Source organism: Paroedura picta, chromosome 13, assembly GCF_049243985.1.
Source record: "Paroedura picta isolate Pp20150507F chromosome 13, Ppicta_v3.0, whole genome shotgun sequence".
Classification (NCBI taxonomy): domain Eukaryota; kingdom Metazoa; phylum Chordata; class Lepidosauria; order Squamata; family Gekkonidae; genus Paroedura; species Paroedura picta.
In genome coordinates, this window is record NC_135381.1 from 35,110,786 (window position 1) to 35,393,685 (window position 282,900).

Sequence of the window (282,900 nt, forward strand, 5' to 3'; positions counted from 1 at the left end):
CTGAAAACGGAGATTACCTGGATTCCGTTTTGACAGAAGCCCTAAAGAATAAAGAAACAAGGAAAACCACAAAATTAGGACATTTTTCTTTATTTATCATATTGCCAGTGGATAGGTCTGTTTCTCTCTGTTTGCTTTAATTATTAGACCGTCCTTCTTATACTCTTGTGTGATTGGAGACATGACCTGACCAGTGTGGAGGACTTCCCCCACTGAAGAAGATTCCCATATTTAATACCTGCCCCCCCCCAAATCACAATAACAACAAACTGCCAAAAAAGCATTCAAGATTTCCAAATCTGAAGTAATAAATCATATTCAAAATGCGAAGGGGTAACCTCAGACTTGCTGATGCAAGCTTCTTCAGGTAATGGCCAGCAGATGGCAGGCTATCCCTACTGAGTATTCAATAATTTTTCATTCAATTATCTGCACCTTTAAAAAAATTGGTATTTTGTCTTCTGAGCAGGACTTTCTAGGAATGTTTTGTACTGACAAGCCATTGTAGGTGGAGACAGCAGCTGCAGAATTATAAAACCAAAATTTCTCACCCTCTGCTGACTGTGGGAACTAAAAAAAAGTCAAGGTTATATAATGAACAGTGGTGAATTTAGAGAGGCTATTTCTGAGCATACACGAAATGTCTCTCCCTTAGGACTGGAACTATACGCACATGCCTTGGAGGCCATTTCTTTGTATTCCTCCCAGGCTTTTAGCTGTGCAGCTGCAGGCTGACAACATCTTGTCGGGGCTGTGTGTCAGATTCTGGTTGTAGCAATGGCAACCTTCTGCTCAGGCCATCAGCAGTCATGTGGACCCCTCAGTTGGGTGGCTGTTCAGCCTCATAACACAAGCTGACCCAGACCTCTCTGCCCCAGCAAGCTGGCTGTGGGAAAACAACTGAGATTCATCAAGTACCTTCTGTGCAAGCACACATGGGGGACTGCGCATGAGCAGGCCTGTGATAGCAGGAACCACATGCTCCCACCCAGAAGGTCCCCTCCCTGGCTCAGTTCTTCTTCCACTGCCACATGAGAAGGTTCTTTTTTATCGTTTTCATGACTGTGGGGATTTGCTTCCGTGGTTCACTTGGGGTTGTTCTGGTCTCTGACTTTATACCCTGGCTCAGAAAGCCCTTTTCAAAAAATGCATGCCTTGTGGGGCAGAGATGACACAATCCAATGAACACAAACTATGCCCATGTTGTTTGGGTACAGGGCACAACATCCGCACATGTAAGGCTTCACAACACTCCCCTCTCCCCAAACTTCGATGAAGGCTCTGAGATTTTGAGGGCTTTATCCTCCATTCCACTATGGAAGCTGGCTCTAGGCTACCTTAGAACACTCATACACTCTCCACCTAACCTACCTCACAGGGTTGTTGTTAGGATACAGTGGAGAAGGCTGTAAGATGCTTTGCGTTCCCCCTGGGGAGAAACAAGGGGTATAAAAGAAGGCAGTAGATAAGCAAATTGCTAACTTGCTGTTTCTGCCTTTCTCTCACGGAGCCAGGGCTTCATTCCAAAATCTGGGTGGCACTGCAATAGTCTTCCCACACAAATTACCTCCTCCAACGTAACTTGCTCACCTAATCCTGTAAGATTCTCACTGGTAGAAAAGAACCCCATGCATGCTCAGAGGTGCTTCGCCTTCCTGTATTTCAAGTCCTGACACATCCACGAAAACAGGCCGGGGGCTCAATTCTCCGCTGGAAATAAACAGTTTGTTTTTGACATTTTGTTTTTGACTTCAGGGGGAAAACAGGCCCGTCTTCAGCAGGGGAGCATTTTCCCAGGGGAGGCTGAGAATGGAACCAACCCCACCACACTTCTGTTGCAATCCTGTGGACATTTTCTTGGGAGTAAACCCCACTGACCTCTGCGGGGCTTGCTATGGATTCAATAGCTGAATCAGGTGGCAACCCCCAGACCCATCCCCTCCGGAAAAAAGTGACACAAACACACACACGGCGATCTCTCGAACAGGCTCCCTGATGAACAATCTGAGCCTGGGGGAACAGAGAAAGGTTAAATAGTTTAGTGCCAGGTGTGGCTAACCTGTGGTCCTCCAGATGTCCATGGACTACAATTCCCATTAGCCCCTGCCAGCAGGGGTTCATGGGAATTGTAGTCTGTGGACATCTGGAGGGCCACAGTATGCCCACCACTAGTCTGTCCCATTAAACCCGAAACACATCCATGGTGAAGGGGCTTCATCGCTGGCGTTTCCCCGATGAACGCGCCTCCGAGTGCTATGCACGCAACAGGGGCACGTGTGAACAGGCAAACCCGACAGTTTCCCACCTAGATCTCACCTCCGCCCCTCCCTGGCTAAGTCACAAAAGTGCCGGGGAACTCCCCCCTGCCCCCCCCCCGGGGTGTTTCCTATAAGGACGGCCGCCTCGAAAAGCGAGTAGAGACGTCCGTCGGGGCTGGCGTCGAGGCGAGGCGGCCCGCGGCATGGGCAAGGAGCCTGGCCGGCGGCCGAGGAGGAGGAGGAGGGCCGGATTCCAGAGGCCCGACGGGCGGTCGCGGCTCCGTCCAGCCGACCGTCCAGCCCCCTTTCCCTTCTCCGTTGCTCCCGCCCCGTCGGAAGCAGCAGCCTGGCGCCGGCGAGCGGCCTGCGAACGGGCGCGTTCCGTGAGTCGGCGGCGACGGCGGCGAGGAGATGCCTTTCTGGAAGCGCTCGGTGGAGCCCGGCCACCTGCTCTCTGGGCGCCCGGCCGCCCTGCCGCTGGCTCAGCTCCACGACGTGTGCGGCTGGGCGACCCTGGCGCTGCTCCGGCAGCTGGCCGACCTGTGCGGCCACTCGGCGGCGCTGCTCGGGGACCTGGAGGGCCGCCTGCGGGAGCTCGCCCGCCGCGCCCACCGCCTGCGAGGCCGCCTCCGACGCGTGCGCCGCCGACTCCGCCCGGGAGCGCCCCGGGAGAAAGGTAAGGGGGAGCGCGGCCGGACGCTGGGCAGCGCCCTCCCGCCCGCCCCGCACACTTTGGTCCGGCGCCCGCAGGCTGGGGGGGGGGGGGGAGCGAGCAAGGAAGCGCTTAAGGTCGCGAAAGATGCGTCGCCTGGGCCAGAGAAGCAGACAAAGTTAATGGGGGTTTTTTGGAGACCGTGCTTTCTATGCTAGATCCGATGGAGATGGTTAACCAGTGATGAAGCAAAAGACGCTTTGGTCATGTTCAGAGGGAGTCTTTAAAAATGAGAGCGTCTCTGTGCAGGAGCTTCCATGAGTTCTGCATGTATGTTTTTTATAATGTATATATAGGTAAAGGTATCCCCTGTGCAAGCACCGAGTCATGTCTGACCCTTGGGGTGACGCCCTCTAGCGTTTTCATGGCAGACTCAATACGGGGTGGTTTGCCAGTGCCTTCCCCAGTCATTACCATTTACCCCCCAGCAAGCTGGGTCCTCATTTTACCGACCAAGGAAGGATGGAAGGCTGAGTCAACCTTGAGCCAGCTGCTGGGATTGAACTCCCAGCCTCATGGGCAGAGCTTTCAGACTGCATGTCTGCTGCCTTGCCACTCTGCGCCACAAGAGGCTCTTATAATGTATATATATGTGCGTATATGTATATGTGTATATGTATACTCAAATACTTTGGCCACATCACGAGAAGGAAGGCCTCCCTGGAGAAGAGCCTAATGCTGGGAGCGATCGAGAACAAGAGAAGGGGACGACTGGATGGATGGAGTCCCTGAAGCAGTCGGTGTGAGCTTAGATGGACTCCGGGGAATGGTAGATTCTAGAAGACAGGAAGGCCTGGAGCATCATTGTCCATGGGGTCGTGATGGGTTGGACACGACTTCACAACTAACAACAACATGTATGTGTATATATGTCTAGATTCAAGAGGGTAGCTGTGTTGGTTTGAAGCAGCAGAATAAAACAAAATCAGAGTCCAGTGGCACCCTGAAGACCAACAAAGATTTATTCAAGGCGTGAGCTTTCAACTCTTTGTCTGAAGAAGAGTGCTTGCACTCGAAAGCTCACGCCTTGAATAAACCTTTGCTATATATACTTTGCTTCATCAGCATGTGGATGGGGGAAGAAAGAGAGGGAGGACACCAGTCTGTGTCCACCAGTAAGACAGGAGCAGTCCAGCTTTGTGCCAGCTTGCCTGTAGATCCCTCTTGCCAGCTGGGCTCAGGAGCAAAATGGGATCTGCAGGTTCTGAGCCTTGGAGGGAAGTGGAAGGAAGAGGGGGTGGTCAGGTGGGGGGACGGAAGGCGATTGGCTGGCCACTGGACAGACTGGTTGTCCCTTAGGGAAGGGGTAGTCAACCTGTGGTCCTCCAGATGTTCATGGACTACCATTCCCATGAGCCCCTGCCAGCGTCTGCTGGCAGGGGCTCATGGGAATGGTAGTCCATGAACATCTGGAGGACCACAGGTCGACTACCCCTGTCTTAGGGCAGGAGGGGGGATGCTCTGCAGTCCTTAGTGGCTTTCCTTGGTTCAGGACTTCATTGCCCTTCATGAGATGGTGCCAACGCCCTTGTGTTGGGCATAGGCTCTGCTGCCTCATTTGCACAGTTGCTCCTCGACAGTGACCCAAGGCCCATCTTTTCCTCCTTACTATTTCATTTTCCTCCATTCCAATGTTAGCCTAGGGCTGTCTGTTTTTCCTGCCCAGTAGGCTTTGAATCTGGGGAAATGAGTTTGTGGAAGATTTCCTCTGCAAAAGGTGTGTTAAGGACTCTTGAGAAGAAGCGTCTCTCTTCTCTGTGGGCATTTCCTTGGCAAAAGCTGCAAGTTCTTGGCTACTGTCGACAAAGCTAGGTGAGCATTCCGGCTCTTGCTGTTTGCCTTCACCATCTGTTTAGGGCTGGCCTTCTGTCCATTCCCTCTGCCCCTGCAAGTAGCAGGTCAAAATTCATCTTGTTATCGTTTTCTGTTGCATAGTGAGAACAAGCCAACAGAAGGCTGGATGGATTTGAGAGATTCCGGGTCTTGGGAAAACTAGGCCTTAGTTGTGTCATTCTGCCTCTCCCCCCCTCCCCTCCCACCCCATAAACACACACACAGACCTCAGTTCCTCATCTGTAAAATGGGGAATGTTAATATAGGAAACAGCTTAATGCTGAGATGATCTATTGTCCATCTTTGGTGTGCTCTTTCTGCTTTCAGACAGAAGTCTTTCCCAGGTCTGCTGCATGAGCAGGTATTAAATAACATGGAAAGGAATGTAACACAGGTGTTCTACTAGGTCCACTCAAATATAAAGCAGAGTGTCAGAAAACCACTCTGATTAAAAAGCCTGTCTTAAGGCCTCATTTAAGAATCTTATGGCATTTTTAAGGACAAAGGCAAAGCGTTTGGTACGTGCTCAGTGAAGCTCTTCTTTATTGCTTGACACGGTCCAAGATTGCAGTCCAAGATTGCAGTCCTCGTGTTAAAAACCGTTCTTGGAGATGGATGCTGGTTCATCTTGGCCGTGTCCATAACAAGCTACGTGCTGCCTACTGATCTTCCCCGTTTGGCAGTTTGCTCTGATAGTTGAATTGGTGTGCTCATGAGCTGGAAGTGTGTGTGGGCAGTGTTTCAGATTCCTGTGAGTTGGAGGGGATGTCAAACAGAGCAGGATACAATTGAGCCCAGGTAGGTTTGAGTCCAGTAGCACCATAGAGAAAAAGAAGATTTTTCACATATAAGCTTTCATGAGTCAAAGCTCCCTTTGCAAGACGCAGGGAGGAGCTATTCTGCTCCCACAAGGGTGGAGCACGGATGCTTTCCAGTTCTGGACTACAAGCTTTGGGGCTGAGTATTGCCAAACTAGAAGAAATCCGAAACCATAAACCACTGGAGGCTGAGAGCCCAGGACAGGAAATGAGAGTCAATGAATGGCTTATCCCCCTGAGCCTATGTACATGGCTGCTAAAAAACTGTTAAGTTGGCTATTTGGATACAGAAAATTGGACCATTTTACATTTCATCTGCAAAATGGGAATGAAATCAAGCTGTCTCATGGGGCTGGTAAGAGAGCAAATACCAGAAAAGTTGCAAAACACTTGAGTACAGTGGGGATAAGGATGCATGCACTCTTCCACGTTATAACATAACATGAATTATTATCAGAAAATCAGGCCTGGTCTACTCATGCAGCGAAATAAAGAGGCAGAATCTTGAAGATGAAAAGTAGGCTACTAATTCGGGTTGCACAAAGGAGGAGGAAAGATTTAAATACTCTTCTGTGTAAAGTATTCACAACAAACCAAGGAGGAAGGAGGTAACATGGTCTCCTTCCTGATGAGCTAGCCTTCTTCTTGCAGTGTTTCTTAAACACAGGGAATAATTCAAAATGTGATTTTATTTAATTAGCTGTCTCGAGTAGTATATACCAGGAGTCCTTACCTTTTTTGAACCCTTGGGCGGGACATAGTAAAACTAGGGACAACAAGGCAGAGCCCTTTAGCCCAGCGGTCCGCAAACTTTCGGCCGCTGTGGACCGCTGCTCCGGAGTGGGGGGAGAGGGCGGCCCAGGGGCACGCACACGCACGGCAGCCCCAGTGCAAATGCTTGCCCATAAGGAATGCTCTTCTTTCCTGTTCAGACATTCTGAAAGGAAAACATGTGAAGATTACTAAAGACAACGTAGCTGAAGGATATCACACAAGGAAACAGGAAGGCACAAGGTCCACCACATTGTGTCAGGAAGCTACCAGAATTGTGAAGTGGGCTATAATAATGGGGCTCAGTTATCCGCAGTTCACATTGCAGGAAAACCAAATACCTGGGTGGATGCTTTAAACAGAGACACTGTATATACTCGCATATAAGCCATACATGGCCTTCCCTGTGTTTTTCCCAATCCAGAATCACATTTAGAAAAACAGATACACACGTTAGACCTTCATAGAATTAGGTTTTTTTATTTAGACAAACAGAAGGGCTTCAGAAAAAAAACAAGGCATTCTTTGTCTCTTCCAGAGGTGCGAAGAAGGGCACGGCTGCATCACTTCCAGATGGTTTCCACAGTTTACTAATTTAACAGGATTAACTGTTGCTTTATTTTCCCACTGTCATGATGGTCAGTTCATAGTCCGAGGAAGAGCGCTTGGTCTCGAAAGCTCACGCCTTGAATAAATCTTTGCTGTTCTTAAAGGTGCTCCTGGAGTCTGATTTTGTTTTGCGTTTCCAGATGGATGATTCAAGCCATTACACAGGCCTACAAATTGTCCACACTTGACGGTCCCTTATGCGTGACGGTAAACTTTGCTAGGGCTCAGCATGCATCAGGACTTCCAGTGTCTGACATCTGTAGAACAGCTCCTGGCCTTCTCCTGGCACCTTCATCTCTCATTACTCACTCCCCACAGACTCTGTAAAAGAGAGGGCAATGGGGAAAATGGTTTTACAATCCTCCAGAGGTCACATCAGTCCCGAGCCCTATGACAGGAATTCACACGTTTGGGTTGGTGTCAAAAGACCACTTCCGGCTGAGGACGTGAAAGAAGAAGGGCCGAAGACCCATCCCTAGGAGAGAAGTGAGGCTGCTTGGGCCCACTGGTACCATCTGCCGTGGCAAAGGGCTCTTTAAGATGCCACGCGTGGGGCAGAAAGCGGAGCCGTGGCTGGAGGGAGCCGCTCTTCCTCTGCAGGCCCTGGGGTCGTGACACCAGGGGGATGTTCTTCGCTGGGGAGAAGAGTGGAGGTCTTCTTTGGGCCTGCCAGCTTCTAGCAGCTCACAGCCCTATCCTCAAGCTTGGTCTTCCTGGCTGCCTCTGGAAATCAAAAACAAGAGAAGCAAAATGAATGGGGTCACTGGAGGAAAATGAGCCTCCCAAGGTCTTCCAAGAGCTCTTCCCTTGGGCACAGTCAGAATCCCTGAGCGGCTTCAACCCCTCTGCCTTTTGGATGCGGAAATCTCAGCAGTCCATATGGGGCCTTGTCACAGTCCTTTCCTGTTGCTAAGCCCCCGTGGAGCAGCAGGAGGACCTCGGGCTGAATTAAGGCCTTGGAGGGAACTTGTGGTTCTGGACAGGGCAGGACCGAACCCCGTATGTCCTCTCAGGTGGAGCACACCATCTCCCTGGTTTCCTGCTCATGTGGTGGGTGGAAAGAGAACCCTTTGGGGTTTCCTGGGGACACTCTGTGCTCTTCCTCTCCCCTTCCCCTCCAGGGGAACGCTGGCTCCTTTGGTAGATCCGAACCCTAGGAAGAGACATGGCAGTGGGGAAAGTGGTGTTACAATCCTTCAGAGGTCATGTCAATCCTGAGCCGCATTACAGGGATGCACAAGGTCGGGTTGATGGCAAAAGACCAAATTGGGCTTAGGAAATGAAAGAAGAAGTGCTGAAAACCCATCCCTAGGAGAGAAGTGAGGCTGCTTGGTTCCACTGGGGCCATCTGCCATGGCAAAGGGCTCTTTAAGATGCCACACGTGGGACTGGACAAAGCAAACTCCTTGCTGGAGTAGTTCCAACAAAATGTAGAACTGCCCCTAGAAGGGCATTAGGCCCTGGCCAGGACTGTTGTAGCTACAAAACTATTCCCCAGCAACACTGGGAAATAAACATCACGTTTCACACTTGCTGGATCAAAACAAGGATGAAAACAGAACTTCCCGCCTTCTTTCTGGCTTGTGACCTACGGGAGGGCAAATCAGCCCTCTAGCCTCTGCTTCACTGCCTCCCCAGGAAGGCCGACCTGCTCCCGATGAAGCCTGACTGTCCTCTTCCAGATGCTAAGGCAAAAACTCTGGGTTTCCTTTCCGTCTGTTGTTCTTGGTCCGGCCTTCTGGAGCTGCTGACCTCTGAACAGAAGGACTTGGCCACTGCCCCACCCCCAGCTCTTCCCATGTTGCCCACTCCCGTCCCCACCACCACTTTCCCAGCTGAAAGTACTCACCTCCACCCGCCTAGCACCTCTTTCTCCTCCCAAGAAGCGAAGATCCCTGTTGCGGCTGGAGGATGCCGCTCTTCCCCCTGAGTGAGTGGGATCACTGGACAAAATGAGCCTCCCAAGCTCTTCCAAGGGCTCTTCCCTTGGGCACAGTCAGAATCCCCGAGTGGCCCCAGCCCTCTGCCTTTTGCAATGTGGAAATCTCAGCAGGCCCTATAGGTCCTTGTCACAGCCCGTTCCTATTGCTCAGCCCCGGTGAAGCAGCGGGAAGACCTCAGGCTGAGTTAAGGCCTCAAAGGGAGCTTGTGGCTCTGGACAGCTCCGGACCTCAGATGTCCTCTCATTTGGGGCACACCATCTCCCTGGTTTCCTGCTCATGTGGGGGGTGGAAAGAGAAGCCTTTGGGGTCTCCTGGGGACACTCTGTGCTCTCCCACTCCCCCTCCCCTCCAGGGGAAGTGCTGGCTCCTTTCCTAGGGCCTGCCCAGGTGGGCTATTGAGAGGTCGTCTTCTACAGGGAGACCATGTGGGTCTTTGGCTGCTGGTGTCCATTGACTCTAAGCATGTCCAGCTAAGCCTGTCTGCTCTTTCAATCTTCAGCTAACCCCCCTTCCCTCTTCCTCAGGGATCCATCCTCGGTCACAATCCATCATGGGCCCATTTTGGGGGGGTTCTTGTGCTGGGGCTGGTGCTCTGAAAAGTTCACTCCACAATGCATGGGGTTCCTGGTGTTTCTCTGGCAGCTGGAAACTCTTACTGTTAGTTTTTAATATGGGCGGCAGGTGGCCACGTGCTCCATCCGGGGGGGGGGGGGTATTCACGCCGTAAATGTTTATATTTTCTCCTTGAACAAGGAACTATATATTTTCTAGGGAAAGAGTGGAGTTGGAGGAGAACTGAGCTTGATCCAGGATCACACACTGGCTAGGGTGAGACCTCCTTCTCGGAGTCCACCTTCTTCCTCAGCTAGAGAATTCCCTTGTTCCTTCCAGTCTCTCCCCTCCCCTGCAACTGTCGGCCAAGGAGCTTGCTTATTTTCCAAGGAGGCTTATCAGAGGAGTCTCCCAACTGAGACCTGGAAGTTGGCTGTGAGGTGAGGAGGGGGAGGAGGAGGAGGAAGAGGATAATGCATCCTCTCCTGCCAGAAAGCAGACTACAGGAGCTGAGGCCTTTGTCCAGCAACTCTCTCTAGGGTTGTGCACGGAGGCCCCAATTCGGACCATTTCAGGCCATTGACTTGCATTGGAAAGCCTCCTGAATTGATTCGGAGCTGTCAGAAACGATTTGGGGCCAATGGAAGTCACTGGAGCCATTGACTTGCATTGGAAATCCTTCCCCCGCATTCCCCAGGGGCTGGGGGGGAGGGGGTGTAAGTTGTACCCCTGAAATCTCTTGGGGAGCTCAGGGAGGGTCTTCCCTGACTTCTCTGCAAGTTTCAAGACGATTGGACCAAGTGGTCCAATCCTAGGGTGCCCCAAAGAGGGTGCCCCTATCCGCTCCATTGGATAGAATGGAATGTCAGGTTCTTTAGTTTGAACATGTTTCCCCATAGACTTCTATGGGGAATGTTCTTTGGGAGCTCCCAGGATTGGACCCCCTGGTGCAATCTTCCTGAAACTTGCAAGGGACTCAGGGAAGACCCTCCCTGAGCTCCCATGCAAGTTTCAAGAAGATTGGACCAAGGTATTCCATCCTATGGGCTCCCAAAAGTGTGGGGAAAATGATTTCAGTAGGAATCAAACAAGGAAATTGCCAATTTACCTGCTGAAATCATTTTTCCCACGCTTTTGGGAGCCCCTAGGATGGGACCCCTTAGTCCAATCTTCTTGAAACTTGCAAGAGAGCTCAGGGAAGGTCTTCCCTCAGTCCCCTGCAAGTTTCAGGAAGATTGCACCAGGGGGTCCCATCCTGGGGACTCCCAAAGAACATTCCCCATAGAAGTCTATGGGGAAACAAAAAGAACCTGACACTCCATGCTATCCAATGGAGCGGATAGGGGCACCCTCTTTGGGAGCCCCTATGATTAGACCCCTTGGTCCAATATTCTTGAAACTTGCAGGGGAGTCAGGGAAGATCCTCTCTGAGCTCCCCAAGACGTTTCAGGGGTGCAACATACACCCCCTCTCCCCCAGACCTCGGGGAAGGCAGAGGAAGGATTTCCAATGCAAGTCTATGGTCCCATTGACTTGCATTGGCTCCAAACAGAGTAGGCCAGGAAGGCACTCTCTCTCCCAGGTGCAGGGGAACCTGTGGCTGGCAGCCTAAGCAGCCTCCAGGTGAGAACTGCAGAACCAATAAGGTCCACTGAGTTCTCACCTGGGTTCCCCTGCAGAGAAGAGGGGTCCCCTGCACTGGCCTGTGGGGGGGATATCCCTGCACCACTAGGAACACTAGTGGCTCAGGGATGTCAACCTCCAGGGGAGACCTGGAGATCCCCCAACCCCCCCCCCTGTGAAGCTTAAAAACTTCACGGTGCCTACACACTAACCCAGCAGAGCCTCAGAAAGCAAATTGAGGAGCTCAGAGGAGAATCTGGGTGCTACATCCATGCTGTAGACTCATCACTGGCTCTCCCATCCAGCCTCCCCCCCTCTAATAAATATAGAGCAAGAGGAAGGCTTGCTTTTCATGACCCAAAGGTGTCTCAAAGCAGCTTCCAGTCACCTTTCCCTTCCTTCACTTAGGCCACTGCCCTCAACAACCACAAATCCAACTGCTCTACTCAGGCCACATCCTGAGAGAGCCCTGACAGAGCTGTTCTGTGAGAACAGCCCTGGCAGAAAAAAGACACATTCCCTCTCCAGATATCTACACACGGCGCAGTGAACACTGGTGGGAAATCCAACAACCTACCAGCCACAGGCCACTACCTTGCTGTTGTTAGGTGCGAAGTTGTGTCCAACCCATAGCGACCCCATGGACAATGATCCTCCAGGCCTTCCTGTCCTCTACCATTCCCCGGAGTCCATTTAAGTTTGTACCTAATGTTTCAGTGACTCCATCCAGCCACCTCATTCTCTGTCGTCCCCTTCTTCTTTTGCCCTCGATCGCTCCCAGCATTAGGCTCTTCTCCAGGGAGTCCTTCCTTCTCATGAGGTGGCCAAAGTATTTGAGTTTCATCTTCAGGATCTGGCCTTCTAAGGAGCAGTCAGGGCTGATCTCCTCTAGGACTGACCGGTTTGTTCGCCTTGAAGTCCGACTCACAAGAGTCTTCTCCAGCACCAGGGTTCAATTCTTTGACGCTCGGCCTTCCTTATGGTCCAACTTTCACAGCCATACATTGCAACTGGGAATACCATAGCCTTGACTAAACACACTTTTGTTGGCAGGGTGATGTCTCTGCTTTTTAGGATGCTGTCTAGATTTACCATAGCTTTCCTCCCAAGGAGCAAGCATCTTTTAATTTCTTTGCTGCAGTCCCCATATGCAGTGATCTTGGAGCCCAGGAAAATAAAATCTGTCGCTACCTCCATTTCTTCCCCATCTATTTGCCAGGAATTGAGAGGGCAGGATGCCATGATCTTTGTTTTCTTGATATTGAGTTTCAAGCCAACTTTTGCACTCTCCTCCTTCACTCGCATCAAGAGGCTCTTTAGTTCCTCTTCACTTTCTGCCATTAGCTACCGCCTTCAACCACCACAAATCCAACTGCTCTACTCAGGCCACATCCTGAGAGAGCCCTGACAGAGCTGCTTTGGGAGAACAGCCCTGGCAGCAGCAAAAAGACAAATTGGCACATGCACTACAACAAACTCTTCCTGGGCACCCCCTGAGAAATGCTGAGTTACTTATTGGGTTTAAGATGAGCTCTGAGGCTCACTTGGGACTGGGGAAACACAGGCCTCTTCTCAGGTGGGGGGAAGGACGCTTCCTTCCCCCTCTCACTCCCCTTCACCCCTCTAGTTTTCTGTTGGACCTTTCCTCCAGGGCCCCTAGCCTGACCTTCCTTCTTGCCACTCATGTTCCCTTGGACAAACTGTTTCTTCTAATCTAAGAGACAGGGGAATTTGAGGCCCTGCCACTAACTGCCCTAACACCTGTTTCTAAGGAAACCTTGCAACTTATAAAACCTCCCACCAGCTACCTGTTTAGTTTTTTTTAGATAGACCCTAAGCTGACCTGACTTCTATGGAGTTTTCCTGTTCTCTCTCTTGGTTTTTTTTTTTTAAAACTTAAGGAACCTGCCTGGGCCTAGCTAAATTTAACTGGCCCTACCTAACATACAGCAGGGAAAAATTAGAAAAAAACCTTTTTACATGTTTACAGTGTTTTAGCTCCCTGAGTGTTACTAGCTAGAAGGGAGGCTGGAGCAGATTTGTTCACCAAGCCCCCACCTGATCTGCTAAGAAGAACCCCTAAATCTTGTGGCCTCTAAATCAATTCCTGTATCTACCAGGAAAGTTGGCCTTCAATAAGGCACAGCACCTGCTGGTTTCAAGTTTTTTAAACTATTAAGAAAGTACTATTTTAACCTAGGACCCAATTCACTGTTATCTTATAAAAATCCTAGCTGGCTACTTAGGAAAGAAACTATCTATTCTAAAAAATTATTAGCACTTTATAATTTCTCCTATGGATTTTACTGCCTATTTAAAGGGTCACTCCTAATTGGGCACCCCAAGAAGAACGCAGCAATCCCCCCCAGGAAACAATCTGAAAAACACCAGCTGCCAGCCACCCAGGGCACTCCCCCAAAGGTGGCAACTGAGAAAAACTGGCCCTGCAAGGCCCTAACAGCTAAACCAAACAAGCAAACTCTACCTAGGCCAACCAAAGAAACAGCTTCAACAAACAACCAACCAACAGCCACCCAGGGCACTCCCCTAAAGGTGGCAATCAGGAAAAACTGGCCCTGCAAAGCCCTAACAGCTAAACCAACCTATAAACAAATACAATCCCCCCCAAAAAACTCGAACTAGCCCCCACCAAAAAACACCTACAACTACCAAACACCCAGCAGTCACCCAGGGCACGAAGCCCAAAGGTGGCAACTGAGAAAAACTGGGGATAAAAAACCAAAACAATGAAAAAAAAACTCCCCAAAAACAACCTGAAACAATACAAATTCAAAATATAAAGCCCCAACCCCCCCCCCAAATACTTTTAAACAAAACAACCAGTAAACAGCAAAGTTTAAAAGAGTTTAAACACAGTTTAAAACAGCAAACACAGTTTAAAACAGCAAACACAAACAGCAAATTTCCCAACCCCCCCCCCCCAGGGCCCTCACCCACAGAAACCCAAAGGCAAACAAGAAAACTTTGGAAAAGAGGAGGGAGGGAGAGGGAGAAGAGGGAGACAAAAAAGAAAGAAAGAAAGAAAAATAGAAGAGAAAAGAGAAAAAAAACCCCTAAATCAAACTATTGGATGTCTTCTCCAGCGATGGGTCTCTCTCCTCTCTTCTTCCTCTCCAGGCCAGGGCGGCAGGCAGGCAGGCAGGCAGGCCGCTCAACCAGGCAGGCAGCTTGGGAGCAGCACAGCCAGCCAGCCAGCCAGAGAGCTCAAGTGAGCTCCAGCAAGCAGCCCCTTGCTTTAAGTGACCCCCTCCTGGGCAGGCTACAAAGCAAGGGGATTTAAACAATAAAAAGTCTCCCATGAGTGGCCAATCAGAATGCCTGAGCTGAAAAGCTACAGGCATTCTGATTGGCCACTCACTCCCCCCTCCCCCACCACCATTTTTGGTGGGAAAAACCTGGAAGAAAAAAACCCAGAGGGCAGCCAGAAGCTGCAGGCAATGGCTGCCTGCCTGCCTCTTACTCGGCCAAATTGATTCAGATCCAAATTGATTCGGTCACCGAATCGCTGAATCTCGGCGATTCGGACCATTTAAATATGCTTCAAATATTTAGAAGGGTACCATATAGAGGATGGAGCAGAGGTATTCTCTCTTGCCCCAGAGGGATGGACTAGAACCAATGGGATGACATTAATTCAAAAGAAATTCCATCTAAACATCTGGAAGAAGTTCCTGACAGTTAGAGTGGTTTCTCAATTGGAACAGGCTTCCTCAGGAAGTGGTGGGTTCTCCATCTTTGGAAAGTTTTAAATAGAGGCTGGATAGCCATCTGATGGAGAGGCTGATTCTGTGAAGGCTCAAGGGGGTGGCAGATTACAGTGGATGAGCGATAGGGTTGTGAGTGTCCTGCATAGTGCAGGGGGTTGGACTAGATGACCCATGAGGTCCCTTCCAACTCTGATTCTACAATTCTATGGTTCTTTGATGCAGAAATCTTCCAAACTGGACTCACCGTTTGTCTCTATTATTCACATGGTTCCTGCTCCAGGTCTCTGGTGCAAATGCCCCCACCAGTGTTGGGAGGCAGGATGTCCCTCCTGACGGATTGTGATATAAGACTAGTTCTGGCCATCCCCATGGCAGCCCTGCAGCCAATGAGGCAGAGGCAGGAAGGAGCCTTGGAGAGGCTTGTGCTGAGGACAGGAGAGCTCCTCATGGCAGGCAGAAGGAGTGACCAACCAGGAGCTGTTAGCCTGAGACAGAGGTGGGGGGTGGGGGGAGAGAAAGAGTTAGGGGGTGAGTTAGGGGGATTTGGCAGGGATTTGTTCCCTCTGCCTGGGAGACACTTCTTGGTTGCCAGCCTCTGTGGGCAGCCTGGAGAACTCCTAGCATTCCAACTGCTCTCAGGCAGCAGAGATCAGTGTCCCTGGAGAACCAAGCCGTTTTGAATGGCAGGCCCGGTGGAATGGTCCCGAGCATCAGGGTTCCAGCATGCCAGCCCCCTGATTGGGCCTGCCAATTCCCCAAGTCCTGATCCTGCATCACCTTGAGGGCTCTCTCCTGCAGACCAGGAGGCTCTGGCTTCATGGCATGACGGAGGGCATAGCGGCCTAGCCAGGGGTCTTCTCACATCCCTCTTCACACCCTGCAACGAGTCAGGAGAGAATTTATTTATCTGCAACTCATCCTTCCTGCTGTGCCTGCCAGGTGGGGCAGATGTTTTTGTGAGCGCACCTTGGCATCTTCTGGGCATGTTCTCCAAATCCTTCAAGCGAAGAAGGGACTTCCTTGTTCAGCAGGGCTCAGATTCTCCCTGCCTGTCTAGCCCTAGGAGGCTGCTGCTGCTGCCCTGGAGTTCCACACAAAAAGGGGTGCCCCCCACCCACCCAGGGAGAAGCAAGGAGGAGGGGCCACTTGTGTAACCCAAGAGATGAAATACTTTGCTAGCAAAAGGCAGAAAAAGTACCTCTATAGTCGGACAAGAGCCTCTTTTGGCGCAGAGTGGTAAGGAAGCGACATGCTGTCTGAAAGCTCTGTCCATGAGGTTGGGAGTTCGATCCCAGCAGCTGGCTCAAGGTTGACTCAGCCTTCCATCCTTCCGAGGTCGGTAAAATGAGTACCCAGTTTGCTGGGGGGTAAACGGTAATGACTGGGGAAGGCACTGGCAAACCACCCTGTATTGAGTCTGCCATGAAAACGCTGGAAGGCATCACCCCAAGGGTCAGCCATGACCCGGTACTTGCACTGGGGATACCTTTATCTTTTACAGTTGGACAAGAAAAATTTTCTTCAAGGCAGCGAAGATAATCTCTTTCTTTTATACCTTCCTTATCACCCTGTCTCCCTGGATTGGTTGCAAAAAGATGGCATAACCCCAGGTGAAACCCAGATAACTACGCATGCGTGATTTCAAGGTGTGAGCTTTTGTGCGCATGGACCCTTCCTCAGCCAGGCTTCCCCCTTGTCCCATATAAGAATCCCAAGGTCCTCCTGTTGGGGTGACCCCCAACCATAAAATGATGCAAGCATCCTTGCACAGAAATTAAACCAAAACCGACCAATGGCGTGAAGATCCATTGTTCAGGATTGTATATATATTGTTTTTTTCTTCTTCTTCTGGGGTTTCTCAGTTCAGTTCTGTCTCTTGTCCCACCATGCTGATCTCTCTCCTAGGGTTAATGGATGCCCTATTTTTAGAAGACATGTTTTTGGTATCCATCTTCTTTAAAAAAAAAAAAGAAAAAGAAAACCTGATGAAAATGTCCTCTTTTAAGCAGTAGCAGTTATCAGAGTAGCGGTATTAAGAATGAGATTTGTCATAGCTTATTTGTAGTGAGAAAATAGGCCCCCTTATTTAGTTTTTGAATTATGATGACCCTAGATATTCTTTATTTAAATAACCCAGAATATGATGCTTGCTTTTAATTAGAGACTGCGTTTTAATGTTTGCTGGCTTTTGTATGTATGCATGCAATACTACAGTCTAGACACACGGATTAGCATGCTTGCCTTTCTTCACATCCCTGCTTTTAGCCATGCCCACTAAGACTTCCCCCCCCCAGGCGGTGTGGTTTCGTGTTCCATCTTTAAAGAAACAGATTTGAATTGCATGATAAGGTACAGTAACTCTGAGCACGTCCAAAACTCCTTCCTAGGATCACTTTACTCTATGCCTCCGTACACTTTTAAGGGCCAGCTCATGTTTTACAGCAGGGGTAATCAACCTGTGGTCCTCCAGATGCCCATGTCCTACAATTCCCATGAGCCCCTGCCAGAAAATGCTGGCAGGGGCTCATGGGAATTGTAGTCCATTGACATCTGGAGGACCACAGGTTGACTACCCCTGTTTTACAGGACTTTTAGGGGTGAGGGCGAGAAAGATCCCCCCCCCCCTCCATCAAGTCCATAGTGCTTTTGAAAGGGCAAGAAGGGGGTAAGAGTCCCATTTAGCCAACTCTAACTGTAGTTGCAGGAAAGGGGGCAAGGTCGTTGTCTGAAGGGTAGGGTTGCCAGCTTTGGGAGGGGAAATACATGGCAGTTTTAGGGGTCAAGCCTGGGGAGGGCATGGTTTGGGGAGGGGCTTCAGCAGGGTATGACGCCATAAGCAGCCATTTTCAACAGGGGAACTGTCAATTGCCTGGAGACCAATTGCAATAGCAGGGCCATTCCGCACTCGTCCAAAATAGCACAATGGTTATAAATTAAAATTGCTACTGTTTTGCTGTTATACACAACGTTGTCGACAATCTTCAACACTCCTGAAACCGATCCGCAAAAAGCGCTTCGTTGTAGCGCTTTCAGGGAAATCCCAAAAAGTGGATTCACCCTCCGGAAATCGCTGCACTCTTGCAACCAATCTGCAACACTAGCGGGAAAGTTCTGTGCATTACCATTGTTGTGGTTTCTACAAAGTCCCTCCCCCTGGCTCTCTCCTCTGATCTTCCGGCGAAGCGATCGCCATTGATTTTTCTCCGAACGAGCGCAGATCAACGCACCGGCAAGCCTTCGTTTACCCAGCAAGGTTTCCCTGGCTGCAGAGCTGCTTTAAATCACCAAGCACGAAACAACACACAGCCCCATTTGCTGGGTTATTTTCCCTTTATTTTTCACTGTATTTTCGGCTGAAAATCACGCCCGTGCCGGGGGGGGGGGGGGGTTAATTTTTTTTTTCACTCAGGGGGACAACTCAGGGGGCAACGATGAAACGGCAGCTCACACGCCACCTGCTACCTAGATGGCTACCTAGATCAACGCAGATTCGTTGCAATGTGTGTGTTTTTTTTAAACTTCATTAAAGGGAAAGGGGCTTTTTGGGATCATGATAACGGCCACCCATTGGCTGCTTGACGGCCAGGGACAGGACGAGCTCGGCAATATCACTTCCTGGCTAGCGATTTTTGCCGAGACCGGAAACCTGTGGGAAACGATAGAAACGCAACTGGATTCCACTACAAAGCCAGGTATGCATAATAATGAATTCCACAATTTAAAATGGCGTTTTTTTGTCCTGCAACCAATTTTCCACATAGATCCTGGTGCGGAATGGCCCCAGGAGTTCTCCAGGCCTCACCTGGAACTTGGCTCCCCTACTGATGGGCTTGTGCTTATCAGGTAGTTCCCAATTTGAAACAGCTGCCATAGAAAGACAAGTAAGTAGGGCTCTGTGGTTCTGCAGTGGTAGGAGTGGAAGAGACAAGTCCATGTATCGAGAGGTACTCTGTAATTAAAAATGTTATAGCTATTTAGGTAATATTAATAATTACATCTAATATTTGTTTGATGGTGTGGCACACAGGAGATAGACATTTTGTGGCTCTTTTGTGGCTGCTTCTGAGCCATGGAGTAAATACCACTGCCTTAATTAATTTTTGACAATGTGGTATAGTGGTTAAAATTTTGGCATTCAAGGTTCTTATTCTCTGGTCCAGCACCACTTTTTCAGTTGAATCCTAAATGGAGTTACACCCTTCTAAATCCAGTGAAGCTAATTGGCTTACAGGGGTGTGACTGTATTTAGGATTGTGCTGGTAATGCTGTAAGATTGTGATCATAGTCTCACAGATACTGGCACACACAAGCCTGTAAACTTTAAGCATTCACAGTAGGCATCTGGGAACTACCTATTAAATATTGCATCAGAACAATTTCCAAATCGGGGCATGTGGCTAACTGTGGAGGATGATATTAAAAGCTGGCAAATTGGAGCCGTGAGAGTGTCTTCCCTACCAATTTCATAATATCTGTCACATTTTTCATAATGCTGAAGTGAATTTACAGCTGAAGGGAGGGAAAGATTGTTTACCACATTTAGGCCGTATTTCCACTTGTAAGCAAGGAAGACCAGTAAGATTATTCTTCGCTTAGGACCCACCAGCTCACTGAGGTATGATATTATAGAGTTCACTCTCCAAAGGAGATGCTTTCTTCAGGGCAACTGTTCCGTGTAGTCTAGAGATCAGCTGTAATTCTGGAGTATCTCCAGGGCCCACCTGGAGTTTGGCAACCGAAAATGGGTGGCCCTGTTTCTAGAAGCTGTTTGCTTTGTGAGATGCTGAACTGAAACCGTGACCTGGACACCCTTAAGCCAACAGATCCCTGATGTTACTGGCAAATCCCCAAGTATCTTGAGTTCAACTGATTCTTTGTTCTAGATCAGGGGTGAGCAAACTTTGGCCCTCCAGATGTCCATGGACTACATTTCCCATGAGCCCCTGCCATCTGAAGAACCACAGTTTGCCCACCCCTGTTCTAGATCTATAGCTTGGTGTAGTGATTATGAGTGGCAGCCTCTAATCTAGAGAACTGAATTTGATTCTCCACTCCTCCTCCATATGCAGCCAACTGGGTGACCTTGGTCCAGTTGCAGTTCTCTCAGAGGTCTCTCAGCCTCACCTACCTCACAGGGAGAGGAAGGGTAGGCGATTGTAAGCCACTTTGAGACACTCACTGTAAGGTAGTAAAAAGTGGGGTACAAAAGAACTGCTCTTCTCTTCTTCAACATCATTGGGCACCCCTGAATTCTAATGTCTTGGGGAACAAAGTTCTCTGTATGATCTTTCTCCAGACCATGTATGCTTTTGTATATTTCTTTCATGTTCACCAAATAATTGCCCACTCTGGTTTTGGAAATACCTGTAGATTTGTGGGTGGAGCCTGGAAGGATGGGGTTTGGGAAGGGGTTAGAGTCCCATGCAGGACGTGGTCAGTTTATCCAGAAGTTGAATGAATGAATGAATGAATGAATGAATGAATGAATGAATGAATGAATGAATGAATGAATGAATGAATGAATGAATGAGCAAGCAATGTATGTAATCTGGAGTTCAGTTGTAATTTCAGATCTCCAGCCCTTACCTGGAGTCTGGGAACCTTATGCCCACTTTTTGTTGCCTTTTTCTTTACTATACTGAGAAGGCTATCTTTTTAAAACTTTCCTTGTAAAGAAGGTACCTCAAACCTTTTTTGGCACCTTTTCTAGCTCTGCTTTGCTCTTGATACCTTGGAAATGAGCATGCATCAGTTTATGCAAGTTCTTTTGAGAGGAGGGGAATAAGCCTTTACTGCATAGTTCTTTCCCCCCCACCCCTCCATTTCTGACCAGATAATCACTTTGTCCTTGATGGTGTTCATTCGGTGGGGACCAGCACACCAGCAGGTCTGAATGAGAGATTTCTGGCTGGGACATTGTCAGAGGAACGGACTGTCCTCCTTAAGGCCAAAATGGATACTTCTTGTTGCAGGACTAAAGTTGTCCCACTGCTCAAAGGCCTTGACAAGTACAGGATGTCATGAGGCCAAAAAAGGCTGACTTTGCATATTAACGTATTTTCTTTTTCCTTGTAACAACTGAGTCAGAGCAGAACTTTTGGCCTGGAATCTTGGGTGATCTCAGCAGGCCTTGTGTGGATACTTATTCTGGAAAGCTTTGTCTTCTTCACAAGCGTGGAGGATCTGGGGGAAGGGAAAAACAAGACGATTCTTAAAGAAGCAGCAGCTTTATGTTTGAATCAAATAGTACCATGTTTGGGAAATGAATTTGGGAATGTCCAGAGCTCTACAATATGCAGATAATCTATGACCAGCAAGGACCCAGAGGGGTTATAAGTATGCATGTAAATTTTCTGGGGTATACTATGTACGTGGGCCTGCCCTTGAGCCTGACCCGGAAGTTACAGCTGGGCGCAGAATGCAGCTGCTAGGGTCCGCACAGGAACATCTTGGAGGCGCCCACATTCAGCCTATGCTGAGACAGCTGCAGTGGTTATTGGTGGTGTTCCAGATCGTTCAAAGTTCTGGTATTGATCTTCAAGGTCCTTTGCAGTCTGGACTGCTTATTATTCCTATGCACCCACTATGCTTATCCCCCTATCACTAATAAACGGTGTGATTTCCAACCCTCGCAAAGTTCGCCTGTCTTCAACCAGGGCCAGGATCTTTTCGGTCCTGGCCCCTACCTGGTGGAATGAGCTCCTGGATGAGCTGAGGTCCCTGTTGGAGCTATCACATTTCTGCTACACCTAGAAGATGGAGCTCTTCCACCAGGCATTTGGTTGAGGCTTTGGAACAAGCGTAGTCAAACTGCGGCCCTCCAGATGTCCATGGACTACAATTCCCAGGAGCCCCTGCCAGCGAATGCTGGCAGGGGCTCCTGGGAATTGTAGTCCATGGACATCTGGAGGGCCGCAGTTTGACTACCCCTGCTTTGGAAGATCTCTTCCAGCTGCAGGGGGAGACGGTGCTTTCTGTCACAACACATGTCTGCATTGATTCTCTGATTTTATGTAACTCTGGAATGATTTTTTTAAAAGTAAAATCCTTTCCTTCTTTCAACTCTCTGGTCTCAGCGTGGTTACTGGGACTCTGCAATCGGTGGAACCCATGGAGATTGGGGGGGGGGAGGAGCCCCTAACCGTCCTTACAAATGGCTGCTTTGAAAGCAGACTCTGGGGTATATATTGTTAAATCTGTGGATCATGGAAGGAAACCTGGACTCCCGGGCATGTAAACAGCTTAGCATGAGTGTAGTAAGCAAGGTGTAGTAAGCAACAAGACTGAGAAACCCCTCAGGAAACCCCAATATATACACATGGCAGACAATAGATCTTACTGCCTTTGCACATGAGGTTAGATTGGATTAGATTGATTTAAACCAATTGGATGCAGCAGACGGGATCCTTGCTGCGCATTGGGCAATGATGCGTCTGCTAGGATCTTGCTTTGGACCTCAAGCTTGGTCCTGGGCAGATCCACATACACAACATATGGCTGAGGATCCTCCCCACTCCAAACCCTTGATTTGCCCAGGATATCCTTTCCTCCCCCCAAAAATCTCCAGGAATTTCCCAACCTGGAGCTGGCAACTTTGCTGCCTGTAGAAAAATGCATCCATCTCATCCAAAACTCTGTCGTACCAGAGAAGCAATACATTCCCCCGGCCAAAACATACAGCTAATTTTGTCAAGAGAACAGCTTAACCCCCATTTTGCCTTCCCAAGAGCAGACTGGGAAGGGTTTTCGGGAACAAAGCCCAGTGAGGGAGGGGGAAAAGTTGTTTACTGCTTTTGAAAGGAGGCTGTCCCATTTGCTGCCCTCTGCCCTTGCAGGCTGAGAGCTGGAACCAGCAAGGGAGAGATCATCTGCTTTTTCCAAACATCACTCCGAGCAGATGGCCCTTGGGCCTGAGGGAGGAGGTTTCCCATCCCAACAAAAGATATCTGGGTTATTATTAGGCAGAACACCAAACAGCAACAGAATGCTTTAAAGCTGCCTAGGATGGTGTAAACTTGTGAGCACAGTGTTTTCCACATGGTAATCTTGCAAAGCCTTAGATCTAAACGATCCAGTGGTCCTGGCTGTTCAGCAAAGTTGAATTCTCCTGCCAGATCTACAATGTTCTTCAGAGAGGTGCTTTCCTTTGATGCAGCCTCTGGGGTTCTGCATCTGTGGGGTGTATGTGAAAGGTGAACCTTCTAGAGAATGTTGAGCACTTTGCAGCCAAGTATCTTGTAAAACAGTGGTCCCCAACCTGTGGTCCGCGGCCCGGTGCCGGGCTGCGAAGGCCAGGCCGCCGGGCCGCGGTTCTCTCTCCCCGCCCCCCCCCCGCAGTAAAAAACTTCCCCGGGCCGCAAGCTTGCGGCCCGGGAAGCTTCTTACTGCGGGGGGGGGGAGAGGGAATCAGGGCCGCGCTGCGCATCGTGCATGTGCGGCCAAAATCGCGCATGCGCGGCACTTTCGCGCATGTCTGTCCCCAGACAGTTGCCCCGTCGGTCCCCAGCCAGAAAAAGGTTGGGGACCACTGTTGTAAAAGACCTTAGTTGGCTAGCATTGATGACAGATAGGCTGCATCGGTTAGTGGGTTGACAGCTTATGCACCAGGTCCTTCTCCTGATTGGGTGGTGAATTTGGCCTTAAAGAGGCCACACACAGCGTTTTCTTTTCTCCTATCATCTATAACATGGGAATAGTAATGCTAGCATGCTTCACAGGTCATTGTTAGGGATACCAACCTCCAGGCGATGGCTGAAAATTTCCTATTACAACTGACCTCCAGGCAATGGAGCAGTTTACCTGGGGAGAAATGGCCACTTTGGAAGGTGGGCCCTATGATATCTATCGATATCTCTCCAGGTATTTTCCAAACTGGAGCTGGCAAACCTAGCCAATGTTCGGATCACTGAGGAATGGGATGCATTTTTGAGCAATGATCATTATATAATTTATTTCTAAACGACCATTTTGTTTTATTTTCTAGAAAAACAGTTCTGCGTCCCTTGCTTGCAGCCTTGGCAATAAATCTCTGTGATATCTGAACAAGATGGGGAGCCGTGTTAATCTATCTAGCAGCAGAAAAAAGCAAGTAGCACCTTGAAGATTCACAAAATTTGTAGCAGAGTGTAAGTTTTTCTAAGCCACTGCTCACCATCTGAAGAAATGAGCTCACTAAAGCTCATATCCTGCCACAAATTTTGTTAGTCACCACCTGAAAAAAGATGAGCAGTTATTCCCCTGCAGCAAATTTTGTTAGTCTTCAAAGTGTAACTGAACTCTTGCTCTGAACTCTTGCTGTTTTCTTCTGCTAACTGAACATAACGTTTTGTGTGTCTAATGAAGTGGGCTCTAATTCACATTAGGTTTTAAGATTCTGTACTAGTCTGTTGTTTCTTCATTTGTAATTAGTTCCCCCCCCCCGATTTTCCTTAATTGTTGTTCTTTGCCTTGAGAAGCTTAGGTTATGAGTTGAAATACGCAAGTCTTAAGAAATATATTATTAATTGGGTCAGAAAACTCCTTGACGGTGAAGCAGACCAAACAGGCAGAATTAGGGGAGATGAGTTTTCAGAGGCAAGAGGAAAGGAAAACACCTCTTCAACCGGAGTTCTAGCCTCTGGAAGGCACACCCCAACACTGCTGGTGTTAATAGGCTCTCTGTGGAAGCGGTTAAGTCCAGGGATCCTGACATGCATCTCCTGAACAGTTTTAAGGACTTCCTCTGCATTCGTTTGGGGGTGCATGGGCAGCAGCTGTGCAAACCCAAGCTGAATGTGGTTGCTGGAACTTGGAAGGAACACAAGAGTTTTGTGGGGGCCAGACGCCTCTTCTGCTCCCAAACAGACTGGCCTGCTCCGAGAGGGAAATCGCTTCCAGATTGTGGGCTGTGATCCAACAGGCAGCCCTGGGTGTGGGATTTGGCCGCGAGGAAACATGCTTTGGGACTAGGACAGCGAATGAAAAGGCTGTGGCCCACATGTGGGGTTGCTTGCTCCTGGGGGGCTGCCCCTCCTAGGGGCTGCCGGTGATGATAAGCTGGAGGTCTCACCTGGCTTTTGCAGTCCCTGCTGCCGTCTCTGCTGGCTGCAAGTAGTTTTGCTGAGAGCAGCTTGGTAACCTGAGAGGGCCAAGGACTCCTCAGAATCACTGGCTTTGTACTTGTTCTCTGGAATATAGTGCAGCTGGGTCTTGTGCACGTACACCCACATAGGCTCTAATGTTGCCAACCTCCAGGTGGGGGCTGGAGTTCTGGAGTTACAGTTGATCTCCAGACTCCAGAAGTCAGTTACCATAGAGGAAATGACTGGTTCGGAGAGTGGAGTTTATGGTATAACATCCCCACATTTCTTCCTACCCAAATCTCCAGGAGTTTTTCCAAGTTGCAGCTGTCAACCCTCACGGTTTGTACGTTGCTCAAAATGGAGGAATACCAGGTTTATAGCTTTAAGCAAAAGTTTCTAGCCCTCATGATTGCATCTTAAAATGAGGGCAGTGGTTGGACTGGCTTAAATTCAGCAGATGTCTGTAATTGAGGGTTTGGAACGAGATCTCTGGGACGGCTTTCCTCAGATCTGGGGTTCTTGAAAGAGGCTTGTTTTTTCATATATAAAAAAGCAGAAGCTGTGTGCCTGTTTCTAAGGGAACTCATGAGAACTGCAGTTGCAGAAGTTGGGCCAAAGGGCCGAACTTCCACATGCATTTGAAAAATTAATATAATTTGGGTTACTTAATTAAGGGGGCTTCCACCCAATCAGTTGTATGCGTTTTAATGGGTAAAATCTTCACACATTTGCATAGGAATAAAGGACATTGGAATTGAAAGCAGGTTTGTTTTCAGACAATGGTTGGTTAAGCTACAGAGGCATGCTGTTTTAGGAGAGGCGGTCGGCTATAAGAGGCGGCCGGGGAGGCTTATTTTAATATGTAGAAAGAAGACAATGCTTTTTGTCAATTCACACGCAGGGTGGGAGGGGGACAGTGTTTAAATAAACAAATATGCTGCTCCCTGAGCATTGAGGCCTGTGAAACCCGACTCAGATTTTAAAAAGTCACATTTATACATCAATATCCAATTTAATTTTGTTCCACAGAGTACACAGATTTCATCACAAAGCACAGTTAGAGGAGTCCTATGTAGCAGAGAGTGGAGCACTTAGGCAGGGGTAAGTCAAACTGCGGCCCTCCAGATGTCCATGGACTACAATTCCCATGAGCCCCTGCCAGCAAATGCTGGCAGGGGCTCATGGGAACTGTAGTCCATGGAGATCTGGAGGGCTGCAGTTTGACTACCCCTGACTTAGAGAGAGAGGGATTTCTGGATTTGCAGCTTTTTCTCAGGCCTGTAACACTGAGGTGACAACCTGTAACTGTGAAAATTCTCTCTTCTCCAGCCCGCCTTCCTACTGGACAAGAAAAGAAGGGGGGGAGGAGGGAAACCTTTGATCACCCCAAAGTCTATGCTGGGGATCGTATAAATCTGCCTGAACAAAAAGGGCAGCTGTGATGTTGCTGTAGGGAGGGGGATTGCGTAAGACTGAGCAAAATAGTTGGCTAGATCAGCCCAGTTCCTAAAAGCAGGGAGAGCTGCAGTTTGTTGCATCCAGTTCCTCTGTGATGAGTGTCCACAGATTACTTCATCTGCTACAAGGACCAAATTGGACCAGCAACGCTGGGTGAATCTTTTCCAAACCTGGCTGTGTTGTGTATGAGATCTTTTTCAGCATCTGGATTTAGGCCTCCAACCTCTTTCTATAGGGTTAAACAAAAGTATTTTGGTCTTGGGTTGAGGCCATCAGTAGAACGGCGTATCTAACGTAAAATCCTAGAAGGAAGGTCGAGAACTGTTAGAATCTTGCAGGCATGACCCTCGGTTTCTCTGTTGCTAATTAAAAGAGAATTTAAACCTACTTTCCCCTCTGACTTTAAATGTGCTAGCGGCATGAAAGAAAGGTGGATGAAAGAAGAGACGTCCATCGAACTACCAGATATTAAAAAGAAAGAGTGCTAGAGAAGAAATGTATGTTGTTGTTTGAGACAGAAGCGGTCCTTGCCGACATCGAAGGCTTCCACCAGAAAATGCTTGCAAAGCATGCTTAATGGGTGGTCTCTGTGTTTTCCGTTCTATCTCCCATGCAGTGTGTTCATGCAATCCATGATGTGAGTCAAGTATTTCCGCTAACAGATCTTTGCTCACAGATTGGCTGTGGATGCAGGCTGTCCGGGGGTGGGTGGGTGGGGGAGGTGGGGTTAGATGCCTCCCACAGCTCTTGTGCATTGGGCTGGGATTTAATGAGCAAATGGAAAAAAAATCTGCTATTGAACTGAGCAGAAACTATAAACTGGCGAAACTCAGGGCTGGTTCACACGTACCCATTGCTGGCTGCATGTCTGAATGAGTTGTCCAAGTTCATAGCTACCCAAATTTATACTCAGAACACTTTGTAACGGAAAGAACTGAGGGCATGCTGGGTGGGGAGTGGTGAAATCTCTGTTTCTTAAGTTCTTCATAGGAGTTTCTCAATGAGGTGATATCTCAGGGTGGCATGCGTGGGTATCCTGTTTTCTGTTGTCCTGTGGGTTCTCAGATTCACGCTTGGTTGTTTAAGGCAGGGGTAGTCAACCTGTGGTCCTCCAGATGTCCACGGACTACAATTCCCACAAGCCCATGCCAGCATTTGCTGGCAGGGGCTCATGGCAATTGTAGTCCATGAACATCTGAAGGACCACAGGTTGACTACCCCTAGTTTAAGGCACAGTTACATTTCTGGTCTAGTACCGTTCCTCCTTTTCCTCAGGTAAAAATTATGATCCAGTTTGTCGATTGAGATTCTGGTCTTTCAATCACATACGTTATACTGACTGAAAGCACGGATACTTGGATTTCCCCCACTGTAGCCCTCATCCTGACAAAAGCCAGCAAAGGAAGCCACAAAAACATTTATTGCAGGACAATCCAGTTATCGAAAGCTGTAACTAGCTCTGGGCCATCGACAGCATAAAACCCCTCTCTCATGAGGGCCTTACAGTGGTTGTGTAACTAAGCCAGTGTGGGGGCCCACCTTAGTTCCTCAGGGGAAGATTTTACATAACAAAATTTGCGTGTCTTTCCAGCCAGTAGCATGATGTTCATTTTAGAGGCTTGAGAGAGGTTGAGGAGAGATTTGAAACACAAACTTCCTGCCTCCCAGCCCTCTCAGTAGTTCTGAATCCTCTTATTTCAGTTTCATGCCTATTACATGCTCCTTATTGATCCACTGAAACTAGACTGTTTAACGGTGTTGTTTAGACCTCACAGCTGATATGGGTGCCCCTTTCCTATGGTTTCCTCCCATAAGAAGAAGAAGAAGAGTTGGTTCTTATATGCCGCTTTTCCCGACCCGAAGGAGGCTCAAAGCGGCTTACAGTCGCCTTCACATTCCTCTCCCCACAACAGACAGCCTGTGGGGTGGGTGAGGCTGAGAGAGCCCTGATATTACTGCCCAGTCAGAACAGTTTTATCAGCACCGTGGCGAGCCCAAGGTCACCCAGCTGGCTGCATGTGGGGGAGCGCAGAATCGAACCTGGCTTGCCAGATTAGAAGTCCGCACTCCTAACCACTACACCAAACTGGCTCTTTAAAGCTACTGGCTACTTTAAAGCTTCAGAAGGCTGCCATTTTGTGGGATATTCCCAGAGCTATAAGAAGCTCATTTTGCTCCTGAGGCAAAAATATAAAATTGCGCACCCTAGTCATTCAAAGCAGTTATTTTGGTTAAAATAACTCATTTCCGCTGCTCCAGACAGATGAACGCTCTATCTCGATCTACCCTGCAAGGCTGTTGTGTGGATGATGCCACCCCCCCCCCCAGGCCAAGTTGCTTGCCCTGCCGCAATCCCTGTGAAAGGGTCGTTCGACCCCCAAAGGGATCCCGACCCCCAGGTTGAGAACCACTGACCTAGAGGGAACAATGCCTATAAAGACAGCCAGTGGTATAGAAAGGGTTCATGTCTGATTTGGATCTGGGAAATCCAGGTTCAAATCCCAACTCTGCCATAGAATTGTGGGTGATCTTGGGCCAGTCAAACTTCCTCTCAATCTAATCGGCCTCACAGAGTGGGAATAAAATAAGAGGTGAGAAAGATGGTGTAAGCCAGGGGTAGTCAAACTGCGGCCCTCCAGATGACCATGGACTACAATTGTAGTCCATGGTCATCTGGAGGGCCGCAGTTTGTCTACCCCTGGTATAAGCCGTTTGGGCTCTCCATGGGGGAGAAAAGCAGAGCATGAATAATGGCTATTGAAGTTGCCCAGATTTTGATGGGGGTTTAAAATTAACAGCACACACAGAACGGCAGCTGCCGAACTGCCGATCTGAGGGCTCCAAGGAGAGTGTTAAAAATTGGCTGCTCTAGGAATGGCTCACTTGTTGCCCGGCTTTCCGATAACAAAACCTGCTTAGATTTCAGCTGCTTTAATTGGCACGCTGCTCTTAGCCACTACCAGCCTCTCTTAGAATTGCTCTTCTGCTCAATACTGTCAAAGAGGGGGACTTCCTTCGCTGTGCTTTCTCTGGCAGGCAGGGCCCGGCAACAGAACGGATAATAAAAGCTCAGTTTGCTCCCTTCATATTGGAGATCCAATAAAACTCTTTCTTAGAGACCTTTCCACCCTCCCTTGGCAACATTTCCCTAAAGTACCAAGCACAGTATGGCTATTGGCAATGCCCCAGGGAGCAGGCAAAGCTTGTGCACACACAGGGGGCATTGGGTGCTGTTGGCACAACATGTGGCTTTAGTGGGGGCAGCGGGGGGGGGAGGGGGGGAGGCTGAAGCTGCCTGGAAGACTCCCCTGAGCTTGGCTGGCTGAATGGAGCAAGTGTTGTTTGCTTAGTGAATTGGCTCTCCCCCACCCCATTTTGCACCCTCACCAGATGAGTGAAAGAGAGTTGTTCACTGTGCAACTTTTATTCAGAGATAATCCCTCCCTTCTGGGGTTCATCTCCTGGGCTAGAGCGGTCATATCTCTGAAAATACACCCAGCACTGATGCCAGTGCACACTGGCTGTGCACAGAGGCTGAATTCCAAGGATGGATGCAGAAGGTGTTTCCTAAGCAGCTCTGGGAGAGGGGGATGCTGGCAGGCAACAAGCACCTTGCCGGACATTCTGCAGATGGTATGTTTTTGTGTATGTATATATGTGTGTTTGTGTGGTCACCCTTTCTTCTGTCATGTCCCCTGTGCCTATGTGGTAGAGCAGGGGTAGTCAACCTGTGGTCCTCCAGATGTCCATGGACTACAATTCCCATGAGCCCCTGGCAGCGTTTGCTGGCGGGCTCATGGGAATTGTAGTCCATGGACATCTGGAGGACCACCGGTTGACTACCCCTGTCGTAGAGCACATGCTTGGCATGCAGAAGGTCCCAGTTTGAGTGTCTGATTAAAGGATCTGATAGTCAGTGATGTGAAAGATCTCTGCAGGAGAATCTGGAGAGTCTTTGCCAGTCTGATTGGACTCTGCTGAATTTGATGGACCAGTGGTCTGATTCACTGTAAGGCAGCGTCATGGTCGCAAGTTCAAAATCCGGCATCCTGAGTGAAAAGGGTAGTGGGTTTAGGAAAGATGTCTTTGGCTGAGACCCTGCCGGCTGGCATAGGCAACATGGAACGAGGTGGACGGCTGACCTGATACGCAATGAGGCAACATATGTGCCAGAGACAGGACCTAGTATGCATTTTCATGTTTGCTCTTCCAGCATCTCTAATGAAAAGGCTCTCAGCTGGAAATGACCTTCATTTTCCTGAGCTAGAAGGACCATCCGCTTTTAAGACAGCTTCATATGTTCCTGCGTGAGCAGGTGAGTGAGTTATGACTGTGCCCAAATATTTCAGCAAGTGAAGCTTTGTAGGAAGTTGCTAGTTTGTCCTGGGGGAAGCTGCACTTGCTGACTTGATGCCTGTCATGCGCAATTTGTAGCAATTTGTGTGTGGTCATCATTCTTGGTTGCAGTAGATTCTCCTCATAGGGTTACCAACCAACAGGTGAGTGTTGGAATTCTCCCAATGTTACAAGTAGGGTTTCCAGCGTTGTGTTTGGAAAGTTTTGAAAAATTGGGATTCGATTTTGGGAAAGGCAGGGTTCGGGAGGAGACTTCAGCAGGTTATGATGTCATAGAGTCTGTGCTCGAAAGCAGCTGTTTTCTCCAGGGGAACTGGTCTCTGCCATCTGGGGATCAGTTTTAATTCCAGAGGATCGCTAGGCCCCACCTAGAACTTTGCAACTCCAATTACAAGTGCTCTCTAGACCAGGGGTAGTTTGAGGAAGGGAAGGAGTTGTAGGGCTGCAACTCCTTAGAGCAGGGGTAGTCAACCTGTGGTCCTCCAGATGTCCATGGACTACAATTCCCATGAGCCCCTGCCAGTGTCTGCTGGAAGGGTCTCATGGGAATTGTAGTCCATGAACATCTGGAGGGCCGCAGTTTGACTACCCCTGCTCTAGACTATGGAGATCAGTTTCCTAGAGAAAATGGCAGCTTCAAAGGGCAGGGGTAGTCAGCCTGTGGTCCTCCAGATGTCCATGGACTACAATTCCCATGAGCCCCAGCCAGCAGACACTGGCAGGGGCTCATGGGAATTGTAGTCCATGGACATCTGGAGGACCACAGGTTGACTACCCCTGCTCTAAGGAGTTGCAGCCCTACAACTCCTTCCCTTCCTCAAACTACATCCACCCAAATAAGTTAGGTCTCTTCAGTGGATGTATTATTAGAAGCATGAACAGTGACTGCCTGTTGGCTGCGTGACTTCATTTCTTTGGTAAGCTATCTAAACTGCCATCTTTTGAAGAGATAGAAAGAATGGAAATTGGAGTAAATCAACAGAATGAGTAGCTCTATGGCACGATAACAGGCATTTTGCTGACAAAGGAAGGCGACTCACCCCTTCTACCCCAGCCCTTAAAGCTAGCCGTAGGTTTCTGCTGCCCCCTACAGGGTTGTTTTGAAATGGCTGAGCCATGGAGAAGAGAGAACGAACAAACAGGGTTTCAAAATTGTGTTGGGTTTCCCGAATCTTGGCATCAGGCAGTGATCTGGAAGACCCGGTGACGTTGGTCCAATCACACATTCTCAGCCTAATCTACCTCACAGGGTTGTTGTGTGGGTAAAATGGAGGAGAGGAGCATGGTGTGCGACACTTTGATTTCCTAACAAAACAAAATCAGAGTCCAGTGGCACCTTGAAGACCAACAAAGATTTATTCAAGGCGTGAGCTTTTGAGTGCAAGCACTTCCTCAGACTTGCACTCAAAAGCTCATGCCTTGAATAAACCTTTGTTGGTCTTCAAGGTACCATTGGATTCTGATTTTGTTTTGTTGTGCTGCTTCAGACCAACTCGGCTACCCACTTGAATTTATTTTGATTTCCTGTTGGGGAGAAAGGCGGGGTATAAATGAAGTAAATAATTTTTAAAAAATGAAACTGCATAAACTGTCTAGCTTTAAAAAAACATTTTCCCTTTGATGGCAGGAAGCAGCTCTGCATATGCTCAGAGGCACTTCACCCTATGTGCCCATATACTTGGAAACAGAAAGTCTCAAGTTCCCTTCGATATATGATCATCAAATTTCCACTCACTGATAATCAATGATAATCAGATTGCCACAACCTCCCCATACTTTGGAGAGGTTGCTTCATCGCTATCTTTTAGCGATGAGAGCCAGTTTGGTGTAGTGGTTAGGAGTGCAGACTTCTAATCTGGCGTGCCGGGTTCGATTCTGCGCTCCCCCACGTGCAACCAGCTGGGTGACCTTGGGCTAGCCACAGCTCTGATAAAACTGTTCTGACCAAGCAGGAATATCAGGGCTCTCTCAGCCTCACCCACCCCACAGGGTCTCTGTTGTGGGGAGAGGAATGGGAAGGCGACTGTAAGCCGCTTTGAGCCTCCTTCGAGTAGGGAAAAGCGGCATATAAGAACCAACTCTTATTATTATTGGTGGTGGTGGTGGGGCTTTGTAAGTCTCTTAATGTGTGATATAGAAGTTGTCTGTTTTTTAGTGAAATGTGGCAATGTTATCTGCTGGTCATTTCCCTCAGCTGTGCACACTGATCTCTCCAGTGAGTGAGAGGCATGAGGAGCTCCCAGCAGGGGAGGGGAACTCAGCTGCTTGGCCTCTCCTGTGTAAACATGCGGTTTCCTCAGGAACGGCAGCTGAGAGTGAAGTCATGCGAAGCAGCAATTTCTCAGGGATTTGGCCATGAGGCCAAATACCATTAATAATGATGCACGGGCAATATGGACTTTAGCCACCATTTGGTACTTCTGATGCGCTTGCCCGTTGACAAATCTCCCCTTTCAGTTTATTTCCATGGTCCTTGATTCCAGATCCTCTCAGCTTGCTGTGTGATTGATGAAGAGAAGTTCACCGTTATTCTCATGCTAAAGTCCAGGAGATCTGGGTTCAAACCACCTCAGCTTAACTGGTCTCATGGGGAGTATGGAGGACAACGCATGCAGTCCTAGGTTGAATCTGCACAGAGCTTTTATTCCCGTTCCAGATCGATTCAGTTCCTGCTGTTTTCACTCAATGCGATTTCCATTTTGATTTGGGGCTATTTAAATTTTTCATCTGCAACAAGCGTGATTGTTCCGGAGTGACCCTACCTTTCCCCCGCAATATCCTGGAGTGGATATAATTCTCGATATTTGAAAAATCAGCATGACTAAAAGTGCAGCTCTCTACTTGTCTTGAACCAACTTGCTGCTGAGCCTCCAATGCTGTAGAAAAGCCCTGATTGGCTAGGGCGTCAGTTCAAAGGCTTGCTAGTTCCCAGGTTGCAAGGCTTCCCTTAAAGGGGAAGCCCCAACTTATCTCAGCAGAAGCTCCAGAAGTGTTAACTTCTCTTGGCAGAGATTTGCCTCTTGGATTTATTTCCCCTCCTCTGCTGTCTTCAATCCTCCCCCCCCCCCATTCAAGAAAAGAAAGAGGCTCCTGCTGCACTTGGCTCCCTAATCACATGCAGAACACTTTCCTGTTTTAATGGGGGAGGGGAGGATAGAGGAAGTCCTGAGTTCAAATTGATCTGAATTCAGCAGGATCCACAACAGAATAAACAAAGTAAGTGCAGAATCAGCCCGGAACTCCTTGGAGGAGGGTTGGATTAAAAATGGGAGCAAGCATCTGACTGACTGTACTAGCTTTTAAACATGAGAGCATTGGTGGGCTGGGGGTGGGCTCGTTCCCCACAGTTGTCCTGCTTCTGTTTTTGGCCTAGTAGTGGCTGCCTATTGTTTTCCTCTGGCACATGGAGGCATACAGGTATTTATTAATATATTAGTGCATTTTTATTACACTCTTCCTCCTAGGATGTCAGGGCAGTCTGCATGGTCCTTGCTTCCTCCATATAATGTTCACAATGGCTCTGTGAAGTGCATTAATCTGAGAAAGAATGGCTGGCACAAGAACCTGGTAGGAAGGGATCTGAACCTGGCTGTACACTAACCACTGAACAGTATTGGCCAATTGTTGTTGTTGTTGTTGTTAGGTGTGAAGTCGTGTCCGACCCATCGCAACCCCATGGACAATGATCCTCCAGGCCTTCCTGTCCTCTACCATTCCTCAAAGTCCATTTAAGCTCGCACCGACTGCTTCAGTGACTCCCTCCAGCCACCTCATTCTCTGTCGTCCCCTTCTTCTTTTGCCCTCAATCGCTCCCAGCATTAGGCTCTTCTTCCTTCTCATGAGGTGGCCAAAGTATTTGAGTTTCATCTTCAGGGTCTGGCCTTCTAAGGAGCAGGCAGGGCTGATCTCCTCTAGGACTGAGCGGTTTGTTCGCCTTGCAGTCCAAGGGACTCGCAAAAGTCTTCTCCAGCACCAGAGTTCAATTCTTTGATGCTTGGCCTTCCTTATTGGCCAGTATCTTCACAATAATCAAGTGCCTAGCAGAAGATCACTTAGCTGACCAGACATCTGAAGCCAAGCCCATAGTCAACCCTCTAGCCGCTACACCACACCGCACAAAAAGGACATGGTCTGGAATGTCCTCATTCATCAGGAATAGGCAATTATAGCACAGAAGCGATGCTTTGAACCATGAAGTTCAGATTCTACAAACCTACTATGTCCAAGTCCAAAACTTCATCTGTGACACTACACTACATCACGGTCTCAGGCTATGACCTTGGTTTAAAAGCCAGCGATATTTTCGGCTACACTTAAGAGGTTATAAAGATATATCCCTTTAATGGAGGACGCGAGTAGCCTGCACCTAACCACACTGTCATTCACGTTCAGAAAAGATCTGTTGCAGACTCAGAACTTTATGTTTTGTTTTGGTGTTTTGCCCACTGTCCGGGGTTAAAATGTCCGGGGTTAAAAATAATGGAAATTCCGAAGTGTTTGTTCTGGATCTCCCCATCAGTTCTCACCTTGGGTGATCAATTTCGAAGTCAGCAGGAGGGAGTTCCAGAAAAGGAGGGGGTTTGTTCGTGACCGTTTTATCCAGAGCTTTCGCTGAGTACTGGAGGAGGAGCAGTGCTTTAGGGAAGCCAGAGGGAAGCCAGGTATACACGCAGGGCTGGCTCAGCCAAAATGCAGGTTTGACACCTGCCTGGGGTGGTGTGCTTAAAAAGGAAAAGAAGTTTCTCCCATGCGCCAGCTCCACATAGGCATTGAGAGCCCCCCTCCCCGCCCAAGCCCTTCAGTGATGCTGCAGGGTGTTCTAGAGAGCAATAATGACTTGCATATGGTTCTTCCTGGAGCAGCAACAACTGTGAACCAGTCCTGAGTCTGTGTGCATGTTATCCAGATGTGCGGTAGTGGTCAGTTGATTAAGACAGCCCACAGATGGACAATCTGGGAGGGCTGGTTGGGTATCCTTCTGCTCCAGCGTCCCCAGTTTGCATCTTTGGAAATCTTTTCATGTGATGGATTAAACCTGGGAGACAGGGAGAGGAAAGATTGCGTCCTAGAGGTGCTGGAAGCTGCAGGTTGCCTTCAGTTCCTGCAGGTGGCACTGCAGGAGAGTCCTTGACATCTGGATCTCTTCTCTCCTGCAGCAAGAGTGAATTGTTCCCATTCCCAACCTCAAGTGCTCCTAACATTTCACTTCTTCAAGAGTTACTCTTGAATTATGGTGCCATTTTTTAAAAGCCACATAAGTTGTTAATTGGCAGCAAGACTGGCACAGGTCATTTTGGGAAAGTGGTAGAGCTTGGTCCAGTAATTTTACACCTTCTTTTATCATTCTATTCATTTTCATTTGACCTCATTTGTCCCCTGCCTTTCTCCCCAAAGGGTTTCCCGTATGACTTCCATCACTCCCTTCTCCTCCAATTTATCTTCACAACAACCCTATGAGGTAGGTTAGGTTAAGGATGTTTGACCAGCCTAAGATCTTCCACACAGGCAGGGTCTCCCAGATTCTAGTTTGGCACAGTAACCACTCCCTGTGATTGCTTTCTTCCTGATTACAGCTGCTTTTGTCCTCTCCTGCCTCTTTCTCTTTTCTCTCTTGTTCCCTTCTCGCTTGTCAGAACTAAAATGTCTATTTCTGGCCAGGAGTCACAGACCAGGAAGACTCCAGTTTGAAAACTGGTGGGCCAGGAGCACAGCACAGGGGGCTGGAGTCTGCTATAATGGCCACCGTCAGCTAACTTCAAATGTAATTTTACTAGTATCCAGTTGACTTGAGCGCTCTTTTGCATGGTGCGGTATTAATTTGGAGATAATATTGGAGGGGGGGGGAAATATGTGTGGAGATTATGTATAGCACTCTTGTGTGTGTGTGTCTTTAAAAGTCAGTCAAAGGTAAACTGTTTTCTACTGCTTGTAGATCAGTTGTAAGCTCAGGAGATCTGCAGACACCGCCCTAGGACAGACAAATCTCTCCAGGGAGATAATTCTAGTCTTGGTACCCCAACTGGAAGACCTTCTCCTTGGTTGTCACCTACCTTATCTCAGAAGGCAGAGGCACTGGAAGCAGAGCCTAGGAAGATAACCATAGTAGAGGTTGGATAAGACCATAAGAAATCTGCATCTTCTGCTCATGCTGTGAGCAAACTACGAGCCCTGTATGGAAAATGCCTGAACGATGATGTTATATGCAAACCTTTCCTTTGGAAGAAGCTTTGGTGGCAAACCGGCCTGCGTAGTGTTTCTTCACTTTCCCTTGTGTACATAAAACATGGGAAGTTTTGTACCCAACCCAGAGCCTTTGAGGGAAAATCTATCTAAATAACTAAATAAATGCCAATATCCACAAATAATCCAACTCCTTGGCTCATGGACCTGTTGAATATGCATACTTACAAACAAGATGGGTTTTTGTTGTTGCATGTTCAGGGTGTGTTTTTATGCATATAAACCTTGATGCATGTAATGGCCCACACAGGCACATTCCCATCTATTGCTTGTTGGGTGTCACAGTGGATCTGTTACCACACTGCCTTAGCTCACGCCTTAAATAAATCTTTGTTAGTCTTAAAGGTGCTGTTGGACTCCATTTCTGTTCTGCTGCTTCAGAACAACACGGTTGCCCTCTTGAATCTATTGGAATCTTCTTGACTGCCTTATCTCTGTTTTTGAGCAGCTGTGGATTCTGGTATTCTCTTCAGCTATAAAGTTTAGAGAAGATGACTCTTGCCTTCAAGTATGTGAACGGTTGTGGGGGGACGGTGGTCAGGCTGTTTTACTGGTAAGGAAGGATTCCTTGACTGTTATCTTGGGTGGGAGGCTGAAGATGGTTTTTATAAAGGAGATTATAAGGAGGAGATAGAAAAGGAGGTCTTTCCTGATGACCACTTGGGCAGGGTGGAAAGGCAATCTGAAATTTAGCCGGCTCCCTTGACAGCTTGCGAAAGCTTTTGTTGCCTGTGGGAGAGAAGGAGAGGCTGGAGCCAGAGATGCCCTTTTGAAAGCTTTTGCCAAGTTGTATGAAGAGCCCGGATTTCTCACCACTAGAATTCCTTTCTTGCTATTGTCTGGGATGTGGGAACCTGGAAACCGAGGTATGTCCAGAGCAGCCACGTTAATCTTTTTATTCCATTTTATTTTTTGTTCTTTTGTGACTTCTTGCTAAACCTCATAATTATGTCTTTCTTGGCAGCCCTGGCAATGGGACGTCAACGCTTTAGCTTCCGATAAGGAAGAGCAGAATAAAAATGTAGAGTTCTAGACAAACAAGGGTCTAAATACGCCATGGCAGAAAGTTCTGGCTCTCTAGTACAGGGGAAGTCAACCTGTGGTCCTCCAGATGTTTGCTGGCAGGGGCTCGTGGGGATTGTAGTCCATGGACATCTGGAGGACCGCAGGTTGACTACCCCTGCTCTAGTACATTTATATCCCACCTTTTCCTTCAAGCGGTTCAGAGTGGGATATCCGGCCCTCCTACCTCGTTGTATTCTTACCACTAGTTGTTAAGCCCACTTTGAAAGCAGGCAGGACGGAAGCATCAACCCACCCACCCTTTCCACAAACTCTTGAGATGGGAGCTGGTGGCAAACGGCCCCCCATCCCGCTCCCTATCGAATCGGGGGCAGGGAGGTGGGTGGCAGTCGCCCCCCACCCCACCCCAGTAGGTCTCGAGTCTGAAGCAGGAATCCTGCCGGAGGCTCCTGCATCCAGCAACATCTTAGGCAGGGGCGTGCAGGGAAGCTGCCCTGGATGCCACGAGCGAGCGGCGGGCAAAGTACTTTGGGGATGGAACTGCGACTCTGCCTGGAAGGATTTATTCAGGGCGTGAGCTTTCCTCTTGTTCATTTGAATCTGCCTGTAAAGCGAGCTTCGCTGCTGACCCTGATCTCGCTGTTTGAAAAGGGATCCTCCCCGCGTTGAGACGGGACGGGATCGCAGTCAATGCCCCCCCCCCCGCCCAATCGCCCAATCGCCCGGCGCTCGGGGAGTCCGGGGAGGAGCGGGAGACCCCCGGGTGAGTCCGCCGCCGCACGTGGCTTAACTGGGGGAGGAATCGGGCTCCGTGGAGCTTCCAGGCGGCGCGTCGAAGCCTTTTCCCCCAGGGCCAATCAGAGGGGAGGTCCTCCCCCGCAGGGCCAATCAGAGGGTCGGAACATAGCTGGAAGGCGGAGGGAGAGGCGGTCAGGTCCCCTACCTGATTGGTCCTCTAGGGGGGGAGTGCTCTCCCCGAGAGGCAATAAGGGAGGTGGAGGCAGTTAGGGGGTGGGCCATTCCCCTGGCTGATTGGTAATCTAGTGACTCCGGCCCAATCAGGTAGGCGATGAGTCCTAACTCCTCCCACCAGCCCTCTCTGGCTTGATGGTACACATAGGGGCTCATGGGAATTATAGTCCATGGACATCTGGAGGGCCACAGTTTGACTACCCATGGTACAGAAGATTGCCCTGTAAGGTAGAAGCATACCTGCCCAGGAAAGCTTTGCCCAGAATAAAATGTTGGTCTAAAAGGTGCTGCTGGGCTCCAACTTTGAGCTGGGAGGTAGGTTAGGCTGAGAGACTGGCTGCCCCATGGGTATGTGGTGAACTTTGTGGGTCACCGGGGGGGGGGGGAGGGTTGAACCCAGGTCTTCATAGAATCATAGAGTTGGAAGGGACCTCCTGGGTCATCTAGTCCAACCCCCTGCACTATGCACGACACTCACAACTCTATCGCTCATTCACTGTGACCTGCCACCCCCTTGAGCCTTCCCAGAATCAGTCTCCCCATCAGATGGCTATCCAGCCTCTTTTTAAAATCTTCAAAGATGGAGAACCCACCCCCTCCCGAGGAAGCCTGTTCCACTGAGAAACCGCTGTCACTGTCAGGAACTTCTTCCGGATGCTTAGACAGAATTTCTTTTGAATTATTTTCATCCCATTGGTTCTGGTCCGTCCCTCTGGGGCAAGAGGGAACAACTCTGCTCCATCCTCTATGTGGCACCCTTTTCAATACTTGAAGATGGTTATCAGATCCTCTCTCAGTCATCTTCTCTCCCCTCTCTTCCACATGGTAGTTCAACACCTAACTACTTCCATACACTTGATCTTCAGCACTGGAAACTCCATTGGTTGAGGAAGGACAGAGAACTATTGTTTTGCCTAGATATACTCAACATAACCTTTGACTCTCTGCCTTTTTTTCCTGTAGCCTTTGTCAGGGTGGATTTTAGGTCTCTGGCCAAGGAAGCTTGCAGTGTGTCTTCTTGATAGCCTTTTTTCTTTTGCTTTTAAGTTGGCAGTGTTGTTTGTGCTGTTGGAGAACAGTGAATGATGGAGAATGAGTTGTGAAGCTTGGGAGCAGTTGTCCCTCTCCCCTTTGAATCTCCCCCCCCCAAAAAACAGTATGAACTCATACCTTAGGGAAATCTCTTAGCCTCTGCTGCTCCCCCAGCTGTACTATGGAATAATATTGGCCAACCTTACGGGGTGATTATGAGGATTACAACCCAGGTATGAAGCATTTTGAAAGCTGGAAGTGTTGTGCAAATGGTTGTTATACTTACATGAAAATGAGCAGAAAAGTTTGTACAAGCTTTTGCATTGGAGAAAAGCAAGCAAAAGTGAAAGGCAAAGGGTGACCTTGGGCTGGTCACACACAGTCAGCCTAGCCTGCCTCAAAGGGTTGTTGTGAGGCTAAAACAGAAGAGAGAACAATGTAAGCCACTTTGGATCTCCATTGGAGAGTAAAGTGGGATTTGTTGTTGTCAGCTATTCAGTCATGTCTGAAACTTGGCGGGCCCCATAGCACAGCTGTCGCCATGATCCCTGATCCTGCACAGCCTCCCTCAGCCATGCAATGTTCTAGCCGGCATAAGAGCCTCTTGTGGCGCAGAGTGGTAAGGCAGCCGTCTGAAAGCTTTGCCCATGAGGCTGGGAGTTCGATCCCAGCAGCCGGCTCAAGGTTGACTCAGCCTTCCATCCTTCCGAGGTCAGTAAAATGAGTACCCAGCTTGCTGGGGGGTAAACGGTCATGACTGGGGAAGGCACTGGCAAACCACCCCGTATTGAGTCTGCCATGAAAACGCTGGAGGGCGTCACCCCAAGGGTCAGACATGACTCGGTGCTTGCACAGGGGGTACCTTTACCTTTAATCTAGCATAATTGCTTTCTCCATTGAGTTGCATGATACGGCCAAAGTAAGTGACCCAGAATTTTGTTATTTTGCCTACCAATGATATATCAGGCTTTATGTGCTATAGAATTTCCTTGTTCATGACTTTTGCTGTCCACGGAACCCACAGGAATCTTCTCCAACACCAGAGCTCCAGTGAATCAATCCTTCTCTTTTCCAATTTTTTCATTGTCTAACTTTCACAGTGATTTCGGAAATATGATAGATCTAACTATTCTACATTTGGTTTATATCCTTGCTTTCCCATGTTCGGTTCAAGCTCATAATTGCTGAGTGACCTACAACAATTCGCTGTTTTATTTCCGTAATGCAATCACCACTCACATCAATTTGTGATCCAAAAAAAATGAATTCTTGAACACATTTGATTTCTTCACGATCAATTGTTATTGTGACATGTCAGTGGTAATTATTTTTGTCTTTTCAGTGTTTAAGAAAAGGCCAAATGTCTTACTTACTTCATTGACCTTTGTAACCAGCTGTTCTAGGCCTTTCTTTGTTTCTGACAGAAGTGTGGTATCATCAGCATACCAAAGATTATTTATATTCCTTCCTCCAATCTTAATTCCAATGTTTGATTCTTTGAGTTCAAACTTTCTCATAATGATCTCTGCATACAAGTAAAACAGGAAGGGGGAAGGAATACAACCTTGGTGCACTCCTTTCTCTCTTTTAAACCAGTCAGTGTCACCAAATGGTATATGTATGATGGTTTCTTGTTTTGTGTAGAGTGACTGCATCAGTTTGATCAAATGCACTGTTCATCAGTCATCTTCACTGTTGCATCCAATGGTTGAAATCGGTTTTTCAGTTCCACTGCATATGTGAGCAGAATTTTATTTACATCAGACTTCCTTAACCCTGATGTTCTCTTGATGTTGCAGAGTTTTGTTTTGATTTTAGCCAGTAACAGTTCATGAACTGAACCGCAATCAGCACCTCGATTTGTTTTGACAGCAAGGATTGAACTGGACCATTGTCGGCAACAAAAAATATAGTCGATTTGGTCCCTGTGTAGTCCATTGGGTGATGTCCAAGTGTATGAGCGATGTTTATGCTGTTTGAACCAAGTATTCATGATGCAAAATCAATTTTCATAACAGAATTGTGCCAGATGATCACCTGCATCATTCTTTTCTCCAAGTCCAAAGTTGCCAGTAATGTCTCTCTCTGCTCGTGTGCTAATCTTTGTATTAAAGTAACCCATTATATAAATCAGTGGTCCCCAACCTGCGGTCTGTGGCCCAGTGCCGGGCAGCAAAGGCCAGGGCGCCGGGCTGCGAAGGCCAGGGCACCTGGCCGCAAAGGCCAGGGCGCCGGGCCGCGGTTCCCTCTCCCCGCCCCCTCCCGCAGTAAAAAACTTCCCAGGCCGCAAGCTTGCGGCCCGGGAAGCTTCTTACTGCAGGAGGGGGGGGAGAGGGAATCAGGGCTGCGCCGCGCATCGCGCATGCGTGGCCGGGGCAGTTGCCCTGCCGGTCCCCAGCCGAAAAAAGGTTGGGGACCACTGATATAAATGACATCCTTATTGAGTACCGGTTAGAAAGCATCTTGAATGGCGGTATAGAAGTCTTCAGTTTCCGCCTCTGACAGCTGTGATATGTATTGGCTTGCAACAAATTCAAATTGTCATGATTTAGTCACTGATCATCAAAAAACTCTGCACAGTCCTAGAAAATGTTTTGCTTGCAATGAAAGACATGTTTCTTCTTATGGAGTTGTTCCTGTGTGGGCATTCTATCGGGCTGTAATCTTAGAAAGTTTAGTTGGCTGGAACATGTCCAGAGTCAATTCTTAAGTTGCACAGCAAGGCGGGGGATTTTTGAATTTGGCAGGGCATTGTGACCCTAGAGTTTGAACTGCTGGGGTGGGGGGGAGGTTTGTAGGCCTCAGCCAGGAAACTCCAGGAAATCCTGCAGTCCTATTCCATAAATAGAACAGAAAAATGTCTGGAGGATGGGAGCGTTGGATCTCCAGTGCAAAGATACTGCATACTGGCACTATTTCCAGAGGTTAAAAAGGCTGTACCATTTCCAGAGGAGCTGGAGTAGCACAGTGGCTAAGCGAAAGAACTACAAGCTATATGCCTTTTGAGCTATAAGCCTTTTGTAGCCTTTTGTATGTCTTTTTTATATTTTAAATTTTATTTATAATATTAATGAATTAAGAGGGGAAAAAACCCAGCTAGCAATTAACGCTACAAAGAATATCGTTACACAGTACAGAAGAATCGAATACATAGTCCTCCTTACTCTATCTGTGCTTCTCCATATAAGATTTTTAATGCACCCAACTTCCTTTCTTGATAGTCCCTAAGATAACTCCACTATTCATCATATTCTTCCACCGGCCTTTTGTTGATCATACTGGTAAGTCTGGCCATTTTGGCTAGTTCAGTTATTTTATCCAACCATTTGAAACGGATGGAGTCTCTTTCGCTTTCCAATTCTTCGCCCATCCCATTACTACATCTTGAGACAATGAGTTCAACAACAAGTTAATGGGGCATTACGTGAAGTTGGACTCCGTTTGTCTGTCCTGTCCTGTCCTAAGGGATAATAAGGGTCTGTGAACTAGTGGAAACCTTTGTCCCTGGATCCTCTTCCAGGAATCAGCCTGGGTTACATAAAAGCAGTGAAAGAGCACTGCTACATACACGCAGAGTGCTTCTCCCCCTTCCTCTGCCTCCTGAGAACAACACACATCTGGGTTTAGAGAGGAGGATTTACAATGCAGAATGGGAGAAGGGGGCAGAGACGGACTTCTGTTTAAGTTTTCACTTCCAGCTGACATTCTGGGCCTGGGCCGGTTACCAAGCAAATACATCATCCTGTTTTATTAAATGACGAGCGGAAAATGGATTCGGTTGGGTGTTCTTTCCAGCCCTCTGTTCACGGCTGAAGCCCTTGAGGGCCAGCTTTCCCACTCAGTTATTTATATTTCAAGCTGTCCTTCCCACGAGGATCTGGGGGCTGTGTTTATGGTTCCCACCCTCTTACCTTCACACCAACCCTCTGAGGTAGGCGAGACTGAGAGATAGCGAAGAGCTCGGTTCCAGTGCCAGGTGATGGTCACACAGAAAGCAAAGAGGCAAAACTGCATTATCCCTGCTAGTTCTGCTGCAGGAAGAGTGTCTCTTAACTAAAGCTTTGTATGCTTGATGGAGTGGTACATTTTCAGGGCTTAGGATCTGGGAGATCCAGGTTAGAATCCCTACTTTAACATGGAAGCTCACTGGGCAATCTAGGCAGTCTCAACTTCAGCTACCTCACAGGGTTGTTGTTCTGGGGAGAATGGCATATGCCTCATTAGGGAGAAAAATATGGGATAGAAATAGATTTTTTAAAATATCAGGCCAGTAAAAAAATCTGGCAACTGTAAATAATCCTGGTCTTGCTCTTTTCTATTGCTCCAGACAGACAAACGCTCGATCTACCCCGCAAGGCTGTTGTGTAGATGGTGACCCCCCCCTCCGGTCAAGCTGCTTGCCCTGCCGCGACCCCTGGAAAGGGTCATTCGACCCCCAAAGGGGTCCCGACGCACAAGCTGAGAACCACTGAGCTAGATCAGGTGTAGTCAACTTGTGGTCCTCTAGATGTTCATGAACTACAATTCCCATGAGCCCCTGCCAGCGTGTGCTGGCAGGGGCTTATGGGAATTGTAGTTCATGAACATCTGGAGGACCACAGGTTGACTTCCCCTGAGCTAGATGATGGGTACAATGTGCAGACTCGACTTTGGTGTACGTAGAGTCCCAGGTTCTTGTGGTTTGCTCTGTGTGTAAGTTGGGTGTGGCAGCACAGTGATCAAGCCTGCTTGGGCCCTTGGAACATGGCAGGTGCCCGCTGTCCGGTTCTGCGGACGCTGCCCAGCAAACGCAGATCCTGTGTCTTTAAGAAAGGCCTGGTTGGGGCTGGGAGAATCAACGGCAGACTGCTTTGCCTGAAGCAAATCTGGCTTGCGTTAGAAAGCCAGGGAAAGGGGCGAGCTGCTCCAGCCCCTTCCCCAGCCTAGGCAGAGAGGAGGGATGCAGCATGCTTTGGCTGGCCAGAGGGCCTGGGAAGAACTTGGGCTCCCACTGGAGCTTGTGACCCGATTGGGAGCAGGACTGGTGGCAGATCTCCCTGGGGCTGCTCTCCTCAAAGCTTGCAGAGCTGCAATAATCAAGTATGTAAGCTCATTGTTGCTGTTCTGTGGTGTGCTGTGTGTGGCTTCAGTGTGGCTCCAGAGGCGCTGCCAAACTCCGGCGAGCGGCTGCAGGACAGTGCTCTGTGGCTCTGCTGCTGGGTGTGTCTGCAGTGGCAAAAACCTGATGCAAGCCCTTGGAGTGGGGAGTCCAGCAAGGCTTAATTCTGCAAACAAGACAGGCTGAGGGGCAAAGCCTGCCTGGAATATGCGCTCCACTAATGACCGGAAAGCTTTGTCCTTCCCAAATCCCCAAGCTTTGCAAGGTGTGGTTGCTCAGTAATAGGGAAGGGGTACAACTCTGAGTTTTTGGAGGCAGAAGAACCTTCAATAGTGCTTGAGATATTCCAGAATGAAAGCCAAATTCCGGGTTCCGCAGCCATAGAGAATTGAGCCCTGGTGGTTCAGTGGTTTCCCTCTAATTGTGCGTCTGTGGGGCAGCGCTGTGGGGTGGAAATCAGTGGAAAGGATTCTTTGTAAAGAGAGCAGGGAGAGAGAGAAAGGCAAGAGGAATACATTCAAGTCTGGGTGGCTGAGGAATAGAAGCAATATTTTTCTCGCTTTTTAAACTTTTTAAACAAGACTGCTTGAGGCAAAGGAAACAATTGATTCTATTTTATTTATTTCTAGCTCACATTTTCAAGCTATTCCCACTCCCACCCCCCTCCAAGGAGTTAGAATGCATTTCCAGAATGCTGCTGGAAGTGGCAGATGAAATTAATCCAACAGTGGCACAATGACAATTTGACAAGCTCGGGTTAGTTCTTAAAAGCATGGGGCTAGATCTGAGAGAACAAGGTTCAAATCCTCACTGTACCGTGGAAACTCATGCGGTAACCCAGAACCAGTCAGCCTGTCCTAGACAAACTTACCTTATAGGGTTGTTGTGAAAATAGAATGGAGGAGAGGAGATTGATACATGCTGCCCTGTCCTCCTTAGATAAAAATGTACTAAATAAACAAATAAAAATAACTCTTTTGGAATCTTAAGGACAAATGGATTTATTGAAGGACAAACATCCATGGACTTAAAAAAGTAAAGGTAAAGGTATCCCCTGTGCAAGCACCAAGTCATGTCTGACCCTTGGGGTGACGCCCTCTAGCGTTTTCATGCAGACTCAATACGGGGTGGTTTGCCAGTGCCTTCCCCAGTCATTACCGTTTACCCCCCAGCAAGCTGGGTACTCATTTTACTGACCTCGCAAGGATGGAAGGCTGAGTCTACCTTGAGCCGGCTGCTGGGATCAAACTCCCAGCCTCATAGGCAGAGCTTTCAGACTGCTGCCTTACCACCCTGCGCCACAAGAGGCTCTTATCCGTGGACTTAACTAGTTTGCAAAATATAACTTTCTGCATCTGACAGCGTGGGATATGAGATTCTATTAAATCTCTTTGGCTTTTAAGGTGCCACAAGGCACCTGGTTTGACTTTTCTGCAACAACTATCTTGAAACATCCAACCCTCTCAAAGGAAAATCAGTTTTGTTAAGTCTTCTCCACACAAACAACATATAGCAGAGAGAAAGATAGCTGAAAGCACATTGGGTCAAATAAACCATAAATAGTCTTTAGCTGGCGCTGGAGTGACAGTGATGATAGCACCAAACAACTCTCACGGAAAGGACGTCCCAGAGGAATGGTGCTACAGCCAAAAGGGCCCTGCCCTTGATCATTCAACTGCCTAGCTTCAGATGGGGGAGGATATCCAGAAAAGGGACCCAGTGAAGACCAGGCTCCACCAGGATAGAGTGACTTTCAGATATGCAGGACTGGAGTCTAGCAGGACCTTAAAGGCTAACAAGATTTGCAGGATATTAGCTTTCAAGAGTCAAAGGTCCCTTCATCAGATCCAGACTTTCAAAAGCCAGCGTTTCTCAATGAGAACCCCCTGAAACATTCCTTAGTCTTTGAGAAACCCCAGAAGTGGCAGGATGGTGCAGAATATGGTTGGGAAGCAGAGCTGTGGACATGCCCACCTGGGGCCCCTCCTGTTCCTAGCCCTCCTCTTCCCACCCCCTCCAGGTCCATTATTGGCCATTGGGGGGGGGGCAGGTCAACATGACCATATATCTGGACCATATCACTGAATAAATGTTTAACAAATTAAAAGTCATCCCCTGTGCAAGCACTGAGTCATGTCTGACGCCCTCTAGCGTTTTCATGGCAGACTCAATACGGGGTGGTTTGCCAGTGCCTTCCCCAGTCATTACCGTTTACCCCCCAGCAAGCTGGGTACTCATTTTACCGACCTCGGAAGGATGGAAGGCTGAGTCAACCTTGAGCCGGCTGCTGGGATTGAACTCCCAGCCTCATGGGCAAAGCTTTCAGACGGCTGCCTTACCATTCTGCGCCACAAGAGGCTCATTTAACAAATTACAAAAAATAATTAACTCCCACCCTTTCGGGAAACCCTTCCGGGGCCACCAGGAAACCCAGGGCTTCACAAAACCCTGGAAAATCTTGTAGGACTTTAAAGTCCTACTGGTCTTCGTCTTCTACTCTACACCACCAGTGCTACGCACCTGAGAATTTCAGATAGATGCATTCTCTTACCATGTTAGTGGGAGCAATGTCAGACTTGTGCTGATGACTTAATAAGATTCCACAATGCTGCTGTTATCTCTTTACACCCGGTGATAAACGATTTGTTCTCACCATCCGGGTCATTAACAAGTGATAAACGGGTGGGCTTTCCCCCAGTCCTCTAAAAGAGCTATTTAGAAGTCTGAGTGGTGATTGTAAATACCACCTTAGTGGTTGTGAGAACACTCCAGTTTAATTAAAACTGAAACAGAGCACGCAAGGAGAGACCCACAAGGCTACCAGAATGGTGTGCTGAAAAGGGAAGGGATACAGTCTGTTTGGGCATTTTTCTGCTGCGCTGTACCTGTCTTGAGTGTGTGCTTGCCAAAGAGTGCTTGAAACACATTAACTCCTGGCTTGAAATGAGCTCAAGAACAAGTGCAAAGATTCTCATGCATGCCTTTGCGATAAGGGTGTGTGTGTGAGTGTGTGTGTCGGCGGAGGGAATGACACTAGTGCTTGATCAGTTCTTCCAAAATAAAAAATGGAGAACGAGTTGTGGCAAAAAAAAAAAAGGTTTTTTTTAATGACCCATGCCTTCAATCACAACGTGACATGTGGCATTTGCTACTACAGAGAGACCTTGATGTGGAAAAATGCCTTGTTTAGCTCATGAAGGCAGAGGAGCCTGAGAGGATAATAAGAAGGGCAATTGAAGGGACTTTTGTGTTCTCTTTGGCTGATCCTTACCAGAAGGCAGAGCTAGATGTAAGCACATTTGAAGGCCTCAAAATTGATATAGATTAGGCACAGGGGTAGTCAAACTGCGGTCCTCCAGATGTCCATGGACTACAATTCCCACGAGCCCCTGCCAGCATTCGCTGGCAGGGGCTCCTGGGAATTGTAGTCCATGGACATCTGGAGGGCCGCAGTTTGACTACCCCTGGATTAGGGCCTCAGCCTTAATCCCACCCTGCCAGGAGGCCACCTTCTGAACAAAGTTGGTGTGCTTTGAGAAATCGGAAGACATCGGAAGGAGTTGGAAATCGTCATTATGATTTCTGTCAGAGTGACGGAACATCCTGGTTTTAAGAGGAGAGAGAAGCCACTCAAGTCACGCCAACTGTACGTTGGTATACGGAAGGGTGCAATTCCCAGCGGCCGTCCCTGAACCTCATAGGAGGGCAGCATAGAAATATATATAGTAAATAAATGAATAGGACTGAGTATTTGGGAAGGGGGAAGGGAACCCTCTTGACAGACGGCGCTATCTTGTGGGAAATGCACCGCTGCATCTGGACAACTGTATTTTGTCTTGTTCGTTTGTCTGAGAATCTGCACATTAAACAGGCAAGGAAGGTGTTAAGCAGTACAAGATGTAAAATATAGAGGGTTCCCCCCCCTTCTTTCTGTTTCCCCCTCCCTTTTTCTGTAACCATCTGTTTCCAGCCCTCCTTGCTTCTATTTGAATCCTAGGCCTCGACAAATAAAATTCTTTTTGGCTTGACTGAAGACATGTTGGGGGGGGGGGCGTTGTTGCATGGTGGCTAAGCTGTCAAGTGGGGACTTGGTAAGGACTAGGGAGGGAATACCCTGCTGGCCAGAGGTCAGGCTTTGGGGCTGACTTGGCTTTGGTTTAACATGACTTAAGTGGTGAAAGGGTGGAAGTGGTGGCTTTCATCCTTTTCCAGAGAATCTGGCAGCTCCCTGGTAGCTCATCAAGTGCTTCTTGGTAAGCAAAAGAGTTACCCATGGTCAACCAGTCTGGAATGTTGTCTCTTCCACCTGTCCTGATCTTTCCATGTGGTGCATGGCTCTGTCCTAGTGTAGTTTTGGCCATCCTGTCTCAAAAAGGGATGCTGTAGAGCTGGAAAGGGTGCCGAAAAAGGGACTGGGGAACCTTGCCTGGGATTAAAGGTGCAAGTTCTTTTTAGTTTAGCAGGACAGTCACTGAAATGGGACCTGACAAAGGTTCGTGAAAATGTGTAAACGGTGTAAAGGAAATGGATGGAAGGAACATTTCTCTCCCTCAATGTTGCAAGGTCCTACAAAGGAATTGGTGGGTGGGTAGATCTTGTATAGGGAAAAGTAAATATTTTTTCTCGCAGCGTGTAATCAGTGTATAGGATCTGCCACTACACAATTACAGTGACGGCCTCTTTGGTGTAGCCAGTTTGGTGTAGTGGTTAGGAGTGCGGACTTCTAATCTGGCATGCCAGGTTCAATTCTGTGCTCCCCCACATGCAGCCAGCTGGGTGACCCTGAGCTCACCATAGTACTGATAAAGCTGTTCTGACCGAGCAGTGATATCAGGGCTCTCTCAGCCTCACCCACCTCACAAGGGTGTCTGTTGTGAGGAGAGGAAAGGAAAGGGAAGGTGACTGTAAGCTGTTTTGAGCCTCCTTCGGGTAGGGAAAAGCGGCATATAAGAACCAACTCTTCTTCTTCTTCTTCTTCTTCTTCTTCTTCTCTAGTTTCGATGGCTTTGAAAAGAGGCTGCCCACATTCACAGAGATTAGTTAAATCAACTGATAGCCATGCGGATTCAGTGGCACATCCATCTTTAGAAGCAGTATATATATAAATACTGTATATATACATATATACATACATACATACATACATACATATATACATAAAGGTAAAGGTAAAGGTATCCCCTGTGCAAGCACCGAGTCATGTCTGACCCTTGGGGTGACGCCCTCTAGCGTTTTCTTGGCAGACTCAATACGGGGTGGTTTGCCAGTGCCTTCCCCAGTCATTACCGTTTACCCCGCAGCAAGCTGGGTACTCATTTTACCGACCTCAGAAGGATGGAAGGCTGAGTCAACCTTGAGCCGGCTGCTGGGATTGAACTCCCAGCCTCATGGGCAAACATACATACATACATACATACATACATACATACATACATACATACATACATACATACATACATATATATATATATATATATATATATATGCGCATGTATACCAGTTGCTGAGAAACAACCAGCAGAGCTTGGCTATTGTTTTCTCGTCTTGCTTGTGGGTTTCCTAGAGGCATCTAGCTCAGGGGTAGTCAACCTGTGGTCCTCCAGATGTTCATGGACTACAATTCCCGTGAGCCCCTGCTAGCAAACGCTGGCAGGGGCTCATGGGGATTGTAGTCCATGAACATCTGGAGGACCACAGGCTGACTACCCCTGGTCTAGCTGACAACTATAGGAAATGTGATTTTGGACTCTAAGAACCTTGGCTTTCCACCAGGACTCTTCCGGTGTTCCTATGTACGTGGCTGTGATTAAACAAGGTAATTGTAAGGCCACAGTGGGCTGGCCAGGACTAATTTATTTCATTTACATTTATATTGCGACTTATTGCCCATTGCTCTGGGCCAAGGCCGGCTCACGGCGGTTTACATTTAAGACATTAGAACAGAGCCTCCTTATCCTATGCCTCTTTAGGCGAGAAGCCTTTTTCATGATTGCATCTGGATGGTAGGAAAACAGCACCTGTTGGATGGTTGCGCAGCTGTTAAAAGACCCAGCCGCCCTGCAAGGTCAGGGGGCAGTCCAAGCCATATTTATGGCGCCATGAGGACCCAATGGGATTTCTGCTTCTGTGGCCCTTGGGAATCTGGGGCCATGCCCACTGCAGACTGGCTGAAGCACAGAGCTCAAGGACTCGATTTTGGGGTTTGTTTGGACATGCCTTGCTTTTCATACATCTTAAGCCCTTGAGCCTGCATGCAGCCCTGCAGCTGTGTACTCATCGCAGAGCTCACCATTGCTTTGGGCTGCAGATTTTCGGCTGCTGCCCTTGTCAAAATAGTCTGTGTCGCCTTGTATGGCATTGCTGGTGTCACGTGGTTGCCCGGCTGGGCTTGCACACATTCCCGGAAATATGCACTCCTGCCTCAGTTAAGGAGGAAACTTCTCTGCCAAGAGATGCTGAGTACCGATCCAATTTGCTCCTGTTTCCATAGCAACTTCCCAGTGCTTTCTGATACTCCATCTTAACAAAAATGATGGTGAGGGACTGGCCTCCATGAACAAGGCACCAAAAGAAGCCTCTTTCCCCTCCAATGGACAGCTGTGCTCAAGCACGGAAAGAAAGAATTGTTCTCCCAAAAGCGGGCTGTGCACCTCCAAAGTATCCCCATGAATGAAGGAGGACCTGGCTCCTTTCTTTTCCTTTTTCATTTTTTATACCAATACATGCTGGATTCTTTGCTGCTTCCTTCAACCAGGGAATATGTCAGGGAGGTTCTGATGAATTTATGGATTGGAGAAAATGAATAAGTGGTCCATACAGTGAAGCTAAACGAATCCAGGTGCTTTGCTGGTTAGGTCCGGGGGTTCTGCAGCAGCTTCTCCTTCCTTCTCTTTTATGTGATTAATTTACTGAATTTGCTTGGTTTGTGGTGGGGGGGCAGGGTGCCAGTTGCGCTGATCGAGCACTCTTAACATCGTCTACCAGCCACCTGGGGGCTGTGCCATTCTTTGTCCCAGTACCTGCCAGTTCACATAGACAACCATGGAATCCGCAGAAAAATCACCGGAGGTATGATCTAAACAAGACACTGGTCAGAGACTGTTGCCCTGAAACCCTTATTTCTGAATTAGTGCTAAATCACATCCAGCTAAGCAGGAAGCTGATCCAGTCTGAAAGACATGTCCTTTGGCCATGTAACATCAAGTGGAGCCGGCATGACACAGGAATTGGAATGTGGATCTGACATCTGGGAGACCCAGGTTCGAATTCCTCCTCTGCCATAAAAGCTTGCTGGCTAATCTCGGACATGTCACTGCCTCCCGTAGGGCTGTTTGGATAAAATGAGGAGGGGAGAATGTGGAAAGTAGAAGATATAAAAGGAGGACTGATGAGGGTATATGGTCTGGAGGCCACTGGGAAAGCAGTGTAAAATAAGCATCAAAGACCACGTAATATAATGCATGTTAATTTAAAAGAATGTTAAATTGTGTAATGGCCTTTTGCTGTGAGGCTTAGCAAGGGCAGCAGGCCAGGCAGAATGCCACTGCTTCTGATTCATGGTAGCCTTCAGCCTATCATAGTGAAGCCTGTTCTGCCACTACGTTCTGCTTTTGAACTAGGAAATCAGATCACACGAGACAGCAGGGTTTTGTTGTACAGTAGCTTCTGAACAGGAGCAGTCTAGCTGAGCAGAAAATAATTCTGGCATTCAGGCCTGAGCACAGATTGCTGTGGCACGGCTTCCGAAAGAGTGGGTGTATCTTCCTCCCAGTTGCTCCCTAAACCTTCAGGCAGTCCTCCCTGTCAAGTTATGGGTTGGCCTTGATTGTCAGTTGTCCTGATGGTTCTCTTTGTCATGTTATATAAGAGGATATACTTGGGAGGGAACATCCTGAATGAGATGGCAAGAGTCTAGCCAGCTCAGAGTCTAGCCCAGGGGTAGTCAAACTGCAGCCCTCCAGATGTCCATGGACTACAATTCCCAGAAGCCCCTGCCAGCATTCGCTGGCAGGGGCTTCTGGGAATTGTAGTCCATGGACATCTGGAGGGCCGCAGTTTGACTACCCCTGATCTAGCCAGTGGGCATCTTGGCCATGCTTGTTTGCTGGAAATGGCACGTGTGCCTGCTTCTGGTGGCACATCATGCCCAAGTGTTCTTGCAGTCTTTGCAGGTACAAAGGTAAACAAGGTTCTTCCATTCTTGCGGAGCAACTTAGATGGATGCATTCTTTTGGATAAGGAGGGGCCGGGGAGAAGCCTGTCCAGATCTGACAAGCCTTCTTTCTAAATCCAGAACAGCCGTTCCGACCGGGACGCTTTCCATCGTATGCGCTGCTCTCACATTTGTTCAACTTTTGCTGCGTACCCATATCCAAATTCCGGCCTCTCCAAGCACAGCATTAAGGATCCCTGCCCTCTTACTGTGCATGAAGTGGAGCAAAGGCACTCTGCACATGCTTGAGAAATCTCCCATTCATTCCAGCCCCCGGCATGGACCTTCGTGGGTGGGTGGCAACCGGTTCCTGCAGCTTCACCTTGGGGGCTTGAGGCCTGGCCCCCTAGTCCCTCATCCTGGGTGCTGGGCTGTTTTGCAACTCGCCTGGGTGCCGGTGCAGATGGTGGGAAGGTGGGGGGGGGGGAGCAAGGAGAATATCCGACCCCCCCCTTTCCCTCCCTCCTTCCCTCCCTCCCTTCCCAGCCCGCCCGCAGGCGGGGGCAGGTGGCGGCGGGGCGACGATGCTGTTGCGGCGGCTGCAGCTGATGCCAAAGCGGCGCCTTGGAAGAAGCCGAGCGGGGCATGAGCGCCGCCACCGCCGCCGCGGGACCCTCCCAGCGGGCAGCAGCAGCAGCTGCAGCCGCCCCCGGCCGCGCTCCGGGCTCCCTTCGGCGTGGCGCCGCGGCCTGAGCCCGGGCGATGCTCCCTGGCGCTCCGGAGCCCGCAGCCGCGCACCGACATGGGCAACTCCCCGCCGGTGATGCTGGGCAAAGCGCCCCGCAGCAAGGCGCCCCCGCGCACCGCCGCCGTCGCCCCCTCCAGCAACCACAACGCCGCCGCCGCCGCCTCTGCCTCTGCCTCCGCAGCCGTCGGACAGCCGGCAACAGGTACCCGGGGAGCGGGAGGGGGGCGATGGAGGGGGGCCAGCTTGATCCCCCCCCCGCAGGTGGGCATTTCTGGCCAGGAGGATGGATGACCCGTGGGGGCGGGGCTTCAGAGGAGAGCCCCCCCCCGATAAACTCGGGGATTGTTGTTGTTTGCTGTCACGTCCCAACTGGTTTATGGCTACCCCATGGGGGGGTTTAAGGCAAGAGACTTTCCAACATGGTTTGCCATGGCCTGGCTCGGCACCCTACTGGACTTCCTTGGTGGGCTTCCCGTCCACTTTGGGGTGCTCCTTTCCCCAAAAGGGTTACAACAGCCCTTCCTCATTGACTCAGTTTGGAGCCCCCCAATCTATTAGAAGCGTAAATAAATACATGGAGAAAGCCGATTGACTGTGTAACGCTGGTTTGTTCCCCCCTCCTTCCCTCCCCCCCAGCGCACAAAGCAGATCCCGTCCAGGGCTGTACGCGGAGTGCTTCTCATGCGAGGAAACTCTTAGGAACCAGTGGGTAATCTGCGTGTGTATCTATGTCCTTGTGCGGGTGCTTGTGTGTCATTTGTCCTGTTTTTGACAATCCCCCCCGCACATGTGTACCGTGCGCGGTGTGCATGCTCTGAGAAACCAGGGGCGGCCCAAGAAGACATGGTACACCGTCAGGGTACTGGTGTGCAACACACGTTTGTGCATGAGTCAAGAGTGACAAGGCATGCACAGCATACCTGCTGTTTCCAACCATGGGAATGCTTTGCGCATAGGAACTCCTCTCATGTGTGAAGCAAACAGGTAGAAGAGCAGAGCTTTAGGGGAAAGAGGGAGGGGAAGTCTTCTGTACAGCCCTGAGGTTTGTTATCATGCCCTCCAGCTGAGCCTAAATCCTTGATCAGAGATGGGGTTCTTACTAACCTGCCCCCATCTTAAAATAGATAAGGACTGGAGACCATGAAGATCTATGTACATGGATCTGAAGACTCATTCTCTGTGGCTCGCCCAAGCGCATGCAGAAACAGCAAGGCTCTTCAAATGCTAGAAAACCACAGGTGGCAGAGGCCGTGGGTTCTCTTCTTCCCCTTTCCCCCTAAGCGCATCTTTAACAGCTGATTCACACATGCACAATCAGTGCTCCCTGACCATGTGAACCAAAGGAGACATATCCAGGGGGGTCTTGGACTGACGCAAATGCTTTTGTCGGTCGTTGCTTAAATTCTCTCGCAATTGTTTTTCATACATAGTGATGTACAGTTTGGTGTAGTGGTTAGGAGTGCGGACTTCTAATCTGGACAGCCGGGTTTGAATCTGCGCTCCCCCACATGCCGCTAGCTGGGTGACCTTGGGCTCGCCACAACACTGATAAAACTGTTCTGACCGAGCAGGAATATCGGCTCTCTCAGCCTCACCCACCCTACAGGGTGTCTGTTGTGGGGAGAGGAAAGGGAAGGTGAATGTAAGCCGCTTTGAGACTCCTTCGGGTAGAGAAAAGCAGCATATAAGAACCAACTCTTCTTCTTCTTCTTCTCCTTCTCCTTCTCCTTCCTCCCCAAGGCTTCCATTTTCATTTTCATCCCATCTTTCCTTCCAAGGAATTAAAGGCAGCCGATATGGTAGTTTAAGGTGGGGTTAGTCAAGTTGAGAGTCACTGCCTCAAGGTCACTCCTTGAGTTTCATGGATGAGTTGGGGCTTGAAAGCAGCTTACTCTGAACTTCACTTAGTATCCTGTCTACCGTACCCCACTGGTCTGCAAAACCTCTCAGATCATGAGCTCACAGCAGGATTTGACCAGAGGGGTGTCAGACGGATTCAGCCTGTGTACCACCATTTGCCCCTACCATAATCACAAAGGTAGCAAAAAGCTCAGTAAATTTACTTAGTGCATTTACTTAGGAGTAAGACACAGTGATCACAATGTGCCTTACTTCAGAGTAAATTTGTGTTGGGGTTGTGCTGCACATTACCAAAATGCTTAATGCAAACCAGTTAGGGGAGACAAAGTAACTTGCTTCTCCCCATACTGTGGATAGAGAGGGCTTCTCGCATCTGTTGAAAACTTCTTTAGTTACATCTGGCCTTTGTACTTGCAGGCTACCTATTTTGAACTGATTTTCATAGATTTTAATAATATTGTAAGCCACTCTGCTTATTTATCTTAAATAGAAAGGTGAGGTTTACATGTTCTAATTAAGGGTAGTCAAACTGCGGTCCTCCAGATGTTCATGGACTACAATTCCCAGGAGCCCCTGCCAGCAGGGCTCATGGGAATTGTAGTCCATGGGAATTGTAGTCCATGGATATCTGGAGGGCCGCAGTTTGACTACCCCTGTAAGTAATAAAACTAGGTAGGCCTTTGAATAAATAACCTGACAGTTTTCTTGGATTTTTAGAACTCTTTAACTGTTATTTTGTTTTGTAATCATGCAATGCATGTTTCTTTGGGCATGCATTCTTGTACCTATGTGTCCACCCCCGTGTTTTTTCTTGCTGACATTCTAACAGGGGTCTTAACCAGCATCATAAATGAGTAGCAGGGACACTCTTTGTTAGTGTGTGTGATCTTCTGTGTCATGACTTCTTCAAAGCAAAATTGTGCATGCAGGTTGATAAGATAAGATCTCTTGTGCTATCTGTAGATAGCTGGAATAGCAAGAATTCACATTTAACCCCTGAACTCCCAGAAGAGATTGATAGATACGCTATTGCAAAGTGGAAGGTGACGGACACATGGGGGTGTTTTGCATCCTTTAGCATAAATATTAAGGCAGTAGCAGTTTTCCTACTGGCATGTTTTCAAATAAAATAGGCCAGGGGGTTTCTGTGCCTTTGAATGGGAGAGAAGTATGTGGAGTGCCCTAACAAAATGGCTGAATGAACAAAACTAATCAGGGACAGAGCAGAAAAAGAACCAACTTTTTCCTGTGCAGGGTAGGGAGGGGGTAAAGAGAGGCATGATCTGAAAGTTTTTATCAGATGGTCAAACTTTGTCACAAGGCTTGCTCTGGCCTATCAGTCCTCAAGTAGCTCCACCTTATCATTTTCTGGCATCTGGAGATTTGGCTGGATTCCCAAAAAGAGTTTGGGTAGCCAATATGAGGTTTGGTTTTCTATTGAGAAATGGAGAGGAATATTCCAGATCCTATATGTGTTAGAATCAAAGGTCTTATATGGGGAAATGACCATTGTTAATCAGCTAGTGGCGACCCGCTATGAATGACTATAACTGCTTCTGGGGAGCTGTTTTTGGGCTGCAAGTGTAGTGAGAGCCAGTTTGGTGTCGTGGTTAGGAGTGCGGACTTCTAATCTGGTGAGCCAGGTTCGATTCTGCGCTCCCCCACATGCAGCCAGCTGGGTGACCTTGGGCTCGCCACAGCACTGATAAAACTGTTCTGACTGAGCAGTAATATCAGGGCTCTCTCAGCCTCACCCACCCCACAGGGTGTCTGTGGTGGGGAGAGGAATGGGAAGGCGACTGTAAGCTGCTTTGAGACTCCTTCTGGGAGAGAAAAGCGGCATTTAAGAACCAACTCTTCTTCTTCTTCCCCTTTTTCCCCCATTTATTACTGTCAAGTTGTAGCAGACTTATGATGACCTGTTGTGGTTTTCAAGGCAAGAGATGGCTAGAGGTGGTTTGTCATTGCTCTGCTTCACAACCCTGGACTTCAATGGTTGGGCTCCCAATCCAAATACTGACCAGGGCTGAACCAGATTCTGAGATCTGATTTGGTTAGCCTGGGCTATCCAGGTTGAGACTTAAAACAAACTAAGATTACATTTTCAATAATCCTGCTCTTCCTCTAACGAGCTCACACTGACATACGTTAGCAGCTTTATATGGCTGTCCCAAAATCTGACTACAGATCTCCTGGAAATCGGAACCCAGGTTTCTGCAATCTCAGTCTGATAACTATGCACACCATGATCTTGCTTTTGGTCTGCCAAGCATCCATGCCCCCCTATGGATGGTGCTGGCTTAATTAGTTGATAACTAGCAATATTAAAAGATGCAGGAATCTTCCTAAGCTGGAAGTTTCTCACCTTGGTCTTGCCATTAATGTCATAGGCATACCAGGTGCTTGCACAGGGGATACCTTTACCTTTACCTTAGTGCTTGCTCCATTATACAGACTACCCATAGGGGGAGCACCATCTATTTTGGTTACCTGCCTCACCTCCTCCCACTTCACCCACACAAGTGGTGCATTTAAGGAGCTCTCTTAGGGGAAAAAGCTAGTTCATTAGACAAACAGGTATTTTTTAAAAATTGTAGGTTGTTGCCATGGCATCCAGGTGATTGCTTTTAGCTCACCTAATTAGCAGGCAGAGCCAGCCCCTGGAAAGGTGCAGGGGAGTAGCTCATGGCAACTGAACATAGAGCCGGTTGGCTGAGGATGAGAGGGAAGCTATAGGTAGGTGCGTACGTTTGCCTACTCCACCTGCTGTGTGTAAGCAGCAGGCCACAGGTCTCAGGTAGCTGTCAGGGACAAGATGGAGAGCTCTGTGCTGAGTGGCAACTGGGATTGTGTGGAGCTCGGGGAAAACCTGTAAAAAAAGAAGCAAGGGCCACCTGCTGCTTGGATGGAAGTTTAGGTCAGCCCTTTCTTTGCCAACTTTCCAAGATAGTTCCTTGGCCAGACAGGATCCACTGCAGGAAGCCCTGGAAGAATTCCAGGAGTCTTTAAAAGATTTGGCACTGATGCCGGAGTGTTTTGATAGCTGCCCAGGGTTGGAGCTGGACATTTTTTCTGCTAGCTTAAAAAAATTGGATCATGGTGCTGAGTGATTCAAAACCCGCTAGCATACAAGTAGGGCTGCATGGTTGTAAAAGCAACACTTGATTTTTTTGGGGGGGGGAGGGGGGCAGTAGTTGAAGAATATCGCTGTGGCTCTTCTACTAGTGGAAGGAAAGCAAGTTGCTAGTCCTCATAGCTATTGAGGCATAAGTAAGTCAGATAAAATCTTGGGCTGTGATCACCGGCTGGGAACCAGTGGAAGGTGGTGGAACAGGAGCAATTCAAGCTGGATTCATGGCTTCACTGGGAAGGGAAAGAAGGGGGTGAAGGATGAGGTGTTGGGGGGGTTGCGTTTGTGTTAAACCAAATCAGTATTGTTCAGTAGTTCCGCTGCTGTTGTGTTACATATTTGCAGCCTTGAGTGCATATTTCTGCCCTTCTCTCCGAAGTCCTCTTGAACAGTCCTGAGGCAGAAAAGCATTCTTGTTTTTCAAATGAGAGCCCGGGGGGGGGGGGGGGAGGGACCGGCACAGTTGCTTGGCCGCTAGGAAGAGCGCTGCCTTGTTCCAACCAGGCTCATGTTTTTGGAAGGGCTAAATTGTATTGCCAGCAAAAAAATCCGAGCAATTGAGTCACGGTAAATAACAACCTGCTGCCTAGGTATTCGGGCACATTCTTTTAGCCTGGCAGGCTGGGAATGCAGCGAGTCGGAGCTAGTGAGCCTCAGCTACCATTAGGGCTGCCAGCTTCCATGTGGAGCCTGGAGAGCTCCCAGAATTAAAACGGAGCTCCAAACTGCAGGGAGTCAGTTTCCCTGGAGAAAAGGACTGTTTGGGACGGTGGACTCTATGGCAGGGGTAGTCAAACTGCGGCCCTCCAGGTGTCCATGGACTACAATTCCCAGGAGCCCCTGCCAGCATTCGCTGGCAGGGGCTCCTGGGAATTGTAGTCCATGGACATCTGGAGGGCCGCAGTTTGACTACCCCTGCTCTACGGAATTATCCTCTATTACAGACCCCCCCCCCCAACCCTGCATGCCTCAGCCTTCACCCCGCAAGCCTTCATGAATTTCCCAACCCAGGTAACCCTAGTTCTTGGCCTCTTGTTCTACCCTGCCTTGCAAGGTCGTTCCTAGGAAGGAGCTGGTCCTTGGTCTGGAACTAAGCTAGACAGAAGCGTTGTATTCAGGTGAGGAGGAGACAACCATATTAGTCTCTTGCGGCCCAAATAGCAGTGGGCCTTTTGACAAGTCAAGGGGCCAAAGGGTTTCTTGACCTTTCCAGAGTGTTGCTTTATTTTATTAAACAACATACTTATATCCCACTTTTCCATGTGGTTGGAGCTAGGGGAGGGTGGAGCCTTTTGTACTGTTGTGAAACCCCTGAAACATTCTTCAGGCTTTGAGAAACCCCCATTGGCCATTGGAGGGGGTGGGGGGTCGGCATGACCACATACGGTCCTATCACCAGATGAAGGTGTAACACATTTTTAAAATATATAAAAATTAACTCCTTCCCATTCAGGAAACCTTTCCAGAGCCATCAAGAATCACCAGGGTTTCATGAAAACCCTGGTTGGGGAAACCTGGTGTGAAGCCTTTAAGGGAGAAACCCTGGGTCCAGAAACAAGGGCTTATCTTGCCTGGCTACACATATCCATGCTCTGTTGTTCCCAGTGCCTTGTCAGGAGGAAGGAAGACGGGGCAGGCCAGCAACAATGAGCCAGCGGGGGCCGAGTCAAACAGCCAATTCCTGGTTATTTCCTCTCCCTGTCCGGCCAGAGAAAGTCAGTTCAACTTTAGGAGGACTCTGGGGCAAAGACTCACCAGGAACAAAAGGGCAGCTCCCGGCATCCCTTTGAAGCGGGCTGGATCAGCAGCTTGCCCTGGGGCAGTTTTCTTACTGCTTCTTGAGGAGCTGGGTGGAGTTAAAAGGCAGGGGGGAGAGATCGGCGTGGAATCCGCTGCTGAGAAAAGGGTCTGTCTGCCCGCCCTGTGCCTCCTCCTGCGGACCCCTTGAGCGCACGGGTGCTGCATGCAGGGCCAGAGGGCATGGAGAGGGCAGGATCCTTGGCCATGTCCTTGCACAGGGCAGGTAAGGAGTTCCAGTTGGTGGTAGAAAATGTGTGTGTGGTGGGCAGCAAGTAAGGGGTGCTGGGGTGTATTGCACATGATGAGGCATAGGCCTTGAAAGTCTGAAGAGCTGCAGCCAAGGGTATTGCTGGCCATGCACCATGGCTGTGGTTTCCTAGCATGTGTGCAGCTGCACACCATGCTTCTGCAGAACTTGTGTGTGTCAGCCATTCTGCCCTTCAGGCGTTGCATGCCTTCTAAAAGCTCCCCCCCTCCTCTGTCCCCCGCAGACACACACCATCCTGTCACTTGCTGCAGAGATTTAGCAGTCTATGATATTGCAGCTAGGTAGGGTGACTTGATTTTTTTTTTATCACAGATAACGTTGTGTAGGAAATGGGGGTGGGGTGGGGGGCTGGTAGCCTTAGCTTTTAACATGACTGAATAGGGAGTCAAAATTCTTGGCAACTTCTCTGGTCTTTGTATCTCCCTTTGTTTTGTTATGGAGATGTACTGATGTAGTGGCATAGATGTTCAGTGTTGCAAAATACCAGGAAATGATAAATTTCCATGCCTGGGAAGATAGTGTTATGCTGTCTTCCCTGGGCAAGAGGATAGTTTGCAAGGTCAGTTTTCCCGTAAGCATCGGAGACTTGGACACTTTCTGTAACATCTAAGTATTTCTGTGAATATATAGATGGAGCCGGTGGGAGGCAGGCAGGCAAGCAGGCAGGTACGCATGCATAACCTTAAAGCAGCATCGGTCCTTTTGACTTGTTTCTTGCCCACCCTCTCCTTAAAAGCTTAACTTCTCTGCCTACACACAAACTGCCGATCTTACTTCCCTCAGATTCAGTCTTGCATGTAAGCCTCTGCAGGTGTCTTTGACAACAGGTAACTTTAGGGGAAAGCCACAATTCAGATATCTATCATTCAGGAAGTGGAGACATTAGAGGGAATGTAATTTCCAAAGTTCCTTGGCCGTCAACATATTCAGGTTTGTAAGAACCTGACTTAGCAAAGAGCTGCAGTTTTTCCTGCTCTAGAACATTAGTTCATACAAGGGTCATATTCTTGCTTTAGTCTGGTTTGGAATGCAAATTGAAAGGCGACCGTTGGTTTGCATTAGAAATGCTTCTCTTCTGCGTAGGTTTGATGTTAGCATAAATAGTAGCATAATGCCTCTTGAGTTCTCAACAGTTGACTGGGGGGGGGGCAGGATAGATGGGGGACATTTACAGCTAGCTAAAGAACCTCCAGAAAGATGCCTGTTCTGTATGCAGAGATTATATAGGAATGAGAACTGTGGAATAAAACTCATAGGCATGTGTGTGCAAGCTGGATTGTGTTTCCTTTTGAGCCCACTGGTTCCCAGTTTGTGTGTCGTGATTTATTATTCATTCATTCATTCATTCATTCATTCATTCATTTAGATTTTTATACCGCCCTTCCCTACGGCTCTGGGTGGTTTCCATAAAACATTTTGGAACATTTACATAGAACCCTATCAAAATCAATATAACAATATAACAATGACAATGACATACCAACTAGAATAATTAGAACAGTATTTCAACAATAACTTTGACACTCCCTCAGTAGGTTCGATCCCTCAGTCTGGGAGGGGACCTGTAGATGTTATGGATCCGTCGGCCTCACCAAATGCCTGCTGAATCGCACTCAGCCTTACATTGCCGTGGGCCAGAAGGCCGTCCTGCCAGCCAGCGGCACCAATGAGGTCATAATAGGGCAGCCTGCTGCCAGTTATGCTCTTGAATTGTCTTTCTGTGCCTGATCTCAGACTGTGCCCCAGAGCCACTTCCCTCCCACGCGGACTTGTAGGCCGTTTCCTTGTATTGTGCTTGTCGTTTCAGTCAAGGTGATTAGGGAGGGGTGTGTGTCTGAAGTTAAGCCAAAAATCCCAGCGGAACATAAAACCACAACTTGGGTTGCCGATTTCCAGGTGGTGCCTGGAGATCTTCTGCAGTTATGGCTGATCTCCAAGCAATAGAGGCCAAATCACTTGCAGAAAATGATAGTTTTGGACAGTGTCATTTAAAATTCCTTGAAATAATTCCCTTTTACGAATCTTGCCCCCCTGAGGCTCTACCCCACCCGCCCAAGTTTCCAACTGTTCACACAGAGCAATTTCTGTAAGAGTTCTCTCAACCCCACCAACCTCATAATCTGTAAGCCGCTTTGAGAACCCTTTGGGTAATGAAAAATGGTATAAAAACCAACTCTTCTATGTCTCAATCGAGCTGGAAGCTGTAATAAGATATATAGCCATCCGTGATAGGTCAGATTGTACGCCCTTCGTCGTTGACCTGATTGGTCAAACTGTATGATCCATAACAAAGCCTTATGTTCAGCTATGATAGGTCTCCCCTCTTTCTCCTTGCAATGGAATGTCTGGTTCATCTCACTTTCCCCAAATATGCAGTGCCTGGCCCTTTAAGAGAATTCCTAGTGTGCTATAACGCAGTGCTCCCCAACCTTTTTGTCACCGGGGACCGGTCAACGCTTGACAATTTTACTGAGGCCCAAGGGGGAGGGGTAGTCTTTTGCTGAGGGATGTCACCGTCACCGCCTGAGTCCCTGCTCCACTTGCTTTCCCGCTGGTGCCCCTGACTTCCCGCCGCCTACTGGGGGGCACTGCCAGCAGCAGCTGCGCAGTGCCATGCCAAGGGGGAGCCCCAGCCATGGTGGCCGCCGGAGAACACCAAAGGTGAGCTGGTGGCAGAGTGGCAGGACAGTCCCCTAGGCAGCAGCCGCGGAGGAGGAAGAGGAGGAGCCGCGGCATGGGACCGACTGATCTACGGACCGGTACCGGTGCCCAGACCAGGGGTTGGGGACCACTGCACGGGTCCCCATCCTGAGGCCCCCTGTCTCTTTCTATGCCTATCCAACCTGCTTGTCTGCTGCTAGCACCCTCAGGCCCATACTGTTCTTCATGCCTCAAGTGGCACCATCTACTGCTGTTCATTCTGTCCCTTTCTTGCAAAAAAGACAATAGTAACATTGCTTGTTTTCTTCTCCTTGGTTCCTTCTGTCAGTCCTTCATAATAGCATTTTGGCCATTTTAGCTGCTTTACTAGCCAGCAAAGCTCAGGCACCCATACCACTCAGCTTTTTAACGCCTCCTCTCCATGAATTACCACATTGAAACTATGTATATAAGGAAGGTCAAGTCACTGTGTGAATGGGTTCAGGAGATGTCAGGTCTGCTTTTGCAAAGAAAGGTGGGAAAAGGACAGCAAAAGGTCTGGTATTTTTGCAAAGAGAGGATACGAAGTCTTTTGCATAATGAACATTTCTAGAGGCTCCACCCATCAAAGCAAGTGGCTTCCAAAGTTGCAGGTGAGGTTGCTGCTGCTAGGAAAAGCATTCTTCCTTCCACCACAAGGGCTGGTTGCTCTGACCTCTGGCCTTGCTTGCTTCTGCCTCTCCTCCCTTCCTCACTCCAGCTAGGAGTCGTCTTATGCATCTGTGATTGCAGGAGCTGGTGAGTGGCCCCTTGAATACTCTCTTAGCAAGGAAGCTTATGGCATTCCCCTTCTCACACCTTCCTCCAGCCAGGTTCCCCTCCCTCTGGCTACCGTTTTACTTCTCATGATTGAGGCTTGGCTGGTAAGCCGTGATGTGTATGTGCTCCCCGCATATAATTTGAAGCCAACATAATGGCATATCCTCTGTTCCAGGTGGAAGGCTGCCCTCATTCACTGTTTCTGCCTACTTGCCCTTTAAAATTAAAATGTATTAGTAGGTGTATATTTAAACTTCAAGGGACTGTGTTCATTAAGAAATAAATCTCAATGTATTTAGGATTGCAACTCTACCATCTGGTAGGCCAGATTCATAATCTATATTTAAAAAATTGTTCCTAGCCTGCGTATCTGAGAACTGTAGAGGATGGGGGGAGGGGGCGGCAGGGGTCTCTTCTTTTCCCTGGTCGAATTGAAAATCCCCAGCTAATAGCAGCTAGATTGGAGTAGATTTATTGGGAAAGAGGGGAGTTAGGGCCCTAAAATTATACTACTCGTATTTTTATTTATTCAAGGATAACATTGAAACTCTGCAACTGCTGTTCTGTTAAAAACCATGTAAGATGTCTGCAAAACCAAGTTCTGTTTCAAAAAAATGAAAAATTGTAGATGAGCACCATGTCTTTAATGACAAATGGACTACTTCTTTGTTTCAGGCAAGGATAAAGCAGTTTGCCTGATATGCCTTGAAACTGTCTCAGTATTAAAGGAGTACAGTATTAAAAGGCACTCGAATCCTGTCACAAGAGCTACTCAATATATCATGGAGAGGTGGGAGTAAACAAGATAAATTATCTTTAAAAATCAATGTTTTTGCAGCAAAATAGTTTTAGAAAGCATGTTGAAGAGAACCTGTCTACAGTGAGGGCCAGCTTTCATGTTGCTAAATGTATTGCTGAGAGTGGTAGATGATGTTGAATTTGTTAAAAAGCTTATGTTAAAGTAATGGAGGAAATGTGCCCCCAGAAGGTTTCTTGTGTTACTTGTGTTATTTTATCTGCATCTACAATCACCCAGCATGTTGAAGAACTAGGAGAAGAGCTGTATATGTCATTGGTTGTCAAGGCAATTTTTTTTTATTTTTTCCCTTTGGCATTAGATGAGAACAATGACATTATAGACACTGCTCAACTATTAATTTTTATCAGGGGGATAGATTCCAACTTCAGAATTACAGAAGAGTTGTGTGCACTGCAGTTTGAAAGGCACCACAACTGCAGAAAACATATTCTTGAAGGTGTGTGAATCAATCAGTAAAAAATCTTGGTCTGAGTTGGGATAAATTGACAGGCATTACAAATGATGATCCAAGAAATATGGTCAGAAGTAAAACTAGTGTAGTTGCAAAACTCAGTGAAGAGATATTGAAATTAAACGGTGCACTTCCCATGCAATTTCACTGTATCATCCATCAGCAAGCCTTGTGTAGTAAGATTCTTCAGTGGGAAAGTGTGATGCGTATTGTTGTATCAAGCATTAATTACATCAGGCATCATGGCCTTGCTCATCATCAGTTTCTGAATTTTCTCTCAGAGATGCAGAATATGGGGATGTATTATATCATGCAAAAGTCAGGTGGCTTAGCAGAGACCATGTCCTCAAAGGTTTTTTCAGTCTTCATCATGAAATTGACATCTTTCTTATGGAAAAAGGAAAATGTCAAGAAGCACTTTCTGACCCGGAATGTGTTTTTTATTTGGCTTTCTTAACATATATCGCAGAACATCTGAACACACTGCATCTAAGGTTGCAGGGGAAAGGAAAGCTTGTGTGTGACATGTATACTGAACTGAAAGCTTTTGAAGTAAAACTAAACATTTTTGTGAAGCATGTTAGTGAAGGTAACTTTTCAAACTTCTCAGGCTGCAATGGACTAACATTTGAGAAGGATTGGAATTTACAATTCAATGTTGAAAGACACATCAAAGCACTGAACCTATTGCAGGTGGAATTGCAGATCAGATTCACTGATTGCTATGAGCTTAGAAAGGAAATAAGAATGTTTCAGAATCCATTTAAAGTAGCACCAGAAGATGCATGTAACTTTTTTTCAGATGGAACTAATTGATTTGCAAGCCAGTGATCCTCTCAGAAAGAAAATAGTCTGTTAGATTTCTATTCTATATCTACTTGATATATTTATCAACCTAAAGAAATTTGCTGCAGGTATGTTCACAGTCTTTGGCACCACATACATCTGTTAATAAACTTTTTCCATGATGAAAATTGTGAAATCAAAGTGTAGGTCAAGGCTTATAGATGAACATTTACATGACATTTTAAGTGTGTCTGCTCAAAACCTTGACTTGGACATCAGTGCCTTGGCTAACAGAAAACAGCCACAAAGATCACACTGACTAGGTAAGCATGTGCAGCTAAATAAAAGTATTCTACAGTAAAATATTGCTCCAAAAGGGATTGAATTAAAGTTAACATTTCTTCATTTACCTTTGAATATTTACTTTTGATTTAAATAAATAGGTTAATAATTTTGTTGCATTTTGGCTTGTTGTGGCCCTCTTTAGGCACTGGGCATGCTAATGCGGACCCCATGTGCCAAAAGCTCTAAGAGTTTGCCATCTCAACCCCCCTCTTCCCCTCCCTAGCTTTCCCATGTGATACTCAGTGAGGATTTGAAGGTTGGCCCCTTGAAGTCATGGGATTTGAAGGGCACTTCTGAATAAAGCAAACTCTCCAGTGTGTGTGTTTTATAAGGAAAGCTTTGAATGGCTGTGAGTAAGTGAGCGATCGCTGTGCAAAGGTGCTTGCACCTCAGTAAGCAGCCAGTTCTTTCTCTCTCCTGGTTGCTAATGAAAAAGGAGCTGCATTTCATCTCCTGCAGATCCAGTCCTTTTGATCAGCATGCCTTGCTTAATTAATAAGTACAGGATTGCACCTCTTGCACTTCCATTTTCCCCTTTTCTGTATTCCCACACCTACCTACCTGTCTGCCTGCCTGCCTTAGTGCTCCTAGGGAAGATGTGGAAATATTGCGAGGAGAAAAACAGGGAGAAAGAGAGGCAACCCACCAGCCATTCATCCACTAGGCATGTTGATCAAAGAGTTAGGTTTTGCAGAAGATGAAAGCTTTGCCCTTTTCATTAGCAGCCAGGAGAGAAAGGAGGTTAGCTGCTTAGTGAGGGAAGGGTGGAAATTACCTGCCATCTAGACAGGACCTCCTAAATAAATATTATTATAGTCATATTGTTCTGCTATGCAAAGTGTGTCTCGGGTGTGGTCTATGGAGAGGGAGAGAGGATGAGCCACCTGCTCAGGTAAAGCCAGTTTTGATCCAAAGGGTGGAAGCAAGAAGAAAACTGTTGGGGGAGTTGCTAGTAGGTTTCCAACGGATCCTCGGGAGTTGGGGGGGTGGTAATGCCTGGTTATACCACTCCCAGTGTGATATTGTGGTCCTTGTTTCGGACTAGGATTGGGGAGACCCAACTTGGAAACCTTGCCGTGCCATGGAAGCTTTATGGGTGCCCTTGGGCCAGTCACGTTCCCATCCAAGCCTGCTTCAAAGAATAACATGGAAGAGAAGATAGCCGTGTAAGCTGCTTTGGGTCCTCACCGAGGAGTATCAGAATCGCACAGAGCTGGTAGAAACTGCAAAGGGCATCTAGACCAGCCCCCCCCCCTTCTTGGGAACTTAAAAATCATTCACTCCTGACAGGTGCTCATCCATTCTACCTCAGTGGAGGAAGTCATCCAATGCTCCGCTCACTCAGGTAGGGCTATGCATATGTAAACAAATTGTGTGGCTCTACTGAGTAACCGAGGGATGGCCTTTGCCCTTTTGGATAGCCTTCCGCTCAGGTAGTTAAGCTCGTGGCTTACTCCACTCAGTACTAGATAGGTTAGATCAGGGGTAGTCAAACTGCGGCCCTCCAGATGTCCATGGACTACAATTCCCAGGAGCCCCTGCCAGCGAAAGCTGGCAGGGGCTCCTGGGAATTGTAGTCCATGGACATCTGGAGGGCCACAGTTTGACTACCCCTGGGTTAGATACTACCTTCGCTACAATATCTACATGGAAAGGAAGTCCAAGAATTCGAAGAAGATGATTATAGCAGAGGCTACATCCCAGCCATTAGGTTCTGGCATTAGGATCCAGTCCCTTGACTCTACAGAATAAAAAAACAAGGAAAACTACAAAAATAGGACACTTTTCTTTCTTTTGTGAATATATATTTATTATATTGCCAGTGGATAGGTCTGTTTCTCTCCGTTTGGTTTGATTATTAGACCGTCCTTCTTATACTCTTGTATGATCTAAAGCAGCAGTAAACAAGTTGGCCTCCTCTTCAACATGTCTGGCTTTTGTGCAGTTTAACACAGCTATTGGATCACCCCCATAAAGGGATAGAAATCAAGTAAATAAGCCACCTGTGTGCTTTCCCCTGGGGGCCTCTAATACTTCCAAGATTCCAGCAGTCTTTTCTTCTCCAGAAAACCAATTGTGGAAGAGTTGTCTCGTGTTTGTCCCTGTTCTAGAACTATGGAACGCTGGCTTTTTAAAAAACCAATTTTATGCCTGTGGAGGCAAACAGTTATTATACAGAATAGGTGAAGTCTCCCTGAAACAGCTACTGCCAAACTGGAAACATAAATTCATTTCTGGTAACGAAAAACGAGAGTCCCCTCCTTAAAATGTTGGATGTGACAGCATGTTTTAATTGGGCATGTCTGTCCCCTCGAGTAAGTGCAACAAAGCTGCCTGGGCTAGGGCACCAGCTGAAAGCAGAGCTGGCTGGTACAGCACCATTAAAAAAAAATTTTTTCAAGGTGGCTTTCTAAATGCTGCTCAGTTCTGCAAGGCAGCCGTCAGGATTCTGTGCATCTGTCCTATTTCACCTTGCCTAGAAACTTCAGCCGGGCACGGGCCAGTAACACGGCACGGAAGGCTCATGATGTAATCCGAACAAGCTGTCATTGGCTGAAACCGCAATCCTGGAGGCAGGAGGCTGGGTTGCTTAGCAACCCTTGAAGCACTTCACCCTGTTTCTGTGGGTGTTACAGAAGGCCAGTTCTGCAGAGGCCTGGTGTGCTGGCACAGTGTGGCAACCTCCGTGTTGCTGTGGCTTCTCTGAGTTAGGTGCATCTGTGCACTTCCACCTTCCCTAAACCCCCTGAATGCCACAGCAGCAGAGCTCATTTCCTCCCGCTCGTCCTCTGGTCTCATGGGATATGGGGGTTGGCATTGCAGGCAGCAGGTGGAACTCCTGCTTCTCCCAGCTGGGCTTGTTCTCCCCTCCCCCCTCCCCGATCCTTGGCTTCCAGCCCTGAGTTCCAGAGCCAAGCATGATGTGCCAAGCCAAAGCTGTATTTCTCCCACATTCTGCAGGACTGGAGTGCAAGCGTGCGAGACAGGTGCACATAGGTGCTTGCACATGGAATGTTATGCCTTATGCTGGGGTGGGGGGAGGCATCAGTGTGCGCTGCTTTACCCATATACTCCTGTGGAAAGATTTATGTAGCCTAGTGATTTATAGAAAGGAGCTGACCTTGGGAAGCAGGGAATTCCGTGCCATACTTGCGCACGTATGTGTATGTGTGTGTCGGAGGAGGTAACTTTTGTGTAATAACATCTACTGCACGAGCATCTGGCTGTTCTAGAAATTCCCACTCGTTTCTCAGATCCTGGTCTCACACTCATTACTAGCTCCCACTGATGCCCTTTTAAAAGCCACTTGTGCTGCTTTTATTTATCCCACCTTTCCCTCCAATGGTGACCCAAGCCATCTTATGTCATTTTCCTCTCCTCCATATCCTTTCAAAAACCCCTTAGAAGAAGAAGAGTTAGTTTTTAGACCCAGCTTTTCGCTACCCGAAGGAGTCTCAAAGCAACTTTCAATTGTTTTCCCTTCCTCTTCCAACAGACACCCTGTGGAGTAGATAGAGAGCTCTGACAGAACTGTGACAGACCTACGGTCACCCAGCTGGCTGTATGTGGAGGAAAAGGGGAATCAAATCTGGTGTTCCAGATTAGAGGCCACCACTCTTAACCACTCCACCATACTGGCTCCCTGCGAGGTGGGTTAACTTTGGAAAATGTGATTGGCCCAAGGTCATTCAGCAACCTTCCATGGCACAGTCAAAGATTCAAAACTGGGTTTACCAGGGACTAGCCCAACACTCTTAACCAGTACACTACATTGGCCCTTGCTGTTGGAGGAAGTCTTCAGGCAGAGGAAGGCTTTGCCAAGTAGAATGGTAGGATACAGGCCTAAAATTATAGGCCCGTTTTTCTCCCAGACAGCTCTGCCATGAAGCTTCCTTGGTGACCTAGAGGTCCAGATGCACACACTTGAAGCCTAACCTACCTCAGAGTTGTGAAGATCAGATTTGAAGCAGAGCGTGCTTGGAAGGAAAGTTTAGGTTAAAATGCACTGATAAAGATAGCACATAGGCAGGAGAGAACAAGCAGCATTGCTATACAGGAAGTTCTGCTGTGGTGTTCTCTGCACATTGTCCTTCCTCATTTCCCTCTGACACTTCCACGACCAGCAAATTGAGCTCTCCCTCAGATCTCTTGGTTAGGCTTCCTTCTGTATGGGCAGAGAGGGAGGTGAAGACTTCTCCCTTCCTGTAATCGTCACCAGAGCAACAGAGAACATTTGCAGACAAAAGTGACAGCTGGCAGCCTTATTTGAGGCCTTTTCAGTTCAGAAAAGGATGATTAAGGAGGAAGTGCATCATAGGGGTTATAAAATGATAAATGTCATGTGGAGGAGCAGGCGGGTTGTTACCGTTTCACCCTGGAAGAGGGGAAGAGCCAACAAAGCAAATGGGCGGTGAGCTCAGGTAAGACAAGAAGTAGTACTTCACACGAGACAAAGGTCTGTAGCTTGAAAAAGGGGGAGGTCAGACAAATTCATGGAAGGATAGCCATTCGTGCCTATCCACCATGTTGGCTAATAATGAGGGTAAAACCTACATGTTCAGAGGAAGCATACGGCTGAACCTCAGTTGTTGGGGGAAAGGTGCACAATTCTGGCCTCCCTGCCCTGCTGATAGGCCCTCCGGTAGCAACTGGTTGTGGTGAACAAGAAGCTGAACTAGATCTAATGGGATTGTTGTTAAGTGGAATAAGAAGCTTCATGTCTGGAGGGGCAAGGGGGTGAGATGTCTTTCTGAGATCCTCCTATCACATAGTACATCTACCTGCCCTGTAGGGGGACTTGGTGGTAGACAACAGGAAGTACAGTATACAGCCTCTCTAGCCTGCACCCGTCTGTGGTAGAATCCAAAGAGCAGAGCTCAGAAGTAGACCACATGCTGTGTATATAGAAAGTCCCAGGTCTGGGCTCTAAGGCAGCCTTTTTCCACCTTATTACCATTGAGAACCCCCTGAAACGTTCTTCAGCCTTTGTGAGAAACCCCAGAAGTGATGTCATCAGGCCACACCTCCCTGGCATGGCCTCAGAAGTCACATGTCGACAGAAGTGACACCACCACCACCCAGGTTGCAGGGGGTTGGACTAGATGACCTAGGAGGTCCCTTCCAACTCTATGATTCTATGATTCTACTCCCACTGGTATGGCATCATGCTCCATCATCCCTGCCCCCCCCCCCCAATGCCAGAAATGGCCCAGCAAACCCACTCAATTGAGGAAGCCCTTCCAGGGCGATCACAGCACCCCTGTTGGGAAAGCCTGTTGTAGAGTGTTTCCTTGTTGCACATCTTGTGTAGCTCGGCCACAAAAAGCTGCTGGCTGTCAAGAGTAGATAATACTCAGCCACATGTACCAGTGGTCTGACTCAGACTGAGGCAGCTCTTCCCATCTTGCATCTAATAATAGAATACATCTTTCCAGGGTAGAAAAGAGCAAGAGTTCAGTAGTACCTTGAAGACTGCCCAAAATTTGTGGCAGGAGAGGAGCTTTCGGGAGTCACTGCTCACTTCTTCACAGCGCTCTTCACGGAAGATCAAGGTGCTACTGGACTCCTGCTCTTTTCTACTGCTGCAGGCAGACTAATGAGGCAGCCCACCCTGATCTGTCTTGCAGGGAAAATGTGTTGGGTGTACAGCTGACCTCCCCCCCCCCCCTTTCCGGGCTGCTTGCAAAATACAACTCAGGTCTTCAAACTGTTTGCAGGCAACCCCTTTCCCCAAATGCATGCCCAAAAGTGCTGCAGTGGCTACTTTGTGCAGGAGACTTCATTCCTGGAGTACTGAATCTTTGGAGAACGAGGGATGTGATCCTAACTCAGCCCAATCACTGAAAGAAGGTAGTTTGCAGCATGATCCTGTGCAGAATTAAACATTTTAGTCCATAGATTTAAAAGGGGCGTCAGTCCATTGGAGTTCTTTTCTCGTCCTTACATTTCTTGTCAAATCTCAAAAACAGGGTTAATCTTTACCTTTCAAATGGATTCTTGTCTATTTTAACAGTGTGAAATGGGATTGGCAGGTGCATCTCCATAGAAAGACCTACCAGCTAATTATTTCTGCCCGTTTGTGCAGATGCAGACCGCCCGGTATATATATATATATATATATATATATATACTTCTCCTGTAGCTCCCTTTGCCCCTTCCCCCTTGCAGTTCCCATTTCACAAGTTGCATTTGCAACATTGTGGTTTGGTCACGATGGGTAATGGGGCGGATGGCTTGTTGTAGCACTGGGCCGGGTTCCCTTCCACCCGCCTCAGTCGCACTTACCAAAGGTTTCTGGAATGGCCTTCGTAACTGATGGACATGTAAGCGCGGAGCCAGGGCAGGGTTCCTAAATCTTGGTGAGCCTGTGGGTATTTTTAGAATTTTGCTGATAAGGATTGGGCAGTGTGAAAGTAGGGATTCTATAGGGCACGGGTAGTCAACCTGTGGTCCTCCAGATGTCCATGGACTACAATTCCCATGAGCCCCTGCCAGCAGATGCTGGCAGGGGCTCATGGGAATTGTAGTCCATGGACATCTGGAGGACCACAGGTTGACTACGCCTGCTATAGGGTGCGGGTAAATGACAATACTGGGAGGGAGGCGTTCAAGCCTCCACTTCTGAAGTGCCTCATGCTCCAGTGAGGTGGAGGAAAGCCAGAGGTCTTTGCTTTGGGGAGGAGGGAAATAGGTTCCAGGAACACCCCGTGGCAATGAATTAGAGCAGGGGTAGTCAAACTGCGGCCCTCCAGATGTCCATGGACTACAATTCCCAGGAGCCCCCTGCCAGCTCCTGGGAATTGTAGTCCATGGACATCTGGAGGGCCGCAGTTTGACTACCCCTGAATTAGAGATTAGCACTCTCTCATGGACAGTGCGGTCGGAAGGATGCCAGAGGAAGAGAGGCAGCTGAATAGATCTCTGCTTCAAGAACCCTTTTGATATGAGCAAGGATAGTCTTAGCCAATGGCCAATAGAGGCAGCTGCCCCAGGCCACCCTTGGGCGGCACACAGTCACCCATGCCCCTCCAAGGACAGGGGAAACAAGAAGAGCTGGTACTCGCCACAGCTTCTACCTGCCCCATTTTGGGCTTGAGTTGCTGGCTTCTGGTGGCAGCAGGTGGCTCCTACCCATCTCACACTGGGTGCAAGCCACCCCTTGCTTGGCCCTGGTGCACAGGGCTGGCAGGAGAGTGGCAGCAGTTCTAGGGCCCCATACGGAGCCCCAGAATCACTAAGGCTGCTCAGGAATGTGAGAAATCCCTGATCAGGTATCCTGACTTTAAGGCATCTGTTCTTCCTGCTTGTACCATTTAAAAACTCCCTGCTTCTTCCAAAGCTGTCCGTAGTTTCATGGTGTGTGTGTGGGGGGGGGGGGGGGGCTTATGGTGGCGGTGATCACAATGCAGATTCCCTTGGAGGAATCTAGATCTGGAAAACAGCAAGAGGGAAAGAACCCAGCCCTCTTTCTCAGAGCACTGCTGCTCTCAATAAATGAATTGGCTGCTGTAATCTTTTCTTTTTTTTAAGGCAAGAGAGCTTCTCATAGTTCTCCCATGTCACAATTGTGCTACTCTGAGATAGCAGCGAATGCAGGATGTTGAGGGTTGTGTTGGGTGGTATTTGGCTCCTTGACAATGTCATTTAGCACGGATATTGCCAAGAATGTGCAAGGCTCTGCAGAAGAGACAGGAATGATACCCTTCTTGCCTACGGAGCTTACGACGGCTGTGCAATAAATAGAAACGGGTCGGGGACAGGTAAGGAGATTGCATAACAGGGAAGTCACACTGAATGCTGAAACAATGAATGGGAATCTTGTAACTCATCATTTTTGTGGATCTCCTATGTTGTGATATGGGTGGAAAGATATATTGCGATCAAAGCACTGTGAAATACACAGTGTAGGGTGAAATGTAGGTGTAAGGCTCTAACCAAGAAAAATAAGGAATTGCAGTGACTGGGGAGATCCAAGTATTACTAAGATAGAATCTTTTCATTCAGTGCGGATGTGCTAGCCCTGACCCCCAGGCCAAACTGATCTCATTAGATCTTGGAAGCGAAGCAGAGTCTGCCCTGGCTGGTATATGAATGGGAGACCTCCAAAGAATACCAGGGTCATGATAGTGGAGGCAGACAATGGAGAGCCACCTCTGAACTTCTCTCGCCTTGAAAACCTCATAAGGAGAGCCAGCTTGGTGTAGTGGTTAGGAGTGCGGACTTCTAATCTGGCGAGCTGGGCTGGATTCTGCACTCCCCCACATGCAACCAGCACTGAGAAAGCCATTCTGACTGAGCAGTAATATCAGGGCTCTCTCAGCCTCACCCACCTCACAGGGTGTCTGTTGTGGGGAGAGGAAGGGAAGGAGATTGTAAGCCGCTTTGGGACTCCTTCTGGTAGAGAAAAGCGGCATATAAGAACCAACTCTTCTTCTTCAAGAGTCAGCTGTGACTTGACTTGACAGTATTTTCCAGCACCACGGATGTTAGCCTAAGTTTCTCTTCAATTTAATAGACCCTTTTACCAAATCCAAGTTCAGCAGAACTGTGCTGTATGTTTCCTTTTGACGTTCTTTTGTGAACTTCCAGAAGGGGATGTTAGCGATGGCTGAGCCAGGTGGTTGGTGATTCCAGATCATTTTAGGATGAGTTGTACCCATTTAGACTTCAGCCACCCAGATTCTTTTCTCACCCAGCCTTGACTGAGACCATTTTGGCCGATTGACATCAGAGCCCTGCAGAACCTCAAGCTGTTCCGCAGGATTCGCAGGAAAGAGCTGTTCCACCAGGCCATTTAAAGCTGGACAGGGGCCATTTAAATGGCTGGCCTCCTTAACCAAGAATCCACCCATCACTGAAATTATATAGATGCTTCCTCTTCCACTCCTGGAATAGGGATGAAGTACGCAGTGATCGGTTATGTTTAGTATTCATAATTTTAATGTTTTTAACAATGTTTTTAACAATTTTACGAATGATGAAGGAATTTAAGATTTTAACTTGTAACCTGCCCTGAGCCTTCAGTAAAGGGGAGCATTAAAATGGAATTATTATTATTATTAATGTACCACATGAACACATGAAACTACCTTATATTTAATCAAACCCTTGCTTCCTCAAAGTCAGTATTGTCTACTCAGACAGGTAGCAAAGCTCTCCAGTGTCTCAGGCAAAAGTCTGTCACATCCCCTATTGCCAAGTCTTTTAACTGGAGATGCCAGGGATTGAACCTGGGACATTCTGCGTGCCAAGCCGATGTTCTGTCACTGAGCCACAGCCTCTCCCTTCTAGTACAGGTAGACATTGGCAACTTGTGAGTGAGTGCCAAGTCTTGGCACAAGCCTAATGAGCCCCTGCTCAGAGCATTTTCACAGGATCTTTTCTGGATCTGTACCCAACTCTAATAAGTGCTCCTTGGTCCCTAGATATGTAGGGGGAAAGAGACTCATCATTCCCTGCCAGATTGTGATAATTTCCAGAGCCCAGTGGCAGACATGAAAACATGGCATTGTGTGTTTGAATACGGCAATTTAGGTACATGCAGACTGAATAAAATATCACAGTCAGTCAGTCCTTGAACATAATGCGAGAACAAACCCTTGGCTTAGCATGCCTGGTTTGAAGCGGTGCTACTGGAAAAGAGTTATTTCTGGTAGAGGTGGGAGATGGGGCCAGAAACTGTTTTGTACTGCAGTGTCTTTCCTTCTGCTGAATTCCAAGCAGAGAAGAATAACCTGCCAGGGACAGCCTCTGGAGCTTTGCTACCTGGAGCATGGTTCCCTCCCACCCTTGCAGCTCTGAGGTTTTGAAAGGGGTGATATCTGTTCTGGTAGGCTTACATGGAATTGGTAGATGGACTTCTGGATTCTCTGGGGCTGAAAAATACTGGGAGAAGATGCATCTTAAATCTGGTTGCTGATTCATACGTGCCTCAGATTTGTTGGCAAATTATGTTTGGAGGCCTTTGGAGCCTGGAGTGCTTGTGAATGCCATTAAGGTAGAGCACAAAGAAGGTTTCCGTTTAAATCCCAAACAAGGGGTGTATGGAAAAAAAAGCAATTTAATGTTGCATATGAAAACAGGCTGACAATTATTCTTCTGCCTGTAAATTTCTATTCCTTTTTTTGGCTGAAGCTAGCCAGAATTTGGGGCAGGAGAGGTAAAAATGCTTTCTTTTTTAGCATAATCAATAGTACAAGCTGTGGCCCTGCAGGCCTGGCTTACTCCATGATGCCCTTTTAAAAATCCTGTGTAAGCTGATCAATAGCCAGTACTGAGCTGAGATCCTCTTAGAAGTACCTCTTAAAAGGAGGCCAGTTGTGGTACCTTAGGACTGTTATTCAGAATCTGTCTCTCCCCTGCAACAATTTGATAGAGATCAGATGGAGTAGCCAAAATAACATATGTAGTGGTGGGTTTTTTCCCCCTGTGCTTTATTTCTTGGATATTGTTTTAAAGCCTGATGTGATCCACTCTGAGTCTGCCAGGGATGGACGGAATACAAAAATGAAAGTATTATCATTTCTAGTTTTAAAGCCCGTTTCATCTGTAAACAAAATGGGTGCTAGCATCCCCTTTCCTCCCCCCTCCAGGCAGTCCTCCCACCAGCCCTCCCCCCTGCCCTAAAAAGGCCTGCTGCGGCCTCTACAAGCCTCGGTGGGACTTTTCGAGGGGGAGGGGGATGGGCATGGAGTTCCCTCCAGGCTCGGTGGGCATTTTTAGGCTAGGGAACTCCCTTCTCCCCTCCTCCCAGCCCCACCAACCTCCTCTCCTGGTGCCAGTCAGGGGCAGACTGGCACCAATTGCACCAGACTGCCCCACGCCGGGTCTGGCCACTGTTTCTGGTCCACGGGCCAAGCTGTGCACGTCCTAATTGGTTCATGGACCGGAAACAGAGGCCGGACTGGCTCCGCCCAGGAAGCCGCTGCACCAATATTATAAGAGCAACTAAGTGTTAAAGATGATAAAACATTCCCAGTTCGGAGTTATAGCTGCCACATAAGCAATCCTAACTAAAGCAGTGTCGGAAGGGCTAGAAATTCTGGCTGTACTTGCAGGCTGGCTCTTACCCAAGCCAAGACACGACCTACACGCTCTTTATTTTATTTATATTTTATTTGTGTCTAATTTTTAATCCCTCCCAAAAATTCACAGTGGCTGATGTTGCCCTCCTCTTCTCTACTATATCCTCGCAACAACCCTGTGATGTAGACATAGCTAAGAGAAAATGACTGGTCCAAGGTTGCATGTGAGCAAGAATTTGAGCTGGAGTCTCCCCAGGTGTAGTCAAGCACACTCTAGCAAATATGCCACACTGGGCCACTTTAACCTTCAGATTTCAAATTTATTTTAATACAGCACTGCGGCCAGATAACCTTCTCCCAAAGTACCACGTAAATTAGAGAACTGGCTCTGCTAGAGTCTTTTCTTTATGTATTTCAGCTACGAATAGCTTCTCTTACAGTTCATGGGAAGGAAGGGGTTGAAGCCATCTTTTAATTGCTCATCTGCATGGGTGAGAAATGAGAAGCACTTACTAACATTAGGAAGGAGAAGATTAAAGAGCCTCCAGGTCATATCTCTGAGTAAGAGGCTGGAATCCATGTTGAAGACCATCATTTCAACACTGACAGGGCAGGCAGGTGGAGAACTACTGTAGCCATATCATTGGCTCATTAGCTTTTCATATCACCCAGTAGTAGAGCATCCACGTGGCATGTAGAAGGTACCAAGTTCAATCCCCGGCATCTCCATTTAAAAGTTGCCAGCAAGCAGGTGATGTGAAAGTCTTCTTGAGATCCTGGAGAGCTGCTGGCAGTTTGAGTAGACTATACTGAACTTGATGGACCAAGGGTCTGATTCAGTCCTGAGCAGCTTCATGTGAAGCATTCCATTTGAAGAAAAGAGTCTTGATTGTGAATTTGTATGTTCAGATCCTTGGAAATATCCTTGAGAATGGGGACTATGGGGCCAAATGGGAAGCTGGAGTCATCGCTTGGACTGCCAGTTATTTGTCCAACCAGAAATGGAGAGCTGAGTGCATGCCCACAAATCAACCTGGTCCTGCCTCTTTGGGAGTCATCCCTGCATCCATCCCCAAAGTGATATAGCATTGAAAACTAAAGCATTTTTTAGAAGGGCGGTGTAAAAATACAATAGAGAACCAGTTTGGTGTAGTGGTTAGGAGTGTGGCCTTCTAATCTGGCATGCCGGGTTCGATTCTGCACTCCCCCATGTGCAGCCAGCTGGGTGACCTTGGGACAGTCACAGCACTGATAAAACTGTTCTGACCGAGCAGTGATATCAGGGCTCTCTCAGCCTCACCCACCCCACAGGGTGTCTGTTGTGGGGAGAGGAAAGGGAAGGCGACTGTAAGCCGCTTTGAGCCTCCTTCGGTAAGAGAAAAGCAGTATCTAAGAACCAACTCTTCTAATAATAGTAATAATAATAATAATAATTAATAAAATAATAAATAGATGAATGTGAAAATGTATAGTGGCATTCAAAAAAGTAGTGGGGGAGGATAATATGGTTTCAGGGCTCCTTCGTGTGGGTACATTTCAATTTAGGGGGTTGCGTCTTCTCTCTAGGACAGGACAGCTTGGAAATGTGTAGGAATTCAGGAGGGCAACATGGAGTGCCTTGTGTTGGTCAGACCTCACCTGGAGAACTGTGTGCAGTTCTGGAGGCCTCGCCTCAAAAGGATGTGGACAAAATTGACAGGATGCAGAGGAGAGTGATGAGGATGAGGAAAGGCTGGGGGACCTGGGAAGGTTCAGCCTGGAGGAGAGGAGGCTGAGGGGGGACAGGGTTGCCCTCTTTAAGTATTTGAAAGGTTGACACTCGGAGGAGGGCAGGGGGCAGTTCTTGTTGGCAGCAGAGGAGAGGACCTGCAGTTTAAACTACGTGTAGAATGGGACTGGCTAGATATCAGGGGGAAAAAATCATCAGAGTAGTTCAGGAGTGGAATCAGCTGCCTAAGGAAGTGGTGATCAACCCTTCAATGGCGCTCTTTAAGCAGTGGCTGGAAAGATACCTATCATGGATGCTTTGGGCTGATCCTGCATTGAGCAGGAGACTGGACTAGATGGCCTTTATGGACCCTTCCAACTCTATGATTTCGTGCAGCTGCTAACGGCACAAAAGCCCTGCTAGAAAAAGACCTGGCATCCCCTAATGTCAACTGTGCCAGCAGGGCTCCTTCCCTCCGGGGATCTTTTTTTACGCCAACATTCATCCTATTTGCCCGGGGTGATTCTCTGTCCCTCTCCCCCCCCCCTTCCCTGTCCTGTTAGATTGAACTTCAGCACTTTTATCTCATTATTCTGTGATTCTTAGCACCTGGTGTGGACAAGACACTCTGTATCCATGGATACAGCAATGTTCTCTCCTTATTGCAGGAACAGGAATATCCATCCTGAGTTGACAGATAGTTGTTTTCCAAGGGAAGAGTTTGTCTGTTGCAAGGTGTTCTGGGATATGCAGATCAAACCAGGTGGTGCGTGAGAGTGCGTAAGCAAGGACCATGCTGGGAGAAACTTGCCCTCTAACCGACCCCCCCTCCCCAAGAAATGTTGAATTCACCAAAGGACGAAAAAAGTTTTGAAATCAAGACATATACTATTTTAGAAGATAAAGAAGAATTGGTTCTTATATGCCACTTTTCTCTACCCAAAGGAGTCTCAAAGTGGCTTACAATCGCCTTCCCTTCCTCTCCCCACAACAGACACCCTGTGGGGTGGGTGAGGCTGAGAGAGCCCTGATTTTACTGCTCGGTCAGAACAGTTTTATCAGTGCCGTGGCAAGCCCAAGGTCATCCAGCTGGCTGCATGTGGGGGAATGCAGAATCGAACCCGGCATGCCGGATTAGAAGGCCACACTCCTAACCACTACACCAAACTGGTTCTCTATTGTATTTTTACACCGCCCTTCCAAAATCCTAACCGCTACACCAAATTGGCTGTCTTTTAAATGCTGGTTGGAAGTTTTCACATCTTTGTCATGCTGGTCTAGGGAGTTGTACCCTCTACGGGGGTGCACTGAAACCGGAAGTCCAGTGTGACCAAGAGATGGGGCAGGGGAAGCACACCTGCGCAGTATTATTAGCACAGCCTGGTTGTGAACTGAGCTCCTGACAGACACTTTGTCAACTTCATAATTAAGCTCCAGCTGCTATAAATGTCCCAGTACACTTTATGCAAACGCGGCTTTTGTCCCCCCCCCCACAAAGGTTCATAATCCAAGGGGTGCAGCACAGGAAATGTGCTGTGTTATTGCTTGACCTAAAGAACAACTTGGGAAGTGACGCAAACTTGCCTACTGAAATGAGGTTGTGGGCAGCCATGTCTGTACATGGGATCTGGAGTCCAGAATCCCCAAGGTCGGTTGCCAGAGTAAGGAGATGGACTGAATTGTAAGTGGAGGAAAATACTGCTCTATCAATGCAGGGACAGAAGTGGGACTCCTAGTTCTTACACGAGGCCTTGCCAATCTGGAGGCTTTGGCTGGAAGTGTCGTTACAGGTCTCAGCAGGGAAAACCATGTTCTGTTTTGGACCTTTTAACCCCAGTGGTCCCCAACCTTTTTCGGGCTGGAGACCGGAGGGGAGAGGGAGGTGCACCTGCGCCCACACCTCCCTCCCCCCGCCATGGCCTGGTACCGAGGCCTCCATGACCCGGTACCGGGCCACAGCCCAGTGGTTGGGAACACCGCTCTACAGGAAATGTTAGTTTACCATTATAGTACAATGATGGTATCTGGTGCAGGTTCTGAAATGCCTGGCAGTTAAGCAAACCTATGGTGAGACAGATTCAAATGGGTAACCCTGCTAAATTAGCATGGTAAAATCAGAGTCCAGCCGCACTTTTAAGACCCAAAAAGATTTATTCAGGGCGTGAGTTTTGAGTGCAAGCACTCTTCTTCAGACAGTCACTCTGGTTACATTGCTGGACTCCCAGTTCGAAATGTGGGAATTCGGTAACTTTGTGCTGGTTTTGCAAAGATGGTCTGAACTGCAGCGCTGGGTATGCGTTAAGGCAGTGTGTGGCCAGATGTAACGTGGACCCTTCCAGCCTTCTTGCTGCATCAGTTGGGTCACAGGGACTGGCCCCAACATTAGCTTATGTTTTGAGTCTCCAACCTTGGTGAACCTCTGGTTACTTCTCGAATCTTGAGAAAAGGCAATGGACACCACTAAAAATGGCTGGCATGGGGGCGGGAGCCAGTTGTGAAATGTTGGGAGGTTCCAAGCCAAATATTGTCTGAAAACTTCTAAATGGGTGCTGCCTGCAGATGGGTGCTGATAACCTAAATGGGTGCTACCTGCAGATGCAAGGTGATGCCTCCTGTATGCCTCATGGGCACTTCCTAGCCCAGTGAGGAAGAGAGGACTGGGGATCACTGGCACATGAGCATTGTCTGATGGGAAGACTTGAGTAGGGTCAAGGGAGAGATGAGGCTTTGAGTTATGTTGTCCAGTGAGGGGTTTTCAGATCTCTTAGCTTTGCAGAGTCTCTTCTGTATAAGTAGATCCCCTTTGGGAGGTATATTTGGGACCAAATCAGGGACTAGAGCTGCCAGCTCTGGATTAGGAAATACCTGGAGACTTTGGGGGTGGAGGCAGGAATTGATGGGATTTGGGGTGGGGAGTGATCTCAGTGGAGTATAATGCCGTGGAGTCCACCTTCCAAAGGAGCCACTTTCTCCAGGGGAGCTGATCTCCTTAGTCTGGAGATGTGCTGTAATTCCAGGGGTTCCCCAGGTCCCAAGAACTGGGATCCCTAGTGGGGATGTGCGAAATGCCATACAAAATAAGGTATTAAGTTGAACAAGTGGAGCAAGTCAGGCATAATGCACTGGTTGGTCTAGGCTGGCACCGGTTGGTCTAGGCTGGCACTGCCCAGGGTACACTGACCGTCCTTTAGAACAGGGGTAGTCAACCTGTGGTCCTCCAGATGTCCATGGACTACAATTCCCATGAGCCCCTGCCAGAGGTTGCTGGCAGGGGCTCATGGGAATTGTAGTCCATGGATATCTGGAGGACCACAGGTTGACTACCCCCTGCTTTAGAACCAATCCAGCTACGGTGGGTACACATTTTGGGCCAGTTGCACTGCATGGGTGTTTGTCTGCCGTTCCAGATTGGTCTTCCCACACAGGAGCAGCTCTCAGTAAACAACAGAGGAGCTTCCCCGGGAAGAAGAGTTTGAAACCCCTGTGGGAAATTCCATTATTCCTGCCAGGTTTTGTTAAGGCTTCTTTGCTGCTGGACTTGCGTGCCCCAGATGGAAGGAGCGTGTCTGCGTGCTTGGTTTCCTCGGCGAGCTAGCTGAAGCTGGAATTTTAAGGAATTTGCACGACATGGATGAAGGTCCCGCCCTTTCCACGCTCCATCCTTACAGACACCATCCCTTTGAACATCTGTCCCTATTCGACAGGGGGCAAACCGTTTGCAAACCGATGCTTGGCTTGTTGGGGGAACTTTGATTTGGGGTGGGGGGGGTTAGTGGAGAGAGAATCAGGGAAGATTCCACTTCACTGCCCCCCCCTCCCTCTGTCGACATGGCAACAAGTCAAATTATTTAAAGGAGGGGGAGAGGAAAAAAAAAAGTCCATTATGTCAAGTTGCCGTGGCAACCTGAATTCAAACAGCAAGTGGGCGCAGAAGGCAGAACATTCCCTTCTGGACTGCAAAGTGGTGCAAACCGCATCCTCCCCATAGTCTTCCAGCGACATGGGGGCAGGCAAGGGGATGCTAAGGTGCCTGGAACCAGTGCATCTGCAAGTGGTCAGAGATGCCGCGGGGACCACAGCCGCGCTCCGCATAACATGACCCGGCCCTCAGCAAAATGCCCTGTGGTTAGGGTCGTGATGTTTTCAGATTCAGATTCAGATACCTTTATTGGCATAAGATTTGATATGCTTAAAATTTAAAACAGAAACAAATTCTGGGCATAGACGCATGGACAACAGTAACAAGGCCTTACGCCCTATAGTCGTGATGTTTTAATTCGGATCTGATCTAAATTTAAAACCCGTTAGACTGATCTGTAAAGTAGCCCTCAAGTACTAAGTGGGTACTAAATTTTATAATGCTAATATTGCACCCATGGAAACGGCAGGCGCCAGGTTAGAGAGCCAGCTCGGTGTCGTGGTTAGGAGTGCGCGCTTCTAATCTGCCGAGCCGGGTTTGATTCTGTGCTCCCCCACATGCAGCCAGCTGGGTGACCTTGGGCTAGTCACAGTCCTGATAGTGCTGCTTTGACCGAGCAGTAATAACAGGCTCACCTACCACACAGGGTGTCTGTTGTGGGGAGAGGAAAGGGAAGGTGAATGTAAGACGCTTTGAGCCTCCTTCGGGTAGAGAAAAGCGGCATATAAGAACCAGATCTTCAATAATATCAGGGCTCTCTCAGCCTCACCTACCTCACAGGGTGTCTGTGGTGGGGAGAGGAAGGTAAGCCGCTTTGAGACACTTGGTAGAGCTGTTCTGACCAAGCAGTAATATCAGGGCTCTCTCAGCCTCACCTGCCTCACAGGTGGGGAGAGGAAAGGGAAGGCGACTGTAAGCCGCTTTGAGACTCCTTGGGGTAGAGAAAAGCAGCATATAAGAACCAGCTCTTCTTCTTCTTCTTCTTCTTCTTCTTCTTCTTCTTCTTCTTCTTCTTCTTCTTCTTCTTCTTCTTCTTCTTCTTCTTCTTCTTCTTCTTCTTCTTCTTCTTCTTCTTCTTCTTCTTCTTCTTCTTCTTCTAGAAGAGGCATTCCCTCCTGAGAGTCAGACATGGGAAGGTCTCTCTCAAATGATGGTTGTTGCAGGATCTGCAAACAGAGGGAAGTGTGAATTTGGGATGATTTGGTATGTACCTCTATGCTGATGGTGTCAGTGAACCAGCTTACTGGTTGAGTTTTAACGGGCAGCCACACCAGCCTGCTTGCAAAGGTGCATCCCCCACAGTTGCATGCCCACTTTGGTGGCCAACTTGTTTTCCTTTGCAGGTTTCCTGTGCCTTACCAGTTATTTGATGGGCAGAAATTCAACAGGGCTGAGTAAAGCGGTCCAGATTAAATAGCTTTCCAGGCACAAGGACCCAGCCAACCAGCCCTTGGGTCCCAGTGAGGTTATGGTGTTCTCTGGAGTCCTGCACCAGTTAAGTGTGTGTTTCCATCCAAGGCGAGTTTGCCTTTCCTTCACATCTATCGATGTGGATTGGGAGGCTTCGTAGCAACGGCTTAGCAGAGGAACTGAGGAGATATGAAGTAGGACAGAATAAAAGTTCTGGGGGGGGGGGTGCTTGTGCTGTTAAGAACTACAAAAAAATAGCTGCTGTAGTTTTTGCCCCCATCAATGTGTGACAGGGACCTTCTGCTGAAATTTCATGCATCAACGGAAGACCCAAGAGTCCCGCTAAGAAGAAAGTTGGCAACTTTTTAAAATGGCACCCGTTCTCTTAACATTTTTCTTCGGTTCCTTTCAGATTTGATATTTTTCATGAAATATGGTGGATTTCACAGAAGCAGCTGTGCTCATGTACTTCTGTACTGTCTTCAACTCCAGCTGAGGGTGACCCACTTCCAAGTTGTTGTTCCCAGTATTCAGATTAGTCTGACTATGGTACATCCGAAGCTGGTCAAAACTCTTTCAGAACATAGCCTATTCTGTATATGCAGGAGAATGTTGTGGTAGAGTCCTGCAGTGGAAGATTGTACCACTTCTGCTGGAGGTTGACGGAATAAATGCTCCCCCCAGTTTAAAAAGTGACAAGGGAAGTTAAAGATGCCCTAGTAAAGTATCACGCGACAGAGGAGCAATCTGCAGTGCACATGATGCCTTACCAGCATGTGAAAGGCTGCACATGAGACCGTCTGTGCATTTCAAGATGAGATGTGTCAATACCACAGGTTTTAACTTCTGCAGACGAGGGTGGGGCTGAAGCTGGAAGAAGGCAGCTGTTAAGAGCAACATTCTAAGCACCGTGCTTCTAAACCAGGGGTGGCCAACCTGTGGCTCTCCAGGTATTCATGGACTACAATTCCATGAGCCCCTGCCAGCTTGGCAGGGGCTCATAGGAATTGTAGTCCATGGGCATCTGGAGAACCACAGTTTGTCCATCCCTGCTCTAAATGCTAGAAACAGGGATACTTACCAAGGATAGAAACCAGAAAATAGAGATAACTCCTGGTAAACAGGGACAGCTGGAATGTATTGTATTCAGCCAAACATGCTGTTCCGCACAATGTGATAGGCTTATAAAACCCGTCTCCTTTTCGTGTGCCAAGGTGACAGAAACGAAATGCACTGTGAAGAATTGCATGGCTTGTCACATGAAGGGTGATGCATGGATCTGTGTGTGGAGGAGATCGGGGGTGCATAGCAAGCCGTGGGTAGGAATTGGATTATCCATTCGGGGGGCTGCAACAGACCCGGTTCAGAATGAGCCCCATCTGTCGTTCTGACTCAAGCCTAGAGGGAAATCCCAAGAATCGCCCTCCTTCAGCTCCCGGCTTCCACGGGTGACTCCTGTAAATCTGGATTCTTGGACCATACAGAAATGCAAAAATTCTGCCCTCTCTAGGCGGGTTGGATTACAAAAGGACTTTTATTTTTTCTGCCTTCAGGCATGACAAAAACCCTGCACAGTGTTTTATTATTTTTTTAAATTGCTGACACCTTCTCTGTCTGTGAGCGCAGATTTCTGGCGATGTTGGATTTCTCGAACCAACTTGGGCCAAAGGCAGCAAGATCACGGCAGCACCGTAATGGAAACGCCTGAGAGTTCAACCCTTTCGAAAAACAGGCAGGAAATGATTTGCAGCCGGAAATCCTCTTTTGCCTGCAGAGGAGTTTCTTTTCAGCAAGGCTTTTAATGTTTTTCACGGCCTCCTGTTTGCAAAGCCACTGGCGTTAAGCATGCAAGCAGGGGGGCTGATCTACTGGGATTGCAACGGCTCTCCACACTTCAGAGATCAATTCCCCCAGAGAAAGCCGCTGCTTTTAAGTATGGGCTCAATTGTGCCCCACAAGTTGGCAACCCTAAGTACAAGGCAGAACAGAAGTCTTTCCAGTATTCCACGTGGCCTGCCTAGGAGGTATCAAAGGCCATGGTGCCTCTGAGTCTGTGCAGAATTCCTTTTCTTCCTACAAAGAAGAACTTTCACATCAAGGCATGACTTGTAAGCAGCTCCACTGGCCCCAGGGCTACCGAGGACATCCATGTCCCGTAAAGCAGTGGTCCCCAACCTTTTTATCACCGGGGACCGGTCAATGCTTGACAATTTTACTGAGGCCCGGGGGGGGGGGGTAGTCTTTTGCCGAGGGACTTTGCCGCCGCCTGAGCCCCTGCTCCACTTGCTTTCCTGCCAGTGCCCCTGACTTCCCACCGCCCGCTGGGGGGTGCTGCCATCAGTAGCTGTGCAGTGCCACACCAAGGGGGAGCCCCAGCCATGGCGGCCACTGGAAAGCACCAAAGGAGAGCCGGCGGCAGAGTGGCAGGGTAGCCCCCGAGACAGCAGCCAGGGAGGAGGAGGAGCTGTGGCCCAGTACCGACTGATCCACAGACCGGTACTGGTCCAGGAACCGGGGGTTGGGGACCTAAAGTGCTGTCCTGTCCAGTAATGTTACCTCTGGGCTGTTGGTTATACCATCTGCTGGCTGAAGCATGGATTGCAGGCATGGAAAGTCTGCAAACAGCCTAACTAGGAGCAAAGAGCAAGGGCGAGCCTGTGCCACAGACACAATGCTATCTAGATTCTGGACAGGCAAGGCTGGATTGGCTCTTGAGCATGCTGGGAAATGTCCTGGCGTGCCGCTGCCCTGGAGGGTCAGGAAGTCCATCTCCAGTAAACATACAGAAAATGGGCCTCCATCCTGAGCCATCAGCCAGCCAGGTACTGTTCATCCTTGGCACAGGTGTGTTGGATTGCCTTCTGGGATAGGCTCCTAGCTTCTCTTCTTTCTCTCCATGTTAGCAGCCTGCAGGTTCTGCCACTGTGCTCCCGTGAGATTTGTGCATAGTAATTACTTGTTGGTTGCAGCCCTCAACCACTTGTTCTGGCGTTTGAACTCCAAGCACCAGACGAAACCCCGATCTCGGGGGCAAGGGGAGAGAGCAAGCTTGCATGGGACAGTAAACATATAGCAGTAGAAAAAGGGGAGGATCAGCGTAGACCAGCTCTGATTTATGCCCGCTACAGCTATGGTAGTTGAGTTTCAGGGTTAATACAGGGAAGAGCCTGTCTTGGAATAATGGGCACGTTTTTCGCCCTCACGTTATTACGATGATGGAGGGACTTGGAAGGAAGCAAGCTCTGCCAGATGAAAAAAGAAACACTAAAGCACAACTTGGTAGGCTTTCCAGTAAGCAGGGTGTCGTCACCCTCCTTCGTCTCTCCTTGTTTCCCCCCATGGTTGGGAGACAGAAAACAAATTATATCAGTGGACTCACTTTGGATAGCATAAGCAGATGGCCGGCTGCAGGATTTTTAAAATTCTTAATGCATATCCGAATTAGAATATGGGGAAGGGGGGTAGTCTATAACAGGGGTAGTCAACCTGTGTAGGGGTAGGATTTTTAAAATTCTTAATGCATATCCGAATTAGAATATGGGGAAGGGGGGTAGTCTATAACAGGGGTAGTCAACATGGTTGGGAGACAGAAAACAAATTATATCAGTGGACTCACTTTGGATAGCATAAGCAGATGGCCGGCTGCAGGATTTTTAAAATTCTTAATGCATATCCGAATTAGAATATGGGGAAGGGGGGTAGTCTATAACAGGGGTAGTCAACCTGTGGACCTCCAGATGTCATAGAATCCTAGAATCCTAGAATAGAATCATAGAGTTGGAAGGGGCCATACAGGCCATCTAGTCCAAACCCCTGCTCAACGCAGGATCAGCCCAAAGCATCCTAAAGCATCCAAGAAAAGTGTGTATCCAACCTTTGCTTGAAGACTGCCAGTGAGGGGGAGCTCACCACCTCCTTAGGCAGCCTATTCCACTGCTGAACTACTCTGACTGTGAAAAACCTTTTTTCTAGCCTATATCGTTGTACTTGTAGTTTAAACCCATAACACTGGCAGGGGCTCATGGGAATTGAAGTCCATGGACATCTGGAGGACTACAGGTTGACTACCCCTGGCCTATAGCTCCAAGATCTCTCCCTGGGCCTTCATTTTTAAAGGTATATCTGCAGAGTAGACATGGACCCAGTTTAATTGTTGTGGCTTTTTTGTGGGCTGAGGGGAGGTCCTTCTTGACCATATGTGTTTTCAAACCTGTTCAACGTTCTCATTTTGTTTGCTTGTTATTTTGCACTTGTTTTTGATTGAGGTGGCATTTGGCCCTATCCAATAAAACCCGACCAAATTGAACTGATATCCCTACCCCCAGCATAGACGGGGTTCCTTGTGGTTTTATGTATTGATTTAGATTAGATTAGATTTAGATAAGATATATTTTGCCCCTCTTTTATCTCTAATGGGGACCTGGATCAGCTAACAGCATCATTCCCCCATCTTCTCCTGTGGAGAATCTCAGTTAAACAAATTGGAAATCAGTTTCTAATGCAGACATGTCTCGTGTGAAAGGGCATTTCCCAGCTAGTGTATAGAACTACATTTCCAAAACTTCCCCAGTTAACAACAATAATAATCTTTATTCTTATACCCCATCCTTTCCATGAGGCTCAGGGCGGGTAGCATCAAATTACAAACTTCTATCAAAATACATGTTAAATTAAAAACATTTTATCGCTATCTCCATACAGTTATGCCAGCTGATACAGCCCTTTGGGGAGGGTTTCTTTCATGTTCTATCAAGATGTTGCCCCCGGGAGGGAGACCGACCAATTGATGTTGTTAGATATTGTATTCCCAGCTAAACAGCTTTGAAACCAGCTATAGCATCTGGTTGGGTATTTTCAAGGTGTCCGTGTGTCTCCAAATACCCTTCCCTCTCCCAGCCGAGGTCGGTGTGATGCTTAATCCCCTCTGCTCTTTTCTCCTCAGCCACCTCTAACTTAGACCTGGAAGTTAAGAAGCCAACACCTCCCAAGCTGTTATGGCATCAGCCTGTGAACATCTTCTTGGCCAGACCTGTCGGCATGGAGGAGCTGCACCACGAGGCTGAACTCAACCTCCAGAGTTTGCTCCAAGGTATTTGGCAGGAACCCATGAGTAGGGAGAGAGCCTCTTGTGGTGCAGAGTGGTAAGGCAGGAAACATGCAGTCCGAAAGCTCTGCCTATGAGGCTGGGAGTTCGATCCCAGCAGCCGGCTCAAGGTTGACTCAGCCTTCCATCCTTCCGAGGTCGGTAAAATGAGTACCCAGCTTGCTTGGGGGTAAACGGTAATGACTGGGGAAGGCACTGGCAAACCACCCCGTATTGAGTCTGACATGAAAACGCTAGAGGGCGTCACCCCAAGGGTCAGACATGACCCGGTGCTTGCACAGAGGATACCTTTACCTTTACATGAGTAGGGAAGGGGAACTTGCACTGGGAGAAGAACGTCTGCAGCCTTGGCTGGCCAGAAGGAGTCAGTGTATCAAGGGGCTGAGCTGAAAAACGCACGGCTGGAGGCTGGATAATGATTAACCTTGAGCACCACATACTCCAGCCTGTACAGGCTCAGATAGGGATAGTAGGAGTATGTAATTGCAGTTCCTGGAGTCAGGCAGGCAGTATGAAGCCTCTGGATTGGTCAAGACTGATATAAATATTAGGAACTTGGTCATGTCGTCAGTCCTTTTTGCTCATTGTATTTCAGCATTTCCATCTGCTAGTTTGAGCAGCTGACCCAGACCTGAAATTGTGGTCTTCTGGGTCCAGATTTGGGTACCAACATGCCATGGGCTCACCTTGCCCCATCACAGTGTTAGTGTCAGAGTTGTCATTGGGGAAACATTTCTTGGGTGCGCAGGAAGTGGTCAGCTCCAGGGCAGTTCATCTGAGCAATGATTGGAGGGCTTATATCTTGACCTTGCTTGGTCCCTTTGGAGGACTGGTTGTTTTTCTTTCAAAGCCATTCCTAGATTGAGTCATGGATTCTTTTCCTGAGTGCTGTCTGCTTAATCCCCAAGATACCAAAAGATCTTTAAGGATGTGGCCATGTGAACAGATCCATCTTCCATTTGAACAGATCCAACCTATCAGGGACTTCTCATGGGTCAGGGATAGGAGGTAACTAGAAAATAAAGACCCTCACCCAGTCACAGGAGATTAAAAAAAAAGAAGGCTGATGGTACAAAATCAGGTAAAATATATTTTATTACTTTTTGGAAATTTAACTAATAAAATATACTTTAACCTGATTTTGCACCATTGGCTTTAGCCTTATTTTTCAGGGGTAGGGATGCCACATCGGACACTGGCAAAATGTGATTGCCCCTTCTACACTTCGTATCTAAAACCTGAAAGATCCAGATGCATCTATAGTTTGGAATTGTACCCAAAAAGTTCACACTTGGGGGAAATTATAATGGCAAACCTGACTGCTGCAGGGAAGCTATGATAGAACTGCTTTCTTGCAGAAGAGTATGAGGACCCTTACTCAGAAGCCAGGATCAGTGGCCAGACGTTCCGCTATGCCAGCCCCCTCTCTGAAGACAGGCCTCTCGACTACAGCCCGCGGCCCCCTCAGTCCAAACGTCTGGAGTTTGTGTTCATGGTGAGTCTGATTATTTTCTGCGTAACACACTTTGGAACTGGAAGGGCAAGATCACCTTCCAGAGGACTGTTATTAACTCATTTGGCCCCCTTGCCTGCATGGAATATGCCTAGTAAAATAAATAAAAACTCCAAAATACATTCAAAAATACAGAGCATCGTTACTAAGATAGCATGAAAATGCAGAGCAAATTCCACAGAGTTCAGCAATAAATAGTTTTCAGCCAGTGTCTTCGACATGAAGAAAAACAGGGCAAAATAATTTTTTTTTATCTGGCACCTAAAACTTATGAGATGAGCCTCTTGTGGCGCAGAGTGGTAAGGCAGCCGTCTGAAAGCTTTGCCCATGAGGCTGGGAGTTCAATCCCAGCAGCCGGCTCAAGGTTGACTCAGCCTGCCATCCTTCCGAGGTCGGTAAAATGAGTACCCAGCTTGCTGAGGGGTAAACAGTAATGACTGGGGAAGGCACTGGCAAACCACCCCGTATTGAGTCTGCCATGAAAACGCTAGCGGGAGTCACCCCAAGGGTCAGACATGACCCGGTGCTTGCACAGGGGATACCTTTACCTTTACCTTTAAAACTTATGAGACAAATCTCCAGGGATAGGGCTGACTGCAGCCAACATCCCACCACTGAGACAGCCATATTTTGAGGTATCAATCAGATTGTCCACACAGAAAGGCAGCAGGTATGTATCCTAGCCACTGATATGAGATTGGGTCTCAAGGACTTCCTGATTCTAAGGAAGAGGAGTTCTGTTTCATGGTGGTTCTACCCCTGTATGAGCTGCTTGATGTTTCCTGTTTTGATCAGGAGGCCTCTGAGAAGGGGGGGGGATTATATAAATTCCATAGTTGGACTTGTGGGACACAGTGGTAGGAGGAAGTTCATGCCTGGTGAACAATGTCTTAGCTTGAATCACCTGATTACATGCTTCTTGCACATTGGACTGGGAATGGATGGGCTGTGGCCATTGGCGTTATGATAGTTCTGTCTCTTCTGTCATTACTCTGCATTGGTGCAGGAGAAGGACTGCCAATTCTAATTTGGAGAATGCTGTGAGATTTTAGGGGTTGAGCCCGGGGAGCATGAGGCTTAGGAAAGGAATGAACCTCAGCAAGTTATAGTACTATAGAGACAAGCTTGGCGTAGAGAGCCAGCTTGGTGTAGTGGTTAGGAATGTGGACTTCTAATCTGGCGAGCCAGGTTTGATTCCACGCTCCCCTACATGCAGCCAGCTGGGTGACCTTGGGCTCCCCACAGCACTGATAGAGCCGGTCTGACCAAGCAGTAATATCAGGGCTGGCTCAGCCTCACCCACCTCACAGGGTGTCCGTGGTGCAGAGAGGAAAGGGAAGACGATTGTAAGCCACTTTGAGACTCCTGATAGAGCTGTTCTGACCAAGTAGTAATATCAGGGCTCTCTCAACCTCACCTCACCTCTCTCAGCCTCACAGGGAGAGGGAAGGGAAGGGGATTGTAAGCCACTTTCGGATGGAAAAAAGTGGCATATAAGAACCAACTCTTCTTCTTCCTCCAAAGCAGCCATTTTCTCCCAGGGAACTGATCTCTGTAGTCTGGAAATCAACTATAATAGCGGGAAATATCCAGGTGCCATCTGGAGGTTGGCAAGCATGTGCTGAAGCCCCAGAAATTATGAAATGGAGAGTTCATTTTTATGGGGCTGTGGGTTAGTGATAAGTAGCTAGCATCCAGAACATTCATGCTCAGTCCCTGCAGTCTTCAGTTAAAAACTTCCCGTATCAATTTCTGAAGAAGACTTTTCCCTGCCTGAGACCCCTAAGAAGGTGCTGGAGAAGACAAGACCAAGCTTGATGGATCAGTGATCTACCTGGGTATAAGACACCATGTTTGTTAGCATGTGAGCAATGCCTTTTGAAATCTCAATTTTCCTGTATCAACAGTCTTTTGCTGAGCTCATAGCTGCAGTACTGCCCACTGGCCATTTCCAGGGGTGGCGCTGAAGAGCTGGTCAACTAAGTCTTCTGGCAAGCTGCCATTATCGGTTTGTTCAGCTACAAAATGTTATCTCACTTTCCCCCACATTCAAAATAGCTTAAAGACCAGGTTTCTTTTCAAGTTGGTAAGCAGAACAAAAGATAAAACAACCCATTGTTGTTAGTTGCGAAGTCATGTCTGACCCATCGCAACCCCATGGACAATGATCCTCCAGGCCTTCCTGTCCTCTACCATTCCCTGGAGTCCATTTAAGTTCTCACCAGCTGCTTCAGTGACTCCATCCAGCCACCTCATTCCCTGTCGTCCCCTTCTTCTTTTGCCCTCGATCGCTCCCAGCATTCAGCTCTTCTCCAGGGAGTCCTTCCTTCTCATGAGGTGGCCAAAGTATTTGAGCTTCATCTTCAGGATCTGGCCTTCTAAGGAGCAGTCAGGGCTGATCTCCTCTAGGACTGACCGGTTTGTTCACCTTGCAGTCCAAGGTGTCTTCTCCAGCACCAGCAAACAACCCATATCAATGATCAAATGATCTCGGAGTGGTATAAAAGTCCTCACTCTGTGAAGCACCTGGAACCGGCCAAGGGAGGTCCTGGTTTTCCTGTGGGTCAGCAATGAGACCTGTGAGTTTTTGGGTTGTGGGAGGATTTAGAGATGTTGTCTCTGTGGAATCAGGAGAGCGTCGTATGTGCCATCAAGGAGGGGGTCACGGACATTGAGTCCTTAGCCTGTTGCTTGTACACTGTTATCCCCCTCCCTATATGGTTGATTCCTTGTTTCTTACCCCACCCTGGCTTTCTGACAGCCTGCAAACCAGCAAGCAAAGGAGAGCGAGACGACCACCCTTGGCGTGAGAGCCCCGGAGCCTTCTCTCAGTCTGCCTGCAAGCCCAGACAAGCACATAGCCTGGACCCAAGCAGGCCCCCTGCCTTCCCAGGAGGAGAAGAGGTTGTACCAGCCGTGTCCGACCCAAGCAAACATTGTCCCCATCAACGTCTCCGGTAGGCTGGGCACGTGTGCAGGGAGGCCCTGGGAGGCAGGAGGTGTAGCAGTGAGATATTGGGATGAAGATATTGGGATGAGATATTGGGATGAAGGCTGTGGGGGAGATGGGCAAGAGAGCAACTGGGACCAGAAAACATGTGAGCTTGATGAAAGGGTTCGGCATCAAGGCTCATGGGGGTGGGGGCAATAGAGTTCAGTAGCACTATAAAGACTAACACAAGAGTTCAGTAGCACCATGAAGACTAACACAAGAGTTCAGTAGCACCATGAAGACTAACACAAGAGTTCAGTAGCACCATGAAGACTAACACAAGAGTTCAGTAGTACCATAAAGACTAACACAATTTGTGGCAAGGGAGGACCTTGGTCCTCCCTTGCCACAAATTGTGTTAGTCTTTATGGCGCTACTGAACTCTTGCTGTTTTCTACTGCTACAGTCAAAGTAACACATCTACTTATCTTGATCTGTCTCCAGGATGGGTGCATGTACTGGTGCCCCTTTTCATATACCTGTATTTTATCATGATGAACTTTCTCCCTCCTTGCTTATGTGAGTCTGTTCTCATCCACTTTGCTTTATAAATCCAAGTTAACCTGTACATGGATCCCTGTTGTCACCTTGTTTCTCACAGCACACAGTGTCCATCCACCCACCCATCTCTGTCTTGGGCTCTGGCGTTGGAAAGGTTAACAGCTTCTTGGTGTCCTTCCCTTCTATGAATCTCGTCCTCCTTCCCAAAGGAACAAGGGCTCTGAGCTTTTCGAACGCTTGGCAGTATTTGTTTCCCCTGAATTTGTGTGCTCCTAGCATTCCCCGCAGGGGCTGCCTTTTGAACACTGCCCCTGCCTCCAAGGGAGAAAAGGCACACGACTGCATTATTTATTTTATTATTCATTAGGGGAAGCAGCCAGGGGAGAGGCCTGTGGAGGTTGTGTTTACTGTGGGAATCCTCACTGCGCCCCGTAAGAAACTGCAGAATTCGAGGAGTGGAATCAAAAACTCTTGAAACCAACTGCTGTTTTATTCAAATGTTATTGAGTATTAATAATATTGCTTAGGCCCAATTAGAGTAATCAGAAGCAGGTGGAAGAGTAGGGCATGGATTTGATCACTGCCGATAGCAGAAGGAAGAGTGTGTATATTTCAGAGTTTCTCCTCGTGAGGAAAAAACTCTCCCTGCTTCATATATTTTTATAATAGTTGTATGTATCTTGTAAACTGCCTTGAGCTCTCCAAGGTAGAAAGGTGGCTAATAAGAGGAGAAGGACGAGAAAGACTCAGTGTTACTGTCTTTTCTCTGCATTCAAAGAGGGGTTTTTTTATATATGGGGGGGCAGGATTCAGATATGGAATTCCCTCCCTGCCCCTCCCCCCGCCTGAATTGGGGCAAACCAATATGATTCTGGCAAAACTGGGCCTTCTGTTTCATATCCACTGTGTTTTTAAAGCAAGAATTCCCTCACAAGATTCACCTCCTCGGTCTGTAGCACAACTGCTGTGAGGTCATCTGTTAAAGAGTCTTGTTTTGCAGTTGTGGTAAATTGAAGCAGAGAGGTAGTGATTTGCATGAAGATTCTAGCAAACAGATATGCTGGGCCTTATTATTTCACATCCATTGTGCTTTTAAAGCAGAAATTCCCTCACAAAACCTCGCCTCCTCAGTCTCGTAGCACAACTGCTGTGAGGTCAGCTATTAGAGTCCTGTTTTGCAGTTGTGGTAAATTGAAGAGAGAGGTAGTGTTTTGCATAAAGACTACAGGAGAATATATTCGCATTGGCCCATCTACCACGGTGGTGTTTTTTTTTTTTTTTCAAACGCAGCAGTCTGAAAACCTCTCAATGCTCACAAAGGGAGGGTGCAGCCTATCCTCGAGCTTCTGGTATTTCATGAGATAACTGTCTGCGAATTTAGAGGCTCCCTTTGTGCAGCTGTGGATCATTATAGTGAAACTAGGGCCATGCCCGCTGCATTCAGGAATACAACGGGCGCTAGATTAGATGGGTGGAGTGGAAGAACTCTGCGGTCGGCCTCCTCTGCCTTCCAGGACCTGGAAAGGCTGCCGGCAGCTGTTACGGAACTCACCAGCAGCTTCCAAGCCTCAGAGGGAAGTGGAAGGAGGAGGGGGTGCTCAAGGATGGGGAACGGAAGGCGATTGGCTGGACGCTGGACAGACAGGCAAGCCGGTTGGAGGAGGAGGAGGAGGAGGAGGAGGCACTCAGGGGCGGGACAGCCGCCCTGAGTGGGTGTTAAGCACTGAGTGGCACTTAAGCGATGAGACCAGCTCCTCCTCCAAGCCCTTACCAGAAATATATTATGTGGGACAGATAGACCACTCTTCTGTGAACTGGTCTAATCTCTCCCACCACTCCTTTAATGGGGAAAAATGCTGGGGAATGTTACCGCATCTTCTGTACCTTACTGGCCAGTTCTGTACCTTACTAATAAGTAGTCCTGAAACTGTCCTGGCCTCGATGTTCCAGACTAGGCTGACCCCATCAGGTCTCAGAAGCTAAGCAAGGTCAGCCCCGATTAATACTTGGAGAAGAAGCCTAAGGCAGGCAGTGGCAAGCCACCTCTGAATGTCTATGCTTTGAAAACCCTGCAGCAGGGGTAGTCAAACTGCGGCCCTCCAGATGTCCATGGACTACAATTCCCATGAGCCCCTGCCAGCATTCGCTGGCAGGGGCTCATGGGAATTGTAGTCCATGGACATCTGGAGGGCCGCAGTTTGACTACCCCTGCCCTACAGAATCGCCATAATTCAGCTGAAGCTTGGTGGCATCTTCCATCACCAGTCCTGAAATGTCTTGAGTTATGATGCCTACTGGGCAAAAGTCATGTACAAGCAGGCCAGTCTTGGAAGTAACTGGCACCATATTAGGCTGCTTCATGTGAACACATTCCTTGGGAACAGCTGCAATTATTTGCCTGTACAAAAAAGCTGGGGTTGTTTGAAATATGCATCCCTTGGTGGAATGTTCTAGAAATTCGTGTTGTGTATATATTTTTTCAAATTTATTATTAGATTTCTATACCGCCCTCCCAAACGGCTCAGGGTGGTTCACATATATAACATAAGGTATTCTGAGTATAGGAGCCTCTTGTGGCACAGAGTGGTAAGGCAGCTGTCTGAAAGCTTTGCCCATGAGGCTGGGAGTTCGATGCCAGCAGCCAGCTCAAGGTTGACTCAGCCTTCCATCCTTCCGAGGTCGGTCAAATGAGTACCCAGCTTGCTGCTGGGGGGTAAACGGTAATGACTGGGGAAGGCACTGGCAAACCACCCCGTATTGAGTCTGCCATGAAAACGCTAGAGGGCGTCACCCCAAGGGTCAGACATGACTCGGTGCTTGCACAGGGGATACCTTTACCTTTACCTTACTCTGAGTATAGTTAGTTCACTCTTGGCTTAGGCCTTTTTTAGCCTAGTTCATTGCGCAAGCAGCCAGCCTACCGCAGGGAGCCCGGGAACCTGAGAAGACCTTCTACAAGGGTCATGGCCCCCCCAAAATTGAGAATGCCTGTACGATACGTTTTCCAAATGGCTTAAACTTGGCCTTTAACTTCTGTAGTTTTCTCCCCTGATCCCTGAGAAACTGCTGGTTCTGAAATTTCCTTGTCTGGAGTTCCCAGAAATTCTAATTTAGAGAGTTACGGCAGTGAACCAGATTCCCAAGTAGACCAAAAGCTACCCAGTTGCACAAGGTTATCACTCCAACTTGGAATTTGGGATGGGAGCAGATAGCACCCTCTCTGGCCCGGTACCCTCCCTTGTCCAATGTTCTCTGTCAACTTGACTCCTATGGACCGAATTGCTTTTCAGTAAAATGGTTGTGTTGTTTCATAGTCCTTTTAATTGATGTGACAAGGAAAAATCAACACCCTTCCACGAAGCACTCTGTTCCCCACCCCATTCCGTGCACCTCACCAAACCTCGAGACTCCTGGTCACCCCCCACATTACTGGCGTCCATCTTTTCTGTGTTCCTCATGAGGTCGCATCGACTCAGAATTCCTTCGGCCAGCTTAAGGCCTCTGTCCTCCTCACCTCAAGCCTCCTGTCTTCACCATCCCCTGTCTCCTCATACATTTCAAACACGTGCCACCATGGGGGCGGGGGGGGGGAGACCTTCCCTCGGTCCACCTCGGCTGTTGAGTGTTTTTGTTTTGGCTACAGGACAGCCATTTGCTAGGCACGCCAGTACACGCCACTCCCTCTTTAACACAGAGACCGCCATGAACCCCAAGTCCTTGCTACGCCGGAGACGGACCGTTATTGGCTTCCCTCACCTCTCTCTGCGGGACACAGGTGATAACAATGATGAAGATGCTCCCCGCCAGTGCCGTGGGGGCAGCACTTTGAGGAGTTACAAGCTGCCACCAAAACGGTGCCAGCTGTCCAGTAGATGAGGAGCACAGACTTTTGAGAGAACGGTTTTGATTTGGGGAGAAATGGGGAGTGATCATGTGGGGCACTGCTACACAGTGTGCTCACTGGGAGGGCAAAACAGTATGGATTTCAGGTCTCTCAAACAACTTTCGAAATCAGAAGTGTAAAATTCTAACCTGATAAATTTTAAATATGAAAACTTTCTCACATGTTTACACTTTGTAAATAGCTCTCCACAAAAAATCCACTCCGAATCCAATGGCCCCCTCAGAAGGTTTATACACTCAATATGTCACAATTTGTAGTGTGAGAATTTGCCGGAGAGTAGATTTCCCTCCCATGAGCCTCTTGTGGTGCAGAGTGGTAAGGCAGCCGTCTGAAAGCTTTGCCCATGAGGCTGGGAGTTCGATCCCAGCAGCCGGCTCAAGGTTGACTCAGCCTTCCATCCTTCCGAGGTTGGTAAAATGAGTACCCAGCTTGCTGCTGGGGGGTAAACGGTAATGACTGGGGAAGGCACTGGCAAACCACCCCGTATTGAGTCTGCCAAGAAAACGCTAGAGGCGTCACCCCAAGGGTCAGACATGACTCGGTGCTTGCACAGGGGATACCTTTACTTTTACCTTTAGATTTCCCTCCCAACAGTTTGCAATGAGATGCTTCCCTATCTGAAAATTCACTTACATCTTTAAGACCTCTTTGACATTACATCTCCTGATATTTTTCCTTACCTCCTGTTTCAAACTCTACTGGGAGATAGAAACTTGGTTTTATTTATTTCATGTATACCTTATCCTTCTCCCCCCTGGGGAACCTTAAGCAGCTAAAAGCATTCTCCTCTCCTTCATTTTATCCTCCCAACAACACTGTGAGGTATGTTAAAAGCTGAGAGTGAGTGACTGACCAGCAAGCTTCCATGGCAGAATGGGGATTCGAACCTGGGTCCACCAGGAACTGGCCCGCCCTCTAGCTGGCATGGAGACCAGAGTCTTTCCAATGTCAGAATGTTCTTGTTCCGTGGATGAGAATCAGCTGCAACTTTTTGGCAGTTTCAAAACTCTTCCTCTTCACTTTGCTATGTTTCTAAGTAATATCATGTTCCTTAATTTGGATTTACTCACCATTTTCCTGTTATAACCTTGAGACCCAATGATACGCACTGTGCAGCAGGTTTTGTGTGCTAAATTCAAGGGTGTGATGAAAGAAGTGAAACAGTAAAATAGGGAAGGGGTGCCATTCTCCCTGCCCCATTTCCTGTCCTCCTTGCAAAGTATCTGGCCTTCCACTCTACTTAGCAGACTCTCAACCCATCCTCAGATTAAGTGGTTGTTTCCTCTAACAGAGGAGTCTCTTAAATAGGAAGAAATCTTCTTAATCTAGAAGAACTTCCTCCGGTCAAAGGCTGAATAAATGACAGTCTCTTTTCGCCTTCTGGAAAAGGAGTGACTTTGGTTAAGAGCAGCAAACTCTAATCTGGAGAACCGAATTTGATTCCCAACTCTTCCTCCACCCGCAGCCAGCTGGGTGGCCTTGGGCCAGTCACAGTTCTCTCAGAGCTCTCTCAGCCTCACCTACCTCACAGGGTGTCTGTTGTGCGTGGAGGAAAGGACAGTGACTGGAAGCCACTTTGAAACTCCTTTGGGTATTTAAAATGTGGGGTATCAAAAAACAGCTCCTCTTCTTCTGCACCCTCCTTCACGCCTCTTTCTCTTTCACATGCAGGAAATAGCAACGGCCCCATCCTCAACCCTCCTGCGACTATAGCAGAATCCGTCTCTTGTAACTTTGTCCCTGATGTGACCAATGGGAGGAGCTCCATCCATCAGGTTCGGTCCCCGCATCCCCGGTCCCAGCTGAGAAAGACGTTTAGTGACCTTGGCGGAGTCCTACAGGGAAGGTGCTGCCAGGTACCAGCTGGGCACCCGGAGAAGCAGGGGGTGATGTATGCCAGCCCGTCTTGCAACGGCCCTAAAGAGGACTCTGCTTTCTCAGCTGCTTGGACTGCGGCATCTTTTGGATACGTGAGCCCTTCGCTGAGCCACCATGAGCTGAAGGGGGACAGCTCCATCCCCTCACCTCCCTGCGGCCCGGGGGTGACTCACGATTCCGAACCTCCCGCCTCCTTCTTCATTGGCAAAGACAATGCTGTTGGGAACAGCGGCTCAGGGCCCTTCTGTGCTTCTCCCAAGTCCCTGGTGGACGCTGAAGCCGGCTCAAGGGGCGAGGCAAGGGAAACCAAGGTGCATTTGCTCCCCAGTCCTGCAGAAGAGGAGTGCGGGCGAGTGGAGAGGGAAAGACTCTCCTGCAAATTCCGGGAAAGGTCGCTCTCTGTCCCCACAGACACCGCCTCTCTGTGCTCCGTGGACATCGGCGGCAGCGAGACCTGTGGCTTGAGCTACCCCAGTGCCAGCTCCGAGGGCAGCACGAGCACGGACAATGTCTCGCTGGCGGTGGAGCAGGACGCCCAAACACGGCAGCGGCGGCAGCGCATGAAGAGCATCTCTCTGAAGAAGGCCAAGAAGAAGCCTTGCCCGCCGGCCCGCAGCGTCTCTTTGATCAAGGAGGGCCCCGTGAACAAAGCAGGGCCCGGTGGCGAGTCGGTGACCCAGGACCAGAGACCCAAAAGTCTCTGCCTGCTGTCCGAGATGCAAGTCCAAGAAGACCCAAGCGGGGAGGCGGAGAGCACACCGTACACCCCGCAGTGGTACTTGCCGGAGTGGAATTCGAGCGACCCTTACTGCTCCTTGTCCGGCTCCAGTACGGCTACCGGGAACACCGTGATGGATCTCTCCAAGGCCCGGGGCAGCTCGGAGTCTCTCCCGTCCCCCTCCATCTCCCGAGCCACCACCCCCTCCCATCTCTCCACTGAAGTCCATTTGAAAAGCTCCTCCCCGGGGAGATTCGCAGGGGTGATGTCTCCGTCCAGCGGCTACTCGAGCCAGTCGGAAACGCCAACGCCCACCATCCCCACGTCTGTGGTCTTGGGCCATGCCACCCACCATGCTGGGCGAACCAGGCCGCTGGTGCCCGAGCGGAAGTCGTCACTGCCCCCGGCCTCCCCCATGGAGCGGAGCCCCAAGTCCCGGATGTCCTTTGACCTCCCGTTTGCCCCGCCCACCCACCTGGATTTCTCCGGGCTGAAGATCTCGAAGGGCAAAGCCAAGGTGAGCCGCCACCACTCCGACTCCACGTTCGGCCTCAAGCTCAGCTCCAAGCTGAGCCCGGTGCAGCCGGTCATGCCGATGGTGACGCAGCTGGACCTGCGGTCTGTCCGCCTGCGCTCGATCAGCCGCTCCGAGACCGAGGACAACCTGGACGGCCCTGAGCCCATGGAGGAACACGGCAAGAAAGTCCGACCGCCGGTCGCAGAGAAACCTCCGCTTTCCCGGCGGCCCCCGATGCTCTTGCACAAGACCCCGCCGGTTCAGGAGGAGTCCCCCGTGAGCTCCCCGACCTCTCCGCTGACCCCGCAGAGTTCAAACCCCATAGAGAGCGTTTACATGGTGGCCAGGAAGCCTGAGCATCGGTGGGACCCAGAGACCTGGAGCCCCGTGGAGCCGACCTCTTCCGTGGCGGTGGTCTCCCCCACGCAGGGGGCTTCAGGGACGTTTTTCACGGCCACCCTGCGGCTCTCCCAGGAGAGCTTGGGGGAGGAGGAGGAGCTGAAGCCGAAGCTGCCCGCGGAGAGGACCCCCGGGGGGGAGAATCGGAAGACCAAAGTCCCACCCCCCGTCCCCAAAAAGCCCAGTGTCCTTTACTTGCCGTTGGCACCCTCCCCGCTCCACCAGGGCACTCCCCTTGGGGATCCAAGGCTGGGCCCCAGCCCTGTCATCATGCTGGATGAGAATGCTGCATATTCTGAGCTGCCCCCTTGCAAGCTACCCTTTTCCATGGCCAGCGAGACCAACATGAGTCCAACCAGTGCAGAGGAGTCTTGGGCAGAGCTGTCAGGTAAGGCTCCTGTCCCTGGTTGCCTTCTGACCTCTTGGACACCTGTCTTCCTGGGGCATCAGGACAAAGAGTGTTAAGATCTAGCGAGCAAAACCCTTTCAGGATCTCCAGCTCTGAAGAGATTAAACTGCCCTCAACCAGGGCCAGGGCCTCTTCAGCCTAGGCAGATCAGGGCCTTGAAAGACTTTAATAATTTCTACAGGGCATGCGAGACAGTGCAGCTCCACCAGGCCTATGATTGAGGCCCTGAAAATTAACTTCTAAAACCTAGCCTTCTTTTCCTCCAGGCAGCGGGGTGACCTTGGCCTCATCATAGCACTGATAAAACTGCTCTCACCCAGCAGTAATATCAGGGCTCTCTCAGCCCCACCTCCCTCACAGGGAGGGGAGAGGAAGGGAAGGCGATTGGAAGCCGCTTTGAGCCTCCTGATAGAGCTGTTCTGACTGAGCAGTAATCACAGGGCTCTCTCAGCCTCACCTCCCTCACAGGGAGGGGAGAGGAAGGGAAGGCGATTGGAAGCCGCTTTGAGCCTCCTGATAGAGCTGTTCTGACTGAGCAGTAATCACAGGGCTCTCTCAGCCTCACCCACCTCACAGGGTGTCTGTTGTGGGGAGAGGAAGGGAAGGCGACTGTAAGCTGCTTTGAGACTCCTGATAGAGCTGTTCTGACCGAGCAGAAATATAAGGCCTCTCTGAGCCTCACCCACCTCACAGGGTGTCTGTTGTGAGGAGAGAAAAGGAAGGGGATTGGAAGCCACATTGAGACTCCTGCTAGAGGTGTTCTGACCAAGCAGTAATATCAGGGCTCTCTCAGCCTCACCTCCCTTACAGGGTGTGTGTGGTGGGGAGAGGAAGGGAAGGCGATTGGAAACCGCTTTGAAATCTACCCAATCAACCACTGCAGATGCTTATCGGGTGATCCCCTTCTCGGCCTCCAGGAAGATGGAGGAGGCTTTTGTGTAATTACATTTTATATTTTAGAATATTAAATGTTTAATTGATGCGATCCACCCTGAGACCTTGGGGAGGGCTGAATACAAATATATAAATAAATATATATATTTTCTGTGTAACAACATCATAACCTATGAAGTGCCTTAATCTGAACTAGCATAAGCCTCTTGGTTTCTTACTGGGATCTGCCTTCTCTTTGTTTAAAAGAAATGTCGGCCACCTTTCCGGGGGTGCCTGATGTCTCCTCTCCCTGTTAGAGGCACGTGCACATGGAAGCATTATCAGGGCTGTTGCGTCTGTCTGGGCTGAGTTCCGAATTCTGTGCCAAAGCCTGACAGCCTGTAAACAAACCCAGGTCTTCCATACGAGATGCAGATCCCAGGAAACATCTTAGGACTGCTTATTCACTTTGACCACGAGTGGTTATTTGGGATATAGCCACAGATTAAGCATTCACAGCCTTGTCCCCAAAAGAGAGCCAGTCTGGTGTAGTGGTTAGGAGTGCGGACTTCTAATCTGGCATGCCAGGTTCGATTCTGCGCTCCCCCACATGCAGCCAGCTGGGTGACCTTGGGCTCACCACGGCACTGATAAAACTGTTCTGACCAAGCAGCGATATCAGGGCTCTCAGCCTCACCTCCCTCACAGGGTGTCTGTTGTGGGGAGAGGAAAGGGAAGGCTATTGTAAGCCGCTTTGAGCCTCCTTCGGGTAGGGAAAAGCGGCATATAAGAACCAACTCTTCTTCTTCTTCTTCTTCTTCTTCTTCTTCTTCTTCTTCTTCTTCTTCTTCTTCTTCTTCTTCTTCTTCTTCAAAAGGCAGCTAGATGGGAGGGGCAGTGGCTCAAGCAGGGGAGCGGAGGATTGCTTTGAAATGTCGGAAAGGTCCAGGCAGTGGTGGTTCTGGATCCTTGGAAATATGACACAGAGCAGTCATGGCTTCTCACTCTTCCTCCCCCGTATCTCGGACTTCTGTGCATCTTGCTCCTGTCCAGCCATACAGTTAGAAAGCGCTGCGTTCTTCCTTGGTCACTACTCTGTAGCCTGTAGTATGAGGAAGCCTAGCTCTTCAAGGACTTACGCTCTCCTTTCCTCTTCCAGGGAACTTTGTGGACCCGAGGGCTGACGATAAAGGCTTTGTAAGTGACAAAACCGCTGAATCTATCACTGAGGAGGACGATGACGTGTTTGTGACCTCCCGGACTACAGAGGACTTATTTACCGTCATTCACAGGTAAGGGGGTTCTCCAGAGCCGGGCCAGCAGTAGCATGCTGTGAGAGGGGGGCAGCTGCCAGAGTCCAGTGTATCTGGTGGGCTACATTGAGAGCCCAAACCCCCTCCGCATAGATTCCCTGTGAGAATCGCATCCTCACATCTGTTTTGGATTTTAGAAAAACGGTGGTGGGACGGTACAGAAAAGACAAAAGGACAGGGAAAAGGCCTCTACAACATAATTGTATCTGTCGAAGACCACCGTGTAGTACAAAATGAATAGGACAGAGAATGTTTTCCTTTTCTTCCCCTTCCGTATAATTATCTGACTTGCTTACGGTTTGTGTTTTGTGTTCACAGATCCAAGCGGAAGCTCCTGGGCTGGAAGGAACCCAGCGATGCCTTTGGGAACCGGAATTCCCAAATGCCCTCAAAGAACGCGGGGGGTCCGTTGAGCAACGAGGGCCCCCCTGCGGGGAGCACAAGAACCTCCAGCAGGAATGAAGACTTTAAAGCCCTCCTCCAGAAGAAAGGGGGCAAGGGAGCCACTGGCGCCCGCACGTCCGCAGCCGAACTGCTCAAGACCACCAACCCACTGGCTCGGAGGGTTATGACAGAGTTTGCTGTGGATGGGACAATCCCGGGCCCAAAGGCCACGCCCTGAGTGCCATTCAGGAAGCCCCGCCTCTTTGTGCAGTGCCCTGCCCTGCCCTGCCCTGCCCTGCCCTTGGGGAGATCTGTTTGTCTGATGGTCAGGGTGAGCCCGCTCCTGTTGGCATTTCTGGCCTCTTTGTTGATCTATTGGCAATGGCAAAACTCTTTCCTGATTTTTGCTGGGGGGGGGGGGGGGGCTTTTGATTTCAAGCGAAGTGTCTTAAATGTAGAGCACATATATCCCCTATGGAACCAGCCCGACACTCTCGCCGTTCGGAGAAGGAAGCCTTGATCTCCTTTTCCCGGTTGGACGGAGGATCTCACTTGGATGTTCCTAGACAGGGCCATCGTGAGTTGGTGTTCAGCTTCCCCAGTTGCACGAGGCGAAGCAACGCTTCCTTGTTCTTTCTCCAGGTGTACAAATGGGGGCCCCTGCTCCTGCTCTGGTTCCGTGTCTGCAGCAAAACTAGCTTGGAACTGCTCGGTTTCTTTTTTAGCATGTGGTACTTCCATTGGCTTGTAGGATGCAATATATGGCTGTCGTGGCTTTAAAAACAAAGCAAAACATCTCCCTTCAAAATGTGACCTTGTCACTTTTGAGGACGGGGATAAGCTGGACTGGAAATCAGGTTCTGTCCAAAAGATGGGCTGCAGAGTTGGCACCTGATACTCTCCCAGGACCCCGTGGAAGATGCACACAAGATTTCTGATCTGCTCCCAATAACATCCAGTAGAGATTAGCAAAACCTCAAGGTGTCATCCAGAAACAAACAAAAAAACTGGATGCTGTTCCCAGCAGCCCGCATCATGCAGCAGACCTGATTTCAGGCTCAGGAAGGCAGTTGACACAAATGCTGTCCATGCTCCTTGCAGGACAAGAGAAAATGCATGCCTGCCCCCTCTTGGCAGAACAGCCCGAGTGGGAGAACTTGTTCGGTGCAAGACAGGGAAATGACAGGCCTGGTGCTTGGGCACCCTCCGGAGAAGCAATCGGTGACTGAATGGCACCCTTCTTAATGTCTTTACACAGGGCAAGGTATCAGGGTTCAACGTTGGTCAGAATAGCTTCGTCTTGGCAAGGCTGGTTGTAGATGTTCCTCAGATTCCGTTGTATTGAACTGATAGATGCAACATCCCTGAGCTCTTTGGTCCTTTCGTCTTGAGTGAAGAAGAACCAAAATCTCTCCAGCCCTGCCGCAGACCACAAGGCAGAGGAAAGTCAGCTGTTGCCCTCCTTAGTGGCATCCCATGGGCTACCAAGCAGTGCCTCCACACAATCCATAACCGTCACACTGCAGGTCCGGGACACTAACAGCTGCCAACAAGGGCTAACCACAGAATGATAGAACTTGATGGATCATCAACGTATTTTAATTTCCGGCAAAGTGTGGGCTTGTGCGTTTTTTTGCTTTCAAAAAAAACCCTCTCCTTTTCGAGGTTCACTTGCTGCAAATCATGAACGGCCTGGAGCACCTGCTCCTACTCTAGGGTTGCAGCATGATGATAAATGAGGACTTCTGGGCATCACCCTGCATGTTGGGATTTGCCCCAAGTGAACCTTAGGAAAGAGCGTCACTCAAATTGCATCAGGAATTTTATATGACAGCTATATATCTGTGTGTGTGTGTGCGTAGGTAAGCTGTTTCCCCATGCTTCATTGCACTGCAGGGTGACCAAGAAGCTGATCTAAGGTTATGCTGAAAGGAACAGACTTAGTCCTCAGTGGCTGTGATCACTAGAGGCAGAGGGCTGTCTAGTCCACAACCTGGTGACCCAAAGATATCCCTTTATACTCTTTTACCCATGTAGAGGTGGATAGAAACCATGTGGCTTGCACAGGAGAAAATAACCTAAGCCGGGGGAACTGGGCTGCAGTTAGGGCAGAAGCTGTTCTCCATTACGGCCCGGGGGAGGTGTTTGCAGTATTTCTGTATGTGTGGAATGTACAGAACACTCCTGCCCTGCCCTGCCCATTCTCACAACATATGAGATCTCCCTCCACTCCTGTGGATATCTCCTGCCCCTTGTAGCAAAAGGCAAAGTTTTGCTATTGTTTTTATGAATTACACTTTATTACCTTTTGTGAGCTTGTTGAATTTGCCCCTCTGCTAAACAGCAGATCAACCTTTTTGGGGAGGGGGGCATGTTTACAGTCCGTGGCGTTTCCCACCCGTTCACAAAATTAATGGCCTTATAGTGATTGACTAAAAGAAGAGTGCTTCACGATTCTTCCCTTTATTACCTGGCACCTTGCCCCATCTTTGCCCACGTCACCTAAAAAGCACTGATAATGGGGGGGGGGGGACTCCAGAACAAACAGGTGTGCATTGATAGAGACAATCAATAGAGATATCCTGGTTTGTAGCTACTGGCCAATACAGCCCTGGTAGTCTAATATGCTGCCCTCTACTGGTCAATGCTGGTAGTATCTGATTTCTTCCCTCTCCCTCCTGTGAATTCTAGAGTCTGGCTTAATTCCCATTATTGAATTTTTAAAAATGGAATAGCAACTTGGGAGGTTTGGAGACATAAATCACCCAATCAATCATTTTTGCTCTACATGTAGAATAAATGAATTATGCTACCAGGGAGCCCTGAAGGAATTTTTAACCAGCAGTAAAACTGGCCAGGCATACTGGATTCTCCAAAGGCCAGTGGTCAAGACAAAGCTGTTTCTCCAGGTGCTTTCACATGCAAACAGGGTACATAACTGCTTGTAAGACCAGAAACTCCCCAGGCTTAAGTTCCCAGAAGAACATGAAAACAGGAAGCACAAGTCTTTTTTTACTTTCTGTTCCAGCATTTGTAAGAACACGTGGAAGGAACTTGGCAGCAATGTGGCCTATAGAGGGGTGGATCCAACCATCCTTAGAGGAGTAGCCTTCGCTTCCTCCAATGGAAGAGCCGCTTAAGTCGGAGGAAGGCTTCCAACTTGAGCCAAAAAGAAAGGTGAAGTATAAATATTTAAATAAACAAACTTTGCTCCGTGGAATGGTAGAATCCACCCCAGTAATTGTCACTGAGAATCTGTGCATGTGAATGAGGGCGCATCAAATCTGTGTTACAAATCCCATCTCCTTTGGCACAGATACGGGACTCTAGACTTAGTGGGGAAACGAACACAGAATTTGACACTGTCAGTAGTACTTCCTTGTAGTTTTCTGCTGTGGTGAAATCCTGTACTTGTGTTATTTCTGGTAACTCCAAGAGCAATGTAATTTAGGATTATAACTGGTTTATTATCTATTTTAGGTCTTTGGTAGTCTTTCCTCCATAATGACTTAGGAGGGGGCTATCAGGGCATTAAGTCAAAACCTTCTTTGTTCTTGTGCCTGCTCTTTACTGCAAAGCTTGTTTTAATAGCATGCTTACTCTCCTTGTTTTCTCCCCAACATTCCTGGGAATTGTAGTTTGATGATGCTCTCAGAATTCTCTGCCTAGGATCGCTTCTTAACTGAACTTCAAGTCCCAGAGTTCCCTGCATTCAGGAATGACTAGTTAACATCTGCCAGGTGGATGTACCCTCAGTGTTCAGCAGCAGGGTACCTGCCTTCTGGCATGGGTGTCCTCAGCTCTCACTCGCCACTGAAATCCAGGTTCTCTCTTAATAGAAGTAGCTCTTTCTAGACCCCAGGTGCACCACTTGGTGGCTCAAATTGGGTATTGTACATAGCAACTGCCTGCCTGGGACCTTCCTCTTGCAGGTGGTGGGCACAGACTGATTTTATTTTTTAAATAACCAAAAAGTGCCCCTATTGGAACAGGGTGACCGAAACAAAGATAGCAGCAAGCCGTGACTTAACTGCTGACGAATAGTGAAACAGGGTGTCTTTTTAAAATAATGTAATGCAGAGCTTAGTTTTTGTATGAATCCCATGTATTCAATCCAGTTTTATCGTACCCGAATACCCTTATGAACGCAGGCTAAACCTAACTCTGAATTACAAGAAGTTTTAATGCTCTCTCTGACTTCATAGTGAGTTGTGTTTCTGGGCAAGGGAAGAATGCCATAGCACCAAAGCTGGGCAAACCAGCACAAGTTTTGCCTCAGGGGTCTCTCTGCCACCTTTTGCAGGTCTTGTGGTCTCTGCAAAGCATTTGTGGATTGTGATATACTGGGGGTGGGAAAAGACATCATTAATTGTCAAAGCAAGCCCGTCTTCTGTGTGCTGGAGAGGAAGGGTTTGTGTTGTCACGCACATGATGAAACGTGAGTTTAGATGGGAAGAGTTTGTCTTATATAATGCCGGAGAACACACACACAATTTACAGAAAAGCTCAGGAACCCTGCAAGGGCTACACTCCTAACAGGAAATTGTGCTTCTGCTGAATCAATCATGCAGAAGACATACATGGTAGAGCCCCTTCTGGACTCTGCCTCTGCAAGGGTGGGGAATTGCACATTATCTTGTGTTAAACATACCATAACAGGGCATTACCTTCTCCTTGATGATTTCAGCTTTCTATGTAAAGGGAACTGCAGGGTTTTGAAACATTCAAAGAGGCACTTCCCACACCTAAGACCTGAACTGATCTGATCAAGAAGAGGGATGACACATAGTTTATTCCACACATGACAATTGTTCCTCAGCCTGTGAGCCAAAACATGCTTGCCTGGAAATAAATTCCATCCAAGACTTGCTTCCAAATAAAAGTGATTAAGATCAGGGCATTACGGCTCCATATCCAATAATGGGGATTCTTTCAATTGGGCCAACTAGTTATCAGCATTATTTCTGCTGCTAGATGGCTGAAAGAAAGCGCTCAGAATCTTGCATTTGGGCAGATCAGAATGCGTGAACCATTTGTCCCTTTTTTAGGAAGATTTGGGTTAAAACAAAAACTGCCTTGAAGAATTGCCAGAGCCCAGCTTTGTTTTTGAGAGATGGAAGTTAAGTAATGCTGCTGCTTTGGAGGCAGGGATGGGGCTAGATTTGGAATGGTGTAACATCTCGTTGTCTCTTCTTTTTGCAAGAGCTTGAAAAACGTGGGCCTTCCCAGTGTCCCCTGGAAAACCCTTGAGGAAGAACAGCTTTAGTGCCTGGCTTCTTCCGGTGATGCAGAGAGGCTGCTGCTGCTTGCTGTATCAGCTCTTAGTAATTCGCCTCCAAGTCCGGGCTATAAGCTGTGAGGTGTGCCAGTGCAGTTTGGGGCCACCTGAACTCTGTGCCAGGAGCCATGGTGACCAAGACCCTGCTGGAGAGGAGACAGAGAGCCAAAGGCAATTTTGAAATTAAATTTGATTCAGGAGGTGACCTGAGAAAAAGACCTACACCAGGGGTAGTCAAACTGCAGCCCTCCAGATGCCCATGGACTACAATTCCCATGAGCCCCTGCCAGCATTCGCTAACTTAGAGACTGCATTCGCTGGCAGGGGCTCATGGGAATTGTAGTCCATGGGCATCTGGAGGGCCGCAGTTAGACTACCCCTGACCTACACCATCCATCTGAACCAATCTTGCATTCTCTCAACCCAGTAGGGCCACAGTATATGTGAAGATCTAGAAATCTTCTCATTCGCAAGGACTCCTTTGTCTTTCTTTGCTACCAAGCAAGATGGCTGTTCCCTTTTGAAATTTAGGAATGCAGCTTGAGTCAAGTTAGCATAAGCGCATAGGTGATGTCATCGCCAACCAGTGGAAACCGGAGAAGGGTTGTAATTCATGGCCTTAGGCCAGCAGCAACACACTGTCATAGTCTTGGCAATGCAACCGAGGCTGACGTATTGCTGTGGAGGATTTCTCAGCCTCACACTCCTCTTTGCCCAGCCTGTCCTTACATCCCACGAGATTATGCCCCTGCCCAAGAGCCCTCGGGAATCTCTCGAAGCCTCATGAGATTTGACCCTGTAGCTGCTAGCTGATGTTGTGGCCCCCTGGAATTGACCCACTGGCAGATCCTTCAGGAGCCCGGCTGCCTGGGTGATGATTCTTCATGCCTCTGGCTCTTGACCCAGCTCCATGTTCTCCTGCAGCTTGAGTGGGCCCAGGGAGTAATTAGGTTTGCAGGCAGTTTGAATGCTTTAAACAGGGGTAGTCAAACTGCGGCCCTCCAGGTGTCCATGGACTACAATTCCCAAGAGCCCCTGCCAGCATTCGCTGGCAGGGGCTCCTGGGAATTGTAGCCCATGGACATCTGGAGGGCCGCAGTTTGACTACCCCTGGCTTTAAATGTAGTATTGGAAGTAGAAGAAATGCATATGGTCCAAGAGAGTGGAGAGATATTGTGTTTACTCCCCAAACAGGGAAAACCTAGAGTATGTGCTGTTAATGGAATATAATTTATATGCTACTTTTCCCCCAACTGAGGGCACGAAGCAGCTTCTTTAGCATCCTGCCTTTCTCCATAGAGCAGTAACCGTAGTGATTCACACCTGCAGTCAGTTAAGAGGCTTATCTCAATTAGCCTGACATAACTTTTATTCACTTCATTTATACCCGGCCTTTGAAGCAGCCCATGTTCTTCTCACAACCTCCTTTTGAGGTAGGCTAGGCTGAGTGTGTGTGACCGGCCCACGGTCACGCAGGAGGCTTCCATGGTAAAGTGGGGATTTCGATGTGGGCCTCCCAGTTCCAACACCCTAACCCCTACACCAGTGGTAGTCAACCTGTGGTCCTCCAGATGTTCATGGACTACAATTCCCAGGAGCCCCTGCCAGCATTCGCTGGCAGGGGCTCCTGGGAATTGTAGTCCATGAACATCTGGAAGACCACAGATTGACTACCCCTGCCCCCTACACCACAGAGGCTTGAGTCTTCCCAGTGTTAGAAGAGCCACGCCAGAGTCCGGCTGGTGCAACTTTTTTGGCAAACGTATGAGTAGGTGCAAGATTTTACAAATCTTCCTTTTAGTTTTGCACATTGTTACATGTTGTTGTCACGGTCTTCTGCTAAAGAATGGTGCCTTCATTTCCCCTGTGATGTTCATTAGCCGGGACCCGACAAAATGTGTCACGCAGGGGGCCTCTGTATTGGATTCAGAGGTGCAATAGAATTATTAGAAAAGGGGTGGGGGGATGCGTAACCCTTTCCCCATCTGCCGTTTTTCTCCCCATCTTCTTCCCGCCTTGCAGAGCTTCTATCCAGCCGCTCCACTGATTCTTCTCCAGTTTTTCCGGTTCACATAAAGGGCTTTTGTGGATCCTTGCCTACAGAACAGAGGGTCTGTTCGTATGTAATATAGTCACTGATTGGAGACTGCAATAATAAATTAGCTCAAAGTGGAGGATTTAAAAATACACATATGCATTTGACCGAGTCGTGGCAGGTTATACCAAACTAGGAAGGTACATTCCATTTAACGAAACAAAGGGTTAAACCAGCCTTTCTCAACTTTCTTACTGTTGCGAAACCCCTGAAACATTCTTCAGGCTTCCAGAAATCCCAGAAGTGGCGTGATCCTGCAGAATATAGTTGTGAAGCAGAGATGTATAGACGGGGCCCCTCCCCTTCCCACCCCCTCCAGGGCCATCATTGGCCATTTTGGGGAGGGGGAGGGTCAACAAGATCATAGGTGGTCATATCACTCAATAGATGTTTAACACATTTTTATAAATGTATAAAGAATTAATTTACGCCCACCCCTTTCAGGGCTGACAAGAAACCCCAGGGTTTCATGAGACCCTGGTTGAGAAAGTGAGAAACATTTTATATACATATTAAAACAAGCCAATCTGCCCCATGTTCATACACTCAGCCAGCTCTACGACTGATTTTTTTGCTAAGAAGAATTAACACGTTTAATGCTTTGGTGTCAGTCATACAATTAGACAGCAAGTTTGGCATTGGAGAATGCGCATCCCACAGGCACAGATGACTCTGGAAGGTACTGGAAGGTTTTGACCATTTCCCCAATCTTGGGAAACAGCTAACTGTTTGCAGCAATGTAGAAAGATAACTGAATCCTTATCATTTAGAGTTGCCAGCTCTGGGTTGGGAAGAACCTGGAGAGTTTGAAGGTGGGACCAGTAGAGGTGGGGTTTGGGGAGGGTATAATGGGGTAATGGCCTTCTAAATAGCTATTTTCCCCAGGGGAACTGATCTCTGTTGCCTGGAGATGAGCTGGAATTCCAGGGGATCCCCAGGTCTCACCTGGAGGTTGGCATCCCTATTACCGTTTAATGTTTTATATCCATTCTTCACACAAGCTCAAGTGTAACTTGCATTACCTGCAAGTCATCGAGAAAAGCTCCTCCCTAAATCTTCAGGAATTTGCCAACCATGATTTGACACCCTCTAGTCATGTGTAGGGTGGTCCTAACTAGTTCTCAATGTCTTCCGGATCTTTGTACCAACCTCCCCAGGGCTTCCTGACCTAAATGCTTTGGTCCCATTCAAATAAATAGCGTGTGCTTAAATCTTTGTAAATAGAGTCTGTTTAGCCATTTCCTTGTGGCCCTCCTCCCTTGCAGAAACCAAAGCCAACTTTCCCTCCCCTGCCCCTCACCCTAACTGGAGCAGCACAACAAAATTAGAGTCCAATAGCACAAGAGCCTCTTGTGGCGCAGAGTGGTAAGGCAGCCGTCTGAAAGCTTTGCCCATGAGGCTGGGAGTTCAATCCCAGCAGCCGGCCCAAGGTTGACTCAGCCTTCCATCCTTCCGAGGTCGGTAAAATGAGTACCCAGCTTGCTGGGGGGTAAGCGGTAATGACTGGGGAAGGCACTGGCAAACCACCCCGTATTGAGTCTGCCATGAAAACGCTAGAGGGCGTCACCCCAAGGGTCAGACATGACCCGGTGCTTGCACAGGGGATACCTTTACCTTTACCTTTAGCACCTTTAAGGCTATTGAGATTTATTCTGAGCTTTCGAGTGCTAGAATTAATCTTTGTTGGTCTTAAAGGCACTCGAAAGCTCACACCTTGAATAAATCTTTCTTGGTTTTAATGGTGCCACTGGACTCTGATTTTGTTGTGCTACTTCAGACCAACACAGCTGCCCTCTTGAATCTATCCTTACTGGAGTAATTCAGTTCTGTCTTCAATTTTGTCCTTCCACCGAAAGTCTCCCCCCCCCCCCAACAAGCAGTCCCGTGGTGTCACCCGAAGCACAAGCCCAGCTCCTTTCTATTAATAGTCCTTTGTCTCTTGGGAGGTGTTGCCTTCCCCGTCTGCTCAGATGAACCTGATTTTGCTTTTAAAGCGGTGATCAGCTCGGCTGCCTGCCTCTCCTTCCTTGGCTTTAATTACACGTTCCTCTATCCGTTGCCATGGATTTGTACAATTAAGGCTGTAATTAACATCCTGGCTCAAACATTCAGGAAAAATGTATCATAAAAATGCACATGCTTTGTTGATTGTTAGATATAATCCCCCACCCCTCTTTTTCTGTTCCTTCTTTTTTTCTTCTTCTTCTTTTTCTGGCTGCCCACCTAGGGAGGCGGGAGAGGTAGGACACAGTGCTGTTGGGAGCCTTCTGCTGTTCCGGGGTTCCAGCTGTGTGGTTGGGTGCTTATGCTCCCTCCATCCCTCCCCCTTGCAGAGCAATTCGCAACCAAGGTGAATTTGAGAACAGACTCTGTGTGCAAGGTGGAGTCTTGTCCGTTGCAACCCCTAAGAGCTGCTGGTCCATCTTTCCATACCCCCCACCCTGTAGAAGGCATTCTGGTGAGGCCAGACTTATGAAGGCAGGCTGCTGGCCTTCGTAGTTTTAATGGAGAAACATGGTTTTTGTTTTTTCTTGCTCAGAGGAACTACAGGACTACTTTTACGTCAAAGGCATCAAACGGTATCTGTTTGCCCTGACATTCAGCACCAATGTTGGTGAGAGAAGGGCTTCAACATCATGCCTACAACATCCCCCTCTCCAATTTTGTTACGTAGAGCAGGAGTAGTCAACCTGTGGTCCTCCAGATGTCCATGGACTACAATTCCTATGAGCCCCTGCCAGCAAATGCAGGAGGACCACAGGTTGACTACCCCTGATGTAGAGTTCTGTTCGACTCCAAAGCTTGCATGCTATTTTGCATTAACATAGCCAAGAAAATTTTTGTGCGGATTGCAGTTTGTTTTGGGATTTGGAGATCAGACCTGTACAGCTGCAAAACGACTTTTTCCTAAGTGGCTTATGAGCCAGGGATAAAGGGTGTGGCAATTAAGTAATAGAGAGGAGAAGGCAATGTGCGTGTTCAGTCTTAGAGGGGGGGGGGGGATTGGAATCCTGCACTGAGCTAAGTTGAATTCCCCTGGCTGTCCTGGTGCAAATTAAATCAATGCTAGTGTTGCTTGCTCTCTAGTTAAGAGAGGGGACCAGAGCCTGTGCAATTCATCCAAATTTTGACTTGCAGAAAAGCTGCTTATCTTCCTGTGTATACTTCCCAGGTCTGTGTGCAGGATTTTCAGAGAATGTGGGGGAGGTTTTACAATACATTCCCAAACCTTCATAAAACATCTTAATTATTTCTTTTCTCACTTTTTCTTGAACCTTTAACACTTTTTCTATTATTTATCTCATACCATTGTTAATAGGCCTTCGTTGATTCAATGAGTAGCTTTCTGGATTTTTCCTTTTATTTAATCTTATTATCAGGGGGGTTAACCCCAACCCACCCCACCCCACCCCTTGTTTCCCGCAGATTTGTTCCCGCTTGCTTTTCTTCTGAGCAGTTTCTCAGGATCCTGCATCGAGAATTAGTCTGTGCTTTTGCGGGGTGCAGTTTCCAAAATGTACGCAGCCATGTCTCCTAGTACTGGTTCCCCCGGGTCCTGAATTTTGACAGAACCATCCTGGGAAGACCGGCCTCTCTTTAACATCTGCAGAAAGTATGTGGCATTGGGGGGGGGGCAAAATCCTCCACTCTGAGTTCTTGATCCTTATGGGACATTGAAGATACCAACGACAGACCTCTCTAGAAAGGGGGTCATGTTGCGCTTGAAGGAAATTACAGGCTTGCTCCCAGTGATGCACATGGTGCCAGTCCACACTGCGGGTGGCAGAACAGTGTGCCATCCAAAAAAAGATCCCTGCAAAAAAAGCTAGGCTAGAACCCTGCTCCTTGTCATTTTCATGCTGGGGACTTTTCTTAAATGTGGATGGACTTACAGGTGAGTCCCCTCCTGCATTCTGAAATGGTACAATCTGCTGGAGTTTATTGCCTCATTGAGGTCTCTCTATGACCGTTTATGCACTCGGCACGTCACTGCCCCAGCTCCCCTGCAGGAGCTCTAATCAGGGGCGGATGATGCGGACAAAGCCAAATGCTCCTTCGTGTGGGTGCAGGAAAAGGTGGGGCAACCTGCCATGACTAAAACTCCAGCCTGCAGCCTGACATGAAACCTCCAGGGCATAAATGGTCACTATGAGTCTCTGAACATGCTTATATCGAGAACCAAAACCATATTCGAGCTGTCAGATGGACAGCTGTGAGCACTGTTTCTCCCGGAAATATGTCTCTAGTTGCCTATGTTGGTGGGGACCACTCCTTTGCCTTTCTAGAAGTTAAAGGATTGCATTTGTGTTGCACAAAGCATGAAATGCTTACAGTCAAAGAAGAAGGATTGCAAAGGGCCTAAAAGGAACACGTTGCAGAGCTGTGCTTGAGAAGGCAGTTGATAAAGTTGAAAGGGATTGCGAGGACTTCCAGGGGAAGGTGAACTTCTGGCTAGGGATGTAGAGTTCCCTGGACGATTTGTGTATGAATCTATAGCGCTGCCCTGTATGTCATTAAACTGGGGAGCGACCACCGTCTCCATGGCACAACTGGTGCATACTGCGAGGAGAAGGACAGCTGACCTTTCATTCTCACTGATAATTTTCACAGAATCATAGAGTTGGAAGGGGCCATACAGGCCATCTAGTCCAACCCGCTGCTCAACGCAGGATCAGCCCAAAGCATCCTAAAGCATCCAAGAAAAGTGTGTATCCAACCTTTGCTTGAAGACTGCCAGTGAGGGGGAGCTCACCACCTCCTTAGGCAGCCTATTCCACTGCTGCACTACTCTGAGTGTGAATTTTCTGGCCGTCATTGGGGCTTGAAGCCCCACTCCCATGCAAGCAGAGCTTGCTGCATTCTATCAAAATCCAGAGCAAAAGAATCCTGCAAGAGGTGCTATCTTGGTTTTCTTTCTCCTTGCTTGCCCTCCTTCTGCCCAGGTGCCCTTCTGTGGTACAATTGGATCAATGCTTTTGGTTTCAAATTATGGGGGTCAGGCAAAACAGACTCATGCCAGAGAGGTGTGGAGGGACAGCGATTCCCATTGCCTTTGTATCTCAGCCTTGTTACCCCAATGGAAATGGCCATATGTGAACCACCAGTGGAGGCTATTGACTGTCCTGCTTCACTTAGAGATAGGGAGGACAGAAATGGTGCAGGGAGGCAGAGCCCAGAGCCTTGCATATAAATCCTTCCTCCTTTTCTGTGCCTGCCTTGCCTCTGGGACCTGGAGTGGGGGCCGGAGACAGTGGGAGCAGAGCTGCCCATAATTCTCCCTTGCTTCAGAGATTTCTGCACCTCACCCTTCAATCGAAAACTCAGGAATGTGCTGAAGTACCAATGATTGCAAATTTTAACAGCTTGGATTCTCTTCACTCCCCAAGCAGATGGCACCATAGTCAGGACGGAATGGATATCCTCCCAAACTGCCCACCCCATCTTCCTGGTTGAACTTCTTCCTGACTCTAGAGCCCCTTGCTTGTTGGGGAACCTTCTGTGGCTTGGATGGCCACAGTATAAAAGAAGGAGATGGGTGGTGGGTGTGCATTTCCCCTCCTGGTCTTGAAGTCTTTAATAGACATATCCTAATCCGATCCACCCCATTTCCTAATTATAGTTAGCGTAGGTGTGGGGCTCCCTAGATGTTTTAAAGGTCTTCACTTTGGTAAACTGGTCATTTTACACTTTTGTCTTTTAAGTAAATCATCAGCATTTTTAATAAATGTATTTCTTTACATCAAATAGGGTCCATTCTGCACACATTGGATAATGCACTTTCAGAGTGCTTTTGCAGCTGGAAATTCCTGTGCGGAACAGGATAATTTACTTCTAAAGTGCATTGAAAGTGCATTATCCAACGTGTGCAGAATAGGCCTAGGAAAGGCATTGCAATTAAAAGGCTGGATTCTGAAAATTGAATGGAATGTTTTGAGATTTAGGATGACTTCCCACCCCCCCCCCCTCTCTTTTTTCTATCTGAGAATTTGTTTGAAGGTGACCAGTTGGCCTCCACTTCTCATTTGGGGCTAAGCCCATTTACTCAGACTCTCCCTGGAAGAGATCCTGGCAGAACTTTTCAGCCTGGGCTCTGCTTGGCCAGCCTTTGCCCTGCACCCACACCATCAAACCCCAGCTCTTCCTTTTTTCCTTGTCCACCTCACCTCTCCCAATATAGAGACCACACAAGTGGCAGCGGAGGAAGGGGGAAAGTGGCAGGATGTGCAATCAATCAGCATCGCTGATCATTGCTGCAGAGGTGTGAATGTACTCTTGGCCCATTTCTGGGCCGGCAGAATGAATGTCGAGAAGTCTCCTTTCTCCGAGGGTAAAGAACTGTTGACCAGTCCGAATGTACTTTGAGGTCCTCCCATCTCTCTCTTGTAGCTGAATCATTGCCACAGGGCAGCATGCATGGGGATGGGGATGGGCGGGGGAAGCTCTCAAACAATGCGTTATGGATCATTCCCCCATAAAGGGCTTTAAACGAGCAAACTTGCTTCAAATAGTAGCTCAACCCACGAATGTATTTTGGCTGCACACACAAAGCCTGAGATGCGAGCGGAAGCTTTTTGGCAAAGGCCTGCCGTGGTGCAGGCTGAAGTCAGGAGGGTCACTGCTGGATGTTTGTAAGTTGAGCCAGAGAGAATACGAATGGCTGAGGATGTGTGGCCAAGAAGCAACAAAGCGCCAATAACCTTGTACAGTGTTGTATCCGACTGCTCAGGAATAAAATATTATTAAAAGGTGGTGAAAATGAAAGACGTTAAGCAGTGGCTCAATAGGACGTGATTGTGTTACAGTTTTGTACAGACAGCCCAAGTCCTGCTAGCAAAAAGGCCCCGTAGAATCATAGAATAATAGAATTGGAAGGGACCTCATGGGTCCCTTTTTTAGGTTTCCATGAAAATAGGTGCCTCTGAAAACTTTTAGGGGAAGGGGGGGCTTTTTTAGAGCTGAAACCACTTTAAAATGGAAAATACTATTTGATCCCGACACCATGTCCTTAAAAACCCAAAATCCTCATTTTACTCGAGGGTCTTGGTATTATTATCTACTCTTCTAGCTAGGTTATTTTTTGTTCGTTTGTTTGTTACATTTTAAAAAATGCAAAATATTCTTTTGCAAGCTTGCATCTCTTGAGAATCTGGTATTTTTCTCCCTTGCTCTCTACACCTAAGTGGATTTCAGAAAATCTTTTTTCCTGGGGTGTTTCTGTAAAGGTAACACTGATGTCCTACCTATACCTATCTAGCTATCTCTATATTTGTATTAGTCTTATGGTGAGCCAGTCCCAACAGAGACAGATGCATTCTTGACTATTTTGTGTGCGTTGACGCCAATCAAATTTGGGGTGCATGCCCGGGTTTTTGAATCCAGCACTCCAATCCTTGCCACTGTACAGTATCTGGAGATGCATACAGGGACATTTTTTTTTATATTTCTGAATGTTGTACTTTTTAACTCTTGCAAGCTTGGTAATACACTATCTAAATGACATAAAACTTGGCTGTAAGTCTGATGAAATTGCCTGGGAATCAGCTGGCAGGAAAGAAAGGGTGGGAGAGAGGGTCATTTGCTACACTATGAGCAAAGCATGACTAGAAATCATGCCTGACGTTTTTAAGGCATGCAAGGTGCTTCGATAAAAGGGTCTTTTGGTGTTCATTGCTCAGTACTCTCTTACAGTACTCCGTTACCTTACCATTCACATATTAATTTCCGATTACCCCTCTCCCTCTTAAAGACAGCACGGGGCAGTATGTTAATTCACGCTGGTCCATTTTCAACCCACCTGCTCCTTCCCTCCACTCCCTTAATAATTAAACCAGGTAAGTGCTGCCTCCATTTGAACGAAGTCCACTAACACTGTAGGGCAACTTTCCATCTCTGTAGTATCTGCTTAGAACATCAGTTCTATTTTTGTAAAATAAATCTGCATTGAGAAACCAAGGGCTCAGACGGTGTTGGTGTCCTCTCTGGAAGTCCCCATGCCCAAGCATTGAAAGAGTCTCCTGGTAGTACAACAAAAGCAGGTAGTTAGCCATGCGCTTTACATTCTAGGGCAGGGGTAGTCAACCTGTGGTCCTCCAGATGTCCATGGACTACAATTCCCACGAGCCCCTGCCAGCATTTGCTGGCAGGGGCTCATGGGAATTGTAGTCCATGGACATCTGGAGGACCACAGGTTGACTACCCCTGTTCTAGGGAGTTGTGCAATCCATTGTTTTCACCAAGGATTGATTCACCAATGAATGTTGGTCAGCTGCCATATTGCATCAGCTGGTCCTGATCTGTATATATCAGGGGTAGGCACACTGCGGCCCTCCAGATGTCCATGGACTACAATTCCCATGAGCCCCTGCCAGCAAATGCAGTGGTAGAGCTGGAAGGGAACTATGGAGCCCTCACTGTCACCTTGCTTCTCCATCCCTATCAGAGTCTCAAAGGCCCCTTTTTATTTAAAATAAACATCGGAAAAGGAATACATCTCCCCTATAAGAACAATCTTGACTCTCTGCAATTTAATTGTCTTATAGAGCCTCTATAGGTTGAAGTACACATTCTTTTATTCTTTTTTCTCCTCTGTCCTGCTACTGACTAAGCAGGGTTTTTCCACAAGCACCGTAAGGCCCTCTGAGACTAGTGATTGCTGGTTCCCCCCCCCACCCCCCCCCTGCTACAAGCACCCCCATAAATGTCTTGGTTCCATCCGTACATGGCACAGGTGCCTTTATCTCTTCAGGGTCCAGGTCTGTATGCAGCTTGGATGCTGTTAACACAACACAGATGACTGGTTTTAAAATGTTCTGAGCACTCTGAATTCCTTACATTAGTAAACAGGGCAAAGGAAACAAATGCAGGTCAGAGCATGAGCTGGGAAAGCTCCCGGGATCAGGATGTTATTGCAAAGAGAACAGAAGGCCTAGTTATAATATCTTACCCTTAATTTTCTGAACTTGTTTACTAGCTCTAACTCCTCCCCAGTGGTTGGTGATAACACATCTTCACGAATTGAGCAGTTCAAATCAGCAGCCTACACGATGCCTTTAGACACACGTACACATGGATTCACTTCTCACTTGGTGGCCGACTTAATTTTGTGAATAGCATATGGGCTGGATTCCTTGGGGATCCAGATTTCGTCTCCCACGTGGTTCCTCTGGTCAGCTGCTCCTTCCAGGGCTGCTGTGAGCTCTGGCCCGAAGATGTTGTTGGAATTACGGTAGGTCTCGGTGAGACGGCAGAAAGAGGAGTCCGAGGAACTGTCATCCTGGTTATCGTTCTCTCGTTCATCTCGGAACTTGGTTTGATCCAGTTCTAGACTGTTGCTCAGCTCTTTGCCTCTGAAGGCCTCCTTTAGGTCACGCCAGAAGTCCGCTTTGGGGGCAAAGAAGAAGAGAAGAAACACCAGGCCCACGGAAACACCACAGAGGAAATAAAAACCCATTCTCTCGGGAACACCTGTGAAGAGAAGCATAAATCTTTCCTCAGCTGAAGAAAGTCTTGCTCCTTTGTCTTTCTTGTGGGCTCCAAATGGAGTGAGGAATGAGGTTTCCAAGCAACTTTCTGGTCAACGTGACCATATTAAAATAGCCTGGGATATCTGGGCCTTTTTCGTGCTTCATAATTACACACACTGGTTATTGGATGTAGAACAGAGAACAAAAATCCAGACTGTCATGTTAGGTGAAAAAAGTACACAAACTGTAAAATTTATAAAATTCGCTGCCATTATTCAGGGCCTTAGCCATTAGGGGCATTGCCCATTAAGATGAGTATTTTGCCCCATCTAAGAATTTTTCACAAAGCATTTAAAAATATGTGAACTAGGCAATCTACTAGAAAACAGATTTGGGAATGGGAATTTTTCTGATTGGAAAAAAAAAATCTATTTATTCGATTAAATTGATGTCCACATGCTAGCTTCAACACCCAACAGCTGATAATGCCCTAATTTCCTCCTCCCTGGCCATTTCCACTGATGAAGAGTCCTCCTAAGTCAAAATCAAAAATTAAGATCATCCTAGTAATGCTTAAGTGATTTGTAGGGGGCTTTCGCTACTATGACTTTGAGCAATGACAGAAATCTTAAAGTGGGATAAGAGGTGATTTGCCCAGACCTGGCTGGCCAGGCTAGTCTGAAAAGGCATGGCCTTATTATCAATGGCTGAAAAAATAGAGGAGAAAAAACTTAACCCAAAATAATTGAATCAAGTACCGAAAAGGTTGAAGAAATATGAATATGTGGCCTAGCGGTGTAAATGCAATGTGTAGATAGTTTAAACCAGGGGTAGTCAAACTGCGGCCCTCCAGATGTCCATGGACTACAATTCCCAGAAGCCCCTGCCAGCATTCGCTGGCAGGGGCTTCTGGGAATTGTAGTCCATGGACATCTGGAGGGCCGCAGTTTGACTACCCCTGGTTTAAAACATTCAAATATATGAAAATACCTGTATTTAATACAAAGAAAGTGAAGGGTGGGGGACGGCCACATGGGATAAATAGCTCTAGATGTATTGCTCATGCTGACAACCATGGGCTTGGTGGAAGAGCTCCGTCTTGCATTGCATTTATACCATTAGGCCACAGACTTATATTTCTTCAACCTTTTCGGTACTTGATCTTATTAGGAATGGCCCCGGAAACGTGAAACTTCCCCCAACTTGTGTGGGCTGGCCATAGGCGTCCTGATTTGGCATCACATGGCGAGAGGCGGGAGGAGGGGGAAGGAGCACGAGGTTTCCAGCCAGCAGATGAAGAGGAAGGCGCAGCGCCCTGGACATTCGTGCATCGCGGCCTGCAGTCAGCGAAGGGGGGGGCACAATCTCCGCTGGCCTTCTGGGTCGCCTGCTGCAATGCCCTCCAGTGCCCATGGCCTCCTTCCGGCCAGCTGCAAGGGAAGATTTCAGGGGCAGGTCCTTTCCGGCCAGACGCACCCCCAGGCTCACTCCCTCCGGATGTTCTCTGTGCCTGGAGCTCTTGCAGAAGTGTGCCACAAAACGAGCACCCACCAAAGGGGCCTGTCTCCCCCACGCACACGCATACTGTCCCACCTCACCACCCCTCCCTCGGGGAAAGTCTCACATACCCCAGACATGCGCAAAAGTTTCCAGAGAGCTAGTAAATATCATCAGATTCTCGTGAAGCCTGGCCAGCCTTGGCCCCGTGTACCAGCCACCTGCAGCAAACAAGGGGATAGCGGGATCTTACCGACAAGGGTTCTGGAGGCAAGAAAGGGAAGCCTACAGCAAATCCCTCTTAAGCATCTCCCTGGTAACATACTCAGTTTATGAGACTGACTTGGGCAAAATCTGGCACAGCTGCCAGCCCACATTTAATCTTAACAAGGGCTAGTCACTCCAATGAGATATCTGTCAATGCCTCTGAGCTATGGTAATTCAATGGAAACTCCATTGTTCAGAAGCATCAAGCAGTGTCTCATGAGAGAAGAGCTGGTTTTCTGTACCCTGCTGTTCTCTACCCAAAGGAGTCTCAAAGCTGCATGCCATTGCCTTCCCTTCCTCTCCCACAACACACACCCTGTGAGGTAGATGGGGCTGAGAGAGCTCTGAAAGAACTGGGACTGGTCCAAGGTCACCCCAGCTGGCTGCATGTGGAGGAGGAGTGGGGAATCAAACCCGCCTCTACAGATTAGGGACCACTGCTCTTAACCACTACACAGAGCAGAGCTGGCTCTCATACCCTCCCACTAAATTTGTCTGTCTTTAAGGTACTGTTGGACAATTCGTTTCTTTCAAATTGTTCAGAGGCAATGGAATTTTGAGTGGAAAGAAACAGAGATCTATTGTTTTTTTTTTATCCTCAGCTTCAAAGTGGACTAGGGATTAGTTTGACCCTTGGGCCAACAACAAAGGAGAGCATGCTTTATTTTATTTTGTTTTGATTTTTATATCGTCCCCCTGGCAAGCCAGCTTAAGATGGTGTACAACATTATGTGTGGGAATACAATAATTAATATCGGGTAAAATTTAAATTTAATATTAGTTTTTAAAATAGTTAAAGTCAGTTAAAGAAAATATCAGCAGCAACAAATCGTATACAGACTCCCTATTGATGTTTTTCTGGCCAGGCTGAGATCTGGGGCATCTTCCATAGATAAGTAGATGGATAGATAGGTGGGGCTGTTAGCCAGATGTTAACTTTGGCCCCACCCAAAGGGTTGGAAGAAGAGTTTATCTTGCAGGCCCTGCAGAACTGTGCCAGCTCCATCAGGGCCCAGATGTGTCCCGGGAGTTCATTTCACCAGGCCCTGGTTGAGACCAGACTTACCTCCTTGGAGCCAAGGACCACCTACTGGCTGTGAGGTGCTTTTTTGGGGGGATAGGGGGGTATAGATAGAGAAGTGATCTCTCAGATACGCAGGACCCAAACCGCAGATGGCCCTATGGGTAAGTAGCAGTACCTTGAACTTGATCCAGATTTCAACCGGGAGCCAATGGAACACAACTTGAATATGTGCATTCCAGAGTTTGTCTGTAAGGACCCTGGCCATTGCCTTTTGAACCATGAACATGATCAATAGACAATAGAAAACAAGACCTTGTGTGGTTTGCCATGGCCTGTATCTGTCATGATCCTGATATCCCTTGGCATGATCTGTTGTTCTTCACTTAAATTTTAACAATATGTATATTGGCCTTAAGGTCAAAGGTATGGGGAAACTTAGTCAAAAGATCATATAATTAGTGAAGGACTAGATCCTCAGCAGATACCATTTGGAAACAACCATTGATGAAAATCCACATTATTGAAAATGGTACAAATCTGGAGGCCCTTTTGGTTGTTTGTTTACCATTAAAAAAGAGATAAGATAAACTGTATTTTGATTTTGATTCCTTGTTAAATTGTTCAACTGTTAATTATAGCCACCTTAGGGCAGGGGTAGTCAACCTGTAGTCCTCCAAGTGCAAATGCTGGCAGGGGCTCATGGGAATTGTAGTCCATGGACATCTGGAGGACCACAGGGTGACTACCCCTGCCTTAGGGTCTTTCTTCTGCTGTGGTTTCCAAGATCGGACAAGATTGAGCTAGCCTGGGTATCATCCAGTTGAAACGTGGTGTCTTCTACCTCACAACTTTTACAGGTGGCTGCTAAAGTGAATCAACCCAAGGGATGAATTTTGCAGTGCAGCCAAGGAGATTAAGGCTTGATTTTATAGTAACACTGATATCCAAAGACAATGCCTGCTTGGGCTAGAAATCTCTTAGTCCCCCAATATATGTGGGGCCTGAGGGCCCAGTTTAACCAAAATGCTGAACACATGGAACCCCACCCTGGGAAGTTCTTCAGCATCATGTTAAAAGTGAGTCATGATGAGTCCTGAGCAAGCAGTTCCCAGGGAAGCAAGACTAGGGAATGAAGAATGGGCTGTGTTGGATCCTTAACCACTCTGGTCATTAAACTTTGAAGCCACCTGCAGCCTAAGAAGAAAGGCATCTTAGGCTGCAGGAGAGGCTAGAATGCCTGATTTTATTTTTCACATACAAAAGAGGGCTGGCTGAATGGAATAATCCAAACTTGAAAAATTCAACCAATTGGCTGGTACAAAAATGTAATCTTTTTGGTTATAATTATTCCAATTTATTTTGTAGATATTGCCTTCATAACTATGATGTACAAACATAAACCAAAACGGGTTCCAGATAAACACAAACATTTTTCTTTTTCAATAGCCCACTGAGGAAGAAAACAACTTTGAAAACGGGCTACAAAATGAATTGGAATAATTTATCCACAAGAAAAATTGGAATAATTATAGCCAAAAAGATTACAATTTTATACCAGCCAATTGGTTGAATTTTTCTAGTTTAGCTTTGACTTTTCAGGCAGAACTGAGAACACAGAGGGTGCCGTGCAGGCAGAAAAGGCAAATCTGGACATACTGGTAGTAAGGATCTGACACATGGGGAATCTGGATTACAGAGCACGTCATTGCGGGTAACAAAATCATTCCCTCTCCAGCTGTGCCATGATCCATAGACAGGAAAGATTTAAAAAATCAACAAGACCATTATGGCTTGTTTAGTAAGAACCTTCTCCCTTGCCCTAGAAGGGAGTGAGAGGCAGGCACATTTTCCACCAGCTAATTCCAAAACTTCACTGAGAATTAAGGAAAGACCGTTTATTTACCATGCGTGTAGTCTGAGATCGAGAAGGGGTCTTCGTGGGAATCGCGGCCTACTTCCTCCAACAGCTTCCTTGGTACTGAAAAGAAAACGGGATGCTTCATGGCTGACGTGGAAGAAAATAACAAGTTGGGGTCTGCAAGGGAATCAATTATGGTGACATTCTGCTCTTATGTAGACAGCACAGACTAGCTTGATCACATCAGAATTTGTAAGCTAAGCAGGACTGGCCCTAGTTAGTGCTTGGGTGAAAGGTCTCCAAGGAAGTCCAGGGTTGCGATCCAGAGGTAGACAATGGCAAATCACCATCACTTGCCTTGAAAACAGGGTCACCACACATTGGGTGGGACTTGATGGAGCATTGCACAACCACAAACAAATGCTCAGCCACCCACAGCTTACTGCACCTCCTAAAGCAGGGGTAGTCAACCTGTGGTCCTCTAGATGTTCATGGACTACAATTCCCATGAGCCCCTGCCAGCATGCTGGCAGGGGATCATGGGAATTGTAGTCCATGAACATCTGGAGGACCACAGGTTGATTACCCCTGTCCTAAAGCACCCTCAGTCTTTATCAAGCCGCTTGGGGACAAGAAGAGCTTCTTGTGGCACAGAATGGTAAGGCAGCAGACATGCAGTCTGAAAGCTCTGCCCATGAGACTGGGAGTTCAATCCCAGCAGCCGGCTCAAGGTTGACTCAGCCTTCCATCCGTCCGAGGTCGGTAAAATGAGTACCCAGCTTGCTGGGGGGTAAACGGTAATGACTGGGGAAGGCACTGGCAAACCACCCCGTATTGAGTCTGCCATGAAAACGCTAGAGGGCGTCACCCCAAGGGTCAGACATGACCCAGTGCTTGCACAGTGGATACCTTTACCTTTACCTTTGGGGACGAATTTCACTTATCTTGACTGTTATAATTTACAAAGTGCTCTATTTCCCCAGAAGTAAGACTTGGGTGTCTCCCCCAAGATGTGTTGCCAAGAAAAAGTGAAGGCATCTTTCATTTGCATTCAAATTACACACTAATAATTAAAAAAAAAGATGGCCAAACTGACATTGGTAGTCAATGGAAAAACCAAACATGTATTTCAAGAACAATGGGGCCCTTATCTGAATTACCTAAGCAGATAAACTAAAAGGGGATATTTTATGGAGGGGACTTATAGCAAAATATATATAATCTACTTTATCTTTACTAACCTACATTATATACATCTGTTCTATTTCTATCTTTATGAAAACTAAAATATATATTTTTAAAATAATTAAACAAACCATTTAAACTGCTTTAATATGAGCTATCTCATGTTCGGGATTGTTCTCCTTACAAGCCTATCCCTTCAGGGGAATTCATCTCTGTCCACTGGAGGCCAATACAAATTCTGGGAGATCACCAGGCCCCACCTGGAGACTGGCAACCCTAGGTTTGTTCCAAACCTGGAGAGATTCTGTTCAGAGACTGGTTCCCTTTTCCATACTGTCTGTCCTTTCTGTGCTCACCATCTCCTGTCAAGCACGAACCCCAGAGCAAGTTCCGTCACTGCTTACCACAAGTATAGGAGACCCTGAGTTGCTTCTTCACACCAGGGAAGCAGGGATTGCCAAAGGTGGACTTATCAGCAGCAACAGAGCAGTTCCCCTTCCGATGACATCTTTGGGAGACCTTCCTTAATGCATCAGGAGCGAGGCATTCTGTCAAGAACACACGGAAAATGCAACAAAGCTAGGAGCGACTGCTGAGCAGAAAGACCAACCTTGGACCTGTGCTCAGGCATGAGTTTTTATTAAAATGGCTGTGGAGGAGCTCAATTAAATCAGAGTCCAGTAGCACCTTTAAGACCAACAGAGATTTATTCAAGGCGTGAGCTTTCGAGTGCAAGCACTCTTCCTCAGACTATGAACATCCATCATGACAATGGGAATATATAAGCAAAAGGTAATCCTGTTAAATTAGTAAACTGTGTCACAACATCCAAATACAGCCATATGATAATTCCTTGCTAAACCAGCCAATCAGTCCCCTCGAATTCAGTTGTAGTTCACAAAAACACAGAAATAAAACTGTCTGTGTTAGTGATCAACAGCTTCCATCCCACCATTTGCTGCTGGCCCCATCTGTCAACTGAATTTGAGGGGACTGATTGGCTGTTTTAGCAAAGACCCTGCCTTCCCTTTTTACCTATGTCAGGGATGGTCCCGTTCGCAGCCTCACACTCCGGCTTCCCACGCAAAGGTCTCCCGTAGAGTGCAGAGTAGATGGCTAGAACAGACTTATTCCGACACTGAAGGCGCAGCTTGTCATTTTCACAGACTGTCTTGAGACGGTGGTTAGCTAGGAAGCAATAAAGCCCATAAAGTCATTCATGCTTGGTTGGTTGCTCCTTCCAGACAGACAGACAGCCTTTCAACAGTACTTTTATTAAACCGAGATTTGCAGTGAGGGACGACCAATGAAAAAGGAGCACTTTTTTCATTAATGGAGTTTTGTCAGTCTAGTTTAAACAACTAAGTATATTGGGTAATATTGTATATTAGGTATATTGGATGAGTGAGAGGGTGGTGAGTGTCCTGCATAGTTCAGGGGGTTGGACTAGATGACCCAGGAGGTCCCTTCCAACTCTGTGGTTCTATGATTCTCATTACAGCTTGCCTTACAACGCTGAGCTTGGGCAGCTGGGCCCCCAGACTTCCACCCTAAAGTCTGTATCAAGCAGCATCACTGAATGGGGGCAGATCCCTCCTTGCCCTCCCCCAAGACACTGCCAGACTCCTGTCCCGCCCCCATCACAACCAAACTCACAATCAATGCCTTCATTTCTGATGACCTGGTTTTTCACCAGAAGGGAAATCTTGACTGAAAGTGCAATGTGCTTTTTATCTCTCTAAAACGTTTAAAATATATATTTTATTTAACGTGATAAACTAAAAATAGATATTTTTTTAGAACAAGGGGGACATTCTGTTTGTATGTTCAAGCAACAAGTACGAGGCTACAGGCAGCACTGAAATAACGGAGGCTTTCTTTTATGGGCATCACAAACAATGTTTATTAGATTTTACTCATAATTTTTACTCAAAACAGCCAGGCAACCCGAAAAGCAGATGCTCTATTACTGAGCAACGGCATCCCCATGGAACGAGGATGTGGGGCTAGATCAACCTGGTCCAGTTCAGCGGGGCAGTTCACATACTGATCGCTCTCGTCCCCAATGCTTGCTCCCCATAACACCATACACCCCCCACACACACACACACAACAACAATAACAACAACAACTGTTTCCATGCTGGAAGTCAGACTCTAGGCAAGTTCTGCTGGAATCTAGGAATGTACGGTTTCCAACTTTCCCCAAAGTTAAGCTATTCGTTCTATACCTTGTAACAACCATAACTAGGAGGCTTCCAACTTGATGATGTGGTGATTCAAAACCTTGATTAAGAATTTTCCTATTGCTTCGCACAGCCTCAAGTCCAGCATTTTTTGAACAGATAATCAGAGACATGAAGTGGGGGGCATGCCAAATATCAATCACTTGTTGTAAGAACAAACCAGCAGACAAAGAATAAAATAAAGCAAGAGTCCAGCAGCACCTCAAAGGATAAAAACGTTTACTTTGTGAGTTACCTCTCACTGCTTCAGCAATCCCCATGGCTGAAAATAAAATTAGTTTTTGGCTGAAATAGAATTAATTTTTATGACCACCTAAATAAAAGAGTAGCACGAACAAAATCCAGTCTCTGCTCCCTTCGCTCACCTGGTCTGCATTTGTAGGAAACCACCAAGTACTTGTGTGTCCCTGGACAGGGATCTGGCCCAAAAACACGGCTGTGGACAGAGAAATGACACCAGCGCTGATCTTGACACTCGTCCATCAATTTCTGAAGGAGAAATGCCCAAGTTAAATCATTCATGCCAAACTCTAATGACCATAAATAGTACCCAGTACCACAGCGCTGATAAAGCTGTTCTGATATCAGGGCTCCCTCAGCCTCACCTCCCTCACAGGGTGCCTGTTGTGGGGAGAGGAAGAGAAGGCGATTGTAAGCCGCTTTGAGATGCCTTCGGGTAGAGAAAAGTGGCATCTAAGAACCAACTCTTTTTCTTCTTCCGTAATATCAGGGCTCTCTCAGCCTCATCCACCTCACAGGGTGTCTGTTATGGGGAGAGGAAAGGGAAGGCGACTGTAAGCCGCTTTGAGATGCCTTCGGGTAGAGAAAAGTGGCATCTAAGAACCAACTCTTTTTCTTCTTCAGTAATATCAGGGCTCTCTCAGCCTCATCCACCTCACAGGGTGTCTGTTGTGGGGAGAGGAAAGGGAAGGCAACTGTAAGGCGCTTTGAGACTCCTTTGCATAGAGAAAAAGAGGCATATAAGAACTAACTCTTCTTCTTCTACCCAGAAGAATGACAAAAAAACTTAAAATAAAACAGCACAAAAAGGGTGTCCCATCCTTAAAAAGCAGAAGACACTCTCTCTTGGAGCCATGCCCCTGTGTTCAAGAACTTTTTCTAATTATATATTTTTAAACTAGTTCTCATGAGCCTCTTGTGGCGCAGAGTGGTAAGGCAGCAGATATGCAGTCTGAAGCTCTGCCCATGAGGCTGGGAGTTCAATCCCAGCAGCCGGCTCAAGGTTGACTCAGCCTTCCATCCTTCCGAGGTCAGTAAAATGAGTACCCAGCTTGCTGGGGGGTAAACGGTCATGACTGGGGAAGGCACTGGCAAACCACCCCGTATTGAGTCTGCCATGAAAACGCTAGAGGGCGTCACCCTAAGGGTCAGACATGACCCGGTGCTTGCACTACCTTAAACTAGTTCTGAACAGAGATCGATTGAGTCTTATGAATTTAAGACCCACTTTTGTGACATTTCTAGATTAATTACCACTCCCGGGTCGGGGCAAAAAGATGAAGTTGCTCCTTCTACTTTGTTCTGTGGGTGCATCACACAACCCATTCCAAGGGTCAATTTTACACTGTTACTGAGAAGGATGCACAGCTTCATTAGCAGAAGAAAATCATTTCTGACACATTTAATCCCTTTTTTAAAATCCTGTTTGCAGTGAACTCTCCAATTTTCTCTGCACCTCTTGCACATTCTAGCTTTTCTCCTAACTGCCAAAGGCCCTCCTGTCTTTTCTTGCCCCCCTTGTTTTTCTCTCTACCCTCCCTAGCACCTTGCTCACTCCTAGACCAGGGGTAGTCAACCTGTGGTCCTCCAGATGTCCATGGACTACAAATGCTGGCAGGGGCTCATGGGAATTGTAGTCCATGGACATCTGGAGGACCACAGGTTGACTACCCCTGCCCTAGACTTCTGAAGGCGCAGAAACAAAGCCAAGAATATTCAGAGGAATTTCCCCCGTTTTCCCCACCAAGGAATTTCCCCAATTTTGTGTGTGTAAAACAATGGAACATTTGAGGGAGCCCTGGTGGGAAAACTCCTATGAAATATTTTCTTCTTTGAAATGAGTGAAATACTTTTACACGGAATACATAACAAGAAAATATCTTAGGATTTAAAAAGAATTCCAGATATGCACAGGGAGAAAAAAACTATGATTCTCCTCCCGTTCAGAATGCATGAAATGCTTTTAAAGACAAGGTTTCATTCAAAATGTGTTTTAATCAGATGCAAAAAATTGGGGGAAGCAATGGAAATATATATACTTTCTGTGTTCCTCCAGGGGGCCTGCAAATAGTAAAGGAGGGGGCCACAAGTTTTATGTGCTTCAGACCTGCTGTACATAGTTGATTATATATGCACCTTTTGAGCCAGAATTTACTGGATTATCCCAAAGCAACATCAAGCCTTGAATTGACCAAGTCCTGATAAAACAGTCATGTATATTTCTAAAGTAAACCACTAGATGGAGCTGTATTCCAGTCAGCAGCGATTTAGGAAGGCTCAACCCCTGTCACTAATATTTAGACTTAGGTGCTACTGAACTTAGGTGCTGTTTTCTACCACTAGCTGGAGCAGTGTGCTTTCAGAAGGTCATTTTTTTAACCCGGCTTCTTACAGCTCATTTGGTAAATCCACCATCATTCCAAATACAGCTTGCACTTGAAAGTTCACACCATGAATGAATCTTTGTTGGTCTTAAAGGTGCCACTGAACTCTGATTTTATTGTGCTACTTCAGACCAACACGGCTATCCTTCTGAATCAGCCCCCAAACCAGTTGCTGGGTGGGCTGCCAGGGAGTGGGGTTCATACACACTGTGTTTTGCAGGGAGCAAAAGGCAGAGCTTCTAACTGGCTTAAATTACAGGATGGGGAGTGTCCAGAGATTTGAGGGCAGAGCCGGGGAGGGCAGAATCAGAGAAGGGAAAGGAGCTAAATGAGGATGTGGATTTAGGGTCATCAGGTTTTGAAAAGCAAAAAAGAGGACCAATTTCCCGACTGACTACTTCAACCAAGTGATCACTATAACAACTTTTTAAAGGCCCTTGCTATTTAAGCTGTGATAATTGCTACTACCGACTAGCCTCCTCAAAAGAGAACATTTTTATCAGTTTTTTTTAAGAGCCCCAAACAGGATGGACACCAAAAAAGGCCATGTTCTCTGAAAGGAGGACTGTGTGATGCTATAGGTCACAATCTAACCTTTGAAGCTGCTGTTTTCTCCAGAGGAAGAGATCTATGAAGTCTGGAGCTCTCCTGGCCCCAGGTGGTAACCTAATGGGGCTTGGGGTAGGATTGCCACCCCAGCTTGGAAAAAACCTGGAGATTTTGGAAGTGGACCCAGAGGAGGGCAGGGTTTGGAGAGAGCAGGGACTTCAGTGGGTTATAATGTCATTGATTCTGTCTTTCAAAGAGGCCGTTTTCTCTGGGTAAACAGATCTCTATTTCCTGGAGATAGCTGTAACTCCAGGAGACCTTCAGCCACCACCTGGAGGCTGGCAACCCTACTGATCATTCTTTCACAGTCACAGGCTTATTTTATGAACATGAAATAGAAGAGGCAAAGACCATGCATGAGCCCTTAAGTTTCTTGAAGAAACATAGGATAAAAACATGAGATCTCCCACCTGGCCCTCAAGTATTGGACTTTAATTGTTTTTACCTGCCTAGCTGTAGCAGATACACAATTGGTGCTCTCAGAGATGGGCTCTCCTGAGGCTGGGCAGAGGTTCTGACTGGGCACCCGGCGCCCATAGAACGCGGAGAGCACACTGATAGAAGTTTTGTGCGGACAAATGATGGTCAGCTGTCCCCCATCGCAGGCGTGGGCAGTCTGATTCTTCAAAACCTTCTGTAGGTAGCCTGGCAGGAACAAAATAAATATTAAATATAAACTTGCCCAAACTGCCATCAGTGACCCCTTAACCAAAAGATTATAATAATAGTTCTGATCTGGAATAGGTTCAGCAGATGCATATTTTGTGGTTGAACTCTGCCGGTCTTCATCCTTTTCTGGAAGTTCCATTTTCAAGAAAACGTGGTGACCTCTAGGGGGTGATGTGGATTCTGGAGAGATTTTCACTGCCTTTACCCATGGCTTGGGGAAAGATAAAAGTATTGGGGAAAGTCCCCAGAACCACCACAAAACTGCACTGCCTACTGGTAGCAGGTCTGCGGTTTGTTCTGGCACAATTATCCTTTGAGAGACACCACAAATTTCCAGCCAAATTTCTTCTGTGGTGGAATTTGTTCTCTTGACTGCCAACCACTAACTCCACCTGTATTCAGATGGTAAACAAGTAGGATGACCAGGGACCAGAGATTTTGTATCTGACAGCTGACGTCTTAAAGTGAGAAGACTTGACACAACTCTGGACTTATCACGATGGGTAGGGAGTCTTCTCAGATCTGAAATTCACAATACATTTTTGTGGTGGTCATAATTTTAAGCACTGCCACATATTTACAGTGGGTTTTTAAAATTAAAAATAACAACTTTGTTTTCTATATGTGTATTTTGTTCTCCCTGGATGTGTAGCATTTTGTCTTAAAGATACACACACACGGTCAGGTTTATGACATAGCGATCAATCAGCAATCAATCTTCGTTGGTCTTAAAGATGCTACTGGACTCTGGTTTTGTTGAATCAGCAATCAAGTTCTTAACATAAAACAGAGTCACTCCCAACTTTCTGCATTTCTCTGTCCAGCTTTCTGGCCTCATTTGACAAGCATACTGTTTTATGGATGCTGCTACTATTCCATTGTAGAACAAGCCTATTTTCACCTTCCACAAAAGAATGAGATACTAAATTCCACCCCAAAGGAACTGTGGTCAGATCAGAGCACTGCACACACTGTTATGCCACATAAAAGAACCAGTGTGTGCAGTGCTTGCATAAATCACAGCCAGGTGGCTGAGCCACCCTGCTGCTGGGCTGTAGATAAAAGTTAATTCACAATGTAATCACGAGTATGTGCTTGAAATTAAGCCCCACTGAATATACCTGGGTGGGATTCTAAGCAGACTTGCCTAGACCTGATAATTCATTGCCTGTAGACATACAAGACATATCATAGCATCAGTGTGGACCACAGAGGGGTCCTCAGAGGGGACTGAGCTCTGCACCCTGAATTTATACTTAATTCAAGAAAAAAAATTCCACTGAAAATTAATATTTCTGTCTGCACAGATATTGAAAAATCGCTAAAAACAACTTTAATATCAAGATCCATGAAAAACATGTTCCAGGACTATGTTCATATGATATTAGAACAAGGCCTCAAACTGCCAGTTAAGTAAAAAAATAATGTGTCCCTGTTATAAATTGTGCCCCTACAAGAGCCTGCCTTCAAATTAGAAGAGTGATTTCATTTGCATGATTTCTTGTGCTATTTTTAATCAGGGACATTTGCAGAGGAGTTCCCCTCTTAGATTAGTTTCTTCCTCAAAAGGGCATCACCCAAGTTTCACTCTCAGTCAAAACAGAAGATGATAAATGAGAGATGAGAGAGAGAGAGAAAGAGAGAGAGAGAAAGAGAGATCTTCTGTTCTTTCCTCCCTGTTGTCTTAAGAATTATTTGCTTGCTTTAGTTTTGCCCATGTTTCCATTTCTGTGTATGGCACAGAGTGATCCAATCCTGGGTGTATGATTAGTGGAAGTTGTCTCCAGTCACCGCCCCCGGCCATAGGCCAAATAAATACACAAGAAGAATTTCCCTGGTTCCACTAGAGCTGCCCTCACGTACACTGACCTGAAAACTCAGGTGCTGCCTTCAGCAGAGCTGAGAACCACAAGAAGCTCAGCGCTGCCCCGGAGGTCCAAAACCAACTCATCCGCCAAGGTCCAGGCATCGCATCGCTCCTTCAAGGCGGTTTTCTGCTGCTGTCGACTGGACCTCTCTCACTCTGGTCTTGCTGGCATCTCTCATCTCCTGGGGCTGCTGCTGCAGTTCAAAAGCTCCTATTGTCCGTTCATAATGGGCTGTTCTTTGCCTTGGCTGTAGCTTGCGTGTGTGTTTGGGAGTTAAGCAAAAGAAATCCAATCGAACAGTGCTGGCCTCAGACGACTTCATACTGGAAACGAACCATTACAATTGCACATTTTCCCACTCATTTCTGCAACAATGCTTCCAAGAGCTACAGGTTGGAAGGAGACAGAAGAGACAGGAATATGGGGGATTTTGGGGAATTTGCTGCCCAAAACCGTTGCTTTGTGTCAAAATTTGCAGCTTTCCCTTTGATACAGCCTGAGAAGAAAGGCATTATGGGATGGCCATAAATAGCTGCACTGAGGCAAATCAATGATAATTATATATTTTATTATTTGTATACCCAAGACATCAGAGGATAGTGGTTAAGAGTGGCATCTAATCTGGAAAACCTGGGCTGGTTCTGCACATACTTTTTCCCCTTGTTGTCGATCCTGCTGAATTCAGATCAATCTGAACCTGGGTCTTCTGCCTTTGTTTTTCCTGAATTGAAACAGATGTTGCCTTCCATACTTAATTGTCTGACTGGTTTCTCCTTCCCACTTGATTGGGGAGGCTAAGAGGAGCAATGGTCATGAAGCTTCAGCTGGCATTGAAGGAGCATGGCTGGAGAGGGGTTTGTTTCCTGCCGTTTGTCTCCTGACTCTATAGCCAAAGGGGGGATAACAAGGGGTGAAATCTAAATGTTGCATGAAAGTGGACTGATGGTCCTCAGCTAAAACCAATCTCTTGATATTGATGGTGCTTGAACTGGTTTGTTTTTAAAATGTATATTACAATTATACAGAATAATTACATGTGGGCTAAGAAAGCCATCTTTGCTTCCAGAAAGGAGTGGTAACTCTTATTTATTAAACAGTAAACAATCTTCCATTGTAGAGATGCAGTCTCCTTCCAGTTCATCAAAAGAAGTATTATAGGATATTTTTAAATTCAATAGTTTAAAAGACAGTTAGCAGATTTTCAAATATTTATTTATTTACTTCATTTATACTCAGCCTTTCTCCTCAAGGGGGACCCAAAGTGGCTGTTCTCCATTTTTTCCTCCTAACAACCCTGTGAAGTAGGTCAGGTTGATTATGTGGGAGGAGTCCAAGGTCAGTAAGATTGAGAGTAAGCTGTTGGGGATTTGAACTTGGGTCTCCTGAATCCTAGGCTGACATTCTAACCACTACCCAGGGGTAGTCAACCTGTGGTCCATCAGATGTCCATGGACTACAATTCACATGAGCCTCTGCCAGCATTTGCTGGCAGGGGCTCATGGGAATTGTAGTCCATGGACAACTGGAGGACCACAGGTTGACTACCCCTGCACTACACCACACTAGGTTCAATCCAAACTGGTAGATAGCCCACACGTCTAAAGCAACGTTAGATAAAATAATAAATCTTTAGTCTTATAACCCACCCTTCCTAAAAGCTCAGCATTGGTAATGCCACAGGATGATATAATAATAACGTATAAAATCACATTATTATAACAATAAAACCTTATGTAATTCAATTTGCCCCCAACTAGTCTGAAATTCTGAGATGTCTCTCACCAGGCAGCTGCTGACCCATAGTGGTGTTCACATACAGCCAGCCAAAAATATTTAGATGCCCAAGGCCAGACTTCCACAGGAGCAAGAAAATCCAAATCAAACAAAACAACACCCTGGTCTTGAATGGCCCTCTAAATCTGCCACCCGTGTCAGCTGTTTCACCACATGATAGAGCTGTCCCCGGGTGTTTGGCTATAAGCATATATACAAAAAGGAGATACTTGTATGAAAGCATATCCCCTTTCTCACCGAGCAGAGATAAGTTAAATAAGCAGCCTCTCAACCCACCGAGGAGCGAGATACTTCCAGTCCATTTCCTGCGAAACAAATGCTGGCAGGCAGGCGTAGAGTCACAATACAAGAACAGGAGGACCTATTCTAGGATGTTTCCCAGCAGCTCAGGACATCGGGGAGGCAACATCTGGCCTGCTTGATACACCAAAACAGAACCTGGTGCATGTTCCTGATAGACCTTGTTGCTGAGTCATAGCTGGAAGGCCCGTGAGGAAATTCCCCCTCGGTCATTAAGAACATCTCGGGCTTTCGATTCTGGAGGAAGAAGGGGAAAAGAAAGCTGGGGAGGGGGCAACTTGGGGGCAAGCAGGATTCCGCTGGTGGGGGGACACCACTGCAGAGTCCTCTGCCTCCGTGCTATCAGGAGTTCCACCTGGTTCTCAGAGCTACCCACTGCAGAGAAGCCATTTCTCAAGGACAACTGATTGGCAAAAGGAGAAAGGATGGCAAGTCGACTACGTAGCCCCTTGAAGGACCCAGAGATAGAGCTCTTTGTGAAGGTAAGGCTCAGCTTTATGTCTTCTGCTGCTGACTCAGGAACAACCATGGGCCGCTGGAGCTTTGATTGTGCTTGGGTGTGGCCCAGCAGCAGAGAATTGGGCCACCTGGCAGGAGATTAGCAGAAAAACATACGCAATCCCAGCAGGTCCCCATTGAGCTTGGTAGTACAGGACCCTACGGGGGGAGAGGAAGGGGATTACATCTGTCCAGAGGTTGTTCCACTGATACTCACCAGTTACTTACTAGTACTGCTGCTTTGATATGTGCCAGCCCAGTCAACATGAGCTTCCCTCAGCTTACTAACGGGAACTGACTGACCCAAAGTCACCTACAATAGAGTCCTTTGCAAAGTTACAGCCCATAACTTCAGTGGGGTTTGAAGGGTCTAACTTTGCCTAGGGGGGGCACTGACAGGGAGCTGCTCTGGCAAAGTGGAATTCGAACCTGGGTCTCTCCGATCTTAGATTAACGTTTGAGCCACTGTACCATTTTAGCTGCTGTATACATCATGACTTTCCCCCTGGATTGTCAAGGGCAGCTCATGGAATGAATGCCACAGACTTTGATAATACTATTAAAAACTTCTTTAAAAATCCAACACCTGCCCCTATGAGGCACACACCAAAAGAAGTTGATCTAAAGGTCTTTGAGCTTTTCATGTGAAGTAGCTTCTTATAGGAAACTATCAACAAGACACTTCTACTAAAGCCAGATCCTCTTAGGCTGGTTGTACCATTAGGCTATTTGTACAGTTATCTCTGTTGGATGTAAACCACCCTGAGCCTTCAGGGAGGGCAATATATAAATCTAATAAATAAATAGGTACAGTGAAGACAGATTTATAGGATATAAATAGACAGCACATTGTTTAGTTGTTTAATGTGTGTGTGTGTGTGAGAGAGAGAGAGAGAGAGGGGGAGGGAGGGGGGAGAGAGAGAGAGAGAGAGAGAGGGAGGGGGAGAGAGAGGGGAGAGAGAGAGAGAGAGGGAGGGAGGGAGGGAGGGAGAGAGAGAGAGGGAGGGAGAGAGAGAGAGGGAGGGAGGGAGGGAGAGAGAGAGAGAGAGGGAGGGGGAGAGAGAGGGGAGAGAGAGAGGGAGGGAGGGAGAGAGAGAGAGAGAGAGGGAGGGGGAGAGAGAGAGGGAGGGAGGGAGGGAGAGAGAGAGAGAGAGGGAGGGAGGGGGAGAGAGAGGGAGGGGGAGAGAGAGAGGGGGAGAGAGGGGGGAAGAGAGAGGGAGGAAGAGAGAGGGAGGGAGAGAGAGGGAGGGGGAGAGAGGGGGAGGGGGAGAGAGGGGGGGAGAGAGAGAGGGGGGGAGAGAGGGGGGGGAGAGAGAGAGAGAGAAAGAGGGAGGGGGAGAGAGAGAAAGGACAGCATTCATATTTTCTCTCTTATTCATATTTGAGGTCCTCCAACAGAGAGTCTGTGTGGAAAGACGTTAATTTATTTACCTGAAATGTTTATACCTTGCCAACGAACCCTTGAGGCAGCTTACAATAATACTGAAAACGTAATAAAACAAGCAGTCTATATTAAAAAGTTACATAACACAAAAGGCCAGAAGATAAGGACGGCTGCAAACCCAGTCAATCAGGATGCAACTGGCAAAATGCCCAGGAGGACAGTTGTGTTTTGAACTGGTGCCCGAAACCCATCCAGATGGGCATCAGACAGGTGAGCCTGGGTGGGGGGTTCTGTAGAAGAGGTGTCAACTGAGATTTTCAGCTAGCTGGGAGCAAAACTCCATGTAATGTAAATTTTGTGTGCAGAAATGGTCAGCTGAAGCTTCACAGGGCGATGAAGCTACATAACATCCCCTGATAATGGCTGCAAATTAAACATTAAAGGGACCGGGAGAGGGACCTGTTCCAGAGCTGTTGAAATCTGCATCCCTGTTGGGCCCCCATCCCAGGCTCAGAAAGGGAGAATCCCTTTAGGCTTTGGTCTGTCTGAGAGAGAAAGAGGGTAGTAGGAGGTCCCCTCTGGCCACCAACTGGCTGCTAGATCCTGGAGATTTGGGGATGCAGACTGGGGAGGACAGGGACCTCAGTGGGGTTCAATGCCCCAGAGTCCACCCTATAAAGGATGTGTTTTCTCCATGGGAAGTGAACACTGTAGTCTGGAGATAAGCTGTGATTCCAGGGAATCTCCAGATCCCACCTAAAGGCTGGCCTCTCTATCCAGTGAACTCTGTGGCTCAATACTGATTTGACGTGAACCTGGATTGCCCCAGTCATCGTATAAAACTCAAGCCACTATGCCATGCTGGCTAATTAGATATTTACTTCAGTTGTGCCACAGTGAAGTCCTGGAAAGCTGCAGTCCTTCCTATCTGATTGCTGTATTCTGAACAAACACGTTATAGACAGTCCTTCTGGTAGCACATTGTGACCTCCAATCTGAATGTTATAAGGCAGGGTAGTCCTCCAGATGTCCATGGACTACAATTCCCATGAGCCCCTGCCAGCGTTTGCTGGCAGGGGCTCATGGGAACTGTAGTCCATGGACATCTGGAGGACCACAGGTTGACTACCCCTGTTATAAGGGATGAATAATAGAATCATAGAGTTGGAAGAGGCCTCCTGAGTCATCTAGTCCAACCCACTGCACTAGGAGGACACTCACAACCCTATCGCTCATCCACTGTAACCTTTGCCTTCACAGAATCAGCCTCTCCGTCAGATGGCTCTCCAGCCTCTGTTTTAAAATCTCCAAAGATGGAGAACCCACCACCTCCTGAAGATGCCTGTTAGGTGGCCAGATGTCATTTATCTCCCTCCAGCTCCATAGGAATAACTACATTTGCCACAGCAAGGAAGACAGACACTGAAATCTTTTATGTGGAGACTAAGATGATGTGAGGTGGGGAACCCCCACGTGAGGGTTTCCTTCTCCCCCTCCCCGCTTTCCACTAGATGTTTCTCTCAGTGAAGGCTGTACAGGAACAAAAATATGCAAAAGCTGAAGCCATTTCCGCCCCAACTCTTAGAGTTCATAGGGTGGGTCATGGAAAGTCCAGATTCAATCTCTGGAACACATGAATACCTGTAAAGCCCCTTTTCCCTCATGAAAAGAAACACATACACACACAAAAAAACCACACACACACAATTGTTTTATGGAAAACATGAGCGCATTTCCCCCACACCATTCCTCTTGAGGCTTCAGTATGGCACTTCCCTTCCTACAGGGTCCACAATGTTAAGGCATGGTTCTCCTCAGGGTTCCTAAACAAGAACGCTGTTTGTTCCTTCTGGCTATGTTTTATCTCATTTCCCCAAGTCCTGTCACCACCACACTGAAAAGGCACGAGTGCCAGAATAGGCTGGCAAGGCATTGAGAAGGGTTTTCCATGTTGCTCTGGTTTCCCGTTCAGCTCCCGCCTAAGGAAACAGACACAATATACTATTTGTTTTCAAAAAGAACACCCGTTTCTAACTAGCCTGTCTTGAGGTGCGATTCAAACTGTCTGTTTTCATCAACAAGGATCTTATGAAACCAAAGTACTTCGGTTTTCTCTGAGAGGAAAGTGCTTCTGAGCATCAACAGAGTGCCTGTTCTACGGTACTTACCGTTCTCAGTTTACCAGTTGCCAGATTGGCAAAGTTAAGCATTCCCTCTCCTATAAGAAGTATCGCATCACCAAAAAGACACCTCTTTTCTGGTTGCTGCTAAATCACAGTCACTATTTTTGCCATTGAATGACTGCTTTGTTAAATTTTTGAGTTGCTGGTTATTCTCCGTGGTCATTTAAGTCCCTTCTCAAGTTCTTCAGAAATTAAATGTTTGACTGGCATGGATGTGGATGTTTCTTTCGCCTAATGCACACGTGAAAACACAAAGGTCTAGCGCATAGCCATGTCAGAGGGCCAGTTTGGTTAGTGGTTAAGAGCAGTGGCCTCTAATCTGAAGAAAAAGGTTTGACCTGCAATTCCATCACAGGCAGCCAGCTGGGTGGCCTTTGGCTTGTTACAGTCCTGTTAAGAATTGTTTTCACAATGCAGTTTCTCTCAGAGCTCTCTCAGCCCCACCTACCTCACAGGGGCTGATTCTGCACTTACTTTATTTTCCGTTGTGGATCCTGCTGATTTCAGATCGATTTGAACTTGGGTCTTCCTCTATCCCCCCCCCCCCATTAAAACAGAAAAGTGTTCTGCACATGATTAGGGAAGCTCAGAAAGGGGGGGAGCCAAGCGCAGCAGGAGCCTCTTTCTTTTCTTGAATGGGGGGGGGGAGGATTGGAGACAGCAGAGGAGGGGGAATAAATCGAAAAGGAAAATCTCTGCCAAGAGAAATTAGAGCTTCTGGAGCCTGTGCTGAGAGAAGTTAGGGCTTCCCCTTTAAGGGAAGCCTTGCAACCTGGGAACAAGGAAGCCTTTGAACTGAAGCCCTGGCCAATCAGGGCTTTTCTACAACATTGGAGGCCCAAGGCAGCAAGTTAGTTCAGGACAAGAAGAGAGCTACACTTTTATTCATGCCGATATTTCAAATATCGAGAGATATCCACTCCAGGATATCACGGGTGAAAGGTAGGGTCACCCTGTATCAATCATGCTTGTTGCAGAGGGGAAATTTAAATCACCCCAAATCAAAATGGAAATTGCATTCAGTTTAGACGGCAGGGACTGAATTGACCTGGGACTGGAATAAAAGCTCCGTGCAGATTCAGCCCTGGTAGAACTGTTCTCTGAGCAGTAATATCAGGGCTCGCTCAGCCTCACCTACCTCACAGGGTGTCTGTGGTGGGGAGAGGAAGGGAAGGCAATTGTAAGCCGCTTTTTTCTGCTTTAACCTTCAACTGTAGTACTTTTAAGTCTTTACCGTTCCCTGCCAATAATGTGGTGTTGTACAAACACGAAATGATCCCAGATTTCAAAGGTTGATCATCCTGCTTTGTTCCCCCTGCAGGCTGGCTTGGATGGGAAGAACATTGGGAACTGCCCCTTCTGTCAGAGCCTTTTCATGGTGCTGTGGCTCAAAGGTGTCCGATTCAACGTGACAACAGTTGACATGACAAGGTAGGAGGAAGGGGGTGGATTGAAGACCTTCGTGCTTTGAAATCGGGGTTCAGGGTAGCCTCTCTGGCCAAGACAAGACTGCAGCTCTGTTCGGTGGGCTGTGAAAGTTGTTTCTGGGGTGTGAAGGAATCTGGACTAAAATAAATGTAATATTGTTTTACAAGAGTGAAGAAAAAATATGTTTTTATATGAAACTTTTCTCTACCCAAAGGAATCTCAAAGTGGCTTCCAGTCGCCTTCCCTTCCTCTCCCCACAACAGACACCCTGTGAGGTGGGTGAGGCTGAAATAGCCCTGATATTACTGTCCGGTCAGAACAGCTCTATCAGGGCTGTGAAGAGCCCAAGATCACCCAGCTGGCTGCATGTGGAGGAGCGGGGAATCAAACCCAGCTTGCCAGATTATAGGACGTTTCCTCCACGCTGTTTTGTCATTTTATAAGCATCTTTCTGCCGTTTTTTACTAAACTTCTTTTTACTAAACTTAAAAGCACTAACTCAATACAGTGCAGAAATGCTGGGGGGGGGGGGAGGACAGCTACATGAGTTTGCAGCAATTCATTTTTCAAAGGGGCATGATGACCACAGATGGGAAACGAGGTGGTTAAGAAACTGCCAGGCAGGTGCTACAAGGCCAATCCAAAAAGTTTCTTCATGTGTCGTCCTGTCCCCCCCTTTCTTGCTTATTTCCACTGCTGTTTAGGAAACCAGAAGAGCTGAAGAATTTGGCTCCTGGGATAAAACCTCCCTTCTTGGTGTTCAACAAGGAGCTGAAAACTGACTTCCTGAAGATTGAGGACTTCCTGGAACAGACCCTGGCCCCTCCCAAGTACCTTCACTTTATAGCATCTAACGCTTCTTCCCCATCTTTCAAATTCTCTAAACATATATACCCTTTCCCTCCTGATAATGAATGATTAATCAAACACATTGCACATAAGCAGGAGCCGCATAATATTGTGAGCAGGTCTAAAGGATGCACCATCAATGAGAAGGATTAAGTGGGTCCTTCTTTGGGGGAGCAACCAGTCCAGCAACCAGAGTCCCCCGTCTAGTGTGATAAAATGAATAATGTTTTATCTGAAATTATACAAGTTGATCTGCCACTTTTTGTTTTTTTTGTTTCTGAACAGCAAGCAGTAAAACTACAGGCAGATTCTTTCCGACTCTGGAGGTGTATCGCTAGGGAAGCTACACCTGTTGACTTTCTGCCTATCAGGCATCTGTTAGAGACAAAGGAGCCAGGGCTGGGAAATGTGAATCTGGTAGTTGTGAAATGCTGGAATTTATGATGGGCCAAAGGAGCTGGAGAATTTCTGGAATTTTTGAACCAGAGGGCTTGCCTTGGAACAAAACACTGGCAGTCCTGAGTGCTTTCCCTTGTGTACATCTGTTCTGCTATATATTCTGGTAAGGTCTTGGAGGAGGAGCATGTCTCATTTAAGTGCCACTCAGGGCTTAACACCTAATCAGGGTGGCTGTCCCTCCCCTGAGTGCCTCCTCCTCCAACTGGCTTGCCTGTGTGTCCAGCAGCCAGCCAATCACCTTCCATCTCCCACCCCTGACCACCCCCTCCTTCTTCCACTTCCCTCTGAGGCTCGGAGGCTGCAGATCCCTGCTGTGGGCCCTGCCGGTGAGTTCCCTGACAGCTGCCTGCAGCCTTTACAGGTCCTGGGAGGAGGAGGAGGCCGTCCTCAGAGTTCTTCCACCCCCCCCCCCAATCTAGCACCTGTTATATTCCTGAATCCAACGGGCTTTGCCCCTAGTCTATAATGAAACATCACTCTAAAGACTCAAAAAAGCAGAAGGTTTTAAGTTTTTGTCCCTTAGGAGAAAGGAGAAACCTGCCAGAGTCCCCTCTACAAAGTGTCCATTTTCTCCAAGGGAGCTGCTCTCTGTAATCTGATGAGCTATAATTCCAGGGGATCCCCAGATCCCACCTGCAGGCTGGCATCCCTACTTCTTGTGTAAGAGAATCACACTGCCCCCATTTGCATTCAGCCTTGCCACTCAGCGGTTTTGTAGCTGCATACATGTCAGAAGCAGCTGACTGACCTTTGAACTGGCTGGGAAAAGTCCCATTGAACTGGGTCCAGGGCTGAATCTGCACGGAGCTTTTATTCCAATCTCAGGTCGATTCAGTCCCTGCTGTCTCCACTGAATGCAATTTCTATTTTGATTTTGGGTGCTTTAAATTTTCCCTCAACAACACGCATGATTGATTCAGAGTGACCCTACCTTTCCCCCGCAGAATCCAGAAGTGGATATAACCCTTGGTATTTCAAAAATCGGCATCGGTAACTGTGGATTTTTGCTTTTTGCAAATTAACTTTCTGCAGTCTTCCCTGATTGGTCAGGACATCAGTTCAAAGACATCCTGGTTCCCAGTTGCGAGGCTTGTCTTAAAGTGACTGTGCTCCAGAAGTCCTAACTTCTCTCAGCAGAGATTTGCCTCTTGTTATTTCCCCCTCCTCTGCTGTCTCCAATCCTCCCCATCTGAGTGCAGAACACTTTCTGTTTCAATTGTGGGGTGGGAATAGAGGAAGACCTGAGTTCAAATCGATCTGAATTCAGCAGAATCCACAAAAAACAAAGTCAGTGCAGAATCAGCCCAGGAACACCGGTAGGGGCTGCAAGAATGGCTCAGCTCCAATGCAGAGATAGCTCAGCAAGTCACTCCCCCTTGTCAACACTGCTGGCCAGGTCTGACGTGAGCGAACACAGTGGATCCTCCAAGGCCTCAGGGGCTGCTCAGCCCAGTTTGCTCCTGGGTTGCTTTCACCTCTGATCTGGCCCTGCCTGTAAACATCAAAATGAACCACACATCTATACAAATAAGCCAATGACCTCCAAGTCTGTTTGGCCTCCTGTTGAGAGACAGATGGTTTGCAGGGCCCCCATCTGTTTCCCCACCATGTTTGAGGAGGAAATTGGTTGGCTTGTGACAAGCAGGAACAATGCAAGGAAGTTCCGTATCAACCCAGGGAAGAAATGGAGAGGGATGTGGAGAATACAGACCGTCCTGGGGAGGGAGGGAAACAGTAAAGACGCTGCAAGGGAATTTGTGGATGCAGCCACCTTTATTTGTGTACACATGTGGGAGTCTGGCGTGCTCAAGAACGGCTTTGCTGCTGTTGTTTTCTGTAAACGGGCAGAGGGGAGATTGTTGTAGCGGAGCCAAGAGAAACACTCTGCCCCAAAGGTCAGGAGAGCTGCCAAGATGCGCTCATCGCTGGCTCGGTCCCTGCTCCGCCTCCGATTGTCCATCTGCAGCTGCAGTAAACAGAAGGCACTTTAAACGAAGCTCTGGGAAGCTTCTTCGGTGCAGTACATCACAGCCCATCGGGGCCAGCCAGATTCCTCTCTAGCAGGGCTGCAAAGAGTTCCATCCAAGGGAGAAGTGCTACAAAGAGATGCTGGAATGGGTTGGTCACTGTGCAAGACAGGCTGCTGGACTCGATGGACCACTGGTTTGATCCTGTGGGGCAGTGGTCCCCAACCTTTTTATCACCAGGGACCGGTCAACGCTTGACAATTTTACTGAGGGGGGGTAGTCTTTTGCTGAGGGACATCACTGCCACCACCTGAGCCCCTGCTCCACTTGCTTTCCCGCTGGTGCCCCTGACTTCCCACTGCCCCCTGGGGGGGCGCTGCCAGCAGCAGCTGCGTAGTGCCACGCCGAGGGGTTGCCCCAGCCATGGCGGCCACTGGAGAGCACCAAAGATGTGCTTGCAGCAGAGTAGCTGGGCAGCCCCCGAGGCAGCAGCCGGGGAGGAGGACAAGGAGGAGCCGCGGCCCGGTTCCGACTGATCTACGGACCAGTACTGGTCCCCGGACCGGAGGTTGAGGGCCACTGCTGTAGTGGTCTTCTCATGTCCTTATATTGCCAAAACTAAAATAAGATGAGCGACACAGTTTAGGGATAGGTAAACATACGAGCCTTACATGTACATGATCCCAGGTTCAAATGCTGCATGCGGAAAACGTACATTTCCACATCTCCCATTCCCAAACTAGTTAAGCCTTAAGGCAGCTGTCAAAGACGGAGCGGAGGAAAAGAAGCGTTATAGTAATCCTTTATTGCAGCACCCTCTACTGGCTGACCGTTGCATCACCAGCCTCTCTAATGCAACTCACATGTCTTCCCATCGGACAGTACACAGAGCCGTTCTGGGTGAGGTGGCCAGAAGCAGCGCCAGACAGACTCCTCTCCAGTGGCTGATCAGGGGGAAGGAAGTTGTCCCCTGCTACAATCAGTTTAGAAATTTGTCCTTTAAGATCATGAAGCTTTGATCAAAGCTTCGGGCTTAAAACTTCCTTCTCTGGGGGCTCTAGGGGAAGATGCTGGGGTGGGGGGTGGGCTTACATTTTTTCTTGGATTGAGCCTTTGCTCCCTGCTAGGCCAGGGGTAGTCAACCTGTGGTCCTCCAGATGTTCATGGACTACAATTCCCATGAGCCCCTGCCAGTTGGCAGGGGCTCATGGGAATTGTAGTCCATGAACATCTGGAGGACCACAGGTTGACTACCCCTGCCTTAGGCTACAGCCAGAATTTTGCCCTGAGCCACTAGACCGGACCTCTCCAGATGCTAGAGGCTCCACCCTCTTTACCACCCTCTTTACCAAATCTGCCAGGCTCCACTCCTCATATCTCAGGACACCTTGGAACACGACCACCTCCTACCTGACTTCTAGAATGCTTTGCTCTTTGAAACTACTGGAGGACGGATTCTTTCCAAACTCCCACCTGCCTACTCCCTAGATCAGGGGTAGTCAAACTGCGGCCCTCCAGATGTCCGTGGACTACCATTCCCAGGAGCCCCTGCCAGCGAATGCTGGCAGGGGCTCCTGGGAATGGTAGTCCACGAACATCTGGAGGGCCGCAGTTTGACTACCCCTGCCCTAGATTTAAGATCCTTAACAGGCTATAACATTATGTTTTAAAGATCTTCTCCTCCTGTGCTTTCAGCATTAAGGCTAAGCCTTAGTGGTAGAGGGGTGGAAATAGAGCTGCCAACCTCCAGCTGTTGCCGAAAGCTTTTGGCTGAGCCCAGTGATCAGTAACATCAATTGCACCTCCCCTGGGGGGAAAAACCCAGATAAATGCTGCAACCAGGATACAACCGGAGAACCGAGATGGGTTAATGTTTTTACTGAGATGGTTATTGTTAAATGTTTTTATGGTTTTATCAATCTATATATATTTAATGTTAATGTAATTTTGATGGTTCCTATTGTTGCAAATTGCCCTGAGCCACTGGAGAGGGCGGTATATAAATTAATTAAATAAATACATGCATGATAAAGCTTTCCTGCCATTGCAGTTGATCTCCAGACAATTCTCCTATGGAGAAAATGGCTGCTTTTGAGGGTGGCCCTTAGACGCTGATTCCGCACTTACTTTGTTTTTCTCCCGTGTGAATCCTGCTGAATTCAGATCGATTTGAACTCGGGTCTTCCTGTATCCCCCCTCCCCCACTGAAACAGAAAAGTGTTCTGCACGTGGTTAGGGAAGCTCAGAAGGAGGGGGGGCCCAAGCACTGCAGGAGCCTCTTTCTTTCTTTTCTTGAATGAGGGGAAGGGGGAGAGGATTGGAGACAACAGAGGAGGGGAAATAAATCCAAGAGGCAAATTTCTGCTGAAAGAAGTTAGGGCTTCTGGAGCGCAGTCACTTGAAGACAGGGAGGGAAGCCTGGGAACCAGGAAATCCTTGAACTGATGCCCTGGCCAATCAGGGAAGACTCCTTTGCTCCCAGGCACGTTAATTCACAAAAAGAAGCCGTCTATATATTTACTCAAGGTGGTCTTTTGAATATTGAAGGTTATACCCACTCCAGGATATTGTGGGGGAAAGCTAGGGTCACCATGAATCAGTCATGCTTGTTACAGAGAGAAAATTTAAAGCGCCCATAATCAAAGTCGAAATCGAATTCAGTGTAGACTACAGGGATTCATTCGAACTGGGAGTGGGCAAAAAGCCCCATGCAGACTACACCCTGAAGTCCCTCTCCTCCCCAAACCCTGCCCTCTCCAGGCTCCCCCCTCCAAATCTCCAGGTATTTCCTCCCCCAGAGCTGGCAACTGTTGGTGAAAGCCTTACATCCTCTTCCTATCTAAGTTAACTCTCTGACTTTTATTAAGGTACCCTTCACTTGCTCCCAAATACAAGGATTCTCTGCATGTTGGTGCAGACATCTTTGCCAAGTTCTCTGCTTACATCAAGAACCCTCATAAAGAAGCAAACAAAGGTAAGGGGGGGGGGATCTGATCATGTCGTTATCTTTCAACACTGTATTCCAGAAAGAGTGGAAAGACTTGTAAAGCCCAAGGGCAGATATCCCTTCCTGCTCATTCATGTGGCAACAAATGATACTGCCCAGTGCTCACTACCTAAACAGGAAAGAGGGCTGCTGGGTTGTTGGTGGCTCTCAGCAAGGTGACTTGACAGATAAATAGAAATGCCATGTTCAGAGACAAAATATCTCTGAATACTATGTTGGAAGGCGAAGACAGGGGAAGGCTGTGGCCTTCATGCTGCTTCTGGGGCATGTAATTGGCAACTGTGGCTAGAAATGCTGGTCACTAATTGGTGCTGGCCACTGGTCCTATACAGCCGGACTCTTCTTATGTCCCTATTATGAAAGCCAGTTTGGTGTAGAGGTTAGGAGTGCGGACTTCTAATCTGGCATGCCAGTTCAATTCTGCACTCCCCCACATGCAGCCAGCTGGGTGGCCTTGGGCTCACCACGGCACTGATAAAACTGTTCTGACTGGGCAGTGATATCAGCGCTCTCTCAGTCTCACTCACCTCACAGGGTGTCTGTTGTGGGGAGAGGAAAGGGAAGGCGACTGTAAGCCGCTTTGAGCCTCCTTCGGGTAGAGAAAAGCAGCATATAATAACCAACTCTTTTTCTTCTGTGCTATTAATGCTACTTGCAACCTTGAAATGTGTATTCATGAACCAATTATTTGCCCTCATGCAAAATGCCTTAAGGATTGCTTTTTACTTTGCAGCCAGAAAATGCCACTTTTACCAGAAAATGCCATTTTGATTGCTATTTTTTGTAGCAGCACATTTACAAAATAACGCTGCTAAAAATGCAAAATGAGCAGTGCCTTTACTAGATGCAAGCCAAAAGCAGCTGGTCAAAGGAAACTATTGTTCTGTGAGTGACACGAGAAAAACAGAAAGTGCTAAATTCAACAGGAAAGAGAAGGAAAGCATGAAGGAACACTCGAACTGAGACATACCTGCCACCTAGTGTGTTGCAGATGGAACTGCAGATAGAGCGACAACCATGCTATTCCTCGCAAATATAATCAGACAACTTGTTTAAGCCCATTTCCATTCATAGCACCTGCAGCACTTGGTGCATTCACTGAGCTTATAACTAAAACTAAATTATACCACTGGGTAGAACATTCATTCCGTTTAAATGTACCCCATTTCTTTTTTACACTGCCTTAAGCATTCATATGAGCCTCTTGTGGTGCAGAGTGGTAAGGCAGCTGTCTGAAAGCTTTGCCCATGAGGCTGGGAGTTCAATCCCAGCAGCCGGCTCAAGGTTGACTCAGCCTTCCATCCTTCCAAGGTCGGTAAAATGAGTACCCAGCTTGCTGCTGGGGGGTAAACGGTAATGACTGGGGAAGGCACTGGCAAACCACTCCGTATTGAGTCTGCCATGAAAACGCTAGAGGGCGTCACCCCAAGGGTCAGACATGACTCAGTGCTTGCACAGGGGATACCTTTACCTTTAAGCATTCATGCGTATGCTTAAGCAGCATGTGAGATTGGAAGATGCTTTCAGAGTCATGTGAAAAATGCCCAAAGATGCTTTCTTGAACAGTTAATAAAATAGCAGAAATCTTGGAAAGATTATATGGCCCGTTACTGTGCTGACCTTCCATGACATTGATGAGAGCCAGCCAACTGATGCAACTAATGAAAAGCAACATGACTGGGGGAAGATGTTCAGTTGGCTTAACAACTCTGTGCTTGGTTCTTGAAATTCAGATCTGGAGAAAGCTTTGCTGAGACAGTTCAAGCGCCTGGATGATTATCTGAACGCCCCTCTCCCAGAGGAAATTGACCAGGATAGCACTGAGGAAGTGGTGGTCTCTAGAAGGAAGTTTTTGGATGGGGACTGGATGACGCTAGCCGATTGTAACCTGCTGCCCAAACTCAACATCATCAAGGTGAGCCCCTGTCATTAGCACGTAACGAAGTACGCTTGCTCCCTATGAGCCTGTCCATGCCTTGAACTCCGGCTCCTCATATTTTTCCATGCTACCATCAGTCTCCACCTTGTGGCCTTACTAGGATCTATTCTGCACACAATAGTTAATGAACTTTCAATGCACTTTCGAAGTAGATTTTCCTGTTCCGCACAGGAAAATCCAGCTGCCAAAGCACATTGAAAGTGCATTATCCTGTGTGTGCAGACTAGGCCCAGGATAGTCTGTACAACAGCAGCTAGGTCACGGGAGAGCAGCTTTAATGTTTCTGGGAGCAACTGGATTTCTTTCAATAGTTCAGTTTAACCCAGGCTCTTGAGATCTTGGGAGCCGAGCAGGATCAGGCATGATTAGGACTTGGATGGAAGACTATCAAGGAGATCTGGGGTAGCTATGCAGAGGAAGGTACCTCTGCTCGTCTCTTTCCTGGAATACTCTGGGGCTTTCCGCATTTGTCCATAATAGCACAATGGTTAGCACAACTGAGCTTCTGTTCATCTCCATCCTGTTCTTCTCCGAATCTTTTCTCCATCCCTCCTAGATTGCTGCAAAAACCTACCGTAACTTTGAAATCCCACGGAAGATGACAGCAGTCTGGCGCTACCTCCAGAATGCTTACACCCGTGATGAATTCAGCGACACTTGCCCAGCAGATGAAGAGATTGAACGCACCTACAGCAATGTGGCCAAGAAGATGAGCTAAGGAGGGGGTCCCAAGAGGGCCAGCCAAGGTGATGGACCTTCCAGCTCTCCATTCAAGCTGGAGGTTCTCATCAGGAAGCTACTGTTGTCCTTTTGAATCCAAGAGAACTCCCTGGTCTTGTCACTCAAGCATACTAGACCTCAAAGAGTCCTTTGGCCTGTTTAGAAGACAATCTTGACTGTCTTCTTCCCACAAGTTAGAAGTATCTATGTCTCATGTATCTTTGTGTGCATGCATTACACATATCACTTTTTGGAATCAGAAGTAGCTGAGCGCTCCCTATTACAAGGTGGAGATGCTTAAGGCTCTCAGAGCTCTACAGACCTCTTTGCTGCTGGGCCTTGGGCATTAGATCTTCCATCTTCCACAAAGGAGAAGAAGTTATTTTTCTCCATGCTGGCTGTGCATGTACTGAATGCCTTGCCTTCCTGACTGCTAGCCTGCAGGGTAGGGTGGAGTGCTATCTGACACACCAGATCAGTGTGTCAACACATTCAGGGGGACTCCCCATTTGGGCTGCTGACTTTTGGAGGAAAAATGCCTACAACACAGAAGTCATTCAAGCATTTCCTCCCAAATGGGCAATTAGCAACAGGAGCTGTTTGAAGATAGAGAAATGATTATCCCCCCCCCCCATGCACATGGAGTGGCCCCAGTTTGAAACAGGGCTCCACCAATACTATTTGCAAGCTACAAAATAGTCCTTGGTCTCCCAGCATCTCAGCTGGTTTGGACACCACTTGCCAAGCTAAGGTAAAGGTATCCCCTGTGCAAGCACCGGGTCATGTCTGACCCTTGGGGTGACGCTCTCTAGCGTTTTCATGGCAGACTCAATACAGGGTGATTTTGCCATTCCCTTCCCCAGTCATTACCGTTTACCCCCCAGCAAGCTGGGTACTCATTTTACCGACCTCGGAAGGATGGAAGGCTGAGTCAACCTTGAGCCGGCTGCTGGGATCGAACTCCCAGCCTCATAGGCAGGCAGCTTCAGACAGCATGTCGCTGCCTTACCACTCTGCGCCACAAGAGGCTCAAGCTATGATAGAGACTGGAAAATGGTTTACTAGATGCAGGAAACAGGTGGGGTGAAAGCGGGAATGGAGAGTGTTTGGCTAGAGCCCCAGGAGAATCCAGAAGTCTCATTGGGACTGTTGAGGATGGTGGAAGGAAGAGATCCCTTGCCATTCTCCAATGGCAGGACTTTAAACGTAAGGGGCATTTTCTCCCAAGCAGCAACAGTGTTATATGGTTGCTTGCTAAATGCACGCATTTTCCAGCACTGAGTGTTCATCCTCACAGCTCTGCAAGGAACAGTCCTGCTCCTCTCTAGGGCTGGGCTTGCACGGATGTCGCCTATGCATAGACCTTTTTTTTTTTTTTTTTGCAAAAGTTGAATAAAAGTGTTACCGAAACTTGTTCTGCCAGGCAGATGGCACAAGCATTTCCTTCTGTAGAAAGGGAACACCTGTGTGTAGCAATGGACAGAGGCCAAGTGCAGGGCAGATAGACCTTGGACTGATACATGACAGAGAGAAAATCAACCAGGGATATTACTTTCCCCAGCACAGGGATGAAGCAATCAATCAATCAATCTTTATTTATGGTCATTCAGACCAAAATTGGGATGAAACAATAGGGAAACTCTCAGCTGCCCAATGTTGGCTTGTGATCAGAAGTAGGTGGTAAGCTCCATAAACCCATTTTCCAGCCATTAACTTCCAGCTCCTTCATTGGCTCTGCTCTAAGCTACCTCTTGTGGCGCAGAGTGGTAAGGCAGCCGTCTGAAAGCTCTGCCCATGAGGCGGGGAGTTCGATCCCAGCAGCCGGCTCAAGGTTGACTCAGCCTTCCATCCTTCCGAGGTCGGTAAAATGAGTACCCAGCTTGCTGAGGGGTAAACGGTAATGACTGGGGAAGGCACTGGCAAACAACCCCGTATTGAGTCTGCCATGAACACGCTAGAGGGCGTCACCCCAAGGGTGACTCGGTGCTTGCACAGGGGAGACCTTTACCTTTAAGCTACCAGGAGCTGCTTTGACTGTGCAACTCCCCTACCTCCACTAGTATTTTTTCTCATAAAGTTCACAAATCCCAATAATCAGGGGTTCTCAACCTGGGGGTCAGGACCCCTTTGGGGGTCAAACAACCCTTTCGCGGGGGTCTCGGCAGGGCAAGCAGTTTGCCAGGGGTAGATCGAGATAGAGCGTTCGTCTGTCTGGAGCAGCGGAAAGGGGCAAGATCAGCATGGTGGGACAAGAGGCAGAACTGAACTGAGAAACCCTGGGGGGGGGGGGGGAAACACTTTATATTCCATCATGAACAATGGATCTTCATGTCATTGGTTTAATCTCTGTGAAAGAACCCTTGCCTAATTTTAGGGTTGGGGGTCACCCCAACACGAGGACCTGTATGAAAGGGCCGCGGCATTAGGAAGGTTGAGAACCGCTGCCATAAATAGACAGAAATACTGTATGATGGGATATGCTTTATTAAGCTGTACATCCAAAGCATTGGGAGTGGGGGGATGCTGGAAGCCACAATAGCCTGTTGCAGCAGGTTGAGTTCACAGGAGCCTTGTGTAATTAACAATGACTCAGACTTAAAGTTCTTCTGAGTCATCCATTTGCCTCTGCCCAAAATGGATTGTGGCTCGTTCAAAGCCCTGCGGCAGTAAATGGATAGATTCAAGTGGGCAGCCGTGTTGGTCCAAAGAAGCACAATAAAACCAGAGTCTAGGAGCACCTTTAAGACCAACAAAGATTTATTCAAGGCGTGAGCTTTCGAGTGCTTGCACTCGAAAGCTCACGCCTTGAATAAATCTTTGTTGGTCTTAACGGTGCTCCTGGACTCTGGTTTTATTGTGCAGTAAATGGGTCTGCCTTTGAACATCAAGCAAGTTTTCTCCGAGGAGCTCCTGAACTTCTCTCTGTTGCACTAAGCACAAAGTCTGCTTTTTCATCGTTTGTATGACTGTAATGATAATAAACGTATTTTATTACAACTTCCACCACATCCTCAAGTGAACAAAGATGAGCTGCTGGGCTGTGGGATGCCTCGACCTTGGTAGGCTCCATGCAGCACAGAGACCTACTCTGAGTAAGCAGCAGGAACAGAGGAACTGTGCCTTGGGATCCAGTGCTTCGTGGTGTAGACGGGAGAAATGCAGGGTTCAGGATGTGTTTTCCTGAGGTTTACTAACACAGGGAACATCTAGGCAGGAGCATGACATGGCGTAATAGAGAAACAAACTTATAACTACCTTGCCCCCTCTGTGTATCCGCTTGCTTGCAGTCTGACTTTCTAGTTAATGTGGTTAGAATTAAGTGAACTCAGATGGAATTGCAGTTGAGTCAGCCTGGGTGGGGTGGGGCGGGGTGGGGTCGTCAAGCCGCTTGAACATGACCCAACCCAAATTAAGCTCATTTAAGTCCCATGGCTGCCAGTGAGAGAGGGATGCTTGTGCCGACGCACTCCCACTGCACTGCTCATCAATGGGGCTCAAAACCAGGTTTCCCAGTGCATGAAAGAACAACAGACCTGGCACTATGAATCAGCAGTGATGGTACGATGAGCTATTCCTGTGCAGAGCCTGAGGCTATCTGGAAATCCCTTTTGCCCCATAAAACAACATGAGAAAATACGTGGCACCGAAGCAACCTAAACAGTGTCACGGTTTATACCAACCTTCACGCAGCAGTGGAATGGTACCCCCTGGCCTTACGCTAGTCAGCCTGAACGCTAATCAGTGGCCCTCATTAAAGAGTGGTTCTAGACCCCACAGAGTGTCACCCTGTCCCCATTCTGCTGCACAGCAAATGTTTCCAGCTGCCCGGCCTGAACACATTTAGGGAGCACTGACAGCAGGACGTGAGAGTCACACAATAGTCATAAACCCTTGTTTAGGCATTAGCTAGGGGCCCCACCCTGAAATCAAACACCCCTGAGAGAGAGGAGTTTCACTTCCTGTAACAAAATAAAACAGGGCAAACATGAAATCATAAAAATAGTTTCAAGTGAAACACTGCTGTTTTTTTTTGTAGAGTTACTGAGCTCATTCCCTGCCCACTGCACGATGCATGACCGTGCGTACTTCCAGGCTGTTCTTTGGGCACTGAAAAAACTATAAGCCAACCACGAGTTATTTACTCACAGGAGTATCAGAAGGCTGTTTGATTTCAGGGTGGGGGCCCAACTAATACCAAAACAAGGGTGCTTGTCCTTTAAGCAGGCTCTCACCTCTCTTATTTATAGTTGGCTAAGGGAGACAAGATATAAAACATTTGAAAGAGCTTTGCTTAAAAGCCATTGACCTTTACGTTTTAGCTTAAATTTGAGCAGGGGGTGCAGTTAATTCAATGGTGGACTCCCATCTGCATCCATGAGAGAGCCAGTTCACCTGTTCGAATTCTTCATTTCCATGCATTTGTTTGTATTTTGACCCACCGAAAGAAACAAAATCGTCTGCCCCTTTCTCCTTTTCCCCTTCTTTACAGCACTACCCATCATGCTTTCTCTCCATGCAGTCTGCTGGGCTATAACCAAGCCGGCTTCTGTATTACAGATGTCTTCTGTATTCCGCTGAAGGGGTATCATCATGATTTGCAAGCTTGTATTTACATCCCAAGGCAATGCATGTCCTCCATGCGAACTAAGCAGGGTGACCTGTAGGGGAGCTGGCACAATGAAGATTGGGTGAAAGCAAGGGACCCACGTTCTGGATGGCTGAGCATTCTCCAGGAGGGATTTCGAAGAAGAGAAAGAAGGCTGCACACTTGTAATCTTTGCACTCAGTTGGTGACACAATATTTCCAGAAGCAAGCTGGCAAAGAAAGGGAACGGATATCGTTAATGGCACAATGCCGACATCACTAGAAGTCCTTGGGCTCCACCTCCCATCTCTAGCTTTTGTTTAGTGCCCTTCTGTAGGCAGCCCCTGCTGTTCCACCACTCAGCAGGTTATGCAGATTAGTGACTGCATTAGAGACCAAAGCATGTCACTGAGTGTCTAATAGAATCTAGCAAGTGGAGTTGGCAAATCTACAGTGGGCAGGGCTATGAATTGTTCCATGCAGAAAGCATTGCAGCGTAGTTTTTCAACAGACTATATTCAATGCAGAACAACGATTGTAGTATAATAAAGCGGTCTAAACTGGTTGCAGCAGGGAGGGGAAATGGTGGGAAACCAGGGGGTGGAAAACCAGCAGTGTCCTGAGATGCTGGCACAATTCCATTTGTCCAGAAGTGGGCAGCACATTGCTGGGGGATGCTAGAGATGTTCTAGCATTTGGGCAAACTCTATGATTTCAGTGGCTTGCAACTATGTCTTAAAAAATTATATCCTGTCTTTATACCATAGAACTGAGATGGCTTACAACTGAGTTTATGCCCATAATAATCCAAGAAAATCGACAAAGACTGGCTTCACCAACCATCAGTAACAAGGCAACACTATGTCTTAAACCAAGCAGTCATTGCCTATCGGAGTAAGCTAAAACTTTACACTGGGGCCTAAGTTTCAAGAGCCAGGGGCCAGGCAACCTTGTTGGCAGGAGAGCATTCCACAGACAAGGTCACCCCCTGCCAGCGTGGCACAGTACAGCCAAGCCAATCACATTGTATCAGACTCTGGAGACTCTGGCTCAAACTCCTCACAGGATTGTTGGGAGGAAAAAACCCACAGGAGTATCATCCTGAGCTTTGGAAGGAAATGTGAGCAAAAAGGGGCAGCAGCCAGGCTAAATGAATGGACACAGCATATAGTAGCAGATAAAGTCGCAGATTCATCCCCTAGCATTCCCAACTTAAGAAACACAGCCACTGGCAAAGATGCTTCTTTGCCTGAATGCCAAAGATACTAAAACTTGGTATGGCTGCCAGCTTCACGTGAAGAAATTCCTGAAGATCTTGGGGGGGGGGGTGAATAAATAAGGTGAGTTTTGGGGAGAGGAGGGACTTCAGTGAGGTATAATGCGACAGAGTGCATCCTGCAAGCTTTGATTTTCTCCAATGGAACTGATCCCTGTCCTCTGCAGATCAGCTCTAATCCCAAGAGAACTCTAGGCCCCACTTGAAGGTTGGCAACCGTGGATACGTCTGCTTCAGATGTTAACAATCCAGTTTGGTGTAGTGATTGGGAGTGCAGACTTCTAGTCTGGCAGGGTGGGTTTGATTGCCCACTCCTCCACATGCAACCAGATGGATGGCCTTGGACTTGTCATAGGATTTATAAAGCTGTTCTGACTGAACAGGAATATCAGGGCTCTCTTGGCCCCACCTCCCTCACAGGGTGTCTGTGGTGGGGAGAGGAAGGGAAGGCGATTGGAAGCCGGTTTGAGCCTCCTTCAGGTAGAGAAAAGCAGGGTATAAAAACCAACCTTCTTCTTCTTCTAAGGAAGATGGCCCTTCAAGACAATAAACCAGAACACCAGGGAGAAATGTTTTGTATGACATTTTTTCCTCATACATTTTAGCCAAGGTTGCATTTTTTTAAAATGACCCAATTTCTCCTGTCCAGAGCACACAGAGTGCCTCTTGCTTGTCTGTATGCCACTGAGATCACCCACCTCTTTTGCTTGGCTTCTGAGGTGACTGCTCTGTTTTGACAAAGGCCTGGCTCCGCAGTTTGTCCGCTGCTGCCAGCTTCCACAGAATGGCCTTCACGTCTTCCACCTGAGAAGCAAGACTGCTTTGAACAAGGATCTTTCCTGGAGTTATGACCCACTGAGGTTTCTCCCTTCCCCAAATTCCACCTTCCCAAGGATCCACCCCCAAATTTCCAGGAATCTCCCAACCAAAATTTGGCAACCTGACTATCAATACTGGCCCCAGAGGTACGGTTGCCAACCTCCTAGCATATAAATTTTAAATTCATAATTTAAATGCAACTTTAAAAGAAAAGGCGGAAATAGAAAGGACAGTATGATAGAAAAGGAAAATATAACAAAAATACACAGAACATATTACAATCGACTTTGATTCTAGTCTTCCATATCATAAGACATCACATTCATTCTTGTATATCTGAATAATTTCATATATCAGTATCATTCTTACTTTCTAAAACAGGGGTGGTCAAACTGCGGCCCTCCAGATGTCCATGGACTACAATTCCCATGAGCCCCTGCCAGCATTTGCTCTAAAGGCACATCATCAGATTTTATCTCTATGTTGCAAGAAGTCCATAAGAGGTTTCCAATCAGTAACAAAGGAAGTTGTTGACTTTTCTCTGAGCAATGAAGCAGGCCTAGTCTGGCGGTGGCTGGAGGTCTCCCTTCATTAAAGCTGATCTCCAGGTGCCAGAGATCAGTCCTCCTGGACAAAATGGCCAATTTGGAAGGTGAACTCTATGGTCCCCATTGGTGTCCCTCTCCAAAACCTGCTTGCCTCAGGTTCCACCTTCAAAATCTCAAGGTATTTTCTAACCCAGACCTGACAACCCTACCTAGAGGATCTTGTACTGTTAGAATGATCTTTCCCCCCTCCTTGACATCTCTTGTGGAGGTAAAAGCAACGTTAGAAAGGAACCTGCCACTGCAGAATAAATTGGGGGAAGGGGTTGGCTGAGAGTTGGGGGAGGGAGAGAACAGAGTTACGACTGGGTGAGTGGGGGGCAGGAATGTGGCCACAATAAGTGGGGATGGGGGGAAGGAAGCTGTAGCTGAGAGTCCCGTGGATAACCTTGTGTCCAAGGCCCTGATTTGAGAATTCATATACAAGTGATGCTATTTCAGTCTGCTGAAAGGCCTGTCTTAAGCACTCACCAGGTTCTCAGGGGTCTCATCCAGCGGCGATTCTTTGCCTCCTGGAATAAGAACAATAATAATATAATAATTATAATAATACAAGGTACATCTCAAAATGCCACTCCTAACAGTCAAAGAGTTGTTCTTCTACAGAAAACAAGTGATCAGTTGTTTTGCAAGAAAAGCAGACGGTTCTGCTGAAGATACAGAAGGAACCTGGCAGAGTTGAGAATGTGACTTCGGCCCCTTTGTGAAGATGTCCTTTGGCACCATTGGGGAATAGATAGCAATAAGAATGTTATAAACACAACTTGTTATTCCTCTTTGGTCTTTGAATCTTCATTATGTTGGGCAGTAATTTAGTGTTTCCTGTATCATCTGTTTGCTGCTTTTTTGTATGGCAATTTGCTGTGTAGTTCCAATCTTGGCTCTATGATCAATCAAAGTGGTGGATGCAACCATGAAATCAGACGGCGAATAACACTGGGCCGGAACGCAATGTTAGGCACGAACCGAATATGGAAGAATAAGGATATCAGCCTTAATACAAAGTGCCGGCTAGTCAATGCCGTTGTCTTCCCCGTAACAACCTATGGATGCGAAAGCTGGACCCTGAAGAAGGAGGACAGGAGGAAAATAGATGCTTTCGAATTATGGTGCTGGAGACGAATGCTGCGAATACCATGGACAGCCAAAGTTACCAACAAGACAGTTTTAGAGAGGAGCAAACCAACTATGTCATTAGAAGGCAAGATATTACGGCTGAAGCTCACTTACTTTGGACACATCATGCGATCAAACTCGCTAGAAAAATCATTAATGCTCGGCATGGTCAGCGGCAAAAGGAAATGTGGTCGCCAAAGGATCTGCTGGCTCGACATGCTCAAAGCCGATTCAGGGATGACCATGAACCAACTGAAAGAAGCAGTCAGAGACAGGGGCGCATGGCGAAGACTTTCCTATAGAATTGCCAAGGGTCGGACACGACTGAATGGATAGCATCATCATCATCATCATCATCATCATCATCATCATCATCATCATGATCCAATCTTAGCTGTATTTATTGCTTAGTTACTTATGCATCTTGACTCTAAGTAGCCATTCGGGGCAACTAACTTCCCCCTTACTTATATGTAATGTTTAAGGAAATATTTTTCAACACATCTGAAGGAGTTTGCATCTACAAATACAAAGTCCCTCAATTCTCACTTACAGTATATCCAGAACTTTACTTGGACTTATACTTTGTTCTCACATCTTTGATAACTCTTGTATTTGTCTGCTAATTTATTGCCATTCACAGATCTCATCAACCGCCTTCATCCAATCACAACTATAAATGCCGTTACTTATGCATCTTAATTCTAACCAGGCATTCCAGGCAACTATCCCCCCCCCCCTTTCCTATATGTAAGGGCTGAGGAAATTCTGTTTCACTGACTAGTGAGATTGGATAGATTCAAATGGGTCGCCGTGTTGATCTGAAGGAGCACAATAAAATCAGAGTCCAGGAGCACCTTTAAGACCCCCAAAGATTTATTCAAGGCGTGAGCTTTCGAGTGCATGAAGAGTGCTTGCATTCAAAAGCTCACGCCTTGAATAAATCTTTGTTGGTCTTAAAAGTTCTACTGGACTCTGATTTTATAGTGAGATTGGGGTCCTTCTGCATCACACATCATTCTCTTAGTCATTAAGATTAGCGATCCCCAACCTGTGGTCCGTTGACTAATTGGAGGTGGGCCCCGAAGGACGCCTTTCCCCCCCCCCCAGCCCTTTACTTCATCCCCCCCCCCGGCCCTTTACAACACACTTTGGGTGTCATTGTCTCCCATCACTCCCAGATGGGACTATCTCGTTGCAGAGAAACAAGCTCAGGGTTCCCATTGAATTGTCATTGTCATGAGTTAAAATGTCCATGAAAATAAAATGTTCCTTATGTTCATTGTTGTGGCGTGTCTGTATCTTATTTTGAAGGGATGTTTAAACATTACCATAGCGATCAGAGAGCGTTAGGGCAGTGGTTGAGAGTAGAGGAGTAAACTACCCCCCCCCACCGGGCCTCAGTAAAATTGTCAAGCGCTGAGTGGTCCCCGGTGATAAAAAGGTTGGGGACCACTGAGTAAGATCACCGAAAGTGGAGTGCTGATTGACTGTGCAATAGTAATAGTAATATATAGCACTTTACAGGGACAATTTTTGTAATGGCCTTCAGTCCCTGTAAAGTGCTATATATTACTATTACTATTGCAAAGTTGAAGGATCTGAAGGATCTGATTTTGGCTTCTCCTGCATTTCAACACAGCAAATATTCAACTGAACACATCCTAAAGACTAGCTAGCTGCTATGAAATTACTTCTAACTCCAGTGGCATGGAGAAGGGGCAACTGTAAACAAGATGGCCACACAAACCTGTCCGCTGTCCAGCCTGCTGCATCTGGTTACCGCCTCCTTCCGGGGCAGAGAGAGCAGAGTTCAGATTTAGGGATGGGTGTAATGCAGCAGATGGCACATCATCGGGTACAAACCCCGCCAAGTTGTCCAACATGTTAAAATCTGTAGGTACAAAATCTAATATTTTTAAAAGAAAGTGTATAAATGTAAAAGTTTCTGCTCAGGGAGAACACAACATTATAAATTCTGTCCCCAAAATCTTCAGGGATGTCCCGACCTATAGTTGGCAACTTAACCCATGGGTCCTATCTGAATTTAGTCCTGCAGTGCTTGGGAAAAGAAACTGGCTGCAAAGAAAGCTAATTGTGTGTATGGAGATTTCCTCCACCCAACTCGGTAACACCCACAAAAAAGATCTAGTTTGAGGTTAAATCAGTCCAAGATAGAGGTCAGTTAGAGATAAGGGAAGGAGATCCAGACAAATAAAAGATTCTTGCCTTTGTCTGAAGGTATGCAAGGAGGACTTTCAGAGGTTCAGCTTCCAGCATTAAAATTCAAACAAGTCCTACCAACTCCCTTCTGGCCAGTCACCCGAGAAATCTCTTGCAGATGCAGACCCTTGGCATCTGAACATAAAACCATCACAACTCCCACTGTAACCCCAAATCAAAGGAATCATAACCCCCACAGTCCTTACCATGAGTGCTGTCGATTTCTGGGTAAACGGGAAAGGCATTCAAGCTGCAAGCTTCTAAAAGTACAAGAACCGCATATGCCAGAATTTGGGGATGCATCTCTTTCCTCTCCCCCTGCTGCAATTTGGCTAGACAATGAGAATGCTGCAGTGGCCTGAATGCCCAAGAAACATGGACCCTCCTTTATACCCTTATCATCCTCCCATCTATGCTCAATCAATACATTATCATCCTCTTGCAAGGGATTCTCATCATCCATCCATCTCATGACAACAGGACAAGCGTTATGGTTTGTCATCACGATGCCCCATCATCCCTGTCTATCAGCGCTTGAACAGGTAGCCCTTAACAAATGTTTGAACTACATCAGGGAGTTCATCACTGTTTGTTTTGGCCAAGAAAACCTAGGGGAGAAGAGGAGCATTTTGACGTCAGTAGCTCTCCAGATTAGCAATTGGATCGGCCTGGGGTGAATGGGATTGATGGGGCAGGAGGGAGGGAGAACATTCAACATATGTCGCCATTTGTTTTGTGTCTGAAATTCAAATCAACATTTTTTCCGGCCCACTTTTTCCGCTAATAATTCAGTAGAGGAGGATACTTCCCAGAAGCACATCTCAGCGCCTTGGTAATCCACTTCTTTGATGGATTCAAGAGTCCCAGGAAGCTGAAAAGAAAGGGATTGTCCAAGTCACCCATTCTTTCAAAAGTCCAAGACATCAGGTGAAGGATTCAGCCACAGGATCAGCCTTGGTGCCACTCAGCTATCAGCGGTTCTCCAGTCTTACCAATCAAGGTAAGAGCCAATTTGCTGGATTAGACCCATGGTCCAGGATTGTTTCATCTTTCCCCAATGTTCATTGGTTGGTTCTTTATATGCTGCTTTTCCCTAACAGAAGGAGTCTCAAAGCAGCTTACGGTGCCTTCCCTTTCCTCTCCCCACAACAAACACCCTGTGAGGGAGGTGAGGCTGAGAGAGCGCTGATATTACTGAAGAAGAAGAGTTGGTTCTTATATGCCACTTTTCTCTACCTTCCCTGTCCTCTCCTCACAACAGACACCCTGTGAGGGAGGGGAGGCTGAGAGAGCCCTGATATCACTGCTCAGTCAGAACAGCTTTATCAGTCCAGCTGGCTGCATGTGGGGGAGTGCAGATTCGAACCCGGCTCGCCAGATTAGGAGTCCACACTCCTAACCACTACACCAAACCTTACAGGATCACATGGAAAATTGTCCACTGTCTCAGAGGAAAACTGCAGCTATTAAGAAGATTGTACTGAGCTAGATGGACCACTGGTCTGACCCAGCAATGCAGCTTCATGCATATATGTTTGTATCTGAGTGGAGAAAAGCAGAGATCAGCTTCTGCACTGAGCATGCCTGTCTTCCTGTACATGTTTCTAAATTGCACAGAATGGAAGTTTGATCTGCAGTGATATTCTCATAGACCCCACCCCAGTGAGCCACAAAAATCGACTAGCTCCTGTTTTTGCACTTCTGGGGGGCTCTGTGAACAAGTAATTATGCCTTTGTGACCCCCCTTCTGGCTGCACAAGATGAGACATCTTTCCCTTAGCATTGAGGTCACAGCAGCTGCTAAAAAACTCATTTTTCACTCCCAGCAATGACGTTCATCTCCGTCCAGTGGCTCTTCATATGCCCTTCAGAGAGAGGCAAGGACAGACAAATGAGAATGATCACTCATCCATCTCGATCCAGAGCACCTGTCATCACTTTCAGCAGCTTGTCCTAATGAAATCGGCTCCCAAGCCATTCATTTGCTCCCATTTTCTAGTTGTCAGATTGTTTGTCATCTGATAAGAAATTATTGACAAGGTCTCGCCAGTCTGGCAGGTACAAGCCAAAGGAGAACATCAGAAAAGTCCCTGTGAACATTAGCCGGAAGTCCAGTTAGAGAGTTACTTCACCCAGTCTCCTAGGGCAGGGGTAGTCAACGTGTGGTCCTCCAGATGTTCATGGACTACAATTCCCATGAGCCCCTGCCAGCAAATGCTGGCAGGGGCTCATGGGAACTGTAGTCCATGAACATCTGGAGGAGCACAAGTTGACTACCTCTGTCCTAGGGAGTCTTTTTGCAATCCAATGCCCTTCTTGCTTACCTGTTTTGGAACCTATCAAGCATTTTTAGCACAGCGTGTTGGCATCTGCTATCTTGCCGGTTCTGTCTCGTTCTGCAGTCTCCATTCGCAAGTACGTCGTTGAGTCATGAACTAACTCATTGCAACCCCAGGTTCTACTGCTGCAGGGAGGCTTTCAACAGGAGAGGGGTGAGGTGAGTTGCCATGGCCTTCCTCCAAGTAGTAACCTCAGCCTACCATGAGTACTGATCATGATCAAAACTGCTTGGCTTCCAAGCTCCATCAAGACAAAGTTAGTTCGAGCTATGAATGAGCTCTGTGAGAGATTCAAGGAAGGCTTCATACGGTGGCTGTTGGAGGACAGAATACTAGAGACTTCTGACGGATTTCCCAGGGTGCCACTTAAGCAGGAGTCTAGCTTGGAGTACTGGTTAAGAGGAGCGGCCTCTCTAGAGCAGTAGTCCCCAACCCCCGGTCTTGGGACCGGTAGCGGTCCGTAGATCAGTCGGTATCGGGCCGCGGCTCCTCCTTGTCCTCCTCGCCGGCTGCTGCCTCGGGGGCTGCCCTGCCACTCTGCCACTGGCTCACCTTTGGTGCTCTCCGGCGACCGCCATGGCTGGGGCTCCCCCTCAGCGTGGCCCTGCGCAGCTGCTTCTGGCAGCGCCCCCCAGTAGGCAGCGGGAAGTCAGGGGCGCCAGCAGGAAAGCAAGTGGAGCAGGGGCTCAGGCGGCGGCAGCATCCCTCGGCAAAAGACTACCCCCCCCCGGGTCTCAGTAAAATTGTCAAGCGTTGACTGGTCCCCAGTGACAATAAGGTTGGGGACCACTGCTCTAGAGAACCAGCAGGTCTGATTCCCCATTCCTCCTCCACAAGCAACGAGCTTGGGCCAGTCCTCTCAGGGCTCTCTGGGTGTCTGTGGTGGGGAGAGGAAGTGATTGTAAGCCGCTCTGAGACAGGAAATATAAAGAGAGAGAGAGAGAGACTGGGACTGGTGAACAAAGTTTGGAGGAGTAACCATTTGTCACTCTCTAGAAGCCTAACATTAAAATGGCAGCTGGGCCGTATGGACCTCCTGCAAATTTAAAAATCACTTGGGATCGATCCATTTGCAGGACAGAGCATGATCTGCCAAGATCACAACCTGTGTGCAGGATCACATTAGAGAACTGCAAAGTGAAAACCATGCCAATTTTCAAGGAAATCAGTATCACTGTGCAGCTGCATTAGGGCATCAGCAAAAATCCCTCCCCCCATTTTGTTCAACTGTGGCCCAAGACTAAGAAAGCTTTACAGAGCTTCTGTCAGAGGACTCCTCTCCCAGACAAATGGCAGGCCTGTGGAAAGCATGGTGGAGTTGCAGCCAACTTCGCACACACGCATACACATTACCAAGGATCACAGCCTGCAGTGCCAGTGTCGGCGGGTTCTCGCATGCATTCTGTACACTCAACATGCTCCCCCATAGGATGAGATCATGAGACTCTCTCCCATGTTTTACAGTGGCTGATAACACAGCAGAGAATCCCCTGGTGAGCAGCAGTATGGAAAAGGGGGGCTTTGCAACTCCTTCTCAGTTTCAAAACACGCCTGCTGAGTTTCAACACTGGGTATTCCTTCTTTGCTCGCCTTCCATTTTATTCAATAGACTAACACCGAAGTCCATTCACAAAACCTGTAGCCCATGTATTTAAATGGAAGGCACTTTTATTAGGGATGCCAGAAGCTGTTTAATTTTGCCCTCGTTGTCTAGGCTCTCTGGACTTACAGATCATCATCTAATTAACATCTTGCTTGCAGATAAAGACAATTCTATCTCTTACAAAGTTTTGCTACACTGCCAGCAGAATGCGGAAATCCTTGGTTATTTTTGATACTGAGTGACCTGGCTGTCAAAATGCTGTGATAATGTTTGTGGCTTTGTTTATATCCTGATGCTGACTGTCCTGACTGTTAAAACGCTGTAACAATCTATGTGGTTTTATTCATACTTTGATGCTGGTCAATGACCTTAAATAAATTGTCTGTCTGTCTGTCTGTCTGTCTGTCTGTCTGTCTGTCTGATGGAAGGCACTTCCTGGACACTACTGTGCAGATGCAATAGCACAATTGTGGAATTTTGTTTTTTTTTAACTTTGGATACCACCCCCTAACATTTCACAAGTGATGTTTCATACTGATCTATAAAAGGGTGAGTTTTTTTTAATTGTAGCTGCAGAATAAATACACCGGATGAAAAAGAATGGGGAATAAGGTGGGCATGGAATCTGAAGTCAAGATTAAAGGCTTGATGATGATGATGATGATGATGATGATATCCGTTCAGTCGTGCCCGACTGAAAGTCTTCGCCGTGTGCCCCTGTCTCTGACTGCTTCTTTCAGTTGGTTCATGGTCATCCCTGAATCGGCTTTGATCGTGTCGAGCCAGCGGATCCTTTGGTGACCACGTTTCCTTTTGCCACTGACCTTGATTTTTCTAGCAAGTTTGATCGCATGATGTGTCCAAAGTAAATGAGCTTTAGCTGTAATATCTTGCCTTCTAATGACATAGTTGGTTTGCTCCTCTCTGAAACTATCTTGTATGTTATTTGTTTTATAAAAACTTTGGATACCACCCTCTAACATTTCACAAGTGATGTTTCATGCTGATCTATAAAAGGGTGAGTTTTTTTTTAATTGTAGCTGCAGAATAAATACACCGGATGAAAGAGAATGGGGGAATGAGGTGAGCATGGAATCTGAAGTCAAGATTAAAGGCTTACTGCTCTGAAGATCTGCAGCAAAAGGAGCATGCGTTATGGCCCAAAGAATTATCATTCACAGGACAGGAGGGCGGGACTCATAACCAGAGAAAGTCATTGTCCTCATGTCTCTGTGTTCCAGGCTGGAGGCATCTTGAAAGACTGAACTACTGGGGAAACAATGAAGTTCACAATGCCCTTCTGACTCTGTGGTTGGAGTACTTTGGGATGTGTCACTGTCTGTCCTTACAAGATAAGTCTCTGGACAGTACAATTTGTCTACCATAATCTGCAACCTCGCAGAGTTCGATGGACTATCAATCCTAGATGAAGACGACGATCCTACTGGTCTACTTTTGTTATCAGTTTCACAATCCCAGGTGTGGGAGATGCAGCTGGTCTCTGTATCATGAGGAAGAAGTCTTGCTGATGGAGATGGAGATGGATGTGCTGAAGATCCTGTGAGCTCTGGAGCAGGTCTGTAACTCTCATCTATCGGATATTCCAGCTCTTCTGAGGAGAGGACGTCACTGCTCAAGTTGCTGGCGTCGAAGCCCCTGGCACAGTAAGTACTCCATACCTGGACACTGCAACCTCTTGGGAGTAGCTGCGATGCTGTGTTGGTTTCAAAGTGTAGCTCCTCAACTGAGCTAGGAGAAATGCAATCCTCTTCAATGTGAAGGAGAGGAATCAAAGGAGTATTGAGAAATGTCTGCGGACAACCATCAGTTTGTCAGTCTAATGAATCAGAAAGAATGTAATAAGTCAGCAATAAACATTTCAGGAGGACAGTGGATGTGTCTCAGTGGCAGAGCACCTGTTATGCACACAGAAGGTCCCAGGTTCAATCCTTGGCATCTGCTGTTAAAAAGGATCATACAAATAGCCACAGATGCAGGAGAGCAGCTGCCAGTAAGTAGACAGTACTGACCTTGAAATTCCAAGGATCCGATTTGGGGCCAATCTAGATATGACAGCATCCATGTAGTTGACATGTGAATGACGATACCATTTTCAAGCCTAATATGAGCAATTTGAACATGATGGAAGACCTTGATCCTGATCCACAGCACAGCAGGAGGAGGTGCTCTTGTTCCCCTTTGCTCCTTTTCACATGCTAAAATGGGTTGTCGTCCCCCCCCACCTCAGCTGCCCCTTGAAAAGATGAGGGAACAAGAGCGACTTGTCCCACTGTACTGTGAGTTTGATCAGGATCAGGCCTGTGCAGCACTTTTAAATTGCCTGTCCTGGGCTTTAAAACAGTGGCAGTTGCCATAGGTCAGACATATGAAGGTCATCACATCTAGTTTGGTTCCCGGTATTAGGCTGATTCATGCATTCATGTAGCAAAACAGTGTCCTGGAACAATCACATTATTCAGAATTCTGAAATGTGTGGGTTCCTAGTGCACATTAGTCATACCTTCAGCCTTAATACAAAATGGCAGCCTGAAATCTAATTACTGGCTTCTTTATTTTATGTTTCCAAATGTTTCAATTGAAACTGTTCATTATGGTAGAAATAAGTGTTTGAAGTATGTCACCTGGCTGGACAGAATACCTTCTGTTACATTCAGGTGCATAACCATGTTGGTCTGAATTAAAACAAAGTTTTGAAAGTCCAACGGCACCTTTAAGACCAACAAAGTTTGATTCTATGCGTGAATTTTCATGTGCGTGCACACCTCCTCACACCTCTGTTGCAGTGTAAGTGACTTTTGGTTCCCACTTGGGAGAAAGTTAGGGCATAAATATCTAAATAAACCCAACACACAAGCAAAAAGCTATTTAACGACCATCTAGGCAAAAAAAACAATATGAGTATCTACACTTTTGTTCCTACCAGGACAGAAGCAGCAAGTCTTTTTTTCCCAACCATTTCTTGATTCCCACATCTGCTTTCTTTAGTAACCTTTCTTTAGTTAGATCAATAGTCTTATCAGCAGCTCAAAGAACCCATGCTGTTTATCTTTGAAAACTGAACAAGGCATTCCTATCTAGGAAATCATACTCTGTGATGACTCCCCTCTAAAGTAGGAGTAAACAGCCCTGGCATACATACTGAAGAGCACCCCCAGCAGGCTGGCAAGGGCTGCCTCAACAACCAAGTTGAATTCTTGAGGTGCTGATGATGCATGTAGGGCAGCTAGGTCCGAGGTCAGCCCCTGAGGCACTGGCAGTGCCATTGAGGCCCGGTTGTCACTGGCTAACTCCTGGTTTCTTCCCTTTTGTTTCTCACCATGTCAAGATCTTCATGGGTAGATACATTTTTCTGTCCACACCTGGGCCAAACAATTCCCTATCTGTGGTCTCAGGTTTAAATATCTATTCAAAGAAGGGTCAAAAACTCAACTCAGAAATGGAATTAGATACCCAAATGGATACCCACATATATTTAAAAAACAAAATATACATTTAATATTACAATGCATTATTTATTATTATTCCTTTATTTATTGTATGACAAAGAGCCTCTTGTGACACAGGGTGGTAAGGCAGCAGACATGCGATCTGAAGCTCTGCCCATGAGGCTGGGAGTTTGATCCCAGCAGCCAGCTCAAGGTTGACTCAGCCTTCCATCCTTCCGAGGTCGGTAAAATGAGTACCCAGCTTGCTGCGGGGTAAACGGTAATGACTGGGGGAAGGCACTGGCAAACCACCCTGTATTGAGTCTGCCATGAAAACGCTAGAGGGCGTCACCCCAAGGGTCAGACATGACTCGGTCCTTGTACAGGGGATACCTCTACCTTTACCTTATTGTAAGGCATGTGTGTAATATAGCCAGGAGATCCTAGGATTGTCTGGAAGCCAGGCAAGAGACGCTCAGAGCTGGTTTGCCATTGCTTGTCTCTGCACAGCATTAGCTACCCTGGAATTCCTCAGCTTCAAGATGTGACAAGTTCAGACTAACCAAGGTCATCCAAGATAGCACACTACAGGCACTGGCACCTTTTCAAGAAACTGCTACCCTTTACTCACCAGTGATTTGGGAAAGGTGGTTTTTGATCGGTCCGGCATCGTGAGACACTTGAAGAAGACTCCAACCGTGATGCTTAACAGGATGAGTCCAGACACAATGACAGTTATCGTAACAGAAACGATCTTACCTGCAAACAGATCCAGATAGCATTAATGGGAAAAATATGATTGGCAGAGAGGACGGTGTTTCTTCAGTGGGGAAGGAATGCTTTTCAGGGGAGCATGTGGAGAGTGTTTTAAGCGTCACATAGATCTGGAACGGGCAAACTTACTAACTTTTCAAGATACACCTGAGAATCCTTAGACATGAGTTAACTCTTGAGTTAATAATATACCCCCTGGGGCAGTTTCGGCTTGGGAAAATTGTATGGGGAGGGGAGGCTGAAGCTGCTACCTTCCTCTGCACCTTAATCCTAGGTGAAAACTGCACGGAGCTTTTATTCCAACCCCAGATCGATTCAGTCCCTGCCCTCTACACAGAATGCAATTTCCGTTTGGATTTGGGGCGATTTAAAATTTCCTTCTGCAGCAGGAAGGATTGATCCAGAGTGACCCTACCTTTATTGTGCGATATCTTAGAGTGCTTTTAATCCTGAATATATTATAAAATCGCAGTGTTTTGAATCGGGGCTCTCCTCCGTGGTAGAGGACCTGTGATTGGCCACAGGGGGTCATGTGATGAATTTGCCTTAAAGGAGAATACCCTAATTTCTCTCAACTTCTGTCGGTCCTGGATTTTTTCTCCCTTCTCTGCCTTTTTCGATTCTCCCCCCCCCCCCCCAAGAAAAGAAAGAGGCTCCCTGCTTGGCTCCTCTCCCCCCGCCCTTCAAGAAAAGAAAGAAAGAGGCTTGGCTCCCCTCCCCCCTTCTGAACTACCCTAACCATGTGAAGAAGACTTTCCTGTTTCAATGGGGAGGGGGGGGGAAGAGGAAGATCTGAGTTCAAATCGCTCTGAATTCAACAGGATTGACAATGGAATAAACAAAGTAAGTGCAGACTCTGCCCTAAACTGAGTCAGGCACTGTAAACTTTGTTTCCTGGATGTAATGTCTGTTATAAGTCATCAGATCACAGCAAGATCACTGGCTCCTGCCAAACATATCTAGATCGGGGTAGTCAACCTGTGGTCCTCCAGATGTTCATGGACTACAATTCCCATGAGCCCTTGCCAGCGAATGCTGGTCTAGATCACTTCTCTAACAGCAGGTAAGTTTTGGTTCAGGTTCAGTTAGATAGTAAGTCTGGAGCAATATCTTCCAAGATTCACATGAAGTTACATCAGAGAGGGAGCCTGTTTTGCCTAGCCAACTGGGGATTTGACCCAGGGGCTCCAACTACAATACCACACAAGCTCCCAACAAACCAGGAGCCTTTATAAAACAAAGCAGCGTTACCCATTACCCAACCACCACCACCACCACCACTCTTACTTGCTGGTTGACCAGGCATCTTGATGCATTGTATGGACTCCTCAGTTGGCTGATCCTTTGCCTTGACTTTAACACAATAATGGGTATCGTATGTTAAATGACAATAGGTGTGTTTTTTAATTGTGCTTTCCGTAAACTGGAGATTTATCTTGGGGAGAAAGAAGCATAGGATGTCAATTTGGGTTTTTGGATTTTGAACATGCACACACAAACACACACATGCTCAGTGGCAATTCCCTTGCTATTTCTAGTAATACATTCTTCTTGGAAATCTTTAGGCATTACTGCAGGCAAACCAGAATCACACAGCAATATAGAAAAACTACAGGACTCCATGTTGCTCATGTCCCCTCGTGGGGAATTTCATCTTTGCCATAAACTTCACTCAAAGCCCCATCTCTCAACCCTAGAACTGCTAACTGCTAACTCCAACAATGGAGATCATATCCTCAAGAGAGAATGGCTGTTTGGAATAAACAAAGAATCCTGCCCTACCCAGGGGCTACCCTCCTCCCCAAATCTCCAAATCACCTCCTAAGGAGGTGGTGAGCTCCCCCTCACTCCCCTCTTCAAGCAAAGGTTGGATACTTTTCTTGGATGCTTTAGGATGCTTTGGGCTGATCCTGCGTTGAGCAGGGGGTTGGACTAGATGGCATGTATGGCCCCTTCCCACTCTAGGATTCTATGATTCTGTGATTCTATGATTCTAAGTATTTCTTAACCCAGGGCAGGCAGCCCTACACAACTCCCATCAGCAATGTGGGGGTAACAACACAGATGTACCATGCAGGATAGTTCTGAGGATTATGCCAATGAGATATTATATGAAAGCCCTGTATAAATGCTATATATTTCCAGTTCTTATATTTGCCAGTTATAACGAGCACGTTCCTGTCCCTCATGGGTGTGCAAAGCCAAGCTTGAAAGAATATTGCCAGTGCTGATCAAAACCTCTCTTCTGAACCGCAATGAACTCTTGGCAAATAAACCATGTGGAAAATCTTGTCTTAAAAGGTCCTTACTTGTGACTGGTGTCTCCTAAGAATCAGTGGGATCTGAGCTCTCTGCTCCTCAAAATCTCCTCCCATGCAAGAGTCTTTCTGTTTCAGCTGGATTTTCCCATTACCAATAGAATTCAGAAATAAGGGTAAAAGAGCACCCAGGAAAAGGGAGAAAAATAAACAAGTGCAAGGTTCATTTGTTTCAATGAAGACCCCAGTCCATAAAAGGTTAAGAAGAGGCAGGACAAGAAAAACAAGAGAGGGGAAGAAGAAGAAGAAGAAGAAGAAGAAGAAGAAGAAGAAGAAGAAGAAGAAGAAGAAGAAGAAGAAGAAGAAGAAGAAGAAGAAGAAGAAGAAGAAGATTCTTATATGCCGCTTTTCTCTACCCGAAAGAGATTCAAAGCGGCTTCCCTTTCCTCTCCCCACTGCAGACACCCTGTGAGGAGAGTGAGGCTGAGAGAGTCCTGATATCACTACTCGGTCAGAACAGCTTTATCAGTGCTGTGGGGGAGTGCAGGATCGAACTGGCATGCCAGATTGGAAGTCCGCACTCCTAACCACTACACCAAGATGGCTCTCCAGAGAGAGAGGGAAAGGCTTGTCACAGGGGAGCTAATCTGCCTTGTCAGAGGCAAGCAAGTCTAGGGAGAGACACTAAAGCAGGAGATCTTGAGGGGAAAACCTGGATTCAGGGGTCATCCAGCTGGCTGCACGTGGAGGAGCAGGGAATCAAACCCAGCTCGCCAGGTTAGAAAATTCCAGTCTTAACCATGATACCAAATTGGCTCAAGACGTTGATTCAAGAGTGCAAAGATCGGCTGACATCACACTAACCCTGAATTCAACTCCATCTTACTTACTTTCTCGTTCTCAACCTTGTCCCGATCTCTGAAGAGGGTCATTTGGTACTTCAAATTCCGTATGTATTGAAACAATTCAGAAGAGTTCTTGACTGATGGTGGAATAGGAGGCAAAGAGATGACCACTGTAAGATCGCTATCTATGGCATCAAGAGACAGGCCAAGAGGGCCAACGACAGCTGGGAAGAAGGAGGAAGAAAGGAAGAGAGAGAGAGAGAGAGAGAGAGCTGTCAGGCTCCCTTTCATCCATCCATACACCATGTAGATTTGGCCATCTCCACCTCTTTGCTTCAGGTGTACTCAGCCTTTCTAATGTCACCACTTCCTCAATGACCTTTTTCTGGTCCTTTTTCTGCTCCATTTCTGGCTTTTAGAAAACAAGTCGCTGTTTGCTTTAAATAAATCAAACAGAAGTATGATGAGTCATGGTCCTTCTGTATCACTTTGATACTGTCTGTCTGTTGATTGGGGGGAGGGATATGGCCCCTAATCTCAGAATGAAACGGAGAAGAGTTGGTTTTTATACCCTGATTTTCACTACCCAAAGGAGTCTCAAAGCGGCTTCCAATCGCCTTCCCTTCCTCTCCCCAAAACAGACACCCTGGAGATAGTGGGCTGGGAGAGCTCTAAGAGAGCTGACTGGGCAATGGTAACCTGGCAGGATTCATGTAGAGGAGCAGGGAATCAAACCCAGTTCTCCAGATTAGAGTCCACTGTGCCTGACTGCTAAACCAAACTGGCTCTCGTGTATACCTGAAGAACACTTGAAGTTACCAGAGTGGAGACTGCCAGTCTCCCTAAGTATCGTGCCAGAAGAAACATGGAATGAATACCTCAAAGTGCATCATCCATCAAAGCAGGGAATAGGAAAATGTACAGTAGGTTGGATAAAAAGAACGTTTTTATTGGACAGAGGGGACATTTGGATGATAAGAACATACAAATCAGACCAATAGGCCACCTAGTCCAGTATCCTGTCTCACACAGTGGATAAACAGTTCCCCTGATATCTACTCTGGGATTCAGAGATTTAGTGCCTCTGAAAATGATAGTCCCCCCACCCCAGTCACCATGGCTGATAGCCACTGTTAGGCTTATCCACCATGAATCTATCTAATCCACCTTTAAAGCTGTCTTTTCCTGTAGCCACATCCCTGAGTAGCAAATTTAACGTTTTCATCACTCTCTGTGTAATGTAGAATGTCCAGCCTGAATCTACTGCCCATCAGCTTCATTGGATGCCCTCAAGTTCTACTGTTTTGAGAGTGGGAGAAAAATTTTCTCTTCTTTCAACTCTCTCCACGCCATACCCCCAGTCTGGGGACCGAGACCGGTCTGTGGACCAGTACCGGGCCGCAGCTCCTCTTCGTCCTCCTCCCTGGCTGCTGCCTCGGGGGTTGCCCTGCCACTCTGCTGCCAGCTCACCTTTGGTGCTCCCCAGCAGCCGCCATGGCTGGGGCTCCCCCTCGGCGTGGCACTGCGCAGCTGCTGCTGGCAGCACTCCCCAGTGGGCGGCGGGAAGTCAGGGGCGCCGGCAGGAAAGCAAGCGGAGCAGGGGCTCAGTTGGTGGTGATGTCCCTCGGCAAAAGACTACCCCCCCCCGGGCCTCAGTAAAATTGTCAAGCGTTGACTGGTCCCTGGTGATAAAAAGTTTGGGGACCACTGCCATACATAATTTTGTAACTCTCTATTGTGTCCCCGCCCTTTAGTCATCACTTTTCTGACCGAAGAAGAGTTCTAGTCTTTTCAGCCTTTCCTCATATAGAAGGTGCTCAAACTTCTAATCATCTTGGCTGCCCTGCCTAAACCAGCCAATCAAATCCCTCGAATTCAGTTGTAGAGGGGACTGATTGGCTGTTTTCGCAAAGAATTATCATATGGCTGTATTTGGATGCGGTGATATAGTTTACTAACGTAACAGGATTAACTTTTGCTTATATATTCCCACTGTCATGATGGTCAGTTCATAGTCTGAGGAAGAGTGCTTGCACTCGAAAGCTCACGCCTGGAATAAATCTTTGTTGGTCTTAAATGGGCTACTGGACTCTGATTTTGTTTTGCTGAACAAATTCTGAAATAAGTTGATGATGATGTTATCCATTCAGTAGTGTCTGACCCTCAGTGATTCACCATGCCCTCCTGTCAATGACTGCTTCTTTTAGTTGGTTCATAAGTTAACGTGTCGCAAATTAGCTTCCTCTGCCACATAACTTCTGCCCAGTCTGAATAATTTGGACTGAAAATTGCAGGGAACTTTCTGTTGTGCAGAAAGTTCATGTTCATTTCTGAATCAGCAACAGCCAATTTTTTTTTAATTAGGCGGGGCTGTGAGTCAGTGTGAGAGCATTTACTTTGCATGCCAGACACCGACCTCAGTCCCCAGTATCTCTTCTTAAAAGGACCAGGTGGTAGGTGATGTAAGATGACCTCAAGGTAAGACCCTGGAGATTCTGAGCCAGCCAGAATAGATAGTGCTGAGCTTGATGGACCAAGGGCCTGATCCAGTCAAAGGCTTTATCGTGCATTCATTTACGTAAATATAAATTTACGTACATTGTGAACGTCAGCTTTTCTGGAAGATCCTTTTGGAACTCTCCACTGATTGAAAAAGAAGAATTGGTTTTTATACTCCGCTTTTAACTCCACAAAGGAGTTGCAAAGCGACTTACAGTTACCTCACCCAAACACCCTCTGAGATAGGTGGGGCTGAGAGATTTCTGACAGAACGGCTCCAACAGGACTTTGACTAGCCCAAGGCCACCCAGCTGCCTGGAATGGGGAAGCAAACCTGGCTTTCCAGATTAGGGGCTGCCGCTCTTAACCAATACACACAGATAACTGAGCAAATACTGGAGTGATGAAGATTAATAGGCCAGATTAGGTTTATACAAGCAGGTCTGCTATGAGTGGACAAGACCTTTCCCACTAGTCAAGGATCTATTCAGCATCCTTCTCCAATCCTCAGCCAAGAGAGGTTTCCTTACCGTCTTTACGGAACTGCAGCGAATTAGTAGAAACCCAATCAGACAGTCTGACTCCATCGTGTGCTCTCACTCTGGCTTGATAGATTTCATATGGAGTTGACAGCGGAAGGTCACACCTCTGGGTCTGTCTTGTCTTGGTTCCTTGACACGATGTGACTTTGGTCCAGTTAGGAGAGCTGTTGAACAGATGCAACAGTTTAATGAGATCCCCTTACTCAGTCTCTGCTGGGGAAGAAGAAGAGTTGGTTTTTATACACTGCTTTTCACTACCCCAAGGAATCTCAAAGTGGCTTCCAATCGCCTTCCCTTCCTCTCCCCACAACATACTCCCTCTGAGGTAGGTGGGGCTGAGAGATTTCTGAAAGAACTGTGACTTGTCCAAGGTCACCCAGCTGTCTGCATGTGGAGGAATGGGAAGTCAAACCCAGCTCTCCAGATTAGAGTCCACTGTTCTTAACCACTACACCACACTGGCTCTCAATGGAAGCTCCCACCACAGGATTCCTGGAAGCAAAAAAGCAAAGTAGAAACACCACAGCTTTGGAAGATAAGAGCTCTACTCAGTCAGATCAAATATCCGTCTAGTCTAGCTTCCTGCTTCCCCGCTGTCCTAGGGCTGCCAGTCTCCATGTAGAGGCTGGAGATCTAGAATTACAATCAGAGTCCAGTGGCACCTTTAAAACCAACAAAGATTTATTCAAGGCGTGCACTTTCGAGTGCAAGCACTCTTCCACAGACTATGAACTGACCATCATGACAGTGGGAATATATATATATTGTCATGTCTGTTTGTGCCCTAAAGATATACTTCACAAAAGGACAAAGATCACAGCATTTGTGTACTTCAGCTTTGTACAAGAAATCAAGAATCTCCATACCCGCTGCTTGTGCCGTACTTCTGCCTTGACTCTACGTTGTACTGTGTGTTGTTGGTGAAGTCCAGAGATGGCTGCCAGGTCAAAATCAGGAGGAAGTTCTTGAATATTAAAGTCACATTTTGTGGAGGACCTAAAAGGTTCTCTTGAACTGAAGAAAGCAAAAAAACCCCCACAAAAATTAGGTAAGAATTAAAAATAAAATCACCCAAGACTTGTTCGATTCTCAAGGGGTGGGGTGGGGTGGGGGGAAGCTATCAACCTCTTTCTAGTTATACGTTTAAATATGGAGAGAGAATCTCCTTAGAACTGAGCCAAAAAGAAGAGGGAAGACAGAGAGACCATTGCACAAAATATTCTATTGTCCCGAGTTTGAGGGACACAAAAGAATGGTAATCTGCGTCCACATAGCAAGGATTCTGTTCTTCTTTCATAGCTGAAATAATTGGATTGGTAAGAGAACATCCATGCATGACTTTTTAATGCACTTTTCCCCTACCCCCCACCACCATGCCTTAAGAGGGTTTAAAAAAAAAAACTAAATCAACAATTTCTATAATGCTATAGTATTGTAGTGCTATAGCTATTATGGATTTAAGAAACATTCAGAAAGCCCTCTAGGTCAGTGGTTCTCAACCTTCCTAATACCGCAACCCACTTTGGGTTGCCAAGGCCACTGCCACTGCTGCCACCGCTGCCAGTGACTGCGGCATGGCGGCAGCAGCGGCCTTGGCGACCCAAAGGGAGTCACGTCATTAGGAAGGAAAGAAAATGATAAAAGGAGGAAGGAAGGAAGGAAGGAAGGAAGGAAGGAAGGAAGGAAGGAAGGAAGGAGGGAGGGAGGGAGGGAGGGAGGGAGGAAGGAAGGAAGGAAGGAAGGAAGGAAGGAAGGAGGGAGGGAGGGAGGGAGGGAGGGAGGGAGGGAGGGAGGAAGGAGGGTGGGTGGGAGGGAGGGAGGGAGGGAGGAAAGGAAGGAAGGAGGGAGGGAGGGAGGGAGGGAGGAAGGAGGGAGGGAGGGAGGGAGGGAGGGAGGGAGGGAGGGAGGAAAGGAAGGAAGGAGGGAGGGAGGGAGGGAGGGAGGGTGGGAGGAAAGGAAGGGAGGAAGGTAGGGAGGGAGGGAGGAAGGAAGGAAGGAAGGAAGGAAGGAGGGAGGGAGGGAGGGAGGGAGGGAGGGAGGGAGGGAGGAAGGAAGGAGGGAGGGAGGGAGGGAGGGAGGGAGGGAGGAAGGAAGGAAGGAAGGAAGGAGGGAGGGAGGGAGGGAGGGAGGGAGGGAGGAAGGAGGGTGGGTGGGAGGGAGGGAGGGAGGGAGGGAGGGAGGAAAGGAAGGAAGGAAGGAGGGAGGGAGGGAGGGAGGGAGGGAGGAAAGGAAGGAAGGAGGGAGGGAGGGAGGGAGGGAGGGAGGGTGGGAGGAAAGGAAGGGAGGAAGGTAGGGAGGGAGGGAGGAAGGAAGGAAGGAAGGAAGGAAGGAAGGAAGGAAGGAAGGAAGGAGGGAGGGAGGGAGGGAGGGAGGGAGGGAGGGAGGGAGGGAGGGAGGGAGGGAGGGAGGAAGGAAGGGCAACTTAGGCTTAAAGGTGACATAGGCTGTTCACCCCCTTCTGCCCAGTGGTCCCCTCCTACCTGCCAGCACAACCACCTTAGTGGGAGTCCTGTAGGTGGCCCAGATGAGGCCTGGGCGTTCTGCCCACCTACAGCCACCCAAGGGGGAGGCTTAAAGGTGGTGTGGGCAAAGCCTGGCTAGTCCTCTTCCTGCCTGCATGAGCAGCCACCCGAGCGCAAGGCTTTGAGGTGGACATGGATCACATGCAGGCAGGTAGCTGGTGGCGAGGCATCACATTATGGGTCCCCCTCTCTCCCCTGGCCCTCCTCCCTGCCTCCTCATGGAGGCGGCCCCCCACGGTGCCTAGGCTGGGGCTTGCCTCCCCTTCCCTCCCAGGTTCCGCCCACCGGTGGCAGTGGAGGCATGGCAGTGGTGGTGTGGCAGCGGCAGCGTGGCAACGGTGGTGGCGGTGGCTTTGGTGACCCCTGGGAGAAGGCTTGATCAACCCCCCTAGGGGTCACGACCCCCATGTTGAGAACTGCTTCTCTAGGTGTATTAGGAAAAATGGTTGCTGCTGCCAGAAAGAAATAGAAGAAGAAGAAGAAGAAGAAGAGTTGGTTCTTATATGCCGCTTTTCCCTACCCGAAGGAGGCTCAAAGTGGCTTACAGTCGCCTTCCCATTCCTCCCCCCACAACAGACACCCTGTGGGGTGGGTGAGGCTGAGAGAGCACTGATATCACTGCCCGGTCAGAACAGTTTTATCAGTGCCGTGGCGAGCCCAAGGTCACCCAGCTGGCTGCATGTGGGGAAGCGCAGAATCGAACCCGGCATGCCAGATTACAAGTCCGCACTCCTAACCACTACACCAAACTGGCTCTCCAAAATCTATACCTTCCTAAATGGACAATTAATACATCTGGAATACAATCTCTGGGGGAAATCAGAGTAAACCACATTAGATAAAAACAAGTATCAAGGATGAGAAAACACGAACAAGAGACAATTAGGAGATGATATCATGTAGATTCTTCTCAAAACAGCACCCCGGTTTCGAAGTCATGGGAAACAACAAATCAGAGGCATCTGCTACTCAGCCAGTCCAAGATAAGTGGGCTGTAAGGACAGCATAGTGACAAAAAGGCCCTAGCCCTGGCCGTGGTTGTATCTCCCGGGGACCAGGGACCTCCGACAGATTCAAACCCACAAAGAGCTCTACGGGGAGCATAAAGAGACAAGCAGTTATGCAGGGCGCAGGACATATGGTCTTGAAAGTACAAACCAAAGCCTTAAACCTGATCCGGAAGCAAACCAGTAACCAATGCAGCTGCCTCAGTACAGGCTGGATGTGAGCCACCAAAATGACCCTGCGAAGACTTTAACAACCGCATTTTGGACCAATTGCAAATGGTCAGAGATAAGGGCAGGCCAGCATAGAGCGAGTTACAGAAGTCTAGTGTAGAAGTGATCGTTGTATGGATCACGGCGGCCAGGTGTTCTGGGGAGATGGTGAAATGCCACTTGGGCTACCCTCGTGATCTGAGCCTCCACGGATAAAAAGACGTCAAAGATCACCCCTAAGTTCCTGGTGGATGGTACAGCCATAAGCTGCACCCCATCCAGGGAGGGTAATTGAGCTTCCTGCTCCTGCCCCTTTCTACCCAGCCACAGAACCCCCATCATGGAGCGGTTGAGTTTCAATCGAGACTACCTAAGACATCCAGACACTGCTTCCAAACATCTGGCAAATTTTTTTTATTGGGTGGGAGGAGTCCAGCTGGCCATCCATCAGGAAATAACAGCTGGGTGTCAAAAGAAAAGAGGAGGAACAGTGAAGAAGACATAAGGTAAAGGTATCCCCTGTGCAAGCACCGAGTCATGTCTGACCCCTGAGGTGACGCCCTCCAACGTTTTCATGGCAGACTCAATACGGGGTGGTTTGCCAGTGCCTTCCCCAGTCATGACTGTTTACCCCCCAGCAAGCTGGGTACTCATTTTACCGACCTCGGAAGGATGGAAGGCTGAGTCAACCTTGAGCCGGCTGCTGGGATCGAACTCCCAGCCTCATGGGCAGAGCTTTCAGACTGCATGTCTGCTGCCTTACCACTCTGCGCCACAAGAGGCTCTGAAGAAGACATAGGGGGAAGGAAATGAAGGCACAACAAATCTTTGAAAAGGAAAAAAACTTTGTTCAGAGGAATGATATATAATCATTATGTGCACATCCAGTCGATTTCTTCATTTAATCCTCGTGGTGTAAGTGTTCCCAAAGTGAATACCCAGAATCTCTCCCTTTTTTAAAAAAAAAAGTCTCTGTTGAGAGGACAAACCCGGCAGTTGCTCAACAACCCAGAAGCTAAGTTCCTTATTTTTATGCGCCGATATCTTTGTATTATTCTTCCCGAACTTCCACAACTCCGCAGGGCCTGCAAAAGGGAGCTCCGCTTGAGGCTGACCGACTCGGAACATCTGCTGGGCCCCCCCTCAGATGCCCCTCCATGACTGAACAATTTGATCTCCCCAGTGTTGCTGCTATTCATGTTGTGTTGTGAACTGCTACATGATAGATTGTGTTAGGATGTTCTACTGAAGTGTTATATGTTATAGATTGTTATACTGTTCCATGTAAATTTATGCAATGTTCCATGTAAACCGCCCAGAGCCACAAAGAATGGGCAGTATAAAAATCCAAATACATACATACATACATACATACATACATACATACATACATACATACATACATACATACATACATACATACATACATACATACATACATACATCAATTTGGGTGTATATGCTGTTGTATGTTAAGGTGATTACTACCTTTGTTGGTCTTGAAGATGCTACTGGACTTTGATTTTATTGTGCTGCTTCAGACCCACACGGCGACCCATTTGAATCTATCTTGTTTGTAGTTAGTTTTCTAACCTTGGGTATTGACAAAGATTAAGAGCCTCTTGTGGCGCAGAGTGGTAAGGCAGCAGACATGCAGTCTGAAAGCTCTGCCCATGAGGTTGGGAGTTCAGTCCCAGCAGCCGGCTCAAGGTTAACTCAGCCTTCCATCCTTCCAAGGTCGGTAAAATGAGTACCCAGCTTGCTGGGAGGCAAACATTAATGACTGGGGAAGGCACTGGCAAACCACCCCATATTGAGTCTGCCATGAAAATGCTGGAGGGCATCACCCCAAGGGTCAGTCATGACCCGGTGCTTGCACAGGGGATACCTTTACCTTTTACCTTATTAACAAAGATTATCTTACAATGCTTTTGGCCTTTTAGAGGAATACCCCCTATTGACTAGTTAGCCCAAGGAGGTTTGTAGTTCCAGGGCAAGCTGTACTGATGTTTTTAAAGTAGAGTTTTAGAGCGCTTTTTGATATAAATACATATCATATGTTTAACTGTGTTTTTACCATTTTATTGTAAACCGCCACGAATCAACCAAAGCAGCGGCATAAGAATCAAAAAATAAAATTAAATAAAAATAAATAATTTATTTCTCAGAATTTTCTCTTATCCAGTCTTTGGGTACGCGATACTACTAAACAGACCATCAGTCTAACTCAGTGGGACTTTTTTCATATCCCTGCACTCATGTTTTTTTTAATCATATTTATTGCAGTACAGCTTCAATCATCTTGGTCCTGCCTCTTCTCCACCACTTTGGACTCCAGCTGCTTCCTTTTATTTCCCCACCCCCAGTAGCTTCAGATTCCCACCCTATAGTTAGAATGCCCACTCAAGAAACCATCTCCTAACCATTAGCTCTCCCTGGGGACATACTAAATGATCATTGCAAATCGTTGTCAAGAAAAAAAGGTCAACTCTTCCCTGACTTACTGGAATCTCATTTTTCCTGCAATTCTCAGATATGCTGCCCTATTACTATACTGGCTAATACCAAAAGATTAAAAACATTGCACTGATCACATGACCATACCAGATTAAACCAATCTGTAAATTTATTAATAAAATCAGAGTCCAGTGACACCTTTAAGACCCACAAAGATTTATTCAAGGTGTGAGCTTTCGAGCGCAAGCACTCTGTGTCTGACGAAGCACTCTGTGTCTGGACTCGAAAGCTCACACCTTGAATAAATCTTTGTTGGTCTTAAACGTGCTGCTGGACTCTGATTTTATTGTGGTACTTCAGACCGACACAGCTACTCATTTGAATCTGTGAGTTTATTATTTAGCTTCTCCTAGGTCCTGTTGCTTTTTGTTCCTTTTAGCTTGCAATTATCATACCCCCTGTATGGGACAGGAGGCAGAATGGTATCTTGTCAGATCTCAGAAGTTAAGAAGGGTCAATACTCATTTGGGAGACCACCAAAGGAGACTCAGCAGAGAAAGGCAACTAGCTCTGCTTCTCTTCTTGCTTCCAAAGCCCCTTGCAGGGATCACCACTGAGACTCCCTTTGAGTAGTGAAACACTGTCTATAAAAAAAACAACTCTTCTTCTTCCTCTAAGTCAGCTGCAACTTGCCAGTCCATACATACATACATACATACATACACACACACACACACACACACACACACACACACACACACACATACATACATACAACCCTTTTACGGCCACTGCATAATATTTTCAATTTTCCTAAGGGGTGACTGGTCAGGTAATTGTTCCCTCTTTCTCAAAACTTTGTAAGGGCAAAGGTAAATGTCTTTTTGATTTCCCTGTAATCAACTAAAGGCATCAGGAAGAAAAAATAGCAGAGAGAATTTTACAAGCTTCAGACTTACCATGACAGAAAGCATGGCCACGAATGAGCAAAATAACCATCCATAATAACCATGGTCTATCGCCGGAGAAGCTGGATCCACCTCCATCTGTCTCCAGGCCCTTCATTTGAGTCAAGGAGGAAGAGAGAGCAAGGAGAACTCAGGGATAGGCTCTGTGCTGCTCTCCCATCATGTAATCTTCTGAGTGATTTAAAGATCATGTTGGCATTCTTGATTAAACAGACACATTCAAACATGTGGGCAACCCAAAAACAGGTTGGACTTGAGGCATTTCCTTTGAGTGTCGACAACCTGGAAGCAGGCAAGTGGCCAGGATCCAACTCATGACTCATGCACAAGCGTTCCCCTTCAGCACGATTACTGGCTACCACCTGAGTATGTGTGGGAAAAGGGCATTAAATCTGTCCCTTTTCACACACAAACAACTAAGACAGCCCCTGGACTTCTTGCAAAAAGTGGAGAGGAGCAATTCACATACTGTCCATTTTCCCCATCTCCTTTTCCAGCTGCAACACCGGATGGACTGTTTCCTTTCTCTTCCATTTAACTTGTTCTGTAAACAAACTTCCACATCGGGTTGCCAGTGTTGGGTTGGGAAATACGTGGAGATTTGGGTGCTGGAGGGTAACCAAAAAGGTTGAAACAAACAAACAAACAAAAAACCGAATCATAGGATAATGGAGTTGAGAGGAGCTGTACAGGCCATCTAGTCCAACCCCCGGCTCAACGCAGGATCAGCCTAAAGCTGGGATCCTCAGCCTGTGGTCCTCCAGAGGTTCATGGACTACAATTCCCATGAGCCCCTGCCAGCGAATGCTGGCAGGGGCTCATGGGAATTGTAGTCCATGAACCTCTGGAGGACCACAGGCTGAGGATCCCTGGCCTAAAGCATCCAGGATAAATTGCTGTCCAGACACTACTTAAAGACCACTAGTGACCATCTACTTAAAGACCACTAGTGACCATCTCCTTAGGCAGCCTATTCCACTGCTGAACTACTCTGTGAAATTTCTCCCCGATACGTAGTTCTACATTCTACACATAGTTTAAACTCATTACTACCCTCTACTGGCAACACGAACTACACCATGCCCCCCCTCCTTTAGTGACAACCTTTCAAATACTTCAAGAGAGCAATCATGTCCCCTCTCCACCTCCTCTTCTCCAGGCTGAACATTCCCCGGTCTCTCAGCTTTTCCTCGTATGACTTGCCCCCCCAGGCCCCGGATCATCCTTGTCGCTCTCCTCTGAACCCTCTCTGTTTTGTCCACATCCTTTTTGAAGTGTAGCTTCCAAAACTGCACACAGGACTCCAGGTGTGGTCTGACCAACGCATTATACAGCAGGACTATGACATCTGGTGAATTTGATGTGATACCTCTGCTGAGACGATTCAAGACTGCATTCATCTACTTTATCACACCGCATCACACGTTCTATTAATATTTAGCTTACATTCCACGAGTACCACAAGATCTCGCTCACACACACTTCTACCCAGAAGTGAATCTCCTATCCAGTATGATTGCTTATGTGACCTAGAAGTAGAACTCTGCATTTATCCTTATTGAATTGCATATTTGTTCTCATTTGCCCATTTTTCCAGCGGATGTTGCTGAACTCTTATCTCAATATTCTGGGGTGTTCACTCCTCCTCCCAATGAAGCATCATTTGCAGATTTAATTAGAAGTCCCTGTACCCCTTTGTCCAGATAACTGATAAAAATATTGAAAAGTACTGGATCCAGTACCGAGCCCTGAAGTACCCCACTGCTCACCTCCCTCTAATACGATGAAACCCCATTGACAGCTACTCTTTGGTTGTGGTCTTCTAACCAGTTCCCTGTCCACCTAACTATCTGAAAATCCAGTCTGCAGTCCTCCAGTTTACCCATCAGAACGTCATGGGGAACCTTGTCAAGAGCCTTACTGAAATCCAGGTAAACTGAGTTTCTACCCAACATTTTAACTTTGTTAAAATTTGCTCTTTTGCAGTCCAGCCTGTATGTGTGACTTTTATGTACACCTTTTATCTTGTTGATTCTGGAAGGACATGTGGATGCATGGGTGTGTTGTTTGGGTTGTGGTTGTGTGGCTGGACATGAGGACGTGTGATTGCAGAGGGTTATGGCACGGATGGGCACTCAGGATACATGCTTCTTTCACTGTTGCTCCCTAGAAGAGCTGGTTTTTTGTATCATGCTGTTTACTACCCAAAGGAGCCTCAAAGCGGTTTACAAACACCTTTTCCCCTTCCTCTCCCCCCTAAAAGACACCCTATGAGGGAAGTGGGGCTGAGAGGTCTGAGAGAACTGGGAATGGCCTGGAGTCACCCAGCAGGCCTCAGGTGTCTCAATGCAAGGTAGCTATGGTGTTATTTGCCATAGGCTCGTTTCTTCAATATTCCTTACTTTTTTCTTTTTATTAAACTCATGGATATTATTCTTGCAGCTGCAGATATTGGTACATCTTGTTTCTTCCTTTCATTAATGTAAGATTTAGACTGTGCTTTCTGTGATTTCCAATATTGGCATTTATGTGGTACTACTTGAACACATTTTGAACCCAGTGGCATCTTTAAGACCAACAAAGTTTTATTCTGGGTACGAGCTTTCGTGTGCATGCACACTTCCTCAGATGCTATGTCATGTATGCACATGAAAGCTCATACCCAGAATAAAAAGTTGGTTTTAAAGGTGCCACTGGCCTCAATAGTTGTTCTGCTGCTTCAGGCCAATACGGTGACCCATTTGAATGGTACTTTTTGAGTTTCTTGAGCTGTTAGTTATAGAAAAGTAGCAAACAGATCCATAAACAAATGCTTATAGCAGCGGTAGTCAAACTGCGGCCCTCCAGATGTCCACGGACTACAATTCCCACAAGCCCCTGCCAGCATTCGCTGGCAGGGGCTCGTGGGAATTGTAGTCCGTGGACATCTGGAGGGCCGCAGTTTGACTACCCCTGGCTTATAGAGTGCTCCACATAATAATTAACTCAATGTACTACTGCTGCTTATCACTTTCCATGAAAATCAGAATTATGAAAACACGCCTATGACAATTTGCTTGGTGTGGTTTTGCTATACACTCCCATGTCCTGGGGAAATGAAGCCTTCCTAGTCTTTGCATACTCATGCATCCATGCACCCCTTTCTCCTGCTTGAAGCTCTGGGTACATCTGCCAACAGACTGCATCCTTAAGGTGCTACAAGCCTGTCATTCTGAACACAATTACCACTAGGAATAAGTGACACAGATTTTTATCAGCATTAAAAATATTTTATTATTCTTTCCCTACACACCATGCTGAAGATTGGGATACGCATTCCACGTTAAGTGACCCCCATGAATTTCTCTCAAGACTTCCCTAAGTGTCTTATTCTTGAAAAACACCTATGCACTTAAACTTATGTGCATTGTTACCCTTGGAGTCTCAGATCAAAATAAGCACATCCGGATCCCTAACTTCATGAGAACTAGCTGCTCTAGAATCTGGCCACAGGCCCCTGCTTTTAGGAATAAACACAAGAGACGTTAGGAGTTCCAAAATATAGTCACTTCTCTTTAATACCAGCACAATCACATAGGTTTGGCCCAACAGAAACAGTAGATGGCACATTGTTTTTCTGTGCACGCAATCAAGAAGAGAGGAATGATGTAATGAGGGCCCATGGCCAATCAGCATCAAGAGGAAAAATAAAACCCTGAACGAACACAGAGTGTGTCTTGGACCCCAGCAGATTTAAGATCCTGCTCCATGACTGTGGAAGAGAATGGATGCTGTGTATCATGAGCCACAAGGAGATTTACCTAATTTATCAACATAAACCTTGCAAGAGTTAACAGCTGCCCTGCGCATCTGTCCACCTCAGCCCTGAGCTGTACGAAGTCCTGTAGTCAGGCAGATGGCCAGTGCTGGGGACTGGATCAAGTCAAGCGGAGCCCATGAAGAACTGAGGCCGCCAGGAAAGCTCTTTCATCATCGCTCAAGTTTCATTCAAATTACAACCCGGGAGCCCCTGAATCTCCTACAAACAGATCAAGTCTGGTCCGTTCACCAGGAAAAGAAAAAGTGGAAATAGAGGGTTGGAAGTGCAGCTCTGTTGCTGCCTTGGTCAAGACAAAAACAAGACCCGACATAGCTACCTGGTCTCACAGCATGACTCTTTCCAGCCAGAGAGCCAAAAATCCCACCGTTGCATATCCTTTCCCCATATCATTGTGCATCAGTTGCAATGGGGAAAGAAAGAAAAACTAAATATACAGCTTGCCCCCTACCATTTCAGAGGGAGCGCTAAAATGGCGGGATGGCCCCCTTTATCTAGGACCCCCTCCCATTTCAGGCACAGTTGCCTGCCGCTAGATTTGTCGCAGATGGGACGGCCTTCATGTTCCTGCTATCTCTGGATCCCAGGAAAACGGCTTTAGCATGTGCCTGGACAAACCCAGCCTCCGAACTCCTTCTCCAGGTACCGTGCCACGGCCAGGGTCAAGTGGTCATTGTGAGGGCCAGCCACCACTTGGATGCCCAGGGGAAGGCCTTCTCTGCTCAAACCCAGTGGACACTGGGTTACTGGTAAGCCAAGTACATTGAAGATGGCTAAAAGAGAGAGAGAGAAACAGACTTGACTCACATCTCTAATATTCCAAATAATCCATCATATTTTACTCCACTGTTGCCTAGGAGGCAATCTTTGAAACTTTGGAACTTGTTAAAACATTATTTAAGAAGGTACATGTAATATTGGAGCCTCTTGTGGCGCAGAGTGGTAAGGCAGCTGTCTGAAAGCTTTGCCCATAAGGCTGGGAGTTCAATCCCAGCAGCCGGCTCAAGGTTGACTCAGCCTTCCATCCTTCCGAGGTCGGTGAAATGAGTCCCCAGCTTGCTGGGGGGTAAACGGTAATGACTGGGGAAGGCACTGGCAAACCACCCCGTATTGAGTCTGCCATGAAAACGCTAGAGGGCGTCACCCCAAGGGTGAGACATGACTTGGTGCTTGCACAGGGGATACCTTTACCTTTACCTTATGTAATATTGATAGGCAAGTAGAAGAATATTTATTTACTTCATTTGCCCTGCCTTTCCAAAGAAACTTACAACAATCTCCTCTCCTCCATTTCATCCTTGAAATGACCCTACGGGGTGTGAGACTGGGCCAAGGTTATCCAGCAAGCTTCCATGGCAGAGTGGAGGCTCAAACCCAGACCTCACAAATCCTGGCTTTACTCTAACTAGAACACTGCATTTGCTCCCAAAGCTCAGCCCATGACTCTAACTGATGGGGATGAGCTGGAACCAGGGAGAAGCGAAAGGAACCGTTTCAGGCTGAAAGCAGATGGGGACATCAGTTAGCTGTCAGGTTTAAATGGCTGGCAGTCATTTCAGTGGTACCTTTCACTTTTCCTGCTTGGGGGAGCGAAACAGACCATTAAATGGCTCAGAGACATTTAAACATATCAGCTCATGGGCAGACCACCCTGCTCAAGTGTTAGGTTTAAATGGCTCAAACTTCCAACCTGAACCAGACACGAAGACTAAGAAATGTTCAGGGGAGGTACCAAGGTTCAAGGGGCATGAACCAGGCTAGTTTAATAGGAAAATTTGGTTCATACCCATCCCTACTAACCACTGTACTGTCTGTACTTGATCTGAATACCCAAGTATTCATAAATTTCTGGGGCTTAAACAAATGCCAAGAGCCACAGACTAGGGCCACAAGATAATCATAGAGTTGGAAGGGGCCATACAGGCCATCTAGTCCAAACCCTTGCTCAACGCAGGATCAACCCAAAGCATCATTAAGGCACCAGTGTAAACTGCACCATTCTTGCTCGAGATACAAGTATTGTGTGACTGAACTCTATTACACATAGAGATGAAAGTTGTTGTTAGGTGCAAAGTCGTGTCCGACCAATCACGACCCCATGGACAATGATCCTCCAGGCCTTCCTGTCCTCTACCATTCCTCAAAGTCCATTTAAGTTTGAGTAGGTATACACTAAAAGAGCCTCTTGTGGCGCAGAGTGGTAAGGCAGCCGTCTGAAAGCTTTGCCCATGAGGCTGGGAGTTCAATCCCAGCAGCCAGCTCAAGGTCGACTCAGCCTCCCATCCTTCCGAGGTCGGTAAAATGAGTACCCAGCTTGCTGGGGGGTAAACGGTAATGACTGGGGAAGGCACTGGCAAACCACCCCATATTGAGTCTGCCATGAAAATGCTAGAGGGCGTCACCCCAAGGGTCAGACATGACTCGGTGCTTGCACAGGGGATACCTTTACCTTTACCTTTAGGTATACACTATCTGCAAGGCTTGGAGAGAGTAGGAGAGAAGAGATGTGAATGGTTTCATCCTGCTATATGTAGGACGCTGCCAGATGCCAGATACACATAACTGTTGTGAACTGTTACTTGATAGATTGTGTTATGATGTTCTATTGACATTTGTATGTTATAGATTGTTATAATGTTCCATGTAAACTGCCCAGAGCTGCAAAGAATGGGCAGTATAAAAATAAAAAATAAAAAAAACTGAATAAACAAATAAATGAATAAACAAATAAATAAATAAATAAATAAATAAATAAATAAATAAGCAAGCAAGCATCAGCTAGCCTCCAGAACGGACCTCAGAAAGATCTAAATACACATTAAAATGATTTCCTCCACAATCCTGGTATCCCAAATAAACATAAAATCAAATGCAGATAAAAATGTCCTGGTATCCTCAAAGATGACCAGCCGGCGACATTCCAGTTTAACATTCTCACTGAAGGAGCTACTCAAGCCAAGAACTGGGCCATCTGGTCCAATTGGGGTTAACAGAAGGGAAAATAACAGTATGTTTCAGGAGAACCTGACTCTTGGGAGACTCAGAAAACCTTTATTGGCCAAGGAAACAAAACAGATTAAACAATATTACATTCCTATATGGGAGATGTTTCACAGGAGGAATTTTTTAGCTGGGCAGGAATTAGTCTCCCCCATAGAATTAGTTTTTGGCTGGATGTCCAGCCAAAATTCTTTTCTGCAGAACATTTGCTCTCTCTCTAGCCTGTCAGTTCAGTTGGTTCCACTTTAGGCAAGACGACAAAGGACTGCATCAGGTTGGGGATAGGTCAATTAAAGGTTGCATAAAATGCCTAGAAGTAGTTTTGTTGCAATGAATTCATTTAAGGTGCTTTGGTTAAGGACACCAAGGACAGAGTCCTAAGGGTCAGAGGCCTTCCGAAGGTATTGCTAACAACACAAAGAGGCATTCCTTACCTGTGTAGGCAAAATTGAAGGGCATGCCCAGAGGCGCATGGTGCTTGGGAGCCAAGACAGGGTGTGAAGGGTACAGGAAGATACCATCGTCCTTGAGCAGATTCACCAGTTCTGCCTGCAGGCTGCGTCCCATGCTTTCTAGTTTAGTGTTCGCTTTGGGGCTGTAGTTCACAAGCTTCTCACTGATTCCTAGGGCTAGGAAGTTCAAAGGCACAGGCTGTTACCGCAGGGGTGAAAGTGCACACAAGTTCAAGACAAAGCATGCTATGGCATTCACAAAAGGGTTCTGCTAGATCCAAGAACGCTTATGCAAAAGTTTGAAAGTAACAGCCTGGAGGATCCCGGTTTCTTGCCATTAATGATGGAAGCTTTGGGTGATGTAAGGAGCTCCAGAAAGGTCTCCTGTAGGGAAGGGCCATGGCTCAGTGGCAGAGCACCTAGCAGAGGGTCCCAGGTTCAACCTGCAGTATCTCCATTAAAGGGTCTGGCATGAAGTTATGAGCTGCTGCCAGTCTGAGTAGGTAATACTGACTTTGATGAGCCAAAGGTCTGATTCAGTATAAGGCCGTTTCATGTATCCGCTGTCAGGGGAAGAAACAGAAAGACTGGATCTGAACCCGGTTGTGAAACGAGTGAGGGATTCCCTGGCTCTCTAGCTGCTTTGCTCATGGGGTTGCTGCCTTTATCCCTAAAAACAGGTCTCCTGTGTGACATCATGGCTGGACAAGCGTCTGCGAGACCCGGGTTCAAATCCCCTCTTTGCAACAGAAGCTCTCTGAGTGACTTTGGCCTCAATGACTGCCACTCAGCCCAAGCGACTGCACAGGGTGGGGGTTGCAAGAATAAAACACAGGAAGGGAGAATGATCCTGCAAGCAGCTTTGGGTCCTAAGGGGGAAGAAAACGGGTATAAATCTCTGAATAAATGCAATAATATGAACTAAGAACCCTTAATCATGTTCCACAGAAGATTGGCGGGGGGGGGGAGGGATGAGCAAAGCAGCAAGTTGAGTCTTACTATGCCCCCCACAGGGCCTTACGCTGTCATCTTTCCCTTCTTAGGGGTTGTAGAATTGGGTTAGCTATTGAATTTTGCTGCCATTCTTGTCTTAACTTTTGTATTAATTGTATTATGTTTTATTGTGCTTTTATTGTTTTAGGGGATTGGTTTTTATGTGACCCGCCTCGAGCCTCCGGGGGGGAGGCAGGATATAAATTAAATAATAATAATAATAATAATAATAATAATAATAATAATAATAATAATAATAAATACAGCACCCCCTTTGTATCATGAATATTACTACAAGATACAACAAATAAGTGGGTCCTTGCTGAAATTTCTCCAGAAGCTAAAATATCTAAACTGGGACTATTGTCCTTATGAGAAGAGTCACGTGAAAAGACAATAAAGCTAGGAAAAGTTCAAGGCAGTGGGAAAAGAGGAAGGAGACCCAACAGGAGATGGGTTGGTTATCATGGATGATAGCTAAAACCAATGGAAAATTGCAAACATCCAACGGCCTCTCGATTAAATGCAACATTACCAATGGCTGGAAGAGTATGCGAAGACATGCCCACTGTCCATTTCAAGAGCTCCCACGATGGCCACACCGGCTTCCCGTGGTCTCCAAGAAGGTCTGTGAAGTTCGGAATTTTCTGCCAATGACATGCATTCAGAAGTAAGCGGGAGAAAGAACCCTGAAACACTTCCTCCTCCCAGTAAGATGGTTTGGTAGAGACAGATTGCAGCCTCTCTCAGTTTACTGAGCACAGTGACGAGTTTCCCATGGGGAAGGATGAGCTGTGGAGGTAGACAACCTAAGCCTTTGGGTTGCAAATTGTGCTGCAGGTAACCGTGGGATTCCTTTGAATTTTACCACGGCTGCTTTCCTTGGAGATAATTCTCTGTGCAGGTCTCATCCATAGTAGCAAAACAGCATCCCAAAGCAAGTTTCCTCTGCAGTTTCCATGCTTCAGTCCCTTGTGGCTGGAATTACTTACCCAGCCACCAGAAAACTTCTCTTAGTTTCCATCCCCCCCGACATAAAAACAAGTATAACCTGCAACCAGAACCTTTTCCATTATAACTCTGCAACCAGAAAGACTAGAGACATTTCCCCCCAAAAAACAAGCTGGGAACAACTACATGGTTGCAGTAGGTCATTGTAACATTATTACTAGAGATATAGTTATAAATCTCTGGAAAACCACTGAAAAAAGAGTGGGGGTAACACAGCTACCACAGGGACAGATAATGGTACCAATAGGCATGGCCCTTTCCTGTTAACGTGACATGCAAAGACATTTTGGCCATGCTTTTTCCAAAAAGACTGCATCAAACCAAGTGTGGAAAAGACTGCAGCAAGGAAGTAAAAAATGTTGAAACGGGTCAAACGGAGGGCAACGTCGATGATATCGAACACAGCACTGCAGTAAGAAAGCCAGAGCAGAGGAAAACGTCTACGTGGAAACAGCCCAGATTTTAACATAAATATAAGAAATTGCCTTACGCCGAGTTTCAGGCAGAGAAAGCCCTTTCCTACGCTTGACCACTGCTCTGTGTGCACCAGCTGCACCCTAGTAAGCTGATCTGGGGAACGGTCTCTGGAACCGTGAATAAACCACTAACTCAAGCATTTGCTGTCACCAACAGGGCCAGGGACTTTCCACTGCAAGAGGCGTGCACGATATTCACCTGTTCGTTGCTGGACTTGCCAGACATCATGACTGACCAGATCTGGAGGGCATACTTCATCTTGCTGATAGCCACATGTTGCACTTCAACTCCCAGATTAGCCTCCAGGTTTTCTACCACCTAGAAAGAAGGAGGGGGTGAAGAAATGTAAAATCACTTACATGCCCTTCTATAGCAACCGTGATCAAGGCGGGAGAAGGGAGGCTGTAGGCCGAAGGCCTTCTAAGCAGGTAACACTCTTTACTGGAACAAGATTTTCATTATTCCAGGCAGATAACAAGCAAAAAATGTTGTCTTTCCTAGAACTGAACAAAGCCTAATTTCAGAAATGAAAATGATCAGGGGTCAACACAAATAAGACAAACCCTGAATGGACAGCAGCCCAAGAATGCTCAATTCACACACCGCAGCTAAAACAGGACACTAAATAAAGCTCACAGGTAGGCAAGGGCAGTTGCTGACCAACACTCCCATCTAGTCCAGCCTGCTGCTTCGAGACAGCCTCCCAGCGGTGGTTTCCAAAGGTTTATTTGCCTCTGAAACCTTCATGGTCTCTCTGCCATCATGGGTAAGAGCTATCACATAAATCTGCCTTAGAATGAATCAGATCCTTGGGCCTTCTGGGTCTGTATTGTCTATTCCAGGGCTGGGCAAACTGTGGCCCTTCAGATCTTCATGGACTACAATACCCATGAGCCCCTGCCAGCGACAGATGTTCCCATGGTCATCTGGAGGGCCACAGTTTGCCTACCCCTGGTCTATTCAGACTGGCTGCAGCTCTCCAGGGTCTTAGGTGCTTGGCCCGGTACTTTTTTTTAACTTATTTATTAATGATCTAGATGAGGGGGTGGAAGGGCTACTCATTCACGTCTTTCATGTCACCTACTGCCTGATCTCCAGAAGTACAGGCAGGATTTCGAAGAGGCAGAGGAACTAGAGATCAAATTGCCAACATACGCTGGATCATGGAGAAAGCTAGGGAGTACCAGAAGAACGTCTACTTCTGCTTCATTGACTATGCTAAAGCCTTTGATTGTGTGGAGCACAACAAATTGTGGCAAGTTCTTAAAGAGATGGGAGTACCAGAGCATCTTATTTGTCTCTTGAGAAATTTATATGCAGGTCAAGAAGCAACAGTAAGAACTGAACATGGAATCACTGACTGGTTCAAAATTGAGAAAGGAGTTCGGCAAGGCTGTATACTGTCGCCTTGCCTATTTAACTTGTATGCAGAGCACATCATGAGAAATGCGGGATTAGAGGAGTCACAAATTGGGATCAAGATTGCAGGGAGAAATATCAACAACCTCAGATATGCAGATGATACCACTCTAATGGCAGAAAGTGAAGAGGAACTAAAGAGCCTGTTGATGCGGGTGAAGGAGGAGAGTGCAAAAGTTGGCTTGAAACTCAACATCAAGAAAACAAAGATCATGGCATCCGGCCCTCTCAATTCCTGGCAAATAGAAGGGGAAGAAATGGAGATGGTGACAGATTTTATTTTCCTGGGCTCCAAGATCACTGCAGATGGGGACTGCAGCAAAGAAATTAAAAGACGCTTGCTCCTGGGGAGGAAAGCTATGGCAAATCTAGACAGCATCCTAAAAAGCAGAGACATCACCCTGCCAACAAAAGTGCGTTTAGTCAAGGCTATGGTCTTCCCAGTTGCAATGTATGGCTGCGAAAGTTGGACCATAAGGAAGGCCGAGCGTCAAAGAATTGAGGCTTTTGAACTCTGGTGCTGGAGAAGACTCTTGCGAGTCCCTTGGACTGCAAGGCGAACAAACCGGTCAGTCCTAGAGGAGATCAGCCCTGACTGCTCTTTAGAAGGCCAGATCCTTAAGATGAAACTCAAATATTTCGGCCACCTCATGAGAAGGAAGGACTCCCTGGAGAAGAGCCTAATGCTGGGAGCGATCGAGGGCAAAAGAAGAAGGGGACGACAGAGAATGAGGTGGATGGATGGAGTCACTGAAGCAGTAGGTGCAAACTTAAATGGACTCCGGGGAATGGTAGAGGACAGGAAGGCCTGGAGGATCATTGTCCATAGGGTCGCGATGGGTCGGACACGACTTCGCACATAACAACAACTGCCTGATCCTTTTAACTGGAGATGTGGGAGATTGAACTGGGGATCCTGTGCATGCCAAGGAGATGCTCTACCACTGAGCCATGTCCTTCCCAATCAAGGGACCGGTCCTCCGTGGATATCTCTAACCCAGGGGTAGTCAACCAGTGGTCCTCCAGATGTCCATGGACTACAATTCCCACGAGCTCCTGCCAGCAAATGCTGGCAGGGGCTCATGGGAATTGTAGTCCATGGACATCTGGAGGACCACAGGTTGACTACCCCTGCTCTAACCCCCTTCCAAACCCACCACCACATTCCACAGCAGTGATTCCCTCAAGTCGATCTCCCTTGCAGCAATGACTGGCTTCCTTTTGTCTGTCCCACAGTTCAGAAGATGGAACGGCACAACGCCTCCCTTAAGCTTGCCCTATTCTGTTTCCTTTTATAAGAAGGCACAGGGCACAGCGGATGCTCAGTCTGTTCAATGAGCATCTCCTGTGACCTCTTGAGCTTCTGGCCGGCACAATATCCAAACACAAGGTTATGTGAGGCAAACAGAGAACAAATTCACCGAGGCTGAGCTGCCATTTGTTTAACCTTCAGCCTCAGCACCCTGTTAGAACGACTGGGCTCCAGTGTTTGGGTAACCCTGTAGGGCCTCCCTCTTACCTTCCGCTGAGCTTGAAGGATTTCTTTGTCCACTGGGGAGACAAAAAGGGAACCCCCATCATGCTCCATAAAGTAGAATTTTACTTTCTCCAGGGATACCTTTTCATCCAACTTCAATCTGGACAGGAACAAGAAGAAAGCCACAGGTTAGCAGGGCAGAGTCCTCTGAATTAAGTCCCCTTATAGGTCATCAGCTCATAGTTCTACAGGGAGATGCAGCCAATGGACATCTAGTTATTATCGCCTGCTTTTGGTGTAAACGAGAAGTGTGTCTTCACCTTGTGGCTTCCTATGACAAGGTGGCAAAAATAAGTCAAAAATATCAAAGCTGGGCCAAAATACAGGTGATATTACAGGAAATATTAAACTGCAAGTTCCGGAGAACGTGCAGAACCCTTGTCCATCATCTTCGGGACCTCTTTAAGGACTGGGGATGTCCCGGAGGACTGGAAGAGAGCAAACGTTATTCCGATCTTCAAAAAAGGGAGGAAGGATGACCCGGGAAACTACAGACCAGTGAGTCTCACTTCTGTTGTGGGTAAGATAATGGAGCAGATATTAAAGGGAGCGATCTGCAAACATCTGGAGGACAATTTGGTGATCCAAGGAAGTCAGTATGGATTTGTCTCCAACAGGTCCTGCCAGACCAACCTAGTTTCCTTTTTTGACCAAGTAACAGGTTTGCTGGATCGTGGAAATTCGGTTGAAGTCATTTACTTGGATTTTAGTAAAGCTTTTGACAAGGTTCCCCATGATGTTCTGATGGATAAGTTGAAGGACTGCAATCTGGATTTTCAGATAGTTAGGTGGATAGGGAATTGGTTAGAGAACCGCACTCAAAGAGTTGTTGTCAATGGTGTTTCATCAGACTGGAGGGAGGTGAGTAGCAGGGTACCTCAGGGCTCGGGGCTCGGTTCGGTACTTTTTAACATATTTATTAATGATCTAGATGAGGGGGTGGAGGGACTACTCATCAAGTTTGCAGATGACACCAAATTGGGAGGACTGGCAAATACTCCAGAAGATAGAGACAGAGTTCAGCGAGATCTGAACACAATGGAAAAATGGGCAAATGAGAACAAATGATCTGGGGCCAAGGGACCAAGCCCTACGAAGATAGGTTGAGGGACTTGGGAATGTTCAGCCTGGAGAAAAGGAGGTTGAGAGGGGACATGATAGCCCTGGGCCACTGGGCCATCAGTAAGCATTGAGTTATTGTTCTCCCCAATGTTCTATTGTTCATAATGTTATAGTTATTAATATGTTATTATATACTAAGTTATTTGTACAATTATCTCTGTTTGATGCAAACCGCCCTGAGCCTTTGGGGAGGGCGGTATATAAATGTAATAAATAAATAAATAATAAAAGGATGTTGAGAGGAGACATGATAGCCCTCTTTAAGTATCTGAAAGGTTGTCATTTGGAGGAGGAAAGGATGCTGTTCCCATTGGCTGCAGAGGAAAGGACACACAGTAATGGGTTTAAACTTCAAGTACAATAATATAGGCTAGATATCAGGAAAAAAAATTTCACAGTCAGAGTAGTTCAGCAGTGGAATAGGCTGCCTAAGGAGGTGGTGAGCTCCCCCTCACTGGCAGTCTTCAAGCAAAGGTTGAATACATACTTTTCTTGGATGCTTCAGGATGCTTTGGGCTGATCCTGCATTGAGCAGGGGGTTGGACTAGATCAGTGGTCCCCCTTTTTATCACCGGGGACCACTCAATGCCTTTTACTGAGGCCCGGTGAGGGGGGGGTAGTTTACTCCTCTACTCTCAACCACTGCCCTAACGCTCCCTGATCGCTATGGTAATGTTTAAACATCCCTTCAAAATAAGATACAGACACGCCACAACAATGAGCATAAAGAACATTTTATTTTCATGGAGATTTTAGCTCATGACAATGACAAATCAATGGGAACCCTGAGCTTGTTTCTCTGCAACGAGATAGTCCCATCTGGGAGTGATGGGAGACAATGACACCCGAAGTGTGTTGTAAAGGGCCGGGGGGGATGAAGTAAAGGGCCAGGGGGGGGGGAGAAGGCGTCCTTCGGGGCCTACCTCCAATTAGTCGAAGGACCACATGGGGTCCGCGGCCCAGAGGCTGGGGATCGCTAGACTAGATGGCCTGTATGGCCCCTTCCAACTCTATGATTCTGTGATTCTGTCGATTCCCACTCAAACCAGCTTGCATGTTGTAAAGTGTGTATCCAAATGTTTTACCGAACAAAGCTAGGACTTTTTTCTTCTACAACGGCTGCGAGGTTGGTTTGGGTGAAGAATTGGAAAGCAATTCCACCTATCTTCTAGTATGATTAACAAAAGGGCGGTGGAAGAATATGATGAACAATGGAGCTACTATCTTAAGAAAGGAAGTGAAGTGCATCAACTATTTTATATGGAACAGCATAGATAGATAGAGGAGGACTTTCTATTATATTATTCTGTATCGTACAAGGATATTCTTTGTATTACTAACTTAGTTGTTAGCTGGTTTGTTTCTTTGTTAAATAAATAATGCATAAATAAAAATATCAATGCTAGGTGCCAAAACAAACATTGTACATCCCATCCCAGAGGTCATATTGGGGCTACTCTGGGCAGGGAAAAGGGATGAGAACCACCTACTTAGCAACGGCTGGTCCAGCCATGATCCTCAACGTGGGCTCCAAGTCTTCTGCATAACGGCACATGGGGCCTGTGCACAGTAAATATACCCGTTTGCCCTCCGCACCGGGGAACTGGCCATCGTTAGGCACAATACCTAGAGAGAGAGAGGCACAGAGATGATTTTGCTGCAACAAAGCACAGCCACTTTGAATGCAACAAAGTTTGAGTCTAGGGCAGGAGTAGCCAAACTGTGGCTCTCTGGATGTTTGTGGACTACAATTCCCATGATCCCCTGCCAATTGCCCATGGCAGCAGGGGATCGTGGGTATTGTAGTCCATGAACATCTGGAGAGCCACAGTTTGGCCACCCCTGGTCTAGGGGCACCTTTAAGACCAGCAAAGTTTAATTCTGGGTATACCCTTTCATGTGCATGCAAACCTCTTCAGAAGCGTCGTTATTAAAAGTGCCATTAGACTGAAATTTTGTTCTCATTTCAGACCGACCTGGCTACCTACCTGAATCTACCCTTTGAACCCTGTTTGACTGGCATTCTCTGGCAAGGAGTCAGAGTGTCGTTCTTGAGAGAAGGAGAATGTTGCTATTAAAAACTTCCGTAATGTATTTCAGGACTTTTTTTGGGATACAGCTGCAAGCTGCAACGTGTGTTCAGCGGGATACAGCTAGCAAAAGATTTACTTTACTAAGATTTACTTAGTGGAGAGGGCAGGTCCAATCACGAAAACTTCTGGGCTCCTCTGAAATGGAAGACTGAATATCAGATAACCCCCAAGACTAGTGTCTTGAGGTATCAGTAAATCCCGAGATGCGGTGTGGCATAGGGATTACAGCGCTGGAATCAGAACCAGGAGTTCTGCATTAACATCCCTGTTCAGCCAGTCACCCTTAAGACCTTGTGAAAAGAGAAGCAAGTGTAACCTCACAATTCTGCCCCAGCTTCCTTGCTGACAGGGTATAAAAAGGGTCTGCTACAGAAACTTTTTTAAAAAGCAAGAAAAAGTCAAGCACTTGAATGAAAGAAAATGGGTCCCACTTCTTATTTATTTATTATTTTATTATTAAATTTTTATATCGCTGATTCCCAGACCAGCCGGCTCGTGGCTGTTCACAAGAGAAAAAGCATAAAAACTTCGTACGGCAAGATGACCACGTTGCCGATATTACAATACAATGCAATAACACCCTTAAAAAGACAAAGATGGCAGGCATAACAATTTCTAATAGTCCCATTTCCTCATTCACCTATTCCCGGCAGTATCAACAGATGTAAGCTAGGGCGATGGATGGCCCCAGGGGGATCCAGATACCATAAGGGCGGGGGAGGATCCAATCTTATAGCCCAATGTGCAGCCCGGCCTCAACCAAACACCTGGTGGAAGAGCTCCGTCTTACAGGCCCTGTGGAACCCAGAGAGCTCTGACAGGGCCCTCAGCTCTTCTGGGAGCTCATTCCCCCAGGTAAGGGCCAGGACTGAAAAAGCCCTGGCCCTGGTCGAGGCCAGGTGTGCTTCCCGGGGACCCAGGATCCTCAACAAATTTGTACCTACCGAGCATAATGCCTTGGGGGGGCGGGGGTGCAGAGGAAATAAGCTTAAGAAGAGAGCATAAGGAAGACTCTCCCTTAAAACAGAAGGGCCCACTGGGTACCTGGGGTGGGCTTGTGTCCAAAGACGCCATTGAAGAAGGCGGGCATCCGGATGCTGCCTCCAATATCCGAGCCGAGACCGATCACAGAGCCAGCAGCTCCCAAGAGGCAGCCCTCTCCCCCTGCAAGAAGAAGAGCTGGTTTATTATATCCTGCTTTTCACTACCTGAAAGCGTCCAAGATCGGCTTACAAACACCTTCTTCTCCCCACAACAGACACCCTGTGAGGTACGTGGCACTGAGAGAGCTCTGACAGAACTGGAAATGGCCCAAAGTCACCCAGCGGGCTGCATGGAGAAGAGCAGGGAGTCAAACCTGGCTCATCAGGTTAGAAGCTGCCGCTCTTAACCACTACGCCACAGTGGCCCTGCAATATGCATGGGATCTGCTCCACAGGGTCTCTCATATCCACCAGCACCATCTTCAGGAATGACGTCATCCACCCCCTTTATTTATTTAATTTATTTATTATATTTATATACCGCCCTCCCCGAAGGCTCAGGGCGGTTTACATAAAACATATAAACAATACATGAAACAATCCATAGCATATAAATAACTGTAACAATAGTATTAATAACTGATCATTATAACAGTGCAGTGAGCCTCTTGTGGCGCAGAGTGGTAAGGCAGCCAACATGCTGTCTGAAGCTCTGCCCATGAGGCTGGGAGTTCAATCCCAGCAGCCGGCTCAAGGTTGACTCAGCCTTCCATCCTTCCGAGGTCGGTAAAATGAGTACCCAACTGCTTGCTGGGGGGTAAACGGTAATGACTGGGGAAGATACTGGCAAACCACCCCGTATTGAGTCTGCCATGAAAACGCTAGAGGGCGTCACCCCAAGGGTCAGACATGACTCGGTGCTTGCACAGGGGGTACCTTTACCTTTTTACCTTTTATAACAGTGCAACAGTGCAAACAGGTCCAGAGTGCATTGATGGAGTTCTGGAAGGGAGGGGGGGAGCAGGGGTCCTTCAGATGTTGTTGGTTATGCCTGGTCTCAACCGAATGCCTGGCAGAAGAGCTCCTTTTTGCAGGCCCCCGTGGAACTGTTTTAGCTCCCTCAGGGCCCTGATCTCCTCTGAGAACTTGTTCCACCAGGTGGGGGCCAGGACAGAGAAGGCTCTGGCCCTGGTTGAGGCCAGGTGGGCAACATTAGGGCCAGGGACCATAAGCCAGTTGGTGGTGGCGGATCTCACGCTGTTTCTAAGGGTCTACAGACCTAGGAATAAAACTAGGGAGGAGGGGGTGGGAGAAGAAAGGATGTTCCATTCTGTGAAATCCATGGATGTTGGAACACATACCAATTCTTTTTTACTTCAACATGTATCTTCTTGCACTTAATTGCACTGGATCCCACCGCTATCCTACCACCCCCCTGGCTAAACTCTGAGGCCTTCCTCCAGCCTAAGGAGATAAGGGGCTCTTTCTCCAACCTGCGTTGAAGAAGAGTTGGATCCACAGGACAGAACTCCATTTGCCATAAGGTTGTTCACTCCCCAAATCATTTACGGACAAATTAAGTAGCATCTAATCATAACCCAATACTCATCTTTGTGAGAACCCAAGGCCTGTTCTGCTTGGTTGTTGACCTTCTCAAAGAATTCCCAAAGGTCCACAGACATGACTCCCTTTTGCAGAACCCACAGTGATCTTCCCTCTTTGTTCTCTTTGGCTTTGTTCCTCTATGGCAGGGGTGGCCAAACAGTGGCTCTCCAGATGTCCATGGACTACAATTCCCACGAGCCCCTGCTAGCATGGTCCATCTGGTCCCCTACCCCATATGACCTTGATCCAAAGGGGCTATTAGATCTTCCACCAGCACAATAATGATTAAAAACCCAGGGCTTGAACTGGGAGTTGTAACTTCTGTTCCATGTGCATAATCACTAAACCAGATTAATCTTCCATTACCAGGCATGTAAAGGGTGGAGTGGGGGAGCATCCATTGTTTGATCATATGGAAATTTTAACTCTTCCCTCTCTTCTGTTCATAATATTAACAAAGGTTCACTTCTATACTATTTTTAAGTACATTCTGTTATTAAGCAGGGTATGGATGAGAAGGGTCCCGAGACCAAGAATGAAACTAAGGGGAGGAGAACATGGAAAAATTAGAAATTAATGAGAAAAATACTAAAAAGAGGAAGATAAATAGAGGAGAAAGGTTGTATTATCTTGCTGTAACACCCTATAACCCTGTAACACTTCGCAAGATCTGACTTGAGTTGGGTGACCAACACGTATGAAGAAAGGTTGGGGGAGCTCGGTCTGTTTAGCCTGGAGAGGAGACAACTGAGAAGGGATCTGATAACCATCTTCAAGTATTTAAAAGGCTGCCATATAGAGGATGGCGCACAGTTGTTCTCTCTTGCCCCGGAGGGACGGACCAGAACCAATGGGGTGAAATTAATGCAAAAGAAATTCCATCTAAACATCAGGAAGAAGTTCCTGACAGTGAGAGCGGTTTCTCAGTGGAACAGGCTTCCTCGGGAGGTGGTGGGTTCTCCATCTTTGGAAATTTTTAAACAGAGACTGGAGAGCCATCTGACGGAGAGGCCGATTCTGTGAAGGCTCAAAGGGGTGGCAGGTTACAATGGATGAGCGATAGGGTTGTGAGTGTCCTGCATAGTGTAGGGGGTTGGACTAAATGACCCAGGAAGTCCCTTCCAACTCTATGATTCTATGGGTGCAAGGAAAGGAAGAGAGAAAGGCTAGACTATTACAGAAAATGACCTTGATCAGCAGGCTGCAAGCCGGTAGGTAGTGTAGCAGCCACCAGCTGGGGATGTCTGCCTCGCTCCACTGCTGGACTAGTTGAGTGGTTAGTATGATCTGTTGGACAAGTTTGATCCAACTGTGGAGAAAGGGACCACCTAGCTCATTCATTCAGTGACTCAAGGGCATTCTTCTGAAGAGGCCCACCACACTCACCTGAACTGCCTCCCACTATGCATTCCAAGTCATACGGGTTCTTCGATCGGCCGTAGATGCGGTTGCTCGACTCGTACCACATGCACAGCTCGCTGCAGTTGGTCACACCCAGCGGGATGGCACCAGCTTGCTTTAACCTTGACACAACCGGGGCGTCCGTTGTAGAGATGATGCTACGGCGGTTAACCAAGCCAGAGGTGTTGGGCAGCCCTAGGATAACAAGGGAAGCAACAAGGAAAATGAGACTGCGCCGTCAAGGTTACAAGCTGGCCAAGGCCCTTTGGATACAGAAGTCTCCGAGCCCAACAACCGAGGAAGCAGCTGCCTCCCAAAAGAAAAAAAAGAGTTGGTTCTTATATGCTGCTTGTCAATCTTGTGACTATTCCTCAGTGGAACAGGCTTCCTCAGGAGGTGGTGGGTTCTCCATCTTTGGAGACTTTTAAACAGAGGCTGGAGAGCCATCTGACAGAGAGGCTGATTCTGTGAAGGCTCAAGGGGGTGACAGGTGACAGTGGATGAGCGAGAGGGTTGTGAGTGTCCTGCATAGTGCAGGGGGTTGGACTAGATGACCCATAAGTCCCTTCCAACTCTATGATTCTATGATTCCCCGTCCATGTAGTGCCAAATGTATTGGGGGAAAGGTGGACTTTGCAAGGCAACAAGATTGTGTAACACAAGGCTGGTTTTCTAGTGGTGTCCTGCTTCCTCTCCACCCTCCCCCCCCCAAAAAAACCTCCCAATCTACAGTATGGTAGTATAGAAATTGTTTGGGGGAAATAATGGCAGGAGACGTTCTTAGCCACTCCCCCCACCCCCACCTTTTAGTCATAGAGTCATAGAGTCATAGAATCATAGAACCATAGAGTCGGAAGGGGCCATACAGGCCATCTAGTCCAACCCCCTGCTCAACGCAGGATCAGCCCTAAGCATCCTAAAGCATCCAAGAAAAGTGTGTCTCCAACCTTTGCTTGAAGACTGCCAATGAGGGGGAGCTCACCACCTCCTTAGGCAGCCTATGCACTGCTGAACTACTGAACTGCAGTCTCTCGGCTGCAGTGAGGAATTGAGGCAAGAGAGCTATTACCATTCAGAAATTTGTGCTCCATCTACCAGGTGAGGATCCTTTACTCCCCTATCACGGGTGCTGTGAATATAGAGATCTTTACACGGGCAATAGAGAGTCCATATGAGAGACAGATGTGAGTGCCTGCATTTCTCCCTTGTGCCACAAGAGGGGGCCTTTAACTGTTATTAAGATTTTTTTTACTCTGGATAGCTTACCTGTGCCTAAAAACTTCTTTCATGTGCATGCCCACAGACAGTCCCCAAAACCTTAAGTCTGATCCAGAATTCGCCTGGTAACCAGTGCAGCTGTTGGAAAATGGGCCGAAAATGGGACCTCCCAGGTGTTGCCGGGAGGATCCTGGTGGCTGCATTCTGGACCAGCTGCAGTTTCTGTATCAAGGTAAGGGCAGACCTGCGTAGAGCAAGTTGCAGAAGTCCAGCGTGGATCACTGTGGCTAGGTGTTCAGGTAATGCCAAGTAGGGCGCTAGTTGTTTGGCTTGGCGAAGGTGACAGAATGCCAGCCATGCTACTTTCATGACCTGAACCTCACAGGCTCTCAAATGAATTCTATATGTTTTCGAAAACTCATCATGAGTCTTCCTCCAAATTCGCTCTAGTCATCTCAGTTCCCTTTTCTTCTGTGTTTGTAGGTCAGTAGGTTTCTGGCATAAAGTGGTGCCAAGCAACCATTAATTATTTTTACAGTAGAGTTCCAGGAAATGCATTTCTATATTGTACTGTAACATTGTTATCTGGTTACAACTATTAGTTATTATTATAAGGCTATTCACATGTTTTTATAGACAGTTTTATGTATTGTTATGTAAACCGCCCTGAGCCTCCGGGGAGGGTGGTAAATAAGTAAATAAGTAAATAAGTAAATAAGTAAATAAGTAAATAAGTAAATAAGTAAATAAGTAAATAAGTAAATAAGTGATTCACTGTCAGACTGATGGGGTGAAAGTCATTGAACGCTGGTGGAGCATGTTTTTTGACCATGTATCCAGATAATTAAAATGTCCTCAATGCAATGTAAGTATAAGAGGTATGTGAGTGGGTAGGAATTTAGGAAGCATTCTGCAACGCAGCTGATAAAAGAGATATCGGTTACTTATCTCAGTATGCGGGCAGATGTCATTCTGTTCTCGCATCTGATCGGAAACTCTTTGATTACGCTGCATTCTAATCTGTTGCTATTCACAGGTCTTACCAAATGCCATGTACCCAGATAATAAAAATGTCCTCAATGCATTGTTAGGTATCAGAGACATGTGAGTGGGTAGGAGTTTAGGAAGTGTCCCATATTGCATTCCACAATACAGTTGGTTACAGAGATGTCAGTTAATTATCTCAGTACGCAGACTAATGTTATTCTGTTCTCACATCTGTTTGGAAACTCTTTTATTACGCTGCATTCTAATCTGCTGCTATTCACAGGTGCCTTGATCCAATCTTAGCTGCCCTTATTGTCTTGACCTGGACAGCCCAGACTAGCCCAATCCCATCAGATCTAAGAAGCTTAACATGTCCAACCCTGGCTAGTATTTGGATGGGAGACCTTGAAGGAGTTGGGTGGCAGCTCCTCCAAGGAATGCTAGGGGGTCATAACAAAGGAGCAGGCAATGGCAAGCCACCTCCAGCCAGATCAAGCCAAATCAATCTGAGCTTTTCTGATCCAGCCCATTTAAACTAATTGTGATGTAGCTCGGAAAAGACCGAAAAGAACCTGAATCAGCATTTTCAGGGTTTTTTTGGGTTTACCTGAGCCACATCGCACATCCCTACACTTGACTCTAACTGGTTCTTCCTGGCAACATCCTTCCCACTATCTACCTATATGCAATGGTTGGTGACTTCTGTTTCAATGGATCTGAAGTAGTGTGCAAGTACATAACAGCTTTGAATAAAACTCTGTGCCATTGGACTAAAACTTTGTTCTGTTGCTTTAGACCAACATAGCCATCCACATGAATATATCTTTAGCCAAGATATTGTGTGTACGGACCATTCTACCTAATTGGCCCTCAGTGGGGGATATGCCCCCAATAGGGAAAAGGCATTCCCCCACTGAAGGCCAATTGTGGGTCTTCCCCACTACTTCCCCACTTCCTAAGCCTTCAGGGAAGGCGGTATATAAATACAATAAATAAATACTTGGCATCTCAAAGGCGGAGTAAAGGAAGTATTCCATGGCAAATAAAACAAACGGTTGCATTATAATCACAGTATCCGTTGAAATTCTGCAGACATTAGATGTGCTTAAATGAACCTACAGCCAAAGCTAAGGGATTCTATGACTGGAAGGCAAGGTCATACACCTTTGAAAATGTCGCTGCTGAATTTCTTGTAAAATATGCTATGTAGAATAAGATTGCATAGACTAAGATGCATTCTACTTGCAACAGCCATTAAAGACTTTGCTTGATTTTAAACAATTGATTTCTTTCCACTGCAATTCACTTTAGAGTCCTGGATAGGACAAAAGCAGTTCAAAAATTACTTTCCTTCAAAAATGTAGAGCATACCAAAATATAGATGCAGGTGACAGTTAAGATATTTCCAAGTTTTCAGGAAGTTCTAGGCTCAATATCTCACAAACAGATCCAATAATGGCTTTGGTTATGAAATTTAAAAAGATATGAAACCCAGGAGGCCTCTGGCCCTGTTTAACGGCCCTTCAGGGCCACTGTTTTGGCTGGTGTTTGAAATAGGATGCTGGGTTAGATAGACCACTGGTCTCATCCAGCAGGACTCTTGTGTTTCATAGGGAACTGCACAGGATTAAATACTGTGAATCAAATAATTAAAATTCCATTCATCATGCAAATCATTCTGTTTTTAATATACAGTAACAGCCATGCCCAAAAGGTACCTTTCAGGGCAGGAGATAATGAGGCTAGAAACACCTGGAAAACAAATGCACTACATTTTGGGGCATCCACTACACCTGCTTGTCTGCTAATTTTAGGATTGAGAACACTATTATTTTTAAAGTGTGCTGAGCTTTAAAAACAAGCCCTTAGCTACTGATGTAAAAAGTAGCTAAGATACTTTTAGAATGATAATATGTTTACTAGGAAATGTGAATGTGTTTTCGGAGGGATACCTCTTGCCATTTTTCTTTTTAGTTTAGTTTTAGATTATAGGCTTGACTATGCTCATTTCAATATAGGTAGCATAATTTTTTTTCTACAAAGATTTCAGTGAAATCAATTAAGGGAAAAGGAAGGTCCAGGAGATATTTGTGGAAACACGATCCCTCTTGATTGTGGATAAAAGAAAATATTTTAAGATATTCTGAGCAAAAGACTATTAGGAAAATAAACTGGACAGCAATAGGCACAAGTTTGTGAGTATATCGTTAGGAGCAGTAAGAGGTTGTAAGAGCATGGCCCTTTTTTCTCTTTCCTATCTTTTTCTTAAAATTGAATGTATGGAAGGTCCTCCCTATATTTTGTTCACCGACGTATGGGAAAATAAGTACAATAAAACAAAATAATATTTAAAGATCAAAGAATGTGATGCAATTGGCAAGGCCAAACTGTTGCTGAATTGGTATGCAGTGACCTAAAACTGGCCACTGAGCTCTTGAGAAGCATTGTTGGAGGGGGGAAATTCCCTAAATTATCAGCATTTTAACTTCCTGCTCATGAAAGTAAAGCTTTGAGAGGAGGAATCTTCCAAAGCAGGGGTAGCCAAACTGCGGCCCTCCAGATGTCCATAGACTACAATTCCCATGAGCCCCTGCCAGCATTTGCTGGCAGGGGCTCATGGGAATTGTAGTCCATGGACATCTGGAGGGCCGCAGTTTGACTACCCTTGTTCCGAAAAGAAAACTCAACAACAAGACTAGAGAAAGACTGAAGCGACAGATGTTTAGCAAATACATTAACTCAAAGGCCCAAGAAGTTGGTATGGCAAACAGGCTTGTACAAACAAGACAGGAGTGCAATAAGATAGGAAGGAAACCAATATGCAGGGCATAGGAGAGGAAGTTGAGGAAGGGGGTGGAACAGTTTAGGACAGGGATAGCCAAGCTGTGGCAGCGGCATGCTGCTAGCAGGGGCTCCTGGTAATTGTAGTCCATGGACATCTAGCAAGCCACAGCCCTTTTTAACGGTCAAAATTCAGCTCTTATTGGCTGTTGAGGCTTCACTCTTATCAAAATTCAGCTCCAATTGGCAACTGAAGTTCCACTCTATCAAAACTCAGCTCCTATGGGCCGCTGAAGCTTCACTCTATCAAAGCTCAGCTCCTATTGGCTGTTGAAGCTTCACGCTATCAAACTCAGTTCCAATTGGCTGTTGAAGCTTCACTCTCACTAGGTCACGAGATGTGTTTTACTCCCTTTACCTGACACGTGAAAACAAAGTAAGAGAGGAAAGGAGAATGGTGGATACCATTTTGAGCCATGGATACCATTCTTCCCTTGCAGGAAGAACAGGACAAAAATGCAGCTAGAAGTTAGGAACGATGAGATATTGATCTAAGAAATGCAAGTGACAAAAGAGAAGAAAGATGAATTCTACCAGCCAGGCTTCTCTTTCCAGACAGAAATAAAGAAAAGCGAGCCACTAGCAAGTTGAGGCGAGAGGATGGAAGCAAGAAAAGGAACGTCTGCAGGTGGCAGTCAAGGAGTATGCAAAGCAGGCTGCACAAAATAATGTACCATGCAGCGCAAAGGCCTCTTTGATGGAGACAGGGACCCCCAGGAAGGGGAACTTTTCCTGCAGTGCCTCTTCGTCGTCATGGCCTTCAGAGAGCAGCTTGTCAACCTCATGAGCCTCCTGCAAGGCTGCCTCAAACCTGAGAAGAACAGTTGGATAAGAAGAGAAATAAAAAGAGAAAGCCAGTCAATCCCCGGCAGAAGTCTAACCACTCCGATGACACATGAAGCTGCCTTCCACTGGGTCATCAAAATCAGTGTTGCCTTCTCCAACTGGCAGCAGCTCCCAAGGTCTCAGGCAGCAGACTGTCACAAGACCTGCTGCCTGGTCCTTTTAACAGCAGACGCCAGGGACTGAACCTGGGACCTTCTTCACAGTGAATCCCATCCCTACGCCGCCACTCCCACTATCCCCCCACACTCCTTTTTGGGTCCAGCCAGCAGCAGAGCTGGAGAAGTCTTTCCGAAGGGAAAGCAAAAGAGAGCCAAAACCAATGGGGCTCTCCTTTGCAGCAATCCCCGTCCTCTGGCCATGTCTCGTGACCCATCCTCTGAGCAGCAAAGAGAGCAGTGCCTGATCTGTCCCCAGCTTTGTGCCAGAGGAGATGGATGGTTCTGCCCCAGTTCTTGGTTGGATCAGAGCTTGAGAGGTTTTTAGGAGAAAAGGAGCATGAGCGTGTGCCCATTTTCAGTGCACTGCCAGGTTAAAGCAGAATTGTGCAAGTGGAGGATACACTGGCAGCCCGTACGGGGTAGGTAGTTAAAGTGTTGGACTAGGATATGAGGAACCCAAGTTCTGCCACGGAGGCTTCCTGGATGACCTTGGGCCAGTCGTATGAACCCATGTCACGGAGTGGTTTTGAGGATAAAACAGAGAATGATGGGTCCTCACTGGGGAAAATGGCAGAATGAATAAACAATCATTTTCTGAAATGACTAGATTGTTAAACAGCATTCTGTACTTCGAATCAGGAGCCCTGAACTGAACTCCTGTCCTCTCATGCCAACTTTGGACAAGTCACCAACTATTTGTAAATAGGATTTCTGAAAACTGGTTAGGGGAGCCAAGATGAGGGAGGGCAACTGAATGGAACCTCCTTGCTTAAAGACGGAATCAATCTGAATAAGAAATGCTGGAGAGAAATAACGTGGGATGGCTTTTTTCTTTATGCTCTGGCTGAAAGCGTCCCAAAAATTCTGAGTAGCTGTTGTGGGAGACTGAGCAATCAGTTACAAAGGACGTGCCTCGGTTTACCTCCAGTCACACAGTGAAGAGCTTTTTGCTGTGGTAGCAGGTGCTGCCAAACAAATATTTTCTTAAAAGATCTACACATCCAATCAAATATCGAGAGGGCCATCAAAACCCCAATTTGGCCCCTCCTGCTTTCTAAAAACACTTGACAGATACCAGAAAAGGGGTCAGTGGGCATCTGATCCAGCAGGGCTATTCTTAGGTTCTATGCTTTTTTTTAAAAAAAAGGGGCCTCTTGTGGCGCAGGGTGATAAGGCCACTCACATGCTGTCTGAAGCTCTGACCATGAGGCTGGGAGTTTGATCCCAGCAGCCGGCTGAAGGTTGACTCAGCCTTCCATCCTTCCGAGGTCAGTAAAATGAGTACCCAGCTTGCTTGCTGGGGGGTAAACCGTAATGACTGGGGAAGGGAATGGCAAACCATCCTGTATTGAGTCTGCCAAGAAAACCCTAGAAGGCATCGCCCCAAGGGTCAGACATGACTCGGTGCTTGCACATGGGATACCTTTACCTTTATGCTTTTTTTCTGACCAGTATGCAGCACAATTTAATGTTTCTAGTTTGAAAACAGACTGTCCTTGGCCAGCAAAATGACTGAGAAGCACTATCTGAATGATGCAGCGAAGATACAGTTTGGATACAGAAACCTGCACATTAGCTGCTTCTGCTATGCAAAGCATAATCATAGAATTGCTTCTGAGCATTTTTCAGGCGTAGAAGTGCTCCAACAAAATAGTGCAAAATCAGTAATAATGCAGCAATTCTAGCAGAGTGCAACACTTGCCTGACTCTAACTTGCCAAATTTCAAACCTTTGGACAGAAAGCATGAATTATTGTTTTTTTTCCGGCTCACCTGTCCTTGACGACTGCATTGATCAGTGGGTTGACTTCTTTGATCCTCTCAATGTAAGTTTCAATGACCTTTACACATGTCACCTGCAGAGAATCAAAAAATTAAGAAATATATTTTTAATTTTCCTGTCTGGCTAGCTAGTTTCCAGAGCAGCACTGGAGGAGTCTAATTCTGCTTTGCTTTATATAAAATATAGTGTTTATTTCTTAGATCTATAAACTGCTCCCTCCTTAACAGGCTCAGGGAGTATACAACATATTCTCTATAAATATAAAATTCTAATAAGACAGTAAAACCCTAAAGCAGTAACCTTGTTCCCATTATATCACCTCTTGGCCGTGTTCTTATTACTGTGTCATTAGGCCATCCATGCTGGTATACCCTGAAGGAGGGAGAGGACTCAGTGGAACAGGCTTCCTCGGAAGGTGGTGGGTTCTCCATCTTTAGAAATTTTTAAAGAGAGGCTGGATAGCCATCTGACGGAGAGACTGATTCTGTGAAGGCTCAAGGGGATGGCAGGTGACAGTGGATGAGCGACAGGGTTGCGAGTGTCTTGCATAGTGCAGGGGGTTGGACTAGATGACCCAGGAGGTCCCTTCCAACTCTATGATTCTATGACTATTAATTTTACTTGTTTGCTCTGGCCTCAACTGTTCATCCGGTAGAATAGCATCATTTTACAGACCCTGTGGAACTTTGATAGTTCCATCAGAGCCCAGGGCCCATTCCACACACACTGGATAATGCACTTTCAGTGTGCTTTTGCAGCTGGATTTTTCCGTGCAGAACAGGAAATCTACTTCTAAAGTGCATTGAAAGCACATTATCCAGCGTATGCAGAATGGGCCCAGGTCTCCACTGTCAGGAACTGTCAGCATATTCATACTTGATGATCTTAGTGTTCGGGGGGCATATTGGGAGTGGCGGCCCCTCAAATAATATGGGTTGACCAACAATGTGGTGGATTTGGACCCAGAAGACCCAGGTGCCAACTTCCACTCAGCCATCAAGCTTGCTGAATAAACCTTGGTTGTTCATTATTTTCTACCATATGAGTTGCTGTTTGGTGGTAGAGGTGGGAAAATAGGACCCCGACCATACCAGCTTAAACACCTTGGTGAAACTATGATCTGTCAATGCTGATAAATAAAATGCCTGATAAATCCACACTGGAATCATACAGGTGAAGATAAGACAACTCACAAGGGGCATGAGCGGAGATGGATAGAAGGGGGAGCTTCAGGGAGAGGCCAGTGGTTTCAAGCTCTCAGTTACTGCTCCCTTGTAGCTTGGCACTGACTTCCTTAATCCCTCCTCTGCTTGGAGAAGGTCCCTAAGTCCTAGAAGGATGGGGCTTGCGTTCAAGTTAAAATGCCTGCAACGCAACCTGTCTGAACACAACAGTCAATACAAAGATAAGGCCAAGTGCAGTTTTTAACTCTGAATTTTTTGAAGGACGACTGCAAAATTAACAAATACCCCGGACAAAGCTGCTGGTGAAATGCATAGGGAATTTTTAAAAAAATTAACAGAGTAATATATATATATTAGATAGATAGATAGATAGATAGATAGATAGATAGATAGATAGATAGATAGATAGATAGATAGATAGATAGATAGATAGATAGATAGATAGATAGATAGATAGATAGATAGATAGATAGATAGATAGAATATTTATTTATCTATTTATTTGATTTCTATACCGCCCTTCCCTAAGGCTCAGGGCGGTTTACATACAACATGGGGGATACATGGAAAGAATTAGTACATAACATAAACAAATACAACAACAACAACAATCCAATAACACGATTTCAGTGATCGTAAACAATACAACAGGAACAGAACCCAGCCAAGGCCCCCGAGAAGACAGACTGGTTCAGGCCATGGAGGGGATGTCTGAGGGGGGACCTGTTGACGGTCTCAGGCAAATGCCTTGTGGAGGAGCTCCCTTTTACAGGCCCTGTAAAAGATGCATCTTATTCTATCTGATTTTTTATTCCCATCAGTCTTAGCCTTATTTTTTAATCTCCTGGGACTGGTGTGGCTCTTTATTTCCTTGGCTCAACCCAACAATCACCGGTATCCTGTCTGCTGAACAAGCCTGAGTCAGTTCCAGAAACTTCAGTTCCCACTAGGTGCCCATTTAAACTACCATATTATCATATCCCAAATGCAGGAACAGGCTAGACAGGACTTAGCTTTTCTACTTGGAAATCAGCCACAAGGAAGCTTCCAGAGGTGGCTTATTAATCCATTAATTCCTACACAAATGAGAACCTCTACCATAAGATAAGGACCTGCAGACGAAGAATGTATGCATGAAAAATGTGTATACAGATCCGGTCACTGTCCTAAATAAGATCAATGACCAAGCAGCAGGGAAGTCTAAACCAGCTGTCTGCAGCCTTTGCAGAGATGGGGCCAGCCCCAAATTGTGCCTGCAACCTATTTTTTAATTTTTTACACTATGTCCATCCAGGACCTCAAGAAAAAGCAGATAGGTTTTGTGTGCTTTAATAGCGTTGTAGCAGAGGGATTTTTTTTTACTGCTACATGTGGGCTTTGAAGAACTTTTGTGTGTCATGAATTTCATCCAGCAGGTAAATGGTAAACTGTGTGGGAGATGGGATTTTCAGCAGGTGCCGCTTTTTGAATGCACAAATGAAGACCTTGGCAAAACTTCCTTTGCCATACAACAGGTAAAGCACAGCAGACAGTATAGTGTTATATGCTAAATTATAAGTGATGCCTTTTATGCTGTTAAAGTAGTAAAATAAGTTTGTTTAATAAGAAAATGTTGCACATATCTCAGTTTCCCTCAATATTTTTTCCTGGCTTTCCATGACTTCAACATTTCTAGAACTATTTATATCTCTTAAGAAATTAAATCTTCTGCAGCTAGTCTTACAGGTTCTGGAAGGTTTCAATTTGCCATGTATGGAGACTGCTTAGAGACGTTATCTACATATGTACATTTGCATTCAAGATTCCAGTCAAGATTCCTAGTTATATCTGGAATGTGAATTTAAAACAGAAGAGGAGGCACTTGGTTCTAGCATTCCTACGCAAAACACTCTGAACTTTTGGTCCTTCCAAAGCTTAGCTGCCAGTTCCCATTTGGCAGAGAAACAGTCTTTAAAAAACAAAAACAAACAACCCGCCCCCCCCCCCACCGCCAAAAAAACCTCTAGAAGTGGCCAAATCCTCATTTCTCTTGTCTTTCCACAGTGCTTTGAGTTGTTTCAGGAGAATCCGTCTGTCTCATCCAGAGATATGCAGGTGAAGCTTACACCATCTTTCCCACATAAAAACCAGTGAGAACTTTCCAGCTGGAGTTCAATCCAAATTTATTCTGCTGAAGAAACTTTATTTTGCTGCATTTCCCCCATGACTTATTCCCCATTTTGAAAACTGACATTCTCATGTACCGTTTTTTGCTATTGTGCAAAAGGGGGAGGGGAAAACCAACATATTTTGAACCACTGAAAGTGGAGGGGAGGGGGGGAAAGGAAAAAAAGGGGGAGACACATCAGGTTCTCTAGGGCTGGGGTAGTCAACTTGTGGTCCTCCAGATGTTCATGGACTACAATTCCCATGAGCCCCTGCCAGCGTTTGCTGGCAGGGGCTCATGGGAATTGTAGTCCATGAACATCTGAAGGACCACAGGTTGACTACCCCTGCCCTAGGGAATTGCTAGCAGCGTCCCACTTCCACTTATGCACATTTTTGTCCCCAAAAAATACAGTACCAAGTGAAAGCAATTTTCACTCCCCAAAAACTTCCACAGTTCAGATGCCACACCAACCCCCAGCACGATCAATAAATTCCAAATAGGCGAGATCGGGACAAGAGGGAAAACTGAGAATTCCCGGAAAACCCACAATTCATATACAATCATGAGCAATGAGCCCGGAGAAGGCCGCGAGTCTCGGCCGGGTGGTTGGTGGGGGATCGGCCTTCCCCTTCCCTTTCTCCCCTTTCAAAGCCCATTTTTATAAATGGGCTTTGAAACTAGCATTGCAATAAAGCCAAATTATGAAATTAGAAAGCAACCCAAAACAGATACCATGATATATAGAGAATACTGCGGTTTTCTTGCTTCTGATGACATTGCCAGGTCAAAAGACAAGTTCAAGGAGCACAGACCATTTTGTCTCGAAAGACACTGTGCTGGGGGGGTGGGTTGCATAAACAAGATCCCAGCGGCCTTCAAGCAAGATAAACCCTGGCCTTGTAAATACAGCTAAGTTCATATTAGACCAGTGGTTCTCAACCTTCCTAATGCCACGGCCCTTTAATACAGTTCCTCATGTTGTGGTGCCCCCCCAATCATAAAATTAGGCAAGGGTTCTTTCACAGAAATTAAACCAAAACTGACCAATGGCGTGAAGATCCATTGTTCTGGATTGTATATAAATTGGTTTTTTTCCAGGGTTTCTCAGTTCAGTTCTGCCTCTTGCCCCACCATGCCGATCTCACTCTTTTCTGCTGCTCCAGACAGACCAACAGTCTAACTTGATCAACCCCGCAAAGCTGTTGTGTGGATGGCACCCCCTCCCCCAGCCAAGCCGCTTGCCCTGCCATGACCTCTGTGAAAGGGTCGTCTGACCCCCAAAGGGGTCCCGACCCCCAGGTTGAGAACCACTGTATTAGACCCTTTAGCTCAAAGTTTCATTTATGGAATCAGGCGTGGGGTGGGCTACAGAGACTTGCTAGACAACACAATTACTCTTCATCACACCTTGCACACTCACAACAACACTTGGTCAGGGTGAACAGAACTGCTGATATATTCATGTGTTCAGAGTTAGAGGCAGCCACAGTTGCCAATTTTTAAACTAAATGATGGACAACAGAAGGTCACAAGGGCAACAGGGCAAAACCAGAAGGAGAAATGGCCTACTAGAATCACAACTTCCTCATAATAGTATAGGGAGAAGGGAGAAGGGAGAAGGGAGAAGGGAGAAGGGAGAAGGGAGAAGGGAGAAGGGAGAAGGGAGAAGGGAGAAGGAGAAGGAGAAGGAGAAGGAGAAGGAGAAGGAGAGATGCCGCTTTTCTCTACCCGAAAGAGGCTCAAAGCGGCTTACAGTCGCCTTCCCTTTCCTCTCCCCACAACAAACACCCTGTGAGGTGGTTGAGGCTGAGAGAGCCCTGATATTCCTGCTCGGTCAGAACAGCTTTATCAGCGCTGTGGGGAGTCCAAGGCCACCCAGCTGGCTGCATGTGGGGGAGTGTAAAATTGAACCCAGCAGATTAGAAGTCTGCACTCCTAACCACTACACCAAACTGGCTCTCATAGAGCTAGTGCAGCGAGTGGCTAAGAGACAGAGCCAAGCAACAGGAAGCTTTGATTTGGACTCCTTACTCTGCTGTGAACTGATACTTCAAGTAGTCTCAGCCACCCATCTACATTATGGAAATAATAATAGTAATCTACCTTGTGTTACCCAAATGGGCTGGTTTGCCTGGTGTGCCAACGCCCAATGAAGGCCACAACAGGGAAATCCCAGAAGCCAGAACTTGACTGCATTAAAGGGGAACTTGGCAGCAATGGCCCGAGAATTCCATTAGTGAGGCACTCACAATAAGCTTTTTCACACAGTGTGACAACTTCTTAGACATGTACAAACGTCTTCTGGTTACTGCATATCATCTTAGCTGTATAAGCACATTTCAGCTATGGTGTCAAGGATATATTTGGCCCTCATGGCCTTGCAGACCTAATTATCCTATGTCAGCAGTTTCACTTATTCTGCCACTTTCCCATTCATCTTGCTTAGATGGTCCCCGGCATCGTGTCCCCTTACCCACCTGATTACATTCTGCTTTTGACACAGTGGCCAGAATCAACCAAAACTGAAGTCAGCTTATTCACTCCTTTACATGGCACAAGCCTTATTAATTGTGCCACCTTGTCTATCTCTTGCAGGGAATTTTGTAGTTGTGGTTGGAAAACAAGAGACCAATGCCAATTTGCCATTCCATCCCATTCATTATTAAATGTCAGTTTCTCCCAGTTTGGCAAAAGGGGTAAGAGAATTACTACAGTTGGCAGCGTCTGATTTGAAGGGAAGATAAGTGGGTGTTTGAGCAAATGCCAATTTAGTCTTTCATAAACCTTCCCATATCAATAGAGCAGGGGTAGTCAAACTGCGGCCCTCCAGATGTCCATGGACTACAATTCCCATGAGCCCCTGCCAGCAAACGCTGGCAGGGGCTCATGGGAATTGTAGTCCATGGACATCTGGAGGGCCGCAGTTTGACTACCCTTGCAATAAAGCTTCCAAACTGTGACTAATCTGTAACAATGATGAAATGGTGGTAAGAGTGAGATGAAACAATCATATAATGGCACACCTTGAAGACTAACCATGTTCATTTCGGTATGGGGTTTTATGAGTCAAAGCTCACTGCTTCAGATACATGCTTTGGAAATTTATAGGGATAATTACAGAAAAGGAAGGCAGGAGGAGTCAAGGCAGAGAGACATTTGGTGTGCATCCCTCCAGCAAAGTTTCGTAAGTATAAATCTCTGTCTGAGGTATTAGCCATGACGTGTACTGGATCACGAGAGAGGTAAAACGTCCCAAGCCTGTTTTGGGATACAAAGGAACACAGTAATGAGACAAAAGAAGTTCCAGTACAACTGATCCAGAAAGAGGATTCTGGAGTTTAAATAAATGAACTGACATCGATACAAGTTTATTGTTGTTTTTGTTAGGTGCGAAGTCGTGTCCGACCCATCGCGACCCCATGGACAATGATCCTCCAGGCCTTCCTGTCCTCTACCATTCCCCGGAGTCCATTTAAGTTTGCACCTACTGCTTCAGTGACTTTATCCAGCCACCTCATTCTCTGTTGTCCCCTTCTTCTTTTGCCCTCAATTGCTCCCAGCATTAGGCTCTTATCCAGGGAGACTTCCTTCTAATGAGGTGGCCAAAGTATTTGAGTTTCATCTTCAGGATCTGGCCTTCTAAGGAGCAGTCAGGGCTGATCTCCTTGAGGACTGACTGGTTTGTTCGCCTTGCAGTCCAAGGGACTCGCAAGAGTCTTCTCCAGCACCAGAGTTCAAAAGCCTCAATTCTTTGACGCTCGGCCTTCCTTATGGTCCAACTTTCACAGCCATACATTGCAACTGGGAAGACCAGTTGCGGCTCGCAGTTGCTCTGGCGGGGACTCGGAGGGACCTATCGGCAGGCGCTTCACGCCTGCCGATTGATCCCTCCAGTAGTCTGTCCAGAGGAAGGGGCCAATCGGCACCCTTCCTCATCACGGACACATCCCACCTCCCAAGCCCTTATCCTTTTATTTAGTCCGCGGCGCCCGCGGCGCTGTGGGCTGTGTTAAGATGAAACAAACTAGGAACAGCCAATTAAAGTTTCTACAAAGCAGGGATCTTTGGCAAGGCCTGTCTAAGGAGCAATGGAATGAAAACAAAACATTCAAGTTGTGAACACAGCACTGTGGGGAGCTGCAAGCTGAGAAATGTGCAATGCTGCTTTTTTGCTGTGCACTAGAAGTGGAAGACAATAAAAGTCTTATCAAGATGGCTGAGACTCATTTGCCGTAAAAGACACAAATGACTAATAATATGGTTGAATTTATGAAGCTATCTTATAGCATTTAAAGGCCATTGTTTTTAATTAACTTAGACCAGCCTTTCTCAACCTTCTTACCATGAAGAAACCCTTGAAACAGTCTTCAGGCTTTGAGAACCCCAGAAGTGGCATGATCATCCAGAATATAGTTGGGAAGCACTGGGTATTTAGGTGGGGGTCAATATAAGGTCTTTATCACCCAATAAACGTTTAACAAATTTAAAAGATATCTAAGAAATCAATTAACTCCCACCCATTTGGGAAACCCTTCCAAGACCATCAAGAAAACCCAGGATTTCACAAAACCCATACTCAGATTTTACCAAACCCAAACTGGAGACTTTATTCCAATTTCCCGCAGGCTGTATATAGAATCATAGAGTTGTAATATGGTCAAATCTCTAACACAGCTTATTTACGGTGCCCAACTGAGCCCTTATAACATCTTTGCTACATTAGAGAAAATTCAGTCTGGCTTTCTTAGAGCCTTGTTTAATGCCCCAAATGCATGACCAATGCAGTCCTCCACCATGGGAATTGTAGTCCATGGATATCCGGAGAGCCAGTTTGGCCACCCCTGAACTACTGGCTGAAAACAGCTGACAGGCCTAATACTTCTTTTTTTTTCTGTTACCACAACCTGCCTGGAGTGAAGAAATAATTTTTAAAAAAATTACGGTACTTATGGGACGCCTAGATTCTGAGCAAAGATCTTGGTTCACCAATGTCTCATTGAAATCAAGTTCCAAAACAAGATAGCTCTCCTTCCATTCCTGTGTACAGATTTAAAATCAGGGGCAGGAATCTCCACCGCTCTATATTTATCAATCATCTCCAAATTCTGATGGGCCTTTTCTAGAGTCCATTTTGATGCTTTTCCACCAGCCTTACTCACTGAAGAATTCCAACACTGGCCAACATATGCACAGTTTTGACCCTGTAGTGCTAATTAAATTGAGACGATTTCTCAAATTTTATTTTATTGTGAATTTCATGGAGATCTCAGGAATCATCTAATTCTGCCCCTGTCGACTTCGTGCTTTGGACATTTCAGTTTTTCTAACTACCCTAACAATTTATTACCTTCTTACTTGAAAGTTTCCAGCATCTGATAATCAGGGGCAACGTTTTGTTGTACGGCTAGCAGAAAGACATTTTTTGCTGGCTTAGGAGCTGGTGCTTACTCGTTTACACACTCTGAAAGTAAAAAAAAATCACTCCCACCAGTGTTATTTCTGGCTGAAATTACGGGCAGTGTCGATCGGGGGGCTGTATTGTGCTTGGAAACTTTACAGACAATTGCTTGTGGAAGGATTTCTGCCAAAGAAGCATCGCTTATTCGTTGCTTTGACCGGTTTAAGGGGGGGAAATGGCGATCGCGATGCCGGAAGCTCGGGTGCGAGAGATTAGGGAGGGACATGCTTGCTACCGCTGTATTGAGAACACACATGTCTTTTTCGGATGTGTTTCAGGTTGTTCTCAAGAGTCTAGCGTTTTTTTTAGGGGGAATCCACTTTTGTGGATTTTTGCCGAACAATTTTTGCAATTGTTGCCGAACAAAAAATAAACAGCGTTACACAATGGTAACACATCAGCAACATTAACACTGTGCGGAATGGCCCTGAGTATTTCCACTCTGACTTGCAGCTGCTTGCCCAACTCTAGGGAAGGAAATTCTAGGAGATTTGGGGATGAAGCCTGGGGAGGTGAAGAAGTTAAGCAGGAATGAAATGATATGAAGTACAGGCTCTGAAGTAGCCATTTTTTCCCATAAGATTTGATCTACATGGACTGGTGATCAGTCATAAATCCGGAAGAGCTCAAAGTCCTGCTTGAAGGCTGACAAACTTTAATCCTAGTACAGGTCTTCCTCATACTCTCGCAGCTGATCCTTTTAACTGGGAATAGCAGGGACTGGGCCTGGGATTTTTTGCACCCAAAATGTAAATTATTGCCAATGCTTCTTAGACTCTATCAAAAGAGATGATGTTGAAGAAGCGGCAGGACTGGATTTTCCTTCACTAAGAACACTGTAATCACTGCATTTCTTTGCCAATAAAAACAGACCACGGACCTATCCAAGGCAGTCTTAATCTCCCAAGTGTAGCAAATCCAGAATGCTTGGAAACCATAACCTGCCCTATGAAACACATTTCAAGATATGAGGATTGGGGAATGTAGGGTTTCCGACTGTAGTTTCAGAAATTCCTGGGGATCTGTGGGGGGGGGGGGGACTGGGGAAGGAGCTCAGTGAGGCTGTGATGCTGCCATACAGTCTGCCCTCCAAAGCTGCCAGGCAGGGATCACTCCAAGGCAGTGATTCCCAACCAGGGTTCTGGGCAATCCAGGGGTTACATGGCCTTTCCCAAAAATTCAGATGGCCACTGAGATCTCTAGGGATTACTGGAGTCCACTTCCCCTGTTGCTCTACAGATCTCATCTTTCTTCACTTCTGGGGTTTCTTAGAAGCCTGAAAAATATTTCAGGGGTCCTCCACGGTCAAAAGGTTGAAAAAGGCTGCTACAAGGGAATTAATCTATACAAATCATTGTAATTCTAGAACTCCATGCCTGATCTAGAGAGTGGCAACCCTAGAGTACAGCTGTGGCTACTAATCTGGAAAACCGGGTTTCATTCCCCACTCCTCCACATGCAACTAACCTTGGGCTAGTCACAGTCCAATTACAGCTGTACTCACAGAGCAGTTTCTATCAGAGTTCTATCATCTTCACCTACCTCTCAGGGTATCTGTTGTGGGGAGAGGAAGGGAAGATGATTGTAAGCTGCCTTGAGACTCTTTCAGGTAGGGAAAAGCAGGGTATAAAAACCAACTCTTATAAGATCCGGCTTTCTCAACCAGGGTTTCATCAACAGTTTTCTTTGTCTGGGCCCCCACCTGATGGAATGAGCTCCCAGAGGAGATCAGGGACCTGCTGGAAGCTAGATGAGTTCCACAAGGTCTAAAAAAGGAAGCTCTTATGACAGGCATTTGGTTGAGGTCGACCAAACCAACATCTACTGGGGGCCCCAGAACCCCATGAAGTAAACATCCTGAAGTGACCAGCCATGGGATTGTTAACATGTTAATGTTGTTCAACCAGTTATTGAACATATTAGAACCACAGTTATCAGTGTTATTTATTTAACGTTATTACTGAGTTATGCGGTATTTGTTCCATGTTCTACCATGTTCCACGTAAACCGCCCTGAGCCGCAAACAAACAAACCCTGGGGTTACTTGACGGCCCTGGGTTTCCTGAATGGGTGGGAGTTAATTAATTTTAATGTATTCTACCATTTTGTTAAACATTTATAAGGCGTTATGACTATATATATGGTCATGTCGAGCTGCCTGCCCCTCCCAAAATGGCCAGTGATGGGCCTGGAAGGGGAAGGGCCCTAGGTGGGCATGTACACAGCTCTGCTTCCCAACCATATTCTGCAGGATCACCGCACTTACAGGGTTTCTCAAAGCCTGAGGAATGTTTTCAGGAGTTTCTAAATGGTCAACATTTTGAAAAAGGCCATTCTAGATTAAGTACAGCCTAGCGCTGCCAGTGCCCTTTGGCCGCTAGCAGGAGATGCAGGACACAGATCCGGGTTGGCAAACATTTGGCAATGGAGCCTGGGCAGGACAGTGCCCCTTAGACACCCCTCAAAGCACCCACTTTCTCCAAAGGATAGATTTTTGCTATATATTCCCACTGTCATGATGCTCAGTTCAAAGTCTGACAAAGAATGCTTGCACTCGAAAGCTCACGCCCTGAATAAATCTCTGTTGGTCCTAAAGGTGCCACTGGACTCTGATTTCATTTCTCCAAAGGAATTGATCTCTCTAGTCTGGAAGCTGGCATGCCTGGTACAGAGAAATGCCCCTGACAGTTATCCCCAACTCCCTGGTCCCTCCACAATAACTTTTCCCAAGGGAATCAGAAATAGCTCTTTCCTCCTCCCACAACCCCTGGCCAAGAGCACGACCCCCGCCCCCACACACAGACACACCCTTGACCAGGGGTAGTCAAACTGCGGCCCTCCAGATGTCCATGGACTACAATTCCCAGGAGCCCCCTGCCAGCATTCGCTGGCAGGGGGCTCCTGGGAATTGTAGTCCATAGACATCTGGAGGGCCGCAGTTTGACTACCCCTGCCCTTGACCTATCCTAAACTACATCTCCCAGAACTCTTCGCGGGGGACCCTTTCTCTTAAAGGGACCGGTTCGTTCGCCCGCTTCTCTTCCTCCCGACCCCCCCATCCCTTTACCTCTTTCCTGCGGATCCGCCGCGCGAGCTCTCGGGCGGAGAGGAGCAGCAGCTCGTGGGTCGGCGGCGGGACCGCGCGGGCGTTGCGCCGGGGGCTCGAGGGCGGCGGCGGCGGCGGGGTCGGGCCGGGGGCGGCGAGGGAGGAGGCGCGCGACACCAGCCCCAGCAGCGCCAGGAGGACGCGCGACAAGAAGCGCAGGGCGCGCGCCGCGAAACGCTCCGCGCGAGACAGCGCCATGGCGAAGGAGCGAGGAGAGCGCGAGAGAAGCGAGCGGGGCTGCGGCGGACGCGTCCTGTGGCCGGCCCCGCCTTCCTCCGGCGGGGCAAGGGGCGGGCGCCTGGAGGCGGAGGCGGCCGGCGTCGTTTCGCTGTCCGGGCCACGCGCCGCTCCCTCCCACGTGCGGAAGACGGCTGCAGGGACATGCCTCCGCAAAAAGACCGGATTAGCGCCGCGTCACCGCCGCATGAACTGGGTCAAAGGGGACTTTCCGCTTGCAAACGCAGGGGCAGGTTCCCACCTCCCGCCGGGACGCTATGGGGGGGAGCGGGAGGAGAGAGTCAGTAGCATTTTTGCACGTTTTCTTCCCTCATGGGACTGCAGAGGATCTGCATTGGCCTCCGTCCAGCCAAGGCTAGGATTGCCTTGCTGTTGATGATGACCGCACAAGTCCAATGTTTACTGGTCTACGGGTTATTTATTATTATTTTTATTATTATTATTATTATTATTATTATTATTATTATTATTATTATTTAATTTTTAGACCGCACTTCTCCAAATAGGTCTCAGGGCGGTTTACAACATAAATAGTTAAAACACAATATTTATTGATTTATACTTACATTTCCATTACATTTCTTAATTGAGAGCCAGTTTGGTTGAGGTGACCAGACCAGATTTTAACATTGGTAAAGCGGGACGCCATTGACCGGACATTAACTGGACAAGAAGGGGGGGGGGGAAATCCACCTAATGCCTTTTTGTCTTCGACCTAGTGGACGTTTTAGAAATTCAAGATGTGGTGACGGGCCCCACAGCAGAAGAAGTGCCCACTTGATCCTGTGATGGAAGGGGTGGTTTTATCTCCCTGTGCATTCAAAGATGTGGGGCTCTTCCATAGCAACTTCTGTTGCAAAGGACTGTAAGAAAGTCGGGACTCAGGGCAGGGGGGGTTGCTTTGAGGAAGTCAGGCAGGCGTCAGGAATCAAATTGGCAAATGCTATGGTATCCACAAGTGCCGTGTTTCCAGTCACTGGCCTAGACCAGGGGTAGTCAACCTGTGGTCCTCCAGATGTCCATGGACTATAATTCCCATGAGCCCCTGCCAGCATACGCTGGCAGGGGCTCATAGGAATTATAGTCCATGGACATCTGGAGGACCACAGGTTGACTACCCCTGGCCTGTACAATATACTTTTGCCTCATTTAAACTAGTGCTCAATGGGTGTTAACACCAAGCCTGGGATTGTACAATAATAAACAAGAGTACGCTTCTGACTGTGAGTTAGATACCTGGTGACCAGCACCACTGAATCACCACTATCAGCTAAGAGTCTGTTGGAACACAAGTGAACAGCTTGCTCAATCTTGCTCAATCACTACATCTAGTTGGGTCAAGGATGGTTTCCACAATATTAGAGATTAAAGCACAGCTGAATAAGCATCGGGATCATCTCAGTAGTACTGAGCCAGAGTGACATAATGAACAGTTCAGATGGCTTCAGATCACACGTGGAATTCCTTTACTTCATCAAATCAGGAACAGGTGAAGGCAGACTTACATGGTAGAGAAGGAATTCAGAAATCTGAATAAGCTAGAGAGTGAAGGCCCTGGCCTAGGCTAGCCCTATCTTGAGAGATCTTGGAAGCTGAGTAGGTTTGGCCTTGACAAGCACTTGAATGGGAGACTACGGAAGTCCAGGGTTTCTACACAGGGATAGGAAGTGGTAAACCATCCCTTAGTCTTAAAAACACTACAGGCCACTATTACGAGGATGGCTGACCCTCCCTGATCCAGTTGGCACCGGAGGGCATCCAACAAAGTGATCAGCGTCATCTCCACCCCATGGCCAGGAAGGAATCCCAACTGGTATGGATCAAGAGCTATAGTTTCCTCCAATAATGCCAGGAGCATTCTTGGAGGAAACTCCATCCTTCTTCTCCAGGCAGCCACACAGTCAGTGCTTTAGTTCCCCATTCGAGGTGGGGGGTCACCAAAGAATGCTCCTCGCCCCATGGGTGGATAAGTAGTTGTGAGTTCCTGCATTGTGCAGGGGGTAGGACTAGAGCCTGGAGGTCCCTTCCAACTATGATTGTATGGTTCTATATGCAATGCAGTGAGGTGAATGTTCTTGAAGGAAAAATGGCTTATACTTGCGGTGTGTCAGTTTCAAATGTAATATACCCTTATATAATTTTTGGTTAAAGAATTACTTGTAATGAGGCATCCATCAATCCTTCCAGTCAAGGGACAGGAAGAAGCGGTTATAATTATTTTTCCATTGCTGGCGGGAAGTTAGGGAATCTTGCCCCGGGATGAACACTGGAAAAGAAAATGCAATTTTCTTCAGGTGAGGAGTAACTAATTGCACTCAGAGATAATAATGGTCTGTGTGTGCAGGTTTCCTGCAAAACAGGAAAATAAATTTAGTCTTCCAACTTGCCTGGATACCTGGCTGAAAGACTACTTATGCTGACTTTTATGAGAGCAGGTAGAACTGAGGCTGCACACGCTACTTTTCAGAATGACTAACTACCGAATGAGAAGGAAGTCTAATGCTCTGAATTCCCTCTGGAGTAATTATCCAGGATTATCGCTTGGTAAATGTGACAATGTTTGTTATTTTGGACAATTGGAAGGTATATGGCGTTAGGAAGGGGGTAACTGAGAAAGAAGAAGCACAATGAGGATGCTGAGGTTTCTTTTTTCTAATTACTTGTGCTATGGGTTCTTTCTTTTTGGATATAGAAAGCCACATCCAAAGGAGAAAAGCTCAACCCGGTCATGGAGAAAGGAGATCAGTCACTGAAGGGCTGTCCCACATATCCCAGCCTCCGTGAGACGGTGGGCTAAACGCTTACAGATGTAGCAGCATGAGGATTGCCAAGCTGACCCAGCTGGCGTCAAAGATCATCCATCACTGTGACCAGCACCATCTCCACCCTGTGGCCAGAAAGGAAGCCAAACTGGTATGGAGTGCCGAAGTTTCCTCCAAGAATGCCAGGGGCTGATTTGCAGCAGCCCTTTCAACCACTTTACCCAGAAATGCAAGATGCAAAAATGGGCAGTAGTTGGCCGGACCCCACGGATCAAGCAATGGTTTCTTCAGTAAAGGGCAAACCACTGCCCCCTTCACCTCCCCTGAGAGCTCCCTGGATAACAGGGAGATACGAACAATTTCCCCTCTCCTGTCCTCTGGTCACCCAACTTCAATAACCAAGATGGACAGGGATCAAGGGGGCAAATAGTTGCCCTTACTGACCCCAACAACTTGTTCACTTTGGTAGAAGAGAGCCACCTGAAGCCATCAAATGTTATCCCCTGTGATGGCCATGGAGCTTCTAGTTCCCTTTCTGCAAAAAGCATGGCAGGGAGGTTGCGACGAAGCAGCAAGACCTTATCTGTGAAAAAGATTGCTAAAAACACGGCTCAAATCAAATTGACTAGAGATTTGATGCCCGTCCTCAAGGGCAGGTGAGAGATCAAACTGCCCTGAACAATTTTGCTGGGTGAGAAATCACGGACACGATAGAGACGGTGAAAACTCTCATTTTACCACCTTAAACTGTCATCTCATACGCATTTGTTGTTGTTATGTGCGAAGTCATGCCGACCCATCGCAACCCCATGGACAATGATCCTCCAGGCCTTCCTGTCCTCTACCATTCCCCAGAGTCCATTTAAGTTTGCACCTACTGCTTCATCCAGCCACCTCATTCTCTATCGTCCCCTTCTTTTGCCCTCGATCGCTCCCAGCATTAGGCTCTTCTCCAGGGAGTCCTTCCTTCTCATCAGGTGGCCAAAGTATTTGAGTTTCATCTTCAGGATCCGGCCTTCTAAAGAGCAGTCAGGGCTGATCTCCTCTAGGACTGACCGGTTTGTTCGCCTTGCAGTCCAAGGGACTCACAAGAGTCTTCTCCAGCACCAGAGTTCAAAAGCCTCAATTCTTTGACGCTCGGCCTTCCTTATGGTCCAACTTTCGCAGCCATACATTGCAACTGGGAATACCATAGCCTTGACTAAACGCAGTTTTGTTGGCATGGTGATGTCTCTGCTTTTTAGGATGCTGTCTAGATTTGCCATAGCTTATCTCCCAGGAGCAAGTGTCTTTTAATTTCTTTGCTGCAGTCCCCATCTGCAGTGATCTTGGAGCCCAGGAAAATAAAATCTGTCACTATCTCCATTTCTTCCCCATCTATTTGCCAGGAATTGAGAGGGCCGGATGCCATGATCTTTGTTTTCTTGATGTTGAGTTTCAAGCCAACATTTGCACTCTCCTCCTTCACCCGCATCAACAGGCTCTTTAGTTCCTCTTCACTTTCTGCCATTAGAGTGGTATCATCTGCATATCTGAGGTTGTTGATATTTCTCCCTGCAATCTTGATCCCAATTTCCTGACTCCTCTAATCCTGCCTTTCTCATGATGTGCTCCGCATACAAGTTAAATAGGCAAGGTGACAGTATACAGCCTTGCTGAACTCCTTTCTCAATTTTGAACCAATCAGTGTTTCCATGTTCAGTTCTCATTGTTGCTTCTTGACCTGCATATAAATTTCTCAAGAGACAAATAAGATGCTCTGGTATTCCCATCTCTTTAAGAACTTGCCACAATTTGTTGTGCTCCACACAATCAAAGGCTTTAGCATAGTCTCTTGGAGCTCCCTGGCGTGCCACGGGGCCTGTTTGAGGCAAGGGCAAAGAGAGCGTTGGGGGCAATCTAGTTGATGGCAGCAAGCATGCAGGACTGCTAGCTCTCCACCAGTGCCACCAATTAGTTGCCAGGAGGCATCGGGTCCTGCAGAGCATTCAAGAAAAATATTGGATCCATACATCTCCACAGCTGGGCTAAAATGCACCCATCACCCAAACAGGGAGGGGGTATACCTGAAGCCAGGCCTGCATAGTGGCGTAACCACTGGGCGAGATCCATATCTACCCCAGTGCTAAAGATCATATCGAAGGTGTGCCTGGCCTGATGGATGGGACCGGCAACGAATTGCAAGAACCCCAGTGTTGCCATGGCCAACGCCAGATCCAAGCCAGATCCCGAAGATAGCGAGCCCGCATAGGTGTTGAAGCCCCCCAGAATTATCAGCCTAGGGAACTGCAATGCCCAGGGAGTAGCTGCCTCCAGTAGGCAAATGGTACACCAGCCAGATGGCCAATTTCTTGATTGAGTCCCACCCAACACCAACACATTCCACTCTGGAGATTGATGATGCTGGGAATGTTCTGAAGGAGAAAGAGTCCCAGATAAGGATCGCCACCCACTCCCCACAGGGCTGGGACTGGTGAAGGACCGAAAGCCGAGGTGGAGCCAGATCTTTCAGGTCAACTGTATTGCCCTCCCACACCCTGATTTCGGTCACACACGCCAAGTCCACTTCAAGCCCTGCAGAGTAGTCCCGCAGATTGAGGACTTGTTATTAATTGACCTGGTGTTGCACAAGACGAGGGGCGAGCAAACTGTGGCCCTCCAGATGTCTGTCAGGATCAGTCCCCTGATCTCTGCCATATTTTGAGATTGACCAGAGAAACTCCATCTTTTGTAGATTGTATGTTTGTAGAACCTTTGTAACCCCTTTTATGACCCTGAGCTATTTCACACTGCAGTGTGCATTCTCTCCTGCTGTGACACTTAGTTGCAAATGTATTTATTTATTTACTTATTTAATTATTTTTATTTATTTATTTAGATTTCTTTGCAGCTCTGGGTGGTTTACACAGAACATTATAACTTACATGAAACATTATGCAGACTATAACATCAAAACAAGTTTCAATAAAACACCAAAGGATTACAAAACCACAATTATAATCTGTACACCGCCCGTGGCGCCGCGGGCGCCACGGACTAAATAAAATAGTAAGGGGTTCTGGGGCGGGATGTGTCCGGGATGAGGAAGGGTCCGGATTGGACCCTTCCTCATGACAGACAATCAGAGGGACCAATCGGCAGGCGCGAAGCGCCTGCCGATTGGTCCCTCTGATTCCCAGCCTCAGTAACTGCGAGCCGCGCGCAGCGCGGCTCGCAGTTGCTCCCGGCCTGACGCGTCAGGCCGGCCCCTGAGGGAGCCCCCGGCAAGACTCCAGCCGCCGAGACTCCAGCCGCCGAGAGGGAACCACGGCCAGGCCGCGCCCACGCGGCCCGATCCGCGGGCGCGGCTCGCGGGTGCGGCCCGATCCGCGGGCGCGGCCGGGCGCGGCCCCGCGGGCGCGGCCCCGCGGGCGCGGCCGGGCGCGACCCCGCGGGCGCGGCCGGGCGCGGCCCCGCGGGCGAGGCCGGGCGCGGCCCCGCGGGCGCGGCCTGATCCGCGGCCGTGGCCTCCTGGAAGCAGCGGAAAGAACCCACCCCCCCCAGCCGCAGAAGATCAAATAAACGCACAGGACCCGCCGCAGCCCAGCGCACCACACCTGGGACTCCCCACCAAAAACCAGGAGACGCCGAGGAGCCGCCACCCGCCTCCTCTTTCAGGTAGCCTGCCCCTCGCTCTGGTCCCTGCCTGCTAGCGCCCATTGTCTTCTGGATACAATGGGCTTTTTACTAGTATATATTATAATATAATAAAATGTTGCCCTGTACTTTGTGATCTACAAAGAAGGGCGCTGATTCAACCAAGGAAGCCGGAGCCAGTGACGGTCTGGCAGGAAGCCCAGGATGGCACCTGCCTGTAAGCGGGGGGTAATTCCACCCTGAGAAAGTGGGGACATTTGGGCGGGAGAAATGCATTGAAAACTGCTTGCTGTCCATGTGTTGATTAGTTTCGACTTCAGACGTTAGAGTGTTCAGAACTACTTCCAATAAAGCTTTCTATTAATACAGAAGACTAGTTGTGAGTCTGTCTGCCTTTGACAATGTCCATGGACTACAATTCCCATGAGCTGGCATAGGGCTCATGGGAATTGTAGTCCATGGGCATCTGGAGGACCACAGGTTGACTACCCCTGGTCTAGGGGACCAGCTGAATGGTGTTAGGTCTGTCAATCTCAGTCGAATGCCTGGCAGAGCTCCCTTTTGCAGGCCCTTCGGAATTATGGGAGTTTAGGCAGAGCCCCAATCTCTTCAGGGAGCTCATTTTACCAGGTGGGGGCCAGGATCAAGAAGGCTATGGCCCTGGTTGAGGCCAGCCGTGCTTCTTTGGGGCCAGGGATCCTCAGCCAGTTGATGTCCATGGGCATCTGGAGGGCCACTGTTTGCCTACCCCTGCACAAGACCATTGTTGGCCCCACCCTAGCTTCCACCCACATATCTGAGGATGGGATGGAAGTTAGAAGACCTATGAGCATTTCTAGGCCCACAAGGCCTCAACGGACCTCTTCTTTATCCCACCTCCTCCCACTGGTAGGGCCCCTCCTCTGCCCCCCCCCCTTACCAGCATACTCCCTAGAAGGAACTGGCTAACCCAAAATGATCTATCTAGACCTAGACTAACCTTCCTACTTAGCTAATATATTATGTATAGCACAAAAGTCTAGAAAAAATAACACAGAAAATCATAACAGCTACCTTAATACTTTAAAGATATCAGGTGGCACAATCTCACATTCTTGCAGTTGCAGTTCACAAATCAAGAGTTAGCTGCAGCAGTCCATAAATAAAGGCCCCCAAACCTCCAAGCTAGCTTCTCTTTCGCCAAGACCTAGGCCAATTATTTTTTTCCCACCTGAGTCAGGTAACAACACTGAATTCAGTCAGAACCTGTGATTGGTGGAACCTTCTGGAAAAGTACCTCCCTGCAACTTTCTACTTCCCATTCTGAGTCACTCGGCTTCTCACATAACCAATTATCCCATAATATGCCTTGCCCTTGAAGGCAGTAAGAGGCCATAGGCAGCCTGGCCTCAGTTAGGAACACCTGTGAGATGGAACCAGCTTGACATAGGATACATTAACCCTTGGGAGAAGGGAATGGGATTGCCTTGCCTGACAATATGAAAGGACTGATCACCTGGCTGACAAGCTTCTGTCGTGGTTGGGAGCAGCGGCTTCTAATCTGGCAGAGCTAGGTTTGATTCCTGGCTCCTCCACATGATCTAATTCAGAGGGCTGAAGTCCACAGAGCTTACAGTATATATGGCTGTCTTCAAGGTGCCACCAGATTCCTTCTTTGCTGCAAAAGTATTAAAGCTACCCCACTAGGATGCCATTCTTTGTCTCTGTGGCAAAGAAGAAACACCCAATATGGCAGCTGTACCCCTCAAATTCACTTCATAGTAAACCAGTTCCTAGAATCCTGCTTCAGACAGCCGTTACACTTTCTCGCCCCCATAATATAAAAATTATGCCACAACAGTTCACAGAATTGCTGAACTCCTGTGCTCCTCACTAAATGAGAGAATTTTTAACTCCACTTTTTTCACTACCTGAAGGAGTCTCAAGGTAGCTTACAATTGCCTTCCCTTCTTCTCCCCACAACAGACACCCTGTGAGGGAGGTGGTGCTGAGAAGAAGAGTTGGTTCTTATATGCCGCTTTCCCCTACCCGAAGGAGTCTCAAAGCGGCTTACAGTCGCCTTCCCTTTCCTCTCACCACAACAGACATCCTGTGAGGTAGATGAGGCTGAGAGAGCCCTGAGATCACTGCTCGGTCAGAACAGTTTTATCAGCGCCGTGGCGAGCCCAAGGTCACCCAGCTGGCTGCCTGTGGGGGAGTGCAGAATCAAACCCGGCATGCCAGATTAGAAGTCCGCACTCCTAACCACTACACCAAACTGTCAGAAAGTTCTGACAGAGCTGCTCTGCAAAAACAGCTGTAAGAACTGTGACTGGCCCAAGGTAAGCCAGTTGGCTGCATGTAGAGGAATGGGGAAATCAAACCTAGCTCTCCAGATTAGAGGCTGCCACTCCTAACCAATACGCTGTCAGAACTCCATGGTAAGCGGTGCAGAGACAGATCTTAACCACACGATGGCATTGCTTGTTGCAGTTTCTATATTTTCGTGCACTCTTTGTGGTCCTAAGCCAGTTTTAAAAGACAGCAAAAGAAAGGGCAGTTTAGACATTTTGTGGAAGTCGAAGCGCTGGCAATATTTATTATTTAAACGTATTGCCCGCCTCTCCCCGAAGGATCAAGGCAGGTTACTATGTCTGGATAAAGCCAGTGTCCATGTAGCCCACAGCTTCTTTCCTGGTGTTAGGATGGGGAAGCTAATTTAGCATGCAGGTGGGTAAGAAACTTTGAGGCAGCAAGAGAAACTCAATTCTTTGACGCTCGGCCTTCCTTATGGTCAAATTTTCACAGCCATACATTGCAACTGGGAAGACCATAGCCTTGACTAAACGCACTCTTGTTGGCAGGGTGATGTCTCTGCATTTTAGGATGCTGTCTAAATTTGCCATAGCTTTCCTTCCCAGGAGCAAGCATCTTTTAATTTCTGTGCTGCAGTCCCCATCTGCAGTGATCTTGGAGCCCAGGAAAATAAAATCTGTCACTACCTCCATTTCTTCCCCATCTATCTGCCAGGAATTGAGAGGGCCGGATGCCATTATTTTTATCTGAGAGAGACAAACAAACAGAATAAATGAGGGGGCGGGAATAACCAACAGCTCTCTCAGCCTCACCCACCTCACAGGGTGTCTGTTGTGGGGAGAGGAAAGGGAAGGCGACTGTAAGCCGCTTTGAGACTCCTTCAGGTAGAGAAAAGCGGCATAGAAGAACCAACTCTTCTTCTTCTAAAGCGTTATGGTCTGCTGAAGCCATTAACCTTCCTGTCCTTAGAACTGTGTCTCAACTTTTCAAAGTGTTATGTTCTTAGAAGCTGCAGATATGATATCAGCAGAATAAGAAAGTTCCCTGCAGATAACCATCTGCCTGGCAAAGTCCATGTGGGTCAAGGAAGGCAGCAAGAGAAACTATGGACTGGCTGATGAAGTGTGCATGCATACACACAAAAGCTCATGTACCTTGAATAAAACTGTGTTGGTCTTAAAGGTGCCCCTGGAATTAAATTTTGTTCTGCTGCTTCAGACCAACAGGGCCCTCAGGTGAGGCTGAGAGAGCCCTGATATCACTGCTTGGTCAGAACAGCTCTATCAGAGCTGTGGCAAGCCCAAGGTCACCCAGCTGGCTGCATGTGGAGGAGCAGGGAATCAGAGCCAGCTTGCCAGATTAGAAGCCACGTCTCTTAACCACTACAACCAAGACCAACCAAGTTTTACTCAGGGTATATTTTATTATTTATTTATGACATTTCTATACCACCCTCCTCTAAGGCTAAGAGCAGTTTACATAAAACAAAGGGGAGTACATTATAACCATAACAATAATCATAACAATAACAGTAAGAACCAGTAGTGATCAATAACATAATTAGTAATGCAATAAAACTTTTCGAACAGAACCCGGGGGGGGGGTCAGTTGGGTTCAGGACGTGGAGGATGTCTGTGATGTCTAGGGCAGGGGTAGTCAACCTGTGGTCCTCCAGATGTCCATGGACTACAATTCCCATGAGCCCCTGCCAACAAATGCTGGCAGGGGCTCATGGGAATTGTAGTCCATGGACATCTGGAGGACCACAGGTTGACTACCCCTGGTCTAGGGGACCAGCTGAATGGTGTTAGGTCTGTCGGTCTCAGTCAAATACCTGGCAGAGCTCCCTTTTGCAGGCCCTTTGGAATTGTGGGAGTTTAGGCGGGGCCCCGATCTCTTCAGGGAGCTCATTTTACCAGGTGGGGGCCAGGATCAAGAAGGCTATGGCCCTGGTTGAGGCCCGCCGTGCTTCTTTGGGGCCAGGGATACTCAGCCAGTTGATGATGGGTGAGCACAATGCTCTTTGAGGGGGTATAGGCAGAAAGGCAATCCCTCAGGTGCAGTGGGCCCAGACTGCGTATGGCCTTGGAGGTGATTACCAGAATCTTAAGCCTGATCCGGAATTCAACTGGGAGCCAGTGAAGTTGCTGAAGGGCAGGCCAGATGTGGGACCTCCACGGTGTATAAGCTTTCATGTGCACGCACACTTCTTCAGATACCATAATTTCTTCCGCTAGTTAGTCAAGATGCAGTAAGTATAGCTGAGATTGGATAAAAGCAGTTGGCAGACCTGTCAGTGGCATCAAATTATCACAAAAATACAAGAGTTAAGCAGATGTGAGAACTGAGTTTGAATCCAGTGTCACCTCCAGGGCCCATTCCGCACACAATGGTTAATGCACAGGAAAATCCAGCTGCAAAAGCACATTGAAAATGCATTATCCTACATGTGAGGAATGACCCCAGGGCTGATTCTGCACTTACTTTGTTTATTCTGTTGTGGATCCTGTTGAATTCAGATCCATTTGAACTCGGGTCTTCCTTTATCCCCCCCCCCCCATTGAAACAGAAAAGTGTTCTGCACGTGGTTAGGGAAGCTCAGAGCAGGGAAAGGAGCCAAGCACAGCAGGATCCTCTTTCTTTCTTTTCTTGAAGGGGGGGAGAGGACTGGAGACGGCAGAGGAGCAGGAAAAAACCAAGAGGCAAATCTCTGCCAAGAGAAGTTAGCAATTCTGGAGCTTCTGCTGAGAGAAGCTTCCACAATTCCCTCTCTAGGTCTACAACATGCAACAGAATGAGATGGTAGGAACGACTATACTGCTTCATGGAAGAAGTACATGCAAGACTGGATCACTTATAATGCTTCCCTCCCCCCCCCCCCCAAGAAACATAGCACAGCAGAGGCGGAATGAAAATCTGCCCCAGCCTTTGCCAGCTGTGCTGGTTTTCTGTGCACGGGGATTTTTTTTTTTCCTTTTTAAACTCAGGGGAGCACTCAAAACCACGATCCTGTCTCTTCTACCACTTCAGAATTACACCAACCCCATTTTGCTGAAATCAGACCCAGTTTATGCTGATTTGTCCCCCGCTGATGTGCTGACAATGACGGCCACAGCACGGCTTCTGCGTATTCACTGTCCCCACACACTGGTATCTCCCCTCCCCCCATAGCCTGATTTTTTTTCAATGCTGTCCCAGCAGGAGTTGCATTCTCTTACGACTGCTGGGCTGCCTGAAGTTATCACACACAGACACTCCCCCTCAAAAAAGCACATGACTTCAGGGAATGCATTTAGATGGGCTGTTTTATTCGTCCCTGCTTCCATTCATAGACACATCTTGTGCAACCACCAGCATTACTACATTCTCTGTGCACGTAAAAAAAAAAAAAACAACTGGACTGGCTTCCAACCAGCTCTTTTTGTGCCAAACTCCTCACAGTAAAGGCAAAGTGGGATCCTCTTAACCAATGAGAGTTGCATTCCTTATATAAAAATAAAGACGCATTTTTCCTGCACTGGAAATCAAAGAAATAGGAGAAAGATCACAAGCTAATGCTCTTGGCAAGAAGTAGTACACATTCACTAAAAGTTCCTCTTTAACTACTTAAAGAATGGCCAGACCTGGAGATGTTCATGTATTCCTTTTTCAGAAGTTTAGCTGGCATTGTACCAAGCCGAGGTACTCAGAGAAAAGGTCTGAGCACGTTGTAAACTGCCCCCTCCCGGTGAATCCAGTGGTCCTTTTCATCTTTCTATCCATCCATCCATCCATCCATCTGCCTGGTCCCGTCGATCTAATAATCCAAATGCAGTCCAGCCTCAGTAGTAGGCGTCATCGTACACATCTGTGCGCAGGCAGTACAGGATGGCCGCCCCCAGCATGAAGATGGCGGAGCCCCAGCCCAATCCATATCCCCAGTTGAACTCATGGTAGCTCTTCAACAGGGTGCTGTCGATGAATTTGATCGGATAAAGAATTAAGGCGCAGACCTGCAGAACCACTGGATCAATGAAACAAAGGAGGAGGGTTGTTAAACCAAAGGGAATCAATACAATGCGCCCATTAGGGTTCCACTTGTGGCCTCATCTGTCACCATTAAGGAAACCAACAGTGCTGACTCAGTCTCTGCTCACTCGCTTTCTTGCAAATTTGACTCTGATCAGAGAAAAGCAATGGTGCACCTTAAGTACAGCTACTAATAGCACTGACACCATCCTTTCCTTTCTCAGTGAAATGCAAAATATAAAGTCATTGGAAAATTTTCTCTCCACAAGTAGTGGATGGCTTGGATCTTGTGGAAGATTTCTGAAGACTGATAACAAACTGAACGGGGTGGCCTTTGCAGTTCCCTGCTCTAGACTCCCAACTCTTCCAGAAGAAGGCTTTTAGAGATCACTTGGAACTTCCACCAGAGTGGGAGGGAAGAGAATTCCTTCTTCTAGCAGGTATTTGCCAAAGGATCCAAGCCCAATGCTTAATGCCATTTAGACAAGAAGAAGAAGAAGAAGAAGAGTTGGTTCTTATATGCTGCTTTTCCCTACCCGAAGGAGGCTCAAAGCTGCTTACAGTCGCCTTCCCATTCCTCTCCCCACAACAGACACTCTGTGAGGTGGGTGAGGCTGAGAGAGCCCTGATATTACTGCTCAGTCAGAACAGCTCTATCAGGAGTCTCAAAGCGGCTTCCAATCGCCTTCCCTTCCTCTCCCCACAACAGACACCCTGTGGGGTGGGTGAGGCTGAGAGAGCCCTGAGATCACTGCCCGGTCAGAACAGTTTTATCAGTGCCGTGGGGAGCCCAAGGTCACCCAGCTGGTTGCATGTGGGGGAGCGCAGAATCGAACCTGGCATGCCAGATTAGAAGTCCGCACTCCTAACCACTACACCAAACTGCATACACCAAGTATGCAGGGGGGGCGGGGGAATAAGGTTTATGTACCTGATGCAAAGAGGAGCAGGGCAGCAACTTGATAATAGCTCTTGTAAGTACCCAGGCAGAAGGAAATCAGGGACATGAGAAAGGACAGCAGAGTGATGGTGGCTGAAGTAAGGATCAACACCAAAGTAGCTACTTGCCAATCTGCAAAAGAAAAGGAAACAGGTGAAGAAAGAGACACAAACAGCTGTCAACAGCAAAGAGGGTCTTGCAGCCCCCACTCAGAACTTTACAGCCAGTCCTGGTTTGATTTGGGTTTTTTTTACATAGTTTATTGCCTGCTAATAAGGTACAGCAAAAATCTAAACCAGGGGTCGTCAAACTGCAGCCCTCCAGATGTCCACAGACTACAACTCCCATGAGCCCCTGCCAGATACACTGGCAGGGGCTCATGGGAATTGTAGTCCATGGACATCTGGAGGGCCATTGACTATCCCTGCAGCAATGCAAGAGCACTGTAAGAGAAACAGAGAGTCTGGTTTGCAGAGATGTAATGTGTACCCCAAGGAGCCCACAGAACTGCAACAATATGCATCTGGACATCCACATACAACAGAGCAACAGAGCATAAGTGGTTCCAATTCTGAAACTGCCTTTAATAAGTTTTAATGGGAAATGAAGAGCCTCTTGTGGCGCAGGGTGGTAAGGCAGCAGAAATGCAGTCTGAAGCTGTCTGCCCATGAGGCTGGGAGTTCGATCCCAGCAGCCGGCTCAAGGTTGACTCAGCCTTCCATCCTTCCAAGGTTGGTAAAATGAGGACCCAGCTTGCTTGCTGGGGGGTAAAATGGTAATGACTGGGGAAGGCACTGGCAAACCACCCCGTATTGAGTCTGCCATGAAAACGCTGGAGGGCGTCACCCCAAGGGTCAGACATACTCGGTGCTTGCACAGGGGATACCCTTTACCTTAATGGGAAATGCAAATGACATTTGTAACATGGCATTCAAGTAATTTCTGTGATTTCTCCCCCCATCTTTTTTTCAGGCTTAACTTATGGCAATTAAAAAAGCAATCTTAACCTGCAGTTGGCAGTTCCAGGCTATTCCATGTGGACAAACAAAGTCTTTTAGACTTTGAACTTCTTTTTAATCCTCCTCTTTCCCCTTGAGGTCTAATTACTCACTTCCTGTTTCTTGACATGTGTTTATGCATTAAGCTAGCTATGCAGAAGGTGGAGGTGGGTGTTTAACATTTTCCCACTAGTAGACAGCCACTGGTTATTTTAACTTTTACGAACTTCCATTTTATGACCACTATTTCATTATCATCCTATTACAAAAAAAAGAAAAGAGGCTTTGATGAACTACAAAGTGAATAGTTGAAAATTCCCACAACTTTAATTCCCACCCAGGAGCTGATGATTAACTATTATTATAATGAACTGATAATTCACTGAGTCAAGAACACCTCCAAAGAATTCCTAGAACCCTACAGCAGTGGTCCGCCAGCTTTCGTCCGCTGCGGACCGCCGCTCCGGAGTGGGGGGAGAGGGCGGCCCGGGGGCCTGCACATGCGCGGCATAGCGGTGGCGCAAACGCGCATGTGCGGACTGCTGCGCATGTGTGTTTGCGCCCGCCAGGGGCGCAAACACGTGTGCGCGGCAATCCGCGCATGCGCGTTTGCGCCGCCGCAATGCTAGCAGCCGCGGCTCCCCCTCCCGGCCCCTCCGGGCCGCCAGCACATCGGCCGCTAAAGCTAAAGCGGCCAATTAGCTTGTGGCTCAGCAAGCTTCTCTTCCCTCCCCTCCCGAAACAAGAAGCTTGCCAGGCCGTGAGCTAATCGGCTGCTTTAGCGGCCGATTTGCTCGCGGCCGGGCGAGGAGCCGCGGCCCGGCGCCAAGGTCTTTGCGGCCCGGCACCGGGCCGCAGCCCGCGGGTTGGGGACCACTGCCCTACAGTACAGAAAAGTAATTTACTTGAAAAGATAAAAAGTAAAATGAATGGTTTTGCCCAAAGGGGGTTTACTCCTTATTAGAGATGGCAGGTTCTTGCCCAAGGGAACAGATTTTGGAGGACTTCTAAGTGCCCGTGCAGAATCTGCTTACCGATGAATGAGATAATAGGGATCCATCCAGTGCAATTAAAAAAATTATTCTCACATAAACCAAGAATCGTTTGTTCAAAGCACGTAATTTACAGGTACAGTTATGTTCTCGGTTTTTACCAGGACACTGTGTTTGCCACAAACTAATAAGGCAGGATAAGGAAAGGGAATAATTTCAACCCAGACTAGTGGATTAGAAACACATTTGAATTTCTGTCGTTCAGCTGGCAACAGAGGTAGTGCTAGTAATTTTTTTAACTTGGGACAACTCTCTTGTTACTCATGGGGAGCCTGACTCGTGACCAAACTTATCCTTGATTTAGTCTTTCTGTCGTAGCATAATTCTGATTAGTCTATATTTTCCCTAACAAAGAGGAAGTCAAACGAGTAGATACAAATGGGTAGCCATGTTGGTCTGAAGTAGCACAATAAAATCTCATAGTCTTGACGAAGAGCGTTTGCACTCGAAAGCTCATGCCCTGAATAAATCTTTGTTGGTCTTAAAGGTGCTACTGGACTCTGATTTTACCATTTAAGAGTGATGATGATGATGATGTTCTCCGTTCAGTTGTGTCTGACCCTCGGTGATTCTATAGGAAAGTCTTTGCCATGTGCCCCTGTCTGACTGCTTCTTTTAGTTGGTTCATGGTCAGCCCTGTATCGGCTTTGATTGTGTCGAGCCAGTGGATCCTTTGGTGACCACGTTTCCTTTTGCCACTGACCATGCCGAGCATTAATGATTTTTCTAGTGAGTTTGATTGCAGGATGTGTCCAAAGTAAGTGAGCTTTACCCATAATATCTTGCCTTCTAATGACGTAGTTGGTTTGCTCCTCTCTAAAACTATCTTGTTGGAAACTTTGGCTGCCCATGGTATTCATATTTAAAAGTACCAGTGATTATAGTGCTTCCCGCCCCTCCCCTCTTCTGTGATCTGTGCTGCTTTTGGTTGACTGTTGTTTCAGGTGTGGATGGTGTAGCCCAGGGGTAGTCAAACTGCGGCCCTCCAGATGTCCATGGACCACAATTCCCAGAATAAATGAGGGGGCGGAAGTAACCAACAGCTCTCTCAGCCTCACCCACCTAACAGGGTGTCTGTTGTGGGGAGAGGAAAGGGAAGGCGACTGTAAGCCGCTTTGAGACTCCTTCAGGTAGAGAAAAGCGGCATAGAACCAACTCTTCTTCTTCTTCTAAAGCGTTATGGCAGGGGTAGTCAAACTGCGGCCCTCCAGATGTCCATGGACTACAATTCCCAGGAGCCCCTGCCAGCATTCGCTGGCAGGGGTTCCTGGGAATTGTAGTCCATGGACATCTGGAGGGCCGCAGTTTGACTACCCCTGGTGTAGCCAAATGGCAAACACCCACAGCAATAACGCCAACAGAGAATCCGTATGTGCCTCAGTTCTCCACAGAAGGGAGTCTGAAATACTACTACCCCAGGGAGTGTCCCGGAAGATTCTTAAAGTGAGATACTCAAGAAGAAAGGCAAAGAATGGACAATTTAGTTGTTTCCTGGGGGGAAACCTGCAGCCAAGGTCCTTTGTTGTTCCCAGTTCTGCTTGGATAACAAATTCATTGGTGAGTAATGTGCTTCACAAAACAAAGCCTCTTGCCTTAAGCCAAGCTTAAATTGACAAGTTTCCCAAGGATATCAAGATACGACAGTCAGACGCTTAGCTTGCATCCACCAGAGATAGTTCTCCTGCTACTTTTTACAAGACACTTGATCTTGAGAGCAAAGAAGGTAAAAGAATAACATTACTCTCAATGTGCTTGCAATAGATTCAAGTGGGTAGCCATGTTGGTCTGAAGCAGCAGAACAAATTTAGAGTCCAGTGGTACCTTTAAGACCAACAAAGTTGAAAGGTATGAGCTTTTGTGTGCACGCACACTTCCTCAGATACAATATGATGGAATGGAAGGAATCCGTTCAAACTTACAGGGAGAGTGTGAGGGTAAATTAACATACAGCATAATGAAACCACAGAAATAATTCACAACTTGAACACAGAAAATAAACCAGGGATGCCAGAACTGTTTTCCCAGGTAATGTGAGCACAGGTTACCTTACCAAAAAGGTTACAAGACAGAGATGCAGAAAGCAAAAAGTTTTGGGTTACACAACTGACCTGCAGATAATTCAAGAGACAGTCTTATATCTAGAGCTGAGAAAGAAAGCAAAGAACCTACCAAAGCCTTGTGAATTTCATAGGGAGAGGAATAAACCTCCAAATGAACCTTGGTGACAGATGATTCTTATCTCCTGAGTGATAGGAGTTACACTTCCCATTGACAAAAAATACACAGCTCTTTCACTGACTTGCTGCCAATTCTTCTCCATACAGGAGCCCCTCTCCCACATGGCTTTTGTGCTTGCAAATCCCATGATCCCCTGAATACCCTCTCTTTGATAGTGAAGGGGAACCTCTCCTTTTCTTTCCCCTCCAGGAGAAAAGCTGGCTAGATCCGACCTATACTTATGCAGATTCACTTACAAATCTGCTTTTCAGGCCTCGTTTGTACCAATCCTGGATTTTTGTGCCAATCCTGGGTTTCTGTGCCAATTTTGGATTTTTCTTTGAAGACTAGGACGCACAGAGCGCTTTGAATAATGACTGCTACGTCCTTGGATTAAGCATCAACAGAAAAGAAAGTCAGTAGCAGGAGAGAGTTGAGAACTGCTTTCCTAGCAGGCACATAAAGAAAGCCTGGCCTGGCCTGGCCTGGGAATTATTCTAGACCCGTTTTTGGCTCACACTAAGCACAAACAAATGAATCATCTGGAACCGCTGGCCTTTTCAGCCTGTCTATCGCCACAACAAAAGACTTTCCCCAGCTCCTATTAATCAGCAATTAATTGTGACCGAGTCAGATGGTGCAGCGGAGCAGGGGATTTTGTGGACATCTGCAAGACAACAAGGCAAGGAAAGAGAGGGCCTCTATAAAGGCCAAAACTGTATTCCCTGTCCAATATTTCATATGCTGAGCATTTTTCCATAATAGCAATTCTAGCCCACCTGCCAGCCGAGCTGACTGCTGTGATAATGAATACAAAGCTGGAGGCCCAGGGGGAGGTGCAAAAACAGGGGAGAGTAAACTATTTGGAAACCCAGGCCCTATCCTAATCTCCCCTTCCAGATTATCTAAATTTTCAAAGGCTTATGCAGGGCCGTGTCTTTCACCCTTTCCTCCCTTTAACTGACATTCAACTACTTTCAACATTCTATTGCATCTTTTCAGTTCTCAGGATTTCTCCCCCTTGTCGTATTTTTCTGCATTTCTGAAGTGCCCCCAACCCAGTAGGCAGAGACCTCTCCCTTGCCTGTGGGTGGCCTGTTTTATGGCTTTCATCATTCACATATGAGCCAGCTGGTTTACAACTAGATATAGAGATAGGTTTGTTTTCCCCAGGAATCAAATGCACATAACGGGCGGTTTTCAAGCAGATGCTGAAAAACAGGCCATGTTTTCCTTCTCCTCCATATTCTGTGATTTTTGGCAAGAAGTTGTTAGCTGCTGCATGTTTACTTAACCCCTACACACACACACACACACACTCCTTGCCCGCCTGCCCAGTTCCCATTGCCAAATTGCCCTTTTCTCTGACTCAGTTGTATCTGGCATGCTCCATTCTGCATTTCTAAAAGAAGAGCTCTTGGGAACTGTTTACATCGGACTCAGAGCCACCTGGGAGCAACTGAATCACCAGAGCTTGCCACCCGGTCTCTGGGCCAGCTGGAGAGCTCATGGGTTCAGCTGCCAATGGCACTCCTGGCCCTGCCGGATCAGTTCCACAGAAGAGGTCACAGCTGTCAATTGTAGGATGAACCGTTCTCACTATTTCACAAATGATCTGCCTCCTCCAAATTTTCAGAGGCCTTCTAAATACACAGCTCCAATGGGGTCTTTATGGGAGGACTTGCTGGGAATTGTAAGAGAGGGACCCAATTTGTAAGTCTCCCAACTGCCCCCACAAACCTCTCCTGCTAGGAATCTACAAGCGTTCAGGGACTTGAGCACTGCAATTATCACTGCAAGTTTATTATAGCATATAACCCCTTTTATTTAATCCCTTTTGCTTAAAATTTTTTAAAAAAATTAACGGACTGCACATCCATTGTCTTGCTGAGAGAGTACAGCCACTTATGAGTTCATGACAGAGGTAAGAGTCAAACCTGCTGATTCGTGACTGTGTTTTTGCTCTGCTGCTGCATCAGCTATTGGTTCGCACCATTCAGTTCTAAGCTGGCAAATGACAGGGAGAGAAAAGATCAAGCAATGCAATTGTAGGAAGGAAACCAGCCCTTCCTAATACAACTTGGGCTCTAGTTCCCAGTTGTGACCATAAGTCCCTGTTGGTGGCATAGCTTGTTAGGGGCTCTGGGCCCCAGTTGTACCATAAAGAGGCAGAGAAAACAAGCAGTAGGCCATGCCTCTTCCACTCCCCATTCATTTAGGACAGGAATTCCCAACCAGGAGGGGGCCATCCTTGGCCTTTCCCCTGCTTCCTTAATGGACTTGTGAAGGGAATCATGATCCACATGGCAAAATTATTTCACGTGATGGGTGGGAGTTGTGGCCTAGGATCACTGTCGGGGTAGTCCATAAAAACCAAGTTTCTTTAAATGAAACCAAATCCTTTGGGCAAGATGAATTGCATCCGAGGGTACTAAAAGAACTTGCAGATGTATTTTCTGAGCCTCTATCTATTCTTTTTGACAACTCTTGGAGCACAGGTGAAGTGCCAGAAGATCGGAGGTGGCAAATGATGTCCTCATCTTAAAGAAGGGGAAAAGGAGGATCCAGGTAACTACCAACCCATCAGCTTGATGTCTATAGCTGGCAACATTATATAACACATCATCAGTCAGTCCTTGAGCAGCTAGAGCAGATGGCTGTAATTACTAAGAGTCAGCATGGCTTTCTCAAGAACCCTGGAGGTCCCTTCCAACTCCAAGATTGTATGATTCTATGACTTGGCCACAATGTAGGTAACTGGCTGCCTCCACCCAAAGGGATCAGTGGATAGACTGGGTGTAAAGATCAAAGTGGAGAGTCAGTTGTGTCATCGTATGGGGTGTCTGGGCTGTCTTCTCAGCTCCTCCCCTTCTTTCTAGCCTAATGAGGCGGAGTTGCCATAGTGGCAGTAAAGTTGGAGAGAGGGAGGGAAAGGAAGGGAAAGAGTGTAGATGATGATGTCACGTCTGATGACATGTCACTTCCAGGAGTCCTCAAAGCCTGAACATTAATTTCAGGGGCTCCTCCACGGTCAAAAAGTGGGAAAAGGCTGGTTCAAGGAGAGGGAAGAGTTTGAAACTGAAACAGAAATTTTGAGCGTTGGAGTGCAGAGGGCATGTAGCTGTTCCCACTTCCTTTTTCAAACCTCTTCCCCAGTATAATCCTCTCAGCTTCTTGGAGATACCTTCTTGGTGGCAAAACCATTGCTTGCACCAGGCACCACTGCATGCCCTCTAGAGCAGGGATAGTCAACCTGTGGTCCTCCAGATGTTCATGGACTACAATTCCCATGAGCCCCTGCCAGCAAATGCTGGCAGGGGCTCATGGGAATTGTAGTCCATGAACATCTGGAGGACCACAGGTTGACTACCCCTGCTCTAGAACAGCAGTTCTCGACCCGGAAGTCACGAACCCTTGAGGGCTCATTCAGCCTTTCCCGGGGCGGGGTGTCGCGGCAGTGGCAGCATAGCGCTGGCCTCCTCAGCGCCACCTCGGAGCTCACCTGATGCGGCGTGGAGGAGGCCAGCGCCACAGGAGTATGGCAGCAGTATGGCACTGGCCTCCTCCACATCGCGTTGGAGTTCACTGAGGCAGTGAAAAAGAGGTCAGTGCCATGGCGAGCAGGAGTGGCGGCATGTGCACATGCGCGCTGCCATGCATGTGCGCACACACACGTGCACATGCACCGCTGCCATTGCTCCTGCTGTAGGGGGTCTCAGAGCTTCGGCGGTTGAGAACCGCTGCTCTAGAATGTGTGTGAGGTGCCATGTAGAGTGGTCCAAAGATGGTTTGGGGGGACAATTGCTGCATCTGCACTTATCTTCAAGGCACCCTGCTACAGAGCAGTTAGCGCAAGAGCTCAATTTTGGAGCAGAAAACAGTATTGGTCCCATGGCAGGGTATAGGGCCTCCTAGGTGGAGGTTAATGATGGGTTGGTCCAAAGTTTATTTTGAGATGCAGAGCTTTTTAAGCATCCCGGGTATTTAAGATGGGATGCAGTAAGGGCAAATAAGGAACTGGGAAACAATTTCAGCCTCGTGAGGAGACGACGCCTCAGCTGCACGCAGACAAGCATCTCCAACAGAGTGCCTGGGCAGAAGATGGTAGATGACCAGGGGAGCAGGTGGTCAGCTGAAAAGCTCACCATAAATCACAGGTCTGCTTCCTCAGAGAGCAAAGCCAATGTAGCACACCCCACACATCTGTCACCTCCTCCTATCCAAGACTAAACAATCCTCCGCACGGGAGACAAATGGACACATATTTCCCTCTCCTGCCCCTTCAGGTCTGCATGCTTGAATGACTGCTAACAAAAAGCAAAGGCAAATTCCTTTGCAGCAAGCTGCCCAGCTGCCTTCCTACCTCCGCCCTGATTTGTAATTCCTGACTGCGAGGTCTCGCCTTCCCTCAAGAAAGAAACTGGACAATGGGGGAAACATCACAAATCCATGTTCTCTTGGTGCAATGCACTTGCGTTTTGGCCCAAGACAGTGAAGCCAAAGCTGGGCCCAGTTACTTATCTGCCCCAAGAGAACCCTGGGCTTTCTTTACTTGACAAAGATGCATTCAAGAATCTCTATGCTTACGAAACAACTCAGAATTTACACTTTACATGGGAATTTCTAAAGAAAAGCAATCTCAAGGGGCTCTGGATGTGACTGGCGCAGCAGTGCTAAAGAGGAAGGTTTTAAAAGCCTTTTCCTGAACTTGATCTCACCTGCCCCTGAGAAAACTCCCTAAGCCACACAAAATGAAAACAATAGTTGGGAAACAATAAAATCAGAGTCCAGTAGCACCTTTAAGACCAACAAAGATTTATTCAAGGCTTGAGCTTTTGAGTGCAAGCACTCTTCCTCAAGCTTGCACTCCAAAGCTCACGCCTTGAATAAATCTTTGTTGGTCTTAAAGGTGCTCCTGGACTCTGATTTTATTGTGCTACTTCAGACCAACACGGTGACCCATTTGAATCTATCCAGTTGGGAAGCAAATTAGACTAGACAAACAGTGTCTCTCAAAGTTTAGCCCTGCTTCCCTGACACTGTTGCTCTAATCAGATATAGAGTCCACAACCGGGTTATGGATCTTCAGGGGTTATATTATTTTGACCCCGAGACTGGGAGCACAGGGAGAGGGGATCACAGATCTGCACCGAGGACTGGCTCCATCACTGCACCTGAAAGCTCAGACTATTGCCAGTTGCCAGAACTGGCACTTGCCACCCTCTCGATCAGGAGGAAAGACTGCAATTTTGAAGAGTCGGTTTTTATACCCCATTTTTCTCCATCCAAAGGCACTGCAAAATGGCTTACAATCACCTGCCCTTCCTCTCCCCTCAACAGGCACCCCCTGAGGTAGGTGCGGCTGAGAGGCTTCGGAGAGAACTGTGACTGGCCCAAGGTAGCAGACTTCATATGGAAGAGAGGGGAATCAAAGACGGTTTTCCAGATTAGAGTTCGGCCTCAGCAACCAGAATACAGGTCTATGTTCTTATTTTCTCCAGAGACTACTGGGTATTCCTTGAAGGCTGCTTGGCAGTTTCTGCAGATTCAGAACCACAGCTATTTGTTTTCAGATAGCTATTTGTTTTCTCACTGGGAAAATATAGCTCGTTTGGGCTTCTTCCTTTCTAGCCTTCCCCACACTTGCCCAGGAACAAGTGAAACATCTACAAGGCAAATAAACACTAGACTTACAATAGTCCCAAAGAGTTAAAATTGTCAAGAGGCAGAAAGCTGTTGGAACAGAGTTGTTTTGCAGCCCTTGCAAAACCCATTTGCTTCAGGCCCAAACCTTCCAGAAGTTAGGTTCTGTTAACAGACTCAACACTTTATGAAGAAGAAGAGTTAGTTCTTATATGCCACTTTTCTCTACCAGGAGTCTCAAAGCAGCTTACAATCGCCTTCCCTTCCTCTCCCCACAACAGACACCCTGTGAGGGAGGTGAGGCTGAGAGAGCCCTGATATTACTGCTTGGTCAGAACAGCTCTATCAGTGCTGTGGCAAGCCCAAGGTCACCCAGCTGGTTGCATGTGGGGGAGCAAGAATCAAACACGGCCCACCAGATTAGAAGTCTGCACTCCTAACCACTACACCAAGCTGGTCCTACTCTGCAACCAAAATCCAGTATGTTGGTGCACATCTAAACTGAAGAAGAAGAGTTGGTTTTTATACCCCACTTTTCACTGCCTCAAAGCACCTTCCCTACCTCTCCCCACAACAGGCACCCCAGGAGGTAGGTGGGGCTGAGAGAGCTCTGACAGAACAGTGATGGGCCCAAGGTCACCCAGCTGGCTGCATGTGGGGGAACGGAGAATCAAACCCGGCTTCCCAGATTAGAAGTCCGCACTCCTAACCACTACACCATGGCTCACAAGCTTCATCTGAGCTGTGGATCAACCCTCAAACCTACGTCGACCTGGTATTAGAAGAAAGGCCTGCAAAACACGAATGACATACTTCCTACAAGTAAAGAGCACAACTTCACACTAAAAAACTATTTTAAGCACCGGGATTTTGGCAATGGAATGGAGTATCGAAGAGGGTGTCATAACACGGTTCTCTGTCTTTTACAAGGCCACAGAGGGTCTCTAGCTCTGTTCTTTAGTAAAAAAAAAAATCACACAAAAAGCTTTCTAGCCTCCTCTGACCACTAGTGGACTGTCCCTTGTGACAATCTTGCATCACCTCCCGCCCAGTAGTATTTTGCCTATGATTACTCTGTGTGTGTGTTGGCCTGCATGCACGCTGCCCTTAAATAAACTTCAGACTACATCACATCCTGCAACCCAGAAAACTTGTATCTGCTGACCTCTGGGAATCTTGCGATCTTGCAACTGAATATATCCCACAGAATCGAAAGCTTTGAGCCTGCCGCCATTCCCCAGTTGGTCATAGATGATTCGGAGCGGACCGAGGTTTATTTCAGGACGCGATAAAAATGTCCACCCCGGTCCAGACGACTCGTGAAAGAGGCACAGGGAAACCATCCCCATGCAATCCAGGCGTGTGGGGATTAGGAGGCACAGCAGGCAGCGCGCTCTGAAAGCTCACCACTTCTTTTAGAAAAACAACAATAATAAAAGAATCCAGCAGCTGCAGGAGGAGTCGGTCAGGCCCCCCTGCTTCTCCTAGCAAGGCTCCTGATGCCGGATTTCGGCCTGGGAGCAGATATTCCTTAGGAGAAACACCCTCTCCCCCCAAATAACCATTCCAGGGAGAGGCACCTGTAGAATTCCTGCCTGCCGTGAAATTGTCAATGGCCCACAACCTCCGCCAGAAAGGAGAAGTGCCAACCCCAGGGGTGGGCCAACTGTGGCCCTCCAGATGTCCATGGACTACAATTCCCATGAGCCCCTGCCAGCAGGGGCTCATGGGAATTGTAGTCCATGGACATCTGGAGGGCCACAGTTGGCCCAACCCTGCACCGTTCAGCAGGACGTGCCTCCCAAACTCAATGGCCTCTCCCGGGCTTGCCTTTCCCCCCATCACCCGCACCCCACCAGCGCGCTCACCGGTCCGCAGGGTCGAGGTGCACTGGCCGTCCTCGGGGGGCTGCGTGCAGGACTGCCAGAGGGAGAGCCACTCGCGTTCCGACGTGACCCAAGCCGGGCTGAGCAGGGCGGCGCCGTCGAGGGCGAGCGCGATGAAGGCGCAGAGCAGCGCGATCAGCTTGAACGGGCGCACCAGCATCCCTTCCTCCTCGGCCGACATCCTCGCCAACTTTCCCGATCGCTCGGGGCCGCAGCCGGCGCTTGCAACTTCGGGGAGGTTCAAAAGCAGGCGGCGCTCAGCTGGCTCGCGGTTGCATAACCGGGAGGAGCGGCAACGATCTGCAAAAAATAAACATTAAAAAAAAATGGGGAAGGGGGGAGGGGGAGAGTGTCCACCTTGGCTCCCGCCCGGCTGCAGCAGCCGGCAAACTTTGCAAAGCGCCTGCGGCAGCGGCCTCTGCTAGGGCGTGAATTGCACGGAAAAGCCACGCACGCGCCCTTTAGATCCCCATGCAGGTCAACGTTGCCCTGCCCAGGGATACTGCCTGCAACTTGGGAGCGCGAGGAGGTGGCAAGCCCCTAACTTTGAGTCACCGCCGTATTTACTGGAAAGGGAAGCGTTCCGGTGCAAACAGTACTCACACAGGCGCGCACAAGAATGCATGACTGAAAAGAACTGCAGCTGGTTTGCAAACGTAAAAGGACCTCCCGAAACGAATGGCAAGAATGCCCATTGGAAAGCATGGGAGACGCTGGAGGACCCATTGGAAATAAGGGGAAGAAAGAATGCCAATTGACTTGCACTGGCTCCGTTTGAAATATATTACAGTAGGAAAAGAGTTGCAAAGAAAACGTGGAGTGGATTTTACATTACGATAAGAGAGACTACCCAGGGCCTGGAAGGACAGGACCCAGAGTGGAATGAATTATAGAATAATAGAGTTGGAAGGGGGCTCATGGGTCATCTAGTCCAACCCCCTGCACCATGCAGGATGCTCACAACCCTATTGCTCATCCACTGTAACCAGCCACCCCCTTGAACCTTCACAGAATCAGCCTCTCTGTCAGATCCAGCCTCTGCTTAAAAATATCCAAAGATGGAGAACCCACCACCTCCCAAGGAAGCCTGTTCCACTGAGAAACCGCTCTAACTGTCAGGAACTTCTTCCAGATGTTTAGATGGAATTTCTTTTGAATTAATTTCATCCCATTCATTCTGGTCTGCCCCTCTGGGGCAAGAGAGAACAATTCTGCTCCATCCTCCATATGGCAGCCTGTTAAATACTTGAAGATGGTTATCAGATCCCCTCTCGGTCATCTCTTCTTTAGGCTAAACAGACCAAGCTCCCCCAACCTTTCTTCATACGTCCTGGTCTCCAAACCTCTCACTGTCTTTGTTGCCCTCCTCTGGTCACACTCCAGTTTGTCTACATCCCTCTTCAACTGGGGTGGCCAAAACTGAACACAGTACTCCAAATGAGGCCGAACCAGAACAGAGTAAAGCGGTACCATCACCTCCCGTTATCTGTACACGATACTCCGTTTGATACAACCCAAAATTCCATTTGCCTTTTTAGCCACTGAGTCACACTGCTGAGTCATGTTCCATGTGTGGTCTACTAAGACTCCTAGATGTCCCTGGAAGTGCCACGGGGGTTCTGGACCTGGACTGACAGGCCCCAAAGTGGAATGACAGCCCTGGGAGTACTGATGTGTTTCAATGGAGCCCATGGAGGCCAACTGGCATTCTTGCCTCCCATTATTTCCAATGGGTCTTTCAGCATCTCCCATTGTTTCCAATGGGCATTCTTGTCATTTGTTTTAATACATCCCCCTCCTCGGGTTTTTGCATCCTTGGGGGGAACACCCATCTTTGCCTCTGAGTCTTACATTTTGTTCTGCTACTCCAGACTAGCACGGCTACCCATCTGAATCTTGACAACACGGTAAGCCGTGTTGGTCTGAAGCCACATAACACATTTTGAGGTCAGTGATACCTTTAAGACCCACACAGTTTAATTCTGGGTATTCGTGTAGACAAAGACTTACATATTTTTTTTTGCATTGACTCTCAAAGAAAGAGGATTCTGAAAGCGGAGGAGGTCATGGATTCCTTCACTGAGACAGTAGAAAAGGGAAAGGCTCCAATAGCACCTTCAAGACTAACAACATTTGCAGCAGGGCCTGAGCTTTCCAGAATCACCGCTCATTTCTTCAGATCTCAGACTCCTGAAAGCTCCTCCCATGCCATAAATCTTGTTAGTCTTAAAGGCATTACCGGGCTCTTGTTCTTATCTGCTACTAAAGGTAAAGGTATCCTCTGTCCAAGCAGCGAGTCATGTCTGACCCTTGGGGTGACGCCCTCTAGCGTTTTCATGGCAGACTCAATACGGGGTGGTTTGCCAGTGCCTTCCCCAGTCATTACCGTTTACCCCCCAGCAAGCTGGGTACTCATTTTACCGACCTCGGAAGGATGGAAGGCTGAGTCGACCTTGAGCCGGCTGTTGGGATCGAACTCCCAGCCTCATGGGCAGAGCTTTCAGACTGTATGTCTGCTGCCTTACCACTCTGCGCCACAAGAGGCTTTTATCTACTCCTACAGATAGACTAACATGGCTACCCATCTCGATTCACAGAGACAGTTGGAGTAAATATTTCATTCATGTTTGAAAGGAAACACTTCTCCCTCTCTCTTTTCCTCACAACTATCCTGTGAGGTAGGTGAGGCTGAGGTTGCATGAAAATGGAGGAGGCGGCCTCTGCACCAGTTGAGAGGATGAGACAACATAGTTTTGTCTGGCAGAGCAGATATAGTTATAGGAATAAGCACGAAAGAATTTCAAAGACCTAAGGTCCAGGAATTATAATTCTGGGGGTATAAGCTTTCATGTGCATGCGCAGGCAACTATACCACCTGAGAAAAGAGCCAATCCAATTTCTCTTTATCTGCTGGATCTTCTGACCTCTCCCATCAATCTGTCATGAGCTGCCACCGCATCCGTTCCACGCCCTTTCACAGGGACTTATACCTGAAGGCCTTGGAACAGGTCTCTCTCTCTTCCTCTCTCCCCTTGTAAAACAGATTATAAACCATTCCTGTATAATGGTGATAAACTGAATGCATCAGGGGAAGCAAGGCCTGACTCACAAAAGGTCATGTTGGAATAAACTCTGTCAAGCTTTCAAGGTGCCATTATGCTTGTTTCCTGTCCCCTGTTGTCTAGTCACCCTGACAATGAGGCCCAGCCATAACACACCGTCCAGCTAAGCCTCCCACCCTGCCGACTAAACAGACCGTATAAGGTTGCTCGGCTTCCGGTCAGGGTCACAAAATGGGCCATGTGGTCAACCCACACGACGCCTGCTCTGAACGGCAACAGGTGGAAGAGGTACTCAGTATGGATTGCCAGCAAGGCCAAGCTGAGATGTCCGACGATTTATTAAGATAAGTTCTATATTCTGTTTTCCTGAATAGAAATGGGCGGCTGTCAATGAAGTAACACAATTAAATAAAAAACCCAAAATGACAAAGCGCTCGATAGAACAATGGGGAGAGGAAAAGAAACAAACCAGAGCAGAACTGAGCAAAAGCCAACTGCAATAGAGCAAGTATTTGCTTGGTACTTCAGTATAAATAGGAATGGTAACAGCAGATGGATCCCCTGGGAAAGCGGACACCGAATGCACAAAGCCACAAGGAAAAAGGGTATTTCATTGGTTCAGATACCAGGCCCCCAATAAACCCTTTGGGCTCCCCTTCTCATATTTTCCAGTCTGTGGCCTTCTTCAAATGTGCCAGGACCCCCAGGGGGGCATATGGTCCCCACGGAGAATGTCTGTTATAGATTCAAGGTGAGCAGGCATGTTGTCAGTCAAAATGTACCCTGTCAGCTGAATGATACAAAGAGAAGCTGAAATGGCCAAGCTGACGATGGCAAAGGTCCTGTAATATTTATGAAGAACTAGCTTCAAAGCCCATTCCTAAGAACGGGCCTTGAAAGGGTCCCCTCCCCTGGCCCGGCAGCTTAAGGTGGCCTTGGGTGGCAGCTCGCAGCCAGATCAAGTGGGGTGGGTGGGGGCTGGTCAGCTTGTCAGCAGGGCTGGGACAGAGCTCCTTAGCAGTCAGCTAGTCAGCTCCTTAGCAGTTCTTAATGAGCAATCAGCAGGCTGGGAGGCTCTTGTCAGCAGGCCCAGCCTAGCATGCCAAGAGGCCTTTGTTAGGAGGCCCTCCACCAGGACCCTAGGATGCTTAGGGCTGATCCTGCGTTGAGCAGGGGGTTGGACTAGATGGCCTGTATGGCCCCTTCCAACTCTATGATTCTATGATTCTATGATCCTATGACCCTCCCCTTACCTGCTGCTGGCTCCAGGCACTGAGGCGTCTGAGAATAAAGAGGCTAGAGTCCAGGGAGGGAGGGCGGGGGCTGCAGGGGCAGGGCCAATCAGGGCAAAGCTGGCTGCACCCTGATTGGCCCTATTCCAACTTGGAGAGCCGGACACGTCCCACCCCCTAGGCTGTTTCAGAAATATATAGAGGAACAACAGTGGATAAGGATGTGCTGGAGTCAAAACGAGACCCAGATTATATTACTTGTTTTCAGCATTGTGATTCATTTTTTTCCAGTGACTCTGCAAGTAATGAATCATCTTTTAATATCTAAAAATCATTTTCACAATTTTTTTACATATCTATATTGATAATAATGAAATAAAATATAGTAACTGCCTACCCGAATACTTTGATTAGACTTGATTCAAATGGGTAGCGATGTTGGTCTGAAGTAGCACAATAAAATCAGACTCCAGTACCACCTTTAAGACCAACAAAGATTTATTCAAGGCGTGAGCTTTTGAGCGCAAGCACTCTTCCTCTGAGGAAGGTGGTATAAACATAAATAAATAGATAAATATTACAGAACCTTTGCCATCATCAGCTTGGCTTTTTCACCTTCTCTTCGAGTAGCTGTGTTGGTCTGAAGCAACCGATCAAATTTTGAGTCCAGCAGCAACTTTAAGACCAGCAAAGTTTAATTCTGGGTATAAGCTTTCATGTGGGCATTACACTTGACATAGAGGGTGGATTTTGGCAAGGGAATACCCTGTTTTCTCATGTATGATGTTATTAATTGCTAGAAAATTTGGCCTTCAAGGGAAAGAAAAAGAAATCATAGATCCTATTTCTTTGTGTGTGCCAAGGACAAAATGAATGTACATGTTTCTCTCGGCTGGGTATTCCAGAACTCTTTCTCGTGTGTGTATATAAGACAAAGTATGTTGAATAGAGTTAGTTCACTCTTAGTTTAGGCCTTTTTTAGCCTAGGTAATTGCGTGAGCGGTCAGTCTATTGTGGGTGGGTGTGTGGCTAGAACCTGAGAAGAGCTCATGAAAGGGTGGTGTCCAAAAAAGGTTGAAAATGGCTGAACTATTTATTTATTATATTTATATACTGTCCTCCTCGAAGGCTCAAGGTCCAGGCAATTTAATTCAGGCAGGGTAGAAGCTTTCTGCTTGACTGGAGCAGAATGGTAAACTGAGAGACATTCAGGGAAGGTCAGGCAAAGGTAACCAGTTCATCTGGCAACTTGATAGTCATTAGATTTTGCAATCAGGAAGACTTTAATTTTGCTGATGAAATTATCTTGATAGACTAAGGTAAGTGCTTAGCTTTGCAAGCTTCTATGACAATCAGTTGTTTCCATGGCTGCCCAAGAGATCCTACCATTGTCTAGCTGTCAAAAGTTCTCATCTAATCTGAAAAGAAAGCCCTTGCACTTACTTTTCTTGAGACTTTCCCAAACAGCAAGCATTAACCTAGGAGTTAAAATGCCAGTTATCAGGTCTCTTTCAACACCTGGATGGAACTTTAAGAGGGCGAATTGGAAATATTTCAGGGAACATCTGGATAGGTGTCTTGAATGGGTAATTGGTATATCCAACAGATGGGAGTTATATCTAAAAACATAAGGTACATTCCTCAAAAATACTGGAAAAATATATTGCAGGCTGCAGTAACCAGAGCAGGAGGCTGTGTCAAAATTACCTCATGTTTGGAGACTGAAGGGGGCCCTAATAGAACAGGTCCAGCAATATAAATATCTTGGTGTTATTGTCCGAGCAACTTTTGCAAGATCTGCCCATGTCAATAACATCTCTTTAAAGGCACAAAAAAGCGCAGGTACAATTAAAAAAAAAAAGACCTCAAAATCTTGGCGAAACACTTACCCTTAAAGAACTAGCCTCTGCTGAGTTCTCTGTCTGCCATTAGTCGCAGATTGCAGGGCAGGAAGGGGGAGTGGTGATCCTGATCCGTGATAAGTTCTCCTTCAAGGCTCTCCCTAAACTGTCAATTCCGGGAATTGAATGTGTTGGCCTTGGGTGGGGCACAACCAAGAGTATGGCCATCTGGCTGGTGTACCGCATGCCCAATACACTTCCAGATGCCCTGCCCGCCTGGATCCAGTCACAGCTAATGCCGTATCATGGTCGGACCACTATGAAGATCCAGCTAAGGTTTCCCTCAGTTGGGCATCTAATAACAGAAGGAGCAGTGCAAAACACGCAGGACACTGAACCTCTAGAGATCAGGCACAGCTACCACATAAATTCTAGTTCCTTAGAAAGAGAATCCTACTTGCCTCCCCCTTCCTTGTAGATTATCAGTGGATTATCAAGGTCTCTGTATAGGGCTTATGGGCTCCATACATCTGAGGAAGTGAGACCTAGCTTATGGAAGCTCATGCTGGAAGGAATCTTAGACTAGTGGCACTTTTTAAGATCAACAAAGCTTAATTCTGGGTACAAGCTTTTATGCGCATGCACACTTCTTTAAATACATTGGACAAAGTGTTTAAATCCAATCTCAGCTGTATTTACCACCCTGTTACTTATGCATCTTGGCAACCAACCCCTCTCCCCTCCATGTGAGGAAGTCTGTTCCAATGTAGCTGAAATAAGTACGCATGCACACAAATGCTTATACCCAGAATTAAACTTTGTTGAGCCTGGAATTATTATAATTAACCTTAAAGGCCCCTGTGGCAGCCATAGACTTCTGTTTTGCTTCAATGGACTAACCTTGGTTTGACATTAGTTTTCAAAGGTCTTACACAGAGAACGATCTTCACCAACACTTAACTGGGTTGTGTACAGTGGTTAGTGTGTTGGACTGGGATTTGAGAGATCCAATCATCAGCCATGGAAGCTTGCTGGGAGATTTTGGGTCAGCCACTCTTCTCTATCTAACTGACAAGGCTGCTGTGGCAAGGATAAAATGGAAGATGGGAGAAAGCTGTAAGAGTCCCTGCTGGGGAGGAACTCGGGTGTAAACAGAAAAGAGCCAAATTACAGGCTCCTCCCACCACGTTGGTTCTTGCTATCAGCCCTCAAAGGGTAAAGAAAATAAACCCCATATTATTTGAAACCTCATTCCCAGTGTTTTAGAACTGGGCTGGTCCAGTATGTCACTGCAGAAGGAAAATGAAGACAGAATCTCTATGTTGTAAAAAAAACTAAAAACAGTGAAAAGTAAAACAGTGAAAAATGTTCTGATTCACAATCTCCCTATTCAGTATGGCCAGGATTCAAGCTGAAGGCCTATTTCTACATGATGGCCTGGTTATGTCATTTAAGAAACAAAAGGTGACCTTTTTCTTTGTCAGCTGATGAGAATTACAGAATAGGGGGAAGACTCAAAATTCATACAGAAAATTCATAAAGAAAATTATGCCGGGGTCCACCAAGTGGCTTCTGCCAGTGGGAAGTAACAGGTGTTAGCCTGACTTTGCAGTGGCATGCGTGTGCAGGGGGGTGGGGGAAGAGATGCAGTCTTTTGTCCTGTTTTATATGCTGGTTAACACCCCCTTTTGCATCTATAAATAGCCCAGCCAGCTGCCAGAAAGTCCTGAACTCAGTGAACCTGCTGAAACATTACCCAGGAAGGCAGAGGAATGGAATGGAATGCATATTTCTCTGAATCTGTGTTAGCTGATGCCAATTTCATGTGTGGGAAACAAGTTCTTCCCTTCCACAAACTAGCAGAACCAGCTGGTGGGATGGTGTATAGAAGGCCCTCAGGTTTGTGATGTGGATACTTCATTTCAGTACAGCCAGGGTTGTGTTGCTCCTGCAGTCAGATACAACCAGAGATTAGTCCTACATGGAGAATTCAGTACCTTGAGAAGTTTTTTTCTAATAGTTCCTCTTTCTTAAAACTGCAGAAATTAAAACTGTACAAATATGACAGGACACAGTGAAATCTTAGGAAGCATAAGGGAAAATATCCAGCTTCCTGGGTCACTGGTAGTCTGCAGAGCCTAGTTTCCATCCATAAACTACAAATAGCAGCAAAGTTTGTAATCTTTGTAGGAATTATTATTCTAACTAGCTTCAAAGCTCGAAGAACAGGCCTTGAAAGGGTCCCCTCCCCTGGCCCCTGGCCAGGCAGCTTAAGGTGGCTTTGGGCGGCAGCCAGATCAAGTGGGGCGGGCTGGGACTGGGCAGCTCATTAGCAGGGCCAAGACAGAGCTCCTTAGCAGTCAGCTAGTCAGCTCCTTAGCAGTCCTTAATGAGCAATCAGCAGGCCAGGAGGCCCTCATTAGGAGGCCCTTCACCACGACCCTTTGCCCAGGGCCTCTCCCCTTACCTGCTGCTGGCTCCAGGCACTGAGGCGTCTGAGAGCAAAGAGGCTAGAGTCCAGGGACAGAGGGCGGGAGCTGCAGGGGCAGGGCAAATCAGGGCAAAGCTAGCTGCACCCTGATTGGCCCTATTCCAACTTGGACAGCCGGACACGTCCCACCCCCTAGGCTGTTTCATAAATATACAGAGGAACAACAATGGATAAAGATTATCTACATCTAGATCTGGGAAGGGTGCTGTCCAAGAGATGGAGCAGCACAAGTTTTGTGCTCTTCCAAGAGATGGACTATTGAACCAACTAGGGAGGGCCCAACTGGAGTATTCTATAAATGCAAAGCAGCAAAAATGGTGAAATAACTCCCTCCCCCAAGTATTGCTTTAGCATGGGAATATGGCGAGGATGGGGGACAGGAATTGCTCCCCTGCACAGCAGCTTTTCAAGCCCATCTTTACTTTTTAAAAAATCTATTTTCTACCACTGGTATAGAGGGAACCTGGATTTGATCAGAAGCATCCTGACCTGAGACCCTGCTGCTTATAAAACCAAACTCTAGTTTGTCCTTGAAGAGACCTCTGCTACATTCCAGCAGGATCAGGTCAGTTACACCTGCACTCACCTTTTTCCACCTCATTAGCACCAGGACCATTTGACACTGTTTCCGATGGAGAGAATCTCTCTTGAAAGCTCCCATCCATCGCATTGTCTCAATTGCAGGGAAGTATGCGGCCACCTCCCAGTCCACCCTATTTGCACCAGGATGCTAATTGGGGATAATTTTTCTCCAGGTAACCTTTTTGTGGCATCTTGTGGATGGCCCTTTTTGTAAGACTTTGGTCGATTGATCTTGGTTCTCTTATTTTGAGCAGCGAAGCATAACCTGCACTGACCTAAATAGCCCGGCGTGCCTGATCTCATGCCATCAGAGACCAGCCCTGGTTAGTATTTGGAAGGGAAAGGCCAGGATCGCTATACAGAGGGGAGCAACGGCAAACCATCAAAGTCCCCATAAATTCACTGTGACTCAACGGCACTTTCTATGACCATCACCGAGCATAACCTACAGGGAAGCCCTGCGTCCAAATGAGACTGCACAACTTGTACTGTTTGTTCAACCAAATTTCAGCAGCTTTTCTGTCATCCCTCGTGATATCTTTTTTAAGCTCACGATCCATGAAAAACATGCCTAAGCTGTAGCTTTACTCATTCCGCTTCTTCTCTCCCTAAGCCCTGAACTGTTTTCTCAACAGCTGCCCTGGAAAAAGAACTGCCTTGAAGTTGGTGAGTCAGGGGATGGGAGAGACCGTTGCACAGCCTAACCTCTGTCACCCACAGCAAGACAGATTGCAGTTTCAGCCACAATTTGATTAGTTTATCTCACACCACTGGAAGAGAGAAAAAGGAAAAGAAGATGAGAAGAAACTGCCCCGGCCAGACCAGGATGCACTTCAGAAGTTTCTAGATGATCATTAAGAGGGATTAAGGGACAACACTCACTGCCCTGTCAGACTCTGCTTGTGAGAAATTGCAACCTAAACACTCCCCCCTCCTTTTTGATACACTTTCCCACTAGCTCTTCAGTCGCCTGACTCTTATCAGTAAGTAACAGATGTCCAGAGAGAAAGGTCATAGTGGTCACTTTGGCTGATGTTGAAGAAAAAGGGCTTTAAAGTTTAGCACTTAGCAACAGCCCAAACAGGTCCTAATAGGAGGGGCTGTTAACTCTAGAAGCATAGAAAAATACAGATGCACTGGGAAACCAATATGGCAATAAAACATCCAAATTGGATTTATATAGAGTAATCTCTCTTCAGTAACTCTTTTATTCTTATTTCACACAAGTCCCGATGTGTTTCGCCTTACAGCTTTTTCAAGGGATGTTTTTTATATTTAAGGACCAACTGCAACTTATTAAGGAATCTCTTGATAAGAATATAAGGTCATACAATAGCTAAACTTAGCTTGTGGCGCTTCAGACGAGAAGACTCTATATAAGTCCAATTTGGATATTTTATCGCCATATTGGTTTCCCAGTGCGTCTGTATTTGTCTATATTTGTTTCTTCACTGGGACCCACCCCTCCCAGTTCATTATTTTTGCTTCTGCATATTTGGGTAATGGCTCAATTGTCTGATACTTTTGCTTATACTGATGCTGATAAAGGTATTTTTGCTAAATTAGCACCATTTGATTTATCTCTGAATGTCATGAATGCAGATTGGAGTATCCTAGAAACCATGAAAAAGAAACGTGTTAGATGGCAACTCCATGCAGTGTGGCTAACTGAATATTAAAAAAATAATAGAGTCCCTAGAGGGCTGAGACTGCAGAAAGCACCTAATCTGTTTAGGGAGCATAAGGACTTTAAAGCTATTTTGAATAAATGTTCAAATGACCTCATGCTCTTAATCACAGAAAAGTCATTGAGCGAAATGTCCGTTTTAGATAGCAACATAGAAAAATGTGTAGAAAAGTTCAAGCATGATTTATCTACGGACGAGTTTAATTTTAAGCTCCTATCTTTGGAGCAAAATGTTAAATCCTTTTTGCAAGAGATTAAGGAATATAAACATAACAAGTTTAATAGAGACCAAAGAGACTATGAAAACTCAAATGTTTATTTCTGGCTATCTGAATCAGGTACTAGGAAAATAACTTAAAAAAGAGTCACATGGCAGGATCAACGGTCTAGTATCTCTGATATAGATTCATTAGGTGACTCTTCCTCTGCAGAGAATTCTTTCAGAATAACTATGCAGTTTAAGCAGCAAAAGAAAAACAAGAACGCATCACAGGTTTCCCCCCAAGGCCAGAGAAGAGGCAGAAAACAAACCTAGTAGTTAATCTCTCCTCCAAACAGTTTAGTGAGGAGGCAATGTTAGCTCTATGAGGTTTCTCCTTTGTACCTACTCCACGATATTATTCCTTTAACACAGTGGTCCCCAAACTTTTTATCACCAGGGACCAGTCAACGCTTGACAATTTTACTGAGGCCAGGGGGTGGGGGTAGTCTTTTGCCGAGGGACGTCGCCGCTGCCTGAGCCCCTGCTCCACTTGCTTTCCCACCGGCGCCCCTGACTTCCCGCCGCCCACTGGGGGGCGCTGCCAGCAGCAGCTGTGCAGTGCCACGCCGAGGGGGAGCCGGAGCCATGGCGGCCGCTGGAGAGCACCAAAGGTGAGCCGGCAGCAGAGTGGCAGGGCAGCCCCCGAGGCAGCAGCCGGGGAGGAGGACAAGGAGGATCAACGGACCAGTACTGATCCCCGAACCGGGGTGTTGGGGACCGCTGCTTTAACACTAGAGTAGAACTTTACAAATTATTTTTAGTTAAACTTAAGGCCTTCTTTAAGGTCACAATTTACTCAGCTCCTTTTCGTTCTCATTCCACTTTCATTCCTACTAGGGAATTCCCTGAAGTAAATGACTTTCAGGGACTAGTACTTAAAGACATAACAGCAGCAGAACAGAACACAATCTCCCTAAAGTACATCAGGATATTAGTATTGGGGAAAGACAATTAATACAATCCTTTAAAGATGACACCGATATTATTGTGAAACCTGCAGATAACGGGGGCGCTATTGTGATTATTAATATAGAAGATTATGGAACAGAAGCTCTGCAGCAACTTGGCAACAGGGAAACCTATAAGGCGTCTGAAGCGCCACAAGCTAAGTTTAGCTATTGTATGACCTTATACTCTATCAAGAGATTCCTTAATAAGTTGAAGTTGGTCCTTAAATATAAAAACCATCCCTTGAAAAAGCTGTAAGGCAAAACGCGTCGGGACTTGTGTGAAATAAGAATAAAAGAATTACTGAAGAGAGACGACTCTATACAAGTCCAATTTGGATATTTTATTGCCATATTGGTTTCCCAGTGCGTCTGTATTTTTCTATATTTGTTTCTTCACTGGGACCCACCCCTCCCAGTTCATTATTTTAACTCTAGAAGCATGACATGCTTCTTTTCATCTCTTTGCCCATATGTAACTGTTTCTGCGGCTGTGTAAGTTCCACCATTCTATAAGTACAACATAAACATGAGGTTTGATACAGGGCATGCAACCCAGCATTCTGGAAAAACGAAAAGCAAATGTCAGACTCCTCTTCTGCATATCCAGTGTGTCTCCATTCTGGTTCTACATGTAGAGCATTTCCTTGTAGCAGCTGTTCTGTGCACAATGGATAAGCCTACCAACTAATGGAGATGTTTCCTGCCTATACAGAAGCCTGACCTGGGGTGCTGTTGTAACAGGTACTAGCCAATATATCCTTATCACAATGACATCAAAATGAGCAGTTTGCCCCCCCCCCAAAGTGAACATGGGGGTCACATTTCCAAGTCTCAAAGGTATTATCTGTACTGAGCATTGTAGCGTTAGAAGGGCAGACATGCTTTGCTTCTAACTTGATTTCCACTAACCAGATCCCCTCATTCTTTCCTTAATACTGAGGTTCAGAAAGCTCCTTAAAAAAAAGAAAACGTTAGTTCAGCTGTGCCTTGCATGACATGAGGTTAGATTTTCTTAGAAGGAAAAGTCTTCAAAAATGATCTAATTGAGCAATTAAGTTTCAAACAGTTATGGGGGGAAACGACAGCACTGCTTATAAAGTGTTGGCTGGAGATTTTAAGTGCCATAAAAAAGAAAAGAAATCCAAGAGACATAAAGCTGCAAGGGCAGGGCGGAGGTCTGCAGGAATAATTCCCCAGCTGGACATTCAAGAGGTGTTGCAGCTCTGAAATCCTCTCTTCACTTTGACTTTATTTAGCTTAAAAGACAGAGCACAAACACAACTACTGCTACACAAGCATCAGTTGATCCAATTTTAAAGAGGCTTAACAGGGACAAAGATCCTTGGAGGAAGCAAATACAAAAGGATCTCTGTACTAGTCCGCAACAAGTCCAGATTAGTCTGTTGTTACAGGGTGTGTACTGAAGTCAGAACAACTGCCCCTTCCTCTGACAGGTGCATGAAGGATACAGGAGAGTCCCTCATCTGCAAAAGACAAGTTTGCTCGACTGCAAAGGCTGCTCTAGGAGGCCAATCTTTCCTTGGACATGATTGTGTGGGTGCCCTGGGTCCTTCCCATTTTGTGGCAGTATTTGCTACAAGATGGAGAGAAGGAGGAGAAGCGTGGCAAGACAGAACCCAGGCAGGATTTGGAACCCATCGTCTTGTTCGGCTTCCTAAGCCGCGAGGATAATTGTTCTTATGACTACAGGGTAGACAGTTCTTCCAGCAGCTCTTCTTTTTCCCGTTGCAGTTCCTGCATCCTCTGCTTGTTCTGCTCCAGGCGGTCCTCCAGCCACTGAAGCAGGGGGCCACTGATGGCAGACATCTGGCTGCAGAGGTTCTTTGTGAACACTGGAAAGGGAGGGAATAGTCAACAGTCAGAGAGATTAGGCAGGTGACAATCCTGGAAAGAGCCTTTTGGGTTGTGACTCCCAACACTCAGGATCTTTCTACCTAGGGAAACTTGTCTTGTTTCCTTCTGTTGCCCTCTTTTGACAGCAGGTAAACATTTTTTGTTTCAATATTCCTTCCTGCCCTATGTTTTAATTGCTCTTTTTAATGTTTTGTATATATTTTAGCTTTGCTCTTTATTATTATAAGGATGAGCTTCCTGTTACTTTCAATGGTTTCTAAGATGTGAGTTTATTATGTACTTGCCAGAAAGCCCATTGCATAGGGGAATGCAATAGGCGCTAGAGGAGGGCGTGAACTGGCGTGGTGCCTACAGGGGCTGGGCACTTCTGGAGGGAAGGCGCCTCGAGGTGTGGGCTCCCGTCCAGCGGCAGCAGCAAGCCACGCTGACAGCAGGCAGCTCAGGGCTCCAGGAGGGTGGCTGCTGTGGGGCCGAGCAGTGCTCATGGTGGCTGGCTTGGTTGCATGGTGGCCGCCTTGAGGCCGGGCCTGGCATCCTGTGGGGGCAGCAGGGCTGAGCAGCGCTCCTGGCGGTTAACTCAGCATCTCAGGAGGTCAGGCACTGGCCTCCCGTCCTGCAGTCACAGCTGGGCTGAGCAGAGAGTGGGCCAGGGCATCACAGTTCTTCTCGCCTCAGTGCCCAGGTGCGAACGCTCCTAGAAGGCTGCAGGGGCGAGGCTCCTGGAACGCTGCATGGCCACCTTGTGGGGGCCAGCCCTCTAGGGGCTGGTCCAATCAGGATGCACCCAGCTTTGCTGGCTGCATCCTGATTAGCCTGTGGAACGTGTCCAGCCGGAAACAGGTACCAGACACAGGAAAGAGAATCCGGACACAGGCCGGACATGCTCTGCCCAGGAGGGCACAAATATGAGAGCCACCAGGTGGTAAGGATGTTTTGTCAGTTGCTTTGGTGGTCCTTTATGAAGGTAGAAAGGTGGCATTTAAATTTTGGAAAATAAACAGGAAGATGAACCTTCTCTGTCTGGACAGTTTTCAGCATTCCTGCAAGAGCAGCCCTGCACACTGGTATCCTTGCCATGAGCAACCAAAAGCCTAATTCTAAGGCTTTATGGATACCCTGTTTTTCTCCCCAGAGGGGACTCAAAGGGAGCTTACATAGCTCTCCACTTCTCCATTTTATTCCTCACAATAACCTTGTGACATAAGTTAGGCTAAGAGTGTGTGATTGGTCTAAGTTCACTTGGCTAGCCTCCATGGCAAAGTGGGGAACTGAATCTCCCAGATCCTAGTCTGACACTCTAACCACATTTGAACTTAGATGTGGCTAACTCTGAACAGAATGGCAGGCAGGCCCGGTCCATAGCACTGGGACAGACACAGCAAAGAGGAAGGAGAGGGGAACAACCCTCTCCCCATCTGGCTGTACAGGAGAGATGCCAGTGGAACAAAGATCCTGTTTTACCAATTTACATAGCTAATGTATCACAAGCCTAGCTGTTCCAAGAGTACTGTGGCAAAAACTGCTGAAAGAGAAGGACACTGCAATGTCTCTTAGTTTCAGAGGGGCTTTGACAGACTTTAGATAGATGGCCCAGGACTCCAACATTCTGCTGCATCTCATTGCAAGCCCCTTAGATCTGTGCACTGATACTCCCAGGGAATCTTTCTCCCTTCCTGCTTCTTTTGCAGCCCTCTCTCATGCACACCACCAGAATCCATCTTTGGCAACATGGGAGCAGGCAGGGATTCCTATACCTCTCTGCCTCCGAGAAAGTTAGACTAGATTAGGACTTTCTATCACTCTGCTTTCCTATATAGAAATAATAAACACCTTATATTACTTTGAAATGACTAAAGAAATTTCAGCTTGTTATTGTTTTCTTGCTTGCATGCACAAAGAGTACATGGCTACTTCTGCTGCTGCTTAAGCCATTAGTGTGCTCTGCTAACCTTTGGGAATGTAGCCCAGGGAGCAAGGAGTCATGTGCACCTGAAAGACCATCAAATCATCCCAAGGAACAGGAAACACTGACTCCTGTATTGGAAAGTGAAGTTATACACACCTTGGATTTGTTGGCAGGAAGGGGGCAGACAAAATCAAGACGCACTCAAGAAGGGCAATGCCTTTCCACTGGATACTTCCCACTACTCAAGGAAAAGGCTTACATACAATCCGATAACTGACTGTAGGTGGGCAATAACCTTTGAGTCTCAGTAGGGTTCAGAAACTTGATTAATTGGCATGGATCAGAAGATGTCACATCTTTTTTCTTCACCTGGAAGTCCTTACCTGAGCCATTGTGGATCTTGGTTATCGAATCTAGATGAGTAAGACTAAACAAAGAGAGCAGACACCTGTGAGAGGGCAGCAATCAACTACACCACCTGACAAAAAAGCCAATCCAATTTCTCCTTATCTGCTGGATCCTCTGACCTCTCCCATCAATCTGTCATGAGCTGCCACCACATCCGTTCCACGCCCTTTCACAGGGACTTATACCTGAAGGCCTTGGAACAGGTTTCTCTCACTTCCTTCCTCCCTCCCTCCCCTTATAAAACATATAAAACATTCCTGTATAATGGTGATAAACTGAATGCATTTGGGGAAGCAAGGTCTGGCTCACAAAAGGTTATGTTGGAATAAACTCTTGTCAAGCTTTCAAGTTCCCTTTATGCTTGTTTCCTGTCCCCTGTTGTCTAGTCACCCTGACAATGAGGCCCAGCTAAGCCTCCCACCCTGCCAATTAAACAGACCGTATAAGGTTGCTCGGCTTCCGGTCAGGGTCACAAAATGGGCCATGTGGTCAACCCACACTACGATCTAAACTCCATGGGCAAGTTCAGAAAGCAGGAAGGAATTGTGCCTGATCTCATTTTACCTATGGATTTTTCTGTAGGCGTCTTGCTCCTCTTGACACAAGATCTTGGGCAGCTCCACAGCTGATTCCAGGCACACTTTCCCAATGGTATTGTGAGGGACGACATGAATAGGAATTTCTATCCTCTCATACCTACAACAAAAACACATCCAAGTATAGTGTAAACTTTTAGACTTTCTAAAGGTATAAATAAATGTTTAGACATATTAGCTCCAATGTAAAATCTATTAAAATAGTAATATATAATGGTAGAAGACTAAAACACTCACTCTGAACTCTTTTGCGCCTGAATGGACTGGAAACACGTGTACAGAATCCGGCCTGTCTGAACAAATCACCAGATACAAGTTAATTTTAGAAAACCTACCAGAACATTTTTCTAGAGGAAAATTTTCTCATTTTAGAAAACCCACCAGAACATGCTAATTCACCAGGATTCCCTCCCCCAACCACACAAAGTGTCATACATCAACACTTTCCACATTCCTGACACTCTGGGGAGGGTGGTATATAAATATAATAATATAATAATAAAATAATAATAATTCAAGAGTCCTGAAGAAGGTAGCAAGCAGGAAATTTACAGACAGACAGACACAGAGAAAGAAAGAGAAAGACAGACAGAAACAGAGAAAGAGAGAGAGACAGAGAAAGAGAGAGAGTTCGTTCTCAGCAGCAGTTTAATTTTAAGGCTTATCTAAAATTCCCAAGAACAAAACCCTATGGCAAATATTTGCTACAGAAGATGTTTAGTAAAAAAAAACAACAGCAAGAACACAGCAGTCTTTGCCTTTTCTTAATGTTTTATGTAAACCGCCCAGAACCGTAGGGAAGGGCGGGATAAAAATATTAATAAATAAAATTAAATTAAAAAATAATTAAGTTATAACCCCTGAGGCCAGCCTCCATTAGCAATACCTGTGCTTGCCAAACCCCAAGAGGCAGGGGTTCTGTTTCTCCAGATATGCTCAATAACGTAGCTTATGCACCCTGCCATGCACACTCACAGCCTCCAACAGTATTCTGCACTTCATGAACACTCCCGGTTTTAAATCATACTAAAACCCAGAGCTCTACAGCTAATTTACACAACCTGTTTCAAGTTTCCCCAGAGAATCTGGATTTGGGGGCTATGAAGCATCATGCATGAAGTCACTGAATAATGTAGTGAATCAAAATCATCATTCTTTACGAAAGTCTTTAGTATTACGGCTAAAGCTCCATGTGATCGGATGACCTTCTTCATGTCTTTTTAATGTCATTAAGGAAATATGGTTCTAGTCAGCACTTGTGAAATTTTAGGCAGCTTCCCTTGCTTCATCTAGTGTGTATATATATTATACTGTTTTAGTCATTGTTCTCTAATTTTGTAACTCAGCTTTGCTGCATTGTTTTACTTTACATGTTATACTTTGCTGTGGTGTTCTCTTGTAATCCAGATTACTGCACTGCTGGTTCTGCATATTAAACTGTTTTTACAGCACTGGTTTTACATTGCAATCTGCCTTAAGTCTCAGCAGGAAGGTAGATTATGAGCAAAGTAAATAAATAGATGTCTCTGCCGAAAACACAGTCACAGACTAAACCAGTAGCTGTAGGAGAGCAAAAAAAAAAAAAAAAAAAAACCATTCAGGAGACATAGATCCCTCTCAGTCTCTAATATTGGGAGCTTCTGGGGACTCAGAATATGTTGAGGTCACAAACACAACAGCCACAGGTATTAAATCAATATATTTATTTACTTTTAGAGTTTTATACCGCCTCTTTCAAGGTTACTGACTCAGGGCGTTTCACAACCACTATATAAAATTACAATTAGAAAACCTGTTAAAAACAGATAAAATTTTCCATAATCAGTTCAATGCACAGCTTCTGGTCTCTACAATTTTAAGCACAGAGGAACACTAAGATGGGGACAGATAGTGAGATGCCTGTTCCCCTTATCTAGTAAAAGGGGGGTAAGATACCCTTTATTTGTGAACTACTTGCCTTCGTGTTTTTATCTTCAATAAAACATGAGAAGATGAGGCCCACAAAGCCTTGGTCCATCATCTGGTACATAGCTTGAGTGCGAACATCTGGAGACATAATGATTAAAAAACAAAGTCAAGACTTCTCAGATCCCTGCTCCAGAAGCAGGTGCATGATCATCAGCCCTGGATGCTCAAGCCAGGCAGGTGACTGTTTCTGCTCTAGGGTTCGGCCTTGGATTTGAATCTGCACAGGGTAGCTTTTCATCCAGTTCTCCACTCAAATTCCCCCTTTGGGGCACAGTCCTGATTTGCCCCCTCACTTGCCCCATAGTAAAAGAATCCTCCGAAATCCGGTTTTCACTTCTTGAACTGGGGGCTAAACTGGATCTGGACAATGCAAAAACATGGACATTCAGGCTTTTCCGGTTCATGTGCAACATTGCCCCCCACTTCCATTGGCAACCCCCTAACATCCCTCACCCTTAAAAAAAATGGATCGTGTTACTTCCACCGATGTCAGCCTGAGGCTCCAGGCAGCGAATGGGGTGGGGGAGCCGAGTTGGCCAGCAGGATGATGTTCCAGCTAGCTGGCGAGGCTCGACTTCAGAGCAGTGGTCCGCAACCTTTTACAGGCTGCAGACCAGCGGCAGCAGGGAGGGCGATTGCCGGGCCGCGCATGCACAGCCAAAAACGAGCATGTGTGGCACTTCCGCGCATGAGCGTGTGCGCAAAGGCACTGCGCATGCGCGTTTTCGGCCACACATGCGCATTGCGTCTGCGCGGCCCTGCTTCCCTCTCCCCCCCTCCCACAGTAAGAAGCTTGCCGGGCCACAAGCTTGCGGGGGAGGGCGGGGGGGAGAGGCAGCCGCGGCCTGGTGGTTGGGGATCACCGCTTTAGAGCACTCCTCCCTGCCCCAGTTACTGCCTGGAGCTTTCAGGTTGGCAAAGAGGAAGTGTGCTGTGCAGGTGAGCCTCAGTGGCAATCTGGAGCAAGACACCATACTGCTTGTTGGCAATGCCATGGTGAACTTGGTAATCTGAGGGGGGGAAAGGCTACCAAGAAGTTTCTACTTCCCGTCCCTTGGCTTCAGTATGGAAACAAATCTAGGGGCTCAGATCAGGAGCAAACATAGGGAAACTTGAGGCGAATGCCCCCAATGAGGACCTTGAAATCAGTCTGGGGTGAGATCTCGAACTTTAAAACCAGGAATCATTGTGAAAGGACAGCTGAATGAGTCCTCAGTGTAGAAACAGTTAGGGAGAGGTTATATTTGTATCTCCTTTTTCTGCTGAAGTAGCGCCTCCTAAAATATGGCATTCAGCAATGGGAGTATTGGCATGCAAACTCCCTATCCAAGGGAGTCGCAATGCTGCTTATAATTGCCTTCCCCTTTTCTTCCTACAACAGACACCCTGCGAGGTAGGTGGGGCTGAGACCTCTCACAGAACTGCTGTGAGAACAGCTCTAACAGGACTGTGGCTAGTCTAAGGCCACCCAGCTGGCTGCATCTGAAGGAGTGGAGAATCAAGTCTGGTTTCCCAGATTAAAAAACACTACTTTTAACCACCACACCAAGCTGACTCTCTTTAAAAATGCAATATTAGCACAACATATAGTTAACGAGCTGCTCTGAAAAATTTGCAGATCAACTGTGGCAAATTCTGGAAGAATTTCAAGGCTGACATGCTTGAGATTGTGGCTTATATATTTCCTGCCCAGAAATTTCTTACCTACATGTGATGGCCAGACAGTTATATGAGGATGAGAATGATACCAACCCACAACTCTCATAGGCCGGCCTGTTAACTCAGCCAATCTGTGTGCTAGTCAAGGTTTCTCCAAGACACAGAAACACATGCAAAGGGAGAAAACTGAAACAGGAATGCTTTTCCATGGAGGTGTTAGGACACTTTAAAGGTAAAAGAAAGGAAATTGCTTGCCAAAGCTAGGGAACTAATGAAGCATATTTCTTCATACACTAATAATTTAGCGTACCCTTGCACAATGGCTTCGGTAACATACACTGCTTAGTTTTTTTCCATCTAGCCAAATTCATAAGCACATAGAAGCCATGCTTTTAAAGTTTCTACAAATATTGCAAAAGGATGTAAGTAGGGAATCATCTATAGGAAGTTTATTCTTCAACCTCTCTCCTTCTCCCCAATATCTGTCAAAGGATATCTCCGCTTCTGTTGAAGCTGCTGAAAGTTGCTCAGGAGAAATTTCTACACGATCTTTTCTTTTGTCTGACCGACGTAGAATGATCACAGAGTGGATATGAACTATTCGGCTGGTGTCAATCTGGAATAAATCAGGAAGGAGAAGTTATTCAAGACCAAATTTGGAGCAGTGAACCTGATAATTTCAAAAGCTACAGAACAAAAGTCCTCCGTGAATATGTACCAGAAGACAAAATTCTACATTTGGCATTTGAACCATGTTATTATTCATTATTCAACAGATGGTTGGTCTGTTAAATCGGTGGTCCCCAACTGCCGGGCCGCAGCTCCCTGCCTCTGCAGGCCACACTGGGCGGGGCATGCGCATTCGTAGCACTCCCGCGCATGCGCGTTTGTGCCATGCACAGCCGCAAACGCGCATTCATGGCACTCCCCGCGCATGCACGTTTGCGGCAGCGCATAGCGCAAACAAGCATGCGCGGCCGGCCGATCGCCCTCCCCACCGCCAGTCCGCAGCCTAGAAAAGGTTGCGGACCACAGTGTTAGATAGTTATTCTCTATTATTATCGCTGTATTTTACTTGACACAAAACTGAGTTCGATGTATTGTTCTCTATGTTCCATGTGAACTGCCCTGAGGGGAGAGTGGTATACAAATGCAATCGATCCTGGTTGTGAAACTCCTGGAGAATTGGGGATGAAGCCTAGGAAGGTCAGGGGCCTCAGTGGGATAAAATGCCACAGAGTCCCTCCTCCAAAGCATCCATTTTCTCCAGGGAAACAAATATCTGCAGTCTGAGATGAGCTGTAATTCTGGGGGGTCCCCTGGGCCCACCTGGAGGTTAATATGTAATAATATGGGATGGGCTTGAAGCTCCAGCAGTGACCCAGACTGTGAGAACTGCAGCATCACACTCATGTCCTTGTTTTTGTTGGTGACATATTGGAAGGGATACTGGCACAGAAAAATATCTGAGCCTGGTTGGAGCAGTGCTGTAACAACAACAACAACAAAAGCATCTCAACAGTGAAAAGACAAGCCTTTGAGCAACGCTCAACTCTAGGCCATTTCCACCCTACCCCACCCCCATAAAAACAGGGGGAAGAAAAAGCCTCCAAATGCCACAATCCACCACTTGGGAGCAATGCCCATTGAACCCAGTGGGGTTTAACACCGAGGGGAGCAGCTGCGCCCTGTTGAATGCCTGCCTGATACACAACGGAAAGGAGCCTAGCCAGAAAGGGAACTCCTCCACCAGGCATTTGGCCAAGGCCAGGCACAATCAGTCAACAACATCAGCAGGGCCCCTGCCCCCCTTTCCCTCCCCCCACCCCCCAGAAATCCACCAAGACTCCAGGACCTGTTGTATTACTACTGTTTAATGTTATACGGTTACCCTGTTACTATCAGTTAATAAAGAGCCTCTTGTGGCGCAGAGTGGTAAGGCAGCTGTCTGAAAGCTTTGCCCATGAGGCTGGGAGTTCAATCCCAGCAGCCGGCTCAAGGTTGACTCAGCCTGCCATCCTTCCGAGATCGGTAAAATGAGTACCCAGCTTGCTGAGGGGTAAACAGTAATGACTGGGGAAGGCACTGGCAAACCACCCCATATTGAGTCTGCCATGAAAACGCTAGAGGGCGTCACCCCAAGGGTCAGACATGACTCGGTGCTTGCACAGGGGATACCTTTACCTTTTACCTTTATCAGTTAATAATATTAATGTTATATCAGTGTTACGGTTAATTATGTGTAAGGTTCCCTGTATAGTTTTTCAGTTCTATGCAAACCGCCCTGAGCCTTCGGGGAGGGCGGTATATAAATGTGAATAAATAAATAAAAGAATACAAGGGAAGGAAATCCACCCCCCCACCCCCGTTAGTGCTCGACAGAGGCAGCCTGCAGGCGACGAGACTGTAAAAGAGACGCAGCTCTCGGTGGCTCCTCTCCTCTCCGCCCCCTTCCCTTCCCTTCCCTTCCTCCTACCTCTCCAATGCAAAGCCCCATGACCTCTTCCTTCTCGGTGCTCAGCGCGTGGCTCAGGCACACCAGGAAGGCGTCGGCCTCCAGGTGAGCGGCCTGCACCGCCATCGCGGGCTGCTTCGCCGTCGAGGAGACGAGAAGGACCCCAAATGCACCGCCGGCTTTCAGCTCCGCCCGAGGCCGCCACCTCCTTCCCTCCCTCCCCGGCCTGCGTCGCCCGGACAACGGCGACTTCCGGTCCGTTCCCGGAAGTGCCCGGCCAGCCCCGGAGCGCAGCGTTCCTGGGTTCCGCCAGTGCCGCTGGGCCAGGTCGGTTCCGCCCGGGGGCGAGTGGGTTCGGAGGAGCTGTGCGTGCCCGGAGGGAGGGCGGGAGGGGGCAGGGGTCGCTGGGGACAGGGCCGGGGGGCTCTTCCTGGGCGTCCCACCCGCGCTTGGCTCTTAGACAGGGTAGGGGGCGTGGCTCGGGTGGGAAGGGGATCTCGTGCGCGGGAAATGGGGGCTGCCCCGTGGTGGGGAATGGGCTTCGTCTGTTGCCATGGCGACTCTCTCCCGAGGCGGAGGGGAAGCGGGCCCAGGGCCTTCGGGTGGTGATGGTGGTGGATTTCCTTCCCTTCCTGGCTAGGCTCCTCTCCGTTGCGTATCAGGCAGGCATTCAACAGGGCACAGCTGCCCCCCTCGCTGTTAGGAAACGTTTCAGTTGCTGCGTTTATTCCCGGCACCATTGCTGTGAAGCCCCCGGGGGTTGGGGAAGGGTGAGCCTAAACAGCAGCTGGCAACCCAGAGCCAATGGGATGAAATTAATGCAAAAGAAATTCTGTCTAAACATCAGGAAGAAGTTCCTGACAGTTAGAGTGGTTTCTCAGTGGAACAGGCTTCCTCGGGAGGTGGTGGGTTCTCCATCTTTGGAAATTTTTAAGCAGAGGCTGGAGAGCCATCTGACGGAGAGGCTGATTCTGTGAAGGCTCAAGGGGGTGGCAGGTGGTAGGTGACAGTGGATGAGCGAGAGGGTTGTGAGTGTCCTGCATTGTGTGGGGGTTGGACTAGATTACCCAAGAGGTCCCTTCCAACTCTATGATTCTAACCCGAAGAGCATAGAGTTGGAAAAGGGGACCCAGAAGAAGTCGTCCTCTCTGTGCCTGAATCAGCCAGGCTCTTCTATTTATTAAGTTTTAAATAAAAACCTTTAAATAAAGGTTTCGAATGGTTGCATAGTGGACAGAAACTCAGCAGGCGAAGCCTCTCACAGAGGGAAGCTTTGGGATGGGAAAAGATTTCTCTGTTGGAGTTCCGCCTGTTGGGACTCCTTTGCCTTAACCACCAATCAGTAAAATGATGTAGGATGTTACTGCATAGCTCATTCTTCGAGGATATGGGCCTTCATCCTAACTTTTGACAATTGCATCGAGAAGATACGTCGGTCAGACTCTTAAACTTCCTAAATCCTTCCCAACCTTTGCTTACAATCAGGCCTTTATCTGTCAGGTACCCAAAATCGTGAGGGAACTTTAACAAACTCGGAACCACAAAATTCCTCCTGGTTCTTTTGTCTAGCATGTCAGTATACTGGAACAAAAAGATCTTCTCTTTAATTTTATTTTTTATTTTTATTAAGTTTATTTTTTAATGCTGTTCCTTTCAGTGCACAGTTGTACTGATAATATCCAGGAGCCTTGAACTCTTTGGACTTGCTAGATTTTCAGAGCAGTTCAAGTTCTTTGTGTTCTCATACTCCCCAATCTCATTAATGTTTTAATTGTAAAAAAAGAGCTTCCTTTTAAAAATGTTTGCCAGGGCTCTCAAAGACATCCTTCTTTGGGCTGCAGTAAAACATAGTTTGGTGCATCAATGGCAAAAATAGCCTGAATTTTCAGAAGAAGTTGAGCCACAAAGATGATAGCTAGATCAAGGTCACTAAAGTGCTTTGACCTGGACACAGTGGCGAGGCATTCTCTGAGAATTGTGTCTTATGCCCTGCTTCTGTGTGCTCTGTGTTCTTTGCTTATTTACATATCAGTTGGCATTTGATGGACAAGAAGTCGGACCACTATTTCCTGTTTTAGAACTGGCAGCCTTTGTTTCAGTTACAGAGATCCCCTGCTGGGATGTGAGGGAGCAATGGAGAATGCAGAGCTGGCAGAACACTGGTGGGACATTTAGAAATGGGGCTGCCCACAATTCCTTTCCTGTGAGCAGACAGGAAGCCTATCAGGCCTTCAAGCCACATTCAGTCTTGCAAACATCAAAGTTGGTGATATTAATAGAATTTGTGGGGGACATTGCTGTATGCAAGTCTTGTGCTATAGTTCTTCCTGTAGGGGCAGGGTACCTCTCAAGGAAGCCCAGATGTGGCAGGTGGGGGTTTGGCCTGTTTATAGCCCACCATTGGATTGGAGTGCTATTTGCTAGTAGGAGAGCTGGCTGCTGAAACAAAGGTTTGGGCCTTTGTGGCCATAAAGAAATTGTGGTTTTCTGAACACTCTGCAACATGATGACACTCCTGGAGTCTTGACTGCATTCCAACTTGGGGGAAGGGAAATGACATCTGTGCAAGTTGAACGCTTTTTCCTGTTTGGAAGCCTCTTGTCTAGGGCTGATGTGTAATGATTCTTGAGCCATTTGGTTTCAGCCCCCTACAGTACAAGGGATGCTTGGGAATTTGATTCCAGAGGGAGAGGCCAGAACTGTAATAGCAGAACATGCTCTTCACTTGGCTAGACAACCCCTGAAAAAGTCATAACCTTTTCCTTACTGCTTGTGCAGTAACTCAGTGCCTTTCCAGAAGCCAAGTGTGCTTTTTGTCTCTGGAATCCACACCAAAGTGGTTAACCACATGTCCTCCCCTTCCTCTTACTTATCGTTGTATCCTCAGTTGTTGGCATGCAAACTTGGCTTTGTCCTCCTGGCAGTTGGAAAACCATTTGCTTTATCGCTGGGAAGGGTGTGTTGTTCTTGCTGTACATTGGAAAGACTTTGAATATCTTGCTCCCTGAAACCATTCTCTTCCTTCCATGCTTTTTCTTGCCTCGCCTATTATATTACAAAAGAATGATTTTTGTTTTTTTCCCAACTTTCTGCTGTGGTCTGAATGATTCTGTAGATACCAAAAGCATGAAGTACAAATTTCATGATGCTGTTCTTTCTCAGGTCTAGATTTTCTTTGTTGCCATTGACTTCCCATTCATAGTGGAAAGATCTGAATTAAGAATTCAAAGGGGTTAGTTGACTACCAGTCCCAGGCAATCACGGGAAGCAAAATAGTACAGATATTACCTTCACCTTGCCACTGCGATAGGGAAATGGCACATATGTGATGCCAGTTTTCAAGTGAGCCAGTCTGTCCCTCCTTTGAGAGCCAGTTTGGTGTAGTGGTTAGGAGTGCGGACTTCTAATCTGGCATGCCAGGTTCGATTCTGCGCTCCCCCACATGCAGCCAGCTGGGTGAACTTGGGCTCGCCACGGCACTGATAAAGCTGTTCTGACCGAGCAGTGATATCAGGGTTCTCTCAGCCTCACCCACCCCACAGGGTGTCTGTTGTGGGGAGAGGAAAGGGAAGGCAACTGTAAGCCACTTTGAGCCTCCTTTGGGTAGGGAAAAGTGGCATATAAGAACCAGCTCTTCTTCTTTGGACACATGTGCAATTCTGACTTTCTTCCATATGGCCCCTACGGCCTCTTTTGAGCATGAATAGAGGGGGAAACTGGCAGTAGTATAGGGCATGCATTTCCTAATTTTGTGGAAGAGAGCAGTTTGCCCCAGACACTACTCTAGTTTTTTCCATCCTGCTGGAAGAAGCCGCAGACTGAGCATAGAAAATGGAACAAGGGAAGCAAGCTGAGAAAACAGAAGGAGCTGGAAAGTAAGCCAAAGGGATGATGTTGGCTTCAGTGATTGAGCTAGCTGGAGTCCTGCAGGTCAGACGTGTCTACTTGGATGTCAGCTGTCAACTGTTTTGTTCCAGTGAAGAAAATAAAAAAAATACAATTGGTACTTGTGGGGAAATTAATTGCAGAAGAGAAAGTAACATTCTTTTGAGAATCTGAAGTTTTATCCCTCTGAAGAAGCTTGATGTGAAAGAAATTGTGGAGTTTCACATATACTAAAGATACTTTTCCTAAGAGCACCAATTGTTTTTTACTCGTCTTCTTCAGCTGTTGTGCTTCACAAGTCTGCAGGCTCTTTCTGCTGATCGCATGAGACAGCCAAACCAAGAACAGTATAGTGTAGTGCTTTTCCTCTCTCCAAATCACCAGGTGTCTTTCAGGTGCCCTCCCGTTTGAGAACCATCATGTGATCACTTTCCCCTACTAAATCTGACTTTTCACAGCACTGGGAGCAGTGCGTACCACCCATGGCCAAGCCTGGTTCTTTGCAGGACTAATGGTTCCTTCCTTGTCTTTGTTCAGAGGCAAAGGGGACCATGTGTAGAAAGGGAGCTGAGGGAGGGCCATCCTAGCAAGAGATCAGGGCATGGCAGAAGGAGAGGAAGGTGATGATGCCAGAGCCCCACCTGTCCGCCTCTGGGTGCGACGGATAGGTGTCTATTGCGATGAAAACCAGAAAACATGGCTGGTGGCATCCGAAGAGGCAAGTAAGAACATTCTTAGCAATTGTCTTTTTGATTATTTGGAGAGCACCTTTAAAAAAAAACATTAAAGCAGTCACTCAGGTCCATTTGTTTTGGGCTTTTCCCACAGGAGGCAGGCACACTGAAAGCCCGGATCAGAAGAGTCCAGGTCCCCCTGGGTGAGGCAGTACGCCCCAGCCGCCTGCCTGCATCCCAGCTGCCCCATATGTGGCAGCTTTCAGAGGGTCAGCAGTACAGGGACAGCAACTTCCGAATCTGGGATATTGAACACCATTTGCTAGTAAGGCTGCATGCAAACAACCGTCCCTCCCTTGGCTATAAAGCAGCATGAAACCAACACCTGGCTGTTTTTGTGTCTCTTGCAGATCATGGGGGTGGAGGAGCTGCTTCTGAGACGTCTGCCAAGCAATTAAATCTGGTGAGTGGCATTATTCCACCCCTTCCTCCTGCCCTTGTGCTCACATTTTCGCTTACAGAGGTTTCTTTTAATGCTGGTTTTTGTCTTTCAGGAGCTGTGACTCTAGAATGATGTCCCTGTTTGTTTTTATGTGGTCACTCCCAGCAGTAAAATGCAGCTGCCTCAGAGGCGGAGTGTGCCAGGCATCTCTTTTCGTGGCTCATGGCAGCACCATCCAAGAGCTTAGGACAGGCAGTAGCGGACGAGTGCCCTGGCCCAACTGAAATCACATGGGGGAGTTTTAGGTAGGCAGAATGGAATTGCCCCTCCCTAGTTGCCAAGTCAGGATGGCAGTTCACTTGAGGACGGGGTCAAGAACAGGGGAGAGTAATCATCAATGTGCCCTGCTTGTGACATTCTCAGAAGCTTTGGCCACTGTTGGAGATGGAATGTTGGACTCTTGGTCTGAGACCAAGCGCCTAGCCAAGAGCCAGGAGACTTAGTGGCCAAGTGTGTGGCTAATTTGGCCTGTGAACCTGTTGCAGATTTCTCCAGAAGCGATGTCATCCTTTCCAAAGTTTTACAGAGCACCGCTTTCTTACTCATTCCGAGGGGAGAACTTGGTCTCTCAATTTCCTCCACCAGCCAATATCAGTGCTTAATTCAATAGTCTCCCTTTTCAGATTCTTTTCCCCAGTTTGTTCCCAAGGTGACGCTGTTCCTACATCACAAAGAATGTTTCTCCTCCCAAATAAAGCCTTTGACTCACGCAGTCCCCCTAATGTGCTAGGCTTCCCAACAAAGCAGGAGCACACACTGATATTACTCTACTGGGAAAACTGCCTTGTAGACCGTGTCACTCTAAGCGTCATACCAGAACTATGGGGAAGGGAGGGGGGAAGGAGCCGAGGGGAACCCAGGACTTGCCAAATGGAAGAGCACTAAGCCAGTGCCAAGCAGGAAGAGGAGTCCTGCAAGTGGTTTCGGGGCACAAGCCTTTCCAAATGTGTTCTGTGTTTGTATAGTTTTTGCTTTACTTATTCTGGGGGAACAGGGAAAGGAGGGGCATTCATGCTGTGCCAGCTGCTCTAAAGCCCCAGGCATCTTTCCAGGTGGCTCCATGCCTCCAGACAGTTTTAAGAGGGAACTTCCTTGCTGTGCTGTGTTTTGGGGGTAACGAAGATTGTAAAGGGCTCTGGGGAACAAAGTGTTCATTGGCTTTATAAAGCTTAAATCAGGCCAACTTTTTCTTCTATTCTCCAAGCTCTGATAACAGTGATTTTCTTCCCCCTGCTCTTTCAGTTCTCTCAACATGTCTCAGAAAGACCCCTGCCAGAAAGAAGCCTGTGAAATCCAGAAATGTTTGCAAGGTATGCTGCAATGTCCTTTGGCTGTGCTTCAGTGCAACCAAGCATAGAGGCACCCAACAAGTGCTGAGTTTGTTATCCTGTCCTGAGAACAGAGAGTTAGATTCTAGAGAGCCAGTTTGGTGGTTAGGAGTGTGGACTTCTAACCTGGCAAGCCGGGTTTGATTCTGTGCTCCCCCACATGCAGCCAGCTGGGTAAACTTGAGCTTGCCACAGCACTGATAAAGCTGTTCTGACTGAGCAGGAATATCAGGGCTCTCTCAGCCTCTCCTCCCTCTCAGGGTGTCTGGTGGGGAGAGGAAGGGAAGGAGATTGTAAGCTGCTTTGAGACTCCTAGAGCTGTTCTGGCTGAGCAGGAATATCAGGGCTCTCTTAGCCTCACCTCCCTCACAGGGTGTCTGTTGTTGGGAGAGGAAAGGGAAGGCGATTGTAAGCCGCTCTGAGACTCCTTCAGGTAGAAAAAAGCAGCATATAAGAAGCAACTCATCTTCTAAATAGCAATTGTCTGAGGGAGTGCATGCACACGAAAGCTCACACCTTGAATAAATCTTTGTCAGTCTTAAATGAGCCAAATGGAAGGTGAGGATTTATGGCAAATTACTTGCCATTAGAGAAGAGTGAGCTCTGAAAAGCCAGCACAAACCCAGGGATAGCTTAACCGACTGGTGAGCAATACTGACCTCTGACTGGTTTAGCTGAGAAGCTGGCAGGGAGAGAATAGGTTGAGGCGACATGCCCACACTCTTCTAAATGTCAAGGGCAGAGAAGAAAAACTGACCTGCTTCTGCTTGGATGGAAGGGTAGTGCTTGCATTGCAGAGCACATTTCCGACAGTTCACAAGGCGGCAGCGTATGTGGAGGGGAGACTTGAATGTCTCCTCCTGCAGTGATGAAATTTAGGAAGTTTGGGAAGCAGTTGGGAGAGCAGCACAGAGAAGATCTGGGACTGCCATTAGAGTGTCAGACTAGGGTGTGGAAGATCCAGGTTCAAGTCCTCCCTCTGCTATGGAAGATAGCTGTGACCTTGGATCAGATGTTCCCTTTCACACTAACCAACCCCACAGTTGGTGTGGTGGTTGTGAGATGAAATGAAGGGAATGAGAGGATGATCGTGTCAGCCCCCTTGGAATCCCCATTAGGGAGAAAACCAGAGCAAATTCGATCTCAAAATGTAGCCCACAGAGCCATTGTGCCTGCAAGGCTGCCTTTCACTCACTGCTTGCTCTCTGCCCGCTTTTGCTTTTCCCAGCCAACAATTACATGGAGTCCAAATGCGAAGCCGTCCTCAAGGAGATGAGAAAATGCTGTGGCCGGTATCCCCCAGGCAGGTCCGTCTGTTGCTCCGGGTTTGAGTTAGAGGAAAAAGAGAGGCAGAAGCAGAAATCGGCTTCCAAAGGAACTCAGGGCTCACATGCCGAATGAAGCACTCGCCTTTGACGGAACACAGGCTTTTTCCTGGAGATTCAAAATATTTGCGCCAGCGTTCTCACATTATACCTCAGTGGCACTGTTTGCACCAGAGAGACTGCTCCAGGAAACAAACAAACAAAAAAAAAAAAAAACGGGCAGCTTCTGTCCCAGATGCTGGAGGAAGCCGGAAACAACGGCTCATCTGTTAGCAGTTCCGCCTACAAAATGTGTCACGTCTGTAGCCTTATCGTGACTAATTTGGTGTTTTGTGTTCACTGTAACCTAATCTATTGTCAAGAGTAGCAATATTCCACTGCAAGGTGAAACCTGAGCAGCCTTCTTTTTTTTTTTTGTCTGCAGGACAGTTTGCTGGAAATTGAGTTTTTGAGACAATCCGTTAGACGTAGTATGTAAATAAGTCTCCTGTCTGAGCTGCAGAAGAAACTCGTAGTCCTATCTTCCCAGTCTGTTCTGAAATCCTCTTCTGCCCCAAACAGATGTAAGATACGTTGGGGGCTTAAGCCCAGGAGCCAGAAGCTGATCCTCTTTCAGCTGGGCAATACACCGTCAAGTGAACTGTGTGCCTCAGTCTCCTCATCTCTAAAATGGGAAGGTCACCTGCCCTCCAAGCTGTAGATCAGGGGTAGTCAAACCGCGGCCCTCCCGATGTCCATGGACTACAATTCCCAGGAGCTCCTGCCAGCGAATGCTGGCAGGGGCTCCTGGGAATTGTAGTCCATGGACATCGGGAGGGCCGTAGTTTGACTACCCCTGCTTGTAGATATATTAGCACTTGAATCCAATTGCACAATGAATGCTGTCGTGGATGCTGTTGTGGAAGCAGCAATTTTCAGGGATACGTTATGGTGTGGTTTGTTTGGGTTTTTTATAAAGCAGTAGTCACTTTACAGAAAGCCAGAGTGGTGAGACATTAAAAGAAAAAAAAAAGCAACACATCCACACTCTGCTACTTGTGTGAGCAAAGCCTGATTTCAATTAAGGGAATTGAAAATGGCTTGTAGCATCTGCCTTTCCCCTACTGAGACCCTGCCGAACACCCCTCCCTCACTACCGGGATTTTGAGCATCTTTTACTGTTGTGTTCTTTCGGGTACGTCCCACTGTTGATGTAACTTCAAGACCACTGCAGTGTTCCGTGTGCATCGTAGGCAGGTCTTACCAAAGGCGGTGGAAAGATTTAAATCTGTATTAAGTCTCTTTAAATATGCTGCAAAAATATATGTTTTAATTGTAGATGTGTTTTTATTTGGGTGTTTGGCGCATCAACAGCGATGGTGCCCCCACTTGTCTCGTCGTTGACCAGATGGCGGCTCACTTTGTTCGGAGCTGTAGAGGGTCAGTGAGAGCCCTGGTCCAAACACCACCTCTGCCATGAATTCGTTATTTGGCTCTCATCCCCTCCGCCAATCCTCTTTCAGTACATTTCCTCTTTATCCCACCTTCTCAGGATCCTGGTGAACTGTGACTCACCTCATACTGAAATAAATGTTGTTCATTTGTAAGATACCACCGGAATTTCATTTGTTCAGTTGTTCAGAATTTCACTGTATAATAAGTGTACCTCTAGTTTACCTTAACAACCCTGCAAGGTACGTTAGGCTGACAGCGACTGCATTCAGGTGCCCAGGTCTCAAGTTGTTCTGGTGCAAGGGTCATAAGCAGAGGATGTCTTAGTTTGTCCTTTCTATTGATCATTTTATTTTTATAGCCTGGCCTTCCCGGTTGGCTCATGTAGGTCCTAGGGGAGCAGAGTGGGGAGTCTTGGAGCTTGGGGACTTTTGTATGAATGCAGACTTCTTCACCCTTCTTTAGGTGCCTGTACAGGAGAGCTCATACCCAGAATAAAACTTGGTTGGTCTTAAAGGAGCCACAAGACTCCCAACTTTGTTCTGCTGCTTCAGACCAACACGCCAACTCCCTTGAACCAGTCACTGCAGTCTGAGAATACAAGTTTATCATCCTCTGTGTTCCAGCGGCTGCTTGTCCCAGCCTGGGGCAGGCTAGCACAATTCTCTGTCTTCCTCTGACAGGTTTATCA

The 282,900-nt window shown here is 47.3% G+C and overlaps 10 protein-coding genes and 1 long non-coding RNA gene across 30 annotated transcripts; 4 read left to right on the plus strand and 7 right to left on the minus strand.

Moving 5' to 3' along the window:
• The first annotated feature begins 2,469 nt into the window (after window positions 1–2,469).
• NHSL2 (NHS like 2) lies at window positions 2,470–120,798 on the plus strand. 12 transcript variants are annotated; one of them, XR_013226370.1, is made up of 9 exons: window positions 2,470–2,934; window positions 89,910–90,056; window positions 91,430–91,566; window positions 94,346–94,541; window positions 98,721–98,852; window positions 100,653–102,881; window positions 104,935–105,067; window positions 105,407–112,298; window positions 112,416–120,798. XR_013226370.1 is itself a non-coding variant. In XM_077308860.1 (9 exons), the coding sequence occupies exons 1-9, from the start codon at window positions 54,042–54,044 to the stop codon at window positions 105,708–105,710; spliced, it is 3,495 nt and encodes a 1,164-aa protein (XP_077164975.1). In that variant the 5' UTR covers window positions 53,869–54,041; the 3' UTR covers window positions 105,711–120,798. The 12 variants fall into 12 exon arrangements, 11 of the variants coding, with proteins under 11 accessions (XP_077164974.1, XP_077164977.1, XP_077164978.1 ...); XM_077308860.1 differs by lacking the exon at window positions 2,470–2,934 and adding exons at window positions 53,869–54,189; window positions 54,624–54,692 and having other exon boundaries at window positions 105,407–120,798; XM_077308859.1 differs by having other exon boundaries at window positions 105,407–120,798.
• A 250-nt stretch (window positions 120,799–121,048) lies between these two features.
• Window positions 121,049–138,362, minus strand: LOC143823189 (protein eva-1 homolog C-like). Of its 5 annotated transcripts, none has more exons than XM_077309232.1 (9): window positions 138,226–138,362; window positions 136,157–136,541; window positions 134,064–134,263; window positions 130,751–130,874; window positions 129,176–129,328; window positions 128,545–128,688; window positions 127,001–127,102; window positions 123,938–124,027; window positions 121,049–122,310 (listed from the first exon to the last, which is right to left on the minus strand). In XM_077309232.1, the coding sequence occupies exons 2-9, from the start codon at window positions 136,254–136,256 to the stop codon at window positions 121,925–121,927; spliced, it is 1,299 nt and encodes a 432-aa protein (XP_077165347.1). In that variant the 5' UTR covers window positions 136,257–136,541; window positions 138,226–138,362; the 3' UTR covers window positions 121,049–121,924. The 5 variants fall into 5 exon arrangements, with proteins under 5 accessions (XP_077165347.1, XP_077165349.1, XP_077165348.1 ...); XM_077309234.1 differs by having other exon boundaries at window positions 127,001–127,075; window positions 138,226–138,361; XM_077309233.1 differs by having other exon boundaries at window positions 136,157–136,478; window positions 138,226–138,359.
• On the plus strand, window positions 138,265–155,686 carry CLIC2 (chloride intracellular channel 2). Its single transcript, XM_077309237.1, has 6 exons — window positions 138,265–138,731; window positions 143,636–143,745; window positions 144,447–144,572; window positions 149,885–149,991; window positions 151,758–151,939; window positions 152,520–155,686. Exons 1-6 carry the CDS (start codon window positions 138,675–138,677, stop codon window positions 152,679–152,681), a joined length of 744 nt encoding a protein of 247 aa, XP_077165352.1. The 5' UTR covers window positions 138,265–138,674; the 3' UTR covers window positions 152,682–155,686.
• A 31-nt stretch (window positions 155,687–155,717) lies between these two features.
• Window positions 155,718–163,646, minus strand: LOC143823192 (uncharacterized). Its single transcript, XM_077309238.1, has 5 exons — window positions 163,514–163,646; window positions 162,835–162,978; window positions 160,440–160,480; window positions 159,243–159,348; window positions 155,718–157,498 (listed from the first exon to the last, which is right to left on the minus strand). Exons 1-5 carry the CDS (start codon window positions 163,608–163,610, stop codon window positions 157,467–157,469), a joined length of 420 nt encoding a protein of 139 aa, XP_077165353.1. The 5' UTR covers window positions 163,611–163,646; the 3' UTR covers window positions 155,718–157,466.
• Window positions 163,647–167,855: 4,209 nt separating this feature from the next.
• LOC143822916 (uncharacterized) lies at window positions 167,856–177,654 on the minus strand. Its single transcript, XM_077308625.1, has 5 exons — window positions 177,602–177,654; window positions 174,618–174,796; window positions 172,757–172,904; window positions 171,327–171,454; window positions 167,856–169,086 (listed from the first exon to the last, which is right to left on the minus strand). The coding sequence occupies exons 2-5, from the start codon at window positions 174,657–174,659 to the stop codon at window positions 169,039–169,041; spliced, it is 366 nt and encodes a 121-aa protein (XP_077164740.1). The 5' UTR covers window positions 174,660–174,796; window positions 177,602–177,654; the 3' UTR covers window positions 167,856–169,038.
• Window positions 177,650–184,865, minus strand: LOC143822917 (uncharacterized). The gene is made up of 3 exons (XR_013226301.1): window positions 184,769–184,865; window positions 178,480–178,627; window positions 177,650–177,777 (listed from the first exon to the last, which is right to left on the minus strand). It is a non-coding gene; the product is annotated as an uncharacterized LOC143822917 (long non-coding RNA).
• Window positions 184,866–188,308: 3,443 nt separating this feature from the next.
• On the minus strand, window positions 188,309–224,761 carry FAAH2 (fatty acid amide hydrolase 2). Its single transcript, XM_077308036.1, has 11 exons — window positions 224,378–224,761; window positions 212,510–212,592; window positions 210,408–210,544; window positions 204,673–204,882; window positions 201,743–201,862; window positions 200,096–200,231; window positions 197,466–197,583; window positions 194,726–194,845; window positions 193,575–193,686; window positions 192,029–192,223; window positions 188,309–189,367 (listed from the first exon to the last, which is right to left on the minus strand). Exons 1-11 carry the CDS (start codon window positions 224,612–224,614, stop codon window positions 189,192–189,194), a joined length of 1,644 nt encoding a protein of 547 aa, XP_077164151.1. The 5' UTR covers window positions 224,615–224,761; the 3' UTR covers window positions 188,309–189,191.
• Window positions 224,762–236,633: 11,872 nt separating this feature from the next.
• Window positions 236,634–250,826, minus strand: LOC143822827 (transmembrane protein 47-like). Of its 2 annotated transcripts, none has more exons than XM_077308457.1 (4): window positions 250,694–250,826; window positions 250,073–250,390; window positions 238,286–238,426; window positions 236,634–237,349 (listed from the first exon to the last, which is right to left on the minus strand). In XM_077308457.1, the coding sequence occupies exons 1-4, from the start codon at window positions 250,713–250,715 to the stop codon at window positions 237,168–237,170; spliced, it is 663 nt and encodes a 220-aa protein (XP_077164572.1). In that variant the 5' UTR covers window positions 250,716–250,826; the 3' UTR covers window positions 236,634–237,167. The 2 variants fall into 2 exon arrangements, with proteins under 2 accessions (XP_077164572.1, XP_077164571.1); XM_077308456.1 differs by having other exon boundaries at window positions 250,658–250,730.
• Window positions 250,827–263,426: 12,600 nt separating this feature from the next.
• BRCC3 (BRCA1/BRCA2-containing complex subunit 3) lies at window positions 263,427–273,314 on the minus strand. Its single transcript, XM_077307327.1, has 8 exons — window positions 273,086–273,314; window positions 271,105–271,225; window positions 270,655–270,741; window positions 268,940–269,028; window positions 267,220–267,275; window positions 266,951–267,082; window positions 266,362–266,405; window positions 263,427–264,050 (listed from the first exon to the last, which is right to left on the minus strand). Exons 1-8 carry the CDS (start codon window positions 273,188–273,190, stop codon window positions 263,902–263,904), a joined length of 783 nt encoding a protein of 260 aa, XP_077163442.1. The 5' UTR covers window positions 273,191–273,314; the 3' UTR covers window positions 263,427–263,901.
• Window positions 273,315–277,507: 4,193 nt separating this feature from the next.
• MTCP1 (mature T cell proliferation 1) lies at window positions 277,508–279,435 on the plus strand. 3 transcript variants are annotated; one of them, XM_077307328.1, is made up of 4 exons: window positions 277,508–277,667; window positions 277,778–277,948; window positions 278,034–278,086; window positions 279,368–279,435. In XM_077307328.1, exons 1-3 carry the CDS (start codon window positions 277,551–277,553, stop codon window positions 278,079–278,081), a joined length of 336 nt encoding a protein of 111 aa, XP_077163443.1. In that variant the 5' UTR covers window positions 277,508–277,550; the 3' UTR covers window positions 278,082–278,086; window positions 279,368–279,435. The 3 variants fall into 3 exon arrangements, with proteins under 3 accessions (XP_077163443.1, XP_077163445.1, XP_077163444.1); XM_077307330.1 differs by lacking the exon at window positions 279,368–279,435 and adding an exon at window positions 278,231–278,359; XM_077307329.1 differs by lacking the exon at window positions 279,368–279,435 and adding an exon at window positions 278,178–278,256.
• CMC4 (C-X9-C motif containing 4) lies at window positions 278,034–282,368 on the plus strand. Of its 2 annotated transcripts, none has more exons than XM_077307332.1 (3): window positions 278,034–278,086; window positions 279,368–279,435; window positions 280,682–282,368. In XM_077307332.1, exons 2-3 carry the CDS (start codon window positions 279,378–279,380, stop codon window positions 280,852–280,854), a joined length of 231 nt encoding a protein of 76 aa, XP_077163447.1. In that variant the 5' UTR covers window positions 278,034–278,086; window positions 279,368–279,377; the 3' UTR covers window positions 280,855–282,368. The 2 variants fall into 2 exon arrangements, with proteins under 2 accessions (XP_077163447.1, XP_077163446.1); XM_077307331.1 differs by lacking the exon at window positions 278,034–278,086 and adding an exon at window positions 278,237–278,370.
• Window positions 282,369–282,900: the final 532 nt, after the last annotated feature.

Excerpts from the sequence above, each read along its gene's own strand:
- BRCC3 (XM_077307327.1), bottom strand. The coding sequence starts at position 273,190 with ATGGCGGTGCAGGCCGCTCACCTGGAGGCCGACGCCTTCCTGGTGTGC. Across the intron at positions 269,029-270,654 it reads TGTCTGGCCATCACATGTAG|ATGTTCGCACTCAAGCTATG; the intron begins GTAAGAAATTTC and ends TTATGTCTCCAG. Across the intron at positions 267,083-267,219 it reads CAGGCGCAAAAGAGTTCAGA|GTATGAGAGGATAGAAATTC; the intron begins GTGAGTGTTTTA and ends TTTTTGTTGTAG.
- LOC143822916 (XM_077308625.1), bottom strand. The coding sequence starts at position 174,659 with ATGACCCTCTTCAGAGATCGGGACAAGGTTGAGAACGAGAAA. Across the intron at positions 171,455-172,756 it reads GATGCCTGGTCAACCAGCAA|GTAAGATCGTTTCTGTTACG; the intron begins GTAAGAGTGGTG and ends ATCTGTTTGCAG. Across the intron at positions 169,087-171,326 it reads CCACCTTTCCCAAATCACTG|ACTGACAAACTGATGGTTGT; the intron begins GTGAGTAAAGGG and ends CTGATTCATTAG.
- LOC143823189 (XM_077309232.1), bottom strand. The coding sequence starts at position 136,256 with ATGCCTGGACCTTGGCGGATGAGTTGGTTTTGGACCTCCGGGGCAGCG. Across the intron at positions 127,103-128,544 it reads CAGGGTCTCCTATACTTGTG|CCATGAAGCATCCCGTTTTC; the intron begins GTAAGCAGTGAC and ends CTTCCACGTCAG. Across the intron at positions 122,311-123,937 it reads AACTTTTGCGCATGTCTGGG|GTGTTCCCGAGAGAATGGGT; the intron begins GTATGTGAGACT and ends TTCTCTTCACAG.
- LOC143823192 (XM_077309238.1), bottom strand. The coding sequence starts at position 163,610 with ATGCATCCCCAAATTCTGGCATATGCGGTTCTTGTACTTTTAGAAGCT. Across the intron at positions 162,979-163,513 it reads AGAAATCGACAGCACTCATG|ATTTTAACATGTTGGACAAC; the intron begins GTAAGGACTGTG and ends TTGTACCTACAG. Across the intron at positions 159,349-160,439 it reads ATGAGACCCCTGAGAACCTG|GTGGAAGACGTGAAGGCCAT; the intron begins GTGAGTGCTTAA and ends CTTGCTTCTCAG.
- NHSL2 (XM_077308859.1), top strand. The coding sequence starts at position 2,670 with ATGCCTTTCTGGAAGCGCTCGGTGGAGCCCGGCCACCTGCTCTCTGGG. Across the intron at positions 102,882-104,934 it reads GTCTTGGGCAGAGCTGTCAG|GGAACTTTGTGGACCCGAGG; the intron begins GTAAGGCTCCTG and ends TTCCTCTTCCAG. Across the intron at positions 105,068-105,406 it reads TTATTTACCGTCATTCACAG|ATCCAAGCGGAAGCTCCTGG; the intron begins GTAAGGGGGTTC and ends TTGTGTTCACAG.
- MTCP1 (XM_077307328.1), top strand. The coding sequence starts at position 277,551 with ATGGCAGAAGGAGAGGAAGGTGATGATGCCAGAGCCCCACCTGTCCGC. Across the intron at positions 277,668-277,777 it reads GGCTGGTGGCATCCGAAGAG|GAGGCAGGCACACTGAAAGC; the intron begins GCAAGTAAGAAC and ends CTTTTCCCACAG. Across the intron at positions 277,949-278,033 it reads ATATTGAACACCATTTGCTA|ATCATGGGGGTGGAGGAGCT; the intron begins GTAAGGCTGCAT and ends TGTCTCTTGCAG.
- LOC143822827 (XM_077308456.1), bottom strand. The coding sequence starts at position 250,715 with ATGCATTCTTGTGCGCGCCTGTGTGAGTACTGTTTGCACCGGAACGCT. Across the intron at positions 250,391-250,657 it reads CCGGAACGCTTCCCTTTCCA|ATCGTTGCCGCTCCTCCCGG; the intron begins GTAAATACGGCG and ends TATTTTTTGCAG. Across the intron at positions 237,350-238,285 it reads CCTGCTCCTCTTTGCATCAG|TGGTTCTGCAGGTCTGCGCC; the intron begins GTACATAAACCT and ends TCATTGATCCAG.
- FAAH2 (XM_077308036.1), bottom strand. The coding sequence starts at position 224,614 with ATGGCGCTGTCTCGCGCGGAGCGTTTCGCGGCGCGCGCCCTGCGCTTC. Across the intron at positions 200,232-201,742 it reads TGGACACAAGCCCACCCCAG|GTATTGTGCCTAACGATGGC; the intron begins GTACCCAGTGGG and ends CTCTCTCTCTAG. Across the intron at positions 197,584-200,095 it reads GCTGGACCAGCCGTTGCTAA|ATTGAAGTTGGATGAAAAGG; the intron begins GTAGGTGGTTCT and ends GTTCCTGTCCAG.
- CLIC2 (XM_077309237.1), top strand. The coding sequence starts at position 138,675 with ATGGCAAGTCGACTACGTAGCCCCTTGAAGGACCCAGAGATAGAGCTC. Across the intron at positions 144,573-149,884 it reads CAGACCCTGGCCCCTCCCAA|GTACCCTTCACTTGCTCCCA; the intron begins GTACCTTCACTT and ends ACTTTTATTAAG. Across the intron at positions 151,940-152,519 it reads CCAAACTCAACATCATCAAG|ATTGCTGCAAAAACCTACCG; the intron begins GTGAGCCCCTGT and ends CATCCCTCCTAG.
- CMC4 (XM_077307331.1), top strand. The coding sequence starts at position 278,288 with ATGGCAGCACCATCCAAGAGCTTAGGACAGGCAGTAGCGGACGAGTGC. Across the intron at positions 278,371-279,367 it reads ATCACATGGGGGAGTTTTAG|TTCTCTCAACATGTCTCAGA; the intron begins GTAGGCAGAATG and ends CTGCTCTTTCAG. Across the intron at positions 279,436-280,681 it reads AATCCAGAAATGTTTGCAAG|CCAACAATTACATGGAGTCC; the intron begins GTATGCTGCAAT and ends TGCTTTTCCCAG.